Source organism: Neodiprion virginianus, chromosome 7 (assembly GCF_021901495.1).
Source record: "Neodiprion virginianus isolate iyNeoVirg1 chromosome 7, iyNeoVirg1.1, whole genome shotgun sequence".
Taxonomy (NCBI): Eukaryota; Metazoa; Arthropoda; class Insecta; order Hymenoptera; family Diprionidae; genus Neodiprion; species Neodiprion virginianus.
In genome coordinates this window covers 19,045,729-19,327,300 of record NC_060883.1, presented here as the reverse complement: position 1 = coordinate 19,327,300, position 281,572 = coordinate 19,045,729, and the positions used below count along the sequence as shown (strand labels likewise).

Genomic DNA, 281,572 nt, shown 5'->3' with positions numbered 1-281,572 from the left:
TCTCTTGAATTCTAGTTTTGTTTTATCAAAAATTGCTACCAATTTATTCTTTCCCTGTACTTATTTCTTGTTCACGATAAATTTAACCGCGTTTTAAATTACGTCAACGAAGAAGAAATCGAATGATTGAAGAGATTGATGAATTATTTAGACAACTGGAAGGCGAGTAACTGAATTTTTAAACTAGAAAAGTAAAGTTAAACACATAATATTCAGTGTTTTAAATGCTAGAGGTTGACATAAATTTCTTGGACTTGGAATTTATTTTTTCGCAGTAGAATTTTGCAGAAAATGAAGAGTTTTCGTCGATACTGAATTTTTACAGCGTCAAAAAATACGTATTATTCTTTCCGTCAATTTTTTCATCTTGATCCTAGTTCACAGAAACTGAAACGTTTGATATAACAGGGAAACGATTAATTTTACTAGTTGAAATATTGATTCAAAGATTTTCAGTCCTGTGAATTTGTAGCCTGGTAAAATTTCACTACTTTGATCTTTCTTTGTTTTGGATTTTCGATATTTTTTTGCGACTACATTTTAATTGATCGGAATTTCGCTCTATCGAAACTTTATTTTTCGCAATTTTTCTCCATCGAAACTTTACTTTTCGGAACTTTGCTCAATCGTAACTCAAATTTTCGGAATCTTTCATCTCGGAAGTTTGAGTCGTCGTATTTCCGACGATTCGAAACTTTGTTGTTTGACGAAAAATCTTTGATATCTTTATTTCAAGTTTCGCCAGCAAATAGTTCGGAATTCGGCGCTTTCGGAAGTTTTAAAATTCGGAACTTGCATGCGACTGATTATAAATAACTTTTTCGGAACGCAATTGAACGCTGCATCCCAAAAAACTCGCAACGTGCATCCAGTATCTTATTCGAAGAGTGAAATTTAAAGGACAGGTTTTACGACCCCAGGGTGAGTCTTGTCTCGAATGTCAAGCCCCTCGGCCTTTCCCCCCTGCCAACCGGAAGTCCCAGGAATCAGAGGGCGAAGTAAGACGAAGCAAGAGAAAGAGAAAGAGAAAAAACGAGAATAAAAATAAAAATAAGAAAAATAGAAAGAAGAAGCCGCGACACGACACGCGAGGGGCTAATTTCATTTTGCACTAAAATTCGTCGGTGCAACGCCGAGGGGAAGTCGCCTGTTCGTTATGGCCGCACTTCCGCTTCCGCTTTTTCCTCGGCGTTGCAACTGCTCGTCTCAAGCGTCTCAAACTCTATCAGAATCGGCGATCTTCTCGATCATTTTTCGCTCCTAGGAGGATACGCGATACTCGAGCAGCGTCCAAGGAACTAAAACTCAATCCGCCGGTCGAAAGATGAAATTGAAGAAGAAGAAAGTATCCGATGATTTGAAGAAAAAAATTAATTTTCTCCAGCATAATGAGAGAAATTTTTATTTCCGGTTACCGCTCGGTCTTTAACTATTTTATTGTTGAGTTGACAAAAGCTTGGATTCTTACGAATTCCTTTTTTATTTCCAAGTATAAATTCCATTTTTCCAACAAGTGTACGTAATATAAATATACACAAATTTCACAACTACGCTCGGATGGTTATTTTTTTTTTTTTTTTCTCTAAAATTGAGGATACGAGAGAAGTTAAAAAACCAGAAGTCAGTAAGTAAAAATCTGATAACCTTTGATATGAAAATTCATTGAGAAGATATCTTTGCACAGTTTTTCTTTCTTTTTCTCTAACCGCTGTTGCGTTTTTACATCGTTGAAAAATTTTCCATGCAGTTTCCGGAATGCGAATGGAAATGATTTTTTGATGGAGGGGTAGGGAAAAAAAAATCTGCACCAATCCGATAAAAAGAATATGTTACAGCGTTAATAAATTCTGGGAAAAATGCGAATTGAATGGTACCTTATACTCCTTGAGGGGGGGGGGGGGGGGGTTATGCGTCCGAATTGGGTGTAAAAGTTTATTAAAAGGGTGGGAAATGCGTGGTTTTTCCCTTGAATATGTATACATACGCACACCCCGTACTCATATGTGATATCCTTCGAGAATAGATCGTTTAAATTTTTATGGATACTTTTATTATTCCCCGCGATGCGGGTCCGCGAAGCTTTTGCGGAGCTTTTGCCCACACGTAACACGCAATGCGATTCACGTCACGGTTCGTTGACCGGCTACCCGCCGAAACGTTTTTCTCTAATCTTATTTGTCTCCGTCGAGTTGACGGGGGGTTGATAAAAGTGAAAAAAGAAGGGTAAGAAGAGAAGAGGAAGAGGGAGAGAGAGAGAGAGAGGAAAAAAAAAGGCAAAACGAAAAAATAAAGCGGGAAGTTGAGAAGAAACCGAGCTTCGAGCTTTTTCGCTGCATGGGTACATCGGATGGAATTCCCTAGCGATTTGCAGCCCTGAGCTTCGGGAGAGTTTGTCTGGAAACTCTCAAAACTCTCTTCAGAGATGAGATATCCTGTTGGATAGGTACCGGATAAAAATAAAACTAGGTCCGGAATCGATGCGGAAAAAAGCGAAGACCTTCCGATTTAAACTCTCTCTAATCTTCGAGTAATCTCGCGGTTTATTCGCCTTGAAACTTTTTTGCTCGACACGATAAAGATTGAAACAGAAATTTATTATAATAATTAACAGGTATTCGATCGTTATTCGTTTTTTTTTTTTTTTTTTTTTTTTTTTTTTGTCATCACTCTTGAAAACGTTAATGAATCGAAAGAAGAATATCATTGTATCTTAATTTTTTTTTTTCCTGTACTCTCAAAGGTCGCGGAAATTGCGAAAAGTTTAAGATTGTTGAAGATTAATTTACGAAATTTTATGTTTTTTCATTTTTCATGAATTATTGTACTGCCCTGAAAATTATTAAATCGAATCCAATGCTGTTTATTGGTTTGCAGAATAACTTTTTTCAAGTTTATTTTTTGACGCGAGTTAATTTTCGCGGTCGTTGATATCGAAAATTCAATCCATAACGCTAGTTGCAAATGATAATTTAACGCTTCTCTGCAAAAATGCGAAATTTCTTGATTACCTATTAAAATTTGGAGGAATAATTACCGTACGTGCTGAATAAAAAAAAAAAAAATTTCAACTCTCGGACGATAAATTGTACACGCGATAGCGAAATGTTGGATCGAAAAATTAAAGCCAGTTGTATTTCGGTTGGAAAAATTCTGTTGCCACAAAAAGAAAAATTGACTATCTGTTGAACTTGGAACAAACTTGACGCAGAAGAAACTTCGATGAAAATTCTCTCCGACAAAATATGTGATTCTGGGTCAAAAATTATGCGAAATTTTACAATTAATAATGAGATGAGAGGAATAGAAAAAATACGGATCGCAATGAAATAATATAAATTTGATAATAATAATAATAACAATAATAAAAATAATAATAATAATAATGATAAGCGGGACAAAGAAGTGAAAATTCAAAATTTCAAAACGGTGATGAAAATTTGAATTTAAATCTGCGTTATAATAATAATAATAACAATAATAATGATAATGGATTTAACATTCTGTAAACACAAACGCGAGAAAACTGAACTATGAATAATAACCACGCGGTTAATGATTTCCTCCAGATTTTGAGTATACATCCGTTTGCAGTGAAAGCGCGGTTGAAAAAAACCAGATCTTTGACACTGGGTCAGTTGTTGAAACGTCGTCGCGTTTATAAGCCGCGTGTAAGAAAAAAAAAATGAATAAATGAAAAAAAAAAAAAAAATTGTCGGATGTATTAATCACGGATTGTTTGTTAATCCGAATTTATTAGCGGTTATAAAATTGACTTTGAGCGGTTTACGAACCGTATTTATATTACCTCGAATATTCATTCAGCCGGATATTCGTTCGATTGTTTGGCGAAAGATTGAAAAAATTTTGGTAAAAATTTATATTGAAAGATCGTTAAGTATACGATTCTTTAAAATCAAATTCCATTCGCTTTACGCTTATACATATATTTCCCAATGCAGGTATAAGTTTATTACGGAACGTAAGGCGTTTAGATAAGCTGCCCGCGGTTTATCGGCCTATTGAGAATGAATTTACGAACGTCGTAAAAGACGGCTAAAACGACGATCAATAAGCTATCGCTGTGTAATCTACATTTTTGAGAAATACAGAGAGAGAGAGAGAGAGAGAGAGAGAGAGAGAGAGAGAGAGAGAGAGAGAGAGAGAGAGAGAAGTCCGAATGCTGGGCGGAAGAAAATCGCGATATTGTTGCAACGAAAACGATAAAATGAGAAAAAGATCGATGAATTCATTTCGAAAATTAAGGGATTAGAGATGAGCAAAATTTTATGTAACTTTAGGATTTTATAATTAGGTTAGTAATATTATCGGGTAATTATTCCTGCTTCGGTTGAATTATCACGGTTTTGATTTACAATTCTTCGTTCTCTCAGCGTCGAAGATAATTGAAAATCATAAATTATTCACAGGAGAGAGAAAGAGAGATTCTGAAATTTAAATATAAAACGTTTCGCTGGAAACGAAAATTCACTGGCATTTATCACTCTACGTAATACCCGTTGCTGATTTTTTAAACTCACTAAAATCGTTGAATTTAAAATTCAATCGGTGCAGAAAACACGTCCATTTTGAAATTTTTTTTTTCAACGATGGCATCAGAAAGACAAGCTCTAATTTTTACGAACCTTTAGTACAAAGAGTTATGAAGTTTGAGTATTTTTTTTTTATCGAAGAATATCAATTGACCGTGGATTCATTGTTGATAGAATAAAACTGTGTTTCTTAAACTGGCGGACGTTGAAATTCTAAATCTATTCGTCAAATTGCCTTTAAATTTGGTTAGATCCTTGATTGTAACATTTTCAACAAAGTAACGGGATATTTTTCCGAAATCTTGAGAACCGTGAAAATTGTAAGTAAGTGTGTGTGAAGGAAGAGTTCGATTTTCGACGAGAAGAAACGCCTTGGATTCTTTTGTTGGTAAAAAAATTAATGAATGTTTTTTTTTTTTTTTTTTTAAATCGTCCGATCATTCTATACAAAATTTTATGTAATCAAGGATCTGTCCACTCGGACGAACAGATTTTAAATATAGACGGACATTGTTTTAAAAAACGTAGTTTTTTGCGCTAACAATAAGTCTGTTGAGAATTGATATTTCTCGACAAAAAAAAAAAAAAAAAAAAAAACCCCCGACACTTCGTAAAAATCTTACATCAACTGTGTGTAAGAATTCGATCTTATCCTCGATTTTAATACGTGTGTAAAACAAAAACGTTAAAAATCGTGGTATTTTTTTTTTTTTTTGAAGTATAAATCCTTATCCCAGTATATCTCGGCCTGAACCCGATAGGGTGGACAGAATTTTTTCGAAAGATGAGGAAAGAATAAAAAAATAAAAAAATAAAAATGTGAATGATGAGCGTTTTTTTTTTTTTTTTTTTTTTTTCACCCTCCGAAGGGTTGCCTGTCACCCGTCGAACGGCGAAGCATCGCGCCTGTTTCTCTCCACCTCGGAAAAGTAAGGAAGGTGAAATTGAGAGAGAGAGAGAGAGAGAGAGAGAGAGAGAGAGAGAGAGAGAGAGAGAGAGAGAGGAGGAAAAACGGGGGTGAAAAACGTGTAGAACGAGACATAGAGTCGTATCCCATACGGGTGCAACAAGCTGCAGGGTTACCCGGGAGTGATTGAAACGGGAAACGGGAAAGAGACGCGGTCGTGTAAGATGAAGAAAAGTAGAAGAAGAGATAAGAAAAGAGAAGAAGAAGAAGAAGAAGAAAAAAAAAAAAAAGAAAGAGAGTGAAAAGAAAAACGAAACCGACGAGGGGGAAAATAAATTTAAAAAATACGTATACCTGCGGAGGGTGGGGGAAAAAGAAAAAAAAAAAAAAAAAAAAATTTCGAAAGCAGAAACGTCGAGTGCGTAAAAGCGGATCGCAAGCTCGACGTCATTTATGCGCACCGACGCGACGGCCTCTATTCAAACTAATTTTCTAAATGCAACGTTGCAGGCGGTCCTCCTCCCCCACCCCCTTCATCCCCCTTCGTCGCCCTCCGTCACCCTTCACCCCGTCCTCCAGAACCGAGCTTTCGCCACATCCTCGCGCCGTCATGCACTACGGGTACCGTTTTAGCGACGTGTTTTTCTCCCGCATGCCTCGACTGGATGAGCGAGAGAGACAGAAAGAGAGAGAGAGAGAGAGAGAGAGAGGGAGAGAGAGAGAGAGAGAGAGAGAGAGACCTTTCAGGTTGCTTCGCTCCATCCATAAACTCGGCGCAAACGCTACCAATTCACAGGGAATGTCGGACTCAATTTCACCCCCCCCCCCTCCCCCCCCCCCCCCCTTTTCGAATCTCCGCTATATATGTCCGGATCTACGCCTGACAGTTTAGCGCGTGAGAAAAACGAAAAAAAAAAAAAAAAAAACAAAAAGAAAAGAAAAGAAAACAAGAGCGATCTTATTTACTCGCGAAATTTGTTTTTACCACGAGATGTGAGTCGGGAAATGAAGAAAAAATTTTTGACGAATTAGAACGAGTGCATGAACTTTTTTTTTTTTTTTTTTTCAACTCCGAGTCTTATTCCGACGATTCGGTTAATATGACACGAATTTGTTCAACGGATTATCCAGAAGAGCAATAACAAAAGTGAACTGATTTTATTGTTGAAATGTTTTTATTAAATCACTTTTGTTGTATGGTTCTATCCGTTTGTTTGTCTGTTCGGTAAAAAAATTTTGATCCGATTTTACAATTAAACTAACTTCACGATGAGCCGGAGACTTATCGGAACTTTGAACATATGTATCTCAGAACTGGATGACGATGAAAAAATTTGTCCGCAAAAGTTTGTCTGGCACATACAAGACTAAAATGCAAAATATCGTTGTTTGAACGATTTTTTTTTTTTTTTTTTTTTTTTTATTCATAAGGTTTTCAAAACAGACCAAAAAAGTATAAAATAATTTCTTCTAGCCACATAAAGGTTTATAATTTACATACGGATTTGAGATGAAAATCGTTAGACGCGTGCAATAAATAATTGATGCATGAATATAGTTCGGCTAGTCTATTTTAAAAACGCTGTAAATAAAAACAAATAATATATATGTATGTATAGATATGTTTCAATAATTATTCAACACTGAGTCTTATTCCGATGAATTGTGAAATCGAGAAGAATTTTCAAAAGCTGTAACAAAAGTCAAAATTGATTTTCAACTCTGGATTTGAAAATTGACAATTTCTAGATCGGAATATATGAATTAGTCGGCTGAACGAAGAAGCTCAGTTTATTTTTTATTTTATATTTTATTTTTTATTTTTTATATTATTATTTATAGCTTATTTTATATTCCTAGGCCTGAATATCTCGATTAGGTTTGACAGATGTTCGGATACCGAAAATCTGGGAAAATTGTCGAACGTGGAAAATTTTTAAGTGATTAAAGCAGATGTACTCAAACATAAATAAAAAAAAAAAAAAAAAAAAAAAAAACCTTGAATCCATTGAAACGTTTTTGAACGAATCATACCTGAATAAGTAACAAGGAATCATTATAAACTTCGTTCACCAAATCATAAGAAGATTCGTCGGAAATTTTGTGATGTATGAAAGTATTGACGTTCAGGCTTCTAGCATTTTTTAACCGGAAGTTGAAAGATATTCGAAAGAATTGTGTCGTTGTAAAGTAATCGTTGATTTTTTTCCAGATTAATTCGTTCACGAATTCATTCGGCCGTTTCGTTTTTTTTTTTTTTTGGAATTCAAGATTTACGTAACTGGAAAGAATGAAAAGTTTCGATACTTGATGCATTTCACTGAAATTTATTCATTTCTCCATAACTCAGGATACAAGAGAGCTTTATTCAAAAGTTGCCAAAAACAAAAAAACATTGTGGCATAAAAATTTCACCACGTGACAATGATTGCAATGTATAAAAGTATGAAAGAATTTTGGATCTCGCACAGTTTGGTTTCATTTGTTTTCTCATTCCGTATTCCGACTTTTTTTTTTTCAAATACTGTTTTTTTTTTTTTTTTGTTCTTTCTCTTCTTTCTCTTCTTTCTTCGTTTCTCTTTGTACCGTATATTGCAGTGAATTTTCCGGTATCTAGTTTTTCCGTTTCCGGGTCGAGGTTTTTTTTTTTTTTTTTTTTTTCGTCGAGTGCCCGGATCCTTGATCCAGGGATTCGGATTTTATCACGCGGTTTTCGATGCGTCGAACGGTTTATAAATCCTAGACCGCGGCTGAAAAGCACTCGAGGTTCTATCGCATCTAGGTACGTACTTCCGAGATCGAGGAGATAGGAAAAATGCGAAGGAGAATGAGCTGAGGAAGCAGAAAAAAATTTAGGGACATACAGGCAAACCCGTTGTGACGTAGAAGATGCACTGATTCACCGTTTTTAACGCTGCATCTTTTTTTTTTTTCCCCGCGAATCGAGACGCGTTGATTGGTTCAATTTCCAAGCTGGTTAAAAAAAAAACAAATATATATATATATTTATATATATAAAAAATGGTGTACTTGAAAGAAATTTTATCATGGTTAATTAAGTGAAATTGTTTCTTCTGAAAGGTGATACTTTTCTCTATGATTAAGCTGTCTTCACTTTCTTAAAAGTTTGAACTTAACGGCTAAATAAATTCATCTGGAATTTCATTTTACTCCGTCGGTTGGATTCGAGGTGAAAATTTGTAACTCGAAAAGCATCCGAATATTTGTGAAGAAACTTCGTTACAGTGACTCGAATTTAAAATTAAAAAAAAAAAAAAAACGTTTCGTACTCGAGGAATTAAAAATCGAGTATCAAAAACAATTTGAAACAATGTTGGGGATCTTTGATTGTTTTATTGAAAGTAAATTATTTTTCATTTGAATGAATATAATACGTGTGTAATGAAATAAAGAACAACGATTGTTCTTCTGAGTCTTGAATAAATTATTAACCAGTTTGAAACGAAATCGAGACAGACGTATAAAAAAACAAAATTTGTTCTGCTGAAGTTAAATGTCGTCAAATTTTCTCCCAACGAGATTTATTCGTCAAGAATTTTTATTCCAACATTTGGACTGTATTTGATCGATGTGTAAATTAGCTTCATAAGATAGATAAGTTGATGAATCATTCTCAATCATTGAAACGAGTGATGATCTTCAAAACGGATTGTTTTTAAACGAATTTTGTAGTTTGAAAATACGCTGATATTAAATTTTTCAGACAAAGGTATCAAATAATGATTTTCCGACAAATCTCTGTGTTATACATGCAATTTTAGAACACTTTTTCGCTCTCGGTGAATTGATCAAAAGAGCTCACCAAGCTCTTATTTATTGGTGTATTTTTTTTTTTTTGATTCCCAAAAATCGTTTTTCTTTTTATTTTATTAAAGATTTGCAAAAAAGCATGTATATTAGGGTGGTCCTTATTTCGGGTGTTGACGAATTCCGATAAGTGCGCCCCCTAGACACGTTTGAAATAAATTAAAAAAAATGTGTGCGAAAACGGAGCGCTGTAGTCCAATTAGAAGACGTGCCTGTAAGCTCGTTTTGTTTTTCATTTGAATAACATGGGATTTTCAGACTACTTCAGTCATTATGTTTTTGAGTTGTCCCCATGAACGTAAAAAATTCTTTTTTCACATAAATCTGTTGTTCATGGATCTCGGAATATCGTAAAATCTTTCCCGATCCAGAAAAACAGACGGCGATCAAAACATTTTAATTTTAATTATTACTTTTTAAAAAAGTATAAAGTATAAACGATGTGTTTTTAAATACACTAATTGAAATACATATTTTTTCCCACATGTACAATTATTTTTTTTTACAAACTTATGACGTAAATAAGACTGCCTTTTAATTGGTGAAATACTGTTGAGCACCAAGCGGCTAAAAAGAGGTATTCTCACGTTGATCAATTTGCCGTCGTGTATAATATCAGGGGGATGGGGGGCGTAAAGGTTGTGATAACGACTTGTGGAAAAATATACGCGTAGTTGTACCCATGAACAACAGATTTATGTGAAAAAAGAATTTTTTAAAACATAATGATTGAAGTAGTCTAAAAATCCCATGTTATTCAAATGAAAAACAAAACGAGCTTAGAGGCACGTCTTCTAATTGGACTACAGCGCTCCGTTTTCGCACACATTTTTTTTTTTTTTACTTGTTTCGAACGTGTCTAGGGGGCGCACTTGTCGAAATTCATCAACACCCCAAATAAGGACCACCCTAATGTATATCATCGGCGAACCAAGCTCATCCTTAAAGTCGAGCGAGGCTTTTTCGCGCGACTCTCGTCGACCACGTGTAGGAGAGACAGAGGCTTGCGCATGCGCGTCGCGTTTATCTCGGTGAAAAGAGCGAGAAGCAAAACTGGATCCTCGACTTTCCGCGTGTCCCATTCGCGGCCCGGTTCGACTCCAGGTTGCCATCCAGTCGGCCGCTTCTCGCGATGCCAAACGCGCGTTCAGCCGCTGCCTTAAATGCGGATCGTCCTGAAAACCGACGAAATTACCGAGTGAATTATCGCCTGAGGCGTGGTGAATTTGAAGAAAAAAAAAAAAGAAATCTTTTCCATTCATTTCCCCATCATTTTTATCATTCGCCATTATCTGCATCCATCCGTATTCGCCATTTTTCAAAAGCTCAGTTTTCTACACTACTGAAAATCACTTTTTCACGACATTTCAATCGTCACCCTCGATGATCAACGATCTAAATTACAGTAAATCGTACAAGGCTTGTTTTCATTTTTTATTTATAACTTCAATAATGGTTGTTGTTTTTTTTTTTGTTTTTTTACCTTGTTTTCTCTCTCACCATTTACTCAATCTGTATTACAATGCGCGATTATTCGTACGATCAATGATTTATGTAGATCAATGATAGGAATTATTTGACGAATGCTGAATTATACGAACCACACTGAATTTAATATGTCTTCTTCGAATTTATCTGTTTCTCTTTTTTTTTTTTTTCCACTCTTCTCAACCATCTTTTGATCTGGTTTGCGCAATAATTTTATCACACTTTTGTGTTTGACATTTTCATCTCTTACGATTTATGTAACCGTAGATTGAAATACATAACGATTGACGAACAGATTTACTTTACGAATCGTTCGCACAACATATTTTTACCGTGTACCCGATATTTCTTATAATCAAAACACGATTTCATAAAAAAAATTTCCGTTGATTTGTTAGCCGAAAATTTTTCACTGAACAAACTTCAATTGTTAACGGTTTATGTTCGTGTGTGTAAATTTTTCATATTTAAAGGATAATTATTTTCACACGGTGAAATATCGTGACGTGACGAATATATTTTAGTTATTCGTGAATTTTAATAAATTCTTGCGAAAAATTGACGACAAGATTTTACTCGAGCAATAAAATAAAAACTTTATAATAAATACGATCAGTGGACAGTTAGATGATAAAATATGGCAAAAGTTTGGTTAATTATTTATTTACTCGTTGATTAATTCATTCGTTTTACGAAAAATTATGAAAGTCGGTTAAAAATATTGTTCGGCATAAAATGCAGGTCGTGATTTTTAATAACCATAGGTGAAAAAATCGGTGAAGAATGAGATAAAAAATTGTGAACATATAAATCATAGTGCAGAGAAATATTCCAAACATTTGATATAATTGATTGTTTATTTAACCGAATTTTATTTTTGGAATATATGTAAACGTGTACATTCGATTCCTTCGTCATCGTCGACTATAATCGAATATGAAATTCTTTTCGCAAAACTCAGAGCGATGCCTGGATTTTGTTCTATTCCGATTCAGACGTATCGTATCAATCAAGTCAGGAACAAAAATACATCTTCGATCCAATTTTTTTATATTTATATCGTAATCGGTTCGAAAAAAATCACTGACGAAAAATATTTTGGGTAGATTTTTTGTCATTTACCTATATATCTGAAATATCTCAAACAAAATTGACAGTGAATTCCTGCTACAGAGATATTTTATCTCTATTAGATATCGGATTAGTTGACAAATTTGTAGGTCGATGGTACACTGAGAAAAATTTTATTTGTTACAATAACTAAAAAAATTCAGTTTTTTTTTCTTTTTTTTTAATCCAAACATCCTTCTTTGAAACACATTATGAAATCGATGTTCACTTTTCTAACGTTTCTCTTTAAAGAATATTGACCAATTTTCTCGGGACTCTATTGTTTATTTAACCAATCTTTCAAACCTGGGTACATTGATCGAAGTCTGAAATTGTTTTTCGTCAGAGGTATAAGAATAAACCGACGAATAAATAATCAAGAATTTCGAAATCCGTGTACAATGAAAATCTAACTCGACTGACGAACCTACATTATCAAATGAATCTTTACTCAAACGACGTTCGAATTAAATATAAAATCTTTTTCATCCGTACACAAATTTCTATTGATCTTTATCAACGAATCAAGCTGGTGCAAGTGACGGCTTCGGGTGAAAAGATATAATATTTATACGTATATAAAAAGAGTTATAAAAAATCGTTTTGCTCGCGGGATGATCGTAGAATGTGTAAAGATTTTAAAAATAAAACTATCGTTCAGAGCATCTGTAGTAAAATTTATTTTAGTCTTTAAGCCAAACATCACGCCGTCGAATTGTCTCAAGATCTATAAATGAACCATTATTGATCCGAGTAATTGAGTAACGATTTTCAGTCGGTAAATTGTTGTATTCGCTGTAAAGAAGAGAGGCAAAAAAAAAAAAAAACCTAACTTCTTTAAAAACAATTTCCGTCTCAATTTAAATTTTCGGTTACGAAATCGCAATTTCTTTACTCTCGACGATATTTTAACCGTTAATTTGTTTATTTATTTATTTATTTATTTATTTATTTTTTTTTTTGCATATGCACACGTGATTCAGTGAAACGAAGAGAGACAGAATTCTCGGGACAATCTATCAGTGTGAATAGAATGGAAAAAAATTCGAGATAATGAAAAATCCGTCATTAATTACGAGCGAAGCGCGGAAAGCTAAATGAAAGAGCGAAGCGAAAAGAGGCCGTCAATGCCAACGATAAAATCTTCATTCATCGTCTCTATGGCGAATGGAAATTACCACGTCATCGTGCGTGGCCTCGTTATAACGTTAAAGTTGAAATCTCAAGCGACCCCGGAAAATTATCGAACACTCCGGAAATGCTCGCGCGTTATTCGCGATATTTTCTTCGCCTTCTTCATTTTTTTTTTTTGTCCTCGATTCATTTCTTTTTTTCGCCAAAGGTGCCAAAAGCCGAGGCAAATAATCGAGTTATCGCTCAATGACGTACGATGATCGAGAATTAGAGAATAGGAGATAAGAATATATCGAGAGATTAATGAAAAATTGGATGATTTTTGAACGAAGGAAAATCAATGAGATTAATTTTTATTACGGTTATTTCACTCTAGCTGGAAATTTTTCTACAGCAAAACGAACATCGTTGTGAAAAATGATATTCGAATTACATCGTTGAAAATTGCGAGAATATTTAAGGCGAGTTTTTTTTTTTTTTTTTTTTTTTCAACATGAGAAAACCGAAAGATGAATTCAATCTTTTAACAGTGTGAAATCATAGCGACAGTGATCACGATAAAAAAAAAACAATAACAAAAAATAAACATAGTGACACGTAAAAGATTTTCCGGTTATAGTATAAAACTTATTTTCGTTTCGTACAAAGAATCATATTTTTTTTTTTTTTTTCTTTTTGATTGAAAATCTTCGTGAACCGTTACAAAATTTCATCACACAGGCTTACTGAATTATTTATAATCGTCACGATTCAAGATAAACGGAGATCAATTATTCTTATTTGCGCATTTTTTAAAACTCGTTTTTTTCGAAAATTTTCATCTTTTCATTACACTTTTTCTTTTTGACAAATTTTTCCCAAAGTCTATACAAAATCGGATACTTGAGTATCTTCAGACTTAATGTTATTTATGCATCTGGATTCACTAAGTAATCTTGAAATCTCGATGATTCAATTTTATATGAAAACAATTCTGTCTCGTTCGTTAATTTATTTTAATAACAAGTTGTTAATGATTTTTACGTTGAATAGATTTGCTATCTGATTTGGTGAATCGGGTTTCTTAACCACGTGCAGTGAGTGATAAAAAGAAAAAAAAAGGAAACAATGTTATTATATACTTTCATCACTTTATTTTATCGGTATTTGTTTCTCGCTATTGCTCGCGATGAATTTTTTAGTGACAAAATGTTGAATAAACAGTGAAAATTGTTCCAGCGACGAAGTGAATAATAATTTTAAAGAAAATAAATAAAAGATGGAATCGAAATAGTGACTCGTAAAATTTTTGATTAAAAATGGCGAGCTGACGATCTATGGAAAAAAATTTAAAGCGAAAAAAACCGCGGGATCAAGAATGACGCCGCGAACATTGAGGAGGTTGGTTGATCAAAAATCGATGCCTGTTTGCAATTTTTTCAAGAAATGGTGGCCACTTATACTTAATATGGTCGATAAGATTCCTGAATTTTCATTACAAACAAAATATCAATTTTCCTTGACTAAGATTCGAGCCAATAATGACAATTGGAATATTGATTGAAAAATAAAGCTGCGAATTAAACACGCTTACGATAGCTTTTTTTTAAGATCACGAAACACGGCGGGTGAAAAAAAAACAAAAATTCTCCAAACCTTGATTTTTCAAAGCTTATCTTTTTATCGTTCGACATCATCGCGAAATTCACTGACTTCTTTGGGACTTCTCAGACAATTTTACTCCAAGTCTTTGACTTTTCAGTATTTTCTAACTAGTGGTCACAATGTAAGAGATAGTCGTTCGTTGAGTGTTTGTTGAATTATTGTATATTAAGTATTGAAGAAGAATCTGTGTTGAAAAATTTGAAAACTGGAAAAACTGGGATTTGAAACAAAGATTGGATGTATAGTTGAAAAATTACTCTGCAATGGTTCATTTTATTCAGGAGATAATTGTCGCAAACTCGTTGCAAAATAATTTTTTTTTTTTTTTTTATTTTTACAAGCAGTCTTTGATTGTTGTTGCGGTTTTTTCATCGTAATAATGAATATAAGCGCGGTGTTGCAATTTCAAATATCGCAACATGTCAAACTGATGAAAAAAGTTTTCACTCAATGAATTTGTATAGAATAATAACAATTTCAAATATAAGAGAGAGATAGAACAAATCTATTAGATTCTCTAAGCGATTTTGAATCTGAGTTTTCATAATTAATACCAGTATCTTTCAAATTTTCGATTTTAAAATATATCTTCTAAACTTACGAATACAACAAATCGCGCGGCTATCTCGTGATGGAATTATCAAAAAGCATAAAGTTTTTTTTTGGGTGCAGGGGAGTTGAAGTACTGAATTCGAAAAGTTCTGAATTCGTCAAATTCCGAATTTTTTGCTGGCGAAACTTGAAGTAAAGAAATCAAACTTTGACGAAACATGTAAGTTTCGAATCGTTCGAAAAGTTCCGAAAGTGGGAAAATACAAAAATCAAAAATGTGAAATATCGAAATTCCGAATGATCCAAGATTTTCCGTCCTGTGAATTTCTGGCTTGGTGAAATTTGACCACTTTGATCTTTTTTTGTTTTTTGGATTTTCAATATTTTTACGTTTGGAATCCTGGTCATGTTGATTTTCGGTTTTTCATATCTTTCACACCCACTCGTCGAGTAAACTACGCTGTGTGAGTATATTTTAATTTTCCGGAACACTTTTACACTTTTCGTTACCTTTCTTTACAGTAACTTGGATTTTCGGAATCTTGGATCTCGTAACTTTGAGCCATCGAAATTCCGACCATTCGAAACTTTGTCGTTTCTCCAAAGTTTGATTTCTTTACTTAAGCTTTCGCCCCAAAATAATTGGGAATTAGCCGCTTTCGGGACTTTTCAAATTCGGCACTCGAATCCCGCCCCTTTTTGGGAACCAACCTCCCTTGGCCAGTCGCAGGTGAAGCGTGTGATGTCAATATCGCGGGCTCGATCCTGGCCGTTGTTGGGTGAAGAAGGCGCGAGTTGCGTCACGGCTGGAAAAGCGACGCCGGGCGTCGTCGAGGGTGGAAAGGGGGGCGCGAAAAGGGGTAGCCTGCAGTCGGGGCGAAAGGATCGGGCCCCCGTCCTGGCCCAACGCGAGGGCCTCAGTCCCCAGGTTCAGGCGAGGCGCCTTCTCTGCAGGCATTACTATCCGGAGGGTGGTTGGGGCTGGGTCGTCGCGACTGCGGCGATGCTCGTTCATCTTCTCGGATCGGGCCTGCAACTTTCGGGCCCAGCGACGCTCGCCTCACCCGCTGCCCTTAAGTTCAATCAACCGGCCCTGAACACGGCAGGTAAATATGGAAATGTGGAACGTGGATCATCGAAGACGAGTCGAAGGGTCGCAGTGTCGAATTTTCAAATATACCAAATTGTCTTTCAGTCGTAGAATTTTTGAAATTTACAAAAATTGGAGAATAATTTGAAGGATGACGATATCGATTTTTTGAGGGTAATAATAAAAGCTTTCTTATTTGGAGAACTTGAAAAGTTTATAAAGATAAAAAATTAGTTTTAAGGGTCGCAGTGTCGAATTTTCAAATATATGAAATTGTCTTTCAGTCGTAGAATTTTTGAAATTTACAATAATTGGAGAATAATTTGAAGGATGACGATATCGATTTTTCGAGGATAGTAAAAAATCTCTTTTATTTGGAGAACTTGGAAAGTTTATAAAGATAAAAAATTAGTTTTGACGGTCGCAGTGTCGAATTTTCAAAGAAACGTAAGTGTCTATTCGCTCGGAGAATTTTTGAAATTTAATATATCTCTTATTTAGAGAATTTAGTAAGTTTAGAAATCTGAAGTACAGGATAAGACTGAAATTACTAATAACGTTATCGATTCACGTTTTGCAAAGATCGTTCATTCGCAATTTCAGGAACATTTGTAGAACAGCTTATATCATAATAAAGCACAACATTCTCATATCTTCAAAACTTGACTAATTCAAAATCACTGCAACATTGCAAGATAAGGTTTTTCTCCCTCAATCTTTCGTTTTACGTTAACGTCATTAACTTCAGTCTCATAATCACGAAAGTTGAAGTCCAGAAACCCAGAATAAAGAATCGACAAAATTCCATTCTTCAACTTTCGATTCGCTTCGAGTCTGCTCAGTTCGATCTCAAGGATTCTAATAAACTTTTCGAAAAAGCTTGAAAGAAAAAAATTCCACCACTTTTATATCCACGTTTCTACTTTTTTTTTTTTTTTTTGCGTGCGTGATTAAATTTTTCATTCAATCATTTCTCAAAATCGAATAAACTAATCAGTGGCACGACTTTTGTCTCGATTAATGCGGTTCTTGAATAATATCATTTTCGGTACGATTTGCAATTAATTCTGCCGAGTTAGACTTTCGAATTTATAAAAAAAATCCCGTGATCTTGAAAAATTGTCTTTCATTCGTATTTCGTGGTGTAGATAATAATTGTTCCGATTTTTGGCAGACATTTTACTTTTCGTTTCGTTGGAATAAAATACAGGGTTGATCTTTTTGTTCTTTTTCTGCTTCGTTTTACTACGTTACATTCCCCCCCCCCCCCCGCCCGCTCTTTTACCGAGCTCTTTTTTGCGGACAGCACTCGAAGGTCACGATAAGAAATGCGAACTTAAAGCTTGATCTGATAAAAGTGGGAGTAAAATTCATTATATTCTCAAAGGATATCTCCACAGCGGTAAGTCCTGGAAGTCTGAAACTCTTGGCAGAGATTCAGAACATCCGACGAGTCTTACGACGAATTTCACTCAGGCATCCGAATGCAGAAAATGAAAAAATCAGAGGTTCAAAAGCGATAAACGTAAAAATTTTAATACCAAATATGGAAAACAATGTAAACCTGCAATGAGAGAAATTTTTATTTCTGGTTACCGCTCGGTCTTTAAGTATTTTCATTTTTTACCACAATCGACAAAATCTAATTATAGGTAGAAAATGAATGTTAGTTTTCTACCCGTTACCGGAAAGTCTGGTATCCGTTACTATTATTTCTCATTACGGTCACTGTTGCTAGATTTTCTTGCAACTGTTGCGGAAATTCAACGCTCGTGCAACGATAAATTGACGTTAAAGCCTTGCTTAACTAAAAAAAGTAGAGTAAACCTCAGAAACTGATTTTGCGTGGCAATTACCAAAAAAGGATCGACAATATTGCAAAATGTTTACACGTACCTCGTTTTTCGTAATTCCAACAATATTCAAACAGTTTTTTTCAACGATACCTGTTTTACCGAATTTTTCTAGTTACTGTAACAAATGAAAATTTTCTCAGTCTACACGTATATCACTAAATTTATTAAAATCCATACAAATGTGAGAAATTTTTGAAAAAGAACGGAAGAAAAAAAAATCTGTCGTATTAATTTCAATTTTACAGTTTATTCGTTTTTTTTTTTTTATCTCTCTCTCTCTTTTTGCGTTTTTATTAATCTTGTTGCGGTTTGACAAACAGCGGGAAAATTACGTTATAAAAATGTAAATAACAACACGGCGTGAAAATGCATCGCGCACGCATTATATTATGATAATTTAATCCGCCAACTTTTCGCGTCTCTACTTAATATTGCAAAATTTCCACGGCTTGAGTCGAGAGACGAACGAACGAATTGCTCGGCAGCTCTTCTTTCACTTTATCTTCGGGGAATTCCCCGGCGGACGGTATTTCAATCAGCGATAACTTTTTCCTCTCTTACTGCAGCAACGTCGCGATTGCATATAACTGTGAACACCGTGAGATATTTAATCCAATTAATTTTGAACGATTATTGTACTTTTTACCGTACAATTGAAAAAAAAAATTATTATATCCCGCCTGCAAAATGCTGATAATTAATTAGTCCGAAGGCAATTTTGAGAACGACCAAATTTATTCTTCGTAACAACGGCGAGGCGTCGGGAATTTTTTAACAAAAAAAAAAAAAAATACCAGTCGATCCGAAGGTTTTCACTGTATTTTTTGCCCCACGTTGAGAATTTATGGAGTCCAAAGTCAGGTTGGAAAAGTGTTTGAAGAAAGCTTCTTAGAGTGTCACCGAAGCTTGTTTAGTCACGTTCAACTACGCATAAAGCTTGACTTGATGGAGGAGAGAATTTAATTACACTGAAATTCAACTTTGAACATCTCATTTTTTGAAATATTTCATAAAATTCTTATTATTCAACTATTTTTTCATTTAAAAATCCACATAGTTGGGTTCGATTCTAACGAACAATAGCCAATTCTATTCGTGAATAAATTCTTCACAAATAATCTAGCAGCAAGTTGCAAATTGCGATTGACGGTTAAGAATTTTCTCGTCGAATCACAAGTCCAAGAATTTTTTAGTCATTTAAACGAAGTGAAGAAAATAATCTGTCTGAGACAATTTGTCGGAAATTAATTTACAAATAAAATGTGTTTTTTTTCAATAAAATCAGACTCACCTTACCTCATTTTACGATACAAAGATATTGAAATGGTGTTAATTCTCTGATGTTGTTGACAAAAAGATGTTTAGAATCGAAATTCAGCCAGTCTCTAAAAGCTTTTATCCGAATCGCAAAGAGTTTTTTTTTTTTTGACTCAAATTCGACTCGATCAGCTTTGGATCCTTTTTCTTTTCTCTATTTTAGTTTATTTTTTTTCTGTTTTTTGAGCTCTTGATGCAACCAATTTTTCACCTGTTTTTCCTGTTTTTGGTAACGTGAGAAAATTTGTGGCAACAGTTGCAAGAAAATCTAGCAACGGCGATCGCAATGAGAGAGAACAGCAACGGATGCTAGAATTTCCGGTAACAGCTAGAAAACTAATTTTCATTTTCTACCCAGGACTAGTCCATTTTAAGGAGTGAGCGATAACCGGAAGTAAAAATTTCTCTCAATGTAATTTTCAGATTCGATCGAATGAGTGAGGGAAAAAAAAGCGAGTTCAGGAGCAAAGCGCAAGCTTATCGGACTTTTTTTGCATCCCGAAGCTGGGCACGCGATAGAATAAATATTTGGGTAGAAATATCCAGGATCGGTTTTTCGCGGGTACACTAGCGGCAGACAGATTCGCCTATAAATACAAATAACACGGTTTCTCCCGGTCGTAAGAAAGCTGAGCGGGAGACGATTTTTCAGAGGGGCAGAGCAATCGGGTTATTTCTATCGTAAGTCCTGAATTTATTGAGAAATTGCAGAAAGGCGCGCCGCTATCAGCCTCGGAGTGAAACTTTGGAAGCTTTGTGCAGCGCGTTACGTTCGCGAAATGAAATCTCAAGACATCGCGTTTCGACAACGAAAAGTTCACCGATTATGCTTATCGTTAGTTTTACAGCCGCGAATTACGATCCTATCCAAACGTGAACCGGAATTTTCTAATACCGTTGTCAAATGCAATTTCGAAGTGAATTTTTGATGCCTCTTTTTTTCCAAACCCCAAATTGCACCGAGCTTTCGACATCCGATACTCCGAATTCGGAACTTTTACAAAATACCGCAAGCTTGAATTCGGAAAATTCTTCGACAGTTTTCTTCGAAGTTATTCGCAATTAGCGGAACAGCGATTTCCTTCCGATGTTTTGTGTTTATAAATATTTCTGCTGAAAACTGGATCGATGTTGTTCAAAATATCGTTTTAAATGTATCTCGTACAATTAAATGCACAATCGATTCTTATTTTCTGTCAACTTTAAGCCAATTATACAACAAATTCAATTCAACCTCCTTTTCAGTGAAACTCCGACGAAATCTTGTCGCGTTTCTGAAAACGAATCTAAATTAAACCGTGGAAAAAAAAAAAACAAGTTTACGATAATTTCCAAAAAAAAAAAAAAAAAATCAAGCGCAAAATTGAAACTAAAAAATTTCAAAACGGCGCCATTTTCATAATTGGAAATTTTTTTTTACGAATATCATTGCAATGTTATTTTCTGAAAGAAAATTCCTTTCGAATCCTCTGAAATAACCGTATCGTACGAAAGGACGTCGACATGTTTCTTTGACACATAAGGTACAAGGTTTTGTACATGCATACATTACGTACCGTTTATTCAGCAAAGTACGATACCTATATCGGTTTGCATAACTATCAAACACGATGCGTTACGCGTTGCGTAACCATAAAAAATTCGATAAGAGGAGGGAAAGGCACGCCTTGGAAGCTAGAGCACGTGACGTAAATAATATATATGCCAACCTATATGTACGTACGGTCATTATACAAGGTGTAGGGTGGTGGTTGTATTCCGAGCGAGGTCTCGAACAAGAACAAAAAGAAAAAAAAAAACAACAAGTAAGAAACGGCGAAAAGAAGAGGCGCAAAAAGCAAAAAAAACAAATTTATCCCTTTCTGTGTTCAAAAACGAAATTGCATTAATCGCGAGACATCGAGACGTTGTAACCAGAGCCGACGCATCTTTGAACTGCTCGTTTCCTTTCGTGCTTTTGGTTGTTGTTTTTATTTGTTTTTTTTTTTTTTTTTAACTTCCTTTACTTTTTTGCTCTTCCTTTTGCCTTTCTTCTTTTTCACCTCCCTTTTCATTCATCCCAAACGAAACTATAACGGCGAAGAGATTTTGAACGTATTATTAATATTGCAAATAACGTGAACCACGTGGCGTGATCAAAGGGGTGAGCGAAATTATGTGTCTACTTCATACGGCTTCAAAGTGATTCAAACTCCTCTGCTTGTCGGATGATTAATATTGTACAACTGACCGAATTACGTTAATACCGGATATTTTCAACATTTCGGGGGGAAAATCGATGTAAGAACCATGATTTTTTTTTTTTTTTTTTTTTCTTTTTGGGATACGTATTTTTTACTTGTTTTTTTTTACAAAGTACGATTCGCTTAATTAAGGTCGATCTTTCGACGATTGCCACGATTGTTATTTTGGTTTTACTGCATTCACAGTTCAGTTATGTTTGTAAAATTATCGGTTGGGAAATAGAATTATTTATTCATTAATTTATTTATTTATTTCAAATACGGGCAAAGCCCAATTACACGGTCGACAAAAATCAACGATCACATTTTTTACACAGAGACTGAGCGGATAATTTTCAATGCAATTAATAATTCAATTAGAATGTAATAATAATTTTTAATTATCATAATTATGTGGCAAGTTTCGATAGATGCGTGAAAATTTGTCTGGAATCTGTTGAAAAAAAAAAAAAAAAATACGATTACAAATCGTAAAGAATCATTCGAAATAAGATACGAATATTGGAAATATTGTATTTTTTTTTTTTTTTTTTATTTTTTTTTCATCTCCCTACCGTTGAAAGCAATTCACTCGTGGGAAAGAAGTCTCTCCGTTGAGAAAAGATTTGCGGCATGAAGAAATGAAAATGCGTCGCGAATTCGTGGCAATATTTTTGGCAAAAGTTTTGACAATTTTGTGTCCTCTCGCGTATCCCGCGAGTTGTAAATGTGTGTAAGTTTTTTTTTTTTTTTTTTTTTTTTTTTATTTCTGAAATCGGTCGGAAAGTTTCTTTAAGATGCGAAAGCGAAATACTCCGGAGAAATCGTTTCTCACCGAACGTTTCTCAACGAGATTATTATCCGACGGTAAATTTTGAAAATAGTTTAGAAACTCGAGCCGGACTCTCGTTGGCGCGAAAATTATACACCTCCCCAAGTTTTCCACTTTTCTATCATGAACGGCGATGCACTTTGAAATTATTTTCACTCCTCGACGACTTTCCAACAATTATTATTATTATTATTATTTTATATATATGTGCAGACATCGAACACGTTTTTATGTGTTATCGGATCCAGGAAGAAGTTCGTTATACGATCACATCTTCGCTTCGTCGATGTGACCCGGATTTTTGTTTTCTTTCTTGTTTTTTTTTTTTTTTTTTTTTTCACACTCGAAAACTCTTCTGTAAATCAGTTCAAGTTTCGATCAAACTTTCCGAAGCATTTTAGAATCTTCCTTCTTTCTTTCGAAAGCCTTTTATCAACTTTGGTTTATTATTGTCGAGATGAAATTTCTACACCTTCATACAGTACCCGATGCAGAAATTATTACTACGGGCAGAGAAACTTTGTCGCAAATAATTTCCGAAGTTACTTGTATATTGCATGGTTTTTTTTTCGTTGGCTCAAACGCAGGAGAAATGTTTTTAATGACGAGTAACAAAAAAAAAAGAAAAGAAAAGGAACATTTGAAACATTTTTTTTTTAGAGGTAATTTGATTTAAAAAAAAATCTATATTCGTTACCATGAATATGTACATATATATATATATATATATATATATATATATATACATATATATATATATATATATATGTATATAAACCGGGAGAATCTCTTGAAACTTGTAAATAAACCGCGCATGCGGCAAATAATTAAATCTCATTGGTCGGTGAAATTTGGCGATGCAGGCCGGCCAACGTACGCAAAATGAGCGTAAAGCATTAAATCCTGATCGTTCATTGAAGAATCGACTTTCCGACCAAATAACAAATGCTTCCCAAACCATACCGAGTCACTGTCTCAATTATTTGAGATTCTAACCTCGAAAATTCGGGTTGGCCAGCCTGCGCGAACAGCCGTTAAAACTCGCGCATGCGCGGTTGACTTTCAAGTTTCAATATATTGTCCCGGTATGAGGTTTCATTTTTTAATTGAACGAATATTTGTCGAAAATGAAAAATCGATTTTCGAAATTCACATTCTGGACATATTGATTGTCGATCTTTTTTCGTTTCAACTTGTTTGTTTTGTGCTTTTTGTTTTTGTTTTCTCTTTCACCAACTCGTATCACCCGAATTGATTTTCGATGCACTTTCTTGGGGTAAGAGGAAAAATCCCCCCCCCCCTCTCAGGGGGATCATAACTCACATCGTTTATTGCGACGACATAATACGCGAAGCGGTCAACCAGCGGCGAGTGTATCGAGTGTTCGAGTACTCCGATGGCACACACGGCCAGCCATCTTCTTGTCGGTACTTTATACCTTCCTCTATACACACACAGACACACGCATGCACGCATGTGTAGCCAATCTGCTACCGAGGACGTGGCGAGGAGGCGTAAATCGAAAATCGATTCCACCGACTTTTAAGTGCCCTTTGCCCTTCGCCCGTAATGTATGTGTATACGTCAAAATCGCCGAATATTATTCCGATGCGAAAGTTTGTCGCGAATGAAGAAATCAGTGTTTTCGGATAATACAACTTTACGGGCGTCTTTGAATTTTATCGAAAACTTATCAGCTGTAAGGATAATTATTCTACGAATTAGGTGGGAAATGCAAAGAAACGAGTTGGTTCTTTTTTTTTTTTTTTCTTATTTGTACACTGAGAGAAATTTTTATTTCAAGTTACCGCTCAATCCTTTTACGCGTACCTCGTTTTTCGTAGTTCCAACGATATTCAAACAGTTTTTTTTTAACGATACATGTTTTACTGAATTTTTCTACCTACCGTAACGAATGAAATTTGTTTCAGTATGCTGTAAACTTTGAAAAGAATTTTTGAAATTTTTGTTGGCTAATATTGAAAATATCTTCACAAATAGTTTCACTGAAATTTTCACAGATATTTGTAACCAACTACAGAGATATTTTTCTCAACTCGTGAAAGAGAAATAAAATCCTTCAATTTATCTAAAAAACTAATCGCAAGTTTTAGGAATTTTCATTTTGTTCCTGGATTGAAATACCTGTGTAAGATGTTTGAATTTCTTTGCTAGTGGCTTTTAAAATAAATATTTCTCGTAATTTTGTGCTTGTTTTTCAATTCGTTTCCTTTTTTCGTAGGAAAAGAAAGAGCTAATTATTCTCGAACCCATAAACTCGTTGACAATTATTCTTCAATTTGTTTGTCAAAAAAATTCATCACGATTTCTGAAATTTTAGGCAAAATTTTGAAGTAAGATTTCGTTCTAATTTTTCATCTCAATGCCATCAAGAATATAACGAAAATCGGTTCTGACAATAAGTTTGATCAATCAAAAGTCTCGCATCACGTCTTTGGTATTTTCTTAATTTTTAATCCTGAAGTAACATTTTATCCCTGAATCTAAAAGATTAATCGGTTATCATTTTACAAAATCACATGAAATTTTGTAATAATCAAAAGTGATCGCAAGGTTTTTTCCAAAAACTCGGAGTCAGGCCTAATTAATCGTTGAAGAAAAAAATTTTTACGGATCATAAATTCACCGCAGATATTTCGCTCGTATTCGATTTCTTTCTCTTTTCTTTTGTCAGTTCATGAGAAATTTATAATTGTTGCAACTGATGATAATTTCACGAATAAAATCGCTTCGGTATTGACCAAAAAAAAAAAAAAAAAAGAAAAGAAGAAGAAAAAAGTCAAATTTAACGATGCCGCAGAATCGAAGTCGATATTCTTCCCCAGGTATTTTATTCCGCGACGCGGAGAATCGACTCACGTGACGTAATAAATTCCGCGTGTTGTTCTCGCGCCGCGCGGTTCGATCGGTAAAGTTTATCGCCTTGAAACGAGTCCCCGAGACTAGAGATGGACAAAATAGCAAAGCATCTTAGCTACTCTTCGCTGGTGGAAGCGGCGAGGCTGATTCCCTGAAACAATAATACGGTTAAGGAATCGCCGTCGTTGAAACAGGTTCGGCTTCGGCTCGGTTGCTCAGAAGTCGCTCTTACGCGTCGTTTGTGAGTTCCTTAAACTCGCACGTGTCGAATAAAATGCGGAAAACGGTATGCTGGAAGGGAAATTAACGCCGATTTTTTCACAAAGAAACAAAAGAACAAAAAAAAAAAAAAGTCTCGGATTCTTCGAGGAATTTTATGTTAGTTTGAGGAAATTGTCGCAATACTTTTAGCCGGTTTTTATTTTAATTTTTTAAGTAATATCAATTATTGCTCAAAAGTTTTGCAAATTTTTGTCTTCGTCACTTAATCGGGATCGTTTGACTCTCGGACATTTTTTTTTTTTTTGTTTTCTTCAATCCGCGCATCTAAATGCAAATCTGTTTATCAGAAAATTTATTCGGCTGAAAAATTTTCACGCCTGTGTCAAGTGGATTATACTTGATAGATTTTTGAAAGAATTTTTTTCCATCTGCGATTTGGAAAGCAGAGAATAATAAAAAAGTTGGATAATTTTTAAATAGAAATTTAGCGGCTACCTTTAATTCCGGATTATTTGCAAATTGGCGTGAATTTTTTATCCAATTTTTCCAATTTGTGCCGAACATCTTTGAGATTATAAATTTTTCTATCATCCCGTTGACATTGGTGAATAAAATCAGTCGTACAATATTTGTGAAAATTTCGTCTAACGATATTAAAACAGGGTTGTTTTTGCTTTTTAAACGGCGTTGAAATTGTCATGGAAATGTTACTCGAAATGCTGATTTCTACACCGCTGATTAAGTTCCTGAACAACGATTAACCGGTGCTGAGCACCGAAGGAAACGCGTGGGTGGAAAGCGCGGAATAAATTGCGAGAAAAAACACGGCCTTGACTGCAATCGATTCGATTCCTTTTTGCTTCCTTTAGTCTTCAAGTAATCGGAAACGATTCTGTGATCCGAAACGTCTGAGCTGATGAACGTGTCTTCTTAAGTGGCGGAAATCGTTTGAATAATTTATATATACCTGCCCAAGACGCGGGGAGGGAATAAAACGAAATCGAACAAAGATTGGCAAGAGACAAACCGATCAAACGTCTTGATTCCGCTCTACGGAACGATGCAATGTACTTATTTATCGCGAATCTGAATCCACGGTTTTTTTTTTTTTTTTTTTTTCCTTTCGGTAAAGTTCCGCAGAAAAGTCGAGATTTTTTTCAATAAATTTTCATCGTAGCGACTATTACTATCATTGAATAGTTATTTTTTGACAGATTTTACGACAAGTTTTCAGATCGATTTAAACATTTGTTTTTTGTTTTTTGTTTTTTTTTTCTTCTTCAATGATACAGATAATTCTTTTGTACAGTGTAAACGAAACCGAATCGTTCTTGATGATCTTTTTTGCCGATCCCCAAAATCGATTTTTCCTACATCGGGAAGAAAAGCTTTGATAAACTCTTACGGAGAATGTATATTAAAGGTTGGAAGGTTTTATTAATGACTAAAAAGTAAACATTAGGATGGTAATTATTACTGAAATAACGGAGGAAAGTTGAGGCTCGGTTTGAATAATAAACTTTTTGTCGAGCCATGCAATAATTCAGGAGTTAAACGAACATGGAATTAGAAAACAAGCTTCTAAATCTAATTCGATGTTCGGACAAAAATGTTGAGCTTGATTTGAAACACGAAATTAAAGGCAGCGAGTTTTCGTCCGTGCAATAAAAAATATCACACTTAATATTTAATTTCATCGCATTTAATTCAATGTAATATAATGTTTTGCCAATTTTTTGTCATGGCTTATTTTCGTCTTGGATTATTTTCGTTTGGATTATTCCTGACTTAAGTTATTTTTGTCTGAAATTATTTTCGTCTTGCATTCTTTTCGTTCGTGTTATTTCTGACTTGAGTTACTTTTTTTCTGATGTTATTTTCGCCTTGGATTATTTTCGTTTGAGTTATTTCTAACTACAGTTATTTTTGTCTCGGGTTAATTTCGTCTTGGATTATTTTTCTTTGGGTTATTTCTGACTTGACTTATTTTTGTCCGAGGCTATTTTTGTACTGGGTCAATTTTAGTCGCGGCTTATTTTTGACTTGGGTTATTGTTGGTTAGATTATATCCATTTTAGGTTATTTCTGACTTGGGTTATTCTCGACTTGGGTTATTGATGACAATCTAAATTCACCCTCATCATTAACGTCAGTCACCATGATCCCTCACATATTGGCTTACAATTTTCACCACCGTCTCGCAAAAAGGCTTGCAACTATTTGTTTATCCCCGGAAATTCCGTGAGCCGTCAACTCGGTGTTTTCGAAGCGTATAAACGCGTTTTTAAATCGTTCCAAAGGCATATCCGCTCTTTTTCGCTCCCCGTTTTGAATACCTAATTCAGTTTCCTTATCTTAGATTTCGAGGTCAGGGGTCAATATCGCGATGAACTACAAACCGATAGCACGTGTTTCTCCCCGAGTAATTAGCATTCGACGATCAATCAGTCCCGGCATTATTATAACCACTTGCCTTATTCCGCCTATAGCGTGAGGGTGAAAATTACACTCGCCTTCTTTGCAAGAAGACTTGTTACTCGGGCATGGAACGACGAGTACGCGGAACGAGAGCCGAAAATTTAGGGGTTGCATAATCTAAATTCCACCCTTAAGGGAACATCGAGCCAAGGCATACGCTCCCGGCTTATCAAACGCTTCCCTTAATTATATCCCAGGCGCCAAACATCCCTAGACAAACATCCAACCGACCCGAAATCGCCGCCCCGCTCTCTCTCTTTCTCTCTCTCTCTCTCTCTCTCTCTCTCTCTCTTTCTCTTGACACGACCGCGGTATTAATTTTCATGGTAAAAATTTTATACCATCGTCACGCATCAAGCAACCCTTTTCGCGCCCAGGTGAATGCGTAATTTTTATTTATAATAAACCACGTTTTACGCAACCCCGTAAGAGGAGCATTTTTTGTTCTTCAGGAAAATTCGCCGAGCATATCTTACGTATTTCTTTCCTTTTTTTTCTGTTTCTGTAAATAGCAAAGAATAATTTTGCGTTATAACGTAGTTTGTCAATCTTCATTCAATCTTCGAGTGGAACGTTGGAAGAATTTTGGAAAACTTGCCGAGGAATATTTTTAACAATAATTTTTTAACGCGTTTTACAATTTTATGCCAAGTGAATCAAATTTTAAAAAACAAATGCCGATCACTGAAACTGTATTTTCTGAAATAGAAGTCGATTGGGTGAAAGATGAAAAATTCTTATCAATGAAATATAAGTATTTAAATTAAAACTTTTTTATTTGACAAAAAAAAAAAAATTATTACAACAGCAATCCTTAGTGGATAATTTATTGACGATAAGATATGTTTTTCTGCTATGAAAATAATAATCTTACTTGACGATTGTATGTTGTTTTTTTTTTTTTTTTTTATCTTTTAGCACAATTGGTGAGCGATTTGAAATAAATCAATATTTTGGCAACATTCTTTTTTCAACTTTATTGATATTGATATTTATCAACATAATTCTTGGTGTAATTCGAGAGTAAAAAATGCCGTGTGAAAAACGTAATAATCAAAACAGCAATAAAGTGAGAATATTTTCAAATGATCTAATCAAGATGAAGAATTTAAATTTATCAATTTCTGAACAAATCGTTCTACTGTAATAATCAAAGTGATCCAAAGATCTAGAGAACAAGATTATAAAATTTTGGAGAAAAAACTGACTTATTGTGTTAAAATATTTTTATTTTTTTTTTGTTAAAAGTAAGTGACGTTGAAAGTAATTTTATTTATTCCAACAAAAAGAAAACTATTATACTAGAATTTTGACTAATTTCGAAAATATTTTATGGATACAAACGATTCGACTTATCCTAGAAAATAGTTAATACTTTTTTGAAATGCATAAATTGAAGTCGTTTTTTTAGTCATACATATATTCATTCTAATTGAAGATTGTAACCAATAAATTACTACAAATTAAGCAAGCATTAGTTTTTGAAGTTTATTGTAAGCAATACAGTAATTTAATTTAGATTTTAGGAAATTTTGTTCGACAACGAATGTAAGCACAAACTTTTCTCCGAGCTCATCGCGTTTCTTTTAAAGGGGATGTACGCAAAGCTCTTTAATCGTCTGTGTATTCAAGTTATCCCAAAGTTGAAATAAGAAAAGATCAGCACGATCCAAAATGTTTTCCTGCAAAATATTTGGATCGAATTTTACTCGATTCGTTTCACTCTCACCTCGTAAGCCTTCGTTCGATTAATTCCTTCGACTTTTTCTCTGACTAATAATTCTAATTTACTTTCGTATCGATTTAAGGCACTTGCGGTATTCATTCCGATTATCCGGCAACAGGTGGAAAGCTGCTTGCTAAACGTGTTTAAAATTTGAATATTGAATTACATTGAGAGAGATTTTTACTTCCGATTACCGATCAGTCCTTAATTATTTTCATTCTTTACCACAATCGAAAAATATAATTCCAGGTAGAAAATGAAAATTAGTTTTCCAGCTCTTACCGGAAATTCTAGTATCCGTTACTATTCTTTCTCATCACGATCACCGTTGCTAGATTTTCTTGCGACTGTTGCGAAAATTGAACGCTCGTGCAACGATAAATAGACGTTGAAGCCTTGTTTAATTAAAAAAAACTAGAGTAAACCTCAGAAACTGATTTTGCGTTTCAATAACCAAAAAAGGATCGACGATAGCGCAAAATAGTTAGGCGTTCCTCGTTTTCCGTAATCCCAACAATATTCAAACAGTTTTCTCAACGATATCTGTTTTACTGAATTTTTTTAGTTACCGCAACAAATAAAATGTTTCTCAGTGTACAAGGACGCGCGTAACTTATGAAAAAAAAAAAAAAAAATTGCGAAAATTTCCGAACATCGTTTCACATTGCGAGTATAAAATTTACAGCAAGAAATAAAAAAATTCTCTGCGAAAATGATCGTCAAAAGTTGTTGCATAATTTTTATCGAAATAAAAAATAAATCCTCACGGTGTCCTATAAAAAATATTCCAAATTCTCGCTCGTTTTCAGTTTCATTTTCTCTCTCTCTCTCTCTCTTTTTATTCATAATTCGGTCGAATGTTTGACGTAATATCCGCAGCTCGAAGTTAACTCGCAGGAATCGCAGCTGCATCGAGAGCATTCGAATCTTTTTTTTTTTTTTTTCTTTTTGTTTTTTTCTCATTCGTCGAAGCTCGAGAAGCGATGCCCTCGAGCTTTTAATGTCGCGCAGTAAAAATTCTACACGACGATCTAAATCTCTTTGAAGTAAATATACGTTCATCTCGTCGTCGCGTCGGCTTCTTGTGTCCTGTTGTACACATTTGCTCCGCGTTTTCACTCGCTAATTCATCGTTAGTCGGTTCGTATAATATAACTGTAAATTCGGGGTGTAAGTTACGAATTTTTAACGATTAACGCCACTCCTTTTTACGCGTTTACGGGAATCGGGTATATGTTGTAAAGAACGAGAGAGTGACTAGGAAAAATAAATAACGAGGAACCGGATTTTTCCACAATTTTTTTTTTTCTTTTTTTTTTTTGCTCATTTTCTGTGATGAAACAGTTCAGAACAAAAAACATTTTCTCATCTTTTTTATTTTCGCCTCGCTAGTATTTGAAATATGGGACTTATATTCCCAACCGAAAGTGAGTCTCGGTGAGAATATTGAACAATTCGGGGATGAGATGTAAAAATCTAAAGGAAATCAATCCTAACTAATTTCATAAGATAATTCGTTTTGAATAATCACAATGCCAAAGAGTTGTTAATAAATTCTTTGAAAAAAAAATTTGTGCAACAAATCTTCGGTGAAATTTTGTTTTACTTCGTGTAAAATGAATTTATTGAATTTTCACGATATCTGTGAATGTTTTTTTTTTCGAAAGTTTCGCTGATTTTCAATAATTTTGTCATTCAAAATTTTTTCAACGCTCTATTTCATGAGATTATTTGTTGTTCCATGCCTCTAAAACTTTTTCGGTGTAATGTTTGACCATTTTTCGAAATCCTATCGGAAAATTCAAGACTTTTGATCAATTTTTGCAAAATTTTAGAACAGTGCTGAAAATGGGTTTTTCAAGATAGCAGAAAATTCCAAAAAAAAAATTCTTAGGTATTCAAAAAAATCGATGAATTCGTTCTATATGAAGTAAAAAAAAAAATTCCCTACACAAATTTTTAAAGAACCAATCTATTGACAACTTATTAGCATTATTATTATTATCAAAAAAAAAACGAATTATCTTATAACCTTGGTTATGATTGATTTTCTCTCTATAAATTTATAATTTTATAATATAATATTTATAAATTATATGAAACTTGTCATTTTTCGGTGTTTTTTTTTTTTTTTTTTTTTTTTTTACCACTCTTTTATAATTTTATTTGGTCAAATTCGAAGTACAATTTCATAAAAAATTCACCCGATCATCTAAAAACATTTTTTCCCCGTTAGTAACAAGTTTTTTTTTTTCTTATTTGGAGGAAAAATTTTGCAGCCGAATACGTGTAAGAAAAAAAAAAAAAAAAATAAATGAAAAATGTAAAATAAATGAAATCCCCGATCGGATTGAAAGGTGCAACAAAATATGTGAAAAATGTACATACGTTGAGCAACGATTATAGAACGCATTGATTGATCTACGTTTAGTTTTTTCATCGTACGGTTGCGGTTAGTTTCAACTATGGTTTTACAATAACGTATCCGAGATTTATAAATGACCTGAAAACGCATGCGGGGATTAATGTGAGAAGCAAATCTATGCCTATGATAAATCAATCAGACTTTGACGTCCAATTAGATTCATCGGTGAATGCAGGCTTTATAAGCGCTGCGACATTTCGAACCATTATTACAATTCCCTCTATGGAATTGCTCGGCCAACTTACCTTTCTCTCTGTTCGGTACTCTTTCGGCAATTAATGTCATTCAACGCGTCATTCATTTTTCAACCTTTCATCTTGATCTTTTATCTTTCAATAGAAATCGGTTGTTTTTTTTTCCGCATTGCGACTCTTGGGTCAATCCTAATTATAATAGTATTATTCTTTTTTTACTATTATCTTTCTTGCAATCGATACCTCTTGAATGAAATGAATAAATGAATGAATAAATGATAAGAACGAAGGATATTAACAATTTACACTTTATATATATATATATATATATATATATATATATATATTAGAGTGGGCCAAAAAAACTAACCTGTCGAATCTATGGACTTAAAAGGGCCTATATACTGAAAAAAAAATTCTCCCGTTTGGAAAAATTTTTAGCTCAATTTTCAAACGTGTCGCAGGCTATCCGATATTTCCCGTTTGAATAACACGCATAAATAATTTTTTTTTTTTTTTTTCATTAAAAATGATGTGACTATCGAACCGTTCGAATTAAAAAAAAATTTCGAAGCATATTCTTGCAGGGCATTGAATTCTCTGAAAAAGGACCCTGGAGTTGACAAATTTTTCGAGTCTAGAAAATCAACTCGGAGGTCTTTTTTAAAGAATTTAATGCCCTGCAAGAATATACCTTGAAAATATTTTTATCTCAAACGGTTCGAAAGTTGCAGCATTTTTAATGAAACAAAATTTTTGCGTGTCATCTAAATGGAAAATTTGAAATGACCAGCGACAACTTTTAAAATTCAGCGAAAAATTTTTCCGAACGGGAGATGTAATATATATATATATATAATATAATATATATAATATATATATATACATATATGTGTGTGTTGATTTCATTTTCGATATTGTTCTCTCGTACGGAAAGAAAGAGCTTTCCTTCAGCTTTATATTAACTTATATCGCGTAATGCAGAGGTTGCAAAAACTTTTCTTATAAAATGGAAATCGAGCCGCGCATCGCTTGCACCTCGATGCGCATTCATATGTGTGTATATATACATATATATATATATTTATACACCAGAAGAGCCAAGAATCGAATGGCGATTCCGCTTCTCGATCCTGCAGGAACGGTAAAACTTGCTCGATAAAAAAAAAGAAAATCTTGAAACCGACAAATTGTCTTTCCTCTGCAAGCGTGTATATATAAACGTATAATACAGAAGTTTGTGTCTTTGTGTGTGCATATTTGCGCGCAATGCAACTGCAGAAGCTCGTAAATTCTTTATTCCCGTTGTGCAGATTCAAGAAGAAGAAGCGCGTCATAAACTTAGGACGAGAAACTGCATGAATAAAAATTGAATAGTTCCTTTCTGTGATTTCTTATTTGTTTTTTTTTTTTTTTTGTTTTTCTCGGTTTAAAAATTTTTTTCTTCATTCTTTTTTCACACTTATTCGTTGTCTCCTCGCTTCTTACCGCTGAGTATGATCACCAGTTTCTTGATCACGTTTTTCTTCATTTATGAATTATTCGAGTAAGCGCTGAACTTAATCAATAAGAAAAATTGAGAAAGGGTGCGAGTGCCATTTCTTTAACAATAGAAAGACAAAAAAAAAAAAATAATGGCACTTACAGACTTTTTAATTCCCTTCTTCAATTGCGGGGTGGAAATTTTTGGGTCTTATTGTAGAAAAAAAAAAAAAAACGGGGTGGGGGGAGGAAAAGAAGAAATAAGGGCTCGAAGTGGGCAAAGGCATCGAGGCTGAAACCTATCTTCGAGACGCGAGGAAGTGCGGATTGGAGTTTGGGATGGATGAGGCAATAACGTAGAGGAAACGGATCCAAATAAGAAGCGAGGCAACCTTTAATGTGTGTTTCCAGGGTGGTTTTTACACGGGTGAAACAACCGATTGCCTATTGTCTGTCCGAGAGCGTGTCTTTATATATTATTTTACGTATACTGAGAGAAATTTTTAGTTCAGGCTACCGCTCGGTCCTAAAACTATTTTTTTTATTTTATCACTATCGACAAAATATAGTTCTTCTTTAGAAAAAACAAAAAAAAAAACAGTCCTTTTCGATGATTTTTCGAAATGGTGGAAAATTGAAGCAAATACGATGAAACAAGGAAAATGGCGAGAAATTTGTTGCGGACATTTTCTGTTCGTAAGAGATAAATAATAATCGGATGAAATTTCAAGCGTAAAAAGTAAAGGAAAAATCTAACTTGTTAATTTCTGAAATAGAAAATATTGCAGCGGAATTATTAAAACGAAAATTGATCCATACAATGTTTACTGCATTTTCTAAACCTGTTAACGAATATATTCATTTTTCTATCTGTGCGAAATATGAAGAAAACGCGAACCGCGATCCATTAATCGATGACTTTATCGAAATTGGACCCTTTATCTCTACTTTCCTTTTTTATTTATTATTTTTTTTTAATAAAACTCGAACTTTCCTTTTCACAAAATCAAAGAGGTGAATTAAAAAATGCTGCAAGTGCCATTTTTTTTTCTTTTTTTAATTTCTCTTTTTAATCTCTGGATGAATCGTAATGAAATATGTGCGAGAGAAATTTGAGCTGGTTGGAAAATTAAGCGAGAGGTTCGGCAAGTTGTTTAACCGGAAGTTAATGCATTAGCTCGGGGATCACTCGGCGTGTCTGGAAATTCCAAGAATCGTAAAGACGATATCTTCTGAAATGAAAATAAAATGCAAACGTTTATGTTTGCACGCTTTATAGACTCAAACTTTTCACTCCGCGCAACGCGTTGCAACTGCAGTTTTATATCGTAAATATATTTTATAAATATGAGAAGAAACGTGATGGGAAACGAATCGTGAGATGATCTATTTCGGGAACGAGTTTGACTTTTTTTTTTTTTTTTTCTCCGGTTTTGTCGCAGATTTCGACGAAGAGAATAAAATCTGATCCGTGATCTATTTCGGGACAGGTTTAATATCGTAATTCTCTAGCGTCTGATTTGAAATGAGGTTCAAAACTGCGGGATAAAATTAACAAACGGAATAGAAATGTAAGAAAAAAAAAAGAAACAAAAAAAAAAACGCAAGTGTACGTTGAATTAAATCGACGAAAACGTAAATCTTCTTTTGCGTAATATATCAATGATAATTTTTGTACAACAGACTGAGTTTGAAAAGTTTTGAAAGTTTTTTTTTTTTTTTTTTTTTTTTATATAACCGCCGTACGAAAAGCTTTTAATTATTCCAACGGGAGGAAAACTTTTCAAGTGAAATCGCCTGAGTTATTGCAGAGAGAGAAAAAAAAAAAAATTTTCGGAGACAAAGAAACGATGAAATAATTTTGTAACAAACTAATTGCGAATCGAGGCGATAATTCAAGTTTCGAGATCATCTCAATACGAAGTTTACATCAATTTTTCAACAAATACGGAATTCCAAAACGCTACGAGAAGGGAACGAAACTTTATCCGGTTGATATCGATTTGCCGAAAAAGAGAAAAGGAAGGAAGGAAGGAAGGATAATTCTTTGGAATGAAAAAAAAAAAAATGGAATGTAGAATTTGAAAAATGAAAACATCTTCTCCGTCAGCTTTCTATTTTCCCGCAACGAGTTGTTTCGCACGGTTTGTAAGGGAGGAAGGAAGAAGGTTGGGGGTGAAAACCACCCACGTTTCAAATGACGAGTTTAATTAGCAAAGTTTAAACGTTATTTCAAAGCTCGTGTCGCGGTTTCAGGGGTGCGTTCAAAACTGCAGTAAAACTGTTGCCATTCAAACCTGACTGTCCGACAGCCCTTATACACCGCGTAACTTGCATTGCAGGGCGGCTTCGCCCCTCAAACTTGCACAATTATGTAAATTACTCTTCCTTTCTCCCTCCCCCCCCCCCCTCTCTCTCTCTCTCTCTTTCTCTAGCTTTCCCCGCGTGAACGCATATAATTGAGTCCCAGCCACCAGACGCGAAATTTTGAGCCTACGATTGAGGACTGCAGGTGCAACCCTTAATGAAAATTACGATACTTAAAAAACGACCGACTTGTGGTTTTTGATATTAAAACTGTTTTTTTCGCGTTTGTTTATATATACTTGTAAGGGTGGTCCAAAAATTTTCTTTTTTCTCACCCCTTAACCCCTTGTTACCCCTTGTGATATTTCTGTAACAAACTAAATAAGATCCTACAAAATCCATACGGAAGATATTAATGACAAGTCCTTAAATGCTATTTATTTTAAAATTTATGATTTTGGGCTACAAGGGGTTAAGTTTAGACTCGTAATACTGAAGAATGATTTTTATACGTGAAATCCGCTAGTAATTTTAATATTAACCCGTGATCCAAAGACCCTTTCAAGGTGTTAAAATCGATTGGAAGTGATTATCGAGGTGAAAAATTTGATAAAAATAAGTTTTACGTAGTTTTTTCGGCGAAAATCAATGCCTTAATTCGTATTTCGACAGGGTTACTTTTTTGACGTGAAATAGATACGCGAAAATCGAAACATAATCGGATTAAAAAACCACAACGCCGAATTGGCAATAATTACGTTCGGAGATGTTAAATTGATTTTGCAGCTCATTTTGGTACGAGTTTCACCTTTTTTCACATTAAAAATTTTCCTCAAAACTATTCCTTATTTCTGCTTCGTAAATTCAAATCAAACAATCTCTCATTTTGTCTAATTAAAAACGATTATTTTCTACGTATTTATTAGCGATTACCCTAATACTTGTTCATTTATTTTTTTTTTTTTGCATCCATCCCCTCGATGAAATATTACGTGTACAATTTCCGGTCATTGTAATTTAACAAAATTATGTTACAAGATACTTTTATCAAGGTTCCATAGATTTTTATTCTTAAATTCACTTATCCATTTACGTCTCTTTTTCACAAGATTCTCTGAGAATTATTGAAATGTAACACATGTCATTTTTGTTTATCTTTTGCGTCTAAATCAAATTCGTCGATAAACGGAATTCAAAATTTTCTCTACTCATCGATTATGTTATCTATTTGACAATTATTTACCCTACCGATTTATTCTTGTTCTCTTGTACGATGGTCAAATTTGTTCAACGACTTGAATACAATTTTTTAACGGCAGCTCCGATTCTTGAATTTCAAAAGCTTAACAGTACGAAGCTTAACATTTATTGGACTCTTCGTAAATATTTACTCATTACCATAATAATAATTACTTACAATCATCAATACTAATGTGACTCTCATTATTTTGTTTCAGGTAAGCTTTCATCTCCTTTCATCATCAGGATTCGAATTATCATTCATCCTTAAGATTTACACCCACGTAAGTAAGTTTACGCAATAACTTGACAGATGAGGAAATATTTTCGCTAAATTTCTACGACAAAATTCATCGCTACGTCTTTTTTTTTTCGATTGTCTATCCAATAATCGTGACGTCAAACCTGCTGTAAAAAAAAGTTCAGTTTCAGCTATAATAATTTATTATGAAGGAAAAATCGACGACGTTATAAAAATCGAATCAAAAACAAAAGTTGACGAAAGGAAGAACGAAAATTAAAAAACGAGATGAAAAAATTTCCCCCGCGTTACGTCAGTTGGCGAAGCTTTCGATACAGCGCGTTCGTATCGAGGGACGTGAAAGCAAAGTCCTTGGGAAAAAGTCGAGTGACAATAAGGGCCAATACCGGACGAAGGACGGGCTGGTATAAGCGATATCAGGAAACTTTGAAAAGTCGAACAAGCGAAAGAAACACCTGCTACTTGTATCTACAACCGGCGTACGGGCCAGTTGCAAAATTGCCATGTATTGAAAAAATTTTGGAAACCGATTCATGGTTGAAAAAATAGTCCTTACAGTGTATGGATTTTGTTAAAAACCGAACATCGGTAAACGGAAATAAAAATTTCTCTCGGTGTATGAAATAAATTTCCTCCATCACTTTATCATCCTTTTATCAAATCACGTTCAAGGCAAAATGACTGTGACTTCGGAACTGAAATTATTCGTGCAATGATCGCATGTCGTTATTTTATGTTGATAACGTTATTATTGTAATTTTCGTCTATCAATGAAACGGGTATACAATTTATAATCCATACGAAGGTAGACTTAACGCACGTCAATGTACGTCATGATCCTTAAAAGGACACCTTCCGTGTCGGACCGCTGTCATTGCAACGGCTGACTTTCGTCCAATTTTAGTGACGAGAAAATTACTCCTTTGCCGTGATCATTATACGATTTCCCCTGTAATAATCGTGATTAGACGATCTCTCGGCGAGTTGTGAGAGCAAAGAGTGAGAGGGAAAACCGTGATGAAAAAAAAAAAATAAAATCAATTATGAAAACAAAAATAACCGTAGAACGGTCCTGGTATTTTATTTTTACAATTTTTTATTTATTTGTTTTTTTTTTTTTTCTCAAAATCTCATTCGCTCTCCTTTTTTCTCTTCTTTTCTACACAAATTATACGTTTAATTTTAAGTGACACGGTAATGACACAATATTTGTTTAATTAAAAATCGATATTATCACGTGCAATTTGATTCGTACCCATTTACCTTTTGTTTTTTAAAAATTTTCCCTCCGTTTATTTCACTTTCCTATAGCATCTTATTTCTTATACCTTGCATATAACATTGAAAAGTTTTCTCAAATAGAAATCACGTTTTTGGATGATATTTAAACTCACGGGTAAAAAATCTTGGCAAAATTTTTGCTCACTTTTCTCGCAAAATTTCTGCGATACAAATCTTACTTCGATATTGTGAATCGCAAATAAAATATTGTCAGTTTGAAAAACGACAAAGAAAGATATTTGATAAATTCATAAATTTAGACGTATATCAAAGTCGCCTCACATTAAATGATCAATTATTAATTTGTTCAAAATTCTATTCATAACTATTTTCTCAATTCTTTCCCACTTTCGTTTTTTATTACATGTCATTTCCTTCCTTCTTTTTCCCTTCATTCCGATTAAAACAATCTCAAACGCCCGATCTATACTTTAGTTTACATTCGTTTATTCAATACGATTTCAATAAATTGTTTGGCCGATGAAACGCGCGTTTAAAAATTCCTACGACCAAAATTTTTAGGCCATCACCCAAAGATTGTTGTATATAATATAATATACGAGTGTATATAATTTACATTTGTATATAATATTATGTGTGTATATATATATATAGTGAAGTTGCGAAAGGAGGCTTAATTGTAAAACATGACAGAGGTATTTTACCCTCTTCACCGTTCTCTCTCTCTCTCTCTCTCTCTCTCTCTCTCTCTCTCTCTCTCTCTCTCTCTCTCTCTCTCTCTTTTTTTTCTGTCTTTTGCTTCCTCTTGTCGGTTCGTTTCCAACATCTTCTTCTTCTTCTTCTTCTTCTTCTTCTTCTTCTTTTGCTGTTTCTTCCTCTTCTCTTCTTCCCTGTTCGTTTTCTGTCGACAAGCAAGCGAAGGAAGCATACAGTCCATTAGGGTAGAACCGAAGGTTTGGTCGATCAATCAGGCGAGGCGATGCGATGGATCGAACCCTAATCAAATTAACTCGGCAGCGATCTGACACTTGGGATGAGAAAGAGAGAGAGAGAGAGAGAGAGAGAGAGAGAGAGAGAGTGTGAGAAGCAGAAGTGGAAAAAAGTACGAAAAAGAATAAAGATACCGATAGATGAAAAAAAAAGAAAAAAAAACGGAATGAAATAAAATTAATTGAAAATCAAACGGAGAAAGCAGAAAAAAAAACGAACGTAAAAAAGAAAATGCGATAAGATCGATAAAAACGTCAGCCAACAATTGAAATCATGCGTGGACGTGCAATTTACTTAAATTTGCAGAAAATTGTTCTGATTATTGTGATTTAGTATTTTTTCACAGATATGAAACAATCGCGTACACTAACAATAAGAGAAATTTTTATTTCCGGTTACCGCTCGGTCCTTGACTATTTTCATTTTTTACCACGATCGAAAAATACGGTTCTAGGTAGAAGATGAAAATTAGTTTTCTAGCTGTTACCGTAAAGTCTAGTATCCGTTACTATTCTTTCTCATTACGATCACCGTTGCTAGATTTTCTTGCAACTGTTGCGAAAATTTAACGCTCGTGCAACGATAAATTGACGTTAAAGCCTTGTTTAACTAAAAAAGTAGAGTAAACCTCAGAAACTGATTTTGCGTCGCAATAACCAAAAAAAGATCGTCGATAGCGCAAAATGTTTACGCGTGCCTCGTTTTTCGTAATTTCAACAATATTCGAACAGTTTTTTTTCTTAACGATACCTGTTTTACTGAATTTTTATAGTTACTGTAACAGATGAAATTTTTCACAGTATACGTGAAACGAAAATAATGTTCTTATTTTTATTTTATACTAAAACCACATGATAGGAGAATTATTTAGTTTATTTAACAAGCAATGTGACCAAAGTTTTTTTTTTTCTCTGTATTTCATTTCTCTCAATTTGACAAGATTTCGTTTGACCAAGAATAATGAAAACTTATTTTCCAAACTTTTTATAAATCACTGAGCAATCGAAAATCTCAATATTGCATGTACTGGAAATTGTATTTAAACATACGTCGGAATTTTTAGGGAAGAATTTTCAAAATTGACGACAACTTTGAGTGGATGTTGATTGGAAATTGAATATCTTGCGATAACTCATATATTCAAAGGTATGCAACGAAAAATCTATCGACGTATCGAAACGTTACGTACAACACATAAATAAGCTTGTGCAACGGATTTTCTTGCAGTCTCCGTTCACTCGCAATTATATATATATGCAAATTATTTTTATCGTACTGTTATACCTAGAATATTCGGCGAGTTTTTTGCGATACATGTAACGAGTCGGAAATATTTTTCCCACATTTTGTCGTCGTCATGATTCAAGATTATTTTCACATTCCACATTTTTTCTTTTTTTTTTTTTTTTTCAACTACAGAAACATTGTTTATACGGTCTGAGAATTCCCAAAAAATTCTCAAAACTTGTACTTTTTACTTATAAAATATTTCTGGACCGGTTTTATTACGAATTTGATGAAAAAATGAAGCAATGAGAATTTTTTTGGTAATTTTTAGACCGTTCAAACAATGTTTTAGTTGACCAAAGAATTTGAAACTATTTGGAATATAAAATACAGTTTCTGATAATCTGAAAAAATTAACCTTTTCAAAATCACTTAAAATATTTATAAATGATTGAGCAGTTGAATAAAAAATCTAACGTTTCAGAGTTGGGAAAATTGCAGAAAATTTTTTGAAACGGAACGCTCCATATATGTTGATTAATTCAAGATCCAGATTATTGAAAGTGTACGTATATTCACGATCAAAGTATCAGAAGTTTCCAAAAATTTTAGAATCATGCATCTGACGAATGCGAAAATTGTAATACCGAATTAGAATTGATTAATTGTCGAGAACCGAGTGAAAAAATTTCGAAGTATGTAAGTGGAAGGGAAGAGAGGAGGACGCCTTGAAGTATCTTGATGCATCAGTACGCTGGTATTTTAGGTATAAGAAACTGCATCTGCATATAAATCTAGAAATATACCGCGTGGCCGGTACCGAGAAACAATTATTCAAGCTAGACAGAAAGCGGCGTGGAAAGACGAGAGATCTTCTTCATCTATTCGGACGAGATGGGACGAAGAAAGGTAGTAAATTATATTTAACGGTCTCAACTAGTCGGATCTCCGAACAGCATTCTCCGAGTTATATTATTATACGTGTATACAAGGGTGGCCCTTGATGTTGGTAAAATTAAATTTTTTCTTTTTTTTTTTTTTTATCTCTCACCTCTTAAATCGACTCGGAATACTGAAAACTGATTCTTAAAAGCGAAATCCGCTAGTAATTTTAATATTGACCCGCGCCCCAAACGCTCTTTGAATAATTGATTCTTGAAACGAACGATTTCGTTGCTCGAAAAAGCTCGTAGTTTGATTTATGATATTTTGTAATAAATAAAAAAAAAAAAAGATGCACATTTTGATAAAGAATCTACGACAGGATTGACCATTTTTTTTTTTTTTTTTCTTACTCCATGAGAGTAAAGACGAAAAAAAAGAATGCGATACAACGAGTAAATTCAAAAATAAAAAATCGAAATAACTGAAAAACAGTGATTTAGAATTTAGAATTTTTTCTCGCGTTTAAAATAAAAAATTCGGTATATTTTTTTTTACATTAGGAAAGATATCAGTCAAGAATACTAACTATTGTTTTTCCTGCTCGCTTTGATTTTTGGTTGGAACATTTTTGGTTTTCGCTACAATAATTGTCCGATCGTTTTTCATAATTTACCAAATTATCGCAATCATCGTTAAAACATCGTTATTTGAAGAGTTCTGGGGAGTTCAGGGGAGGTTGAAAAAATCTAAACAAAAATCTGAAGTGCTTTTCAGAGTCGCAGCAATAACGTAAAAAAATCGTGAACCAAATCCAAAAGGGTGAGGGTCAAACCCTCGTAGAATTGGCGCGGAATGCCTCATACGCAGATGACGATGATAAATATATATGTGTGGTTGTCAATCGTCGTGATAAACGTAGAAAACCGACGGAGGTGAGAAGAGATTAAAAACACACCACTCACAAATTACCATGACGATGTATATTTAATTCATACATCAATATATATTTATATACATAATTTTGATTGAAGTGTTTTGAAAAAATTTTGAAGCCGTCTCAATCGGTCGAAAATTCTTTTGAACGGTATATTTTTCTCCGCGAAATTTATTCAGGTACCATTCGCAATGTCCCGTTTATAAGTACGATATGCGATTCGAATATTGTCCGCTATTTTTTTTTTTTTTTTTTTTTTCACCGACATCAAATTGCAAATCCCTTCGACTGTTTTTTTTTTTTTTTTTTGCAAAAAATTTTTTCACCTCTTTACCCCCCGTCCTGCTGCTTTTTATTTACATTAACTCTGAATTCGTGCGAATCTTTCGTTTATGCTTGGGAAAGAAATTGAAAATAAAGGCTAGTTATCAATCGACGTATCTACTTTGAAAGTGAGGAGATAAAAAAAAAAAAATTCAAAAAAATCTCCCTTGACCTTTTTTTTTTTTTTTTTTATTTATTTTTTTTTTCAAGTATATAATAAAATACTCGGGCGTCAGCTTGAATTCGGAGAAATGAAAATAAATGATGCGTATTGAAATTTGTCCCTGAGATAAATTAATCGTTGTAAAAGAGTTTTTCGAATGCGCTTGTCATATGTGCTTGAATTAATCGGTTTTATGGTTTGTACATTTGATATTTTACAAATTATATATATATATATATATGTATGTATATCAACATCAAGGATTCGCGCGTCTTTCGTTTCTTCATTACGCGCACGTCAGAAGAAAAACGCGGCGTGACGACGTATGACAAATTTCAACGACGTAGAAAAATTAAATACGACGAACCGCGTTGCTTACGCATCTATCGAAAACAGACGCTTGAGGGCGTGAAGAGGATTCTTTACGCGTGCGTGAAAAAAGAGATCGCGAAATTGGATTCATTCTCTTTTTCGGGTGGGGGGGGTGAGAAATCGGAAAAGGCGAAAATCAGAATGGCCAGAATTACGAATTTAATAAACTCGAATGAGAAATATGAGAGATTCTAAGTCCCGAATGGTGCGAAATAAAAAGCTGCAGCTTACCTAACAATAAAATGCATTTAGTTGAGGGCTCTATTATCCAAACCCGCTTACTTCGTGTTTCCTCTTTTAAAAGATAGAAAAAAAAAAAAACCAATGCCCAATTTTTTATTTCAAATCACAATTATTAGGAAAAGTGAAAAATTAATTAACTCACAGCTAATCGGTACTTCTTTTTCATTTATAAACGAATCGATTGAATATTCAGTGATGAGTGTAGCAAATTTGTACGGAATTAATCGCTAATACTGAATCGAATTGAAATTTGAACAAAAAAAAAAAATAATTAATAAACGTACACAATTGTGATTAAAATTTGTGCTCAATTAATTGCACCTATGTACAGAAATTTTGGCATTATTATTTCAAAACTAAACTTGCTGAATTCTTAGTTGAAAAATCATACCGTGGATGTGAGTATTCGAAAAAATTTTTTTTTACCTTTCATATAATTATCTATAACACACAGAAATTGAAATGAACAGACAGTTCCAAATCGATTGTGTATCCAAGATTCAAGCTTAAGTAAAAACCTCGAACCAATCGTCGCATAAAATAAAAATTGGTCAAAGAATTCGGTGTTTAAAATTTCGTTTTCGAATTATTTCGATTTAAATATCGTCGACGTTCCCAAATCTGTGGTATTGACAGGGAAATTTGGAAAAACCGGGAATATTTTAGGAAAATCGCGCACATGTCCTGGAATTTTTCTATTTTCTTACTCACTGATGTACGATTCTTTGAAATGTGGAAAATTACTATCCGTGAAACAATTCGGAGAGTCGGTGTGAAAAAGTTACGAATGACAAAAAATACGATTTTTCGAGGGAATCTTGATGATTGATAAATCGATGTTGAGAATTGTGTAAAATTAAAAAAAAAAAAAACAAAAAATACAAACAAGTACTAAAAACAGTCAAGTTTCTACCTTCAATATTCCGAAAAAATTGCTAATTCTGATTCTCCGTTAGATTCTTAAAATTGTAGAGTGTTTGTTGATATATTTAGTGATTCAGTTTAAGCAAAATTAAACTGACAAACAAAAAAAAACAAAAAAACAAAAAATCGACCCATCTTAACTCACGATACAGAAATTTTTAACTAATTTGCATGAAAAAAATTGAGTTCGTTGGTAAAGTTGGGTTGAAACGAATTCTGGAAAAACGCCTGTTTTCGTTTGAGAAACCGGAAAATGTCGGTAAAATTTGCGACGTGATTCACGCTGGAAAACCTGATCGATCGAAAAAAAAAAAACAAACAAACCAATGTCTGAAATTATTATCGTCGATTGAACAACATCCGAAATATCGTATGGAGAATCTTATCGAGACGTCTTTATGCATCTTTCAGTACTGAGAGGGAAAATCTCGAGAGAGAGAGAGAGAGAGAAGAAAAAGAAAATTACGATGAGTCGGAAAAATCTCTCTTCTCGCATTACATGCGTAGACACAAATAATATCGGGGGTTGAAGCAACCCTTCGTTTCTCTCTCTCTCTCTCCCTCTCGCTCTCTCTCTTCTCTTTTTCACTCTCCTCTCCGCCGCAATGTTTTCACACGAAATCGCGACCCCGCCGTCCATCAAAATTCGCGGGCATATTTTTGGCCCCGATAAATTCCAACCCCCCTGAACTCGATTTTACCGATCGGAACTCTGCACGCTGATGCGTTCCACGGTTTGTCATATTTTCGTTGGATTATTATTCTTGTCCTTGTTTCCCGATACTCTCTTTTCCTATTTTTCTCTCTCTTCCTTGTTTTTTTTATTCATTTTTTTTTTCTCCCTGCTCTCTCGTTTTATCTGTTTATCGACAGATCATTTCAACCGTTTCCTCGTAAATAACAAACAACAATATAATATATAACACGTTGTACGCGAAATTTATACGATGTCCCCACAAATGCCTGACAATAACGTATAAATTCACAGCCGAATTCGAACGTTCTTTTTTACACTTGTCAAATAACAAATTCTCGGCATGTAGAAATGGAATATTAATCGCAGATAAAGATAAAGAGTGGATAATTTGAAGAAGAAAAAATTTATTCTTCTTTCAGCTTCTTAAACTTTGTTCACTTCTCATAATTCAACCAAGAAATGAACTTTCAAGTTATGAAATTAGAAGAAATAAACGGTAGAAAATTTTGCAAAAAAAAAATTTATTTATCGTACAAAAAACAGCAAGTTTTTAAGCAATAAATTTTCAGCAACAAATTGCTAGGAATTAGATTATGGTAGATTCTCAACTGTCAGGATTTTACGAATATTTAATAAAATTTGGGTAAAAAATTATTTATGCAACAAAAATGTTTCAATGAATATCTGATGAATTTGCAAATTCTGACACACAGTCTGTATTTTTTCTTAGTGCATTGCCCGTTAAAAAAAAAAAAAGAAAATCGTACGCAGAAAGAAGTATTTATAATATAATTCAATTTCAGATAATATCAGAATGATTCATTGTTGATTTAAAATTAATTTTTTTAAATACAAGGGTCGAGTCATGAATAAAATAATTTCAAAATATCGTTAAACATTTTATACATATAACTTGTGAACACTTGGGATGAAAAATTTGAAGCCCTGTGACTTTTACAAATTTCATTTCATAATTTACAAAAAATATTGTAATATAAGAGGCGATGTAAAAGCTTTAGGAAAGTTTTGCGGGAAAAGGTTAAAGTTTTGAAGAAATTGCGCGAATTGCTGAACTTGTCGCTGTAATGATACAACGGCATGATTTGAATCTCCGGAACCTAGCTGCTTTTTAAATTTAAGAAAAGTTTTACGCGTATATTATTATAGCCAGATTTCGCACACATGTTTGCAATTTCGGGTGAAATTTTTCAAACGGTTTATAATCCCAGATTTCACCATTTCCTGGAGCGAAAACTTTACGGGAAGTACGGCGAACGCTATTTCCGCCACAATTCCACTTCCGTTTCCGTCTAAACGCGCGAGTTGCAAAATCCAGTGAAACGGCTTCGCGCCGACTCAAACTTGGGTGAAAAAAAAAAGAAGAATTCGCGCGGTTTTTTATTTACTCATCTTTTCAGACCATAATTCGTATTATAACCTGAGAATATTTTCTGCCATTCACTTTTCACAGAGTCTATAAAGGATGCGATTCGATTGTTCAGATCTACGTCACGTTTGGTTAATAACAAAGTGAAAAAATATCCACAAACTTTTCCACGATTATTCATTTTTATTTTACTTACTGTAAAATATCTGAAATTCTAAGGTGAAATATTTTATCATCAAATGTTGTAAACTTTTGCTAAATGTTCGGTCAGTTTTCTTTTTTTCCTAAAATTGACTGATGTTAAACAATTTTTTTCCCCTGATGCGCGGAATCAATTTATTTGCATACGTATAAGGAGAAAGCTGGAATAAAATTTTTAAAAATTACAGCACCAGAAATCCATAATAATAAATCAAATATCATCCGAGAATTGGTGAAACAGTTTTATGATTTGAACAGTGATATCTAATTAATTTCCGTGAAAATATCAACTTTTGACTGAAAATTAAAATCCGTGGTAGATATGTGATTTTTCCACTTTTCCGTGCTGCAGGAAAAAAAAAAGGAAGAAGTTGTAGTTACACTGAAATTATTCTTTTTATCGACCTGCGGGTAACTCGACGGGCAAAACATCGAGAGACGATAATGTCGAAATCGCTGCTACCGCAAACACAGTGCAAAAGATAAAACAGAAAACTGTTTTTCGTTTCCCGCAAGCGCTCCTTCGATACATTTTACTCGAATGATAAGAGGTTCAATGTTTTGGCCCTAGGAAAGCAAAAAACTTTCCATTTGTGGTCACAATGCGATTCTCAATTATTTTCTTCTTGCCATATCCGAAAAATGTGATCAGAAAAAAGTTGGTGTTATAGATTGTTAATAAAAAAAAAAAAAAATAATTAGCATGTGTTACTTTTCGCGTAAAATTTTCTTCCAATTTGATGCTGCTGCAACAACAAATTGACGCTAACGTCTCGTTTGGGTTAAAAAAAAATCGAATCTCATCGAATCGAACAGACTTAATGTTATAATGAATAAAAAGTGTAGAATTACGAAATATAATTACACTGAATATCAATTAATTGTGAACACATTTTGTTATAATTTCAACAATACTCGAACATCACAGTAGAGACTCAAACTTTTTCAATCAAATTTCTCTTTCGTGGTTTTCAAATTATTCACAAGATCATTATTCATAAATTGACAAAATACCAAATTTTCTCAAATATTTCCATCGAATCGATTTCTGGCTTACTTCTTTTTTTTTTTTTTTTTTCTCTTATACTTGATTTACTTTTCCTCAATTAATGCCTGACGACGTTTTATTACTTTTCCTCGCAAAGCATCAAAGATTCGTTGAGATTATTATCACGTCATTTAAATCGATCCAGTGCCTTAAAAAATGTTATCTACGAAACAGTTTCCTTTTTCATATCGAGATTGAATCTCGTTTTTCATTCATCGAATCCTCGTCATACTTTCTTCTCTCCCAGAAAAAAATAAAATAAATAAATAAACAATTCTCTAGTAGAAATTTTTCAGCAGAACGTCTCGGCCCGAAATTCGGATCGCTTTTGCACCGCGACGTGTCGAGCTTTAAGCTTTTAATACCACGGATCGCACTCTAGACAGTGGAGAGTCTCTCTCTCTCTCTCTCTCTCTCTCTCTCTCTCTCTCTCTCTGCTGTGGTAATTTAAAATGTTAAAGCAGCAGCTTTCAGAGATCCATGTTATGCCGGAGTACGGTGAATATATAGGCGAAATATTCGCCTCGGATCGTATCTATAAAGCTGCACTGTCAGAACATACAAACAAGTACATTAATTATGAGTGAAATTGTTGAAATTGGTGACGCTTATAAGTAAACAAATACGTTAAATAAAAATACTTCTCAGTTGTACAAAATCTGATGTTATAGATCCTTGGAGAATTGATTGAAGTACAAAATTGAGATTCATTAAAATCGGTCGAACGATGCGATTTTTTTACTGTAAAAATAATTCTATCTCTTCAATGTTATCAAATAATTCCGCTATTTTAGCTGAAATTTACGGTTTTTTAATATTTCTATCCGTTTTAAGAGGAGGCTGTTTCAACTGAATTCAACTCGATTAATTACAGTTGAATTTTCAAAGCTTCGTTGTATAATATTTCATTAATTTAAACATTTCATTACGCTCTGTAATTTTTTGCCTGAAACACAAAGAAATTTGAAAACAAACTTTCTTACGTTGTGGTTAAATATTTTCAATCTTTGAATGATATTTCTCAACCCGTTTGTTTCGGAATCGATCGAAATCGCTTTTTCGGTTATTGCAACGCAAAATCAGTTTGCGAGGTTGACTCTACCTTTTTTAGTTAAACAAGGCTTTAACGTCAATTTATCGTTGCACAAGCGTTAAATTTTCGCAACAGTTGCAAGAAAATATATCAACAGTGATCGTAACGATAAAGAATAGTAACGGATACTAGAATTTCCGGTAACAGGTAGAAAACTAATTTTCATATTCTACTTGGAACTATATTTTGTCGATTGTGGTAAAAAATGAAAATAGTTAAGGACTGAGCGGTAAACAGAAGTAAAAATTTGTCTCAGTGTAAAAATCTGAAGCATAAAAATTTCAAATCATCCAACATTTTCAGTACATCAAATTTCTGGCTTGAAAAAATTTCACGGCATCGATCTTTCTTTGTTTCGGAATATCGAAATTCTTACGTCCGGGATCCTGGTCATTCTAATTTTCGTTTTTTCCCGTTCTTTACACCAACTCGTCGAATAAACCACGCTGCGCGAGTATATTTTAATTTTACGAATTTCAGTCTATCGAAACTTTATTTTTCGGAACTTTGCTATTCGGAATTACGCGTTTTCGGAACTTCAATCCCGTCCCAACGCAAAACCAACTGTACAATTCCTTCTGCTGTCAAAAAAAAAAAAAACATATAAAAAATAAATAAACGCGGAATAATACGAAGAACCGCAATTGACGATAACGTTTTTTTTTTTTTTTTTACCCAACACCCACCGAAGGATTGAAGGAAGGAAGGAAGTAAAGAATCTGGGATATCTCTTGGCCAGACGGTCAAAGTGCTCTCTCGTATATTATCCAAGGGTGGTTTTTTTTTTTTTTTTTTTTTTTTTTTTTTCCTCTCCCCAAGACTGCAGAAGGAAAATAGTATCCACTGCAGGGTAAAGAATAGCTGCGGGTTGACTTTTTCGGGGTAATAAAAACACGGGACGTCATGTCATCCCTCGGGAGGTTCGCGCCATCACCTGCATACATCAGTAGTAGCTCCGTACGAAAGATGCTGGGAGCTTGCGATCCGTGTAAGGACAATTTGCAATAAGAATAGGGAATAGCCTCGGGACTCGGGAGAATTTTTCTAGGCTGCACGGTGAACGAACTGCATGTCCGTCTGCAATCGTGGAGAAAGCTCGGGAATACAAAGCTGGAAAGTACGACGAACGAGGGAAGTAAATTGATGAGGGCGAAGGGCGTGGCGAGGGGGGGGGGGGAAGGAACAAATGAATAAGGGAGAAAGATGACGGCAGAAAAAAAAAAAAAAAAAAGCAAAACAATAAAACAAAAAACAACAACAACGAAAAAAAAAAAAAAACTCCACCCTCGTGCAACTTCGCAGTTTTCTCACGATTCGATCTTGTTAAACCGTCAATTTAGCGCACTTGACTCGCGAGTTTCAGCAATTGCTGTGAATGTTATTTTTATTTGGAAGTTAAGGGTTGTTTTTTTTTTTTTTTTCTTGTTTTTTTTTCCTTCGATCATCCGAATTCAATTCGAAATCATTCTAGTTTTTCTTTCTTCGTGGAAAGTTTGCGCGTTCTATGTTTAAAAGAATTTTGCGAAGGGTAAGAAGCAGATTGCGAATTGAAAACATTTTCGATGCTTGCAATTTTTTTTTTGTGTCGCTAAGTCGCCAAGCAAGTTTTCAACATCGTCCAACTTTCTCGATGAAAATTATCAGTTATGTATACATAGTCGAGTCGAATCTCATGGTTTGAAAAAAAAAATTATATCCTCACGTTTGTTTGATTCTCTGGAAATTGTCATTTTTATTATTTTTTTTTTTTTTTTTTTTATTACTTTAAATAAATTATATACAGTTGAGTAGACTTTTGCAGAATCTATCATTTAGTATGGACGCAAACGTATAATTTGACTCAAATTTAGTGACGAAATTGTACTTATAACAATTTGCCGAAAGATAGTACAATAATTTTTGTTCAGATACAGTATCTTGTGTCTCTGAATTGATAATTTTATAATTTCTGTTCATAAGTAAAAGAGAAAAATATTGAAACTAGCCGTTGAAAGAAATTTTTATGATATTCAGTGCTTCCGGAGATACAATTTATTGTATACTCACGAATGATTTAGCCTAAAATAACGATTTTGATTTTGTTCATAGAACTTTAACCGTCGTCAGGATTATTTAGAATCAATTCGAAAAAATTGATTCAACACGTTTGGTGATATTCGATTAAATTTCTCACTCAACAATGTTTGAGAAAAAAAAACCACACGCCAGTATGTGTATGAATTCGGTGCTAATATTTGCAAATATTTGTATGTGCGAAGCGAAAGAGATGGGAAAAATAATGGCGGTGAATAAAATGAAGAACAAAAAAAAAAAAAAATTGAAATCCCTTAGGCGCGCTGCTTTCGGATGCGGTAAAACATTTTTGGGCTGTATAAAAAGGGGAATATTTACAAATGCAGGAAGATGAGGGTGGGAGGATGGGGGGGACAGCTGCGATATTAGCGGACGTGAGGAGTAAAAAAATTCCAAAACGTTGATAAATAGTCCGTTTTTTTCACCAGCCCTTATAAAACACCCTCCTATTACAATACAAATACCGCCTAATGTGATACGCATTAAATGCGCGTTATTTGACCGCATTATGCATTCCCTGCCCATTGTTTAAAACGTCGAGTGAGCTTCTTTTCCCCTCTCTTTAATTTTTTTTTTTTTTTTTTCTCTCCATCCCGTTTACTTATTTATCGTTTGCGCGCGCGTGTGTGTGTGTGTGTGTGTGTTTTTTTTTTCTTTTTCATCCATTTATTTTTTTATTTACTCCCTTCCTCTGACTTTTTTTTTTTCATCCCTGACGCCGCGTTTTAGGGGCGGCCCGAATTTATTCCTGATAATTCCCTCTATCATCACGTCAGCGAAGATTCGCGCAGCGAGGAATTACGCCGGCATCGACTGTCTGGGAATTTTATTGCACTGCAGAAATGGCCGACGGGATGAGGAAGAAAACCGGGAGGGCGGTGGGGGGGGGGGGGGGGAGGAGGAGGAGGAGGAAAGGGAAAGAGAAAGGGAATGGGAAAAGGAAAGGCGTGAGACGTATAAGTTGAGAGGAAATTGATACGGGGACGATAAATAATTTATTGCGTTGATTGGAATAAAAGAAAGAAAAGGAAAGGTGAACAAAAATTAACAAAAACTGAGGAAGGAAGTTAAACACAAAAAGAAAAAGGGGCGAAAGATGAGAATAAGAATCCGAAAAGGGTTGTGTTAATTACATCAGCATAAAGTCGAAGAAAACTATTTAACGAATCGTTTTTTCACTTTAGGCGTGTAAAGTTTTTTTTTTTCCTGCTACTTTCTGCTCACACCTGAATTTTCTTTTCGGCATTACGTTATGTGAAACTTCTGTTCGACCGAATTCGAATGACGAAACACCAATTAGAGATGACGAAAAGTGGCGCGATAAGATTGTTAATTACTGAATTACAAATTTTTATCAGTTTTCTGAAAAATCTTTCTTCAAGATTGAAAATGTAGTTGCAGTGATTTGAATATATGGGCAATGAGGATCGGAATTTACCAAATGCTTAAGTATTCAAAAATTTCCAACCGAAAATTCCGAATTTCGATAACAACGAATTTTTTATTACATTTTTGCGAAAAAATCTTTGCGTCATATTGTGTAATATTATTTATTTTGTCTACGATTTATTGGCATAATAGGGAAGTGATAATGGATTGGAAAAAGTTACGGAATACCATTTTCGAATATGTGAAGCATAAAGAAAAGAATAAAAATGTAACGAATATCACTAGCATTAAAATCAGCATCGTCACTATTATCTTCATTAATACTAATGAACTTTTCGTAGCAAATCTTAATCTTCGGTATAATTTTGATGTATCTATAACTATAATCGATATACATACGAACACGTGTCCTTACGTTCCTATACATATACATATATGGGGCATTCCACGACAATTCGACCTGGGTTTTACCCTTGACGTCTTAGATTTGGGGCGCAATTTTTTCTATGATTGTTCTCACTTTGAAAGGTACTCGGTTTTTTTTTTTTTTTTTGTTTTTTTTCCACTCTACTTGAATTATCTACAATTTTTAGAAACGATTTTATCGACCGAGCAAAATTAAAAATATGAAAAAATTCTGAAACATTTTCGTACATCGCACCGGATTTCAAAAAAAAAAGAAGATCTTTCTCAAGAGATATTTTCTCTTCTTTATTTTGCTAATAAAAAAAAAAAGTAATTGCAAATGGTAAAATGATCCCGAAAAAATGTGAAAAAATTTTCAAAAATCCCATGTGACGTATAAAAATGTTTCAGCAACCATCTTATAGTAAAATGACTTTCGCTTCTGATTTTTGTAAGGTTTTTTTTTCCGCAAAAGCTTGAAAATAGTAAGAAGGGAAAATTGGTCCGCTCCGGATCCAAGCTTAAAAATTTTAGTATCTGACATTTTTCACAATTTTTTCGATAAAATCGTTTCTAAAAATTGTAGAAAATTCAAATTGAGTCTTAAAAAAAAAGCAAAACAAAAAAAAACACAGAGTACCTTTCAAAGTGAGAACAATCGTGGAAAAAAATCGCGCGCCAAATCTGAGAGGCAAAACCCAGGTCGAATTGGCGTGGAATGCCCCATATATATATACATATTATTGCCTATTCTTCTCTCTCGGTTTTCCTCTCCTCGCTAGTCACTCGAACGGGCAATCCAATCTGTATAAATTCATCGAAGCGTTATTAATTCGTATTATGATCAAGATTTTCTCCTACAGTGATCAATGAAGAAAATTACGTGCCGGAAAAGTCAATGTCAGGGTCAAAGTTTCGAATAAGAATTCCGCTGTTATTGCAAAAGTGGGCGATATTTTTTCTTCGCTATACGGAAATCGTCGACTTGTCGGTTTAGAAATAATTATCGCCAAACGGAAAATTTTATCGGCTTCAATAACGAACATTATATATGTTTCTTACCCGTATATAATTATTGTTTTTTTTTTTTTTTTTTTACTTTCTTCTCAATACATGTCTACACATAATTACGATGAGGTTGTAAAATTTTCCAGGCAATATTAACTCTTATATTAATATTAATTTATAAACTACCAAGAGCCAATTTTTACTTGATAAAAAAAAATTGAATACCTACAAGATGTGAAAGAGCATCTGAAAAATCCTCACACAGAATTTTTCTGCCGTATAAACGACAAAATTTAAAGATGAATAAAAAAAAAAAAAAAAAAAAAAAAAATTTGATAAAAACAGAAAAGAAAGAAAGGAAAAAAATGGAACGTGAGATAAGCGAGCTAAAGAAGCGGATCGTTGTTTCCGGATAATCGAGGACATAAAGCAGGAGATCGCAGTTAAGTTTAGAATTACCGTGGCAACGAAACCGGCTGGTTTTTTTTTTTTTTTTATTTCTTCTAGTCGTCGGTAGTAGACGAAGAAGTGATGAAATAAAGCGATGTGCGCGAAATCTGGAAAAGTTGAAACGTGTTACGTGACTCGACTCAGGATCGTCGGGTTTCGAAGCAAATGCAGGAGCACGAAATTGCGCTGCACGTAGGATTTTACTTCGATAGGAACGGCACGGACTTACGAATATGTATGTATAATAGAGAGAGAGAGAGAGAGGGAGAGAGAGAGAGATCTCTTATCCCGATGCCTGGACTGGACTGACCCGGTAAGATTACGCCTTGGCGGCGAAGTAAAAGTAGCGAAGTTTTGCAAAACACTCGGGAATTCAGAAGGGAACGCACAAGCACGAGAAATAAAAATATAACGTAAAAACTGTGTAATATTTATACCAGAAAATATGACAAAATATTTACAAATATATTTACAAATGTACGGTAATTTCCACATAGATAAATAGAATTGTTTGAAAATAAACTTGAGAACTGAAATATTGAAATACAAATTGGAAAGACAGTAATATCAAAAAAAAAAAAATTAAAAATTTAAATTTATCTAGAGTGTAAAAACTGCGGCAATAATTTTGTAGCGATACTTTTTTTTTTTTTTCTCATTTTTCGCGGCAATGTTTTTTTCACGGATCATTTTTATTATACAATTTTATAATGCGAAAATATTCATGAAAAATGGGATTGCAAAAGCGATTTGAAATTCTTTTTGAAATCAAGCGACAAGTTGACGGAAAAAAAAAAATTTCTTGTCTCAAAGATTTTTTTTTCCTCGTTCTTTCGGTTTCCTTGAATCCTTCGGGAAAGCGTGCCTTGATTTTATTTCTCGTGTTTCAAATTTTCATTTCAAAAAGCCTGCCCAACAATTCATTCGTTTGTAAAAATCGCGCGTGATCTACTGGAAAAAATTCGATCAGTCATCGTCCCGACGAGTATCGATTGTATTACACTTACTCTCATCAATATGAAAACTAATATTACGACAGGTTGATATAATATGTAACGATAGAGAAAATATAGCGAGACTACCCGTCAAATATTCCCGCGAAAATTGTGTCAAATCGATATGATAAACATTTTATCTTCCATATGCGGTCAGCTGAAAAAAATTATTTTTGTCATTCTTATTTTTTACCCTTGAGTTTTGTTGCTTGTGTCCGGAGGAATTGTATTTTCAAATTTCAGGTTACTGTATTCTGCATTTTATTTGAAACGGTTCAAAGTTTTGGTAACGAATACATGAAAATTGTAAGATGTTCTTATTGTTAACAAAAAAAAAAAATCAAATTCTCATGAGACGTTGTTTTGGCAATTTTCTGGTGCAGCAGTGTGAAAGTTTCATTTCATCGTTATTCCAGAGAATATTTTCAATTCATTTTCACCAGGAGTTTTTTCAACAATAGTTACATAAATTCACACTTGTACTGTACCTTTCTCAAATTTTTTCCACGCAATACGAGTGAAATCGATTACTCAAAAGATAAACAGATCAATTGAAAACTAGACCAATCTTACAAACGCAGTTCATAATTTTGTTTAAACTATTGATCAAAATAGCGAAGATGTTTAAATTTGAAAAGATGGAGAAAACATGTTGGTTGTGAAGGGTCCGCAATATCGAATTTCCAAAAATGAGCAGAAGTGTGTTTTATAGAATTTGAAAATGAAGCAGGGTCGCAATTTTCATCGTTCCGAATTTTGGCTATCGACCATACTCTCATTAAATTTCGGTTTTTTACAACACTTTGACCTTTTCGCATTTTGACTTTCCTGTAATTCGAATTACCGCATTATAAAATTCCGTTAGTCGGGTCATCAACCTTTTTAAAGGTGACCATCCTTAATAATTCGTATAAAAATAATCCATACGAAAATAACCCATGACAATAATTTGATTAAAAAAAAATAAATAAATTTAAATTGAATTGAATTAAGTTGAATCAAATTAAATGTCACATATGTTATTTTTCGGTTATTTTCGTTTGCTTCACTTTTCGCTTGGGTTATTGTAGCATTCGGTTATTTTTATCGTGATTCATTTTTGTGTTTGGTTACTTTAGTTTCTGCTATTTCTTGGTCTCTGGTTATTTTTGTCATGGATCGTTTCTGTCATGGGTTATTTTTATCCTGGGTTATATTTCTCTTGGGTTATTTTCGCTTCGAGTTATTTTTGTCTTTGGTTATTTTTGTATTCGGTCATTTTTATCTCTGGTTATTTTTCTCTTAGGTTATTTTTGTATTCGATTATTCATGTATTCGGTAATTCTTGTCTTTGGTTATTTTTCTCTTAGGTAATTTTTGCTTCGAGTTATTTTTGTCTTTGGTTATTTTTGTATTTGATTATTCATGTATTCGGTCATTTTTGTCTTCGGTTATTTTTGCTTCGAATTATATTTGTCTCGGATCATCTATCCGTTCGGTTATTTTTGTCACGGGTCACTTTTATCTTATTGTTAGGTTATTTTCGTTCTAGATAATTCTCGTTTGAGTTAATTTTTTTTTTTTCTTTTTTCACATCTTATTCTCCTGGATTATTTACGTAAGTTCGGGTTATCCTAGTGCCGAGTAATTTTTGTCACAGGTTATTTTTGCACGTGTTGTTATTTCCGATTTATTTTCTCCTATAATCATATTTTAAAATTCTGTACCGCGAACCGCCGATTTACCGATCTTGCTAAACCCTTCCCACCCCTTCACACCCTGCGCCACAGAATTCGTCGAAACGAAAAAATTAGGAAAAAAATAAAAAAAATTTTTAAAAAAATCGTAGAAAATAAAAGTGAAAGCTCGACACGTGCGGAAGTTGCGCAATGCGGAATACCTTCGATCCTGTTGGGTGTCGGTAGAAGGAAGGTGAAGTTGGTGGATGACTGATGACGCATCCTTTGACAGGGGGCGATGACGAGGGGCGGCGGCGTCTGGTTTCGGATCGAATCTTGGGCGACCGTCGCGAGCCGATAAGAGATAACAACTTTAATAAGCCACACGATGTAGAGATCCGATCCGATGTGCAGCTAAGCTAAACCTTCGCTACCCGAGTTCTCCGCGTGAAAACGTTAGAGGAAAATACGAGAGAAGGAAACGGACACGAGGATTGTGGGGGAATGGGGACAAAAAACGGCGAAGCGGAAAGAAAAAGAGTGGGGGAGCGAAAAAAGTAGGACCTGGTGAAAAAATCTGCTGCAGTATCCGCGCCACACGGATTGCCTATACATCGACGGACCCCCCTTTATTTTCCTCTCATCCTACTCGAAAAAGTTTACGGGCCTACAGATTTCAACGAAGGAGAGAAAAGTCATGGATATATAAAGCTTTTTCATACGCACCTTCTCACGTCGATGTGCAGCTTATTCCTTCAGCTTATATTGCACACTGTTTTTTATTGCCATGCCGGAAGAAATTCGGACGTTTTTTTTTTTTTTTTTTTTTCTCCGATGAAAAAGAGCGAACTTGTTACCTCAAAAAATCGTTTCTAATTTTCGTGATAGAAAATTGATATTGAATTGAAAATCTTCTGACAAGGCCAGGTTTTATGACTATTTTGAGAAAAGAGAAAGAAAAAATCGATCCTCGTTTTTGGCTGACTTTCTTTTTTTTATTTTTCTTCTGTTTAATCATTAACGTTACGTATTATACGTTAAACTACGACCTATTTTTTTTTTTTCTCTCTCTCTTTATTTTATTTTACTTTGATTGATTGGTCAAAAATCGATAGCTTTCATCGGTAATCTTGTTACGAAATAGTCGGAAATTGAACATTTATGAAATTATCACATACGGAAACTGTGAAGATCTTTTCAAAAGTGTAGAACAGAAAATACTAGAATTATAAAGAAAAAAAAAAAATCAGATCTTTGGTGTTTTAGAAGACCATTTTTTAGAAAGTCACTGAAACCTTGTTTTTTTTTTTTTACACTTCGGTAACTGTAAAAGCTTTTGATACCTATTGGAGAAAAGTAAAAGAATTTGATGTATAAATTTTTTAGAAAATAATTCTCTAAATAAAATTAGCCATCGTTGAGTAAAACCGAATGAATGTACCAAATTTTCAACCATTTAAATAGAAGCTTTTCACAATGACTCGAATATTTTCTATTTCTGTACTGTCAAAGAAATCTTTCTAACTTTCGATTATTTAGTTCCAATGTACGAGTTTCTTTTTCTGTAAATTTAGAAAATTTTAGGCAACTTTTTATGTGTTTGAAAGAAATAATTTCATCAAGCCTTACACGAATTAATACAGCGATTAATTCAATTAATAATAACTCGATGTTCGAGTTTTCTTGTAAATTACACCCACGCAAATATTTGCATAAAATAACATGGTGTGAAATTAATTTGCCAATAAAATTTTACGTCTTTCATTAAGTTAAAAGTATGTCTATCACTTTCGTACTTCAAGAACACAGATTTTTTCACATTCTTAATTTCCATTTCAATTCATCTGTCTGATTATTTGTATCTTTTGATATCGTTGAAACTTTCATGCGTCAAAGGATAAACAAATAAACAACAATAAGCCAAAATAATCAGTTCCCTTTCACGGTATTATTTTTCCTCGTCCATTTTTAACCAACTGTCTTTCTTTTTTTTTTTATTGCACTACTTGTTAGTCTCACCCTCATCTTTTCTTCTACACGCGCATCTTCTAAACGGCAGAGATTGGGAATGGATGTAATAAAAATCGCGCCCAGATCCGAAAGTACGCAGCAGTACAGTAAACACTATAAAACCGACAAACCGCAAGCAATAAAACGAAAAAAAAAAACACACACACACACACACACGCACACATATATATATATATGTATATACATTTGACAGAAAAGTGTTTATTTAGATTTATCGTTTATTGTTCTTTTTCATTCTTGCCAAGGGAAGATTTTTCACAAGTAGCTTTATTTTACCTTCAAGATAATTGCACGTAGTATTGACATTTTCCAGCAGTTTTTTTTTTTTTTGTCGTTCGAATTTTTACTTCAATCGGAGTTTTCTCTCACAATATACATAAGTACACCATAAAACCATTGATACACCAACATAAATTTACACCACGATTGTGACTTCTCGTGTCCAATTTTTTTTTAACCTCGTATCCCAATTTCTCAAAGAAAGTTTATTAACACAACGACTATTTGTGTAACCATGATTATTTTTTCTTGCCTAACGATTCACTCACTATTCTTAAATTGAGTTTTCAACTAACGAAGTCTATTCGAAACGACACATTCTCAAGATTTTTCATGCTTCGCGTTCTAGCTTATAAATTTTGAAAATACAAATCAATCGCATTGTCGAAATCGTGAATTCAATCACATCTCGTGCCTCCGTTTCTTCACTTGTTTGCAAAACAAGTTTCGGAAGTTTGTTGAAAAAAAAAAAAACAAAAAAAAACACGAGAAAAAAAAGTCGACGAGAAATGAAGAGAGAAATGATAACGGGAGAAAAATGAGGATAAGAAAACAAAATGTTCGACAAAATGTACATTTTCTCATATATTTATGTATTACGTGTACGGTAAAGATCTTACACGCGTATATATATATATATATATTCTGCGATATTTCATTGAACAAATTGCGATCCGCACATATATATGTTTTGAAGATAGAATAAAAATAAAAAAAAAAACGCGTTGAAAAAAAAACCGTTCTCCAGTCTCTTCGAGAGAGTCTCACCCCGATTTATCATTTCTTTTTTTTTGACACAACTGAGTATCTTTTTTCTCGCCAACTTCTTCTTTTCAATCCTTGTTCACGTTTTTTTGTCTTCCGTTTGAAGGATAAGAGAAGAAAAAAAATAAAAGAAACAAGAATAGGAATAAATTTTGTTTCGCCACCGCGCAAAACGACGTAAAGAAAATTGAAATTTGCCACGGCTCAATTTAATGCAAGATTACATGGAATGAAAAAAAAGTGAATCGAATCAACGATCATCGCTTTGGAGTTTGATAGAGACTACATGGGAAAAGTAGGACGTTAGCATAGTTTTTAATTAATTCGTCGTTGAAAAAAATCGCGGCTATTCGAGAATCATCAACAGCTTCCTGTCGAACGAGGCGAATTCAAACACGCTCTGACCGCGCTTTATAACCGCCCGTAATAAGGCTGCAATTTAACTACAATTTCCACCCGCCTGTATCATAGAGTGCATTACCTTCGTCAGACGTGGCGATGAACTCGCGATGCCGGGATAAATCGGATCACATGTCAAATTGGAAAATAACGCTGGATAACAATGGGAAAAAAATAAATAAACAAATAAAATACGGCACTGGGACGAAGTTTTGAAAAAAAAAAAAAAAAATGAACGCAAAATTCTATGCAATTCAAATTTTTCTCTCGCGAGTTCTTTTCGTACTTGGTTTGATTTGCGGCGGGTCATTTTCAAACCGACCATCAAATATTCGTTTACAAAAAAAAAAAAAAAAAAAAAAACAAAGCTCACCCTCGAAATTTGAAACAGGCAATAAATTTCGTCGATCCAATTTTTTTTTTTTGTTTTTTTTTTCTATGTTTAGCGACGTTTCTTTTTTCTTTATTGAATAATGAATTATATTTTTATTTCAAGAATATAATACATGTATCAAATGTCAGAGAAAATGTATCTACGGTCGAGGAGAAAACAGAGCGATGAATAAATGTGGAATGGATAAAAATCCTCGTACGATTCAAATATAAAACACCTTATGTTAGAAGTTTTTGGAATATCGTTGTTCGCACGGGGATGTTCGATATGCACTCGGTATATATTTAAAATGGAGAAATATCCTCCAGTTGTGGAGACAAGACGAAGCACGGCGTGGAACGGAAGCTTTCAGGAATTTCCTGCGGTCCATTCATCGATTTGCAGTTCAAACTATCGTCTGTCCCATTATGTATTCGAAAGCGAGAGCCGGCTATATATTTTTTTCTTATTGAACTTTATTACATCCCCATCGCGTTATGCAAAAATGAGAGTTCGCTGCCCCGATGCTGCTAGACTGTTTGCGCGGATATTCGTATTTAAAAGTGAAACTGACGTTGGTTAGGTTCAATTTTGGCGCAACTTTTTAACCTAAGAAAAAAAAAAAGAAAAAAGTCGAGCTGTGGATAAATTTTGTAAAAAAAAAATATGACGGAACCATTTTCGTTTCTTTTTCTTATTTTTTCTTTCTTTCTTTCTTTCTTTTTTTTTTCTCACACGCACTCGAAATTGCAATTTCCTGCAACTATATCAAATACGTATGAAAATTGAGTTTCAAGGTAGGTATAAGATCTTTGCATCGTGGGAAAATTCGGTTTTTATTATCCACTTGGTGCGCGGATTATATCTCTGAAACATAGAATCGGAGACATTTATACGAGGATTATTACACGGGCATAATAAAATCCGCGGATCATAAAGCCGCGAGGAATCTTGATGATCGTCTCTTGAGTTCCGCGTGCAGATTTTCTTCATATAATAATAATACTTTTTGCATAAATGTGCAAAATCCTTAATGATATTTCGTATTCCTTGAATTTCAATTATTATACAACCGCGTTGCAATTCTCTCGTCAGATTTGTTCACGCCCGCTGAAACATCGGATAAACAAAAACGAATCTGTGAAACATTCTTACGTTGAACAAAACCGTAACAAATGAAAATAAAAAAAAAAAAAAAAATTTAACCCTCTACGTCGAATCTACGATAATCTGCTCTGCGACGAAAAAGTCTTATGAAAATAACGTGAGAAAATTTATAAACCGTTTACGAATTTACCGACGATAATGGAGAATACATATTTTTTTCTATGGAATTGTTATCGGGATCTGGTGGAAAATAATTTTTAATTTTCGTTCATCGTGCAACGAGGTTCTAGAACAATGTAACTGTACGAATCTATTTCAAATTCTGTAACCTACAAGAAATATGCGATATATGTTGTAACACGATTGTTCATTTCGTAGTTATACTTGGCAATATGACAATCTTGTATAAATTAAACTTTCAACGTTGATTAACATACGAACGCTTTTGCTTACGACTTTTACGCATCAGAGCTTCTTTTTTTTTTTAGAGCGTTCAATTCTCTACAAAGTTATGCACATCAAATTAATTACGGTATACTTGTCGACTACATGAGAAATAAATATTCAAAGAATGAAAAAAGTTTTTTGCACGGTAATTAATTTTTTTTTTTTTTTCTCTCTCATTTTGTCAACTTCAATGCGATTCATTCCTCTGGGAATGTGAAAATTCAAGAAGAAACCTAATCATGGATTAAACCGGAAGTACATAAGTGTGGAAAAATGACGCGTAATACATTTAATAAGGTAATCGACGATCGTTTCGAGCAATCCAATCTAAACCACGGAAACTCCAGGTTCGAAATACTTTTACGTGCGAGCTATTTTTAATATGTAAATTGCATAAAGTAGAGTGAAATAGAAAAGCTCGCACCGCGTGTCAGCAGCTGGCTTTTCTCCAAGTTAAAACTATACGGTACGATACAAGGTGGAATGTACAATGTAAAATGTAAAAGATACGTACAAGGTATAAGGTAAATTTCCAAGGAATATATACGAGGAACGATTTTCTCCGCGATGCAATTTAATAGACACAAGATTCGAAAATTGTGAAAGATAATTTTGTCTCCTTTGGCGACGAGACGAATCCGTATGAGGCGTTCCACGTCAATTCGACCACGGTCTAAGTCCTTGGATTTGATGCGTGATTTTTTATATATTCGTTCCAACTCTAAAAAAAAACATTCCAGATTTTTTTTCAACCCTCCAGACGCCACTGGAACTCTTTAATCGTAGATATTATTTAACGGTGATTGCAACATTTTGGAAAGTCGTGAAAAAAATTACATAAATTCTGTGACCAAAAAAGAACCAAAAAAAAAATGCCTCGACCAAAATCGATTTTCAACCTTTGATTTTTCTTCTAAATTGCGTTCGATATATTCTTCGTGACAAAAAAAAAAAACTGTCGCGAAATCACAATCGAAATGAAAAATCGAAATACACTGAAAAATGTGATTTTTTTCAAATGTTGAGAAAAATCTCAAGATGTTTGTTGTGTTTGGAATAAATAAAAAAAAAAATGAAATAAAATAAATAAATATTACACAAATGAATTGACAATTGGTTAAAAATATCGTTAAAAAAAAAAATTACTGTTTTTCCTGCCAGCTCTGATTTTCGCTAGAATATTTTTGGTTTTAGATTTATGCATTTTTTTTTTTTTTTCAAATTATTTTCACACAACGACGCAATCACTGTAAAAATTATCATCGTTTGAGCAGGTCTGATTGCACGGGGTGGAAGGGGGGGTTGTGAAAAATCTGTACAAGAAAACGCCTGGAACGATTTTTAGAGTTGTGTACAGCAATAAAAAATATTGGGTAACAAACAACGACTCGATTTCCTTTTTCGCAAAACCTACCGTAAACCTTTAAACAATCGACCGGTGAGAATCTGCAGATATTCGGTTTCGGATTCTTGTGCAAACCGATGATGAGAATATTGAAATAATGAAATAAATAAAAAAAAAAGATAATAATAATTCGTCTCGTCCGGTATCTGCATGTAATTGATTGTTATTATTCAGTTAGATTAATTATCATACGCGTGCCTTCGGGTATATTTAACGGAATAAGCGTGGAACTCGAGATGGTCCTCATGGCATAAAGTAGATCCGATCTTCCGCCCTTTTTGTCGTTATTATTCTTTCTCTTCTTTTTCTTCTCTCTGTTTTTCCTCCCTATTATTATTCTCCTCCTTATTCCTTTGCTCTGCGGACCGTTTCAACTTTAATCCACTCGTATCTCTCTCTCTCTCTCTCTCTCTCTCTGTCACAACTTTCGCCCTGAAATCCTCGTCTACGTTCTCTCGGGCACCACGTAATTATACGAAAGCTTCTTTCCTTAGATCGAGATTCTCAACGACTTTATTAAGTGGAAAATAAATACATAAATATTTCCCCTGATCCCGAAACTGAGTATTATCCGTACGAAGACAAATTCACCTAACGTTTTTTTTTTATTTTTTTTCTTTATTTTCTGGATCTCCTTATTTCCTCTCTTCATTTATCCGGGATTGCTTCTTTTATCTTTCACCAGTGAACTCGGATAAAAAGAAACATCGTCATTTTTTCACATTCAAACACTTCGCTTCGCTTGATTGGAAAAAATTCAAACGTACGAAAAAAATCCGCAAGAGAATTTTTAATTTTCTCATTCCTCGAGAATCGTTTCGTAATTTTCACAAAAATTCCTTTCCGTTGTTTGATTGAAGGTCTGTAACACACGTACAGACTTTAGGAAAAAAGAAAGAAAAAAAAGCTCCTCCTTTTTCGCGACGAACTTTGAAACTGTTCGATTTCGCGAGATTCAATATTTCAATAAAATTAGAATCAGGTAAAACGATCTGAATTTTTTCAACTAGCTTGCAGAGCTGATTTCAGTTACAACAACGCAATACAAACATTCGTAATATCATCCCCGGAATATATTTTTTGCGCGTAATGTTTTTTTTCTTTTTTTTTTTTTTTTTTATCCAACTTCACTCTTCTCCGTTTTCCCTTCGAATCGAGTTGAAAAAAGAAAAGAAACGGCAACTCTATGGAATGCCGCAATTTGTGCGACGTGGAAAAAAGGTGGAAGAAAAAAGAATCTGCGTAACTCATAAAGCGTGTAAAATTCTGACTTTTATTCGTCACTGCGCGAGTTGTATCGGCGTGTTTTCTGTTTTTTTTTTTTTTTTCTTTCTTTTAGCAGGTATTTCACTGCTGTAAAAATTATTGCTAAAATCTATTGCTGGAATAAATAACGCACGCAGTTATGCGTAATGTGATTGATATATATATATATAATATATATATATATACACACACATTTGTGCGCGGGTCTATAGACGTATGGCGAAATTACCCACGAAAAATTTTTTTGCCACCGCGTGACTTTTCGCTCCTGCTTTTAGCAATTGATTTATGCACGATGGGATGATTTATACGATCTTGCTCACGGTTTTTCGCTCTCTTCTTTCACGCCACCCGCACTTCTGTTGAATATCGCGGTTTCAGATCTATTTTCTGATCTCTCTCTCTCACTATAAAACTCTAAAAACCGCGAACACGCGCGTGTGAAAAACGACAATCGCAGAAAACGACGAGTTGCATCAGTCGTCGGTTTTATTTCTACGGTTAACCGATAATTATTTACAATTCTATTTCTACCAGATATGCTGCAGATGTTACGATGATTTAACAGAGTTTTAGCGATGACGATACAAACTTTCCATCTTTAACTGTAATCGCAAATATTTATTCGCGAAACGTCGCGCAATTTTTTGCACATGTGAGAATTATGGAAATTTCACTTTTCCTTTACGTTTTTCATACGATTATCCAAATTTTGTTTTTTTTTCTTTCTTTTGTCGTTGCATCAAACTTTTCGCACACGTCATGGGTATATTGTCTTGGAATGACTTTTGGAATCGTGAAAAAAGAATCCTGAAACAAAAGTAGAAAATTAACGAATATTGAATAAAAATAAAGACTCTGCGGTATAATTTGTGCAAATATTGATCAATTCTGGTATAATTTGCTGAAATATTGACCAGCTTATGTATCATTTACGCAAACATTGATCGTCTTGGGTATAATTTGAACAAATATAGATCAACTCGAGTATAATTTGTGCAAATATTGATCGACTTGGGTATAATTTTCTCAAATATTGATTGATTCAAGTACAAATTGCCCAAATATTGACGAACTTTTGTATCATTTACGCAAATATTAATCGGTTTGAGTATAATTTGTACAAATGTTTATCGACTTGGTGTAATTTGTGCAAATATCGATCAATTCTGGTACAACTTGTTCAAATATTGACGGACGCATGTACCATTCCAGCAAATATCGATCGATTTAGGTGTAATTTTCTTGAATATTGACCGTCTTGATAAAAACTCTATCTATTATTCTATCTATCTAAATATTTTATTCAAGCCGCACGGTATGTTTGTGGTAAATATTACGTTCATTAGTCTACTGAATCCAAAAATGACTTCCATTTCCCTCCGTCACGAAACTACGAACACGTGTTGAAGAACAAAAAAACCTGACGGGGTGGAATTTTTTTGAGTATTCTTCCCGGTTTCAGTAAGTAAAAATATTCAAAAAACAGTTTAAAAAAAAAGAATGAAAAAAAAACACACTTGCGCAGTTTTATGGTTGCAGATCTGTGATATCCAAAGACTCGAGTACGTTTAGCGCTAATACGTAAAATTGCACTGTCTGAAGTCGATTTTTTGCCATTAAATATCATCCACATATCCGTCTAGCTTTCCAAAGCCGTTTGATAATTATTTGATGATAATTATAATTATTCGGGACGTGATTTCGTGCGGAGGCTGCGTCGAATCGGTCCTGCAGCATCATTCTCGCTGTGGTTGCGGTGAGCTTTTGTAATTACAAAGGTGCCGTCGACGAGAGTCTCCTGATTTACAGGGCTTTAGGGGTCGCCTGGAGAGTCGGAAAATCGGGGGTGGCTGCCGCTGCATCCCTGCAGCACCGTCGAGAGCCAAATTCCGCAAGCTCGATTCCCCATCCCAAAGATCCCTGAAATTAAGGCCCCGCTTTCCGCAAGCCTATCGGCCTCGGGGCGAGGTTCGTAAAACTGATTTAGAAGCAGCTTTCGATTCCACGAATGAGGGGTGAGAGAGAGAGAGAGAGAGAGAGTCGCGAAACTCGATAAAAGGTAACAAAATAACCGTTGGTAATGATTTTCAATGTAACGAGACAATTTAGACGAGTCTTACGATAGTTGAAAAAAATATCTTGTACGAAGTTAAATTCAATTAACGATTTAAATAAATATCTGATCAACTATGTGCTACGGTATTTAAAATTTTTTTTTAAATAACAAACGGCTTGACAGCTGCTTAATAATTACGTCCTGAATGGAATCGAAAAATTTTTACAAAAAGCTCTTGGAAAATGTTGTTACTTTCTCAAAAAGGACGAAAAGAAGATACGAAGATTCGTTTCGTCGAGCGAAATTTTTTTTCTACGGTTCTTATCATTTTTTTTTTTTTTTTTTTTTTTTTTTTTATACTGTAAAACAATCATTTTCACGAATGAATGATGAAAAAGGAACGAAAATTGTCAATTCGTAGTAACCTTACACTCGAAGTGAAAAAAATTTTTTTGAACGGTCTTCTAACTCTACGAGTGAAAGTAATTCAGTACGCTTACGGTGTGAGAATGAAAGAAAAAAAAAGAAGAAGGAATCTTTGCGATATATTTCGCAGCAAATTCATCGATATTTCGAATTACGACACCGGCTAATCGAAACATCGCGTCCAATTTGTTCCGCGCGTAAAATCCGGAGCTCGAACAAATTGGTTCTAAAACTGAAAGCTTGAGAGTAGAAAAAAAAAAGAAACAAAAATAAAAATACGGGAGAAAGTGCAACAAAAATGGCCATTGATCCGGTTCAATTAGCCGGTTAGGGATGTGAACGGAACGTACAGTCGGGTAAAAAAAGTTTTGCAAAATTCAAGTCATGGGACAAAATGGTTAAAAAAATGTCACCGAAATCTGTATTTGCGAAAGTTTTCGTTACGAGAGAAGAAATCTTCAAAACAATTGTTGTTTCGTGTGTAAATTGGAAAGAAGAATGGAAAGAAAAAAAAAAAAAACTCATCAAGTCATCAACGAATTCTAAAGACAAAATTTCATCAACGGAAAATTTACCTGTTTGTCTAATTTTGATAAACAATTACATGTAGTTACTTTTATTCGCGTATAAATGAATTATTTAATCAATAATTATGCAACGCATTTCTTTCTGAATAAAAAGCTCATTTTTATCTATCGGATTTATTTTTTAACAACCGCAGAGATCCAGTGACAAAAAATTTGCTTCATTGATGATTTCAAGAGAGTCAGTTTACCAACAAAATGAATTTTATTTTTCGTTTGATTGAGATAAGAGTGAAGGAGATGAAAACTGGGAAATATGATTCGCTTTATTTTCGCTAATATTTTTGAAATGACAATTGTGTGTTTATTGTTGAAAAATTGATATTAATTTTATCTGGATCACGAAAATTAATTTTCGAATTAGACTTTGAACTTGACGTTTTGAGTTTCTAAATTCCACTATTTTCACTCTCTGTCTATCGGTTTATTTATTTCGACGGGATTTTCACCCGACTGTACCAACATCCCGTAGATCCTTAAAGGAGAAGAGGGTAAAAATAAAAGAATACAAGTGTCTGGCTATCTCGGAACGGACAGTCTGAATCTGTGGACGAGCGTACCTTATGATCATCGCACGAGAAGATTCGAGAAGTTTCTCTTTTTTCTAATCAACTTTTTATCCAACTTCCCAAATCTTTGGTTTTTTTTTTTTTTTTTGATTTTTTTGCATGAAACTATCGATGCACACCATGTATGAATTATTGTACGAAGCTTTGGGAGATCGGAAATAGAATCCTGAAACTAGATTAGAGAATTAGAAAATAAATTTTCGCAAAACAGAGTTCCTTTTTTTTCGTATGAAAATGTGTGAAAAATTATCTTTGCTTTTCCAGGTAAAATTATAAATCGCTAAATCAGCTTGCTCCGACTTGTGTTTGAGCAAATTCCGTTCATTGTGAAAAGAAAAAAATGTGCCAAATTATATTCGTGTCTTATTAACGAAAGTTTGTATTTTGCTCCAAATTGATTTCCGCGTCTTTGGATAATTGATATTGTGCGAATTTCACCAACTTTAAACGAAAGAATAATATTTTTCTTCCATTCCAATTGCGCAGATTTCAAAAATTAACCAAAATCTGACTTATTTCAAATACAATTTGCATCTTTTCCTCCAAATTAAATCCTGCATCCTTGGATAATTGAGATTTTGCGAATTTCACCAACTTTAAACAAAAGAATAATATTTTTCTTTCAATCCAATTGCGCAGATTACATAAATTAACGAAAATCTGACTTATTTCAAATACAATCTGTATCGTTTGCTCAAAATGGAATTCCGCATCTTTGGGTAATTGATATTGTGCGAATTTCACCAACTTTAAACAAAAAAAAAAAAAAAAAAAATAACAATATTTTTCTACCACTTCAATTGCGCCGACTATCAAATTTAACGACAATTAGACTTGTTTGAAATTCAATCGGCATCTTTTTCTCCAAATTGAATTCCGCCATCCTTGGATAATTGAGATTCTACGAATTTCATAAACCTTAAACAAACAATAAAATTCTTCTTCCACGTGAATTGCGCAGAATAAAAATTACCAAAAATTCGACTTGCTTGAAATCCAATTTGCATCTCTCAATATCCGGGGATGAGCTTCCCTGGTACCTGGTCCAAGAGCGAAGGGGGGGGGGGGGGGAGGAAAGGATTTGGCGAAGTGCAGGAAGGGGAATTGGCGGGGCGGTTGATCGCAGGTCGCGTCGCGACGCCGGGCGTCCGTCTCGTCTCCTCGAATTCTCCCGCGGCGCAGACGAAGCCTCTCTTCTCGGCGAAGGTATCACAGCGGCAGTCCGCCGACAGACCGCGTGCGGAAAGGTCGTTGGGCGTATTTTATCCGTACGACGAAAGGCCGGCGAGTGATTTCGAGATTTGCCGCGCGCGCGATAATCAAACATTCAAATCCTGCGCTCGCGTTCACCGCGTTAATCCGCAATTTCACTGTCATTTCCACAAAATCCACCGGGACTCTCTTATACGAGATAATGTAAAAACCGATCAATCCATCGATCGGTTGACAAAATTTTCATCATCGACTATCACGAGTGAAGATATAAATAAACTTAATAAATCTCAAATCGAATGCCTTAAACGTAAACGTAGAAAATTTCAAACTGATATTCAAAATCGTTGTACAGTTATTATTTTGCAATTATTATTTTCTTGTTTCTTTTAGAAAAACATCGTATACGCAATATATTTTTGCGTACATAATGCAGTTTAAGGGATCGCGGAACAGCGGGCGTAAAAATTTAAAACCCACTGTCGGCGAGGTGATGCAAAAGTGGAGGAAAATCACTTCTCAGGTCCGTTTTTGCAATTTTTGTTCGACTAATCGTTTTTTTTTTTTTGGTTTCTTCGTTTTTATCGATCATTTTATATTCGTTTTTTTTTTTTTTCGTCCCTAGATTCTATGAAAATATTCACACAGGGTTATGATGACGCTTGTGCGTTGAAAAAAAATATGATGAGATTTCCATCGTTGCAAAATTTGATTCAATTTGTATGACGATCAATTGTTTATTGACATGTGTATATCATTCGAAATAATATATGTGACAAGTCTGTAATTACACATGTGTAAGTCTGTAAAAACACAACGCCCGCAGGAAATAAACAACGAAGCAAAGAGTTTTTATCGTCGTCGTCGAAATTCATTTTTATTTTTTTGTTTTTTTTTTTTTTTTTTTTTGCAAATTCATTTCACGAGTTTTATGGTATGAAAAATGTGGTGAACAATTTCCAAACCTATGAACACAGATGATAGATTCGAAGTATAAAATATGCGTAAGAAATAAAGAAAATTACATTAAATCTTTTCATTTCGATTCCGAACAATTCGACTAATTTCACAGCAATTCAAACTTCGCTGACAATTCGCACGGCAACATTTTGGTCGCAAAATATTGCGAAAGTAAGTTATTTCGGTTGATTTTTTCATTGCAACAAAAATTCTCTCCGTTCTCGTTCAGAAATAAGTGTAAAACAGAAGATCGAAGAACAGAAGAAAAAAAAAATTAAACAAATATATTGATACGAGTAAATTAATTTTTCTTGTTCTCTTTTTTTTTTGTCTTGTTTAACTCTTCTTTCCGCAAGTAATTAATCGGTACACTTGTACGTATGGTGTAACAAAAAAAAAAAGACCAGAAAAACCAAAAAAACGGAAAACGACTCTGAATGAGAATTAAAAAAAATTCTATGAATAATGAAAACTATATTTAGCTAAATAATTTTTTTGTACCGATTCTCGTATATCAATCGGTCAAATTTCATTATCCGCTGCACGTGTTACGTGATGCAAAACGACGAGCTTCGCGCAGGTTATTATAATACCCACACTAATATACGTACATATGTTGTTCAGGTATAGACACATTATACATATATGAACATAAATATAAATGCAAAGTATAAATCTGTCGGAGGATCTCTAATTTCAACTCACCGTATGTTTTATCGCTCTTGTTTCCGGTTTTCGAACACACGTAAAAAATTGAACCCGTCAATGTATTATAATTTAGGATAGTCCTGCCTAACATTCGTCTAGATCATTTTTTTCCTACGTCACCGTCACACCTACGATCCGGAATTATAAAAATTTATCGCGGGAAGAAAACTTCCGCGATCAAGATCAGAAAAAGTATGTCTTTATCAAGTTTTCTTTTTCATCCGTAAAACAATACGTCAATTGTGTAAGTATTTGAAGAAAAAAAAACATATATACATGTATACATGTGTCTTTTTCGCCATCGCTTTGTTACCAAATTTTATCGCCGAAGTGAAGTTGGCAAAAAAAAATCGGAAGAATTTATTCGAATGAGGAACAAAAAAAAAAAAAAAAAAAATCGTCCTTAATCGGAAACGCATTAATTGTGTCGATTTTTGCCAGATTCCAAATGCAAAAAACTTTGCGGAAAATTGAAGCTTCGGTTCGTGATTCGATACGTCTTATCGCGATTGTGGAGAATACTTGACAGAGAGATGATATCAAGCGGGAATGATACGTGATAAAATTAATGTGTGCAGATGAAGAAAAAAAAATAAATAAATAAATAAAAAAAATACAAATATTTACACATTGAACATCGATCAATATCATCGATAAATGATGGGGGGGGGGGGGGGGGGGGGAGGAACGGACATCGAATTTTCAATCAATTTTCAATGTATCCTCTTTTTTCTCTCTCTCTCTCTCTCTCTCTCTCGATCTCTCATTCTTTCTCTCTTTCTTTTCTTTTTTTTTTTTCATCCTTCTTCTTTTTTCTCCACACACAACGCGTGTATTTACGATACGTACAAAAATATAGAACGGATTAAATTTGTAATTTCAAAGACATCGAATGTAACACAACAGTTGGACTATAGGTTATAATGATATACGCTTATAATGATTCCCGGGGGCAGTTTGAATGAAATTTGCAATAAATCGACAGACAAAGTGCAGAGATTGCGAATATATATATATATATATATATATATAGCGTATGTAACATAATAGTTTCGCGGTTATCCTTGCCCCCCCCCCCCCTTCCGACAATATCAGCTCTGCAAAAGCGCCGGCCGATCGAGTGAATCACCGAAGTAGCGATCGTATACGATATAGCGTTGATAGAAAACTTTCTCACTGAAGGTATAACCTACCTTACCTATATATGTATATATATATATATATATATATATACATACACATACACATACATACAAGCATACACCTTCTCACACTCTCGCAAAGCCACATTGCCAGCGACGGTACTTGCAGTAGCCTGCAAGACGTTGATTAACGCGGTTGAAAAGAAGAAGAAGAAACAAAAAAAGAGTGAAGAAAAAAAAAACCGGAAAGAAAAACGAAAAAACAAAAAACGAGAAAAAAAAAAACAAGAGGACGATCGATTTTTTCCCCCCTATCCTCCAATCCAATCTCTCTGGCTCTTGCTCTGCGCTCTGTACGCAAAAACGATTCTTTCCCTTTTCTTTTTTTTGTCGTCGTCGTCGTTGTTTTTTTTTTTTTTTTTATTTTTTATTTGACTAATTTTTTTTTCTTCCTCTTCTCTTCTTCTACCTGTGCAAATGCTCACGTACGCTATTCGGTACGGAGAGAACGCGGGACAAGGATGGAGGAGAGTTAGAACAAGAAACGGAAAAAACGTCTAGTGAAAAGATAAAAAAAAAAAACAAAAAAAAATAAAAAAAAAAAAAAAATTAGAAACAAGGAAAGGGAACCGAAACGAAGAAACGGTAATAAGTTAAAGCTATGTAACATACCTGTATCGTTTCTTTTTGCGCATACCTGAGGATGTTGAGAATGCGCTCGGAGATCGGTTTTTGGTCCACTCTCGCATGTGTAATAGATGTGAATATAAAAGAGTTGGAACTCTTGCTCTCACCCACGCACAGCCTGAGCGCTTGTCTCGTTTTGCTTCTTACAATTTATGTTTGTCATTCAATGAGATATATCTACGTGTAATGAGCGCTCTCCACGTGTTACAGAATGCGAAAGAGGAAGATGAAAAAAAAAAAAAAAATCGTTTGCGGCTCAAGCCGAGTGATCGATTCAACTCGACCCGTTCAGTATAGAATGAAAATGTTTATACGAAATGACTCAGTTTTTTGTGTACGGAATACAATTTTTCGACGATTTTAAAATTTTTCGGACATGTTTTAGAAATTTGAATTTTTGCCTTTCCACAAAGTCTGCGGTTTTTCTCGCAACGCGAGAATAAATTTAGAAAACAAATAGCGGCAATCGATTTGTAAGAATCGTATATAATTGACAATTATTTGATACGCAAATCAAAATTTTACACCATGGTGTACAAAAAAACGCGAATGGATTAAATAAACTAGTTTTTATGAACAAATGGTCAAATTTTTGCAGGAAACACATTTTGACAAGTGCGCGAATGAATTTGAACGTCTACTTATATTCGCCCTCAATTTTTTTCGTTATCCGTGTATTGCGTAAAAGATAATTTCACGCAAAATACTGGTCAAAATTAGCAATAAAAGAAAAAACAATTATACCGCGTCGCTGCAGGGTTTTCACCGTGAAATTTTTTATCGATCTGAGAATAAGTAACTTTTCGTACTGGTACTGCGAAGTGATAGAAACAACAGCGTATACTCGAAAAATAATTGTACCAGTACGGAAAATCATTGAGAAGAGAAAAGCGAACGAATTTGTAGAACTTGTACATATATCGACGATGGAAAACTCATAACTTGTGTGAATATTTAATCATATTTCCGATGTGAAACAATAACGAAAGAAAACAAAAATGCACGGATTCGTAACTAGCGACAAAAATTATGTCGAATGTATTTAAAAGAAACAAATAAAAAAAAAAAAAATATGTATCGATAATATAGGTGCTGAAGGAGAAGAGAACAACATCGTCGAATCGCAGTGAAACAGATAATGCCGGTGACGGCAACGAATACGAAATAACAGTGACCCTGTATTGATACAGTCATGAAGTCAAGTGACCGGGATGATCGGTGCGCGTGTAATTGGTAACCAGAAGAAGAAGAAGAAGAAGCAGAAGAAGAAAAAGCGAAAAAAGAAACCAGCGTGTAAGCGTTGAATAGAACCTGACCTGAAAAAACAAAAAAAAAAAACAAAAAAGAAACAAACCACGCGAAAGACACACCGAAAAACTACTAAAGCTCGTGAAAAATAAATAGAAAGAAAATGTAATCCAGTGAGTGAAGAGAACAAAACGAAAATAAACAAATTACGCGTGATCGAGGTGACGTGGGAGAAGATTTGTGTTAAAAAAAAAAATAAATAAATAAATAAAATAAATGAATAAACAAACATCGGTAAAGAGAAATATGTCGGAGCGTTACCGAAGCAAGTAAGAGACAAGTTTGAAATTTCGCGTGATCCTCGGGGGTCTGCGGGTCTGAACTGGGGAAGCGTATGATGGACGCTGTCCGAGCAGAACCCGGCAGGACACCCCGCGACAAGGATCGTACACAGAAACTTATTCGCGTGCCAAAAAGCCCGACGAAATACGTCTTCAAGCCCGAAGTGGTGCGCAAGGTTTCACCTACGCGTCAGGCCCAAACTAACCGCAACGCCCTCTGCCGTCAGGACGCGACGTTCTCGCCTAGGGCCCAAGTTCATCACCAGCACGAAAAGGGGGCGCGCAGTCCGTGCAGTCCCGAATCGGCTCTGCGAACGGCGACGTTCAGGTGCGAGGGATGCGGCGAGACACACGATCGCCTCCAGCATCATCATCGGCAGGCGAGATGCCGAAATCGGTGCGATTCCCCCCTCGATGAGGCCCACGATCTACTAGCTCTGCAGGATGCCGCCACAAGGCGATACCTTCAGGGCCCTGAGGCCTCCGGGGGGCCCCCCATCCTCTACAGGAGCAGATCGCTACCGCAATTATCCATCCATGACAGCGGACTCGGGAGCAACGAACATCCACCTGGAAGACCATCGTCGAGGCTCGTCGCCGATCTCAGGCAGCTACTCACCCTCAAACAGCACTATTATCCCGAGGGAGGATGGGGCTGGGTCATCCTTGTCGTTGGCGTTATGGTGCAGATATTGTCCCATGGTATCCATGGAGCGAGTGGTGTCATTCTACCCCAGGTCGCCAATCGGTTCGGACCTCGTGTTGGACTTCAGTCAGGTTTGTTTAAGCTTCTTGGCTACCGTGTTGTTACGGAATATTTTTCGGGGGTGAAATGGAATCGGAGTTGCGGCAAAGTTGGATCGATTCGCCAACGCTGCAGCGGTTGGTCGATAGTGGTCGAATTCGTCAAGTATCGTATGATGAGGTATACTTGGCAACACGTTGATTCAATTCATTCTTGATAAATTTTTAATCAGTTTTAGTCTCATCCTCCGTTCGTTTGAAATTCTAAACGCACTTGAAGTCAGTCAAAGTCTTTATTCAGATTCAATTAAAGTCTTACAGTTGCACTCTTATTCAGAATTCATTTCGGGTCTTGTTCGGAGTTGATTCACCTCGAGTCAGTTGACTTGGATTCGGTTGAACTCTTATTCGGAATTCAGGTCAAGTCGGTTGACGTCTTTTTCTAAATTCACTTGAAGTCGGTCGAATTCTTATCTTGAATTGACTTGATGCCGAGTGAACTCTTATCCCGATTTAACCTGAAGTCAGTTGAACTCTTGTCCGACCGACGGCCTGAGTCAGCCGAAGCTACTTCACGCAGTGAAATTAAAAAATGCCCGAGGTTCTATGCACAGACTTTCAGATTGATTCTGACGTATTAAAGGCCATTGTTGTAATCCGCTACCGATCGTTGACCATGGGAGGCAGACGCCATAGGTGGCCTTGAATGAGTCAGAACCAAGTCCAGGAAGTCTGTCAAATACGCGTTCAAGTTCAGGAATTTCGTTCTACTACCAAAGACCTTGTCTTTGTAATACGAGAATCTACCGAACATGATCACGTCATGCGATATCTGAGGTTCATAACCTTTCTTGACTTGACCTTACAGAGGATAACTGTGGATAACAATGCCAACGTCATCGTCGTAATAACTTCATTGTCGTATCCATATTGTCCTAAATTGATTTTGATTCATTTCATTTTCCGTTCCCGTTCAGTGTTAATAAATATGTATCGTTCCGAGGAAGACCTTCACTCGGGTCGAAATGTTAACAAATAAATGATATGACGTACTTCACTGACCTACAATTCCAATACTCATTACTCCACTGTATCAGCGAGGTCAATATCTCAATATTCTTCGTAACCTTTCCGTTCGTCGTTACTGTTTTGCGTTTGAACGAGATTAAAAACACTCTGAATATTTTCGGAGAACCATCGTGTAATATGGATTCCAGTACCAACCAACCGTTTGACAAGTCCTTTTACCAAGACGTTGTGAGCTATGGGTGCACGGCGTCGTAATGGTCGCGAATCAACAGGTGGTACGATGCACCGTTGCACCTTAATTCCAAATCTCCTTCTTCCTCTCTCTCTCTCTCTCTCTCTCTCTCTCTCTCTCTCTCTCTTGGTACCTTGGCTTTGTGAGAAACAGCAAGAGTCCCGCGGCTCATACATCCCGTGTAAGATGACCTGCCTACATGAGTTTTATGAGTTTCGATCATTGGATAATCGATCGATTGATGGATCGGCCGGCTGATTGATCGATCGATCGATCGGGGCCATGTTATAAATCGCGCGTGTCTAACCGCGAGCCTTATAATCGTTACGAACCAACTCGGTAGGTACACGAAATTATTAACGAAATGAATAATAAACGATTCCGAGTTGAAACCTCGACGGATGATGGACAAGACCTTGTTTCTTTATCTGCCTTCTCTTTCCGGAAAACATTCAAGTGGTGAAAAAGAATAAAACACGTCTTACCTTGAACATTCGAGGCCAACGACCATCTGCAATCCATTTCCGCTATTTCTTACTATCGTGCTCTCTTGTGATTTCGTGGTTCGAAAATTGGTTCAAATCAAAAGTTGGAGTGATATTCGAGGATGCGTAGAGGCCGAAGAAGAAGAAGATGAAAAACGATGAAGATCGTTCTCGCCGATAAGATTGACGAGATTTTTCGATTCTCAAACGGTTCGGGGACTTGTTGTTTGTCTTGTTTCACCGGAGTCGATCGAGTCGCGTGTATCACGCGCTTTTTATCAGTATCATCGAGGAACGGACCGTTTATAGGCACCGAGGTTGAAATGTTGGCCAATTTAGAACCGTGTTTACAAGGGCGGTCGACACGCCGTAACTTTCTCCGTTACGGGAAGGAGTCGCGGTGAGAAAAGGAGGGGACAAGGCGATCCTTTGATAGGCTCGCAAACTGACGCAGACACACTCGTGGTTCGAAGGAGGCCGGATGCATCGGAAAGTCGATAACCGGACGGACCTCCGGATACCGGGAAAAAAAGAAAAAAAACAGGCGGCTCCGTTTCCACCGACGTGCCAATTTCGTGCCCTCCCCCAAAGAAGAAGAAGAAGATCCCTTCCAGAAAAGGAGGAGAATCGGAACGACGTTTATGGGTTGCACGCGTCAATGGCTGCTGCATCCGATGATGAAGTTGTCGCAAGTATAATCGAAGAACCGGAGAAGAGAAAAAATACGTTACGGGAATAATATGGAGGGGGGAGGTCGAAAAAAAAATCATTTCTACACGTTATACGTGGAACTTTTTTTTTTATATGGTCACAAAGAAGCAGAAGAATAAGAAGAGGAAAATAAAGAAGGTGAAGAACGATCTTGAGGAGAAAGGTTCTTTCGGAAATATCACTCTTAATATAGAAATTCAAATAGGGTGTTCATTACTTTCCTGGTTGACTAACTTTTTCGGACTTTGAAACTTTTCCGAAATTACTCATGAAGATTTCTTGACATATTCAAAAGAAGCTTCGTGTTTTTTTTTTTTTTTTTTTTAATATTTTGTCAGACTTTATTAAACCATCTTGTCTAGGGTTTTATTTATTCATTTTTATTTATTCATTTTCTTTTTCTTCCAAGAACTCTTTTCCCACTGTTTCTCATGTTTTATGAAAATCGTTGAAGATACATTATTTACAGACCACGTGACTTTCGAGTCGATTTCAAAGAGCTTAAATAATTTCATTATAATTCGGTAATTCAGTTTCAAAGCATATTCGGCGATTCAGGGGGGAAGACTGGGAGAAATTTTTATTTCCGGTTACCGCTCGGTCCTTAATTATTTTCATTTTTTACTACAATCGACAAAATACAGTTCTAGGTAGAAAATGAAAATTAATTTTCTAGCCGTTACCGGAAAGTCTAGTATCCGTTACTATTCTCTCTCATTACGATCACTGTCGCTAGATTTTCTTGCAACTGTTGCGAAAATTTAACGCTCGTGCAACGATAAATTGACGTCAAAGCTTTGTTTAACTAAAAATGTAAAGTAAGCCTTACAAACTGATTTTGCATTGCAATAACCAAAAAAGAATCGACGATAGCGCAAAATGTTTATACGTACCTCGTTTTCCGTAATTCCAATAATATTGAAACAGTTTTTTTAACGATACCTGTTTTACCAAAATTTTCCTAGTTACTGTAACAAATGAAATTTTTCTCAATGAAGCGAATAGAAATCGTGCGAAATTGGGAACCGGAAAACTGGATATCGAATTGGAAATTTTTGTTCCGACCAAGAGAATCGTACGATGAGGCTTGTTATCGACTTTTTTCAGTGTTTTCTTTCTTGATTCGCAAATTCTTTGAACGCAACGCTGCCGGAAACTGTAAAATAAATAAGTCTGAATTCTGGTTGACGAAAGCTCGTCACGTGACGCTTGATTTCGGGAAAATTGACACTGTCTGAACACGTGTGTAAACGTTTTGCTTCTTCTTATTTCTTTTCAACTTTTTTTCAACTTTGTTACATGTGCGAAAATTTCCGACTGAACGAGAAATGTTTACCGCAGATTTCGAACGTCTCGGTCTTGCGGAAAACTTTCAGTTTCTTCGTATATATTATTATTCGCAGCTTCTTCTCTCTCGGCTTTGAAGACAAACTATATGTTTACTCCAAACTTCTATTTTCATACGTTTATCATACGTACAAAAAACAAAATGAAAAAAATAAATCCAAACTTAATGGTCGATTTTTCCATAAAATTTAGCAATTATTTTTATCTCTGGCGATTCTTCTTAAATTGGTTACCAGAACTTAATTCCATTGGTTTTTAAACCGAGATTAAAATAATTTTCATTTATTTACACGATTTTTAATTAAAAATATGGATGGTGAAAAAAAAAATTGTACCACTTCGCGTAGATCGATTAGAAATTAGAAAAAAAAACTTGTCGAGATTTCTTCTGAAGTAATAAGAAATCACATACTGAAATTGACGGTGAAATGTATTTAAAATCATTGTTACCGATCTTACGATTTCTATACACGTACATTATTGATTTGTTTGAAACATAGAGAGTAAAAACCCTTTTTCTTTTGTGGATAAAAATCTTAAGGTCAATTAAAGCTGCGCATAAATTCGTAGTAACGACCGATCGATGAACGTAGAAAATTCGCACCCACAGCTAAACTGAAAAAAATTTCATTTGTTACAGTAGCTGGAAAAATTCAGTAAAACAAGTATCGTTAAAGAAACTGTTCGAATATTGTTGGAATTAGGAAAAACGAGGTACGCGTAAACATTTTGCGCTATCGTCGATCCTTTTTTGGTGATTGCAACGCAAAATCAGTTTGTGAGGTTTACTCTACTTTTTTAGTTAAACAAGGCTTTGACGTCAATTTATCGTTGCACGAGCGTTAAATTTTCGCAACAGTTGCAAGAAAATCTAGCAACAGTGATCGTAATGAGAAAGAATATTAACGGATACTAATTTTCATTTTCTACCTAGAACTATATTTTGTCGATCGTGGTAAAAAATGAAAATAGTCAAGGACCGAGCGGTAACCGGAAATAAAAATTTCTCACAGTGTATAAAAAAGAAGAAGAAAAACAGAAGAAAATTCAAACGAATGAAATCGCTTTCGAGAATTTCGCACGAGGTACACAATAAAGCCGGTGTTTGATTTTGTCGGGCTTTGATTCATGCAGCGTGCTGAAATTAACTCGGCTGCGTATCAAACGCTAATAACAGGTGCGCGTGCGTTCAAAACTAGGACTTAATGGCGGATGTGTTTGTGTATGGAATCGATGTTTGTGCTTGCGTGTATAATTGACGGACGATGCAGACCTGCAATCTCGCACGCGATATTAAATCGCTGATCTGCCGAACGTTCGAACAACAGCTTAAATTTTCTTCCACGTAACGGGGCGGATGCCAGCTTTTTTTATTTTCATCAGACACGAATCGCGACTAATTCCAATGATTTTCTCACGTCACTAACCATTTTTTTTTTTTTTCTCTCACCGGCCATGCGACCGGACATTTCTTTGAAACTGCGACCTCAAATATATTCGTCGCGAGCTTTTCACAGTTACAAAATTGGTGCAAAAGAGTTTTCGAGAAAATTTTGCAAGGCTTTAAAAAAAAAAAAAATAATTAAAAACTTGACTTCGTTTGGGTTAATAATTCCTCGATCGAAGAATCTGTTCGATTTTTTTATTTTTATTTATTTTTTTTTTTTTTCGTACCCGAACTGTTAAAAAATAAAGCAACGACTTGTTCTTTCAAGCGATTTGCACGAGAAGTAATTTTAAAAATCTAAAAATAGAAGTATCGTTCAATTCTACGATCGAATCGAAAAAACTGTACGGCTATGTTCGTTTGTGAAAAACAAAAAAAAAAAAAAAAAAAAAACCGATCCAATTTTCCAAATCAAACAATTTTCCTCGCTGCTAATCATCGTTATCGTTATTGTTATTATTACTATTACAATGCGAGTTACGAGTGCCTAATTCTTCCTGGATATAATATCGTCGATAAATTACGCCAAAGGCTAACCGAGCTCCGATATGTGTTATTATAATAACACAAAAACACACATGCCGATCAAAAGATATCACGGAACCAGATTTTGTTTTAACGTATTCGTTAAGCCGATTAAGTTATACGCAGACAGACGGACAGACAGCCTATCTATATATATATATATATATATATAGTTGCTCGTCGAATTCTCGACGATTCTTTTCTTGTGCCAACAAATTACAAATCGGCGCTTTTGACGTTTGTCACTTTCCTGTATTTATTTCATTCTCTTTGATTTGCCATTTGCAATTACCGCTTTGCATTCTTTGCTTTTTCTATTAAATCAAACGCGAAGCTAATTGTAAGCTGAGTGAAAGAGAAGAAAAAAGGAAAGAAAAAAAAAAACAACCATAGAGAAAACAATAAAATTTCATTGTATCTTCTTTTTTTTTTTTTTCAACTACTAACCGTTATTTTTCTCCTTTGTTTTTTTCAAATTTTCATAATATATTGTTCAGTTTGTAACATTGAAAATATTAAACACCAAACGATATTTCAATTTCCTAAAACAATTGATATTTTTATTGTTAACAGTATTGTTATTATCCTCAAATAACGAGCATTGAATCGTAGGCGAAACATCACCAAGTCACGTCGTTATTGTTTATGAATGATATAAACGATTATAAACGGCGTTGTAAATATGAGGAGAAGAAAATTTAAACAGAGTTATTGCTCGCCTCTATTTTCGCAACAGGAAACCCGTTTGCAGTTAGTCCGTTACCACCGGCTTAATACCTTCAAATCCTTCCACGCTGTTCGTGTACCTACTAATATATATATATATATACATATATGTATATAATATATATTCATTCCTGTACAGTCCTACGAAATGTGCACAGATGCGTAATAACAAGAGAGACGGATGCTTTTGACCAGATGCTTTGGACCTTTATCAATTTAAACGCCGCACCGAAATATCCGTCGGTCTAAAACAGCAAGAATAATTTAGAAAATAAGTAGCTTGAAATTTGTTGCAAGACATTTTATCTATCGATTGTCTAAACGAGTTGAAATTATTTTTTTTTTTTTTTTTCATTCAAGCAGATAAGAACTGATATGGATGACAAACCTGAATACCGGTTTTTTTTTTTTTTTTTATTTTCGCAATGCTTTCCGTCACCCCAAATGAAGAGATTTCGAGAGAAAAATTTGCAAAACAAAAATAAAAATACTGCAACAATATACAAACTGCTGAAAAAAATCGATTTATTTCTGGTCATAGAAACGGAAGTACAAATTGAATGGGATATGGACATTTTTTACGTCCATCGTTTCGTTGTAAAATCCTGTAAGTTTTACATTTTTTCATCGAGCCTAGGAGAGACTAAGATTTTTTTGAAAATCTGTTGTTCGGATTCTAGAGGTTCGAAAACGTGAAGATTCGTGTGAAATTGGACGAAATGGGTTTTCGAACGAAGCCAATACTTTTTTTTTTTTACATCACGCAAGGTGGTAAAAATTAGAAAACGGCGTGGGTTGTAAAAGGAAAAGAATTTAAGGAATAAAAAACGGAAATTCGTAGCAATATCCTAACACACTTGGAAACTTGAAGATTGTTGGGATGAAGATTGAAAAAATTTTTCGTGTACAACTAACAAATAATTTTTACTTTCTGATGGATTGAATAAAAAACTCGAAGCTCTTTAAACGTTCGAAAAGAGTCGAAAAATCGATAGAATGAAAATTGAAAATACCGTAACAAAATTGAAAAATAACCTCCTTATAGTTGGCTGAAAAAAAAAATCATGAAAATCTTAGAAATTTGTATCGTCAAATTGATTCGAAAATCGTAATTTGGAAAAACTACGAGTAAAACGAGAAAGGCGTTACGACCTGTACATCAAATTAGAGTGTAAAAGAAAGAAAATATGAAAAAGAAAAATATCCCGCTCGATACTTTGGATCAAAAATTTTCTCCCGCTTATCGAGTGTGAAATATTCGCGAGGTGGAAATTTTCTAGTTTTCTAAACTGCGTTGCAGCGCGACAAACAAGCCATGGGTTTCTCCGGATGGGTTAAACGGGGCTCCGTAACCTTTCATGCAGAACTGACAGCGCGAAACGACGGAACGTATCTAGTTTTTGCATCGAACTGCACATCCGGACTAGGGCAATGAGGCGATGCGGCGTCGCGTTATTTCAGAGAAAACGATGCAAAATGTGCCGGATTCAGAATTCAGGTTAACACAATCCAGATCCCGGACCATATTCCTGTTCTACTTGATATCCTTTCTTTCTCGAAAGCTCCTTGTTCCTACTTCAGAATCCAGGGTGCACAGAATTGTGAAATTTTTACGAAAAACTGTAAAATAAATGAGGATTTCCTGTGTCAAAGTATTTCGAATGATCCGGGTTATTTTTTATAACCCCGTAACACCCCCTGAGTGAAAAGTTTCGGCGAGAAACATCGAATTTTGAATTTTTTTTTTTTTTTTTTTTTTTTGACTTTACACTCACCATATTCGATCCGCCATTTTGGATTTAGAAATGATCAAATTCTGACTTCGGATTCGTGATCAGCGACCCCAAAAACCCGCGAGAAACAATTTTAGGCGAGAATCATCGAATTTTCACAAATTTTTTGATTTTACAGCCGCCATATTGGATCCACTATTTTTTATTTAAAAAGTATCAAATTCTGACTTCGGATTCGTGATCAGCGACCCAAAAAACCCCCCCGAGTAACAAAATTGAGGCCAAAATATTGAGTGGAAAAATGTGTGACTTGATAGATTGAGCTGTTTTTTTTTTTTTTTTTTTTATGATTTTTTTTCAAATTTGAGTTAAACGAAAACATTCTTCTCGCATTCAAATCATCTTGGATTAAACGTTTAAAACAGGGAAATTTACGCGTATATCTTGACAAACGTGAAGTAGTATACGAAATTTTCCGTTGAAAATAATCTTTCATGGCTACTTTCGGGCGTGATAAAATTTATAAAAAAAATACATTGTAACATTCCGTCGGTCATAACGGGTAAGATTAGTTTTTTTTCAAGATGTCGAGATGTGAAATTTACGTAAGAAATTCCATTTTTAAATCATCATATCGCTAAATCCTGACGGGATGAAAATAATACGTCGTAAATTCATTCGTTCAACAGCTTCTGACGATAAAAAAAAAAAATCAACTTTTTTTTTTTTCTAAATTTGCCTATCCGTGAATATTATCAAGTTTTTCGTTGGCTGAACAACGAATTTCATTCGATTTCAAACGGTCAAATGAATTTACGGCGTAACATAATTATTTGGATAAACTTTTTTTTTTTTTTTTTATGAAGGAGATAAATTTTTCCTTCAATTGCAGATTCCCGTTGAGTCGATAAATATTTTTATTCCTCGTTTAGTCTGTTCGGTTTCATGTTTACGTTACGACGAATATCGGGACGCTGTTTTTTCGGTGTAACGTATAACGGCACCGGGGGTGAACCATTGATTCCGAAATCCTGGATGGGGGAGATTTTGGTGATGAATAAGATCGCGGGATGCGGAAGGGGAAAAAGCACCCGGTCCCGGTTCAAAGTCGTTGGTTGAAACCAATGAACCGAACGAACTGCATCAGTTTCCCGGTTAAGCGGGAATATGCTGAGGACGATCGTTTTTTACCATGAATCTTAACTCACGGGGTGTTATTAAAAAAATCCCCCTCCTCCTACCCCTGCGAAGACATCCACGTTATTCAGGGGCGAGGCGTATGGATCAATCTTAAGCATGAGACGCGTCCGAAATTGAAAAGAGAAAAACTGCAGATGACATTTTTCACAAGGTTGAAGTTTGTAACGTTATTGTAACGAAACGTTGAGGAAGATTCGTTATATTTTTTATTTTTTCGTCGACTTCGAAGGAAATAAGATTTCGAAATATGAATATATCTTGTTTTATTACGGCTTATTCAATTTCAAAACAGTTCCAAAATAGTGAAATAAATATTTTCCATCGGCACAAGTTGCGATAACGTTAGTAACTTCAACGGGATAATTTTTTTTCTCATTTCAAGGAAACCGGGAATCGAATCGTTACTCGAATTATTCACTTTTCATTACACAGCTTTTTTTTTTACAAACACTTTATTGGAACTGTTTAAAATTTGCACATACATAAAATCTGCTACCGGTCTTAATTTGAGATTGATATCTTTTATGTTCAGATTGTTTCCCCAAAAACTTACAATTTACGTGAAAAACATATTTACGCGGAGCGTGGTAACTTTATCGGTAACGAATAATTTCTCAAATTTTGAAGTTTTTTTTTCAATCAATTTGTTTCGAAGAAAAACAGACTACATTATTTCGCAACAATTACTCTCGAGTATTGAAAATCTTCTTCTATACCATCATAAATGGTAAAACACCGCAAAGTAAAATACCGTCAAAGTTGTCTAATAAATAAAAAGGGTTTGAAATATCGAATACAGATGAATTGGTTTTTCGTCAATTACTCCACAAAAAAATTCCACAATCCTATTTTCTCCACCATAGTTGAGAATTTGTAAAATTTCCTACGACAATGGAAAATTTTCAACGTGATTTATCACACGGTCAAAGATCCGGAACTCGGGCATGACTTTGCGAACGCTGTACCAATAGCTCGTTAAATTTGATCACCTCGCGTTACACGTACAAAAGAGTCGGCGCATTACGGTCTTATAAGCCAAGCATCGAATATACATTATATAGTCACGTTGGAAACGAAGGCGGCCGCCGATTGTCAGGCCACACTCAAAAACATATATATATATATATATATATATATATACATATATGTATATTTATTCGTAACGTAATGTATCGTAATGTAGGTATAATTATAACGCTCTCGCTAAAATCGCTCAGGGTATTGACGTCATCGACCACATCGCCAATTACAGAGCACAGCTATGAACCAAATAAAGTGTTTCTATCTCCTCCTTCCATCATCATCTAGATCATACATTTAACACTTAGAAATTGGCGATTCGACGACTGTTGAATGTTTCAAGCGGAATACGAAGCGGAGTGATTACAATTTTGTAAAGAAATGCGATTTTCTTTTTTTTTTTTTCATACAGAAAACGAGACGATGTTTGAAATTTGGTACCGAAAAACAGTAATTTGCCAATTCATAAAAATTCTTCGATTACGAGATCTTGTTTCGTACACTGAGAAAAATTTCATTCGTTACAGTAAATAGAAAAATTCAGTGAGACAGGTATCGTTAACAAAAAAACTGTTTTAATATTGTTGGAATTACGAAAAACGAGGTGCGCCTAACAATTTTGCGCTATCGTCGATCCTTTTTTTGGTAATTGCAACGCAAAATCAGTTTGCGAGGTTTACTCTAATCTTTTAGTTAAACAAGGCTTTAACGTCAATTTATCGTTGCACGAGCGTTAAATTTTCGCAACGGTTGCAAGAAAATCTAGCAACAGTGATCGTAATGAGAAATAATAGTAACGGATACTAGACTTTCCGGCAACGGCTAGAAAACTAATTTTCATCTTCTACCTAGAACTGTATTTTGTCGATCGTGGTAAAAAATGAAAATAGTCAAGGACCGAGCGGTAACCGGAAATAAAAATTTCTCTCAGTGTAGGTACATTGAAAATATTCGAAAAATTTTTACCAACGATGAGCTTGCAGAGCTTACAAATCAAAGTGAACAAACATCAAACAAATATCGTTTCGATTGAACTCAACTTTGTCGAGCCTCTGTTTCATTGTTTTTTCTTTTTTTTTTTTTTTTTCTCCTCTTGCCTCTCTTCACTTCCAAATATGTCCCATCGTTAATGACCGTAACGAAACGGGATTGTCTCGCATCGAATTATCATCAAACTAATACACAACCGACGAGTGAATCGAAGGTTGTATTTATTCGTTTGTTTAAATTTCTTTTTCCTCGCTTTTTTTCTTTTTCTTTCGTTTTTTAAAACTGCTAATTTATTTTCCGAGGATGAAACCGCTCTTCGTCTTCCTCGTCCGATATCGAGCACTCGCATTGTCGAACTCCCAGCCGGTTAAAACACGCGGACCAACGCCCAGCCCAGTTAAACCGTTACGCGGAACGCGATATTCAATCTCGAATTACTTATGCTCTCTAAATCTTGATCCCAGTCAATGTATCCCGTACACAGCGGCCGATGAAGCGCAAAAATCAACATCAAGGTATCGCCGATTTTCACCCTCGGTCTGTGATGTTTTTTGTTTTTTTTTTTTCTTTTTTGGAAATATTATTCACGTCATCAAAATTCAGTTCAAAACTTTGCGCCAGAAAGTGTGTTGAGGAAACAAAAAAAAAATACAATTCAAAAAATCAGAGGTTATATTTTAGTACTAAAAATGTCGCATATTTTTGGATAAGTTTGTAGAGTTTTCGGAAAACTTTTTCATCGCGGAAATTATGAAAAGAACGAATCATGTAGAATTGAATCGTTCATTTTTTTTTTTTTTTTTTGACTGTTTTTTGATTCTGTTTTTAGACTCCGTTCTGTTCGATATCGAGACTAGGACCGATTTTTATTTAACAAGCTCCGTAATTTTTGTGTCAATTATATTATTGTATACAAGTATTGACTTTTAATATATTATGATCAGAAATTATCAGAGTGCGGTAAGCCGGAAGAATCGTTTATACATGACCGAGTAATTTTTCGGACACGCGTTTGTTTCGCTTTTACCTAATTCTTCGTATTAACGTCCGTCAAGCGATCAGCTGACCGTAAAAACTGGCTTAATTAACCACTCGGTGTCTCGCAAGTAGTTTAGCACGTAGCCGTCAGACAGAAGAACGACTCAATAAAACGACGCTCGGAGACGTTTCGAATTTTAATCTCTTTTTTTAGACGAGACATTGAAAAACGCGGAGAGACCGACGATTGGATTTGGCGTTGTAAAAAAAAAAAAACAACGTCGATTTAGACGTAGAATAAATTTCCAGCGTGTTTTAAACGACGTGTTCAAAAAAAAAGTTGTTTACTAAATTTCGAGAAGAGAATTATTGTCTTTGGAACAATTGAAACTAAATTTTGACGGAAATTGAAAATCGAGTTGAATTTTTAGTTAAAAAAAAAGGAAAATTAACATTTTCAACAAATTCTACGACCGAGAGCCGTACTTTTTTTTTTTTTTTTCTTTTTTTCTTTTGCGTGAAACGAGAACTGAATCCGCGAATTTCGGAGCTTATTGAGGAGGCTTCGAGGAACGTGAAAAGTGTGTAAAACAAGTCTATAAGACGTAAGTATAATGTGCGGTAGAAAAATACGCGGAGAAAACGATGAAGGGAAAATTTCGTTTCCCCAAGTTTCTCGCGCGATTTGCATCGAGAATCGATTCGCCCTATATTTTCTTCGGGCATCTTTCCCTACCACGTCCCGAACACTCTTCAGAATAAACGATGATTACATCATCCAAAATTCCTTGTCCGACGAAAAACGCGAGAGTGAGAAATGATATGTTGCGAAGAAAAACACATAAATTTCGAGAATGAGAAATTGGTGTTTGTGTGTCAAAAGTTTTAAATACGAAACTAGCTGAATTATCCATTCCGTACATTTTCAAAAATACTAGAAAACGTCGCGTGAGTAATGAAACGTACTTTCAAATCAGAATTTCTCATCTTTTCGTATTTCGATTTTCCGCGAAAGAATATTTTTCGCGATTATAAGTGCAGAAAACTCCGAGGAAATTCTTCCGGAAATTATCCCACGGATAATTTTGATGATTAAAAAGTAGAGTTGAAATGGGGCGAAAAAAATGTTTTCAAAAAAAAAAAAAAAAAAATGGCACTTGTACCTCCTTTCAATTCTACTCTTCGATTGGAGTAAAAATTTCAAAGAAGATTCTAGAAATAACAGAGGCTTCAAGTACCATTTTTCTTTGATTTATTTTTTTCCAATGATTGCAAAAATGGCACTCGCAGCTTTTTTTTTTTTTTTTTTGAATTTTCTTTTTCACCTTTAACCGCCAGCCCGAAATTCTGATCACTGTAGAGATTTATTCCCCGATAAAAACTGGACTACCGACGCCCACGTGTCCGGAATAAAGAACCGGTCAATCACGTGCCTAAATGGCTGTAAATAATTAACAGAACATCGTTACAGAAGGTTGTACAGCTGTTGAATGTACGTTTCCTCGTATCGCAATGACGCAGCTTGAATCGCGTGGGCGGTTTGTTTTTTTTTCTTTATTTATTTTTTTATTTTATTTTCTTTTTTTTTCTTTTCTCTTTTTCTCTCTACACGCGGTGCAAATATCACAATATGCACAGAACGAGTTAGTAGCATGTTGAATTTCATTCTCGTAGATCCTTGTCTCTAGCTGTGCCTACAAGCAAGTTACACGCACGAAATTGTCGTGACTTTACAGTCCCTTGATCGATGAACAATCCCTGCATTTGTCAGACGAAGCTGCGCGGCGGAATCTTCTCGTATTTTTATTCGTGCAATGATTATCAGATTTATTTTGTACATTCGTATTTTGGGTGGGATTTCACGGGGAGATTTTTAAATTAGGGATAATTCACTTTGAAAGATTCTCGGTTTGATATTGCAAAATTATTGAAACCCGTGTCAGCGGTGGGATGAAAAGATAAAATCGAAATGCTGGATTGATACGAGAAACTGAGAATAAATAAATTTCTCTGCAGTTTACGATTAACGGATCGAAAAGTTTTTCTATCCATATTTATAACCGATTTTAAAACGAATATGAATGAAAATTTATCTAACGATAAACCGTAAGATTCAATCAATGCTAGATATTAATTTAAGCCTGAAAATAATTTCTCAATCATTTCCTCGATTTGAAAATTCACTCTCAAATAAACCTCGTCAAATCTTCTGCTTTCTTTCGCGCTATTTTCTATTTTGCCACATCGAAATGTGGAAAAAAAAAAAAAAGAAAAAATGTCATTCAAATATATGCGCGATATTCTTTGGTGTTAATTATACACCAGCTTATGATTTATGCGATTGTTTTTATCGAAACAATCCCGTTGAAAATTCTGCGGCTAATTTCGGGCTTGGGTGTTTTTTCATCAACAATTTTATCTCGGGTTTCGTTGATGGGAGAATTTAAATCTCGATTTTTACTCACTCGACTCGACGATGCGATGTGTCGCCTTTGTCGACACCCGGTCAAAGCAATACTTCACTAACGTATAATCGATACCAGTTTCCTTAAACACGTTCCTTAATTGCTTCGTATTACATTTATGTTTCAGGTGAGTCACGAGACGATATTTCGCACGGTGCAAATAACGATCTTACAGGAATCTAATCTCCGAGCTGTCTTCGCTCTCGCAGGTACATTGACCAATAGCTGACGCATTTTTACGATCTCTTTAATTTTTTTTTTTTTTTCTTCAAACCATTTCAAACGAGCTGAAAATCGATATCCGCTATTCAGTAATCAGTACAATTTTTCCCTTACTCGCCCTTTTTTCCCTCGGTCTTTGCTGTATATATTTTTACTCAAAAACTCTTCCGAGAACATGTTGAGCTGAGAAAAGGAAAGAAACACTTTTGAATAAATCGTACTTTTTTCTTTTCTTCTTTTTGTTATTCGGTGAAAAATTATTTGACAAATAATAATGAGAAAATCGAAATCTGAAAAGCGAAACTGATATACTGATGATAGAAAAAAAAAAAACCCACGCCGCAAATTCAAATGCAGATTGTATTTATTCACTGACAATTCTTTCCTTTGTTCAATGATAATATCGTAATTATTGTTCATTGTTTATTGATCAGGTTTGATTTCGTTGGTAAATCAATTATCCGTTCATCGACAAACGTGGTTTAAAAATTTTTTTTTGTATTCAACTGAGGATCTGGATTTTTGAAAAATAAAAAAAGCTAATCAATTCCAGCTGTTGATTTATACGGAATTAATTAACGAACAAAATAAGCCAGCTGTAATCGATCAAAATTGAAAGAAGGCGCTGGGTTTCAGGTGTATATGTATAAAAAAAAAAAAAAAAGAAAAATTTGCACGATAATGTTACGTGGGGGTGAGTGTGTACTGAGCGGTGGTAGTTGATGATTAATTCAATAATCTAGCTCCCACGTAACGACAATGAATAATAATTAAAACTAAGAGAAAGACCCACCTTTCGGTACGCCGGTAATTTGTAGGATCGTGTTGCTATAGACCTGTACAGGTCTGTGAGGTTTGTTTAAATAGTTGAGGCTATTTTATAATAAAGAAAATGGGAACAAGGTCGCTCAAAATAAACGTTTGTAAAGATTTAACTGGTAAAAGATGAAGTATATTCTGGTTCAATTTAGTTATCGAAATATCTGGTAACAATCGATGGTGATAAAAATATATATGAGCCAAAAATAACAATTTATGAAATATTCAAGTTTATACAAATCGTGTGTTGTTTGATTCTAATGGATATTATTATTTGGTACCAGGAACATCTATTCTGAACGATGGTTATAACTAGCTGGTCGTGAATATTGTATTGTATTGTATCTCTCTTTTTAGATTATCTTAAATCGTTTAATATAATATATATATATATTTAATATATATATTTAATCATTTAGTCTTATTTGTAAATTCTTGGAAACAATAAATGGAATTTAATTGGGGGTAGTGAAGCTAGCCACCAATTCTATGCTTGGTTTTTGTGAATTTACTGAAGAAATTTTGATTATCAAGGTGAACAAGAATTCGTCTAATTTAGAAGATTTACACTCGGATTGACTTAGCTTTTGGGTGAATCGGTCGGCGAGATTGAGAGCCGTCGGATCGTGTCGGTCTGCGTCAGTAGAATGTTGGACCAGGGGCCTCACCTCAAATTTGGAATAGTTGATGAATCGAATGATGTTGCACGTTGGTCACTTAGTCTTTGTGAATTTAGATTGATATTTTGTTACCGAGAGTTATAATCGAAAGTGTCCGTTTTTCTGATTTTAACGTATGATCAATTAATTGAAACGATTAATTTATTGAAAATGAAAGTGTAATTATTATTATTATTATTACTTAAGATTACCTGATTCGGTTTGAATCAGGGCCGAACTTGGTTTAATTGAGGAAAATGGAACTGCATAAAAATGTCTATTCGCGAAATAACGAGATTTAGTAAAGAACAGCAAAGATGGAAATGTAGAAGATAGTGAGTCTTTTGCAGCTAACAGGATAACTGAAGCTCGAATTTAACGAATTAGCGCGAGACTTTAGGCCGGTCACAATTAAGATTTTCCAAACGCTACTCTTGCTCGAGAGGGCTAATCCGGGTTTACGTCCACGCACTTCGCGACTTGACAGACGAAAGACGCGGCTTCTTGGGCCCGAGGGTCCAAGGAGCCGCAGTTGTAATTAGTTACAACGGTAATTAGCCAATGAGGTGCGAGGGCGACCTCCTGGTGCCCAAATCCACATGGTCAGCGTCACTTCACGCTGTCCAACGGTGTTCCGACGATTCTCAATCTCGTCGGTGACACATTAAAAATATGAACAAAAGATATTCGCATGCAATGTTCACACATTCATTCATACATTCCAATGAGTAATCTATTTTAATTTGATGGTTCTGAAGGTAGTGGTTTATCCTAGTTATTGATTATAATTTTAATTTAAAAAGAGGGATATTTCCAGGCTGAGCGCTACTGATACTAGCTCAGCAGTCTCTCATCTCAGTTCTTGGTACCAGATAAATAGAATAAAGTTGAACCTTATACTAGGGATCATCGTTGGTCTCTACGTGACTTTTGCCAGGAGGGGTGGAACTCGCCGTTATTAGAATATGAGATTTTGATGAAATGATATCTGTGCATTGAAGAAATTAAAGTAATGAAATGAAATGGAATTTAGAAAAAGGTACGCCAAGGCGGTACGTCGGGGCGTAACATCCCTCCCCACTTAGAAACCATCAACGTCCCCGTTGATGAATAATGAAAGGCTAGTAGGTATACAGGAATTGAGAGTAATTAAAAGATAATGTATGTGTACATGTGATAGTGTCACAATGATGATGAAGCATTAAGGTATTATATAGCTTATAAAAACAAATTTAAGGTCGGCGGGAGAATAACTCTCTGTGATCAGTAACCTGGTCAGCCGGCCTTTACATTAAGAACACTATATATATAAAGTTAACATAAGGAAGTGATAACAAGATTAGAGGTGGTATATTCTATAACATGGTGACCATCGTTGCTACCACAATCTAAGATGTAAGGTCGGCGGGAGAATAACTCTCTGTGATCAGTAAAACTGGTCAGCCGGCCTTACATTAAGGATAACTATAACGTAAGGGAATAATAATATGATTAAAGGTGGGATATTTTATGACATGGCGACAATTGTTGCCTTCGCAATCTAGGATGTAAGGTCGGCGGGAGAATAACTCTCTGTGATCAGTAAGACTGGTCAGCCGGCCTTACATTAAGGATAACTATAACGTAAGGGAATAAAGGTGGTATATCTTATAACATGGTGACAATTGTTGCTATCACAATCTAGGATGTAAGGTCGGCGGGAGAATAACTCTCTGTGATCAGTAAACTGGTCAACCGGCCTTTATAGCGAAAATGACTTATGCGAAACGTTGGTGGAACGGCTAGTGTGTTCTGCGTTGGTTGACATTTGGCTTTGGCGCTGCTGAACATCAGGTGTACCGTGTCCTCTGATTGGTGAACGAGATCTGGATGCTCGGCTAGCTGGAGAGCCTTATGCCTTGGTAGAGGCCGGATTCCGTGCATTTAGATCTTTGTGGTGGGCCCAGTATCATGTGACCCACTGAGAGTCGTAGTCGTATGTGTACCCTCGTAGCGGATACTCATTAATAGGTTGACGAACAGGAATCCTGGCAGTACTTTTAAGTGCTGCCTTGTTTTGGCATCTGGGTTCCTTTGGAGTAGTGCATTCTGGACCCAAACAGCCCGTCGACTGCATTCAGCCACTCGAACTCGCCTTTTCTCCTGTTAGGTTTTGTAAAAGTTTTCACCAAATTGCCATTTGCCTTAAATAATTGCCGAAGTTCCAATGGTCATTTTTTTTATTTTCCTATATACTGTAGCATTTTTAACGTTAATTTGGAATGAAAGGAATTTGAAAGAAGGGAAAGGTTTCAAGGTTAACACCACACTGAGTTGATCCATTCAGAAGCTTCTGAACGAACTCTAAGGGCAGATCAAGTTCATCGCTGAACTTCCCTCTTAGGTGTTAGACTTCAAACTTAGAGCTAGTTACAGTTGAATATCCCTCGTTGCGGTTGGTCACGCCCCATCCGTTGGCGTTAAGCTTAAAATTACTTAGAAATAAAGAATCGTTTCCGCAGTGCCCCTCGTACTGCACTTACTCCTGAGCAACTAATCTGCTTCCCTAAGTCTGATGTTATGTAACTTTTCATAGTATATCTCACGATTGTTGGTAAATGATGTGATCATGTAGTCCTCCAAGTTCATTTCTCTCAATATCCAAAATCCGATAATTAATAAGGTAAATTCCCCTAATGAATCCATGGTATTCTTCCTCCTTATTTCCTCGAAAATGAATGTTCATTATTCCCAATCTAATATTTGAAGTCACATTAATCAGTCTACAATGCGTTCCATCAGTAAGCCAATTCGAGTTTGTCTACATGTTTAATGAATCTTTCACCGTTGTTACCTTCTAATACTACGTTATTGTTTTCCAAGACTTTAACAATTTTGTATGGACCCTGGTATCGTTTGCTAAATTTTCCTTTCCTAGCTTCTATCTGTACGCGTACCATGTCTCCCGCTTTGCCTTTGAACGGATGTACTGTCCGATCGTAATACATCTTCGACCTTTCCTTTGCCTGCACTAAGTTCGTCGCAGCCAAGGCCTGCATTTCGTTTAATCTGATCACTAGGTCTTCAAGATACGAGTTGTACGTTAAACGGTTTTCATCAGTATCAAACGAAGTTGGACAGCGCGCTATTCTTCCGAAAACTAGCTCATACGGTGTGAAGTTTGTGGCTTCATGAACTGCCGTATTGTATGAAAACATGGCAAATTGAACTAGTTCATCCCAATCGTCAAACTCATTAATATAGTGTTTAATGTACTCTGTTAAAACAATATGGCTACGTTCTAATGCGCCGTTTGATTGTGGTCGATAGCTGGAAGTAGTAATATGTTTGATTTTGAAAAGTCTAGCTAATTCTTGTAATAATTTATTTACGAAGCTTGTTCCTCGATCTGTCAGAATAATTTTAGGTGATCCAAATTGCAAAATTAGATGTTTTACCATTGCATGAGCCACTGTCTCAGCTCTTATATCGGGAATAGGCACGGCGATACAAAATTTTGTCAAATTATCCTGCATAGTTAAGATATGCTTGTTGCCACTAGGGGTCTGCGGAAGTGGACCTACCGTATCTAGTGAAATTTTCTGAAACGGCTCAGATGGAGTGTCCGTTACTAGCATTGGCTCTCTAGTCTTAACGCGAACTAGCTTTTGTTCTTGACAGCTTTCGCATCTTCGAATGAAATTACTAATATCCTCTCTCATTCGTGGCCAATAAAATCTTTCGCGGATTCTTCGATAAGTTTTGGTCACGCCTTTGTGTCCTCCCATTAGTCCACTATGCATTTCCGAAATTATGCCTGGTCTTATTTCCGATGGTGGTATCTCGGTTATACCTGAACAGATGGTAATGTCTATGTCTTCGTCCTCAAAAATATATATTAATAAATTCGCGATGTCTATTGATAGTTCGTCAGTCATATCCCCTAATTTTGAAATTCTAAATGTTTTTATTTTCAGATCTAGTAAAGTTGTTTTCAAATTTCCCAAAGCTACCTTGACGTTGTGTAATTCAATTTTGTCAAAATGTTTTCTTTTAACCACGAGGCTAAATATGCTATATTTTCCCGTTTTTGTTATAATGACTTGGCCTAATTTTGGTTTTGCATCGCGATGATCGTCTGCATTTATTAATTCCAAATCGTTTAACAGTCTGCTGACTGGTGTAGAAAATTCTGAATCTGTTGATATGAAATGTACATAATTGTCTTTTCGGTACGTCAAATTTTCACGACTGAATGAAATTCTATTCCCTGAATGGTAACTTGTTTTTGGAAATTTTAATGGCGATATTGTTTCTAAATCTGGGGGTATGCTTTCCGTAATTTCAATTTGTGTTGGTAAATCTCGGAATTCTAGTTGCGGCTGTAAACGCCTTGGCGTTTTGCTGACCTTGCTTTTCACTGAAACGTCCCCCCTCTCATTCACCTCAGGTATCATATTCAAAGGATACGGGGTTGAGAGTGCTATCGGTCTGGGTGCGACTATAGGTGTTGGTAATGCCGATTTCTGCAAAGGTCGACTAACTACTGTCTCATTCAAATTATTTTGATTGGTATTAGTCTGTCCAGCCTCGCTATTATTTCCTTGATTTCTCTTAACCTTTTCTAAAAATCTCTCAATTTTCTTATTCAGTTCGTCGTCATCCGTCTCGTCTTTTTCGTCGAGTACCTCACGTATGGTTGTGTCTAATTCCTCACCCTCTGATATATGGCCTGGTAATTCTATTTCATCTGCATCCGAGTTACGGGAGTTGTCTAGAAGACTCCTCTCGTGCAAGGTCTTGTCAAAGAGTTCAAATGAATCTTGCAATTCCTTCGGATTCAGATTACTTCTTTCGCGCAAAGATTTATTAAAGAGGTCAAATGATTTCCTTAGTTCTTTAGGATCTATAGATAATTTAGCTTTACGACTCGCTTCTGTTTGCAAAAATACATCATCATCCGAATCGCTATCTCTATCACGCGGTGATTTTAACTTTACCGTTATATTTTCAGGCTCAGAATCAGATTCAACGTTGTCGTCGTCAGTCTCAATGTCTGTTTGTTCAGGTTGTTGTGTTCCCTGGGATGTAGTAGGTTGTTCAAGACCTAGATTCGGTAATACACTTCTTTGCCTCCGGTAGGCCGGCGGTTCGGAAGACTCATCGTCGGATGAGTCTTCAGAAACAGCTTGCCTACTTCCTGCTGTTGTCCTAGCTCTCGATCGAGTTCTTGTTGAGATCGCGTTCTCATCCGGCTCTATGGTAGTCTTTGTTTTTGGACAGAATGTTTCGTCAGCTGACTTTTTCTTTGGGACTGAATCTGATTTAGCTAATGGTCGCTTTATTTTTGGAGCAGGTAGTTTTGAAATTTTCGAATCGATGGGTAATATCTTCCATTGGTTCGGTTTACTCCTAACCTTCAAGTTTGACCTAGGGTTCATAACAGCAAATATCGTTTGGAGTTTTTGATTTTCTATTAATTTTAAATTTGTACAAGCAAAAATTTTGATTCCCGTTCCTCCAAAAATAAATCGTAACATGGTTCTTACCTTGTTCCATGCTAGTTTATCTAGACCGCATCCCATTCTAGGTATTCTAACTGTTTTAACAGAGTCATCCTCTAAAATTTTCCGAAAATTGATCAGACTGAGGTACATGTCTTCATATTCTGGTTTGTCCCAAAAGTTTAATTTTGTCATAATGTAATAAATTTTCTGATCTGGCAGTTCTAATTTAGCTACTGAATGCATATCGGCTTGACTGCGAAGGTGTTCCGGTACCCCATATTTTTTCCTAAAATCGCTTGCTATACCGGAACTCATTTCAAGATCTACAGAAACGGTATGCGCATAATTGTCAAGTTTATCGAAAACGCTTTCATGTACTTCAATAATATTTGGATTTTCAATATCAGCTGTTCTAATTATTTTCAAATAGTCTGAATACTTTGGAAATGAATCTACAGATTTAATTATTAGGTTGTCACTATCGTTTCCGCTATCAGATGACTCCGACGATTGGGTAATATCGTCGGTAACAGGGACTGGATTGCGCGACAATGCATCTGCGTTACTGTTAAGTCGTCCAGCCTTGTGTTTGAATTCATACTCGTAATCTCGTAACTTGAGCCTCCATCGTATTAGTCGCTGCCCGGGATCTTTAATCGAGTCGATCCAGCGTAATGGCTCATGATCACTAACCAGTGTGAATTTTCGGCCATAAAGGTAAGGTCGAAAATGTAGTACGGCATATAGGGCTGCTAAACACTCCTTTTCAGTTGTAAAATAATTTTGTTCCGCTTTGCTCAGGGCACGAGACAGGTAGGCGACGGGCATGTCATAACCGTCCACTTCCTGGCTCAAAACGGCTCCGATTGCATAGTCGGATGCGTCGGTAGTTAACGTGAATTGCTTTTTGAAATTTGGGTACTGCAAGATAGGATATTGGCATAGATATTTCCTTAAAATTTTGAAACTTTTCTTTTGATCTTTTCCCCAAATAAATGGTGATTCTTTCTTCAATAGGTCTGTAAGAGGCCTAGCCTTTCCAGCAAAATCTTTAATAAAACGCCTGTAGTAACCGGCTAGTCCCAGAAATTGTCTAATGTTCTTAGGATTTTTAGGTTGTGGAAAATGTCGAACCGCGGTAATTTTCTTCGGGTCCGGTCTAACTCCTGATCTGCCAATAATATGACCTAAATAAGCCACTTCTGTTTTTAGAAATTCACATTTATCTGGTTGTAACGTTAATCTAGCGTCTTTTAATTTGTTAAATAACCGGCGAATTTTCTTGCCGTGTTCTTCTAAATTCTTTGCATAAACTACGATGTCGTCTAAATAAACGAAAACTTCGACACCTTGTAGTCCGCGTAATGTTTGATCCATTAATCTTTGAAATGTAGCGGGCGCGTTTTTAAGCCCTTCAGGCATTCTGAGGTATTCATAATGACCGTTTGGTGTTGTGAATGCGGTTTTTGCTCTATCTCGGGGGTCCATTTCAATTTGTTGGAAACCGCTTGCAAGATCGAAAGTTGAAAAATATCGCGCTTCACCGAGATGATCAAGAATGTCTGTAATGTTAGGTAATGGATACGCGTCCCCAATTGTCTTTTCATTCAATTTCCGAAAATCAATTACCATGCGCCATCGTTTTCTACCCGCAGAATCTGGTTTTTTGGGTACAATCCACACGGGTGAATTATACGGCGAATTTGAAGGAACTATTATTCCATTGTCAATCTTAATTTTGATTTGGTTTTCAATCTCAGTTTTGTGGATTGGAGGGAACCGGTATTGTCGCGTATTAATCGGTATATCATCTTCGGTTGGTATACGATGCTGAATTCCGGGTGTAGATTTTAATTTATCTCCAGGTAAATGAAATAATTCTGGATATTCCTCAATAATATCTAATACGTGGTCGCGTTCCTCTAAATTCAAATGATCTAAATGCAATTTTGATTGAATTTCTGTAAACCGATCAGTCACTACAGGTTCTAAATTTAAGTCTTCTGAACTTGAATCGTGATATTCATGCTCCTCCGGAAAGTTGTGATATTCAAAAGGTATCACTTCCTGTGGTGGAATCTCTATCTCAATATCTCTATCTAAGGTATTAATTGCAAGAACATGGCATACGCCATCTTGTACCGAGACTGCAGCCTCACCAATGTATACGCCGTCTATGGTTTTTACGCGTGGCAAATATGCTTCTTTTGTGCCACAACTGATTACGTCGATGCCAATGGCTTGCTTTGTGCGCGCACGAATTTTAAACAAACGTTTTCGCGGTTTTGTTTCGGTATCGGAATGTTCTTCGTATCCGATAAATCGTAGCGGTCTAATCGGGTCAGTTTTCGTTACCAAGGTGTTATGTGTGAAGGAGATCTCAGCCTTACGCTCGCGCAAATAATCTTTACCTAATATACCGTCGCAATTTAGCAAAAAGGTTGATCGTACGACGTGAAATTTACTTGGTTCGTTTTGTAAAGTTAAATTCGTTATTCCCAAAGTTTTCACTTTTTCAGTTGTTATTCCCGTCATCATAGAAATTTCGTCTACACTGATCAAAACGTCGGGATGTAAAACATTTGCTTTAATGAGACTGATATCTGCGCCGGTGTCTATTAGAAAAATAGCTGAATGTTCTTTTAATTCAGGAGCTGTCATCCTGATCAGTGGCGATTCTCGATCTGGTCCGCGCATATCGATGCACCGGCCGGCGGTTCCGCGAAACGGACCGTCGGTTGACGCTCGGGCGTCGCGTACCTCGCCGTTGCGTCCGGACGACGAGTCGCGTTCAAGTTTAAAGATTCAGCTGTTTCGGACGTTCTACGCGGAGATGGTGACCGTGTTCTGACGTTCGAATTATCAAACCTCGCTTGATTAAAACCGGACTGCTGATTCGGGTCGTATGAACGGGTGTTCGAATTTGGCGAATTCGGCCTGCTCGTATTTAAATTTGCTCCCGGCGATCCCGATCTCTGTGGAATCGATGCTGGATTTATTGTGGGCGGATATCCATAAGGTGGTAGATACGGATATGTCATCGGCGGATAATAATACGGGTGTTGTGGAAAATAAGGCGGATATTGATAACCACGCGGTTGCTGGTACTGGAGCTGTGAGTGAGCGGGCATGCCGTATGGGTAATAACCCCTCGGTTCGGGTGATCGTCGATCGGCGACGTTTGCCGTCGGGTGTCTGTACATGGCCGCGTTCGGCGACGGGCTTCTCGCGCGCGTCTCCGCTCCGTCTAAGATGCCGTAACTCGAATACGATCGCGGCGCGTTATTTTGATTATAGATCATTGGAGAGTTCGGTCGCGGAATTTGTACTCTCTGCGTTTCTCCGGAAGATATTATTCCCTGGCGCATACGATTTTCTGTTTGTCGCGCTAACTTAAACGCTTCTTCCAATGTCTTTACACGTCCTTCAACATATCTTTCGATAGCTTCAGGTAGTCCTCGAATATAAGCATCTAACGCGTTCACTTGTAGCACTTTCATTACCGCGTCGACTTCGGTTTTTCCGTACTCGTCTTCTAAAGCTACGCGAGCTGCACTGACCAAAATTTTTAATCGATCGTAGAAATCGCTCACGCTTTCATCACGTTTCATCCGTATATTCGCGATCTCTTGTTGATAATACGGATAAGTCTTTTCAGCTGCAAATCTACTTTTTAGATGTTTTATCAATTCGTTAACCGTATTGAAAGTCTCGCCATATGTACTATCGCGAGCTGCTCCTTGCAATTTTCCTAGAACGCACTTCACATATGCGCCTTCCGAATTTGGCGGAACATACACTGAACCATTTTGCACGTCTTGTAAGAAATCTTTTAAACGAATATTTTTCCCGTCAAAATATGGAATATTTAATGTACTATGCTGCAGCGCGAAGCATTCCGCCATCGACGTCATCATCGCATTACTTGCGTCTAGAGCGGATACATTAGTTCGGTCCGCGCTCTGGTTTCTCGTTTCGTTAGGCATTTCAATATCGAAAAAGATCGTTTATGCACACAAAATAATTCAGGCCAATTTCAGGCAAGTATTGGGAACACAGCTAATACACAAATGACCAGTGGAAAATTCGGCAATATACGATATCAGGATATTATAATATATACATACAAATATACAAGTAATAATTCGCAGAGTTTCATGCACAATTGGTCGTTAATTATAATTATTATCTAGAAAGAAAGATACTTTGTTTTTTTTTTTTTTTATGCGTTTGACCAGTTTTTCAATTTTAACACAAAAATTTAAAATTTTTTTTTTTATTTTTTTTTTTTTATTTAAACAAATCTCACTTTTAGCAACAATATCCCACCGCTGCCACCAATTCTTGTGTTACGTGGGGGTGAGTGTGTACTGAGCGGTGGTAGTTGATGATTAATTCAATAATCTAGCTCCCACGTAACGACAATGAATAATAATTAAAACTAAGAGAAAGACCCACCTTTCGGTACGCCGGTAATTTGTAGGATCGTGTTGCTATAGACCTGTACAGGTCTGTGAGGTTTGTTTAAATAGTTGAGGCTATTTTATAATAAAGAAAATGGGAACAAGGTCGCTCAAAATAAACGTTTGTAAAGATTTAACTGGTAAAAGATGAAGTATATTCTGGTTCAATTTAGTTATCGAAATATCTGGTAACAATCGATGGTGATAAAAATATATATGAGCCAAAAATAACAATTTATGAAATATTCAAGTTTATACAAATCGTGTGTTGTTTGATTCTAATGGATATTATTATTTGGTACCAGGAACATCTATTCTGAACGATGGTTATAACTAGCTGGTCGTGAATATTGTATTGTATTGTATCTCTCTTTTTAGATTATCTTAAATCGTTTAATATAATATATATATATATTTAATATATATATTTAATCATTTAGTCTTATTTGTAAATTCTTGGAAACAATAAATGGAATTTAATTGGGGGTAGTGAAGCTAGCCACCAATTCTATGCTTGGTTTTTGTGAATTTACTGAAGAAATTTTGATTATCAAGGTGAACAAGAATTCGTCTAATTTAGAAGATTTACACTCGGATTGACTTAGCTTTTGGGTGAATCGGTCGGCGAGATTGAGAGCCGTCGGATCGTGTCGGTCTGCGTCAGTAGAATGTTGGACCAGGGGCCTCACCTCAAATTTGGAATAGTTGATGAATCGAATGATGTTGCACGTTGGTCACTTAGTCTTTGTGAATTTAGATTGATATTTTGTTACCGAGAGTTATAATCGAAAGTGTCCGTTTTTCTGATTTTAACGTATGATCAATTAATTGAAACGATTAATTTATTTAAAATGAAAGTGTAATTATTATTATTATTATTACTTAAGATTACCTGATTCGGTTTGAATCAGGGCCGAACTTGGTTTAATTGAGGAAAATGGAACTGCATAAAAATGTCTATTCGCGAAATAACGAGATTTAGTAAAGAACAGCAAAGATGGAAATGTAGAAGATAGTGAGTCTTTTGCAGCTAACAGGATAACTGAAGCTCGAATTTAACGAATTAGCGCGAGACTTTAGGCCGGTCACAATTAAGATTTTCCAAACGCTACTCTTGCTCGAGAGGGCTAATCCGGGTTTACGTCCACGCACTTCGCGACTTGACAGACGAAAGACGCGGCTTCTTGGGCCCGAGGGTCCAAGGAGCCGCAGTTGTAATTAGTTACAACGGTAATTAGCCAATGAGGTGCGAGGGCGACCTCCTGGTGCCCAAATCCACATGGTCAGCGTCACTTCACGCTGTCCAACGGTGTTCCGACGATTCTCAATCTCGTCGGTGACACATTAAAAATATGAACAAAAGATATTCGCATGCAATGTTCACACATTCATTCATACATTCCAATGAGTAATCTATTTTAATTTGATGGTTCTGAAGGTAGTGGTTTATCCTAGTTATTGATTATAATTTTAATTTAAAAAGAGGGATATTTCCAGGCTGAGCGCTACTGATACTAGCTCAGCAGTCTCTCATCTCAGTTCTTGGTACCAGATAAATAGAATAAAGTTGAACCTTATACTAGGGATCATCGTTGGTCTCTACGTGACTTTTGCCAGGAGGGGTGGAACTCGCCGTTATTAGAATATGAGATTTTGATGAAATGATATCTGTGCATTGAAGAAATTAAAGTAATGAAATGAAATGGAATTTAGAAAAAGGTACGCCAAGGCGGTACGTCGGGGCGTAACAATAATATATCTGGCAGAAAATTATATTTGTAACCGTACGGTTTCGATTGAGAAAAATATACATGCACAGTTTTTTTACTTTTTGTTTGCAACTGATTAATTTGCTTCTTCCTCACGTTATATAATTTAAATAAGACTCTTTTAATTGGATTCGATTTGATCGGCTTTAGTGACAGCTATTGATATGTATTTAATTTCTTTTTATTTATTCGCATGTTTCTTGATTTGTTTTTCTGTTATTAGCTGAAAATAATTTATTCAAATCACGTTCGCGAAGAATGAGAAACCACCGCTCCGTGCATTAATATATATGTATATATGTAAACAGCGATGACAGACGCGAAGATAACGAAACGCGATAATTTCCAACCCGTCGAAATATAATTATAATACACAAATCAGATGTACCCGTCATTTTGCAAATCCGAACCGCTCGGCGATGTGACATTTGCTAAAAGCGTGCGAGACGTTGTAAGGATGGACAAAAAAAAATTAGACTCGTTAAATTTTAAACGAGATTTTAGCACGAAATTTGTTTTACATCCGATTAAAATTTTAAATAACAAATCGAACGTAGACTAAAAAAAAAAAAAAAAAACGGAAAGAAAAGAATAACGGGCAAAAGAAAATTACGCATTTTCTTCTTTTATATTTTAGTAAAGTTTTGATATTGTCTCTCTTATTCGATTCTTATTCAATTCTGAATTTTTTACTTCCTCTTCTTCTTCTTCTTATTCTTATTCCTCGCCGTTTTTCGCGAATAAGCGAGCGGATCTGAAGACAGTTTGCTGCAGAAGGTTTGGAAGAAAGAGAAAGAGATGAAGAAGGGGAAAGGGAAGGGGGAAGGCTGAATCATAAATAATAACGAAAGTGAAAGCCTGCATCGTTTTCTGCCTGCTGCAATCGCTTTGCCGTTTTGTGCCTCCCGGCACACCGGATATGTTTTATTTTTTTTTTTTCGTTTATCTCGCGGTCTGCAAAAACGGGAAAAATGACATACGGTAAAAAAATTTGCATAAATTTACATCTCGATTTTCGCGACAATAATCGACTATATGTTCGAAGGAAAAATCAACATATTCAACCCTTAATTTTGCTTGAATATTTTTTTCAAATTTGTAATACAAAATATTGCATTTGCTTTTTTTTTTTTTATCAGTTTTTTTTTTTTCATTTTTATAGTTTTTGATATTCTTTTTTTTTTTTTTTAACCGTGTAGATTATGTGATAATTGAAGAAAATTTTTGACGGAGAGTAGAGGAAACAATTTTTTTAAGTGTGAAAAAAAAAATTCGTATAAAGAAAAAATATATTGATCTAAGGTAGAGATTGATTTTTATTGGTGATACCAGCGTCAAATTTAAAGAACGAAATGTTTCCTGAAAATTGAAAATCGACGTACAGGGTTTCTCGTTGTAGAAAAATATTGTTAAAAATATATCGAAAATTAAGCATAAAATTGAAAAATGTTTTGAACAAAAGTTGTTGTATATAGAAGGGGGCATCAGGTCAATATCCCAGTTTTTGGGTCCGGGGTCTTTGGTGGGCCCGTTGAAGCCCAACTTTTGTTTTTCAAATAGAACATTCTGTTTTTTATTGCATTTTCCTATTTTTCACTTCACAGTGAGTAAGTTTTACTTAAGGTCATTTTTTTGTTTTCGTTTTCGATCAGGCCCAAAACGTTGATCGAAGTTCTCCGGTTAAAAGAGTAGTAATGGGACAATCTTTGCGCAAAATTTAAAAATGAGAACGAGTTCTACGATGAACATTGAAAAGTGTTTAGGCACTTTTTGCATTGTTTTTCACCATTGCTAAGCGTTTAAAAATTCTTTTGAATTGAGGTGCTTAAAAAACAATGCAAATAATCTCCCAAACACTTCTTAACGTCGAACAATTCTGTTCATCGTAGAAATCGTTCTCATTTTTTAATTCTTCGCAATGATTCGCGCATCGCCAAATTTCTTCACGAGAAAACTTCGAATTAGATTTTGGGCCTGTTCGAAAACGAAAACGAAAAAATTGCCTTCGATCAATACTTAATCACTTTTCAATGAAAAATAAGAAGATCCAATAATAAATATGAGATTTTATTTGAAAAACAAAAATTGGGTATCAATGGACCCAGAAGAGGCCCTGGACCCAAAAATTGGGACGTTCATCAAGAAAATTTCTCTAAAATGTTTTTTAATTTAATGTTTACTTTCAGATAAATTTGAAGATGATTTTTTACAAATGTAACACCCTGCAACAACTCAATTCGAATTTTGTTCCTGAACTTTCTTATTTTCCCGTTTATGTTTTTTGTTTTTTTAGCATGCGTTTCTTTTGTTTTTTTCGGTTTTTTCCCAGTGAATTATGCGATAATCCGGAACAGACGTAGAGACATATAATCGCGATTATGTGGATCCGGAAACATGATCCAGCGTATTTTTCGACCGCAGCCGGTGATCCGGGTGTGTTTGTTAAATTCGCTGAGGCACCGAACACAACCCGCGGTATCAGAAATCTCTCCCGGAACTCTGAGTAAATAATTAGCCAGAAGACGATGAGTGATCGGGCGGCTCACGTTCGCTTGATTTAGTGCCCATCGTATCTCTGCCTATTACACCTAATATCAGTGAAAAGAAGAAAAGAAAGAATAACGCTCGAAAGCGCGAACGCGTAGAAGCTAAATTAACAACGCAAATAAGAAAAATTTGAGATAAGAAAAAAGACGCTGAACGTAACGATTCGGTAATAAAGGAGATAAAATTACTTCGAAGTCGAGTGATTCGTTAGAGAGAGAGAGAGAGAGAGAGGCGATGTAACGTTATGACATTCATCGGCGCGAATGAAACAAATGATCGTATTTATCACACCTAATTTCCTTTTTCTCTTTTTTTTCCTCTATTTTCTCATCCAACTAATTTTAATTTCAATTCTTTCAATTTATTGATTGCAATTATTATTATTATTTTTGTTTATTTTTTTTTTTTTTTTTTTTCTACGCTCGGTTAATTTCACAGACGATTTATTTTCAGCTACGACGACGATTATTGTTTATACGAAGCGTGATGAAAAATTGGTTAAAAAAACGAATTCTTGCCGTCACACTTTTATTACAATCCTATGTTAGAATCGAGATTCGTAACAAAAATTGTCGAGCGTTTTAATTTTAATCGTAGGAAAATTGTAAGTGAATTAAAAATTGATTGAAATACAAATTTTCGGATGAAGCACAATTTTTAAAAAAACGTTATTCTTCCATTCTCGTATCGTTGTAATGAAATTATTTATACGGTATTCCAACAATGAACACCGAGAATCGACGAAAATCGCGAAATTCTTGAAAATAGGTAAAAAAAAAAAAAAAAAAAAAATCGACACCGTTTCTCAGTAATTATTAACAACATAATAATAACCTATAGAAATTATTGTTTTTCGAAATCCTTATTGAATCCCTTCTCATTTTCGTGAGAAGATTTCTTTCGGAATATTTTCCCGAAGTTATTAAAGATTCGGTGAAATTGTTCGAAGAGTGAGGGAAAAAATTTTTTACGTCGTGCAACAGATTTTTTTATCTTCTGTGACGTAATAACTTTAAGAATGTAGGTATAAAAAATAGGGCAGAGCTGCAGCGGGATTTCTCAACTGTATCTAATGGCTAACGATTTTTATTTCGCCGAACATCGACTCGTTCATGCATCTGGCTTCTGAGATGTTTAGTCAGCGTTTCGTTTCGTTTTACTTTGATTAAAGATTTTCATTTATTATTTCAATTTCGTGCGGTTGCCGATATTTTTATTTGTTTACTTTTTTTTTTTTTTTTTCTTCTTTTCCCATTTTACTCCAATTTTTGTTTATGTTCTCCGTGCATGTGCAAGTTTTGTTTCCCTCGTTTAACTTCTCTCGCCACGGGGATATTTGCGTAAACATTGCCGAACGGTCGATTTATTTTTACGGTTAAAAACGATCGTTTTATCACCGGCACAGGACGCGGCTTCTAGTTAAACATCAATTTCGTTTTTAAGGAGGCTGGTTGGCCGAAAGTAAACACTTTTGTTTTTATTATTAATTTTTTTGAATTTTTTTAGAGATTAAAATCTTTGCTAAATTATTATATTCGTGAGCTACGAAGATATGGAAAATACTAGAAATTGATGTAGACAACATTTTTTTTTTTTCTCTTTTTGAACTAGTATATTTGTTCGATTTCAGAAGAAACAACAAAGTTTAGATTGGCCGGAAACCCGACGGCTCAATGTTCCGGAATTCAAGATTCTGAAAATTCAAGTTACAATTGATCAAAGTTTGAATTGTCGGAACTTTGAGCGCCGGGTTTCGGAGGATTCGAAACTTTGGATGTTTCGTCAAAGTTTGGTTTCTTTGCTTTAATTTTCTTCAAAAAAAAGAATTTAGAATTTAGCACTTTCGGAACTTTTCAAATTCGGAATTTTAACCTCACCCCTCTGAATCGATTCGAAACGAATCATTTACATTGAAAATCCCTTTTCTATATTCTCAGTATTTTAAATCTCTGAATTTTCAAAGATATCTCTCCACCTCGCGAGTATATGTATAAATAATTTGATAAATACCGAATGTTCAACTACACGATAAAAAAAAGTAATAAAAAAAAAACACAAAAAAAGATGCAAGAGAGCGTAATGCGCGATGCTATTTTAAAAATTCTCTTAATATGAGAGGTGTTTTAGCCACCGGAGCGCATAAACACCATTTCTAACGAGCCTCTGGCGGACTGGTCTAAAAATATTCAAACACGATTATATAGTCGTCTGCAATAATTTGATTTCACTTCGCGATATTATATATATATATATATATTTCGCGGCAAGTGCACGTCGCGAGATATTTCGCAATTTACTCGCAACTTGAGCGCAATTTGACCGTAAAATATGGAAACGTATGAGAGTTGCATTTCCACAAAATTTAAATATATCAATATTTAAATATATAAATTTTCCTAACAGTTGCAAGAAAATCTAGCAACAGTGATCGCAATGAGAAAGAATATTAACGGATGTTGGACTTTCCGGTAATGGCTAGAAAACTAATTTTCATTTTCTACCTAGAACTATATTTTGTCGATTGTGGTAAAAAAAAATGAAAATAGTTGAGGGCTGAGCGGTAACCGGAAATAAAAATTTCTCAGTGTGCGCGTGGAAAATTCAGCAATATTTTACCCCCAATTTTCAATGCACAGAAATTTCCAGGTATTTGCAGAAATATTCAAATCCAAATAATAAAAATGAAACCAAAAAAAAAAATCTCTTCGAATTTTCGCTAAACTCTTAGCATAATAGAAATTCTGATTATGGACCATTCACGAATCTTGAAAATACTCAATTTTCATCCATCTTTTAAAATATTTGTAAGTCTTTGATAAATTTTCATTGTTTTTGTTCCTTTTCTCTTCCGTTTTTTGATATCTATAAATATAATTGACCATTTCATGCCAAAATACGTTATACATTACAACTTTGAAGGAAATTAGAAGAACTTGACTTTCGTAATAAGAATTGAAATATGTATAAAAGCTTACTGTAATTAACCAAGAATAAAGTTTTCACGTTTACAAATAAAGTATAACTCAAATTTGACTCGATGAAATTATACAGCATTATACGCATATAATTTTATAAAAGTTTAAATAAATGTGAATAATTCGATCCAACTTTATAAAATTTTATAGAGTCGTACAAGACTTGGAAAAAATTTGAGTTTCATACAATTTTACGTGATTTCATGAATTCTCATCAAATATTATAAAATCATACAGAAATATAGAATAATATAGAAAACTATGTAAAATTATATGCGTATAAATTTACATAATTCTGTCAGGCCGTATTCGAGATATCGTAATAATTTCATATGGATTTATCTGATCATATCAAAACATTTCTTCCCGAGTATTTTTGAATCGTAATTCTTCTTTTTAACCACAAATTCGTCGATCATCATTGATCAATTTTATGCCAAAATCGTGAAGTTTATACACGGAAGCTGAATGTTTCATGTTATTAAGAATATTGAAATTAAAATCGATTTTCCATCCGAATTGTTATAATTCGACACAAAATGTGCTTCTAGATCGCTCGAAAAAAAAAAAAAAAAAAAAAAAAAAAAAATTTCAAAATCACAAACGAACGCATCGGACTCTTCAAATGATTCAACAGTCGAATTCAAACCTGTGAAAAACGATTCTTTTTTTTTTTGATCATAATCTTAAATTCCGCAATACCGATCAAGCGACGGCGGGATGAAAAAATCACGAATGATAAAATTGTGTAAAAATAGCGTCAATTCAGGGCGTTGCAGAGTGTGTTGGATTTTGGTCGGTCAAACTCTGAAGTGCAATTCGCGAGATTATTTCTCTCTCGCTCTCTCGCTCTCTTCTTTCCCCGATCTCTCTTCCATCCCCGAAACGGCGATACGTTTCTCAAGGAAATCGGTGACGGTCGGCGTCCTCGTCTCCAATTTTCACGTATCGGTACACAACGAAATGCTTTTAAGCGGAGACGTGCGGCCGGGCTTGTAAAACAAGTAAAGCAACCGCGAAGCGGAGGCGGATAAAAAAGGAGCGGCAAAAACCGTAAGGATAACAAGATGAACGAGAGTAAGGAGAGGAAAGAAAAAAAAAAAAAACCAACAAAGTAACGTAAAATTTGAAAAAAAAAAAAAAAAACGAAACAACTCCGAACCTTTATCGTCGTGCTGCACTCGCTGGTACAACGAAAAAAAAAAAAAGAAAAAAGATAAGAGAAACATGTCAACTTCGCCCAAAATAAGAAAGCTTGACGCCGGCCAATAAAGCCTAGCGACATACGCCGTTGCGTAAAAAAAAAAAACAAAAAAGGAAAAAAAAAGAAAAAACCTTCTTATAATTTTCTCTTTCTCTTTCTCTCTCTCTCTCTCTCTCTCTCTCTCCGTCTTTCTGTCTCTGTGTTTTCCTTGGCAAATCGCACGACATTCCACCGGCATTCCTAAAGCCGCGATGCTGCTTCCAAAACTTGCATTAGAAGATGAAAAGCAAATATTGTAAGAATGCAAACTGAAAGAAATAACTGTAATGTAAAAATTCGGTACTCTTTACTCGATTAATTATTATTACCGACAATAAATACCCGAAACAAATATTCTTCATGCATTTTGTACGTAAGATTGACAATTTGAATTTCTTATCGCACGGCCGCGCGCTTTTCAGCATCTATTTTCATTTCAAATGACACAAGTTTGAATTGAGAATAGAAAAGATTTCTCTGCGGTATTCTGAAATTATTAATAACCGTGAATTTTTATTTATTTATTTTTTTTTTTTTTCTGTAGTATTCTCGAATTTTTCTTCCAGTTCTGTTTCTTCTTTTTTTTTTTTTTATTTTGTTCTTTTCATTGAACACACCTGCCGATGATAAAAGTTTATTAAAAAAAAAAAAAAAACCGCACGTGTCGAGTTTGCTGCACGTAGCGAGTTAATAGATTTTTACGTGAAACGAATGAAAATTTGATCGATTACCGTAAAGTCTGTGGAATAATCGATGCCTTCTCGACTTTTCTCCACTTCTCTGGAAAAAGAAAATGATGCAAAAATTTCTTACACAAAAATGTAGCATTTTAGTCAGTGAGTAAATTATATTACATATTGTAAATTTTTTAATACCGTTGACGTAATATTTTCACCAAAACTGCTGGCGAGATCTTCTCTGTGTGACTCGTACAGGATATCCGATTACATTTGAAGAAGCTTTGAGGAAAAAGTAAAAAACGGAAAAGAATAAAGAAAGCACAGAGAAAGAGAGAGAGAGAGAGAGAGAGAGAGAAGGACTGTTATTTTACACTTTAAGTAACAGTCCGAGAAGCTGGATGGTTTCGAGTGGGATTATTTTTCATTAAAAATCACCTCGCGAGTGAATTAACCCCCCGGAACGATTGTTTTTATAAATATTTCGAAAGCAGCATCTCGCCGTAGAAACATATCGCGGGATTGGTAAATCCGAAGCCTCTCTTTCGAAAGAAGTCGAGAGGATCTTGAAAATGGACGATGATACGGTACCACGGTTTGGCGGCTGGTACATACATGAAAGAAGGAAATGATCCCATATACACGCATGCATATGGGGCATTCCACGACAATTCGATCTGGGTTTTACCCTTGATCTTACTTTGAAAGGTACTCTGTTTTTTTTTTTTTTATTTCGATTCAATTTAAATTTTCTACAATTTTTAGAAACGATTTTATCGACCGACCGAAATTAAATTTTTTTTATATATTCTGAAAAACCCTAAGACAGATATAAAAATTTTTAAGTTTGGACACGGAGTGAGCCAATTTTCCCTTCTTACTGTTTGCAAACTTTTACCGACAAAAACACGTGAAAAAAATTTGAAGCTAGAGTTATTTTACCGTGAATGTTTGCTGGAATATTTTCACACATCACGTCGGAATTTTGACAAAAAATTTAGATCTTCCGCAAGGGATGTTTCGTCTTCTTTGTTTTGCTGAGAAAAAAAAAAAAAAAAAAATTGCAAATGGTAAAATGGATACGAAAAATCTGAAAAAAATTTCAAGAAAATTTCCATGTGACGTATAAAAATTTTTCAGCAACCATCCGTGGTAAAATGATTTTCGCTTCTAATTTTTTCAACGTTCTTTTGTTCGGAAAAAGCTTGAAAACAGCAAGAAGGAAAAATCGGACCACTCCGGGTTTAAGCTTAAAAATTTTGATACCTGACGCAGGATTTTTCAGAATATTTTCAAAAAATTTAATTTCGGTCGGTCGATAAAATCGTTTCTAAAAATTGAAGAAAATCCGAATTGAGTGGATAAGAAAAAAAAAATGAATAAATAAAAAAAAAACAGAGCACCTTTCAAAGTGAGAACAATCGTACAAAAAAATCGCCCGCCAAATCCGACAGGTCAAGGGTATAAAATAAAACTGTATATACAAGTGTGTAAAATAAAATGTCTGTAAAAGTGTATAATTAAAATATTAAAAAGCAAAAAAGTCAAAAAAAAAAAAAAAACCCAGGTCAAATTGGCGTGGAATGCCCCATACGTACGTTATACACATGTACGAAGACAAGTGTAGCACTTCATGGGGAACACACAGTTTGTCGGACGTTAAAATATTTGCCCGGCGAATGTTTGCTGACACCATTTGTTGGCATATAGGTTTACCTACGTTTCAAGTGGTTTTCGATATCTCTCTCTCTCTCTCTCTCTCTCTCTCTCTCTCTCTCTCTTTCCCTCTCTTTCTCTCTTTCCCTCTCATTCTCTCTTTCTCGATTTCTCTCTCCCGATAAGCTCACTGCCGTTATTTTATCCTCCCGAGGCGCGCCGGGTCTTTTGATCGAGATAAAAGGGACGGCTTCCAGTTCCGATTTCCGCCTCCGACATTGGCTCTCAAATCTCTTTTATTCCCGATCTGCTGTATTGCTTTTCTTCTTTTTTCCCCCATTTCGTGTTTTTTTTTTTCTTTTTTCTCTCCATCCTGTCTCACTTTGAAAATGGAAAATCACGCTAAGAGTTGATACAGTCGAAATTTGAATAAAAAAATGGATATTCCTTCTGTTATATTTTTGTAACAATTAAGCGATATACATGGTTTTCATGATCGGACATTAAACGTTAACTATGAATTTGTCAAAAGCTCTAGAATTTGAAGTGTCCTTGATTTTTGATCGACAATAACAATTTATCAACGAATTGTAACAGAATTTTTAATTCTGAATCTCTTGCTTCTGTAAAATGAAAAAAAAAAATATACAAAATATGGTTTTCGATAATCAGACGTTAAACACGAAGTATAAATTTGCGAAAAGCTATATAACTTGAAGTGTGCTTGATTTTTGATTGCTAACAATTTATTAACGGATTACAATAGATTTATCAATTTTGAACCTTTTATTTCGTATTCTCTTTTGGTACTTCATTTTTTGTCCAACTATGCTCCCGATTCTAACTCAAGTTTTAGTATCCAAGGCAGGGACGAACGGCACTTAAAAGAGTTGTAATCCCGATAGAGAAATAAACAGCCCCGAGTATATATACATATATATATATATATATATATATATATATATATATATATATATACTTATACGTAAAGTGTAACGCCGTGGCGGTAAATCTCTTGGCTCTGCGTGCGGTAATTAAGTTTAACGATTCGCGAAAGATGTATCCATGCGCCTCTGTATATCCGCGTCGAATTTGTTTATTAAACTTAACGGACCTCACGCATTTCGATTTACCGCTTTCGTTGGGAACGAAAAAAAGAAAAGAAAACGAAATAAGAAAAAATCAAATGGCGATGAAAATTTAGAAAAAAACAATTATCAACGAGGCTGCACTTCGCGTTGCTCGTTTGTCTCTTCTTCTACTTCTTCTTCTTCTCCTTCTTATTCTTCTAATATTAGACGGTGTTATATTCGCTGTTTCCTCCATGCAGCGACAACAGTTCCTTCCATTTTACAGATATATTTAACGCCTCGACGAAGGGCGCGATCTACGGATCCAGAAAGTCGATAAAGAATCCGCTACTCGGCGAAAACCAAGTGACTTTATACCCTAAGCTGAGAGAAATTTTTATTTCCGGTTACCGCTCATTCCTTGACTATTTTCATCTTTTACCACAATCGACAAAATATAGTTCCAGGTAGATGATGAAAATTAGTTTTCCAACCGTTACCGGAAAGTCTATTGATCCGTTACTATTCTTTCTCATTGCGATCACCGTTGCCATATTTTTTTCTAACTGTTGCGAAAATTTAACGGTCGTGCAAAAATAAATTGACGTTAAGGCCTTATTTAACTAAAAAAAAGTAGGGTAAACCTCAGAAACTGATTTTGCGTTGCAATTGCCAAAAAAGGATTGACATTGGCGCAAAATGTTTCTGCGTACCTCGTTTTTCGTAATTGCAACAATATTCAAACAGTTTTTATTCAACGATACCTGTTTTACTCAATTTTTCTTGGTACTGTAACGAATCTCGCGAAGGTCGTAAAATTAACGGGGATCGAGAGAAAAAAATTCATTTTCATTCATCCACCGAACGGAATTCACTCCGGTTAAATCATTCTCATCTGCAACTTAAGTTATACATAATTAACATATATATATATATATATATATATATATATATATATGTATCTACTCATCTACGTATCTACTAGTATACTACTCAAGATCTGACAAATGGTGGAGAAATTCCTTTACGGATGATTAACCGACCTTTGGCGACAATTCAGATTCAATTTCACAAAATCTCCTCGACTCCCCTGTAAAGTTATGGGGTGAAATATGTTCCACAAAATTGCAAGTCACCGTGCCGAGAATTATACGGTATGTTTTGAAATTCTCATTCTGTCGCGCTCGCAGCCGAGAAGGAAATTAATCATTCGTTTGATTCACAAACGTGTTGGAATTTTATTTTTATTTTTTTTTTTCTCTCACTCTATCTCTCTTCTCAACCACTTTCCTTTTCGTAAACGCAATTTTTGCAATCAGTTTTTCTTTCCTCTCTTGGTAGATATATTTTATGGAATATCATACGCGGTTTATACTCAAAGAAGAATTTCTGTAATAATTGAATTTTGAAAAAACAAAACCATAATTTCAATCGATGAATGGATTTAGATTGTTTTTTTTTTATTTTTTCCCTACTTTCCGATGATCGATACTTTTGAAAATAACAGAAAAAATTTGACCGAAAAAGCTATCCAAAATATTAACTTTCATACTAAAAGTATGTACAAATTTTCTTAGTGTAACTCGACGGTGGGTACTGAAAAAAAACTTGTATTTAAAATATAAAATGCAGTTCTTTTTGTTTGTTCGGTGTTTTTTTTTTTTTTTTTTTTTTATTTTACATATCTTTACCGAAACTGAGAAATTTATCGTTATTTTGTGAACGATCTCTTGAAATATCGACGCAAGGAATAGCGGAAAAGGAAAATATCGAAGCTGAAAGAAACGAGATAAGTCAGAGATGATATTCGCGTGATATTTGAATTTGAAAAGGTTTAATTTTGAAAAGCGAGTGTTGAACCCGGTCTTTAATATTCGAAAGTTTGAAAGAGGGTAGATCAGCTCGAGGTTTTAAACAGGCGGTCTGATAAAGGAAAGGGGTCGTTCTTTTAATCGAGTCTCTTTACACGAGCCATCAGCTACAACCCAGATTACCTCGTAAAGATTATAATACAACATTATGAGAAAACCGCTGGTTTCTCCTTTTAGAGAAGGTTGCACTGAGAGAAATTTTCAGTACCGGTTACCGCTCAGTCCTTGACTATTTTCATTTTTTACCACAACCGAAAAATATATTTCCAGGTAGAAAATGAAAATTAGTTTTCTAGCTGTTACCGGAAACTCTAGTATCCGTTGCTATTCTCTCTCATTACGATCACTGTTGCTAGATTTTCTCGCAACTGTTGCGAAAATTTAACACTCGTGCAACGTTAAATTGACGTTAAAGCCTTGTTTAACTAAAAAAGTAGAGTAAACCTCAGAAACTGATTTCGCGTTGCAATCACCAAAAAAGGATCGACGATAGCGCAAAATGTTTAGGCGTACCTCGTTTTTCGTAATTCCAACAATATTCAAACAGTTTTTTAACTACATCAAAACTATGTATAACTGAAAAGAATCAAACGTGATTTTTAGTTTCTACAAACGCGAATATCAAGTTTTTTGAATTCTGGACAGTCGATCATTTTTCAAATTCTCGTTCAACGGAGGCTGTAGTTGGACATTTATCAATACTTCTTTTTTTTTCTTCACAACTTTTACTGTCAAATTAACGAATCTTGCTAAGAATTTAGACGATAATTCAAAGCTTTCGACGAAGCAATGTTTCAAAAAAAACACGGAATTTATTCGAAACGTTCGCTTTTAAGCGTTGAAAATTTCGAAGAAGATAAATTTCACACTGAAAAAAAATTTGACTTCGTTTTTTTTTTGTTTTTTTTTTCTACAGCTTGAAAAAAGACATTTTTAAAAATTTTTTTATTTAATTTTTCTCAATATTTTTTCAGTCCTTGGCACTAGGGCTATTCGTGAATCCCATTTAGCGACCTGGTTTTCGCAAAGCGATTATAATCGTATTCGTAGTTTACGAGTAGAGCTCTCAGCAATAGGCCGATGAACATAACCGAAACGCCAATAATTCAAAAGCAGAATCTTGTACCGGAAAGCCTTGCGGGAGGATTGATGCTGAAACGCGAAGGCGTCGAGATTAGCCGGGAAATATTAGTATATGAGGCATTCTACGCCCAATCTACCCTCGTGTAACCGTCATTTTGAAAAGTATAGTGTAGAGTGTATAAAAAACAAAAAAAAAAAAAAAAAACAAAACAGAAAAACATATTTCACAGGGTATTAGAATTTTTGGACCACGGGTTTGATTTTTTACTGCTCTCAAAAACACGGAAATCCAATTTTTGAATGAATAGTCCTGATCGATTGGTTTCAAATTTTTTTCGTAAATTTTGTGTTAAAAAACGAAAATTTTAAGACCAGGATAGAAATGGACAAGCTTTTAAAATGTGAATTTTTAGTTCAGCAGTAAATATCAAAAAATCTAAAACTCGGTGTAAAATGTTTTTTTTACTTTCTAAAAATAAAAAAAAAAAAAACGCCGACGATGAGGATCGGAGTGTTTGGGTTGGAATGCCTCATATATATATGCGCAGTTGTGGAATGTGGGAATTCGGAGGAAAATTATTGCGGTTAACGATAAATTATACGCTCGAATGAAATGAAATTCACACCCGAGTTGTGTGTATATCTCGACGAAATGTTTATTGGAACTGGGTGATGTATTATTTTATACCGTACGAAAATAGATTAGGATGATAGATTACCTAGACGAAATAGACAAATTTTTTTTTTCTTCCCCCATCTTGGCGAACAAACGGAAATTAAAATTCCGGATAGCGGGTAAAAACAAATGTGGAAACATTAAAAAACCGAAATGTTACTGTATCGAAATATCAAATATTTCAAAAGGCCCTCAACATTATTTTAAAACGTGGATAAACAAAATATAGATAAATCAATATGCAGGAAGATCAAAGCATAATGTATTATCTAAATGTAGAAAATGGAAATACAGAATCTTCAAAGTTGAAGTCAAATAAATCCTGTCATTTCATGCGGTTTGATTTTTTGTTTTTCATGCCTTTTTTAATTATCATGTTTCTAGTTTTGTATTTTGAATTATTCAATTTTCTTTAGAAACTTGTAATATGTTCGAAAATACGATTTTAATTCACTGATATTCTCTTGGACAAGTTCCGAAAATCATGGATTTACATTTCAAAATACGAGTATTTAAGAAATAACTTACCGATGGTATATAAATTACTTCTGCAACGATAAATTTTCAACGCTTAGTCCATTTCCAATGATTTAACGTTACTTCATCATAAAATCATGAATTACACTTTCGATTTATTTTTCACGATTTTCAATATTTTTTTCCTCATAGCCAATTGACTATTTTAATAATTTGTAATAATTTTCATCGATTGCGACAAATTTCATCGATACCACAGATTTCCAATTTACTTCACTAATTTTTATACATCACTTTCAACGATTTTTATAACTATTTTCATCAATTCTCAATTCATTTTCCGTAACTTTCCAACGACATTTATGATATATTCATATTGCTCGTGAAAAATAAATTATAATAAAATATACTTGTGTAATGCAAATGAGTGTCAACTCATTTCTCTTCAAAATCGGTAAAACGAATAGTGAAAAAACGCACCCAGTGAAACAAAAACCGGTTTTAAAGAATTGAAAATGATCAGAACAGCTGAATGAAGAACCTCTGACGAAAATCGGCTGCCTTTGTACATTTGATCGGCGATCCATTAGCTTCCAAAAATCGACGAGCCCGATCAGAGTGCGGGGAGTAGAGCCTAAAGTGCGTGGATTGATTCCGTGACTTCCTACACAAAATCGGTAAAATAAACAGTGAAAAAAACGCGCCCAGTGGAATAAAAAGACCGGTTTCAACAGATGAAAAATGAAAAGAGAAGCTGAACGAAGAACCTCTGTCGAAAATCGGCTGCCTCTGTATATCTGATCGGCGATCCATTAGCCTCCAAAAATCGAAGGGCCCGATCGGGATGCGCGGACTGATGTGTCGGATCTCTCTGAAAGGGCCCGAAGCACCGCAGCGACGCGAGTGAGACGTTAAAAAGTTCCGGCCGATTTCAGCCCGCCGCCTCGATGTAACCTGCAACGCCGCTAACGTCAGATGCCGGGCCTTATAAGGCGCCTCGATACTTGCTAGACAGCCTCCTAAACAACCGTGAGGAGCATATGGCCTGCGGATCGATTGGATTTAGCGAAAAATCGGTAACAGATCGATGCCGATTTTCCGATTTTCCGCGATTTTTATCCCCTCTCTTTTACGGAATATGGAAATTATCACCAACTTCGATAATGGCGAGAAATTTCAACCGATTTTATAGTCACTTGCGACGATTTTTCAACATCGTTTTATTTGCTTTCGCATACGTCCAACGATTTATTTTCATTTTAGACGATTCCACTTCCATTGCAACTGATTATTTTCAATCAATCTCCAACGATTTTTGGTATTTTTTCTTTGACGATTTTTGATCCTTTTCAGCAATTTGCTATTTATTTTAACCGTGTATTCTATTTATAGGTATTTTTGAAAATTTTGGGGAATGCTAGAAATATCAACCGATTTTCAGGTCGCATCGTTCTCACGTTCCCTAGTCATTCAGGGTCGCCGATTTTCAAATATTACCAGTAACGGCAATTCTCGTACTTTGCAACAGCTCAAATTTTATCAATTTACAAATTGATTCATTTTTATTTTTTTTTTGTAATCGAATCGTCATTTCGAATCAACTCCCCTCATCTTTCAAGGGTTTATTATACATTATGGTTATTTTTGATAATCCCAGTTGATCATTTCTCTTCGGCACAGCTTCCAACGGTATTATCAAAATTTAATAATTATTTTCAGTCAATTTCACGCGATTTCAAACTTAATTTCCGACTCACCGAACTGTAAACAAGGGGGAAAAGAACAAATGTCAAATAAACGCATGATTCGCCAAAGTGGAACGCATCGTCTCGTTGACACAAGTGAAATATCGATCTCTGCACGATGCTGGGAGGGTGAATTATTCCGGCACACCTGTTGTCCCGCATGCTCAAGACGAACCGTCTCGCAACAGGTAGACAAGCATAGGTACAACCACCCAAAGCTGTTACGTGACGTGCATCCGTGAATTTTTGATAAAATAAAGAGACCCGAGAGACGTTCGGTATAAACTGAAAAATTTCACGAAAATCCCAATCGTTGATTCAATCTTACTTACAACCTGTCAATCCGTGTAGTATACATGTAAAACGATACAGACGGATGATCAAAATTTTATACAAGCATTTATTTTCGTGTTTGATGAAAAGAAAATACCGGAAACTCGAGTTCTGAATTTTTTATCCCAATCGATCTGAATGACGGTTAGATTTCATCACTATTTCGTTGAGGTAAAATTACTATTTCAAACTATTCGCACTATTTCAAACCGTTTCAACTATTTTCAATGATTTTAAACTATCTCAAACCATTTTGAACTAATTCAAACCATTTTAAAGTATTTTAGATCACTTAAACTATTTCAAATTATTCTAAACCATCTCAAAGTATTTCAAACTACTTCAAACTATTTGAAATTAATTCAAAGTATTTCAAACCATTACGAACGATTTCAAACAAGTAAATACTAATTTAAACGATTACAAACTATTCTATATCATTTAAACCATATCGTGCTATTTGAAACTATTGTAAACCATTTGGAACTTTTTCGAACTATTTCGAACAACTTCAAGCCATTTTAAATTATCTCAAATAAATTGAAACTGTTGCAAACTATTCGAATTTTGATAATAATTCTTCATTACTGGTCTAAACTTTTCAAAAACTATTTACAAACCAGAATTTAAACATTAGCAGTTCTCATTATAGTTTGTAATAGGTTCGGAAGCAAAATTGTTTTACTGATAATACCAACGTTTGATCAATTCTTTTTTATACTATCTGTAAAACTAACAAATACGATTATTTAACCCGAATGCAACGTTATCCGATTGTCAAAAATATATTCACACTTGCATGAATTGTGTTTTGTAATTTTATTGTAACGGACTAAAAATCGTTCGCGTTTCAATATTCTACCATTCGTAATCTAGTATTTTCACTCTACTGACAAGTTTGAATAAAATATTCGAAAACGACTTGAAGCATAATCAACGATCTATTCGAATTAAAATTCCAGTTTCCACAAAAACAATAGTCAGTGAATTATTGAAAAACAATTTACACGCAATTTACATTCCACGGAGAGATAATTCGAGGGCGATTTTTCGACTCTAACGAATGAATTAAACTATTGAATTCGTAAAAAGTGTTGAAACAACTCTTCGCTGGCTGAAGTTTGTTAATTTTTGCACGTCAAGAATAGCCGTAAGTAAACGGTGAAGTCAAGGGGACATATAATTGACCTGTTAATCTTCCCGAGATAAGTCTTAAATCAGGGACTGTCTTTCGAGGGCCGAGAGAGATTTAAGCTGAGGGTAAGAGGAGACGAATATCTCTCTCTCTGTGTGTGTGTGTGTGTGTGCCAATATTATGCCACGGCGATAAATAACACTTATAAATTGAGCTAACGAGGCTGTCAATTAATACAAGACCGCGACGACGACGAGGAGGAGGAGGAGGAGGAGGAGGACGAGGAGGTCGTACGAGAAATACGAAGGCGGTGAAAAAGGAATTGATAGGGACTCGTCGACGGGCGAATTTCAGCAAAGAGAACCGCTGCTGCAGCTTTTTTTTTTTATTCCCGCGCTGTGTTTCACCGAAATTCTTTTATTTCCCGGGGTTATTTATCGGCGACGAAGACACCGCCGTCTGACACGGTCGGCGAGATGAAAGAAAACGAATTTCAAATTTCTCATACGGATCTCGATCTTTCTCCCCAACGAAAGTCAAATATTATCATGTCACCTGCAGCTGTCCCTTAATTCTTGTATCGCAAGAACTGAAGATAAAATCAAACGAACACTGTTGCGCAGGGTGTAATATTTATAAAGTTAAAAGAGAAATCGAAGACTCTGTTCTGATCCAATTTACTTCACAGATTGAAAAAAAGACGAGTAGTATGGAAACGTGGAACAGTATTTCAAACCGTTTCAAACTACTTTAAACCAATTCAAAGCATTTCCAAGTATTTCAGACCATTTCGAACGATTTCAAACAATTTTGAACCAAAGTAATTCAAAGCATTTCAAAGTTTTTCAAACTGTTCTAAACCGTTTCAAACTACTTTAAACCAATTCAAAGCATTTCCAAGTATTTCAGACCATTTCGAACGATTTCAAACAATTTTGAACCAAAGTAATTCAAAGCATTTCAAAGTTTTTCAAACTGTTCTAAACCGTTTCAAACTACCTCAAACTATTTCAAAGCATTTCGAGCGATTTAAAACAATTTTTAACTACTTCACAGTAATTCAAAGCACTTTAAAGTATTTCAAACTGTTTTAAACCATTTCAAACTACATCAAACTACTTCAAAGCATTTCGAAGTATTTCAGACCATTTCCAACGATTTAAAACAAGTAAAAACCATTTGAAACCGTTTCAAACTACTTTAAACTTATTTAAACCATTTCAAACTATTCTAAATCGTTTAAACTATTTCGAGCTGTTACAATTAGACAGATTTTTTTTTTTTTTTTCTGATACCCGTTTCAAACTCCTTTGCCATCTATCGTCTAATTCGATTTTCGAATGATTTTTCTTGTACACGCGTCGTTAAAATATGCAACGTTACCAACTTCAACCTAATTTAATTTTCACAATTCAACAGCCGACAACATGTACAAAGTATTTGATCTCTTTTTTCGCTACGTCGATATTTCACAGCCGCTAGATCGTTATCTCTCCGAGTTAAGTGAATAAAAGGGCCGTGCAGTATATTATCGCAAGAATTTGAATGTTGCCCGTTTAACTAGTCTTGAATTAAACAGAGAACACAGATTAAGAGATAAAGAGAGTAATAAATGAAAAGAACAAGGCAAAATATTTGAATTGATGAAGAACGAATTCGGACCTCTCAAACGGTAATTAATTATTATCACAAATACAGGCTTCGTATATTACGTGGGTATATACATACCTATTTATTTACATTATCTATATCATGTACATATATATATATATATGTATACATACTTACGTTCACGAGAATACGAGAGGAAAAATTGGGCAATCCGTGCAGACGAAATTATACGTGCATGAATGAATCGATTATACGGCGACAACGGTAAAAATAATGAACTTCGTATGCTGATATTGTTGTTGTTATTATTTTTATTAATATTTGTATTATCCTCGTTGTTATTATTAACGTTGTAATATTATGACGTGCGCTTATAATACATGTACATACATTATTATTATAATAATACACCGAGCGTCGAGGAGTTGCGTAAATTTTTATTCGTGGGTGCAGATAAGGAATAAAAGGAGTGCATATTATATTTAAGCCTCGTTAATCATTCAGTGATTCCAACGATCCGCGTGGGCATTTATTATATTATAAACCAGTTGATAATCATTAGCGTCACCTCTAGGTACCTAATTGTTCATCGGGACTGAGAGACGATTGAAAGGTAAATAGAATGCACTGAATTTATTTGTCTGTTTGTTTGTTTATTGGAAAATGGTGAAAAGTATATGATCCGACGGGGTTAACATAAAAAGGCATTCGTATTAAGGAGTTGACTCGATGAAAGCTAACTCGTTGCTAAAATTTACCTAACTGTAAACAAAAAAATAAAGAAAGAAAAAGAAAAAGAAATTATTCTCAGTTGAATTGTTTTACCCGTTATTTTTTCACGCATAACGAACATCGTAGAAAAAACAAAAATATGCCGTTACAAGTGATTGATAAATCTTCCATCGGCAATTTTATTTTATTTTTCGCGTCTAACTAAACTAACTTCATTCGTTACAATATTTTATAATCCCTTCTGTTAGTTCTTTTTTTTTTTTAATAGTATGCGACTTTATTCTTTTGAATATCTTAAATTTCTCTTGCTTTTTGATTTCGTTTTTTTTTTTTCTTTCATTTCGCTCTTGAACGAAAAAAGGATGCAGAAATTCGGATACAATAAATAGGATCGTGACGTGTTTATCTTGTATAATTATATTTTTGCAACAAAATGAAACAGCGATGGGATAATCGAGCGAAGAAATTCAGTTACGCGATACAATGAAGAGAAAGGAAGAAAGGAAAGAAAGAAACGAAAGGCCGTATTGAGTAATTAAATAAGACTCTGTAATACACACTGGACGTTAGAAAAGTAACGGCGTTTACATTCCGAATAGCAAAGCTATAGAATAATAATTGAAAAATAAATCCCGCGTATACTTCTGTAATTATATACCAATTACGAATAATAACCGATGAGTAATCAAATTTTTATGTAACTATACGATCATGATGTATAATATTTAGTTGAGGATAATTTTATCGACTTCGTGAATTTCGCTGTTGGAAATATTCGCTATAACGATTGTTTGGAATAATAATGAAATTGAATGTAAAATTAAATTGAATTTCAAACTAACAAAAATCGATCAATCCAAATTCCAAATTCATATTTTCGATCAATACTTTTTTTATTCCTCACTTATCTAAGCCTGAACTTAGTATGATTGGTCGTTCCTTTTTTACCTTTTTTTTTTTTTTTTTTGTTTCCTTCTCAAAATCCGTGACGAATAAATCGAGCGAGCGTGTAAAAAATTTCGAAATTTCTAAACGAATCCGGGCGAAAAGAAAAAAAAAAAAAAATTGGACTAAAAACTAATACCAATAATAATCGAGAGTTGAATATTCGCTATAAAATTTTCAATAATCCCTTCGATTTGCGTTCTAATTTTCAAAAAAAAAAACAGAAAAAAACTCGATGCATTAATTTCTCCAAATTTCAAAATAAATCGAAAAAACGTTGAACAAAAAATTTATATCAATAATAATGGAGAGTCTTGTCATTATTACAATATTTTGAATAATCCTTTCGATTTGCAATCTTATTTTGACAAAAAAAAAAAAAGAAAAAAACTCGACTTATTATAAAATGAAAACGGCTTCCATATTACAGTTGTCCATATAAGTATCCTCCTAGTTCAGGATCCGTTCTATTCGTCGTTTGTAACGCGTTGAATGCTTCATATATAAGCCTGTAAGAAGTGTTGCAACGGCGGCGAATGACTCGCCGTATTTAGAACCTGAATACCGAAGCTGGGATAATATTTTTGCTGTCATCTCGAGTAAGTTTCCCATTGTATCTATCCGAGTAGTCGAAAAAGAGAGATTCTTGCCTTGCAGCTGCTGCCTCTCGCTCTTCTCTTCTTCGGATGAGAGATCGGCCGAGACGAATTTAACGAACGTAAAATACAAACTCGACAACTTCATCGGATTGCTCTTTTAAATTCATCGTTCAGTCATTTTTATTTACGATTCTGATTTCTCATTTACCATTCCTGATGAGGAAAGAAAAAAAAAAAAAAAACGATTTACACTTAATTTTCACACATTTTGATATAATTGCAAGATAGGAAGTTGAAAAAGAAAGAAAGAAGAAGAAGAATAAACACTTTGAGGGAAATAAATGCGAGGAATTGTACAAATTTTCACAATCGTTAATATTGAATTAAGAAGAAAGAAAAAAAAACAAAGTTGAAGAAACTTATACGGTTAAAAAATTTGCCCGAGTCGAATTATTGGTTGGAATAAATTCAGGATAATATTTAGACGTTTTGAAGAATGAATATTGAAAAGAGAAACAAGTCGGCGGAAATCAATGATCGTGAGTTGAAGAGGTACAAAAATTAGGAAATAAATAAATTTTTATAGAGATGCGTTGAGTATTCGATTCAAGACTCGAATGGATTGCGTAATATCGTCTGAATTGACAGATTACGTGTGTAAGTTGCACAGCAAACGCGTGTCTGCACTTAGGAAATTCTTACATCTGATTTAATGGTAATTTCTACACGAGTAAAATCACCGTCGGGCGAAAAGTTGACGGAACGATGCTTGAACGCCCGGAGGATTGTAACATTATACGTACAACCGAGACGTAATATAATCTAAACCTAGACAAGAATGATAACTTCCATCATCCGTCATGATCGTCTCCTTAATATGCGTTTTGCCTCCAGGTTACGCAGATTAAGGGATAACAACACTGAAAATAAATCACGTGAGGAATTTTCAAAATATTAATTTTTGTATAATTTGCTAGTATTTGAATGAAAATGTTCGATTTTCTCCCATAGAAATTGCGCTTATTTGTTAATAAATAATGTTTGGAATTCACTTGTCGAAAATCTTAAGTGAGTCTTTTTTTTTTAACCAAATTCAAATTTGCATCAGTTTCACTACGTCCCGAATATGTCTCAATAATTGAATACTTTTTGATACTAATTTTTTGTATTATACTTGAATATATAATGTCTAATAAGTTCTTTAAATATTATTATTCATTCTTATCTTATTACCTTGCCTTCCATTCGAAAAAAACGGTGCATTTTATTACATTTTTACCACGACGTTGCCTCTCTTAATTCACGATTCGCTTGAATTCGTCGACTTCCTGGTTGTCCGGATATTGCGCTCAGCTAAATTTGATTAAATATATTCATTTTTCAAAGAATTAAAATTAGCTTCGCAGCTGTGAGTAGAAAATCTATTGTCTCTTGATATTCTTTTTAATTATCATGATCACTCGTGTAATATTTTCTCGTGCTTGTTGAAACGATACGTTAATTTTTCAAAGCCTCGTTTAACTGAATAAATGTGATTAACTAATCATACGGATTTAATTTTATTCCTTTGACTAAAAAATGTAGGATTGATAATTACAATAACACTGAAACCAGTCACTTTTATTACAATTTCTTATTCTTCTGACTATATTCAAATCATTGTTGTAACCTTATTTATTTTCCAAAGAAACAAAAAAAAAAAAAACCCAAATTTGTTTATCATCGAGGAAATGTTGAAGAAAATTCTTGAAGTTTGTGCAATATTTGTCATTTATCGCATCTCGAGTATTTATTATATTTGTGAGAATCCCTGTGAATCGTGTCCACAATATTTGCGCTATTGTTGTTTCGATTTTCGCGATTCGTTTTTCGCCTAACACGGATTTCATCGACACGTTATAGAAAAATTACTTACGATTGCAAGGATATTCTTTCTTTCCAGTAATTTACGATATTATTATAATTCTGCGACGATTGGCTCGTCAGAAAATAAAAAAAAAAAAACTCAACCGATATGCAAATATGAAGATTATTATTGTAATACGAAATATGAATTATTATGAGTTATCAAAGTTTGTTACTTTTTTTTTTTTTTGTGGCAAGAATAATAATAATAATAATAATAATAATAATAATAATAATAATAATCAGGTGACAATAATAATTGAAAGCGCCGAGAAAACGCAAGAAAATCTTTGATTTCTCGACAAAAGTGGAAAAAAAAAAAAAAAAAAGAAAAACAGATGATCCGAGTTTTCCGGCGTCGATAAGAAACGTAATTGAATCTATCGAGCCTGTTGGAATAAATCGTTGAGCTTGAATTCCGCATTTCAAGATCAGAGTGTCCCGAGAAGACCGAGAATTAACGATTGGAAAAAGAGAATGACAAAAAAAAAAAAAAAACAACAAAAAGAAAGAAAGAAAGAAAAATAAGCACTGCCTCCTTTTTTTTTTTTTTTTTTTTTGCACTCGCGATATGCAGACCGGGTCGCAAATAAATCAGTCTGCACATTAGACCCACATAAATTTGCTTAATTTGGTACATATGTATATATACATATATGTTATATAAGAGCTGCAAGGAAGGCAGACAACAAGGCAGTGGTGCAGGATAATCCGGATCGCATCGTATAATTGTAATGTTATAATACCGTCGATTGCATCGCGGACCCCTTTAAAATCCGGTTTGAAAAAAAAAGGAGGGGGGGGGGGGAGGAGGAGGAGGAGCAGAAGAACGAAACGAAGAGACGGAGAAACGATGCGAAGAAGTAAATTTACAACATTGAGAAAGAAAGCAAAAAGGTAGAGGGAAAAAAATAAAGGCAGCTCTGACGAATGCGTCTGACCCGTCGATGATTTAATAAGGCCAGCCGCTTGTCGCGTCCTCTCGTTAAACTAATTCTTCCTCCTCCTCCCCCCCCCCCCCCCCGCCCTTTCCTCCCCCCCCCCCCCTCGACGATGATCGATCGCCGTCCGTTGTTATCGTTATTGGCTCGTTGTATCGATTTCACCCTGACGGCGTACAAGTTTTTTGAGGTTTTTTTTTTTTTTTTTTCTTCCTTGTTCTTTATGATCGTCGATCAGGATCGTCGAATGGAACAACAAAAAGATAAACAGAAGAGAAACGTGTGAAAAGTTACAGTTCTTGCGCGTTGTTCGAGGAGAATGCAGAGAATGAAAACGAAGATGGCGGAAAATATATTTTTTTTCTTTTTTCGTTCACACCAAAATCAATGTCACAGTAAAAATTTAACAAAAAAACATCGAAGTATCGTTGGCGCAAAAAAAAAAAAAAAAAAAAAAAAAAAAAAAAAACAAAAACAAAAAATTGCACTACGGTGTATTAAATTGGTTGAAAATTTTATCATCCCTCATAATTTTCCAGCCTCGAAGGGAAAGGATTGGTAAAAAATTCACCGTCCCCTAAATACCGGGGGAAAAAAAAAGAAAAAAAAACTGTAAGAAGGGAAAATCGGTCCACTCCGGGTCCAAGATTGAAAATTTTTATATCTGACGCAGGATTTTTTAGAATATTTTCAAATTTTTAAATTTGGTCGGTCGATAAAATCGGCTCTAAAAATTGTAAAAAAAAAAAAAACCGAGTACCTTTCGAAGTGAGAACAATCTTAGCAAAAATCGCGCGCCAGATCTGAGAGGTCAAGGGTAAAACCCAGGTAGAATTGGCGTGGAATGCCCCATATATATTATTTAAAAAGAGGAGCCGCGATGTTGACCTGAAATTCCTCGCCATCGAAAATCTATTTTGTTTACCAAAAGAATTTTGCTTCTATTTCTCTGTTTTTAAAAAGCGTAAAATAGAATTGAAAAACGCGGTCGATAATAATATATAATATACACGTATATATGCTATCCAGACGAAAATAAAGCGCATTGTCTCGTATATCTCAATTAATTATACCCTCGGAGGAATTAGGGAGTGGATTTATTAACAAAGGCAGACACGCGAATTTCACTTTCTATAAATTCCTGATCATAAATCCACTCACATGTAAGAGATTAGGAGGACAAAGAAATCCTCGAGGAATCGTCGTTAATTGTTATAACGAGACCGACGAGAATTTCTTCGTGAGGTATTTTAATCAATCTTCTCTGACAAATTCGAAATATACGAGGATAAATTTATAACGATGATAATATTGGTATAAGTATAATTTGCTTGAAAATCGAGGTTAAAAATTTTGTAATAAAACTTCAACCTGGTGTTTTTTTCAAACGACCGTTTAATAGACGGAGGGGAAAAAAAAATAATGATAACTCATTAATATGGATTAAAAAAATGTATGCCGAGATTGGTTTTGCATGGTTAATCAGAGGAAACGTTCTCCAAATATTAATTTTTTTAATTTTATATTTATACGCTTCTCGTTGCTTCCGAATTTTCGTAAAAGAAGAAAGGAAAAACACGATGCGACTTTGTCTTTTTTTTTTTTTTTTTTACCAGCAATAATACAAATAGAGTTGTATAGCAACAATCAATTCGAAATTTAAAATTCTCGTATGGAATAATTCGAGTTCAATCTTCTTTGGGTAATTTATTATTGAGATGGTAGATTTTTTTTAACATATAAACTCAGTTTAAACTTTTCTCTGCACGTCAATTTTCATGAATTATAATTCTCAGAACGGCGCATTTTATCGGGAAATATTTCTCAAAAATGAAAGTCTCCAAGATTTTCATACACCGTTTATATTTTTTACATTAGCCCTTCGTTTCTTTTTTTTTTTTTTTCAGAAATTTTCATTCCCCCATCAACGAAAACTTCGATTCTGTACATAAAACCGACTCTAATTTATTTGATAAAATGAATGAAAAAAAAAAAATGTATCGATTCTCTGTCTCATTAATTTTCATACCGTGATCTCATAATAAAAGAAAAGAAACATCTTAAAATTAGCGAACGAAAAAAAGGGCGCAATTGATGGGATTAATATTTCTCCAATATTTTTATCCACCTTTTATATATTTTTCCCCAGTTTCGCTCGAGCACATATCTCAAAGAGAGTTGAAAATTGATAGTGAACACGCGGGTAACGACATTCGGTACAATCAGTGTCTGACGGGATTTACCAGAGCGAGAGAAACGCGGTTGTAACAGCCATTAAACCTCTCGCACTTCATAAACTTCACCCTGGCGAGTTAAAGTTTTCGTCTGTATGGGTGACGTCTTATACATCACACATGCATACATATATATATATATATACATATACATGTGTGCACCTACCTTGTAGGAATGCAGTAGGATTTGAAATTGCGGTGACATTCTCGAATTCTGATCGTCGTTAGAATCCCATTATTTTACATGTATAATAATGCGAGATATTCGGGGAAAACTTGCGAAAAGTTTTCAACCCTTCATCCCTTTCCAAACAGTGCAAATCATTTTTTTTTTTTTTTTTTTTTTTTTTCTGACCAATTTTAGTAAAATCGCAGCGATATAAAACAATTTCTTGCCATAACTGACCGTTTAATTTTAACAAACACAAGTTTGTATTGAATCTTACAAATTTATTTTTTTTTTTTTTTCACACACTTTCCTTCTTTCTCCTCGAAATGAAAAAATGTTTTCTCTCCTTTCTCTTACCGCTTTTCCCACCCCTCTTCTTTCAGCGGTTTCTCTGTTTTTCTCGCCAAGAGAAAAAGACTTTTCGCCAACGAGTTACACAGGCATATACTATGCATACGTGTGTATATGTGTATGTATTATAAGTGACAAACGGTTATGCCTACCCTATGCAGATGCCGCGGGATGAATACGTCAATTTCGAAATTTATTGACTCGCGTGAAATGATTTATGAAACGAGAAACGTCGCGACTTTCCGGCTTACGTACGAGATTTAAAAACGAACCGTATATTCTCATCCCTAGTTTGCGTTTATAGATACACGTACACGTATACAAACACACACCGAACCAGACTTATCTTATCTTATTATTATTACTTTTTTTTTTTTTTTTTTTTATTTGCTTATCCCATTTTATTTCATTCCACTTTACTGTACACACGTATCGTGTTTATTATATACGTATAGGGAATTCCATGCAAACCCAATCAACGAAAATTTTTTCTGCAATTGTTCCAACTCTGAAACAGTGCCCTGAATTTTTTTCAGATTTTTTCATTCAATTGCTCAGTTATTTATAAATTTTTAAGTGATTTTGAAAAGGACCGTTTATGAAATTCTCAAAAACTGCCATTTCTTTCTCAAACATTTCAAGACCGGGTCTAAAAATGGTCTTTGCGAAGTATAGAATTTTTTTTGAAAAATTTTTCGAAAATTTTCAGACCGTTCGAACAATGTTTTAGTTGACGAAAAAGTTGAAAGCTGAGAAAAAAATGGTTATAAAAATGGGTTCAACGTTTGGAAATGAAAGTGGAAAAAAGTTTCTGAGAATTTAAAGAAACGTCCTTCTCAAAATCACTTTGAACGTTTATAAATAATTGAATGGTTGGATAAAAAAATCTGAAAAAATTCAGGGCACTGTTTCAGAGTTGGAACAATTGCAGAAAAAATTTTCGACAAAATCGTAAATAGCGAGGATCAAACCTTGGTCGAATTCACATTGACTTCCCTACGTGGATAGACGTATTATTCTTTTTTTCATGTTTTATACATATTCACCCTCATATGTATTAAATAAATCTTGACGTATCCCGCATCGTTTGAATTTCGTTCAGAACCCCTCATCGAATCACTTAAGTCTTTCGCTTCCGTCAATTTTCTTCGTCCCTGTGCACGCAGGGTTGAGCAGAAATAAGCCTCATACATTTTTTATGTCTTTTGTCGTATCCGATTTGATACACCCTCATCGAAGTTTCGACAAATCATTTTCAACGGGTTTGTTTTTTTTTCTATCTCTCTCTCTCTCTCTCTCTCTCTCTTTTCTGCCCCACAAAAAATGTCTGAAAAATTCCGGATCCTCGATTATTCATTATTACGTACGAATAAATAAATTATCACATATACCTCGAGAATTTTTCAAATATTCTCCGAATTACGGAATCATTCCGACAATGTATAAATAATTTTATTATTACCTGTAATACTTTAATTATCTTTTTATCCCATGCATTATGTTCTCTGTCAGTGATTTTTTTTTTTTTCCTGTGAGTTTTTTGGTTTCACGCGGTCCTTGAAATATTCCGAAGTCTAAAAAAGATAGAAGGCTGAATCATTTATTCAATACAGAAATATTACGTGTAAAAAAATGGTCGAAATTCATACTTTTCCACGAAAAAAAGCGTTTTCTGCTAAGCCACTATGAAAATCGAAATGCTAATTTTTACACAAGCTTAATACACACCAAACAGTTTCACAACATATCGTCAAAATTTTTCTTCTTGTTTTTGTTTCTCCGCCATTTTGAAATTTTGAATTTTGAGTTCAGATTCGTGATCAATGATCCCAAAAACCACCCAACTTAAAGTTTTATCGAAATCTAATAACTTTTTCAACTTTCACCCGCCATATTGGATCCGCCATTTCGACATGTTGATTTTCGAGTTGCGATTCGTAATCAATGATTCAAAAAACCATGTAATTCAAAGTTTTGTCGAAATCAAATAACTCTTTGAACTTTCATCCGCCGTATTGGATCTGCCATTTTCAAATTTTTAATTTCGAGTTCAGATTCGTAATCACCGATCCAAAAAGGCACACGGATGCAAAATTATGAAAGCCAACGACACCGCATGCACATTAAATACCTGTAGTAATATAAAGCAATTTTTAAAAGTTACCGCATGACATGCGAGCACGTTTTATCCGACCACCGCAGAATCTTGATCTCGACGAAGAAACTTTTTTCCAGTATGTCTGTCTGTCTGTCCACCCACGTTGCCGGCAGAGAGAAAGACGTGAAATTTATAAGAAAAGTATTATACGGCCTCGTTCGTTTATACGATAACAAGTTTGGATTGAAATTAATTATGAATCATGAATTCCGAGGGAAAGAGGAATTGTGATCCACTCGGTCTTGTCTTTATACGCGATGTAAAAACACGCTCAGGCGACCCAAAAATCTCTCTTCAAGCGGATTTGCAACTCCTGGAGGAAATAATTTGTGCAAATTGGATATTTAAATTTTCAACAACCTCGAACATCTTCCACGTCAAACGAAACCCGATTCACTGCCAGTCTCGAAGTCTTTTTTCAAATTTTCACCAATATTACAGGCCGAGTTTTGTTATTATTCTCTTTGAATTTTTTCATCTATTTATCCATTTATTTAATCTTCCCTCGGGCAATTTTTTTTATTGTCATTTACATCAATTTGTCCAACAGAAATGAAATTTTTTTTTATCCAGTAACATTCAGAAAGAGTTTAGTCAGTTCAAAGCACTTAATTGATCGCGTTAATTATTGAATTTTGAAAAAAAAAAAAAGGTGATCGATATTTTGTGTAGAAATTTTTCACTAAAATTCTACGAGTCTTGAAGTGAATTTCTAAAAAGAGAAGGAAGGTATCGCCTCAAAGCAAAACCTTGATAAATTGCCAATGGTATGAGAATTAAGTGACTCCAATTTTTTTTTTTTATTCTGTTTTTCCAGTCAATAAAAATGCTCAAGTAAATTCACGTTTTTTTTTTTTTTTTGTGCAAAAATTCAACCGATGCAACTAAGGCTGCATAAATCTAAAAAAAAAAGGATAGAGAATCCTGACGGAAATTTTTGAAGGGTTGTAAAAAGGGGGTTAAATTTTTTTTTTTTTTTTACGTAGCTACGATAATCCTGCGACTGTAGTAATTCGACTGCGTAGAACATCCCCGTATTACATACGTCCCAGGATTTTTTCTCAACCCCCCAAATTCGTGTTTACGTTCTTCTCCATCGTTTTTCATCCCCCTACCCTCTTACGTAACCCCCGTAATTCGGCCAAAGCGACGAGCGCTTAAGAAGGAGCTTCGATGCAGCGACGGGTAAAAAAGGAGACAAGAAATGGGGTGGGGGGGGGGGAGGGAACCCGGCTTATTGTAAATCCCTTCGAAACGGCAAAAAAGTGACAGATTTGTCACTGGTGTGTCACCCCCAGTACCCGCGATACGGGGGACGATGATTGGTGGCTCACTGCACGAGCTACGAGTGGTCATCCCAGGGGTGAATCAATTACCCGAGGAAGAAAAAAAAATATCAACCCCCTGATGAAAAACGGGTTTCCTTCCGGCCCTCTTGTTCGGCGTCGTCTTGTTATTCCCCTGATTTTCACTCCCCATTCCCCACCCTATAAATTTTTGAATCCCGTAATAAATTTCAACCCTCCGTCGGCAACGTAGATCCTTAAGGGCGTAGTGCCATTCTATCTTTTCAAAAAATAACTATACCTTTGTTTTTTTTTTTTTCACCAAGCCAAGTTGCAAGTAAGGAAAAAAAACCCTTTGAAGCTATTCTATAGGTCCAAGAGAGCGCTGATAAATTTATTCAGATTTTTCAAATAACAATTACATTGGAAAAATGTTTATAGACCCACCTTGCCGACAGCGTAAATAAAATTTCACCTTATCAGTGAAGTTCTTTTTGACGTTTGCGTGTATTTTTTTTTATTTTTTTTTTTCCCCCTCTCCTCTTCATCCAAACGATTTTTATGACACATTGTCATTGCAGCGTTTCGACTTGATTGATTTCAAGAAGGATGCAAATTGGCCAAAACTCAATTGCACTTTTCATTGATTGTATCACAAAATTGTTTCAGTCATGCGTGATCGAAGAGGTGAATTAAAAAACAAAAATAAAAAAATAAAACTGTTTCTTCTTCGCTGCATAATTATTTTGCAAATATAATCGCGCCTGCGGCATTTCTTAATTCTACTCTTCAAATCCACGAAATTATTAGATTCGTAGGAAACGGAGATCTCTTTTAAAATACCAGATGAAAAAAAAAATATTTAAATTATAAAGAAGAGCTCAGATATCGATGCTTCGTTTCAAATCGCTTGAAAATTTTTTTTAATTTAATAGTAGATTCGTTCGATTTTACTTCGCCATTGCTGATTTTACACTGACGACTATTTTTCACAAATTCACCGCATACTTTTTCCTTCACAATATTGGTATCGTTAGATATTTAATTTCGAAACATTGCAGCGTTACTGCTCATAGTCGCTAAAAGAAAAGAAGATATTTTTATTTCGTTTGGTTTTTAGAAAATAATCGTTCGAATGAAATCAACCATCGTAGAGTGAAATCGAACGAATCTGTCTGTTTTTTTTTTTGTTTTCTTAACAATTTTGGAATGTATCGAAGTGAAGCATTCTCTCTCTCTCTCTCTCCCTCTCTTTTTCTCTCCCCCTTCTATCTTCTACTTTTATTTTTTTTCGCACGCCTTTAGGCTTTTGCTTTTTTGCACACCCTGCAGCGGCTGATCCCCTTGACCCCTTCGCGAACGGCCGAGCTTTCTATCTTTCTATTACCTAACGTATGTTATTCAACCTGCACAACGCACTGCAAGCTAAGCGGTAAATCAGCTGTCAAATGGCTCGCGATTGACCCATTCGCGAAAGCGTTAATCTTTCGGAAAACACTGAACGTGCTAATTTACGGCTATTCAACCAACAATCGGGAGGTAGGATAATAATTAACCAGTTGTTGACACGTAACATCTAACGAAATATTTTTTTTTTTCCCTCTTTAATTTTTCACCTCTCTCTCTCTCTCTCTTGTAAATACCGCGAATATTTTATTGCAATAATACGAATTTCACTAGTGCAAAATAAAAATCAAATGACCGGGATCTTCCGGATAACGGTTTTCTTTTTTGTATTTTTCATTTTTTATTCTTCCCCAACGACCTAAACAAACTTTTTAAGGGATGCGACAGCGGAAAACCGTAAATTATTTTTTTCTTTAATACCCTAATAATATTATATGTGTATATATATTAGGGTGATCCTTACTTAGGGTGTTGATGATTTTTTTTCAGACCACCCCCCCAAATCAACTATAAATAATTCAAAAACAATTTCCTCATTCTTTCAGATTTTTATACCAATTCTAACCCGTGCCTGTAAATGGATGGATATCACCGTTTAAAATACACCTGTTTCGGATAAATTCTCAGCATATATTTTATTATAAGAGTGACGATGTTCGAATCAATCTGTAATTGCGAAGATTTACCGACTATTAATACTACTATTTGAGAAAAAATTCACATCATCATACCGACCAATCTCGACGAATTGCGCACCCTGGAAATTTGACTTTTTCTTTTTAATTATAAGAAATGCAATTGTCTATACTACCCGGTGTGATGATGTGAATTTTTTCTCAGATACTAGCACTAATGCTCACTAGAACCTCACATTCATGGACCTTTTCGAACATTATTAATCTTACAGTAAAATATATACTAAGAACGTATCCCAAACACGTGTATTTTAAATTGGGAAATCCATCCTCTTACAGGCACGTGTTACAGTCGATATAAAAATCTGATAGAAATTTTGAATTGTTTTTCAATTATTTATAGTTGATTTGGTGGGGTGACTCGGAATAAATTCGTCATCATTCTAAATGAGGACCACTCTAATATATACAAATACATATATAAGTACGTTTCGAAGACGTGCGCCGAACGCGAATCGAGCGCTGTGTAACTTCCGCATGGACGGGAATGAGGGGCGAGTAGTGGAGGGGGGGGGGGGGGGGGGGAGGTAAAGTTCCTCCTAAGCAAACAGGCGCGCAACGGTCATTAGCGCTATCACTCACGCATGAGGTGAACCAATGGGTACAACCACAGGTTTATCAACGTTATGCGTGCGAGCCGATAACACTGATGGATTAGACGGACTTGATCAGCCGTTTTAAAGTGTCACCCTCCCCCCCCCCCCACAACCCCCACAACCCCCTTTGTCGCCCTTGCGAGGGAGACCGGAATTTTGCCTTCCTCGCCCCCTTACGCCCCTCCATCACCCCCTCGCAACGGCTAAATATTAAGCCGCGTTAGATTTAAGCTCTCGCGCAAACATCCCTTAAAGCTCGATCCTCGACGCGGGGAGCTTAATTTCCCAAGCTCAGGCCCGCAGGAGATTATATGAACGCGGTTACGCGGTGATTGCAGAAATTAATTATTTATACACCCTCTAAATTCGCTTTTATCGAACCCCTCGCTGTTATCAAACGATTTGTACTTAACCCCGAAAAGTTTAAGTCCAACGGATTGAACGCCCCCGTGTGTTATTAATTTGACCCAGCTCGGAGTCAGTTGGCAACCCTGATTAGTCACCGATTATACTTATCGTTTCGTTATTTACTTTTCTTTTTTTGCTTTCTCTTTTCTCTTCGTTTCGTGACAAAAATTTTCAGCTCATTTTTGTGAATAATTCGTTGGATTATGTCTAATTTACATTTTAGTTTCGTGGTTGAGGCAATTTTTTGTAAAACTCTTTTGTGAGTTTAACAATTTTCAGACCATCCTTAAAAGAGTTGATTAGGCGATTTTTTAAATTCGGTTGATCATTTTTTTTTATTTTGCATTTACTGCACTTTCAATTATTTCGACGCATTAATTAAACCTTTTGTTAAGTCTGTGGCACCGGAATGACTTTTTTTTTGTACACCAACGATCAGAGATTATATACCCAGTTATAGAAACATGTATTAATCAATCTTTTCTCTCATCGTTCGATTCTCGGAATCTTGTAACACTAATATGAAATATTGTTCAATGAGAAGAAAGAAAAAAAAATATGAACCAAAATAGTTCAAGTAATGTAATATTTTTTTTTTTTTTTATTCTTCATCTCATGACCGGAAACCTAAACTCCTTCAATAAATCATAATCACTTTTTTTTTCTTCTTCTCAATAATAAAAAACATATAAGAAACGTTTCTCCGATTAATCCATTCTCTTCATTTTACCACATCAAGGAAATATTATTCAGGAGAATAATATTATTTTCGATTTATCATCAAGCGCTGAGTTATCGACGTCTGCAGGTTTCTCGATTTCGTGGAGAAGCCGGCGAGTCGTTTTGGCAGCACGCGTTGAGGATTTCTTTCTCTCGCATCTCGGGCAGCATCCCTACCAATGATCTGGACCATTCTCAGAACCGCGATCTCTTCCTTTCCTACTCCGTCAGATCACACAGCTCGAGATTCACTGGCGTCGGCAAGTTACCGACGCTGGGTAAGGAAGGTTTCGCTCTTGATAAAAGTCGTGAGTAAATACCCACACGGTGTTTTCAAGGAAAATCAACGTCCAAATCAATTCGTGGTGCAAAAAGGAAACAAGAATTTTCTTGAAAAAATTCAGACGGTTCTTTAAACTCTCTCAGACTCGAGGTGAAGCATCTGTTCAATCAATATTTTTCTAAACTCGCAAATTTTCGTATACGTAACGTAATAATAATAATAATAGTTATAATAATAATAATAATAATAATAATAGTAATGAACATACGACAGATTCATTTATTTTCAAGAAATTTATCACTTCAAGTATAAATTTTGTCGCAAATCTCGAGAGTTTCCAACATATTGCATTCTTTTCAAGCTTGTGAGAATCAAATTTTCACGATATCGAATCAAAAACGTTGTCGGTAGACGTTTGCAATCTGAAAATTAAGAGGATGTCAATAAACTCGAATTGTTTTCGGATCTAGTTTATTTATTTATTTTTTTTTTTTCCATCTACTTGTCAATCCCGTAGAATCCGGATTGCGTTCGAAATAGTTCGACGATTTATGGAGGCTTTACGATGATGTCTTTGACTTTGATTTCTGACGATTCTTCCAAGAGACCATTTCAAGTTTCCGCGTATACGAGAAGTTTCTACATTTGACAAAATAAAGAAAAAAAACGCCCATTTTACACGAATGTCTACAATTTTTTTTCTACCCGCTTTCAAGTATTTCTTCATTTTCTTTCTTTTTTTTTTTTTTTATGTTTTCTGTGGGACGTATCGAAGACGCTTTTATCACTCCTTCGGGAAAGACCGTCAGGGCTCGAAACGAGATTTTATAATTCTCTGAAGTATCCGAGCCGCGGAGATCAAAGAACATCGAAAACTGAAAACACAGGCCGAAGGAACTTTGAACCGATATCCAAAATTCCAAAATTTCATTACTTTTACTGAGAGTTCGAGAAACCGCAATTTTCACACACACCAAAATTCTCCAAAATTGAATTTTCTCAAAGCTCTGAAAAAAAAATCAAGGAGTCATATTACCTGTATTGTTAAAAATTTTCAAACCTTTATTTCTGTATATTCGAATTTTCCAAGAACCATGAAAATCGTACGAAATCTTAAATCTTGTTCGTTTCTCAAGGTTTCAGAAATCTTCACTCTCTTTCAATCTAAACATTTTATTCATTTAAAGTTTAATTCTTCAATTCTTTAATTTCAATATTGTGTAACTTTGTATTATCATTTTCCGCGTTGCTGAATCAGTCAAACCTAGAAACGAGGCGATTAACTCCACGGAAACGATTTTTTTATTTTCATTCGTTTTTTTTTTTCTTTTTTTCTTTTTTTTTTATCGTCTTCCGAGTTTCGAATCGCCGCGAGGTTTCCGGAAACTGGTACAAATCGTTGGACGACGTTTGTGATAAGGGTTGATCGCGCCGTAAAAGGCGAGTCGAGATATCGTAAAACATCGAATTTCTGCCAAGGATAACTTGGGTATTTTTTTCGTCGCGGCTTTCGCGCAATTGAAACTGATCCCTTTTCTTTCTATTCGTTCCTTCTTTTCCGTTTTATCGCATGAAAGAATGAATGAATCAGCAGAATCAAAACAAACCTTTGTCATTATTTGCAAAATTAAATAATAGAAGTTTTTACTTTTACAACCGAATTTTTATCCTGATAAGAATGTCGAATAATAATTTCGATAGATCAGAAACTGATCATGAGATTCCAAATTGTTACATTAATTCGCATGAAATGGAATCGTATTTAGATTTTCTTCTTCGTTTTTGTCACAAAAATGTCCATTTTTGTCGTTCTAATTACAAAAACCTTTTAATCTTCGAATTTCTACTCATTCCGACAAATTCCGACAGCATATTTTCCACGTTTTTCTTCGATTTCGTTCCACCGATGATTTTTTATAACTTTTCAAAATTTTTCTGTACATCTAATCGAAACTCTCACCTATTTTTTTAAAAAACCTTAAACTGACTTATTCATATTCATTTGCTCTTTCGTATTTTCAATCGATTTAAATAATTTTCGTTATAAATTACGCAGACATAGAAATCTTTGATTCAATTTTAATCTTTTTTTTTCAAGTGTTTATGAACATTTTTGTAAATTTTTAGATTATAAACCTTCCGCCTCAATCTACGTTCATTGTGTCAATTTCTTTCCCAATCTCATATCCACCTTCATTACATCTGTTCTTTTTCCCAATTTAAAAATAATTCATCATCACCGAATCTCACATATTTTTCTGTGCAAATTCTGCGAGTGAAATAGAGAAAAATCTGCAACTTCGTATAAAATTTCGTGGAATACATCATCGTTATTTTCATTAAAAACTGCAAGCAGAAGGGGTGGAAAAAGTTGTACAACAAAACATGAGAAGAACTCGGGCGCAAAGTATGAAAAAAAAATGAGGCAGGGTTTAATTCATCTTCGTTTCATCGGAGGATGAAGGCTCCTGTCGGCCAACTTCAGCGTCTGCCTCCCTCTGACATTCTACTCTCTCTTATTGCCCTTTCTTTCAATTTTTTTTTTTTTTTTTTTTTTTTTTTTTCATCCATTTTTCTCCATTTTTTCTCCTCCTTTTATTTCCTGCTTATTTTCTTGGCTCCGGAAACTTCGTATAAAGGAATCGCGTGAGGTTTATGAAAAAACGAATAAACGATGCTGTTTTTACATGTAATATACTTCAACCAGTCATCCAGTTGCAGCTTAAACACATATGTATGGGGCGTTCCACGCCAACTCGGCAAACGGTTTTTATCACGGCATTATTTAATTTCACCAAGGATTTTTCCCAAGTTAGTACGACCCCTGAAAAGCTTCGATAAAAATTCGGTCTTTTTTTTTTTTTCATCACTCGTTTTTACCCTGCGATCGTTCAAACTCACCTTAAAAACAATTTATTTTCATGAAACAAGAAAAAAACAAAAGCTGGTTTCCGAAATGAAACGTTTTAAATATATGATGAATATCATTGCGAGATTTTGAATAAATAAAAAATCTCGAGTGTATTTTAGAACCAGAGAAGCAATAAAAAAAATCAGTCAATCATGTCGATGATGCTTTATGAATTATCATAGATTTTTTATAGGTATGGAAACAGAAAAAACCGATTAAAGAAATATAAAAAAAATGAAAAAAAAATCGAATCATTCGTGAAAATTTTTCATTCCGGAAACCAAATGTTATCTTTTTCTTGTTTCGTAAAAATCAATTTGGATGTTTTTGAGTTGGTTTTAAAAAATCACAGGATAAAGACGAGTGATTAAAAAAAAAATGTGAAATTTTTTTCTTCTTTTTTGGTAGCTTTTCACAGGTCGCACTAACGTGGAAAAAATCCTTGGCGAAGGTTAAAAAAAAATCACGGTCAACCGTTTACTGATTTGACGCGGAATGCCGCATATATATTGATACACAGTTTAAATCGTACATAACAAACGGAGAAAGTTGGTTTTCCTCTCTTCGATACGTTTGGTTTTTTCTTTTTTTTTTTTTTTATTCTCTTTCTCTCTCTCTTTCCATACCAAAAACGAAGACAGAAAAAAACAGGAAAAAAACCGAACGCAGCGTGTAATTTTATACAAGCTCTATATTTACGTCAACGTTGACTGCCAATTAAAATTTGCGAATCCAGCCTCGTAGGATAGTAAAAAAAAAAAGAAAAAGAAAATAGAAGTGTAAATATAAATGAAATCGTCGCTGGTTTTATTAATATATTGTGTATATATATAAAATGCATGTTTTTTTTTTTTTTCTTATACCGTTGCAATTTCACAAATCACGAATGTAACACGGGTGCATAAATATTGTGCCAATTTGTGCATCTGGCCGTTGATTTTATTCCCTGTAGCATGTATTAAAAAGCCACAGGAGGGAGGATCGAGACTATTTTCGAATTACACACGCAGCTACCAATTCTCTGCATACAAGTTCGAGATGTATTTTTATAACGGTTCGAAACGTACCATATGCCGATGTGAAACAGATATGGCCAGTTGGTAATTTTCATCCCACGCATCCTTGCTACCGATTATAATATCAAATGTACCTGATAAAATTAGAGAAACAAATTATTTTTACAGCTCCAATTTTTTTCTTTTTTTTTTTTTTTCTCTCTGCGAAAGAATTTTTCTAGACAAGCAAACGCTTTTTGTATTCTTTGAATTTCTAACATGTCAGTTTTGAAATTGTGTTCCTCGAATAATATGAATATCAAATATTGACACACGTTTTGGAAACAATTTTTTTAGTATACTGATTATGATTTCAGAATTTTATTAATGTATGCAGAGTTATTCGTTAATTTTTTTTTTATCCCTAGTTCGATGAAATTTTGCCAATGTTGACAATATCGCATACGAAATGAATTTAAATAATATCTCGTAACCGATTGATTTTAGAAAATAAACGCACTTCGATATTCTTTTTTTTTTTTTTTTGGAACCTTTTCACACAATCCTTCTCATTCGATACATCGAAGAGAAATTATTAATCATTCCTACGGGAGATGAATTTTCCTTATATTTTGCTAAAGTTGTTACAATTACAAGTTGAAAACTTTGGCACCTGCTAAGACTTGGATGATCAAATTATACGCTAATGAAAAAAAAAAAAAAAAAAAAACTTTCCCGTGGTTAATATCTTTTTAATTCGGATTTATTGTACAACTTAATTCGTATACATGATGTAATTATAAAACCGGCAATTACCTGCCCGCAACGATTAACGCTGTAAAATTGAATTCGGTATATCAGGTATTTATACATTATACATGTATATTTTTTATATATAGATATATATACATACGTATACTTACCGCAAGAGTAAAAGTATTTTTTACACGCATTGTGGTTGAGTGCTGTTTTTGCTCTTCGCGAAAAATCGTCGTTGTTTTTTTCTTTTATCTTCAAAGCTTATAATAATGAAAGTCAATCGATCGCGATCCAGAAAATTACTTTGTCCAGTCCAGGAATTATATAAATCGTGAGTTTAAAAGCGATCTGATTTTCGCATGAAAAGAATTTCGGAACGAAATGCCGAGAGTAGTGAATTTTGCGTATCTGTAAATCATCCTATCAATCGAAGCTTGAAGCTTTTAGCTGGAATTAATTCGTCTCTCTGCGTTACACGGGAATTAAATCCGGTAGAGAGAATGAGTGTAAAAAAAAAAAAGTGGAAGGAAAAAGCGAATGAAAAAATCGTAGAATTTAGAATTAATGGTTAGGTTTGATTCTAACCGGCACACTTTTGTCGGAATTATATTTTTTTGGTGGATACAAAAACCGTCGATTTACAGTTGAAAATAGATTATCAAAATTGCTCGAAAGAAAAAGAAATGTCCGTTAAATCTTTGTAATTACGGCAATTTGATACGGTCAAAAAGCAACAGCTCGTCGCCTCGAGAAAGACGTTGATCGATTGAATTGATCGACTCTTACCTACGGTGGGTAAAAACGCATTTGCGATTGTAACAGAGCCGTGTAAAATGAGAATATTCGTCTTAAATCAGGCGTTTTATGTATCCTGCTTTCCTCTTTTTCGTCTTCTTTCTTTCTTCTTCTTCTTCTTCTTCTTCTTCTTCTTACTTCCCTGCGGCTGCTGCAAGCGTTGCTTAATACTCTTGCCTCACTTCCGCGGGATACTTATTATTGCTCGGTGGGTACCTTCATAAATCTCAAGTGTTAATGAAAGAGTTTGGAATTCAATATGACGAAATACGTTGTACAGTTGAGGTAAAAAGTATAATAATACAATATGTCTGAATACTGATTGAGACAAGAGCAAATAAATTGTCTGCAGATTTTTTGAGAACTACGATTTTGGCAAAAAATCCGATAGACGTTAATTTTGAAATTGATAGATGATAATTTTCGATCCTGAATCAGCTGATCCTGATCGTTTATAACAATTCTTCAGATATCACATCAGTATCAGATTTAGTTACGATTTTTATGCTTGCTCAAGCCTAACAATAAATTATACAAAATTCCTGATTTTCGTATCAAATCCTGTTTCTGTACACTTGAACTCTTCATAAAACAAACACAAAATCCAACTACATTTGAAATTTTATCTTTGCCGATATTTCAAAGCTGTAAAACGCCTCTTGTTTGTCTATACAACCCATTTTTATGGTATTAAAAGAAAAATCTATGATCTGAGAAAACCTGTTTAAACTCGTACGAGAAGGTGGTTAGAATCTTGTCTAAACGATTTATTAATAAATTTTTCTTCTTTTATCACAAAATTGCGATCTCTTTATACACTGAGAAAAATTTCATTTGTTTTAGTAACCGTAAAAAATTGAGTAAAACAGATATCGTTAAAAAAAAACTGTTTAGGACCGAGCGGTAACCGGAAATAAAAATTTCCCTCATCGTCAGTGTACAGACGTAAGTGTACTAATATATGATAACAAAAATAAATTACAGATGTCAAAAAGGGTAATAATAATAAATATAAATACACGAGTAAGAGCTTCCGTGTCGGGATCAAAAGTGGATGAAGAAAACTTGCGGGGTGAAAAATAGTCGGGGTGGGGGGGGGGGGGGGGAGGGTTTTGGGGATGCCGAATAGCTACGATGATAGTACACCTACTCAGCATTGAAAGAGAAAGTTATGCGGCTGTCCGCCCAGAGCGAGTTTCAAGCTGAAAGCTTAACCGTCCTGCGGAGAGCAGAGGATCGTATTTATGTTCGTTAACAGCTGTCCCATCTCTCTCATTTTTCTCCTCAATCTCTCTCCCTCTCTCCCTCTCTCCCTCTCTCACTCTCTTCGGTTAATATGGTGTATTATAGAGTGCCCAGAGACAGCCAACCGATTCTACCGTTAAACTATCGAATCGGAGGAGACAGACGTTGGATTTGTTGCAGAGATACGTGAGATTCCGGGGAAACGGGGAAATTTAGGAAACTGAGGATACGAGTTTGAAAATATTGGGGTAAAAAGTTTAGGAGTAGGAAAAATAAGAAGGGGTGAAGCGAATTCCGTACCGAGGAAAAATCTGTCGCTATAACAAGATTTGCCAATTTTTGACAATATTTTCGACAATCTCGGAATTCCTAGTTGCGATTTGTAATTGATTGCGATTTTTTAATTTGATTACGGATTTTGTAATCACGTTGACAAAACAAGTCACAAATCCCGTTTGAAACGGGTTCCGATCGGCGGTAAATGCAGTTGAAATAAATAGTGTACCAATTTTCGATAATATTTCGGACATCCTGGTTACAATTTGTAATTCATTGAATTTTGTGTTTTATTAAAATTTTGTAACTATAGCGACACATAAATTACAAATCACGGTTGTGTTTTGTATTTAGAGCAAATAGAAAACAAATCACATTTTTTATAGCTGTTTGCAATTGATTTTCATTCGATCGCAATTTTCAAATTCGAGCGTCTTTGATTCGATTTACATTTTGCAATATCACGAATGGAATTAATTACTACGTAGGTGTGCAATTAATATTTTATTTCACCTGGACTTCAAAATGCAAATGTAATTTGTATTCGAACTTCTTGCAATCGCATAAATACAATCACGATTCGTGATTTCATTACTTTCAATTACAAATTGCAAATGTAATTCCTACTCTTCTCTCATTATAATTATAAATTGCACGCGTAATATTTATTTTATTTTCGTTGCAATTGGTAATTTTATTATCGATTTGTAATTTACAAATTCTGGATAAATCAAAAAATTCCGGAAATTTTCAAACACGACGAATTTTCTCGATTTTTCTACCTACGACCTTTCAGCTTTATTTATCCTCGGAACAACATCAATTATTTTTTCCCGTGTTTTCGAAATCGTTTTAAACGAAAATTGTTTGAGAATTCAAGGAAGACGTCATATTATATTTTATTTCAATTACAATACGGAAGTATAATTAATATTTTGTTTCACCTCGATTTCAAAATACAAATGTAATTCGTAATTTATTTCATCCTAATTACAAGGTACATACGTATTTTTTAAGTTCATTGTCGTTTCAATTGGGAATTTTATTTGCAATTTGTAAGTTACAAATCCTGGACAATTTACAAAATAGCAAAAATTTTCCTCGATTTTTTCACCCACCGCAATTCACTTTTATCCATTCTCTAAACAGACCGCGTCAATTCTTTTCCCCGATTTTTTTTTTTTTTTTTTTTCCAACACGTTTTATACACAAATTGTCAAGAATTTCAGGCAGACGAGATCGTAAAAGTGTATTTTTACACCAAAAGTGTAACAGAACCGACGATCGAATTTCCACAACATCCGGAAGCCGGCAGAGATTTTCGGGTCAAAAAGCGACGATCAGCTTTTAGCGTCGCCGGTTTGAGCTGGTGCAGTTAAAAAACCTGACAGGAAGACACTCAAGCCTCAGAGATCGTCGTGTCACAATGTTTTTACTTCACCGGTTAACGCCTTCGACCTGATACAACGACGATCGGGCGTTTTATTCCATCAAAGCGTTTCGTTTTCTCTCTTTTCTCCCTCCTTCTTTCATCCAGCAGACTTTCTTCATCCCATTTCTCTCGATACAAATTCCACGTGATGTCGCAGATTTGAGATACCAGCCTTAGAAACGATTCCTTAAAAATTTTACAAAAGTGAAATTAGATTTATCGCTGAAACGGTGTTTTATTTACGTGAGAAAAAACGAAAAATTGAAATAATAAAATACGAAAACGATTGGAACGATTTATTGTACGGATCAATAATTCATTATTTTAATTACCTTTTCGCTTTCCATACGGAGTTTTTTTTTTTTTTTTTTTTTACTTCATTGGAAACGAAGGGGGATGATTTGCTCCGATAGCGAACAAATACATCATCGTATTGGTTGATTAATCGTTATTATATATATATTTTTTTTTTATCTTACCTCGTGCAGAAACGAAACTCATGAATTTTGAACCGGACGATTATGAGGGTTGGGAAAAAACGCGGAGTTTTCTTACTACGCGTGAAGCTTCTGCGAAGGGATAAAAAAAAAAACAATTCTTTTTTTTTTTTTTTTTACTTTCTTTCGAATATTAAATCTTCCACAGCTTACTTGTAATAAGAAAGTTACTCGTTGAAGATCTTGTCGGATGGATTTCGATGCGGTTCAACGGAGCGGAACGACTGCCGCTGCTGCATTGATAACTTTTTTTTTTTTTTGCTACTAAAACCTGACGACATAGGCAAATCTACTCCGTGCGATACAAAAATACCGAATTTTAACGCGGAATTTTGTACACCCGAATTTCTTTGAAGCGATTTTGTTGCGTTTAGAGTTCGGAAATCTGAGAAGCTCAACAATTTGGAACTTTGAGAATTCGGTATTATAAATATGTCGATTAAAAAAATAGGGAATAAAATTATCACAAAGTCATGTTTTTTCACTCACCTTTCGCTGAAATAAAGGGATGGATTGAAATTCCCAATTTGACAAGTTCCGAAAGCGCCGAATTCCGGATTTTTCGGTGGCCAAAGTTGAAGTAAAAAAAGTTCCGAAAATGAGAAAATTACAAAATCTGAAACACCAAAATTTCAAATGATCCAAGATATTCATTTCCGTGAAATTTTACCACTTCGATCTTTCGTTGTTTTCTATTTTCGATCATTTTACATTTGGATACCTGAACATTCCGATTTCCGATTTTTCTCATTTTTTACACCAACTCGTCGATTAAACTGCGCTGTGCGATTATATTCTAATTTTCGGAATTTTCTGCTGTCGAAACTTTATTTTTTGTAATTTTCCATCTATCGGAACTTTAGTTTTCGGAACTTTGCTCTGTCGTGACTTGAATTTTTGGAATCTCGCTTTACGAAACTTTGAGCCTTTTTTCTTCAAATTTTGACTACTCCAAGTTTCGCCACCAAATAATTCGGAATTACGTCCTTTCGGAAGTTTTCAAATTCGGAACTTCAACCCCCACCTCTAAAATAATTCAAACCGTCTCGCGACAAATTCTCTCTGCATTATATTCAACTTGAAACTTTTTATTCCTACCGCTAATCAGGAATTACCCCAAACGTTCCAAAACGCCGAATTATTCTCCGAGACACATCTTTAATCGTTCGTCAAATTAAATACCCACGCGAACCAAAACTTTGAAACCCTTCTCAGCATAGCTAAGAGAAAAGTGTCGAGTGGAGATTCGGTAAAAACAGGAATAAACAAATCCACAAATAGCCTCGCCGCCTCGCGTTCCATTCTTCGCTCGAATAATTCCGCTTATCTCAGTTAACGAAACATTCATACGTATGCGTAAAGCGTCGATAAAATCAGTTTTATGGATCGGCGACGAGTCGGCGAATCGGATTGAGCATACATACGTACGTTTGGGAAAAAAGGGGAAAAAAGGAGAGTCGATCTCGGAGGGAGAAGAAGAGAGGTGCAGATATAGTAGGAAGCCAAGTTACCGACAACTAGAAATTCTCTACACGGTATTATAATACAAAATATGTACATTATTATTTCATACACGTGTATTTTCGCTGGTATCTATGCATCGGGGAAAATTTTTCTCTCTCTCTCTTTTTCTCTTTTTTTCTCTCTCTCTCTCTATGTGTGTGTGTGCGCGCGTATATTCGCGAAGCGAAGAAAGGGCGAGTTATAAACGCGGAAGCGCGACCTCGGAGACATTTATGAGGGAACTTTTGTCGGAGTTCAACCGAGTTTGCATAATCGCACGCAGGACCTTCGGCCATTTATATAATACACACTACCAGCCCCCCTAACCTTGCCTAGGCCACCCTTACATCCTAGAATGCCGGGGGGAAGGATATTCGAAAAAAGGAAAGGAGACGGCTCGACGGGCTCTCTTTTACTCCTGCTTGTAATAACAGCTTTTTTTTAATACATTTCCCCCCCCCCCCCCCTTTTTTTTTTTTCAACTTGTCGTTCACTTTCACGTATCGCGTTATTACGTAGTAGCTCAGTTTCTACGCCCTTTAGAAGCCAATCTTCAACCCCATGAATTGTTTTTTGATACAGTGAGAGAAATTTTTAGTTCCTGTTACCGTTCGGTCCTTGACTGTTTTTCATTTTTTTTTTTTTTTACCACAAAGAAATATAGTTCTGGGTAGAAAATGAAAATTAGTTTACCAGCTGTTACCGGAAAGTCTAGTATCCGTTACTATTCTTTCTCGTTACGATCGCTGTTGCTATATTTTCTTGTGACTGTTGCGATAATTTAACGCTCGTGCAACGATAAATTGACGTTAAAGCCTCGTTTAGCTAAAAAAGTAGAGTAAACATTACACACTGATTTTGCGTTGCAATTAGCAAAAAAGGATCGACGATAGCGCAAAACGTTTACGCGTTCCTCGTTTTTCGTAATTCCAACGATATTCAAACAATTTTTTGCCAACGATACCTGTCTTACTGAATTTTTCTAGTTACCATAACAAATGAAATTTTTCTCAGCGAATAATCGAGACGTTGTATATTTCTAAGAATCCTAGTAAAACAAAAGCTTAATTTACAAAAATCTAAGCATCAATTGAGATTTACGTCAAGTGTTATCAGTTGGGTTAATTATCACCCTTATAAACTGATGATTATCTCTCTCTCTCTCTCTCTCTCTCTTCAATTAAACAATTTAAAATTGGCCAAAAATCGATCATTCTTATTTATTTCATTATTACCCGGTTATCGAATATCGATTATTTATATTAGTGAGCTACGAAAAGCTCTTCAAATTACCACAAGGATTACAGGCAAAAAAAAAAAAGAAATAAAAAATCCTTACGCTGATTTTTAGCGATTTATCTAACCACAAGAATAAATTCAAGTACACTTTTGCGTGTTTCAAATTTTTCCACTCCCTTTTCTGGTAAAAAGTAAAATCGTTCGATGCTTTTAATGAGAAATTTTGTGTTTATTGTCACTCGTAAATATTCACTTTCGTGGCAAAAAAATATGTATTGACGATATTTCGAAAGACGTTATTCTGTATAGATTGTGTAGTAGCCGGTACTTATTAAGGCCGTTCGCTTTTACGACTCGATACCGCAGCTGCTATTATTATACGTATCTCTATACATATATATATATACACATATATATATATATATATAATATATATTTATATATGCTCTATCCGGAATTGATTTCTACTTTTTTTTTTCTTATTTTTGGTTACCAATACAAATGAAATAAAATTTTTACACACGTAATCTCGTCCAATGTCTCGATTCGTTCGATAATAATCGATTAACAATGATAATTTCAAATTCCAAAAAAAAAAAAAAACGTTTTATATTTTTTATCCCTCGTACTAAAGTTTCGATCAGAAAAATTAAAGTAGATTCCATGATAGCCGATAATCTCAACAAAGAGATGTAAACATCAAGAACTTGAAGGTCCGAGTGTTACTTTTATTTTTTATTTTGTTTTTTTCCGTTTTTTTCCAAGTTCAAAAAATTCTTTTCATAAAAGACATCGCTCCTTCAATTAAACCTCTGCGGCAGTGCGAACGTAAATTGAAAAATTCTCTATTTAATTGTATAAACAATTTCGCAGTTCAAAAGAATCGAGAATCAAAGAACACGGTGTTCAAATTTCTCGCATCTACGAACCCTCTCAATTTCAAGAAGAATTATAAATAAATAAACAACACGGAGCGACCGTCAAAATTTCATCGAGCACGTCGATACGTACATAGTATGTATATATATATATATATATATATATAACTATTTTTATTCTACGTACGCTGTGATCCGAACAATAATTTGCGCATTGATATCGACTATTTAATACGTAATAGTCGAGATTATTGAAATTTTTTTCTTCTTAATTCTTTTTCCACCGTCATCATCATCATCATCATTATTATTATTATTATCATTATCATTGTTATTATTATTATCGATACAAATGCTAGTCGATTTTATAATCGTTTCGCGAAGCGCCGGGGCGTTAATTAATTAACAACAAGATTATTATACACGCGCTGTTGTGTTTTGAACCAGTTTTAAATCAGCGATCAAAAAAAAAAAAAAACCGCCAATCAATTTGCTCCGTCTTGGTTTTTTTTTTTTTTTTTTCTACACCTTTTTTTTCATTCCGTTATTCAACTCGGTAGCTCTGATCCCGATTCTGCTGCTTTTGGGACAGCCAAACGCTGTAATTTACAACTCCGTAATAGTTCCTCTCATCTCGCTCTAATTAGCCGGTGACTAAGACACTCTCCAAATATGTTGACTCGACTAATTGCTTGGTAAAGGCCGAAATAATCGAACTACGAGAAGCCAATAACTGCCGAATAATCCGGGCGCAAATAATATCCGTATGAAATTAATCTCAATACCTTTTATTTTTCTAATCAAAATTTAAACAATTTTCAGAATTTTTTCTTACACTTGAAATTTCGTCAATGTTTCCTTTGTTTTTTTTTTTTTTATTTATCTTTAACCTTCTTTTTCGCTCAAGTTAAGAAGCATAAACTCAGCTTGGCAAATAATAACCTGTCAAAAAATTATTCATTAAATTGTGATGTGACAAATTTTACGATTCGTATCGAGGAATTTACCATGAATTTTTCAAATCTTATCAAAATAAATTGCGTTTCTTTTCTTACAAGATATTTCATGATTATTAATTCGAATCAGGTAAATCAATATTTATCAAAGCGAGTGAGTTTTTATTCGAAGCAAATATTGCATGCATGTAAATTACCCGAATCGAGAAGACGTTGAATTCTGATATTCGAAGCCTTGCTTCTAATATACATATACAGGGAATTCCGTGCCATTTCTGATTTTGTTTAAATAATTTTCTGCAATTGTCCCAACTCTGAAACAGTACCCTGAATTTTTGGCTGACTTTTTAATCAACTGCTCAATTATTTATAAATATTTTAAACGATTTTGAAAAGGACTTTTTTTTCAATACTTTCAAAAAATTATCAGGAACTGAATTTTCAATTCCAATCATTTCAAGACCGGACAAGATGGGCCTTTTAATTTTTTTTGTTCGACTTAAACATTGTTCAAAGAATCTGAAAATTCCCCAACAATTCTAAAAGGTTGTATTTTTGATTTAGAACATTTTTAGCACCGTTTGTGAAGCGGTTTTCGTCTATTTTTTCTTACATTCTCACTTTCTTTCATCAACTTGATAATGAAACCAGTTTAAAAATGTTTCAGGATAAAAATAAAAATTTCGAGAATATTCGGTGGATTTTTGCACACCGTTTGAACAATTTTTTATTTGACCAAAAACATTAAGTATGTTAAAAAGGAAAAAAAATTGAAAAATAGATAAAAAAAAAAAAAAAAACAGCACATCATGGAGTCGGTCTGGAAACGTATCGAAAGAAAATACAGTTTTTGAAAATTTGCACAAAGATACGTTTGAAAATCACTCAATCAACATTTATACAAATAATCAACCAGTTGAATAAAAAATTTGAAACAATTCACGTCGGTGTTTCGGCGTAGCAGAGAAAATTTTGTACAAAATCGAAAATAGCGAGAGCCAGACGTCCGTTCGGATCGCATGGAATTCTCCATATTATATATATATATATATATATATATATATATATATATATATATATATATATATATACAATACGAGACGGAATCCCAACCTGACCTAGGATCCCAGAACCACGTGGCGGAGAAGGAATTCTATTGGTCCGCAGTTTTCAGCCCCCCTCCGAAAGCTCAGCGGCACGTTCGACGCTTCAATGCCGTGTTTCAGTCGACACTCGGCGTCGTCCATCGCGTATCCGGGCTCCAAAGTTTCCGTCCAAAATTCGCACTGAGAATTTTTGATTTTATTTAATTTTCTAGCCCGGTGACCGCCGCGATTAATTCAGTGAGGAAAAAAAGTAAATAAATAAATGTGCCCGCGAAATCGATCAATCGATTGGCTCAAATTTGGTGATTTGGTGAAATTCAATGCTGAGAATAATTTGGCATAAATTTAGTGGGTCGGTTTTTGCAAGTGCGATAAAAAAGTAACATCGACGGAAAACGGTGCGGAGATTTTTGTTTTTATTTATTTTTTTTTTGTTCATTTTTATTTTTTTTTTTTTTCTTCTTCATCGAGCATCGCGTGTAATTAATAATAGCTAGCTGTTCTGAACAAGTGATAGAATTTTGAAAATTTCGTGACTCGCGATCGTGTCTTTAAGTTATTCTACTTTAACAATATCGCAATAATTCAACCTGTGGGTATAAGTTACGGGTTCTTGTGTTTTTCTTTTTTATAAGATCCGTTGATTGAGCGATTGGAATACAAAAATTTTTCATGACATATCACGATTCAAACAATTTTCATATCGATTGAAAACATTCTCATTCTGAAAAATACAATCGAAGTAAGACGGTAGAATATAACGGAAAATTCTGTCTTATAATAACGAGGTGATTAGTTTGTACGTCGTTTTGTCATTTCGAAAATTTCACTGTTAAAACTTTTTATTCAAATTTACTCGTGAGAATTATATCGTTAAATTCTTGTTTTTTTTTTTTTTTTTTTTTCCAAGAAAGTAATACATTCTCAAAAAGAACAGTGATTGTGTTACCAGTAATGTAATATCACTGTTTTCGAGTCACCTAAAATTTTTCGTAACGCAAGTTTTTCCTTGATAAATAATTACACAAAATCAGTTGCGGTAAAAGAAAATCCCGAAAAGATAATTTCAAGTTCGAAAAAGTTTCCCAACAACAATTCCCGCCGTAAAGATTATTCGACAAAGAAAACTGTTTTTCATATTCGTCAACTTGACTTCGTTTCAATTTATTGAGGAAACAAAATTCACTCCCGACAGAATAAATAATAATAGGTACATAAATTAATGTCGTCTGCTTCAATTGACGAGAATGATTACTGGTGTTTGGTCAAAAAAAAAAAAAAAAAAATCTATTCCTTCGAATTTAATTCAAGACCTTCTTGTTCGAACGAAGGTTTTTTTTTTTCACTCAGCCGCTCGGCCTCTTTACCTGTTTTTTTTTTTTTTTTTTTGAAAAACGTCGACGAATAAGTATAAGGGAGATAAAGTGTGAAATAAACCGAATCCTCGGGGCGGTTTCCCGCTATTTCCTTCCCCATTCACTCCGACAGACTGCGAATTCCGACGTTTTTACTTCCGGTGAATTCTCCCCCTTTTTTCATCCCCTCAATTTAACCGAGGGCTTTAAAATGCCGGACAACCCCCCGATTAGCATTTATCGACCATTTGTCCGAAACGTTTAGGCAATTGCATTCGTCAAATTTATCCACCTCTCGTTTATATTTTCAACACGCCTTGAAAAAATTAAACGCGAAAACGTTTCGCGCTAATTGGGAACCGTCAGAGTTGATTCCGAGCGATGTTTGAAAATTTATCGCCAGATGGCGCCAGCGCTCAACGACTCTCGCGGTAGAAACATTATCGGACATTAAATCGATCCCGAGTTCTTGGCGCTGAGCAATTTTTTTCCATTTTCAAATTCTTTTCTCCGCTGCCGTTACGTTTCAGTTTCTGAAATCACCTAAAAACGCCGCAGGTACGAATTTTTTAAAAACTTTTAACACCGTCTTGGACGCTCAAATCACGACTGTTTTTTTTTTTTTTTTTTTCTTTTTCTACCGACTTCTGTTGATTCATCTCCTTTAATCGCGTCCTCGTATATATTTCACCGAATTTCTGCAGATGATCGTGGAGTTTTGTGTATTCTATTTTACAACTCAACGTTTACGCGCTGTACGTTGAATTCGTCAAGCCAATTTAGAATCGCCACTCTCTGTACGTTTAATGCGTGCACTTGAGACATAACGTTGATTCAAAGTATGACGTAAGTGACTATACGTGTAATTTTGTTTTTTTTTTCTTCTTTTTTTTTCCTCTTCTTCTTCTTCTTCTTCTCCTTTTTTTCCCCCTTTTTTCTAATAGCTGTGGGAATGGAGTGCTAAATCGTCGGATGCCTCTGCACGCACGGTTGATAGTTTCTGTCCATCTGTAATAAAGTTTCGAATACCGCGAGAGCAGAGGAAAAAGATACTTACTTCGTAGCTGAGGACTGAGATATTGTTAGCGTGATGTAACGTTGGTTTTGTTTTTTCTCGCTTACCTCTTTATTTATTTATTTATTTATTTATTCTTATTTTTGTGCAATTTTTTTTCCGCTCTCGCCAACACCACGTTTGTACAATTAAGACGTTTATAGTAATACGGGAGGAACTGAAGAGCGGCTGAATTGGAAGAACAGAGAAAAAAAAAAAAAAAAACGGAGGACGTGATTTAAGAAAAAATTATACATACAAGCAACACTCGAATCTCCCGTTTAATTCTTCTCTTTGGAGTTTAACTTCGTGACTTTGAACGAATTCCGATTGTCACCCCGGACGTTTTTTTTTTTTTTTTTTTTTCTCTTTAAAGCTGAATACCCCTTTCAGTTAGCACCCACTTACTTCATGCTGTTTGGACAAATTCTTTTTCCGCTTCTCCTTTTTGTCTCACGATGTTTCTATTTCGAGGTACTTTTTTTTTATCTCTCTTTTATTTAATTTTGTCATACGTTGAAACTTTTCGCGAAAAACGTTCCTTCAAACAACTTGCCCTGTGTCTCGTTTGCACAAAATTATTTTGCGATGTTTTAAAATAATATTTTCGCTTACATTTATCGAATTTTTATGACGATTAAGTTGAAAAGTTGCAAAAAAAAAAAAAATTTAAAATTAATGATTTCTCCGTATTTACAAAAATCTAGATACCGATCGATGAATTTAATTTTGAAAAAAAAATTGAGAATCCAGAACACGGTTATGATTCTTGTATTATTTTCTTTCCGTGTGACTTTTATCTCCTGAACAACAGTTTTAATGCAGTATTTTAAAAACGATTCTTGTGCAAATCGATAGGATAAAAATGTCACAAGTGTTTTTTAAATCCTGATTATACAGAGCAAATGAATTTTCGGATTTATGATACAGGCATCAAAGAAATTTTGTCATCATCTCTTGCAGAATTCAATTTTCATCTCATCTAAACACTTCTCTTTTCAACTAATCACGAAGCTTACACCGAACTTTACATTCACTTTTGAAATTGTTCGACCATCTTCTCGGTTACTTTCAGGCATCATTTATTGTTCATAATTGTTAATATCTGCTCCGGTTCCATCAATCTTCTCTCAGGTTTTTCCCCTCTTTTTCTCTTCTTTATCATTAAATCGAATACCCTCTAACCGCGAGCAATTCTTGTCCACCAAAAAATAATCACAGAGATCCGTCTCTGTTGAACATTATCGATCGTCAATTCATCTTTATTCCTCTTCCTGATTTTGTAATTTTTTTGTTTTTTTTTCTTCTTCCTTCTTCCTTCTGTTCCAAGATCCTTCCCACCGTTCTATATCTCTCTGTTTATCCGTTCTCGCAGAACAATTCGGTCCTTGTTCGTAAAACTATCGGGACGAACACCGCGGATAAAAGAACAAAACATATCGACACAGACGTTTCTGTTTAGGAAACGATTCGAACGAAGCGATCGAGAGTATAATTAGGCATATAGGAACGGTTATCTATCAGCTGTACCCGACAAAACGTTTCTTTTTTCCTTCTTGTACGGTACCTTCTCTTTTTCACCGCCTATCCATCCGACTATCTCTGCCGCATGGTAAATCGTCGAGGCTCCTGCCTAATGAACAGGTAGACAGGAGAATCGGGGTGCGGAAGAATTAACTCTCGGATTACAATAATTAACTACAAAGGCACCAGCTGCGAAAAAACGACGATAACCAGACTCGACGGACTCGTTAAGGTGGCTTTTATTTTTTATTCCTCATTCGTGCGTCGATTAAAAAACCATTTTCCCCACCCTCGAAAGATGGAAAATATGAAAAAACGAACTTGAGAAAATTGAAAGAATCAAAAATTACTTCATAATTTTACCTCGAAATATTCACCACCCAACGACGATGAGAATTTATTTTCAATCGATTTTAGGAAACTCGTAAGCAACGTGTAAAAAAATCTATTTTTCATTTTCTTTTTTCAATCGATTGTAGTTCAAAAAAAAAAAAAAAACAGCGCAGGCATTAAATTCACAGGTGAAAGCAAATTGCGGGAACCTTACGAGGGATCGTTAAAAATGACAATTGATCGGGAGGAAAGAGGAAAAAAGCAGAAACATTGCGCGATAAGATAATATCGTTGAAATTAGAGTGAGACGAGAGAGAAGAAAAAAAAAAATCTTTCTTTTTTTTTTTTTACATTTTTCTTTTTGTTTTTTATTCTTCATAATGCAGGCGATCGGAGGTCGCGATTTCAAACCAAGTGACGAAACTTGAGAGACTGAAGCAACGATAATAAAATTGAAAAAAAAAAAAAAAATAATAATAAAACAAAATAAATGTATGCAGAGAAAAGTGAGGAAAAAAAAAAAAGAAAAAATTTACACAGAAACAAAGAGGGAAGGATATTACGTAGGATAATGATTCCGAAGTAATTTTTAACGCGGATATTATTATGCTCTCCGAAAGGAGGATAACACTGGCTAATCCCTGCGAAGACAGCGGTCTCGCTACTTCCGGTGAATTGGGCGAACCTTCCTGTTCCGGCGAATTTGATGGCGAAGTTTGCATCGCTCGCGACGATGATCGCAAACGCGATTACGAAAATCACGATCCGAGGTATTTTCTTCGAGGGATTATTATCTCGTTCTTTTTTTTTTTTTTTTTTTTTTTGTTTTTTTCAAACATTTTTTCCGTTTGTTTTTCCCTCGCCATTTTTGATTTCGTTAATCGTTTCTTATACGATTCTTGTCACTCTGAACGGCACTGATTTATTTTCGATTTTCCTCACAAACGGTTATATTTTTTTTTTTATATATATATTTTTAAAGATCGAAACGGAATAAGAATTTTTTTAATTTTGGCAAAATTTCTAAAAGATTCTTCGATCAAAGACGATTATTTGACGTTGAATCCGAAAATGGAAACTACTTTCGTTTTTTTTGTTTTCTTTATTATATATATTTAAATAATTTGAATAAAATTAAAATTCCTGTACATACTTAATTTGGTATTTTTATTGTCAATTAGTCATTTTCATTCACCAAAAGGATGATTATACATGTACAAAAATGAATGATTCCCAATTTATGCAAATTTAAGAATTTCATTATTTTGTTGTTTAAACAGCTAAATAAATGTTAAAAATAAAATAGTTTCCACACCTGGATTTGGCCTGGAATGATAGTCTCTGATCGAAGAATTATTGAGAATATTTACGGCAATTTTCGTTTATCTTCAAAAATTTACAAAAATAAAAAAAAAAAAAAAAAAAAAAACAAAAGTTAGGACGATCGTATGAAAAAAAAAATGACGAACGAAATGAAAATTGGCGAGTTGGCATGGAATACCTCATATATATGTACATTGTATAGGTATTTTATTTGTGTACCCGATATTTTACCAACTTTGGAAATAAATTCACAAAACTGACGCATGTAATGCTTATTTGTGATAAACGTATGGTAAAGAAAGAAAGAAGAAAAAAAAAAAAAAGAAAGTGGAATGAAGAAGTCGCGATGTAATCACGCGATGTCGGAAAAAAAGAAAAGTTTCAGCCTCGTGTGTGAGTTTTTTTTTTTTATTTTTTATTTTTTTGTCATACCTATTAACCCGAAAAGAAATATATTATTGTTTACTCGGATTTTCGCGATTCGAAATAGGCAAAGTTCAATTCCACGAACAAAAAAAAAAAAAAAAAAAGAAAGTAAAACTCGAATTGCGATTCGTTACATCTCGGACCGAAGAAAAAGTTTCTCTGTCATCAACTTTTTATACCGGCATCACGATCGCGACTCAATAATATATTTTGCTCTTCGGGTTTAGAATTTTTGATTTTTTTTTTTTTTTTTTTTTACGCCTCCGACGAATTTCGTTTCCGGTCGTATTGTTTGTTCCCTTTGCGAAAAGTGGGAACGATTGTTCGCGATTTCTGCGAAAAAAAAAAAATAAAATAAATAAATATATAAAATACCAAAGAAAGAAGGGTTGAAAAATGAAAAAAAAAAAAAAAATAGAAACCGTGTTAAAATTAATGCAAAATGGTTTTATCTCGCGAACCGCTGGCGAGATCGATCTTTCACAGAGACAATCTTTCCGATCTGTAGGTATATCGCGCAGTGCACCATCAAGCAGCATTACTATCCGGAAAGTGGTTGGGGATGGGTCGTGGTTTTTACAGGAGTCCTGGTGCACGTACTCGGCGCAGGGATACACGGGGCTGCTGGAATATGGTTGACGGAGGGGATGAGAAAGTATCGACAACCCTTGGTCAGCGTAGGTACGTTTATCCCCCCCTCAGGCCTCTTGCAATATCATGCGATATACATCCAGCAGTAATTTTTCCACCTCGTCGTGCGAATCTTGCGACTCGAAACTTGTGCGAAGTGAATTTTTCCACCCCCGCATATTTAAGGGTGGAAAAGTAAATCTGTTTCAAATTTTTATCGTAAGAATTTGGAAGGGATTTTTTCTTTTCTTAAACAGAGGTACGACTGTTTCTTATTGAAAGGTTTTTAAAATAATTTGAAAAACTTTTTTGTTTATTAAATCGAAATTCCGCAGCTTTCAAATGCATCTTGTTTCATTACGTCCCGTCAATTAGTCTAGTTACAATAAAACCACAAATAAAATGATCATTTCCTTGGTCTCTTACTCGAAAAAACCACTTTGAGAAAAATATTGAGTACGATGAATGAAAAAATTTGAAAAAAAAGAATTTCACCTAAACAAGAAAAGTTTCAATCTACCTAGAGTTAAGAAAAAAAAAAAAAGTGATGAAAAACTTGAATTCACGCAAAGAATATTTATACTCTTATATGTATAATTTGGTTCTCCTGTCAGGTATGTTACAACAATAATTCCTCGTCAATTCTAATCGTTCGGTTTTTTTTTTTGTTTTTTTTTTTTCCAAGGAATTCAAAGACAGGCCCACCTACGGCGGTATGAATCATCGCGAAATTCGCGAATAACACACTGGCGATAAATAAAAATAAAAAATTGAACCGAGTTATGAGGAAAAAAAACGAAAGGTATAATTAAACGCATTTATATTATATGTATGTATAAAAAAGATTCAAGGTACGTTATACTATATGAAGAAGTATACGATGTATCAAATTGCGAGAAATTTTGCAAGCAGGGCGCGTAAGCCCGGCTTTTTATTTTATAAGTGTAATAATCTGGGACGAAATTATATCGCGAAGGGTGAATTTGAATAAAAAAGGGAAAACCGGACGGGCAGAGAAAGGCGCCGGTTCTATTTTCCTTTTGTTCCCAATTTCAAGTAAGGGATGTTTCTGGAATCCTGCGGTGTACTTTGGTACTGGAATGATGAAATAAAAAATGAAAAAAAAAAACAAAAAAAAAAGAAACAATCAAGGACGCGTTATACATTTTCATATCCTGCAGAACGGCTGCGGGGCGTATTGTTTTACTAATACCCAACCCTCGTCTTTTCTTTTGCTTTGAATTTGAGAATTAACCCGGTGATTTAAAGAATGAAAGGAAAAATTCACTGGATTTTAGTAAAAGGTCGTCATTTTTTCTTACAATTTTTGTTATATTGTTCCATGTCAATGTGAAATTGTTCCATTTTTTAACGTTCGATATGAAAGTGATTTCGATTTTTTTTAAATTTATCGCATCACATCGTTTCTTGTAAAATATATGATAATTTTTTTTTGGCGAAAATAATCTTCCGAGTATTTGAAAAAGTGGTCGGAAAATTATTCGATTTTTATTGTCAAATGAATGAAGCGATTAATAAGAGAGAGATTCGAAAAAAAAAGAGATCCCTAAATATTTTTCTCCTCGACGTCTGTATACTTATGATTTAATTAGTTTAACAATTATCAGCTCCTTAGAATTTCTGCGTCGTAAATAAACTGTCTGATTTCGTAACTTGTACACGTTCAACATATTTGTTACTTCTGTAGACTTGCGTGAGTGAGCATTATTACACACTCAGCCACGCCAATTACGCGAATAAACGCCAATAATGCAAAATGACTCGGAGAATCGCGAATCGAAGGAACAATTTAATGTTCAATACCTTAATTATGTCGTAATAACCGGTAGTTAAATTTTTTCATTCTTTTTTTTTTCTGACTTCAACGATTTAGTCAAATCAAACTTGTAACATTTTTTCAATGTTCATGTACTACGGTCAATTCATGTATAACAACATTGAACCTATTTTCACATTAACGATTAATGTTCTTACAAATTGCCTCGTTTTATTGACAAATTCAACTTTTTCTACTTTCCGTAAGAATTTTCGTCGATCATGTAATTACGAAAAGAATTTACAATTCAACGAAAAAAATTGGTTCAACAATTTAGAAGCAGCAATGTTACTTGGAATAAATTGCACGATTGCGAAACTCGACTGTAAACGTGGTTCGATGAAAATTTTATTTACAAAAAAAAAAAATCAACAAAAAACTGTTGATAAACGGTTGATATTATTTCTGAAATAGTGCGGCGAGTCTCGCGGCTCGTTAGGCGGTGAAATTGGTAAGAGCAGGTATTTAGGACACATAAACGTTGCAATTTGTGTTTGTGTGCGAGCTAAATCGTCCACCTGCCAACCCTCGACTTTGTTTAAAAACCTGCATCCCCTTAAAAACGAGGGTTGAAAATTTTTCACAGAGTTAAAGGGGAGGCTTCACCGTTCTGAAATTAGAAAACGAAGAACTTTTTGCCAAGTTTTGCAAACATCCCGACATTCGATTTGCGATTATTTTGGTTTAGTAGGCGTCGTTTTTTTAGCCTCCTTTATTCCTACGAAATGTTTGATCGCTAATTTAGTTTTATTTTCCATAAATTTTTTTTTATTAGAATCAATTTCCTCGTAAATGAAATTACTCTAAAATTTTTTTTTTTTTATTTGTTTCTTTTTCTCCGTGAGAATCAAGATCATTGTAAATAAAATTATTCCACTAAATTTTCATCCGTCAGCTGAAACGCTGTCATTGTGTGATTAATTTAGTTGACAGTTTCTTTTTTTTTTTTTTTTTAATGTTTTTTTTTTCAGCTCAAGTTTACTTGCTTATAAATTACTAATAACGAATCTTTTCTTTATTTTCGAAACCGGAAGTGATGATTGGACGTCAATAAATTCTGAAGCCCGGTGACGAACTTTTCGTATGATCCAGAGACTTTGTGTAATATGTAACGAAATAATAGGGGGAATCACAGATAAGCCATTGCGAGTTAGCTGGTATAACTTTAAAGTTTCGGAATTGAAAATGCGGAATAAACATCGTTCGGCTTGAGGAATGGGGCGATAAAAATCTCGACAAGGGATATGAAGAAGGGTAGGTGGAGGAAAAAAAAAAAAAAAGAAAAGAAAATAACGGAGAAAACAAACAGTAAAGAAATTTAGAGACCGAGGAAGAAAAAGATGAAGGATTATAAAAGATGGTCTATGAAACGAGACGCGGTAATCCGAATCTGATTTTCTTCCTTTTCTCTCTCTCTCTCTCTCTCTCTCTCTTTGAAGAAAGGGAAATAAAATTCCCGGAAATATTAAACGGTTTGTTAAACGGAAGGGGCGGGTTTGAAATTCAACAACGTTCGTTCAACTCTCGCCTCGAGCAGCGTTGGGTAATTTTAGGGGGCAACTTCGAAGGGGCACGCGGTGAAAATTAAACCCCTATTTCGGACCATATTTATGCGGAGCGTCAACAGCATCTAGGTAATTTTGAGGGTAATTCTGAAGGAAATTAACGCGAGGGGTGACGGGCTGAATTTTAAACAAAAGGAGAAACCCGTTCAAGCGGTAACGAAGAATTATTATTGCTGCAGCTAGCCGAAACAACGAAATTCTTCGTGAATAATTGGTCTAATTAACTTATTCATTCGTTTGGTGTTTCCAAACGAGTTGGTATAAAAATTAACATTTCATTCATTTCAATCTACCACGGAAATACTTTTTCCAACAATTTTTTCTTCAAAATTGTTTCTCAAAATTTCAAAGCCTGACGAGAACATATATTTCGGAAAAATATTCTCAGAATTTCGAATACTTCTCCACTTTGTAGAGGTTTGAAAAAAATTTCTCGTCGTCGAATTTATTTTTGTTTTTTCTTTTCTTTTTTTTTTTTTTTCTTTTACCGTATGAAGAAAAAAAATATAATAACAAACGAGTCAATTTGTATTCAATTACGAATACGAGGTAAAAAGGGATCGATAAAAATATAATAAAATTGAATTGGAATTGTAAAATTTTGATGGATCGTAACATCGTGTTTGAATAAGAAGAAGAAGAAGAAGAAGGTAAATAAAAATGATGAAGTATAATAAATCGGTACACCGATGATAAAAAAAAAAAAATAAGGAAACTCTCCGCGGCGTATGAAGAAGAGAGCAAAAGAAAATTAGATAATTCGCATCGGTGCAGCACGTTGCGGATATTCCGTAACAGCGACCTAGATACCGAGATTTTATTTTTTCGGTGGTACGAAGAGGGCGGGAAGGCCTTTCGGCTTGTGGCTGAATAAAATGGCATTTCGGGCGCGAAGATTCGTTGATAAAACCGTCACCCTGGTCGTCGACCCTCGAGGTTCGTCGTCGCATAGGGGCGAGCAATCGAGGATGTCTCGTCCCGATCCCGTCCTTGCTCCACGTGCCCCAGACCCTCGTCTCCGAAAGTTTACCAGGGAGCCGAGGGAAGAGAGGCGGATATAGATAGATGGTTGTAGTTAGTTTTTATTATGCTGAGGGATCGGGTTCCTCCTCCTCCTGCTCCTTCTTCCTTCCTCCTTCCGCCAACAAACTCGATTCTCTATGTACGAACAGCCCTCTAGTTGCCGAAATAATATGCGAAGCCCCAAGATGCGAAAGTCGGGATAAAAGAATTGGGACGGATGACGGAAACCGATACCTTTTTACCAACTCCTGATCTCACTGCTGAACTTTATGTTATACATTTTTTTTTTCCTCAGATTTAACCAATAGGTTAATCACTGTTGTAATCTGCTCTACATACGTCGTGTAATCGCTTCCACTTGTAGCCGCTTGTAATCCTTGCATTCCTTTTTTGTCCGTCATGTTAACTTTACAATCCTTGAAAACCATGTGATATTATTTTAATCACTTGTAATCGCTTGTAATATTTGTAATCATTGTAATCTCTTTCCAATCCGTGCAATCTTCTTGTAATCTTTGCGGTCTTTCAGTAGTCTTTGTCATTTTTACTGCCTTTTGATTCTAATTCTTGTAATCTCTTTGTAACGCTTGTAAAATCCTTGAAATCATTGTAATCTCTTTGTAATCCCTGCAATGTTTTTGTGATCCCTGTATTCTTTTGCAGCCTGTGCAATCTTTGCTGCCTGTGGAATCTTTGTAATTGTTGCAGTCGCTTTGTAATTCTTAAAATTTTTTTGAAATCCATGTAATGTTTTAATGACCTTTGTAATCCTTACCGTTCCTGGAATATTTACAACTTTTGTAACCTATCCTTATAATCTCTGCAATCTTTTGGTAATCCTTGTAATATTTGTAATCACGTGTAATACATGTAATAGTAATCGGCGTACGCCACTTTTACACAGTGATTAACCCCGTGGATTTAACCTGGCTATATGCATTTTAATTTTTGAACCTGTTTGTAAATTATCTTGCAGAGATAAAATACTGATGAAAATAAATCGATGCGAATTTATTGATTCGTCACAGTGAAAATATGTCAAGAGAAGGAATTCAATGAATTGTAATGACATTTTTTTACTGATTTAAAAGCCGTGTTGAGCAAATTTTGATGCCACGTTAATTAAAAATTTCATTACTTTTTATGGTAATATCACTCCGTTCGAAAGAAAAGATTGAAAGTGTCGATAACTGATGAAATTCGCCACGTTTCTTCTATGCAAATCAATTCCTCAGTTCAATTCCATGCAACTAAGTAACAAAAAGGGCCGTGCCAATAAATATTTGTCTATGATCGTTATTTCTGTTCGGTCTGTAGGAATTTCCACTTCCGTTTCACCGATAGGTAAATCACTAGATAGAGGCATAGAATTCGTGGTACAGACACTCGTCGAAAACAGATTAGCTTTTTGGAGCCGAGACGGAATATTGTAACAATACCCAAAACCGAGTAAACGCGGTGCAAAAAGAGGATTTCCACCCCAAGACGAGGTCTGAAAGCACGCGCCATTAATTAACTCGTCACTTCCACAACAATTAGTGAGGTACACACGATTCCTCAAGTTTTACCGAGCGAAAAAACATTCGGGAGAATTTTCTGCTCAGATCAGAGCTACGAAAAAGAGCTTAAGAAAAGCCCAAGTCTCTATTCAAATTTAATCTCACTATTCGTACCTTTTTCACCATTAATTGTCTTTTGTTGGTGTTCGAATATAACGAATGCAATTATTTAGTCTAGACGCAAAATTTTATCATGCTATTGAATTGCCGCAGATCGCCCTTGATTTTTTCTTTCCAAAATTGTAATCAGCGATCAAAATCAGATGTAAGTGAGTAAGTGGAGTTAAATTTTAGGCCGTTAGAAAATATCGCGATAAAAATGCGAAACACGTTTACGTGTTACTTTTTTTTTTTTTTTTGTCATCAAAAACTCTGACACGGTTTTTTGGAAAACTGAAGAGGAGAATAAAAAAATGCTGCAATTACGATTTTTTTTTTTTCTCCTCATCAAACAAATGGCACTTGTAACCTTTTTTTTATTTCACTCTTCGATTCTGTACTTTTGGAATGAATGAAAATATTTTTATTTTCACTTAAATTTTTTCTGCAATTACGAAGAAAAGGAAGAGATAGAGAAATAAAGGTTTCACTCCATAAAGTTTCAATAAATTTTCTCTCTTTCTTTTTTCTATTGCGGGCCTTGTCAAGGGAATGAAAAACAGCTGAGACCTTTTTTATAAAATTTCGTTTTTTTAAAAATAATTTGTATATCTCCGAGTTTTAAAAAATTCATCTTAGATCGCAACAAAAACTTGCCTCACAATTCGGGAAATTTTGCGTTTTCATTCAAATTCAAAGTTTGGAACAAACAGTCGCGAAAAAAATTGTTTGAAAAAAAAAAATTTACGGTATTTCTGAGGAAAAAAAAAATGCGATTGAAGTTGCGGGTGAAATGAATTCGATTTTATTAGTTTGCTGGACTGAAACCGCGTGCGATAAAATATGGTGAGTGCGGTTTAAAATTAGTCACTTTTCGATATTCAAATCCAATCCAAACATTGAGACGGTTCCGATAAACGCTACGTCAATCATCGCCGTAACGGCGTTTCCTGTTGCGATCAAAGTTTGAAAAACCAGCCGTCGACTCAGCTCCACCTCTCGAATCCTGAATAATCGTGATTGACTCGTTTCACTCTCGCCCGATGAAACGGAGACGCGGCAAAAAACTTGGCAAAAAGTGAAGCGATCATTCGCTTACGCGATGAAAAGCTCTCAACTGCGAGTCTCGAATTCCACCGTAATAATCGAAGGACGATACGAAACGCAAGCCTCTCGTCGATGTATAAAACCTGGCTTATGGCCAAAATTATACGCGTTAAAATGCTTGCGGTGTTTTTGCAAACTTTTTTTTTCATTCGTCAATTCGACGAAAGAAATCGGAATTTTTCTGAAATGAAACACTTATCAATCCTCGCCAACAATTTCACCGATTCTATGCCAATTAGAAAAACAACAAACATTCATCTGACCGGGTGAAATTCCATGAGATTAGAAAATTTTAGATATTAGACTAGTTTCGATCTACAAAAGAAAAAAAAATCACGGCACTCGATGAATTTCTTTTTTTACGAAACATATCTCAGTTTGTATGCAACTCAAATTTTTCGATGTTACATAGATTTATTTATCTGAAATTTGCTCGGTTTTGCAACAAATTTTTGGGAATCTTCGTACAAATTCTACCGATGTCTGTTAATTACTAATAGGTTCATTATTGGAATGTTTCGTATCTAAAATTCTCGCCTTAGGGAAAACCAGTCTTCTAACTTTTCGAAAGAATTTTTGACCGAGGCATCGATGCGTGAATAAAACTGATCCCAATCGTTTTATCCCGGCTCTTTTCAAGAGCGGGACCCCTTGCATATTACATACCGTGTGTATAGATGTAACCTGTAACGAGCGGATTTAATATATCTCTTCCTGGCGATAAACCACGAATTATAAACTCGTTATCGCCCAGCAGGCACGTTACGTGTACCTTGTAACATGTGTGTGTGTGTGTGTGAACGAGTCACGTATATATCTACACGTAAACATGCATCGAGGCAGCGAAGAAGAGATGCAAGAAACTTTGTCTCAAGGCAGACCAAATAAAAGCAAGACCAGAATTCGATTTAACGCTGTGTATACAATTTTTATTTAGGTATAAGAAAATTTTCTTCGTTTCCAGTGTTATTTTTTCAAATTCAATCGGAGGGGAAAAATTAAAAATAGTTAATTGTAAAATGTATATGTTGAATCCAAAATTGGAGAAAAGAAAACGAACGAATTTATTCCATCGTTTCAAATTGATGTTGATTTTAATTTTCTAAAAATGTAACTAAACGAATATCAATTTTCATTTAGATGTAATGAATTTTTTTCCTCGTTTTCGGTGTTATTTTTTTTTTTTCGAATTCAATCGGAATTTCGAATCCGTCACTCGGAGAGAAGAAAACGAGTGAATTTATTCCATCATCTCGATGTCGTGTAGATTTTAATTTTCTAAAAATATAGCGAAACGAAGCAGAGGAAAAAGAAACGACTGATATTTAAAAAAAAAAACAAGCTTGAAAAGTAACCGAACCTGTTGAACGGAAAATGATTCAAAGCGACAATTTCTCGCTAAATGAACTCGTAGAAAAAAAAAAAAAAAAAAGAATAAAATTAAGTAAAAGACGAAATTGGCAAAAACCATCCTCACACGCATATTTCCGATAAAATACGGCTTAGATTATGACGTTGGAAGGGGGGAAAAAAAAAAAAGAAAAAAAAATGATTAAATAGCCAAGGGATCAGGCGGCGTTCGGGTCGTCCGTAATTTTCGAAAATGTCGCAGGCAACCGCGTCTGTCCGTCGAACTGTATTATCATTGCTAATACGTTTAAGAGGTGGGCAGATATAAATCACCCGAAGTTATATATACCCCGCGTTTGGCAGGGGCGAAAATATTGCCGAAGGAAGAATAAGATATGAAATAAGAATGAAAAAAAAAAAGAAGAAATTACGATATCGAGAAAACTCCAAGGGATGAAAAAAGATATAATCCGCTGAGCTTTGTGTTCGCGGTTAATATAAATATTTTGAATTCGTTACATTAGGCCCATTGTGAGTTCAGAAAACGTTTACCGATATTTCTTATGAATCTGTACACTCCTCCTGTATACGTCTTAAATTTCTGTCGTGAAGAAATTTCAGTTTTTAAAAAGGGATTAACGAGTTGAATTCGATTTACAGAAACGATTTTTGCAATCGAAATGATCAGTGATCGCTTTCGACGAAAGTACTCTTACAAGTATAAGATTGAAAATAAGTACTTTTTTATAAGAATGTATAACTGAAGCATTGAGATACTTTTTTGAAACATTTTATAACTTGATTTGACAAATTTGAATTTTTTTTTTTTTTTATCGATTTTACACGTTGAAAAAATTTATAAAAGAAAAAATTACACATCTACGTCAGGGTTTTCAGATATTCGGTGTCGAAAGAGTGAAAAGCGAGAGTTTTTGCTATCTTATTTTTTTAGGATTAGGAGTAAGACGTCTGATGAAGGTAATTTACTTTGGTTTAAAACAAAGCACGAATCTTCGCCTTTTACGAGAAACATCAGCTGTCTAGAGAGTGTAACGGCAGTTGAAAAGCTGAAAATAGCTCGACTCTTCAACTTTTTGTAAGAAAACATTCGTTTGTTGTGTAAAAAAAAAAAAAAAAATTTGTCCCATCTAGTCGAAAACTTCAGTATTGAAACTGAATTGTAAGTTTAAAATTTCCGAAACAATAACATTTTTGGAATATCATTTTCTTTATTCGATCAATTAAAAACTATTCATCCGTATATGTATATTTATGTTTTAGAGATGAATAGTAAAATTGAATTATAAATAAAATTGATTAAATGTGACAAAGATCATTGAATTTTGAATGTTTTACTACGAATATACTAAAATTCTGACAAGATTCACCGTTTTCACCGACGGCATTGAATTCGTGGTATCGAAATGACCCCAAAAAGAGAAAAAAGAAAAAAAAAAATAAAGAAAAAAAGAAAATGAAAAACGACGTTCGTTCGGATCGGAAAAACGAGAATTTACAATCGTGTTGGCAAAAATTGAGTCGATTCGTTTATTTGCGGACGCTGGTTTGAAGGAAGCGATAAGGCGTGGGTCGTGATTCTCGGTCTGCGGACTGCGGATTGGAAGTGTCGAGAGTAAAGCTCGCAGGACGAGCTTTCGGCCAGTTCGAGTGTTCAAACTCGTCGGGGTTGTTGACTCCGCGTGAGTCGTTCATCGTAACGCGTTCACTTTCTCTCGGCCCCGAGGGGTGCGCAAGGGGCGGTTTTACTATCGACAAATCCTCCAGACTCCGGGGTCGTGAGGAGGAGAGCTAAAAAGGAAGGGGAAGGAAAAAGAGAGAGAGAGAAAAAAAAAAAAAAAAAGACGAGGAGCGAGAAGACACAATGAAAATATTTTAGCACCCAACGTCGTCGATCCGTCGGGGCTGCTTCTTTGCTCCTCGAGCGAATGAATGTCTCACCCTCACTCGACTGACTGACGATGAGCTACGTCGCAGCTGCACTCCTTCAGGGTTGCCACTTTACTCTCGAAATTTGAATAAATCGAAATTCTCTGATTCGAATTTAGAAGGTATCTGGAAACTTGGAAAACCTGGAATAGTCGAAGATTTTTTAATTTTTATTTCGTTGTTTTCTGTCTGGAAGAATCATGAAATAGACGGGGAACGTTGTCGGGGTTTTTTTTTTTAATATTGTGGAACAGATGGCAAATTTTATCGAATTTCTTAAAAAAATCACAATGAAGACAGAGAAATTTGTCGAATACTTGGAAATCTGAAGAATTCTTTCCGAGTTTTTTTTTGTAAATACGAAGAATTTTGTAGAATTTTTAGAAAAATCATTAAGAAGACGGAGAATTTTGTCAAATTTTTGGAAATCTGAAGGAAGGTTAGGTGAATTTCTTTTTTTAAATCATGGAAAATACAGAGGATTTTGCGGAGTTTCCAAAAAAAAAAAAAAATTACACAAAACACAACGAATTTTGTAAAATTGCTGGGATAATTGTAGCAATGACAGCGAATATTGTCGAATTTTCGAAAAAATCATGAATATATCAACAAATTTTTTCAGAGTACTTGGGAATGTGACGGTAAAAATAGAGAGAATTGTTTCGAATTTTCAGAAAAATTATGGAAAGTAAAGAAAATTTTGTAACATTTTCCGGGAGAATTGAAGTTTGAAATTAAAAGTGTCTCGTTTCGTTCCAAACATCAAAATTTTATAGAGAAGCACTCAGCATTCCTTGAATACGAATGAATTAGTTGATCCAAAGTCATGAAATAAAACGAAATATACGTAAAAGTAACAGTATATAAAAAAAAAAGTATGTTCCTAGTTTTAGCCGAAAAAAGTGTGTGAAAAAGAAAATTTTTCGATCTATAAAATCGGAATGAATCGGGGAATTTCACACCTCAAAATTAGTGGAAAACTCGTGATAGAGGTTGAAAACTAGAATATCAAGGGTAAGATTCTGATTTTCACATTGAGGTGAAAATCTTACTTGTAGAGTTATGAAAATGCATAAAATCCAAGTACAGAAAATCGAAAATATAGAACAGTGAAGATACGAAAAGACAAGTATAAAAATGTCAAAACATAGAACGACAAAATCTAGAATCTTGAGACGATTCTAAATTACTAAGAATTTTGACGATTCTACAGTTTGCAATTCTGTATTTCGATCATAAAAATTTTTTCGCATCTCCATCCTTCAATCTTCCAAATTTCTAAATTCTACAAAATCAATTTATCGCTTTTCTAAAAATTCGATATTCTTCCCCTTCGAGTTTTTCATCCTTCTACATTTTCACCCCGACCCCAACCTCCGCAAATCTTGTCTCGACTGCATCCAGATTACGTCTTGTGTTCTTCTGCATACCGCGTTCTACACGCAATATCGTAAAAACGAAACCTTCGCGTATCATCGCGATCCTTCTTCTTCTTCTTCATTCTCTTTCGTTCTTTCTCTTATTGTGATTATTATTATTATTATTATTGTTATTATTATTCTTTCCGAGTCGTAAACTTGTGCAGGTACTACACCCTCGGCTATCTCGTTTCGCAAACAGACAATTGACTCGTTAAAGATATCTAATTAATTCCTCAATCCCAATTTTTCCACAGTATCACAATTCTGTATAAACAGATTGTAACACCTTATTTCCCCAAAGTGTTATTAAATTTCGTAAAAAAAAAAAAGAAAAACTGAATAGACCTGTTTGACACAATATTTTAATGATATTATCAGCATTATTTTCAATAGTCAATAAAACTGTTTCGAAAAATTTTATTTAACAATTACAGGAAACCAGTGTATAATTCGTTTCGCATTTTTTTTTTTTTTTTCTGTTTTTTTTCTCATCTACGAAAGTTTTTGACAAACTTTTCAACGAACAGTTTTCTTGTGTGAAAAAAAAAAAAAAAAAACAAAACAAATGCCGTCCAACGACAACATAATAATTTCAATTATTTTAATCGACCGTTTCACCATTCACCGATATTTATTCTATCTTTCGTTTCTTCTTTACTTTCGTAATCCAATTTGATGTTGAAAATTTGAGTGCCTCGACTTTCGACGCGCATGGATTGAATTCATGAATAAAAAGGGACCGCCCGGGCACACAGAGACGAATCTCCGCCACGGCATTCCTCCCTCCGGCCATTTACGTCGTGTGATGAACCGTTTCCTGATTCCTCTCGATCAATCGCTCCGGGACGGCACCGGAAACCGTCCGCACTTTCCGCTGTCTTTGAGTAGCTGACCGAGTCGGTTAGGATCAACGAGAATTCTCGATCAGCCCCGTTTCATTTTACGAACTTTTACCCCCCTCAGATATTCAACCTTCTAGCTTTCATCGGTATGAGGAGAAAACGGAGGACTGGGAAGCGCGGAGTGAAAATATTTTAAAAGCAAGATTTCACGAAAACGAGAAACAAAAAAAAAAAAAAACAGCTTCTTAAAAACGATTGTGCACCAGAGTTCAATCATTTTCAATGTTCGAACTAACGAAGCGTTTTTCAAATTGTTAATATTTTAGCTTGTGTCAATTAACAGAAGACAATTCCTTCATAGAATGAAATAAGGAAAAAAACAAATAAAAAAAAAAGTCAAGTCATCTGATTTTCATAAAAGAGGAGAAAAACGATTCACCGAATTTCTACAGAATGTCGTGTTTATTAATTGGGACAGTTGAATCGAGCGTGGATTCGAAAGGCAAAAAAACAGGGGAAAAAATAGGGTGGGGTTGAAATTTCGAATTTGGAAAGTTCCGAAACCACCAAATTCCGATTTTTTTTTGGTAACGAAACTTGAAGTCGAGAAATCAAACTTTGACGAAACGTCAAAGTTTTGATTGGACCGAAATTCTACGCTCAAAGTTCCGAAAGGACAAAATGCCGAAGGGGCGTAACTCCGACGAGTAAAAATTCCGAAAGTGCAAGGATGAGAAAATTTGAAAATCTGAAACGTCGAAATTCCGAATGATCCAAGATTTTCAGTTCTGTGAATTTCTGGCTCGGTGAAATTTCACTATTTTGATCTTTCTTTATTTTGGATTTTCGATATTTTCACTTTCAGAATCCTGATCATTCCGATTTTCGATTTTTCTCATTTTTTACACCAACTCGTTGATTAAACTTCGCTGTGTGAGTATATCTTAATTTGCCAAATTTTACTCCATCGTAACTTTGTTCAATCGTAATTTGAATTTTCGAAATCTTGCATTTCGGACCTTTGAACGACCTTTGGCTTTCCGACCATTCGAAACTTTGTTGTTTCTCCGAAGTTTGACTTCTTTACTTAAAGTTTCACCACGAAATAATTCGGAATCAAGCTCTTTCCGAACTTCAACTTCGACTCCCCTCGAAAAAATGGTCAAAATATAACGTGAAAAATAAAACTAAGTGTGGAGGGAAAATCGTCTGCACATTGTGTGGAACGGTGTTGAAACACGCTACCTGTACTAGAGAGCTGGGGTTAATAGCGAATAGCAGTAAGACAGCTGTCGCGAAATGAACGGGAAGGAATTGGGCCATCTTTGGTGGGAGGGGAAGGAAAATAGAATACAAAGAGGGCGGCTGCAGCAGTCGCGAGGACTCGGATCCTCCGGCCACTTTAATTTTCTCCCCGTTTAACCGGCGCTGCACCACCCATCGGGGGTTGGAAAGGAAGGTCGAAGAATGCAGGAAGAACAAAAAGACTGCGAAGCGAAGTACGCTTAGAGCGAAATGTGGGTCGTAAAAGTTTTAAAGAAACGAAAAAGCGAAGCCCTCTTTACACGCCAATAAAACACAGCGAATTATCATAATTCCATGCCAATTTGCACTCTCGGAACAAGCTTGAGCGGCGTTCAAGTTGCCGGATTTTAACGCTGAAAGCAGTTTCAGAAACAAATTCTCGACGCTTTGCGGTCGTCAAATTTCTTTTCGTATTATTTAAGGTTTCGTCGATTTTTCATAAGACGTAAAATCGCGTTAGAAAATGGCAAAAAGTTGACTGACGATAAGTTTAAAGATTGAAAGGTTCGCCGCTGTTTAACAAGTTGTTTGTACAAAATTTTGAAAGATCCGATTGAATTCATTAAATTCGTGTAAAATAGATCTCATCCATTTTTATTTACGTAGCAAATTTCTGAAATCAAATTCCGGTTTTGTTCTCGACTCTTTTACACCAAGATTCTGGGAATTAAACATCAGAACACTTGACGTACGAAAAATTAATTGAATTAGTTCAATTGTTTCAGAAAATTATTCAAAATAATATTTTAGGATAAAATAACACACGTTTTTCATAAAATTAACGAACAAAATTACTCAACTGCATGCTTCGTAAAAATTCGTGATTTACCATCTTAAAATCACTTAAAGTCAATAATTTCAATGATAAAAAAAAGAAAAGGAAAAAGGAGAACGAAAAAATCTTGTAAATAATTCTCAAGTATATTCTATTTTCATAGCCAAGCGATCTGGAAAAGTAAGTTCTCTTTTATTGTAAGCCTATATCTCGAAAACGAAAAATATTCATAACAAATGAACTACGAAAAAAACAAGATATGCTTCTGTGTATGTATTTTGAAAAAGAATAGGATTAATGGAAGATCACTGGTTAAGGAAACTTCCTTCTGAAGATATTTGAATAACATCTTAAAGGCATATGTTTCTTTGTATGTATATATATATACATATGTATAAAATGCTGGAGGTGCTTATAATAAAGTGTTTTAGTAATGGGATTATGTATGCAGTGCAGGCATGCCTTGCGAGATATTTCTTTAAGTGAGTAATAAACCAATCACGAAGTTTGATCCGCGGTGGATAAATTGGATCGATATATTATACGATCAGCGTCGAGCATACGGAAGCCGTTCGATATTGAGAAAATGCCGAGCCGGTCTTTAAACAATTTATTCAATCGTTATCTTTCGTTTCAGCGCTCGATTCTCGTCGAAAATCGTTTCCCGGTACACTTTACATGTATTACGTCGGTAATGCAGGACCCTGTTTTGCATAGGGCGCGATTATCTTATCGGATCCGCCACTTTGGGCGTCCATTTATCGCCGAATTACCGGTGCAACGGACCATCGGTTACGAAATGTGCGAAACTGGTTAAAATCTCCCGATGCGTTCGCGATAAGATATATACATCACACTTTTGTCGGTAATGATGATCGCTACGCTCGCGCCTTCGGGCTCCTGCCATTTTTTTTATTCAACATTTACTTTCGGCGCACTGCGAAAACCAACTAAATCGCTGCAATTTTCAAGTTGAATGAAAAATTACCGATTTCCAAATCGGTTGGAATCTCTTTTTACGTGGTACTTTTATATCAGGACAATTCTTGGACGCGAAAATGAATTTATAGAAAGAAACAAACGATCTTCACGTTATTTCGATTCGATTGCAATTTGCAAGTTGAACGAAAAATTACCGATTTCCAAATCTGCTGGACTCTCCTTTTGCGTAGTATTTTATTACAAGACAACTCTCGGACGCAAAAATCATTTCATAGAAATAAGCAAACGACATTCACGTTATTTCGAATTGATTGCAATTTGCAAGTTGTACGAGAAATTACCGATTTCCAAATCTGTTGGAGTCTCCATTTACGTGGTATTTTTTTTTTCAGAACAATTCTTTTACGCAATAGTCTTTACATGGACAGAAAGAAAGAATCTTCACTATTAATCATAGGATCGGTTGAGAATCGGTTTCGACGGTGTACATAGAACAAAAATAAAAAGGATCAAAAACCGCAAATGTCGAACGAAATGAGTTGGAATAAATCAAGGCCGAATTCCGAGCAACGTACGATATAAAAATCGACGTCAATCGATTGGCGGAGATGATCGAAAGAGAGAGAGAGAGAGAGAGAGAAATCGGCAAAAAATAAATCGTTTTCCATCTGTCGGCGATCCTTGCGCCGCCGATCGTAACAGAGAGAAACAATCGGCAAAGGAATCGATAAATGAGAAGAGAGGAATGAAAAAGAAAAGGACAGACAGATATACGTAGGTAACTATAAGATAAAAACCGAACGATCGTGAATCGAAAGACGTGCAAAAAAATGTCAAAAAAATATGCTGCACCCATTTCAGTGAATGACCGAGTAATTAGAGCGCGTAGATCGATCGCAACTGTCTGGAACTTGGAGAGAGAGACGAAAAGAAAAATATATATATATATAATGTAATGGCAGAAAAAATACGAAGAAAAAACAAGTATATTATACGGATAGATACATATATATATATATATATATATACACACGTATGTCTACAATTCTGCGGGCAAGGAATCGAGATCCCACAGAGATAAAAATACTCTCATGGGCGTTTCTCAGCAGAGCGCCAATAGACGCGGTGAAAGTAACGCTCCCAAATTTATTGCAAATCCAATCAGCACCTGAGACTGAATCATATGATTAATTTTACCCGCCTGTCCTAATGTAGCGAACGATGACGTGAACTTTATCGATTGAACGATATTCGCAATTATTTTTTCATCAATCCTCCCCCTCTCCCCCCCCCCCCCCCCAAGATTCGCAAATTTCGCACGAATAAAACAAAAGAATATTCATATTTATCAAATACGGCGATCAAGTAAAGCGGAAGAAGTGTTTTGTTAATTGAAATAAATCTGGTTTTACTTCGTAACAAATGAATTATTGTTCTTGGTATTCTTTTTTTTTTTTATTTTATATTTTGTATTATAAATTCATGAAATCCTATCTCTCTTTAATATATAATTATTCGTTTGACTCGATGACAAATTTTTCGGTAAATTTTACAGTAAAATATAAATATGATAAACATAAAGCAATGTAGAATGACATTGGCCATTTTTGAGTCAACTTTCTGGGATCGGAATAGAAAGAATATTTTTCTAAAAAAAAAAAAATACAAAATGCTTCGATAGATAGAAGTTTAAAATCGACCGGATAAACTTGTCGACTTTTATTCGATTTTGCAGATTTTTGGACACACATAGTAAGGAAAAACGTTTGAGTTGAAAAAAGAAACGATACCGCAAGACGTGAGACACTGAAATTATCTGGATACACAAAACGCTTTTCCGTCAATTTTTCATAGTTAAGTTAAACCGCGACGCCGGGAGCCGATTGGCAAAGCGAATATCGATAATCGATTTCTTTGGCAATTTCCGGACGAGGAGCTGGTTTCTGTTAAGGCATTGATGCGCGATCGGTTCGCGGTACATTTGACAAGTTTCCTGCAGTCCGTGTATACGTAGATACACAGATAAAGATATGCAAAGAAGATATTCAAATGACTCGTCGGAGTAACTGGCGAAAAAGAAGCGGCGGAACTTCGCGCGGTTCCTCCAGACGTCGTAAAACAGAAACACCAGGGGAGAATATGAAACCGGTATAAAACTGTACAATAAGAAATAAAATGAAATAAAAACAAGCGGATGGAGAGAAAAAAAAGTCAACCCCCAACTTTTACCCCCTGCAGCTTGCAAGGAAATCCAGTCCCGACGACGCGAGACTGAAACTAATTTTCGCATCCCTCAATTCCAGATCGCGACGTAACGAGCGAATGAAAAGCTGCGGGGTTGAATTTTCTCGATTCTCGAACCCCTAAAATGTCTCAAATTTGATTAATGCCGCCTCGATATTAAACTGATTTGACAAACTGAATCAGACTGTGATTTTTCAATGTGAAGATCAATTTTATTTTCTCCTTTGTTTCCTTTTTCTTCAACCCCTATTTTAAAATTTTTTTAAATTCGAAAAACTTTTTTTTTTCATCGACACTTCCGCTTTCAACAACAATTATTCTTTCAAGTACTGAAAACGGGAACTAAAAATCTCTGGTAACGTGCGAAAAATCATACACCGAACCCCTAAAAAGTAAACCTCAAATTTGATTTGATTCGATATGATTTGATTAACCCACAAACCAGTCAGATTGTGATTCTTTAAAAAGAAAAGTAATTCATTTTCTTCCATACTTCTCCAAAAGAAACGAGCAATCATTGTATTTCCAAAAACGGGTACAAAAAAATCTGTGGCAATATTTCTCTCGTTGTGAAAAAAAATTTATCAGCAGATGTGGGGAAATTTAAAAACTGATCATTCAGCGTGACAAAATGTGAAAAAAGAAAACAATCAGAAAATCGTTTCTGTTCTTATTATTCGTTTCAAAATGAGAAAAAATTGAATCAACTCCTTTTTTTTCTATAATACACGTTAACCTTTTCAGTCACACATTTTTCAACTCAATATTTTGGCCTCAATTTTGTTACGCGACGGTTTTGGGATCGCTGATTGTAAATCTGAAGTCAGAATTTCATAAATATTAAATTCAAGATGGCGGATGTGAAATCGAAAAAACTACCAAACTTCTATGATTCTGACCGAAACTTGTTACTCGGGGGTTTTTGGGGTCACTGATCGTGAATCTGAACTCAGAATTTCATAATTCTTAAATCCAAGATGGCGAATTCAATATGGCATATGTAAAATCGAAAAAACTACCAAACTTCGATGATTCTAACCGACTCTCGTTACTCGGGACGTTTTCTGGGGTTACAGGAAGTAAGAAGGAACATTCGAAGTTATACACAAGCTGTGATAAGGCTAGAAAATGAAAATTTTTGAGGTGAGGCGCCGAGCATCCAGCTATGACTGGAAGGGTTAAATCCTTTATATAAATCAGTTCACCTGTCGCAATATATCGAATACAATCTCAAAAAAAAATAAAAATACAACGTCTTGAGCGTTTACGGATATCGTAGATGCACGTTATAATAATGTAGGACGTGTAAGTATACGTATTCACACATGTATTTCCGTAGTGACAGCGAGTACGCGGAGGATTTGAGTTATTCGTTAGCTCGACACCGGCTCTCGGGGCTGCATTTACGTCGAGTTTGCCCGCGGTTCTCGGGTTAGCGGGGATTTATCTGACAGATCGGGGCAGCAGCGGAGTTTCGTTCGTTGCCTGGTAGAAATTATTACCGGTGCCCATGCCGCCGGGGGCGTGCGATGGGCGTATAGAAACCGAGTATAATATGGGAGACCAATGACCATCGGACGAGTAATTTAATACGGCTCGAAAAGACGTCCGCAATTAAATCCACATTCCATTCCATTCGTTAAAACGATCGGTGATCAAATTTTCGAGACATTTGAAATTTTTCGTTTGTTTCTTTTTTTTCTCTCCTTGAATTACTTCAATCTTTCAAACGTGGTTTCAACTGCATAACGTCTCGTTGAACACATGTTCTTTATCTATGTAGATCGGTGAATCGATTTTTCTGTCTTCCGAGGACGTGTATTTTACAATTGAAACTCATTTTTCAATCGGTTGTTGAAGAAAAATAAGATTTTTCTTGTATTGATTAGGATTATTTCTTTCGCCCAATTTACTTGTAAAGAAGAGGGTACGGTATTCAAAAATAAACAAAAATACACGAGCAACTTGGAATTATGCAAAAATTAAAAACGGGATGAAAACGTGGTCCAGAATATGTGTGAGTGTAGTTAATCCAGACGAATTTCATCAAACGGAACCACGTTTTTAATTACAATATCGTGTGTATCGTTTCAACATCCTTCTGAATTACCGACAAAACAAGAAATCTTGAATTTTACAAGAACTTTCGCAAACTGGTAGATACAGGATCTATAATCAGTTTCGAGAATTCTTCCCGAAAATTGGAAAAACACTTCATCCTGTGTCCTAAAACGTCAGGTCCAAAAAAAAAAAAAAAATGCTATAATAAAATTACTTAATATTTCTAAAATGAAAATATCGACAAGTTTGAAAAAAGATGTATTTTGAGGGATGTCAAAACGACGTGCTTCGCGTGAAAATATATTCAAGCTTGTGGATAAGTCGTGGCTTTCAAATATACGCAATCGGCTTAATGCTCGTGCGATGAATTAAATTCGCGGATAAAAGTGGCGAAAATGAAGAGGAAGGTTATAGAAATAAAAAAATTGCGAGAACGACGAACTCGACTTGGCACGAAAAGAGGAGGCCACCGTACCAGCCTGATTTATCGAACCTAATTCCATCAGCAAGCGTTGGTTACGCATTAATTCGGGCTATAAAACAAACCCATTATAAATTACATGCCTGTATGACATTCGTCGCTATGATATTTCCGATTGAATGTAAATCTTCGGCCCACGATTCGTCCGCCCCGCTACATACAAAATTCCAAAACTTTCCAGTCACGCTTGCCAAATTTTACCATCAATATGTCGCAAGCGCAGATTTACAGGCACGTTGTCACCGACTACGTGGAAATTTTTTTTTTTTTTGCAAATTTTCTCACAATAATATAGTTTCGATGAGAACCCGGATCGTTTGGTCAACTGATCAAAAACGGGTGTTGGGAATAGTTGGCCAATTTTAAAAGTGAAAAACATTCGTGATCAACGTATGACAATTACTCAAGGATGGTGAAAAAAAAAGTTTAGCAGAGATTTTTTTTTAAATACCGTGCAGGCTCGCGTAATTTTATAACTTTGTGCTTGCATTGTCTTTAAATTATATCGTTCGCGAAAAAAACTGGACAAGGTGAAGTGAAAATAAAACTTTGAGAAAAACTTTTGCGATGCTTTTTTTTCCCGGGGAAAATGCGTTTAATTTTACGCCGGTCTGTGTCTATTTTTTTTTTTTTTTTTTATGAAGCGCTTCTGTGTTACATGTGTAGAAAGTAAGGGTAATTTCCGGTCCAATTCATCATTCGATTGTCCCGTGATATAGAAAATCGGGGATGGACTTACTCAGCTTTTTACGCTCCTCCCCCCCTTACCGAGAACTGTCGTAAACGGTCCTGTCACCGAAAAATTGGATCCAGAAACTGAAAGAATCGAGAGGAAAATAGAGAAACGAAAGGCGAATTTCGGCAGTCGCTAGTCGGTCTGATCGATGCACGTTTTTCTTCTCGTACGATATTGAGGGTCAATTAGTGAGCTGAATAATATAGAGCTAAGAGAAGCTCGTGGTTGGTAGTTTTTGCAAAATCTAAGGAAAAAAGAAACAGGAAGATACTTTTTGCCAGATAAGTTTGAACAACTTTTTACCGAGTTCGATTCGATTTGACGTTTGGTTAAGAAAGGTGCGGATTTTTGGAAAAAAAAAAAATTTTTAAAACCTGTTTCGAAACGCAGTAAAGTGCACAGACTCTTTTACGGTATACGTACATACTCGAGAGTTTTTCGTTTCGCGGAGAAAAGTGGAGTTCGAGAAGAGAGAAGTGCAAACGTTATTCGCGAACAAACAGCAATTAGTCACGAGTGAGTGAGAGTGAGATAGAGAGAGAGAGAGAGAGAGAGAGAGAGGAGAAAAGAAGCACTCCGGAGCTTGTCGAGTTCTCATTTTACTTCAAGATCGTCGGCATTAATGTACGGAATAAAAAACTGACCACTATTCGCGAATCTCTGATCCACATATACGAAATTGTACGGTCCAAGCTGAAAATTTTCCCAACAAATATGTCGGTCGAAAATTGCTTCTGACGTCAATCGACTCGAGTTTAATTGAAACAGATGAATTTCAAATGAAATAACTTTGACGGTGCCACAACTTTTGTGAAAATATTATTTTTGGAAAGAAAAAATGCGGTCGTTTTTTTCAGTTGTGATTAATTAGTAAAACTAGTTTATTTATTAAGTGAAATTCATGCTGATCATATTGGGGTAATTTTTTTTCTCAGCAGTTTGATCAATCGCACGAAAGTTGCATAAAAAATTACAACGGGTTTTAATCAACGAATTTGTCCTCAAAGTTATCAAACTTGTGATTGTAATAAACTTTCATTTCGGACTGTTTGTAAATGATTCATTTGAAAACGAAGTTACTTATTCTCGATCAGAATAGAGCAAACAAGACGGAATAATGATCTGATCTTTCTAAAATCATCGTTACAACCGAATTTCCTTCGTTTTAGTTTTCGACATTTTGACCTCATCACGTGGCTTTAATCTCAAAATATGGATTTTTCATTTCACTCATCGAAAACATGCAATTTTTCACAATTATTATGGTAACAATGACATTTTCAATGTCTTATTGTCTTGACCTTGAATACAAGTTGAAGACATTTTTCTCATACTTTTTTTTTTTTTTGTCAAACATCGATCATACCCACATTAATTTTGATTGAGTAAATTTTCTACAGCTTCTTAAATTTCCAAAAATGCCTCCTGGAACTAAATTACGGAATAAGGTCTAAAAAAACGTGTTCCGATTATCCTTTTTCAGGATGGCTTGGAGCTATGTCAACAGGAGTGGCACTGCTGGTATCGCCGGTGACGATAGCATTCTGCCGGCGAAAAAGCACCAGGGTAACAGCAGTTCTCGGCGGTTTGGTGACAGCCTTGGGATGCCTCTTCACCTCGTTTGCCTCGCAGTTTCATCAGCTCTTCTTCAGCTACGGCACGGTGGTCGGTGAGTAAGATTTTCTATGACGTTGGAAGCAAATGAAAAAAAGAAAAAAACACACACGTTAAAACATTTTCTTGTAAAATTTATAACAGCTTTTCTCTAACGGGTGAAGATCGTTCGGTCATAGAATTCCAGAGAGAGAAAGAGAGAGAGAGAGAGAGAGTGAGAGAGAGTGAGAGAGATTTGCGCGAACGGCGTAAACGCCACGCTTTACCCGGGTCTAAATCATTCCCCATTTCGGCCACCCATCCACCCTAATCTTCCATTTGTCTTCGGAGCCTAGGCACTTTGGCCAATTAGCTGGTAGATTCCTCGACACGAAACCACGCGTCCTATCGGAGTATCGGACCTGCAGAACCCCAGGGATGGTCGTCAACCATGCCTCGGTTGATCTCCAGCTGCCTCCTCGTCGTGCACTCGACTGATAAATCAATCAAGATCCGTGAATTTTTTCATCGCGTTCACTCCCGCCTTATCCCGTCTTCCATTCTTCTCATTTTTCTGTTTCTTTTATACTTTCTTATTCAGAGGATCAGATAAATTATGAACGTTCCGAGGAATGACTAGCGGTTCGCTCTCTTTTCACCTACCTCTATAATAGGAATGAATATCACTTTTCTTGTACCGTTACTTCCATACGGTTCTAGGGCAATAAATGAAAGTGCGGATTCTCCTAACTCATATCAGAAATCACAGGTTCGTCGAGAGCGTCGTAAAATTTTTTACGGGTGCGGGTAAAAAGTCAAAGAAACCAAAAATCAAAATTGTCAAAATTCCCAACATAAATATATCGAAAACTGACAATCACGGTAGAAGGAAGTGGTGAATCTTCATTAAGCCAGAAATAATGGAAATAAAATATAAAAGTATCGAAATTTGAAGTTGTAGAATTTCGAATACACAACTGGTGAAAATTCCGAAAGGCCGTTGGCAGAATGAGGCGAATGCGATTGCTCGCAAACACAAATAAACTTCGGATGGATCGTAAAGTAGAATTTTCATCTATTCGAATTCGTAGATGCGAAGGATCAAGAATCAGAACGGTTAGAACTCCGAGTAGTGATCTCGTAGAAGGCTCGAAATATAGAATTGCGTTATATCGGAATCGTCGGAACGAAGAGTCGCAATATATGAGAAGAGTCAGGCACATCATCGGCCACACTCTAAAGGCCCAACCCAACAGCTTTAACGACTCAAAGTTGTCCGTTTGCGTCGCGTTCTCTCTTCTTTGTTAAGTATCGAGTAAAGAATTTATTTGATTCTGTATATAAAACATTTTACAAGTCAAAATAGATCAGTTAGATAGACTCGAAATGTGAAATTCTGGTGGAAAGCCATCGATACGGTTACTTTCGGAATACCGATATTTTTGAATTGTACGATTCTGAATAATGACCCTTCTACATTCTGCATTTTACTTCTTATTTTTATAATATTTGGACACTTGAGAACATGAAACTTTCTACAGATTCATTCTCTGGAACATTGACTCTGTACGTTATTAAACTCAGCATCTCTGAATTCTTGGATTAACGTTTTCCGAAGTAAGTGGATTCGGATAATGGAGCCCTCTACTAAATGCATTTTAGGTAAGCTGCAGCTTTTTATCGGGCACCATTCGGGACTTAAATTTTCTGACAGTATCTGTTCTCTCATATTTGTTATTCGAGTTTATTGAATTCGAAATTCTGGCCATTCTAATTTTCGATTTTTCTGATTTCTTACCCACACCCATTTTGTACCATCCTTAAACAGAGATGAAAATTACCCGCGAACATAGGGCCGACACTGCAGCTCAAGCAATCATACGTTAAACCGCTACTACACTTTTTCTTTCGACTAAACAAGTCCAGTACCAAGTGAACTGTGTAAAAAATCTTTGATCAGACTTTTGGAAACCAAAGTTACGAGTGGCGATTTGGTGCTAATCCAACACGTTGTCTGATATGGATTTCGGAATCGAGCATCAAAATTCTTCTACAACAGTCCATATACCAGTCAATTTCAACACACTTTACAGTGTACCAAAAACTACATACCTGTACCCACGCGACTCGTGTTGTCCAGCTCAAAGCAGCTGGTAATGATTGGAAGAGCCGTTTTCGCAATGACGAATCCCAGAGCGACCGCAAAGTGCGCCAAACCACCAATGGTGCAGAATATTAGCTGACGAGGCCGCGTTGTCTATTCCCGTGGTTTAATCAAGTTCACAGTAGTCCGAGAGACGCGAAGCCGGCAATAATTCACCAACTGTGCTCCGCGTTCGGCACACCAATAACTAGGCAATTCGTGTCTGAGCCCCAATCTCGACGATTATCGAGCAAATGGTTATCGTCCCGAGCACGGCCAACACGGAATCAACACCATCGTGATGTCATTGGAGTCTAGGAGGAAGGAAGGGATACGCCTATAATGCAATGGTAATAGCGATAAGTAAAACGCTCGTTGTTCCGCCGGTTGGTGGTCCTCTTCGTTTCACTGGAGTGATGGTCCCAACCGAAGGATATCGGGGCGGTATTATTACGAGGCGATTCTGACGCAGGATGAGAATCGAATGATCTTTGAACCGCGTTCCTTCTCATGGAAATTGCTCGCCCATCAATCCTTTCCCTGCCAAGCCAGTCATCTACCTCCGATCCTCTCTGACTCGAGGAAAACCGACCAATCTCATGTCCGGATATATCGAGTATGGAAATGGATACACTGGGCTGGAAAACACTGCTAAACTCTGCGCAGCGTGTAATTTTTAATGATCGAGATCCGGGTCCGTTGTTTAGTCGAATGGATTCAGACTACTGGGTAATATCTAATGATTCCCATTTCTTAAGTTCGGATGTCAATTACAGTCCTTCATGCAACCTTGCTCAAGTATTTTACCATTCAATTAAAACAATTACATGGAACTTTTACCCTTCGGTTATTGAACTATCGGAAGACTTGACCATTTGCATTCGTTGACATTTGGAAGGTAGAAAGTTCATTTGAAATTGTAACCATTAGGAAACTGGATCATTTAAAGTTCTGAGCATTCAGGGTTTGGATTGTTTGGAATGGTGAACATTTCAAAACCGGGTCATTTGAAGTTCTGACCATTCAGGGTTCGGATCATTTCGATTTGTAATCGTTAGGAAGCTTCATTATTTTATGTTTTGACCATTCGAAACGTCGAGCTGCACCTAATTTAACATTTGATCGTTATATTCTTTGACCGTCTGTTCACGATACTCAATCCGCCATTACGAATACCGTGATTCCGAGATCTGCTTGATGCTTAGCGATCTCCAACACGTATTTCACTAGTTGTTCTTTACTTTGCACGACTGCTTGTGGTTGGACTGGGTAGAATGAAGAGGATATACGAGGCGGAGGTGTGGCTAAAGGTGTGTTTTGTTCCAGGCATAGGTGTGGGAATGACGAGAGACTGCAGCACGCTGATGGTGGCGCAGTATTTTAAGAGAAGAAGAGAATTCGTCGAGATATTCATTGTGTCTGGAAGCGGTCTCGGTATAGCTGTCATGTCAGCCTTCATTAAAGGAGCTATCAGGTACGATCGTGGCCCGAGGTGTGCCTGCCTTTTACGGCCTGAGCGAAAAAGGAACTAGAGAAAGAAAACCCTATGCGACAAAAAGCCGTAGACTCTTGTGTTTCGGCGTGTATAAAAATATTTTCACGATCTGCGATCTCGATCGTGCGTTTTCCCCCTTTGAAAATATCGCAAGCCAAGTGCATTTTTTCTCCGGGCTAAATCCAACTCCCCCCCTTGTGTGTATACTTAATATAAGATGCTATCCAGAATCTAGAAGTAATGGCGATTATAAAAAGCCCATTTTCCCAGAAAACGGTCGAAAAATCACAAAAACAACCCTCGCACTCGAGGGTTACGACTATAACCTACGTAACCGGATATATACGATAAGAAATCAAGTTAATTTCTGTCATTAACGTCAAAAGGAGCTTTGAATTGCTAGCTTCCAGCTGAGTAACGACTCGGCCCGTCGAGACTTATTGACCTCTGTACGTCCGTTACAAGAGATTTTTCATGGTGGCAATGTGTAAAAAGAGGCCCGAGCTTTCTCGTGACTTTTTCGCGAAATGGAACACTTTTCGGGATATCTATTTCACCCTTTCATATTTTCGCAAGGTTTAAAAAAAAAATGGACAAACGATCGCTCTTATCACTCACAGAATGATCACTTACTAGCCAAACTGCCTGAACCGTTTCAATTTCGGTTTAACCTGAGGAAGAATCCAGAACTTTGGTTCAACTCTTCTTGACATCCATCGTTCGTTTCTACCTTGGCACAAATTCGTCGATTCTCCTTACAGCAAAATCGGTTGGCGACTGGGGCTTCAGGCTGTGACAGGCGTCGTCTTCCTGACCTTTATATTGGGTACCTTTTACCGGAGTGCGTCCCTTTACCACCCCCAAAGGCGGGCGATCCTCCACCTGAAGAACCAGAAACGCAAAATCAAGGACAAGAACAAGGTCGATGACCGGCCGCCCTTTTTCGACTTCAGCACCCTCAAGAGCAAGACTGTCAGAATACTTCTGGTGTCCACCGGGATTTCAGCCTTCGGCATCAACACACCGATATTTTACCTGGTAGGAATCGGTTTTATTTCACTACTGACCGTGAGCAGTAATTTAGATACATCCAGTCAATTGCAATAAATTATATGGTTCAAAAAGCACGGACTGAAAGTCTTTTGGAAGCGCGTTATAATACGTGTACTGCGTAATGGTGAGTATAGATCATTTCAACGGATCCAACGAGGAATGTATCCCAGGTTGATCTCTCCGATTTCATTTCTTTTGTAATATGTTATGGTAGATTAAAAACTAAGCGTCAGATATTTTTTCTTATCCGCCATTAAACACTTTAAAGTAGATCCTTAACCCTTTCACACACGTCGTTCAGTTTTTTATTTGTCACGGAAGTTCAATTATACGTTCCCTAAATATTTTTCAACGCTGACTGCGAATCTGATGTCAAAAATACAATGAAACTAAAAATAACCCTTAAAAAGGGGTTAATTATGAACATTGTATCAGACAGTATTCTTGAATGAGATTTTTGTGAATATTGATTTTTAGACAGTACGATTTTACGCCGAGAACAGACACAACCCAAAATACCATCCACATACATCCCTAAGGAGGGTGAAAATCACCCCTACATATTGAATTTTGTAAATCTAACGGCGACTCTGACATCTCTGTTTCTTAACCAATGAATTCAAAGCGTTTCCAGTATACGTCTACCACCAAATCTCTTCGCTAACGAATTTCATTCAAGAGAACACCTTTCTTTTGCACATGTTTATTTATAACAATTATGAACAATTATGGATTCACCAAAAAAATCCTAATCGTTCTAAAGTTCAAGTATCTTTTTAGTATGAAAATGTAAAGAGCAAAAAAAAATTAGGATTTTGGATATGGCACATAAAAAAAATGACAAACACAAAGTTGACACTGCAATGGCTTCCGTGACCGAAAGGGTAAAACAAATCCGTGGGGTCAACTCTACGCCGAATGCTGATCTCTGACTCTCTTTTTCGGTTCGGCAGGCCCACCAGGCGGAGGAAGAAGGCCTTGGGGACACGGTGGTGCTGCTTCAGGCTTACCTGGGCCTGGCATGGACGCTGGGATGCGTGGCCTTTGGCCTTCTAGTCGTTCATCACAGCGTCGAGTGCAGAATCGCCAGACAGTACCTGACCCAGGCGGCGGTTTTTATGTGCGGCCTGTGCATCCTCGCCTTGACGGCCGTTCACGGAAACTATCACGGCTACGTTATGTTCACGTGGATATACGGTGAGTCCATTCTCTGCTGCTAATGAAATGAGCCGGCGACCTAACGAGCCACGTCACTCAAAATCGAGTCCCCGTTCAACCACCCGAATCTTGCTACAAATTTTTTTTTTCCTTTTTTCTACTTCCAGGCATCTTCTGCGGCGGCTATCACTACAGTCTCAAAATGTATACTTACGAAAGGGTCAGGGCGAGGAACTTTGCCAGGACTTGGGGCTTCGTGCAGTGCTCACAAGCCATTCCCATCGCCATCGGCGTTCCCATATCCGGTAAGTCTCGAGTTTCATGGTCTTAAAGAGACTGATGAGGCGGTGAATGTTTATCGAATTAATATATTCACGACAAATACATTGATTTATAACTCGCCAACATCATTAATAAGCCAAGCACGTACCTTGGAAACTAATTATTATAATGATTTGGGTAACGATTTTTTTTTTTTTTTTTTTGCTCAAGTACCATCCATTCTTGTGGTGCCGGAAATTTTTTTTATTCATACTTGCTTTTCAAACATTGGAAGCTGGATTTTATGTAATCCATTAAACGGGAAGCAAAAGCTGAGTGACAGTCACCTTCTCATTTGTCTTGATTAGTTCCGCAGCCTTTCGTTGTACACGATTTCAATATCATTCTTTGGGAGTGTCTCTGCTCACTCACTTCTTCGTTACCATGCAAAAAGGCGTTAAAGAATCGATTCATGGTGTCCAGTGCTCCTGGAAATGTCCTTCAATTTTGCTTGTCCTTGAAAAATCGCTGAAACTACCCTTGAATTTTTCTTGTCTCCCGGATATATTCCATTCCTAATGTCCTCGAATGACCTGGAAATGTCGTTAAATACGTTAAGAATTTTTTACTGGACACTATGATCATGTTGACGATCTACCGGGTATGTCTGGGTGTTGGATTTAATCGTATCATTGAAACGTCCTCGAACTTTTGAAGAGACTGTAAAGGAGGAAACGAGAAGAACGAAGCAGATATCGACTGCTTCCAGCGGACATCCATGATCGATGTAAATTTGCATCGTGGATGTTGGCCGAGAATGAATAACACAGCCGTCGAAACGGTTGAAAGCGATCAATCGGCTAATGGTGATACATTGACGTCTCGGTGCCGTTTTGACGTTACGTATGTGATAAAAATTCTGATTAATGATTCCTCCAGGGTACATAAACGTCGGCTGCGGGGGAAAGGCCGGGTACTATTTCAGCTCGACCTGCGTCCTCGTCGGCAGCTTTACACTCTTCTTCATCGATCTTCACAGGCGGAGCTTGTCCAGGCATAAGCACACCAGGGCGAACGGCACCCGGCACCTCTGCGTCGCAGACAATTGTCCCCAGAGGAAGAGGCTCTCGTTTAGTCAGGAACCTGAGAACGAAGGCGTCGCTGCTGGCGCTGCCGCCGCCGCTCTCATGCTCGGTGCTGAACTCGCTCCTGTACCAGGTTCGTTTCACTTTCGATATAAGGGGATGAATACGAGTAGAGGGATCGAGAAGTGCGCCCATTTTGGGAATTTATATCGCCTGTCAAATGGCATAAAGTCTTAATCACCGAGAATGCGAGTTTAGGATTACAAAAGGGGCGTATAAGTTTTTTAATATTTTTCTCACCGTTCGCTCGCAAAATTATTAAAACGTATAACTCAATTGAAATCAGGTGTTTAAAAACATAAAGGCAAAAGGTTGTACGTTGGACAACTACAACCTTTGTCCATTAATAAGTAGATCCGAAAAATGATCAAAACAAAAGTTCGTAGCCACCAATTATTTTTTCATCATTCGTTTTTTTTTTCTTTTTTTTCTGTTATTTAACACATAGATAAATGGAAATCTACGAAAATTCAGAAATCTTGAAAAAACAAAATTGTCGAAAGTAAAAACCAAAGGACGTTACGCTTTTAAAAATATTTCTTGTAAATGCTTTCCAGACTACTAAAACGCATAAAAAATTGTAACTAACAAAGTTATACAGTAAGGATGTCAATTTTCTGAATATCGATTATCCATATCGTCATTTATCGGAATGACAGAAAAAAGCAATAATAATTTTTGGTGGTTACGCCCTTATGCAATTATTGTAGTAGATCATTTTTTCAATTTTCATCGGGATCAAAAGATCGTATCTACCAGAATATACGATCTTTTCGTATCGTTTTCTTTAACGCTACCTGTTTTGCTGAATTTTTCTAGTTACTATAACAAATGAAATTATTCTCAGTGTACAGATCGATTGCCGAATTTTAAGGATGCGATTATTACCATCTTGGATAAATGTTTGAACAAATCTTGATTTATTACAATATGATGTATTGTGTCAATAATTGATTGATGAAAGAAAAAAAATCAAACTATTTGATGTTAAAAAAAAAAATGTCCACCAAAATCATTGAATTCAAAATACAGAACAACTTTCGGCTCATATTCGTTGCTCGACGTTGCAGGAGAAGTGCCGAACACCATGGCGGGAGAAAAGCCGGAACTGACGTGCATATCGGAGGAGGGAATAGCGGACATGGATCTGCCTGACAATTTGCTGGACGACCTCGACTACATCGGTGATTGTATAACGTCGTGTAACAAGGTGGAGAATTACCTGATGCTGTCAGAATTCGAGAACAACCTGATTGCGGAAATGCCGATAATCCTGGACCGGAAGGGGCGAAGATGGTCGCTGGCAAGATCGAAGGGTCCGGCGCCCGGAAGTCAGGGTGGAGCCAGCCAAGGAGCGCCGGAAGAGGAGGAAGTCAAACCGAAATGGCGACTGATGACGGCTCCGCCGAACAATCGCGTGATAACTGTGATCGACGAGGCGAGCACGTAATGCCCGTCGATTGTCTAATTAAAAAAACATAACATTGAACACGTTTTTATAATTTACGTTTTTACAACTATAACCCCGCACTATGTATATATATATATATATATATATATATATATATATACGTAATATGTGACCCTTAATATTGGTAAGAAAAAGAAAATTTTTTTCTCTCACCCTTTAAATCGACTCGAAATAGTAAAAAATGATTTTTAAACGTGAAATCCGCTAGTAATTTTAATATTAACCCGTGCCCCAAAGACCCTTTCAAGGTGTTGAAATAAAAAATAAAAAATTTCTCCCAATATTAAGGGCCACCCTAATACATATACATATTCGTATAATACGAGTAGTTTATTTATTATTTTACGTTAGAAATATAATTGATTTCATTCTTTAAAACAAAAACCTGTAACAGGCGTAATAACGATCATCTTTGATCATTCAATTGTCATCGATTTTATTAAATTAATATAAATTTAAGTAGGTAGTCGATCTTTTGAAGGAAGAAGAAAAAAAAATTTCGCTTTCTTTTCTGTTCCACCGACACAGTTTACGTTATAGACATGGTTAAACGATACACGTCCATTAATTATGTACACCGATCCCTGGTGATCGAAAAATAGAGGAACAAGAAAAGAAGATAGAAAAAAAAATCTATTCAATAAAATACAAATGAAAAGATAAGAGAATAAATAGAACGGTATATAAATTCGCGTGAATAAAATGAAATAATAATAATAATAACGAAGAAGTATATATGGAAATTTGGGCGATTTAGTAGCAAAAATTATATAGAATGAGAATGACGTCGTAGTTGAGTAAGGATTTATTAGCTACAATATATATATATATATATGTATATTATGTATGTATATATATATACGCACCGTGAGGATGACGAATTATACAAATTGTCGACAAATTTCAACGATGTATCGACAAAGGTATATAAAAGATCTCCATCACGTTTCAAGAGACTGGGATAGTAAGAAAAAAAAATTAAAAATTAACAAAATTGAACGAAAAAAAACAAAAAAAAAAACAAAAAAAAACGAAATTACATGTGATCTGCTTAGGATTCTTATAACGAAGAGAAACAAAAAAAAAAAAATAAAAAGTAAATAAAGATAGATATGAAAAAAAAAAAAATAAAAAATAAAAACAAATTTAAGAGTCACGATCGTGAGAATGCATTTTTTTAGTCGTTTAATAATAATATTTGAATTTCGGACTAGTCTGACTAGATTGATAAGGTATGATTAATATAAATATATAAATGAATTGTTACAACAATATTATATACATATTATATATTATACAAAAATATATACATAAACGTACGTATAGAATAATTTTTTCCTATAGTAATTATTACGCATAAAAATTTATGAAAGAAAAATTAACATGCCCGCTCGAAGTTTGGAAACATTGTTTTCATTATATTATTTTTATTTTATTTTCTTTTAATTTTTTTCCTTCTTTCATCTCATCTCTTCTGATTTTAATTTCGCAAGTTTTTAATATACACGCGTTTCGAAATATTGTCACTTCTGCAACTGTGTATATATATATATATATATAAATACTGTTTATACATCCTTATGATTACACAGATAAGAAGCGTTGTATGCGCGAGTGGATTTTCAATCTCACGAGTGTCTGTCCACCATTCGATAATTATGTGTGTATTATAACTATTATTATTAGTATTAGCGTGTAAAATACGGGAGAAAATTGAAGGAAAAAAAAGAAAAAAAAAAGAAAAAAGTAAAAAAGCACGAGAAAAGAGCAAGAAAAACTACGAAAAATGAATAAATATGAATGAATTACGGTATCGTTGTTGTTAAATTATACAATTTGTACGTAGTTGAAATTCAAGAATCATCGGGTTGCCTTCGAAAAATAACCGCGTAATATCTTCATGGACTTATATTGTATGGGTATCTATAATATATATATATATATATATATATATATATATATATATATATATATATATAAAGATGTAGAGACGCAGATAAGACGACACGCGTCAGTCGAGGTCAAAGGACAAACGCGTTATTGCGATTGTGTTGATTTTAGACAAGGTGAAACGAAAAGACTTGCGAATATAAAAAACGAGACAAAAGAAAGTAGAAAAAATAATACAAACGATTTCTGGTCATATATGGTATCGAGTTGATGTATTATACATAAATATTTAGTATCATCGACATTGTGAATTTTTGTCATTTTTTAAAGAATTTTTTTTTTTTTTCTATTTTATGGATCGGATTATCATGGTTTCGTGTTTGTGTGTGTGTGTGTGTGTGTACGTGTGTACGTCTGATAAACTTACGTGACATTTTAAATTCGTTAAGTTTATTCGTATATGCAATTGACGCCAGATTTTTTCTTTTTCTTTTTTTCATTATTCATTTCATGTTATCGATGTTTAATTTATTCCTTATGGGGGGGGGGGTGGCAAAATATACGCCAGACAAATAAAACAGATCACGATTTTACAACCCGTTTGATTTTAATCCACGTTTTACGACTGTTGAATTACAAATTGAATATACAGTCTCTGGAAACATTGGATATATTTTGAATGGTGGAATAGAAGGGGAAGGGGAGGGGGATGGGGGAAGTGAACGACTCTCGCAATCATTACGCAATACGATCGGATCACAAAATATATTTTTCCTCGTGGAGTGATTGAAGATCAGAGAAAAACCCGAACGAATTGTTGGTAGGTGACTAACAATGATTCGATTAAAATGTTTATTCCCCTCTTGGTGTTAAACCATTATTCGTTTTTACACTCATCCTTATTTAAACCTTGAATGATCGATTGTTCTAAAAAGTTTATATATTTTTTCCTCTTCTCATTCACACCTTTTTTTTTTTTTTTTTTAATTTGTAAGCGTTTAGTGTCTTACGATGTTTCCGTTCGTAGCATGTTTAGGTAAATAAGTCAGATCTCGCCTGCCTGTAAGTAAAAAACGTTGAACGCCTTTTGCGAACGATGATATACGAATAAGCACGATAGTGTAAGAAATTACAATTGACGCAATTATTAAGATGATCGGATTTAATAGATATTTATATAACAAACCAACGATGGTAATAATAATAAAAATAATATTGTATTGTAACAGTTTTATTAATAAAATATAGACGTTGTAATAGTTTGTCGCAGCAAGAACCAAGGGAACCAAATAGTGACCGATTTGAATTTATAATGCATAATGGCGAGAAGGAAAATTTGAAAATTATCCAAATTGATAACTGATTTGATAGGATTCGTGGAAAGCAGAGAGAATAACGAAAAATAAGAGAAAAAGATAAATAAAACTTTGTGTTAAAATTTTACGAACTGTGGCATCGTTGAGACAATATCGAATTTCGGTTTTCGTATGAAAACTTAACACAAATTGATATTAATTATACAGAAATAATTAAATTTTCTTTCTGCTCTCTCGCGTCTGCTGTAAAGTTTTATTAGTGGAATGAAAACGATTAGTATGTATACATATATATATATATATATGGATATATATATATACGCATATTTATAATAACACGTTTGTAATAATAATATATACCTTTAGTGTATATGATAGCTATTTATTTATCGGAATATCTTGGACGTGTGTATATGTACATAATGATATGTATATTATACAAGCATACGTACATATATATACGAAGATTAAATTGTATCCATGTAATAAAGTGGAATTGAATTGACGAGCCATTGTAGAATTTAGCTGCGGGCTAATAATAAGCTGCAGTGAAATTTAGACATCGTAAAAATGCTGAAGCCGAAGTGAAATTCATCATCAGTGGCAATAATAATCCGCAAATAATAAGGAAAAACTGCTACTGAAATTTAAATTAAAAATAAATCGCATCGCGTTGCATTTAATCGGCTACATGAGATACGATAAATAAACAATATAGAAATTGTACGGTATATTGTTTATATTTTATACTTTATAGAGAGGGTGAAGAAGCAATGAATTGCTGCTAGAGTGAAATAAACTGAAATTAATTCGAGAAAGTTTTACATGCGCTCTTAATGTTTTAAAATGTATGATAGATTATTATTTTTATGTATAGATCTATGATAATTGATGAAACGATAATTACGAACGTTCAGTACAACGGAAGTGAATGCCAATTGAATTAGTCGGTACAAGAATATAATAAATTAGTGTCTGTAAAGTATGAAAATTTAATTCGAACAGGAAAGTAAATATGAAACGTCCCGGAGAGCAAAACGATGTAATTTCTGTGTGAAATTATTCACGATCGAAGAAGAAATAGCATTGAAACAGAGATGATATGACAGGGAATTGTGAATAAAAAAATATTCAAAGATGTTTTATCGTGTTACAAAAGAAAAAAACTGCCGTTGTTTCGCTGCTATGAACATAAGTACGCAGAGTGAATTCCTAACGACTGCATGGTCCGTCGTCTGCTAAATGCGCACGCGCTACACGTGTATGTGAAATTAATAGTGTGGATAATTCACTTGATTATTCTGCGTAATTGGTTGTCATTTTTTATTTCATATTTACAATTTCTAGCTTATATCTACTGAATTGAATAACAACATGTATTGATAATATCTATAAATGGTTATTGTTAATACGTATTTTGTTCAGAAAATATTTATCCTGTGGAGCCGGTTTCTCGATCGGTTCTCACGTAAATGATGGGTCTTTTCGATACATTTTGAGGGAGCTTTCCAGTGTGAAATTTTCAAAAAATCGATTTTTTTTTTTTTTTTGCTTTATCGAATAGTATACACTCTTCCGAATATTCCCTGAAATTTTCATGCCGAAATTCAAATTATTTCGGTTACTGTACAGCATTTCTTGGAAGAAGGCAACGGAGCGCTACAGCTGCCCGTGCGACTGTTATTTCTATTGTCTCGTTCCTACCTGCACGTACATGAACTTGGCTCGCCAATTGTCGAAAATGTGAATTCGGACTATTGCGTAATTTGCCGTTAATTAGCCGTAAATTAGTCGCGCGACTTATTTTTTTATCGCACTCAATTTTCAAAAAAAAAGCGGATGACGTGCTAAATTCTTGAAAATCAATCAATCACTGTGTGTGGCAACTAGCCGCAAAGCACGTATTCTGCGGCAAGCAGATAGTAGAAATCGCTACGCAGTGTGCTGTGTGCACCTTCAATGAAGGTTACGACCCAATTTTTAAAATTTTGGAGACGATGGGATGCACGATAGGGCCGAGCGCCGCAGATTTCGCCGCTAAGAACAAGAATGCGCGCATCACCCAAGCAAACCGCCGGGCGTCCCTAGATAGCAAAGAGGCGAGGACGGCTCGTCGGACTGAACAATCCATTGAGAAGGATCTTTTCGAAGGAGCAGAAGGGATATTGTATAACCCCTTTGCATTTTTTGCGAAAATTTTCGCGATTTTGAAGAGTGCTGGAATGAATCAGTTGTGGCACGATTCCGACGTAATTTTGAGAGAGAAATCGATTATGTGCAGTCCCAATACGCTGCTATCAATGAATCAAAAGTTACAGCCAAGAAACGAGAACGCGTGTTTTCGACAGTTTTCAGCAGGTGCATTTTCCTTCGTAATTTCTCTCCTGTTGATCCCACGCTCTTTTTGCTGCGTTTTCTGAGTTCCTGGGGGTCCAATTAGTCAGGTAAGAGTCATACGAAACGAATCTGAGACCCAAAATTTCTGGTCGAAAAATGAAGAAAAAGTAAGGCTAACCCCTTTGCATTTTTTGCGAAAATTTTCGCGATTTTCAAAAGTGCTGGAATAAATTAATTGTGGCACTATTCCGACGTAATTTTTCGAGAGAAATCGATAGGGCGCAGTCCCAATACGCTGCGATCAATGAATCAAAAGTTACAGCCAAAAAACGAGAACCGTCGTTTTCGACATTTTTCAGCAGCTGCATTTTCCATCGTAATTTCCCTCCTGTTGATCCCTCGCTCTTTTCGCTGCGTTTTCTGAGTTCCTGGAGGTCCGATTAGTCAGGAAAGAGTCATACAAAACGAATCTGAGTCCCAAAATTTTTGGTCGAAAAATGAAGAAAAAGTAAGGCTAACCCCTTTGCATTTTTTGCGAAAATTTTTGCGATTTTCACAAGTGCTGGAATAAATTAATTGTGGCACTATTCCGACGTAATTTTCCGAGAGAAATCGATTGTGCGCAGTCCCAAAACGCTGCGATCAATGAATCAGAAGTTACAGCCAAAAAACGAGAACCCGTGTTTTCGACATTTTTCAGCAGGTGCATTTTCCTTCGTAATTTCTCTCCTGTTGATCCCACGCTCTTTTTGCTGCGTTTTCTGAGTTCCTGGGGGTAGAATTAGTCAGGTAAGAGTCATACGAAACGAATCTGAGACCCAAAATTTCTGGTCGAAAAATGAAGAAAAAGTAAGGCTAACCCCTTTGCATTTTTTGCGAAAATTTTCGCGATTTTCACAAGTGCTGGAATGAATTAATTGTGGCACTATTCCGACGTAATTTTGCGAGAGAAATCGATTGGGCGCAGTCCCAATACGCTGCGATCAATGAATCAAAAGTTACAGCCAAAAAACGAGAACCCGTGTTTTCGACATTTTTCAGCAGGTGCATTTTCCTTCGTAATTTCTCTCCTGTTGATCCCACGCTCTTTTCGCTGCGTTTTCTGAGTTCCTGGAGGTCTAATTAGTCAGGAAAGAGTCATACGAAACGAATCTGAGACCCAAAATTTTTGGTCGAAAAATGAAGAAAAAGTAAGGCTAACCCCTTTGCATTTTTTGCGAAAATTTTCGCGATTTTCAAAAGTGCCGGAATAAATTGATTGTGGCACTATTCCGACGTAATTTTGCGAGAGATATCGATTGGGCGCAGTCCCAATACGCTGCGATCAATGAATCAAAAGTTACAGCCAAAAAACGAGAACCGTCGTTTTCGACATTTTTCAGCAGCTGCATTTTTCATCGTAATTTCCCTCCTGTCGATCCCACGCTCTTTTCGCTGCGTTTTCTGAGTTCCTGGAGGTCCAATTAGTCAGGAAAGAGTCATACGAAACGAATCTGAGACCCAAAATTTTTGGTCGAAAAATGAAGAAAAAGTAAGGCTAACCCCTTTGCATTTTTTGCGAAAATTTTCGCGATTTTCAAAAGTGCCGGAATAAATTAATTGTGGCACTATTCCGACGTAATTTTGCGAGAGATGTCGATTGGGCGCAGTCCCAATACGCTGCGATCAATGGATCAAAAGTTACAGCCAAAAAACGAGAACCGTCGTTTTCGACATTTTTCAGCAGCTGCATTTTTCATCGTAATTTCCCGCCTGTTGATCCCACGCTCTTTTCGCTGCGTTTTCTGAGTTCCTGGAGGTCCAATTAGTCAGGAAAGAGTCATACGAAACGAATCTGAGACCCAAAATTTTTGGTCGAAAAATGAAGAAAAAGTAAGGCTAACCCCTTTGCATTTTTTGCGAAAATTTTCGCGATTTTCAAAAGTGCTGGAATAAATTAATTGTGGCACTATTCCGACGTAATTTTTCGAGAGAAATCGATAGGGCGCAGTCCCAATACGCTGCGATCAATGAATCAAAAGTTACAGCCAAAAAACGAGAACCGTCGTTTTCGACATTTTTCAGCAGCTGCATTTTCCATCGTAATTTCCCTCCTGTTGATCCCTCGCTCTTTTCGCTGCGTTTTCTGAGTTCCTGGAGGTCCGATTAGTCAGGAAAGAGTCATACAAAACGAATCTGAGTCCCAAAATTTTTGGTCGAAAAATGAAGAAAAAGTAAGGCTAACCCCTTTGCATTTTTTGCGAAAATTTTTGCGATTTTCACAAGTGCTGGAATAAATTAATTGTGGCACTATTCCGACGTAATTTTCCGAGAGAAATCGATTGTGCGCAGTCCCAAAACGCTGCGATCAATGAATCAGAAGTTACAGCTGTGACGGGTTTTGAGTCCGCACGAATAATATGGGTGGGGAAGACAATTAGAGACGGGGCGGATATAATCGGTAAAACTTGATGTGTATATTTGTGACGGGGGGGGTGTACAGGTGTTGCGATCGGGGGAATGAGTCGACTTAAACTAGGAAAGGTACAAAAGGGTTGTAGACGTTAGCTGTGGCTGATCACGCCTCAGCCCTTAGCGTTCCTTAATACTAACTTACAGATACGCGCGCGGGGGAGGAGGAGTGTGAGGTGCCGGGGAATGTGAGGTAGGGAGGGTTGATATTGCCAGGGGACGTGGAATGTCGTGTGACGGGGAGTGTGAGGTCGAAAGGGTTGGTGTTGCGAGGGGAGGAGCAGATCGGCTGTAGGATGCAGGCTAACCTGGTGTCGTCAACGTGTGTGTGTGTGTATCGAGGTGTGGTGGAGTGTAGTTGGGCCTCTCCGGTTCCCTCTCCTGGAGTCGTCGGCGTGCGTGTAGCGGGGTTGTGTCGGTGTGTGTGTATTTGTGCTTCACTCTCTTTCTTTCTCTCTCTCTCTCTCTCTCTCTCTTTCGCTCGTATCCTTGGCGTCGACGGTGTTGCTGCGTTTACGGCCGTGATCGTACTGCTTCTCGCGCTCGGCTCTGCCGAGCGTCGGGGGGCTTCGGTGATGTTCGGGTCTTTCCCGACGGGACAGGGCTCACCCGTTCGGCTCTTCCCCGCGGGTTTGGGGTTTGTTGTGACTTGCACTCTAGGTGCAACGTCACAACTCCCCCCTCCCCACGCGGGGCGAGGCCTATAGGGTGAGCCGGTTTCGGTGACGGATTTTGTGGTCCTTTCGTCTGTGTATTCTCCTTTTGTTATTTTTGTTGTCTTTGTGTTGTCTGCTCCGATCTGTCGGGGTTAAGGGATGGAGGTTGGGTTGTATTTGCGGGGTGTGTGTTTGGTGTGGGTTGTGGGTCGTCTTATATCTACTTATTCTACTTAGTCTCTTTTTTTCTTATATAAACTTATTCTATTCTTATATTATTTTGTACTTGAATTTTTGGTTTTGGTACGGTGGCTCTCGTCGGTGTGGGTCTTGGTGAGTTTTTGCGTTGTTCTTTGTACCTCGTGGCTCGTGGTTTCTTCTCCCTTCTCTTCTCTCTTTTTGGGTTGTGTTCTGTTTCTTTGGCCTCCGTCTGTCGTTGTTCGTCCGTCGGTTTGGTGTTGTTAGTGTATTTGGTGTTTTCTGTTTTGTCCCTTTTTTTTTTTTTTTTTTTTTTTTTTTTTTTTTTTTTTTTTTTTTTGTATCGTATTGCGTCCCGTGTTGTGTGTGCGTCGTTGTTCGTCCGTCCGTTTGGTGTTGTCAGTTTGTCTAGTGTTTCCTGTTTTGTTCTTTTTTCTGTTTCCGTATTGATTTTCGTTTTTTGTATCGTTTTGAGTCCCGTGTGGTGTGTGTGGCTGGTTGGGGTGTTTGTGTATGTTCGACTGTGTCCGTGAGTGAGGTGGTGTCGGTGTTACTGTCTGTGTCGTTGTCCGTCGTTTGTGTTTGTAGTGTGCCTGTGTGTGTGGTTTCGATGTGTATGACTGTCTCTGCGGTGGAGGTGGTGGAATCTGTGTCGCTGTCGGTGTCTGGTGTGTTGTGGGGTTGTGTTTTGTGTGGTGCTGTTTGATGTGTGGTGTGTGGTTGGTGTGTTGAGGTGCTGGCTTCTGTTTCGTCAGTGTCTGTGCGTTCGTGTGCGCGTCTAGTCAAGTATCTTTCTTTATGTGCTCGTAATTCGTCGTGTAGGGTGCTTGCTGGTACTAAACTTGCGATTATGGCTATTATCTCGGGGGGTGGTCCTGTGTATTGTTTGCATGTTTGTTTTGTCTGTGTCGATTCTGTGTGTCTGTCCATGTTAGCGAATGTCTGTAAGATCCTGTCCTCTGTCTTCTGTGGTGGTCTCGCGAATCTGGTGTGTGTCCATTGGGGGGTCGGTGTGGGGGGTGGTGTGTACCGTGGTGTTGGTGTGGGTGTGGGGCGTGTGGTTGTATGGGGTGTTTGTTTCTTGGTGGGTGGGTGTGTAGTCGTGTGTGTGGCCGTGGTTCGTGTGGTGTGGATAACTGTTGGTGGGTGTGTGATAGTTTGTGGTGGGTGTGGTGTGTCTGTGTTAGTTTGTGTGCATGTTTGTATGTGTTCTGTGTATTTGGTGCCCCGGACCAGCCCGTTGCACTTCGGGCATTGCCTTGGTCCGGAGGGTGTAATTGTGTGTGTGGTCATCGTTGTGTGTGTTTGTGAGTGTCTCTGTGCGGTTGTGGGTGCAATGGTTGTTGTGTGTGTTACTGTCGTGGCGGTCTTTGTTACCTGTGTGTGTGTAGTGGGTGTTGGTAGTAGAGTTCGTCGGGTCTCTGTCTGGTGTGTGCCGTCGCGTCCGTATCTGTGTGAGTGTGGGGCCTGTCCTGGTGTTTGTAGTAGTGGTGTTCTCTCTGTGTTTGTTGTTATTGTCGTCGGTCTCGTCAGTCGTAGTGTCATTAGGGCCGGTATTCTTGGTTGTTTATTTTCCATGTTGTGTTTCTGTGGAGTGAATACACATGTTAGTTTATTTTCGGGGTGTGTTATTTGATTATGTATATAATTTTAGGTCTTCTATATGACATTTTCCTATATTTCTACCGCTCTCTGTTGTTAATTCGTATATTGTGGGTGAGATTTTTCTAGTGATTATGTATGGGCCTATGAATTTTTTATTTAACTTAGCTGTCGTTCGTTCTGGTCCGGATGAGAGTGTGTGATTCTTTTTTAGTACCCTGTCTCCTTCCTTGAATTGAATGTCTCGTCTTCGTAGGTTGTAGTAGTGTGCTTGTTTTTCGTTTGCTTCTATCAAGTGCCTCTGTACTTCGTCTCTAAGTATTTGTAGTCGTCTTAAGTGGTCTGTCCATCTGTCTGTGTCTTGTAATTCTACTTCGTCGTGGTTCTCTAACTGATTTCTTAGACATTGTGTGGGATTTAATTCCCTTCCTAGGTTTAAAAAGGCTGGTGTGTGTTTAGTTGATGTGTGTGTACATGTATTGATTGCAAATTGTAAGTCTTGTAAGTGTATGTCCCATTCTGTGTGGTCGTTGTTTACGTAGGCTTGGATCATTGTTTTAGCGGTTCTGTTGACTCGCTCTACGGGGTTGGCTTGTGCGTGGTATGGGGGGATTGTTGCGTGTCTTATGTTGAATTTTTGTGTCAGTTCACGTATGAGTTTGTTTATGTATGGTGTGCCGTTGTCTGTCAGTAGTATGCGTGGTGTACCCCATCGTGATATTACGTGTGAGTGGAATGTCTGTTCTACTGTTTTGGCGTTTGCTTTGCGTGTGGGTATGATTTCCACCCATTTAGTGTATAGGTCTTCGAACACTATGATGTATTGGTTTCCCTTTTTTGATCGTGGGAGTGGGCCCATGATGTCGGAAGCTACTACTGTCCATGGTTCTTCAATAATTCTCATGCCCATTAGTCCTGCTGGTCGCGCTTGTATTGTTTTTGTTCTTTGGCATGTGTCACATTTTTTTATGTAGTTTACTGTGTCTCTGTACATCCCTGGCCAATAATATGTTTTTGCTACTCGTTGGTATGTTTTTTCGATCCCTAAGTGTCCTGCTTGTGTTACGTCGTGGTTTTCGTGTAGTATGTGTGTTATTTTGTCTTTGGGTATGACTAGTTTCCATGGGTTTGTGTCTGGTAGGAGGTTTGAGTGTAGGGGGTTCGGGCGGTGGAAGTATAGTTGATTGTTTCTGATTCGCCACGACTCGTTTTTCTCTGGGCGTGTTTGTACTTGTGTTTTTTTGTATGTGTACCACTTGTCTGTCGTGTCTACTATTGTGTCTATGTGTTCTTCGTCTTCGTGTCGTCTTGAAAGTGCGTCTGGCACGTCGTGCATTGTACCTTTTCTGTGTGTAATGTCAAAGTCGTATTCTAATAGTTCTAGTGCCCATCGTGCAAGTCGGCCTGTGGGGTTTTTTAATTGTCTAAGCCACTTCAGTGCGTGGTGATCTGTAATGACTTTAAAATGGTAACCTTCGACGTAGGGTCTGAATTTTTTGATGGACCAGAGTACCGCCAAACACTCTCTCTCAGTTGTTGAGTATTTGCGTTCTGCCTCGCTTAGCGCACGGCTAGCGTAGGCTATGACATGCTCTTCGTCATCGAGAGATTGTGTTAGTACGGCACCTATCCCTGTTCCGCTAGCGTCTGTTTGTAGTGTGAATGTTTGTGTGTAGTCTGGGCATGCGAGTGTGGGTGGTGATGTGAGTGCGTGTTTGATTGTGTTCATTGCGTTTTCTTGTTCTTCCCCCCAGTGCCATTTCTGGTCTTTTTTCAGTAGTCGTGTTAGTGGTTCTGTAATGTGTGCGAAGTTGGGTATGAAGCGTCTGTACCATGATGCCATGCCAATTAGTCTCCGTAATTGTTTTATTGTTTTTGGGCTTGGGTAGTTTTCTATGGGTTGTGTTTTGTCGGGGTCTATGTGTAGTCCGTGTCTGTCTACTATGTATCCGAGATATTTTACTTGTGCGCATCCGAACTCGCACTTCTCTGGGTTTATTGTCAGTCCTGCGTCTGTAATTCTTTTTAGTATTTGCTCTAGTCTTTGTAAGTGTTCGTCGAATGTTTGTGTTACTATTATGATGTCGTCTAGGTATGCGAATGCATATGGTTCGCATTCTGGGCCTATGAGTCTGTCTAGTAGTCTTTGGAATGTCGCTGGTGCGCCTGTCAGTCCGTATGGCATTCTTTTAAATTGAAATAAGCCCATTCCCGGGACTGTAAAGGCTGTTATGTGTTTGCTGTCTTTGTCGAGTGGTATTTGGAAGTATGCTTGGCTTAAGTCGATTTTTGATATGTACTGTGCTGTCCGTAGTTTGTCTAATATTGCTGTCATGTATGGTAGTGGGTATGCGTCTTTTTTTGATACTGAGTTAACCTTCCTAAAGTCTAGACAGAAGCGATATGTGTTATTTGGTTTTCTTATCATGACAATTGGGCTCGACCATTCGCTTTCTGATGGTTCTATCACGTCTTCTCTCAGCATTTTGTGTATTTCTGTGTGGATGGCTTCTCTAATTTTTGGTGATACCATATAGTATCTTTGTTTTATGGGTGCGTGTCCTTGTATGTCTATTTTGTGTTTAATTAGGTGTGTTAGCCCGAGTTGGCCTGGTAGTGTTGAGATTTTCTGCTGTATTGTCGTCTGTAGTTGTGTGTGTTGTGATTGTGTGAGTTCTTGTATTCCTGCGCATATCTGTGGTTCGGTTTCTTTGTCGGTTTGTGTGTCGTCTGTTGTTTGTGCGTTTGTGGGTATGATTTTTTGATTTGTGATTTGTGTGTTCTGTGGGTTGTCTTTTTGGGGGGTGTTTTCCGGTGGTGTCTTTGTGTTGGGTAGTGTTGGTGTTAGTGGTTTTTGTTTTATGGTTGTTTTTTTTTTTGTGTTTTCATGTCTTTCTGTTGTTTTCGGCTTTGTTTGTTGTTTCGTTGCTTCTAATTTTTCTGCTGCTTTTGCTTGTTTTGTGTGTGTTTGTGTTGATTGGTGTCGTGATTCTCGTGTTTGATGTATTTGTGTGTATTCTTTGAGTGGTGTTGGTAGTTCTTGTGGTCTAGTTTGCATGTGGTAGTGTGTCTGTGGGTCGTCTATCAGTGACCATGTGTTTTTTCCATAATTTATTAATATTCCAAATCTTATTAAGTCGCTGTTACCAATGATACATTGCGAGCCTAAGTTTGATATTAATCCGAACTTAATTTCTTTTGTTATGTTGCCGAGGCGTATTGGGAGTGTTACTGCTCCTTCTATCGTCACCTGTGTTCCGTTTCCCATTGTAGCTGTTCTGTCGGGTGTGTTGTTTATTTGTGTGTCTGTGTTGTGTAGTATTTGTATTACTTCTGCGCCTAGGTATGAGTGTGTTGCGCCTGTGTCTATTAGTGCGTTAAATTCGTGACCGTGTATTTCGATTCTGATGTGGAATCTACTTTCCGTTATGTTGTTGTCTGTCGTAGGTGCTACTGTTTCGGGTGTGTTTGTGTTGTTTGTGGGGTTGCCCTCCACCCTTGCTGGGTCAACCCTTACTCGTTTCCCTGGTTCTGTGTTTGTGTGCATTGCCATCTGAAGTGTCCGGGTTGGTTGCAGTTAAAGCATCTGCGTGGTGTTGTGCCTGTGTTTGGGTTCGTTTGTGTTTGTTGCTGAGTGTAGTGTGGTGAGTTATACGTGATTGCGGGGTATCGAGTCTGTTGCGTGTTTTGGTTTGTTTGGTTTCGTCGTATGTTGTATGTGAGTGCCGGTGGTATATTTGGTGTTGGGAGTATTGCTGGGCGGGGTTGTGTTTGTGTGTACTTGTATGGGATGTATTGTGTGTGGTGTGTTTGGTGTGTGTAGGTTTCTCGCGGTTGTGTGTAGTTGTTTAATATTGTTTGTCTAGTGTTTTCCCATTCGATATTTGCTTCCCATTCTTTTGCGGCCATTTCCAGTTGGTCGAAGTTCGCGAAATCGTATGGTTTTATGTATGCCTTGTATTCTATTTTCATGTTTCTGTATGCCAGGTCTAATTGTGTTCGTGGGTGGTATGGTGGTTTTAGTTGTGATAGTAGTGTTCTAAATTGTATTAGGAATTGTGTGATTTTTTGTGTTGGTCCTTGTACGTAGTTTCTGATTTTTTGTTCTAGTCTGTCCCTATGTTGTATGTCTTGAAATGCGTGTGTAATATCTCTCTCGAATTCTTCCAGTGTTCGCCATTTGCCTCTATTTAATCTGTACCAGTTTTTTGCGTCACCTTCGAGTATTGGGCTGAGGTTGTTGATTAATTGTGTATCGTGTATTTCATAACCCGTTTGGTAGTCGCGGAGATTTTGTAAAAATTCGTCTATGTCTTCGTTTGTGTCTCCTGAGTATTTTATGTTCCATGTTTGTATTGTTTTCATTGCCATTGCTGGCTGATTCCAGTATGTACTGTTTGGGTTTGATGTGTGGTTTGTGTTTGTGGGATGTATTGACTGTGTGCTGTATATGTGTGGATCTTCGTATACGTTTCTGTCGCTTGGTGATGCTCCGAGGTCTATTAGGTTTTGTATAAGTCGTGTGTTACGTGTGTTGGTGGCTAAAAATGTGTCTGTTCCTGTGAAGTGTCGGTTCGTTTGATTGGTTGTTACCGTGTTAGTTTGCGTGTGTGTAGGTGTGGGGATTGTATTGTATGTTTGTGTGTGATTTGTTGGTTCTGGGCTTTCTTGGTGTTGAATTTGTGTACTGTGTAAATTGTGTGTATTCTCTATGATAGCTGCATCGATTCTATTTATTGTGTTTGGTGAATTTATCGTGCCTCGTCTATTTATTTCCTGCGGTTGGGTCGGCGTTTGTTGATCTCGTGTCGCGCGCGGCCCGCTCTGTGTCGAGTTGTTTTGGTTGCGTTCGGGTGTGTGTATGTCCATGTGTTCGCGCGCTAGGCCTTGCGGTTCCCTGTGTCCTTGGTCTGCCATTGTGTGTATCGTGTTTGGTAGTGTGTGTGTTCAACTGTCGTTATTTGAATTTTCGTGACTGTGTAGTTTTGTTTCGTGAGTCTATGTGTATTTTGTTAGCGTTTATTCCTGTGTTTTGTCTCTTAATTGTTTGGATTTGGGGTAAAAATGTGGGTAATTTACGTTGGGCGCCAATTTGTGACGGGTTTTGAGTCCGCACGAATAATATGGGTGGGGAAGACAATTAGAGACGGGGCGGATATAATCGGTAAAACTTGATGTGTATATTTGTGACGGGGGGGGTGTACAGGTGTTGCGATCGGGGGAATGAGTCGACTTAAACTAGGAAAGGTACAAAAGGGTTGTAGACGTTAGCTGTGGCTGATCACGCCTCAGCCCTTAGCGTTCCTTAATACTAACTTACAGATACGCGCGCGGGGGAGGAGGAGTGTGAGGTGCCGGGGAATGTGAGGTAGGGAGGGTTGATATTGCCAGGGGACGGGGAATGTCGTGTGACGGGGAGTGTGAGGTCGAAAGGGTTGGTGTTGCGAGGGGAGGAGCAGATCGGCTGTAGGATGCAGGCTAACCTGGTGTCGTCAACGTGTGTGTGTGTGTATCGAGGTGTGGTGGAGTGTAGTTGGGCCTCTCCGGTTCCCTCTCCTGGAGTCGTCGGCGTGCGTGTAGCGGGGTTGTGTCGGTGTGTGTGTATTTGTGCTTCACTCTCTTTCTTTCTCTCTCTCTCTCTCTCTCTCTCTTTCGCTCGTATCCTTGGCGTCGACGGTGTTGCTGCGTTTACGGCCGTGATCGTACTGCTTCTCGCGCTCGGCTCTGCCGAGCGTCGGGGGGCTTCGGTGATGTTCGGGTCTTTCCCGACGGGACAGGGCTCACCCGTTCGGCTCTTCCCCGCGGGTTTGGGGTTTGTTGTGACTTGCACTCTAGGTGCAACGTCACACAGCCAAAAAACGAGAACCCGTGTTTTCGACATTTTTCAGCAGGTGCATTTTCCTTCGTAATTTCTCTCCTGTTGATCCCACGCTCTTTTTGCTGCGTTTTCTGAGTTCCTGGGGGTAGAATTAGTCAGGTAAGAGTCATACGAAACGAATCTGAGACCCAAAATTTCTGGTCGAAAAATGAAGAAAAAGTAAGGCTAACCCCTTTGCATTTTTTGCGAAAATTTTCGCGATTTTCACAAGTGCTGGAATGAATTAATTGTGGCACTATTCCGACGTAATTTTGCGAGAGAAATCGATTGGGCGCAGTCCCAATACGCTGCGATCAATGAATCAAAAGTTACAGCCAAAAAACGAGAACCCGTGTTTTCGACATTTTTCAGCAGGTGCATTTTCCTTCGTAATTTCTCTCCTGTTGATCCCACGCTCTTTTCGCTGCGTTTTCTGAGTTCCTGGAGGTCTAATTAGTCAGGAAAGAGTCATACGAAACGAATCTGAGACCCAAAATTTTTGGTCGAAAAATGAAGAAAAAGTAAGGCTAACCCCTTTGCATTTTTTGCGAAAATTTTCGCGATTTTCAAAAGTGCCGGAATAAATTGATTGTGGCACTATTCCGACGTAATTTTGCGAGAGATATCGATTGGGCGCAGTCCCAATACGCTGCGATCAATGGATCAAAAGTTACAGCCAAAAAACGAGAACCGTCGTTTTCGACATTTTTCAGCAGCTGCATTTTTCATCGTAATTTCCCGCCTGTTGATCCCACGCTCTTTTCGCTGCGTTTTCTGAGTTCCTGGAGGTCCAATTAGTCAGGAAAGAGTCATACGAAACGAATCTGAGACCCAAAATTTTTGGTCGAAAAATGAAGAAAAAGTAAGGCTAACCCCTTTGCATTTTTTGCGAAAATTTTCGCGATTTTCAAAAGTGCTGGAATAAATTAATTGTGGCACTATTCCGACGTAATTTTTCGAGAGAAATCGATTGGGCGCAGTCCCAAAACGCTGCGATCAATGAATCAAAAGTTACAGCCAAAAAACGAGAACCCGTGTTTTCGACATTTTTCAGCAGGTGCATTTTCCTTCGTAATTTCTCTCCTGTTGATCCCACGCTCTTTTTGCTGCGTTTTCTGAGTTTCTGGGGGTCCAATTAGTCAGGTGAGAGTCATACGAAACGAATCTGAGACCCAAAATTTCTGGTCGAAAAATGAAGAAAAAGTAAGGCTAACCCCTTTGCATTTTTTGCGAAAATTTTCGCGATTTTCAAAAGTGCCGGAATAAATTAATTGTGGCACTATTCCGACGTACTTTTGCGAGAGAAATCGATTGGGCGCAGTCCCAATACGCTGCGATCAATGAATCAAAAGTTACAGCCAAAAAACGAGAACCGTCGTTTTCGACATTTTTCAGCAGCTGCATTTTCCATCGTAATTTCCCGCCTGTTGATCCCACGCTCTTTTCGCTGCGTTTTCTGAGTTCCTGGAGGTCCAATTAGTCAGGAAAGAGTCATACGAAACGAATCTGAGACCCAAAATTTTTGGTCGAAAAATGAAGAAAAAGTAAGGCTAACCCCTTTGCATTTTTTGCGAAAATTTTCGCGATTTTCAAAAGTGCTGGAATAAATTAATTGTGGCACTATTCCGACGTAATTTTGCGGGAGAAATCGATTGGGCGCAGTCCCAATACGCTGCGATCAATGAATCAAAAGTTACAGCCAAAAAACGAGAACCGTCGTTTTCGACATTTTTCAGCAGCTGCATTTTCCATCGTAATTTCCCGCCTGTTGATCCCACGCTCTTTTCGCTGCGTTTTCTGAGTTCCTGGAGGTCCAATTAGTCAGGAAAGAGTCATACGAAACGAATCTGAGACCCGAAATTTTTGGTCGAAAAATGAAGAAAAAGTAAGGCTAACCCCTTTGCATTTTTTGCGAAAATTTTCGCGATTTTCAAAAGTGCTGGAATAAATTAATTGTGGCACTATTCCGACGTAATTTTTCGAGAGAATTCGATTGGGCGCAGTCCCAAAACGCTGCGATCAATGAATCAAAAGTTACAGCCAAAAAACGAGAACCCGTGTTTTCGACATTTTTCAGCAGGTGCATTTTCCTTCGTAATTTCTCTCCTGTTGATCCCACGCTCTTTTTGCTGCGTTTTCTGAGTTTCTGGGGGTCCAATTAGTCAGGTAAGAGTCATACGAAACGAATCTGAGACCCAAAATTTCTGGTCGAAAAATGAAGAAAAAGTAAGGCTAACCCCTTTGCATTTTTTGCGAAAATTTTCGCGATTTTCAAAAGTGCCGGAATAAATTAATTGTGGCACTATTTCGACGTACTTTTGCGAGAGAAATCGATTGGGCGCAGTCCCAATACGCTGCGATCAATGAATCAAAAGTTACAGCCAAAAAACGAGAACCGTCGTTTTCGACATTTTTCAGCAGCTGCATTTTCCATCGTAATTTCCCGCCTGTTGATCCCACGCTCTTTTCGCTGCGTTTTCTGAGTTCCTGGAGGTCCAATTAGTCAGGAAAGAGTCATACGAAACGAATCTGAGACCCAAAATTTTTGGTCGAAAAATGAAGAAAAAGTAAGGCTTTGCATTTTTTGCGAAAATTTTCGCGATTTTCAAAAGTGCTGGAATAAATTAATTGTGGCACTATTCCGACGTAATTTTGCGAGAGAAATCGATTGGGCGCAGTCCCATTACGCTGCGATCAATGAATCAAAAGTTACAGCCAAAAAACAAGAACCGTCGTTTTCGACATTTTTCAGCAGCTGCATTTTCCATCGTAATTTCCCGCCTGTTGATCCCACGCTCTTTTCGCTGCGTTTTCTGAGTTTCTGGAGGTCCAATGAGTCAGGAAAGAGTCATACGAAACGAATCTGAGACCCAAAATTCTTGGTCGAAAAATGAAGAAAAAGTAAGGCTAACCCCTTTGCATTTTTTGCGAAAATTTTCGCGATTTTCAAAAGTGCTGGAATAAATTAATTGTGGCACTATTCCGACGTAATTTTGCGGGAGAAATCGATTGGGCGCAGTCCCAATACGCTGCGATCAATGAATCAAAAGTTACAGCCAAAAAACGAGAACCGTCGTTTTCGACATTTTTCAGCAGCTGCATTTTCCATCGTAATTTCCCGCCTGTTGATCCCACGCTCTTTTCGCTGCGTTTTCTGAGTTCCTGGAGGTCCAATTAGTCAGGAAAGAGTCATACGAAACGAATCTGAGACCCAAAATTTTTGGTCGAAAAATGAAGAAAAAGTAAGGCTAACCCCTTTGCATTTGTTGCGAAAATTTTCGCGATTTTCAAAAGTGCCGGAATAAATTAATTGTGGCACTATTCCGACGTAATTTTGCAAGAGATATCGATTGGGCGCAGTCCCAATACGCTGCGATCAATGAATCAAAAGTTACAGCCAAAAAACGAGAACCGTCGTTTTCGACATTTTTCAGCAGCTGCATTTTTCATCGTAATTTCCCGCCTGTTGATCCCACGCTCTTTTCGCTGCGTTTTCTGAGTTCCTGGAGGTCCAATTAGTCAGGAAAGAGTCATACGAAACGAATCTGAGACCCAAAATTTTTGGTCGAAAAATGAAGAAAAAGTAAGGCTAACCCCTTTGCATTTTTTGCGAAAATTTTCGCGATTTTCAAGAGTGCCGGAATAAATTAATTGTGGCACTATTCCGACGTAATTTTGCGAGAGATATCGATTGGGCGCAGTCCCAATACGCTGCGATCAATGAATCAAAAGTTACAGCCAAAAAACGAGAACCGTCGTTTTCGACATTTTTCAGCAGCTGCATTTTCCATCGTAATTTCCCGCCTGTTGATCCCACGCTCTTTTCGCTGCGTTTTCTGAGTTCCTGGAGGTCCAATTAGTCAGGGAAGAGTCATACGAAACGAATCTGAGACCCAAAATTTTTGGTCGAAAAATGAAGAAAAAGTAAGGCTAACCCCTTTGCATTTTTTGCGAAAATTTTCGCGATTTTCAAAAGTGCTGGAATAAATTAATTCTGGCACTATTCCGACGTAATTTTGCGAGAGAAATCGATTGGGCGCAGTCCCAATACGCTGCGATCAATGAATCCAATGTTACAGCCGGAAAACGAGAACCGTCGTTTTCGACATTTTTCAACAGCTGCATTTTTCATCGTCATTTCCCTCCTGTTGATCCCACGCTCTTTTCGCTGCGTTTTCTGAGTTCCTGGAGGTCCAATTAGTCAGGAAAGAGTCATACGAAACGAATCTGAGACCCAAAATTTTTGGTCGAAAAATGAAGAAAAAGTAAGGCTAACCCCTTTGCATTTTTTGCGAAAATTTTCGCGATTTTCAAAAGTGCTGGAATAAATTAATTGTGGCACTATTCCGACGTACTTTTGCGAGAGAAATCGATTGGGCGCAGTCCCAATACGCTGCGATCAATGAATCAAAAGTTACAGCCAAAAAACGAGAACCGTCGTTTTCGACATTTTTCAGCAGCTGCATTTTCCATCGTAATTTCCCGCCTGTTGATCCCACGCTCTTTTCGCTGCGTTTTCTGAGTTCCTGGAGGTCCAATTAGTCAGGAAAGAGTCATACGAAACGAATCTGAGACCCAAAATTTTTGGTCGAAAAATGAAGAAAAAGTAAGGCTGACCCCTTTGCATTATTTGCGAAAATTTCCGCGATTTTCAAAAGTGCCGGAATAAATTAATTGTGGCACTATTCCGACGTAATTTTGCGAGAGAAATCGATTGGGCACAGTCCCAATACGCTGCGATCAATGAATCAAAAGTTACAGCCAAAAAACGAGAACCGTCGTTTTCGACATTTTTCAGCAGCTGCATTTTTCATCGTAATTTCCCGCCTGTTGATCCCACGCTCTTTTTGCTGCGTTTTCTGAGTTTCTGGAGGTCCAATTAGTCAGGAAAGAGTCATACGAAACGAATCTGAGACCCAAAATTTTTGGTCGAAAAATGAAGAAAAAGTAAGGCTAACCCCTTTGCATTTTTTGCGAAAATTTTCGCGATTTTCAAAAGTGCTGGAATAAATTAATTGTGGCACTATTCCGACGTAATTTTTCGAGAGAATTCGATTGGGCGCAGTCCCAAAACGCTGCGATCAATGAATCAAAAGTTACAGCCAAAAAACGAGAACCCGTGTTTTCGACATTTTTCAGCAGGTGCATTTTCCTTCGTAATTTCTCTCCTGTTGATCCCACGCTCTTTTTGCTGCGTTTTCTGAGTTCCTGGGGGTCCAATTAGTCAGGTAAGAGTCATACGAAACGAATCTGAGACCCAAAATTTCTGGTCGAAAAATGAAGAAAAAGTGAGGCTAACCCCTTTGCATTATTTGCGAAAATTTCCGCGATTTTCAAAAGTGCCGGAATAAATTAATTGTGGGACTATTCCGACGTAATTTTGCGAGAGAAATCGATTGGGCACAGTCCCAATACGCTGCGATCAATGAATCAAAAGTTACAGCCAAAAAACGAGAACCGTCGTCTTCGACATTTTTCAGCAGCTGCATTTTTCATCGTAATTTCCCGCCTGTTGATCCCACGCTCTTTTCGCTGCGTTTTCTGAGTTCCTGGAGGTCCAATTAGTCAGGAAAGAGTCATACGAAACGAATCTGAGACCCAAAATTTTTGGTCGAAAAATGAAGAAAAAGTAAGGCTAACCCCTTTGCATTTTTTGCGAAAATTTTCGCGATTTTCAAGAGTGCCGGAATAAATTAATTGTGGCACTATTCCGACGTAATTTTGCGAGAGATATCGATTGGGCGCAGTCCCAATACGCTGCGATCAATGAATCAAAAGTTACAGCCAAAAAACGAGAACCGTCGTTTTCGACATTTTTCAGCAGCTGCATTTTCCATCGTAATTTCCCGCCTGTTGATCCCACGCTCTTTTCGCTGCGTTTTCTGAGTTCCTGGAGGTCCAATTAGTCAGGGAAGAGTCATACGAAACGAATCTGAGACCCAAAATTTTTGGTCGAAAAATGAAGAAAAAGTAAGGCTAACCCCTTTGCATTTTTTGCGAAAATTTTCGCGATTTTCAAAAGTGCTGGAATAAATTAATTGTGGCACTATTCCGACGTAATTTTGCGAGAGAAATCGATTGGGCGCAGTCCCAATACGCTGCGATCAATGAATCAAATGTTACAGCCGGAAAACGAGAACCGTCGTTTTCGACATTTTTCAACAGCTGCATTTTTCATCGTCATTTCCCTCCTGTTGATCCCACGCTCTTTTCGCTGCGTTTTCTGAGTTCCTGGAGGTCCAATTAGTCAGGAAAGAGTCATACGAAACGAATCTGAGACCCAAAATTTTTGGTCGAAAAATGAAGAAAAAGTAAGGCTAACCCCTTTGCATTTTTTGCGAAAATTTTCGCGATTTTCAAAAGTGCTGGAATAAATTAATTGTGGCACTATTCCGACGTACTTTTGCGAGAGAAATCGATTGGGCGCAGTCCCAATACGCTGCGATCAATGAATCAAAAGTTACAGCCAAAGAACGAGAACCGTCGTTTTCGACATTTTTCAGCAGCTGCATTTTCCATCGTAATTTCCCGCCTGTTGATCCCACGCTCTTTTCGCTGCGTTTTCTGAGTTCCTGGAGGTCCAATTAGTCAGGAAAGAGTCATACGAAACGAATCTGAGACCCAAAATTTTTGGTCGAAAAATGAAGAAAAAGTAAGGCTAACCCCTTTGCATTATTTGCGAAAATTTCCGCGATTTTCAAAAGTGCCGGAATAAATTAATTGTGGCACTATTCCGACGTAATTTTGCGAGAGAAATCGATTGGGCACAGTCCCAATACGCTGCGATCAATGAATCAAAAGTTACAGCCAAAAAACGAGAACCGTCGTTTTCGACATTTTTCAGCAGGTGCATTTTCCTTCGTAATTTCTCTTCTGTTGATCCCACGCTCTTTTCGCTGCGTTTTCTGAGTTCCTAGGGGTCCAATTAGTCAGGTCAGAGTCATACGAAACGAATCTCAGACCCGGAATTTTTGGTCGAAAAATGAAGAATAAGTAAGGCTAACCCCTTTACATTTTTTGCCAAAATTTTCGCGATTTTCAAAAGTGCTGGAATAAATTAATTCCGGCACTATTCCGACGTAATTTTTCGAAAGAAATCGATTGGGCGCAGTCCCAATACGCTGCGATCAATGAATCAAAAGTTACTGCCAAAAAACGAGAACCCTCGTTTTCGACATTTTTCAGCAGGTGCATTTTCCTTCGTAATTTCTCTCCTGTTGATCCCACGCTCTTTTCTCTGCGTTTTTTGAGTTCCTGGAGGTTCAATTAGTCAGAAAAGAGTCATACGAAACGAATCTGAGACCCAAAATGTTTCGTCGCAAAATGAAGAAAAAGTAAGGCTAACCCCTGTGCATTATTTGCGAAAATTTTCGCTGTTTTCAAAAGTGCTGGAATAAATTAATTGTGGCACTATTCCGACGTAATTTTTCGAGAGAAATCGATTGGGCGCAGTCCCAATACGCTGCGATCAATGAATCAAAAGTCACAGCCAAAAAACGAAAACCCGTGTTTTCGACATTTTTCAGCAGGTGCATTCTCCTTCGTAATTTCTCCCCTGTTGATCCCACGCTCTTTTTGCTGCGTTTTCTGAGTTCCTGGGGGTCCAATTAGTCAGGTCAGAGTCATACGAAACGAATCTGAGACCCAAAATCTCTGGTCGAAAAATGAAGAAAAAGTAAGGCTAACCCCTTTGCATTTTTTGCGAAAATTTTCGCGATTTTCAAAAGTGCCGGAATAAATTAATTGTGGCACTATTCCGACGTACTTTTGCGAGAGAAATCGATTGGGCACAGTCCCAATACGCTGCGATCAATGAATCAAAAGTCACAGCCAAAAAACGAGAACCGTCGTTTTCGACATTTTTCAGCAGCTGCATTTTCCATCGTAATTTCCCGCCTGTTGATCCCACGCTCTTTTCGCTGCGTTTTCTGAGTTCCTGGAGGTCCAATTAGTCAGGAAAGAGTCATACGAAACGGATCCGAGACCCAAAATTTTTGGTCGAAAAATGAGGAAAAAGTAAGGCTAACCCCTTTACATTATTTGCGAAAATTTTCGCGATTTTCAAAAGTGCCGGAATAAATGATTTGTGGCACTATTCCGACGTAATTCTGCGAGAGAAATCGATTGGGCACAGTCCCAATACGCTGCGATCAATGAATCAAAAGTTACTGCCAAAAAACGAGAACCCTCGTTTTCGACATTTTTCAGCAGGTGCATTTTCCTTCGTAATTTCTCTCCTGTTGATCCCACGCTCTTTTCTCTGCGTTTTTTGAGTTCCTGGAGGTCCAATTAGTCAGGAAAGAGTCATACGAAACGAATCTGAGACCCAAAATTTTTGGTCGAAAAATTAAGAAAAAGTAAGGCTAACCCCTTTGCATCTTTTGCGAAAATTTTCGCGATTTTCAAAAGTGCCGGAATAAATTAATTGTGGCACTATTCCGACGTAATTTTGCGAGAGATATCGATTGGGCGCAGTCCCAATACGCTGCGATCAATGAATCAAAAGTTACAGCCAAAAAACGAGAACCGTCGTTTTCGACATTTTTCAGCAGCTGCATTTTCCATCGTCATTTCCCGCCTGTTGATCCCACGCTCTTTTCGCTGCGTTTTCTGAGTTACTGGAGGTCCAATTAGTCAGGAAAGAGTCATACGAAACGAATCTGAGACCCAAAATTTTTGGTCGAAAAATGAAGAAAAAGTAAGGCTAACCCCTTTGCATTTTTTGCGAAAATTTTCGCGATTTTCACAAGTGCTGGAATAAATTAATTGTGGCACTATTCCGACGTAATTTTGCGAGAGAAATCGATTGGGCGCAGTCCCAATACGCTGCGATCAATGAATCAAAAGTTACTGCCAAAAAACGAGAACCCTCGTTTTCGACATTTTTCAGCAGGTGCATTTTCCTTCGTAATTTCTCTCCTGTTGATCCCACGCTCTTTTCTCTGCGTTTTTTGAGTTCCTGGAGGTCCAATTAGTCAGGAAAGAGTCATACGAAACGAATCTGAGACCCAAAATTTTTGGTCGAAAAATTAAGAAAAAGTAAGGCTAACCCCTTTGCATCTTTTGCGAAAATTTTCGCGATTTTCAAAAGTGCCGGAATAAATTAATTGTGGCACTATTCCGACGTAATTTTGCGAGAGATATCGATTGGGCGCAGTCCCAATACGCTGCGATCAATGAATCAAAAGTTACAGCCAAAAAACGAGAACCGTCGTTTTCGACATTTTTCAGCAGCTGCATTTTCCATCGTCATTTCCCGCCTGTTGATCCCACGCTCTTTTCGCTGCGTTTTCTGAGTTACTGGAGGTCCAATTAGTCAGGAAAGAGTCATACGAAACGAATCTGAGACCCAAAATTTTTGGTCGAAAAATGAAGAAAAAGTAAGGCTAACCCCTTTGCATTTTTTGCCAAAATTTTCGCGATTTTCAAAAGTGCTGGAATAAAATAATTCTGGCACTATTCCGACGTAATTTTGCGAGAGAAATCGATTGGGCGCAGTCCCAATACGCTGCGATCAATGAATCAAAAGTTACAGCCAAAAAACGAGAACCGTCGTTTTCGACATTTTTCAGCAGCTGCATTTTCCATCGTAATTTCTTTCCTGTTGATCCCACGCTCTTTTCGCTGCGTTTTCTGAGTTCCTGGAGGTCCAATTAGTCAGGAAAGAGTCATACGAAACGAATCTGAGACCCAAAATGTTTGGTCGAAAAATGAAGAAAAAGTAAGGCTAACCCCTGTGCATTATTTGCGAAAATTTTCGCTATTTTCAAAAGTGCTGGAATAAATTGATTGTGGCACTATTCCGACGTAATTTTTCGAGAGAAATCGATTGGGCGCAGTCCCAATACGCTGCGATCAATGAATCAAAAGTTATAGCCAAAAAACGAGAACCCGTGTTTTCGACATTTTTCAGCAGGTGCATTTTCCTTCGTAATTTCTCCCCTGTTGATCCCACGCTCTTTTTGCTGCGTTTTCTGAGTTCCTGGGGGTCCAATTAGTCAGGTCAGAGTCATACGAAACGAATCTGAGACCCAAAATTTCTGGTCGAAAAATGGAGAAAAAGTAAGGCTAACCCCTTTGCATTTTTTGCGAAAAGTTTCGCGATTTTCAAAAGTGCTGGAATAAATTAATTGTGGCACTATTCCGACGTAATTTTGCGAGAGAAATCGATTGGGCGCAGTCCCAATACGCCGCGATCAATGAGTCAAAAGTTACAGCCGGAAAACGAGAACCGTCGTTTTCGACATTTTTCAGCAGCTGCATTTTTCATCGTAATTTCCCGCCTGTTGATCCCACGCTCTTTTCGCTGCGTTTTCTGAGTTCCTGGAGGTCCAATTAGTCAGGAAAGAGTCATACGAACCGAATCTGAGACCCAAAATTTTTGGTCGAAAAATGAAGAAAAAGTAAGGCTAACCCCTTTGCATTTGTTGCGAAAATTTTCGCGATTTTCAAAAGTGCCGGAATAAATTAATTGTGGCACTATTCCGACGTACTTTTGCGAGAGAAATCGATTGGGCACAGTCCCAATACGCTGCGATCAATGAATCAAAAGTTACAGCCAAAAAACGAGAACCGTCGTTTTCGACATTTTTCAGCAGCTGCATTTTCCATCGTAATTTCCCGCCTGTTGATCCCACGCTCTTTTCGCTGCGTTTTCTGAGTTCCTGGAGGTCCAATTAGTCAGGAAAGAGTCATACGAAACGAATCTGAGACCCAAAATTTTTGGTCGAAAAATGAAGAAAAAGTAAGGCTAACCCCTTTGCATTTTTTGCGAAAATTTTCGCGATTTTCAAAAGTGCTGGAATAAATTAATTGTGGCACTATTCCGACGTAATTCTTCGAGAGAAATCGATTGGGCGCAGTCCCAATACGCTGCGATCAATGAATCAAAAGTTACAGCCAAAAAACGAGAACCCGTGTTTTCGACATTTTTCAGCAGGTGCATTTTCCTTCGTAATTTCTCTTCTGTTGATCCCACGCTCTTTTCGCTGCGTTTTCTGAGTTCCTGGGGGTCCAATTAGTCAGGTCGGAGTCATACGAAACGAATCTCAGACCCAAAATTTTTAGGCGAAAAATGAAGAAAAAGTAATGCTAACCCCTTTGCATTTTTTGCCAAAATTTTCGCGATTTTCAAAAGTGCTGGAATAAATTAATTGTGGCACTATTCCGACGTAATTTTGCGAGAGAAATCGATTGGGCGCAGTCCCAATACGCTGCGATCAATGAATCAAAAGTTACAGCCAAAAAACGAGAACCGTCGTTTTCGACATTTTTCAGCAGCTGCATTTTCCATCGTAATTTCTTTCCTGTTGATCCCACGCTCTTTTCGCTGCGTTTTCTGAGTTCCTGGAGGTCCAATTAGTCAGGAAAGAGTCATACGAAACGAATCTGAGACCCAAAATGTTTGGTCGAAAAATGAAGAAAAAGTAAGGCTAACCCCTGTGCATTATTTGCGAAAATTTTCGCTATTTTCAAAAGTGCTGGAATAAATTGATTGTGGCACTATTCCGACGTAATTTTTCGAGAGAAATCGATTGGGCGCAGTCCCAATACGCTGCGATCAATGAATCAAAAGTTATAGCCAAAAAACGAGAACCCGTGTTTTCGACATTTTTCAGCAGGTGCATTTTCCTTCGTAATTTCTCCCCTGTTGATCCCACGCTCTTTTTGCTGCGTTTTCTGAGTTCCTGGGGGTCCAATTAGTCAGGTCAGAGTCATACGAAACGAATCTGAGACCCAAAATTTCTGGTCGAAAAATGGAGAAAAAGTAAGGCTAACCCCTTTGCATTTTTTGCGAAAAGTTTCGCGATTTTCAAAAGTGCTGGAATAAATTAATTGTGGCACTATTCCGACGTAATTTTGCGAGAGAAATCGATTGGGCGCAGTCCCAATACGCCGCGATCAATGAGTCAAAAGTTACAGCCGGAAAACGAGAACCGTCGTTTTCGACATTTTTCAGCAGCTGCATTTTTCATCGTAATTTCCCGCCTGTTGATCCCACGCTCTTTTCGCTGCGTTTTCTGAGTTCCTGGAGGTCCAATTAGTCAGGAAAGAGTCATACGAACCGAATCTGAGACCCAAAATTTTTGGTCGAAAAATGAAGAAAAAGTAAGGCTAACCCCTTTGCATTTGTTGCGAAAATTTTCGCGATTTTCAAAAGTGCCGGAATAAATTAATTGTGGCACTATTCCGACGTACTTTTGCGAGAGAAATCGATTGGGCACAGTCCCAATACGCTGCGATCAATGAATCAAAAGTTACAGCCAAAAAACGAGAACCGTCGTTTTCGACATTTTTCAGCAGCTGCATTTTCCATCGTAATTTCCCGCCTGTTGATCCCACGCTCTTTTCGCTGCGTTTTCTGAGTTCCTGGAGGTCCAATTAGTCAGGAAAGAGTCATACGAAACGAATCTGAGACCCAAAATTTTTGGTCGAAAAATGAAGAAAAAGTAAGGCTAACCCCTTTGCATTTTTTGCGAAAATTTTCGCGATTTTCAAAAGTGCTGGAATAAATTAATTGTGGCACTATTCCGACGTAATTCTTCGAGAGAAATCGATTGGGCGCAGTCCCAATACGCTGCGATCAATGAATCAAAAGTTACAGCCAAAAAACGAGAACCCGTGTTTTCGACATTTTTCAGCAGGTGCATTTTCCTTCGTAATTTCTCTTCTGTTGATCCCACGCTCTTTTCGCTGCGTTTTCTGAGTTCCTGGGGGTCCAATTAGTCAGGTCGGAGTCATACGAAACGAATCTCAGACCCAAAATTTTTAGGCGAAAAATGAAGAAAAAGTAATGCTAACCCCTTTGCATTTTTTGCCAAAATTTTCGCGATTTTCAAAAGTGCTGGAATAAATTAATTGTGGCACTATTCCGACGTAATTTTGCGAGAGAAATCGATTGGGCGCAGTCCCAATACGCTGCGATCAATGAATCAAAAGTTACAGCCAAAAAACGAGAACCGTCGTTTTCGACATTTTTCAGCAGCTGCATTTTCCATCGTAATTTCTTTCCTGTTGATCCCACGCTCTTTTCGCTGCGTTTTCTGAGTTCCTGGAGGTCCAATTAGTCAGGAAAGAGTCATACGAAACGAATCTGAGACCCAAAATGTTTGGTCGAAAAATGAAGAAAAAGTAAGGCTAACCCCTGTGCATTATTTGCGAAAATTTTCGCTATTTTCAAAAGTGCTGGAATAAATTGATTGTGGCACTATTCCGACGTAATTTTTCGAGAGAAATCGATTGGGCGCAGTCCCAATACGCTGCGATCAATGAATCAAAAGTTATAGCCAAAAAACGAGAACCCGTGTTTTCGACATTTTTCAGCAGGTGCATTTTCCTTCGTAATTTCTCCCCTGTTGATCCCACGCTCTTTTTGCTGCGTTTTCTGAGTTCCTGGGGGTCCAATTAGTCAGGTCAGAGTCATACGAAACGAATCTGAGACCCAAAATTTCTGGTCGAAAAATGGAGAAAAAGTAAGGCTAACCCCTTTGCATTTTTTGCGAAAAGTTTCGCGATTTTCAAAAGTGCTGGAATAAATTAATTGTGGCACTATTCCGACGTAATTTTGCGAGAGAAATCGATTGGGCGCAGTCCCAATACGCCGCGATCAATGAGTCAAAAGTTACAGCCGGAAAACGAGAACCGTCGTTTTCGACATTTTTCAGCAGCTGCATTTTTCATCGTAATTTCCCGCCTGTTGATCCCACGCTCTTTTCGCTGCGTTTTCTGAGTTCCTGGAGGTCCAATTAGTCAGGAAAGAGTCATACGAACCGAATCTGAGACCCAAAATTTTTGGTCGAAAAATGAAGAAAAAGTAAGGCTAACCCCTTTGCATTTGTTGCGAAAATTTTCGCGATTTTCAAAAGTGCCGGAATAAATTAATTGTGGCACTATTCCGACGTACTTTTGCGAGAGAAATCGATTGGGCACAGTCCCAATACGCTGCGATCAATGAATCAAAAGTTACAGCCAAAAAACGAGAACCGTCGTTTTCGACATTTTTCAGCAGCTGCATTTTCCATCGTAATTTCCCGCCTGTTGATCCCACGCTCTTTTCGCTGCGTTTTCTGAGTTCCTGGAGGTCCAATTAGTCAGGAAAGAGTCATACGAAACGAATCTGAGACCCAAAATTTTTGGTCGAAAAATGAAGAAAAAGTAAGGCTAACCCCTTTGCATTTTTTGCGAAAATTTTCGCGATTTTCAAAAGTGCTGGAATAAATTAATTGTGGCACTATTCCGACGTAATTCTTCGAGAGAAATCGATTGGGCGCAGTCCCAATACGCTGCGATCAATGAATCAAAAGTTACAGCCAAAAAACGAGAACCCGTGTTTTCGACATTTTTCAGCAGGTGCATTTTCCTTCGTAATTTCTCTTCTGTTGATCCCACGCTCTTTTCGCTGCGTTTTCTGAGTTCCTGGGGGTCCAATTAGTCAGGTCGGAGTCATACGAAACGAATCTCAGACCCAAAATTTTTAGGCGAAAAATGAAGAAAAAGTAATGCTAACCCCTTTGCATTTTTTGCCAAAATTTTCGCGATTTTCAAAAGTGCTGGAATAAATTAATTGTGGCACTATTCCGACGTAATTTTGCGAGAGAAATCGATTGGGCGCAGTCCCAATACGCTGCGATCAATGAATCAAAAGTTACAGCCAAAAAACGAGAACCGTCGTTTTCGACATTTTTCAGCAGCTGCATTTTCCATCGTAATTTCTTTCCTGTTGATCCCACGCTCTTTTCGCTGCGTTTTCTGAGTTCCTGGAGGTCCAATTAGTCAGGAAAGAGTCATACGAAACGAATCTGAGACCCAAAATTTTTGGTCGAAAAATGAAGAAAAAGTAAGGCTAACCCCTTTGCATTTTTTGCGAAAATTTTCGCGATTTTCACAAGTGCTAGAATAAATTAATTGTGGCACTATTCCGACGTAATTTTGCGAGAGAAATCGATTGGGCGCAGTCCCAATACGCTGCGATCAATAAATCAAATGTTACTGCCAAAAAACGAGAACCCTCGTTTTCGACATTTTTCAGCAGGTGCATTTTCCTTCGTAATTTCTCTCCTGTTGATCCCACGCTCTTTTCTCTGCGTTTTTTGAGTTCCTGGAGGTCCAATTAGTCAGGAAAGAGTCATACGAAACGAATCTGAGACCCAAAATGTTTGGTCGAAAAATGAAGAAAAAGTAAGGCTAACCCCTGTGCATTATTTGCGAAAATTTTCGCGATTTTCAAAAGTGCTGGAATAAATTAATTGTGGCACTATTCCGACGTAATTTTGCGAGAGAAATCGATTGGGCACAGTCTCAATACGCTGCGATCAATGAATCAAAAGTTACAGCCAAAAAACGAGAACCGTCGTTTTCGACATTTTTCAGCAGCTGCATTTTTCATCGTAATTTCCCGCCTGTTGATCCCACGCTCTTTTCGCTGCGTTTTCTGAGTTCCTGGAGGTCCAATTAGTCAGGAAAGAGTCATACGAAACGAATCTGAGACCCAAAATTTTTGGTCGAAAAATGAAGAAAAAGTAAGGCTAACCCCTTTGCATCTTTTGCGAAAATTATCGCGATTTTCAAAAGTGCCGGAATAAATTAATTGTGGCACTATTCCGACGTAATTTTGCGAGAGATATCGATTGGGCGCAGTCCCAATACGCTGCGATCAATGAATCAAAAGTTACAGCCAAAAAACGAGAACCGTCGTTTTCGACATTTTTCAGCAGCTGCATTTTCCATCGTCATTTCCCGCCTGTTGATCCCACGCTCTTTTCGCTGCGTTTTCTGAGTTCCTGGAGGTCCAATTAGTCAGGAAAGAGTCATACGAAACGAATCTGAGACCCAAAATGTTTGGTCGAAAAATGAAGAAAAAGTAAGGCTAACCCCTGTGCATTATTTGCGAAAATTTTCGCTATTTTCAAAAGTGCTGGAATAAATTGATTGTGGCACTATTCCGACGTAGTTTTTCGAGAGAAATCGATTGGGCGCAGTCCCAATACGCTGCGATCAATGAATCAAAAGTTATAGCCAAAAAACGAGAACCCGTGTTTTCGACATTCTTCAGCAGGTGCATTTTCCTTCGTAATTTCTCCCCTGTTGATCCCACGCTCTTTTTGCTGCGTTTTCTGAGTTCCTGGGGGTCCAATTAGTCAGGTCAGAGTCATACGAAACGAATCTGAGACCCAAAATTTCTGGTCGAAAAATGAAGAAAAAGTAAGGCTAACCCCTTTGCATTTTTTGTGAAAATTTTCGCGATTTTCAAAAGTGCTGGAATAAATTAATTGTGGCACTATTCCGACGTAATTTTTCGAGAGAAATCGATTGGGCGCAGTCCCAATACGCTGCGATCAATGAATCAAAAGTTACAGCCAAAAAACGAGAACCCGAGTTTTCGACATTTTTCAGCAGGTGCATTTTCCTCCGTAATTTCTCTCCTGTTGATCCCACGCTCTTTTCTCTGCGTTTTCTGAGTTCCTGGGGGTCCAATTAGTCAGGTCAGAGTCATACGAAACGAATCTGAGACCCAAAATTTTTGGTCGAAAAATGAAGAAAAAGTAAGGCTAACCCCTTTGCATTTTTTGCCAAAATTTTCGCGATTTTCGAAAGTGCTGGAATAAATTAATCCTGGCACTTATCCGACGTAATTTTTCGAAAGAAATCGATTGGGCGCAGTCCCAATACGCTGCGATCAATGAATCAAAAGTTACTGCCAAAAAACGAGAACCCTCGTTTTCGACATTTTTCAGCAGGTGCATTTTCCTTCGTAATTTCTCTCCCGTTGATCCCACGCTTTTTTCTCTGCGTTTTTTGAGTTCCTGGAGGTCCAATTAGTCAGGAAAGAGTCATACGAAACGAATCTGAGACCCAAAATGTTTGGTCGAAAAATGAAGAAAAAGTAAGGCTAACCCCTTTGCATTTTTTGTGAAAATTTTCGCGATTTTCAAAAGTGCTGGAATAAATTAATTGTGGCACTATTCCGAAGTAATTTTTCGAGAGAAATCGATTGGGCGCAGTCCCAATACGCTGCGATCAATGAATCAAAAGTTACAGCCAAAAAACGAGAACCGTCGTTTTCGACATTTTTCAGCAGCTGCATTTTTCATCGTAATTTCTTTCCTGTTGATCCCACGCTCTTTTCGCTGCGTTTTCTGAGTTCCTGGAGGTCCAATTAGTCAGGAAAGAGTCATACGAAACGAATCTGAGACCCAAAATTTTTGGTCGAAAAATGAAGAAAAAGTAAGGCTAACCCCTTTGCATTTTTTGCGAAAATTTTCGCGATTTTCACAAGTGCTGGAATAAATTAATTGTGGCACTATTCCGACGTAATTTTGCGAGAGAAATCGATTGGGCGCAGTCCCAATACGCTGCGATCAATGAATCAAAAGTTGCAGTTAAAAAACGAGAACCGTCGTTTTCGACATTTTTCAGCAGCTGCATTTTCCATCGTAATTTCTCTCCTGTTAATCCCACGCTCTTTTCGCTGCGTTTTCTGAGTTTCTGGAGGTCCAATTAGTCAGGAAAGAGTCATACGGAACGAATCTGAGACCCAAAATTTTTGGTCGAAAAATGAAGAAAAAGTTAGGCTAACCCCTTTGCATTTTTTGCGAAAATTTTCGCGATTTTCACAAGTGCTGGAATAAATTGATTGTGGCACTATTCCGACGTAATTTTGCGAGAGAAATCGATTGGGCGCAGTCCCAATACGCTGCGATCAATGAATCAAAAGTTACAGCCAAAAAACGAGAACCGTCGTTTTTGACATTTTTCAGCAGCTGCATTTTCCATCGTAATTTCTCTCCTGTTGATCCCACGCTCTTATCGCTGCGTTTTCTGAGTTCCTGGAGGTCCAATTAGTCAGGAAAGAGTCATACGAAACGAATCTGAGACCCAAAATTTTTGGTCGAAAAATGAAGAAAAAGTAAGGCTAACCCCTTTGCATTTTTTGCGAAAATTTTCGCGATTTTCAAAAGTGCCGGAATAAATTAATTGTGGCACTATTCCGACGTAATTTTGCGAGAGAAATCGATTGGGCGCAGTCCCAATACGCTGCGATCAATGAATCAAAAGTTACAGACAAAAAACGAGAACCGTCGTTTTCGACATTTTTCAGCAGCTGCATTTTCCATCGTAATTTCCCGCCTGTTGATCCCACGCTCTTTTCGCTGCGTTTTCTGAGTTCCTGGAGGTCCAATTAGTCAGGAAAGAGTCATACGAAACGAATCTGAGACCCAAAATTTTTGGTCGAAAAATGAAGAAAAAGTAAGGCTAACCCCTTTGCATTATTTGCGAAAATTTCCGCGATTTTCAAAAGAGCTGGAATAATTAAATTGTGGCACTATTCCGACGTAATTTTGCGAGAGAAATCGATTGGGCACAGTCCCAATACGCTGCGATCAATGAATCAAAAGTTACAGCCAAAAAACGAGAACCGTCGTTTTCGACATTTTTCAGCAGCTGCATTTTCCATCGTAATTTCCCGCCTGTTGATCCCACGCTCTTTTCGCTGCGTTTTCTGAGTTTCTGGAGGTCCAATTAGTCAGTAAAGAGTCATACGAAACGAATCTGAGACCCAAAATTTTTGGTCGAAAATTGAAGAAAAAGTAAGGCTAACCCCTTTGCATTATTTGCGAAAATTTCCGCGATTTTCAAAAGTGCCGGAATAAATTAATTGTGGCACTATTCCGACGTAATTTTGCGAGAGAAATCGATTGGGCGCAGTCCCAATACGCTGCGATCAATGAATCAGAAGTTACAGCCAAAAAACGAGAACCGTCGTTTTCGACATTTTTCAGCAGCTGCATTTTCCATCGTAATTTCCCGCCTGTTGATCCCACGCTCTTTTCGCTGCGTTTTCTGAGTTCCTGGAGGTCCAATTAGTCAGGAAAGAGTCATACGAAACGAATCTGAGACCCAAAATTTTTGGTCGAAAAATGAAGAAAAAGTAAGGCTAACCCCTTTGCATTTTTTGCGAAAATTTTCGCGATTTTCAAAAGTGCTGGAATAAATTAATTGTGGCACTATTCCGACGTAATTTTGCGAGAGAAATCGATCGGGCGCAGTCCCAATACGCTGCGATCAATGAATCAAAAGTTACAGCCAAAAAACGAGAACCCGTGTTTTCGACATTTTTCAGCAGGTGCATTTTCCTCCGTAATTTATCTCCTGTTGATCCCACGCTCTTTTCTCTGCGTTTTCTGAGTTCCTGGGGGTCCAATTAGTCAGGTCAGAGTCATACGAAACGAATCTGAGACCCAAAATTTTTGGTCGAAAAATGAAGAAAAAGTAAGGCTAACCCCTTTGCATTTTTTGCCAAAATTTTCGCGATTTTCAAAAGTGCTGGAATAAATTAATCCTGGCACTATTCCGACGTAATTTTTCGAAAGAAATCGATTGGGCGCAGTCCCAATACGCTGCGATCAATGAATCAAAAGTTACTGCCAAAAAACGAGAACCCTCGTTTTCGACATTTTTCAGCAGGTGCATTTTCCTTCGTAATTTCTCTCCCGTTGATCCCACGCTTTTTTCTCTGCGTTTTTTGGGTTCCTGGAGGTCCAATTAGTCAGGAAAGAGTCATACGAAACGAATCTGAGACCCAAAATGTTTGGTCGAAAAATGAAGAAAAAGTAAGGCTAACCCCTTTGCATTTTTTGTGAAAATTTTCGCGATTTTCAAAAGTGCTGGAATAAATTAATTGTGGCACTATTCCGACGTAATTTTGCGAGAGAAATCGATTGGGCACAGTCCCAATACGCTGCGATCAATGAATCAAAAGTTACAGCCAAAAAACGAGAACCGTCGTTTTCGACATTTTTCAGCAGCTGCATTTTCCATCGTAATTTCCCGCCCGTTGATCCCACGCTCTTTTCGCTGCGTTTTCTGAGTTTCTGGAGGTCCAATTAGTCAGGAAAGAGTCATACGAAACGAATCTGAGACCCAAAATGTTTGGTCGAAAAATGAAGAAAAAGTAAGGCTAACCCCTTTGCATTTTTTGTGAAAATTTTCGCGATTTTCAAAAGTGCTGGAATAAATTAATTGTGGCACTATTCCGACGTAATTTTTCGAGAGAAATCGATTGGGCGCAGTCCCAATACGCTGCGATCAATGAATCAAAAGTTACAGCCAAAAAACGAGAACCGTCGTTTTCGACATTTTTCAGCAGCTGCATTTTTCATCGTAATTTCTTTCCTGTTGATCCCACGCTCTTTTCGCTGCGTTTTCTGAGTTCCTGGAGGTCCAATTAGTCAGGAAAGAGTCATACGAAACGAATCTGAGACCCAAAATTTTTGGTCGAAAAATGAAGAAAAAGTGAGGCTAACCCCTTTGCATTTTTTGCGAAAATTTTCGCGATTTTCACAAGTGCTGGAATAAATTAATTGTGGCACTATTCCGACGTAATTTTGCGAGAGAAATCGATTGGGCGCAGTCCCAATACGCTGCGATCAATGAATCAAAAGTTACAGCCAAAAAACGAGAACCGTCGTTTTCGACATTTTTCAGCAGCTGCATTTTCCATCGTAATTTCTTTCCTGTTGATCCCACGCTCTTTTCGCTGCGTTTTCTGAGTTCCTGGAGGTCCAATTAGTCAGGAAAGAGTCATACGAAACGAATCTGAGACCCAAAATTTTTGGTCGAAAAATGAAGAAAAAGTAAGGCTAACCCCTCTGCATTATTTGCGAAAATTTCCGCGATTTTCAAAAGAGCTGGAATAATTAAATTGTGGCACTATTCCGACGTAATTTTGCGAGAGAAATCGATTGGGCACAGTCCCAATACGCTGCGATCAATGAATCAAAAGTTACAGCCAAAAAACGAGAACCGTCGTTTTCGACATTTTTCAGCAGCTGCATTTTCCATCGTAATTTCCCGCCTGTTGATCCCACGCTCTTTTCGCTGCGTTTTCTGAGTTTCTGGAGGTCCAATTAGTCAGGAAAGAGTCATACGAAACGAATCTGAGACCCAAAATTTTTGGTCGAAAAATGAAGAAAAAGTAAGGCTAACCCCTTTGCATTTTTTGCGAAAATTTTCGCGATTTTCAAAAGTGCCGGAATAAATTAATTGTGGCACTATTCCGACGTAATTTTGCGAGAGATATCGATTGGGCGCAGTCCCAATACGCTGCGATCAATGAATCAAAAGTTACAGCCAAAAAACGAGAACCGTCGTTTTCGACATTTTTCAGCAGCTGCATTTTCCATCGTAATTTCCCGCCTGTTGATCCCACGCTCTTTTCGCTGCGTTTTCTGAGTTCCTGGAGGTCCAATTAGTCAGGAAAGAGTCATACGAAACGAATCTGAGACCCAAAATTTTTGGTCGAAAAATGAAGAAAAAGTAAGGCTAACCCCTTTGCATTTTTTGCGAAAATTTTCGCGATTTTCAAAAGTGCTGGAATAAATTAATTGTGGCACTATTCCGACGTAATTTTGCGAGAGAAATCGATCGGGCGCAGTCCCAATACGCTGCGATCAATGAATCAAAAGTTACAGCCAAAAAACGAGAACCCGTGTTTTCGACATTTTTCAGCAGGTGCATTTTCCTCCGTAATTTCTCTCCTGTTGATCCCACGCTCTTTTCTCTGCGTTTTCTGAGTTCCTGGGGGTCCAATTAGTCAGGTCAGAGTCATACGAAACGAATCTGAGACCCAAAATTTTTGGTCGAAAAATGAAGAAAAAGTAAGGCTAACCCCTTTGCATTTTTTGCCAAAATTTTCGCGATTTTCAAAAGTGCTGGAATAAATTAATCCTGGCACTATTCCGACGTAATTTTTCGAAAGAAATCGATTGGGCGCAGTCCCAATACGCTGCGATCAATGAATCAAAAGTTACTGCCAAAAAACGAGAACCCTCGTTTTCGACATTTTTCAGCAGGTGCATTTTCCTTCGTAATTTCTCTCCCGTTGATCCCACGCTTTTTTCTCTGCGTTTTTTGGGTTCCTGGAGGTCCAATTAGTCAGGAAAGAGTCATACGAAACGAATCTGAGACCCAAAATGTTTGGTCGAGAAATGAAGAAAAAGTAAGGCTAACCCCTTTGCATTTTTTGTGAAAATTTTCGCGATTTTCAAAAGTGCTGGAATAAATTAATTGTGGCACTATTCCGACGTAATTTTTCGAGAGAAATCGATTGGGCGCAGTCCCAATACGCTGCGATCAATGAATCAAAAGTTGCAGTTAAAAAACGAGAACCGTCGTTTTCGACATTTTTCAGCAGCTGCATTTTCCATCGTAATTTCTCTCCTGTTAATCCCACGCTCTTTTCGCTGCGTTTTCTGAGTTTCTGGAGGTCCAATTAGTCAGGAAAGAGTCATACGGAACGAATCTGAGACCCAAAATTTTTGGTCGAAAAATGAAGAAAAAGTAAGGCTAACCCCTTTGCATTTTTTGCGAAAATTTTCGCGATTTTCACAAGTGCTGGAATAAATTGATTGTGGCACTATTCCGACGTAATTTTGCGAGAGAAATCGATTGGGCGCAGTCCCAATACGCTGCGATCAATGAATCAAAAGTTACAGCCAAAAAACGAGAACCGTCGTTTTTGACATTTTTCAGCAGCTGCATTTTCCATCGTAATTTCTCTTCTGTTGATCCCACGCTCTTTTCGCTGCGTTTTCTGAGTTCCTGGAGGTCCAATTAGTCAGGAAAGAGTCATACGAAACGAATCTGAGACCCAAAATTTTTGGTCGAAAAATGAAGAAAAAGTAAGGCTAACCCCTTTGCATTTTTTGCGAAAATTTTCGCGATTTTCAAAAGTGCCGGAATAAATTAATTGTGGCACTATTCCGACGTAATTTTGCGAGAGAAATCGATTGGGCGCAGTCCCAATACGCTGCGATCAATAAATCAAAAGTTACAGCCAAAAAACGAGAACCGTCGTTTTCGACATTTTTCAGCAGCTGCATTTTCCATCGTAATTTCCCGCCTGTTGATCCCACGCTCTTTTCGCTGCGTTTTCTGAGTTCCTGGAGGTCCAATTAGTCAGGAAAGAGTCATACGAAACGAATCTGAGACCCAAAATTTTTGGTCGAAAAATGAAGAAAAAGTAAGGCTAACCCCTCTGCATTATTTGCGAAAATTTCCGCGATTTTCAAAAGAGCTGGAATAATTAAATTGTGGCACTATTCCGACGTAATTTTGCGAGAGAAATCGATTGGGCACAGTCCCAATACGCTGCGATCAATGAATCAAAAGTTACAGCCAAAAAACGAGAACCGTCGTTTTCGACATTTTTCAGCAGCTGCATTTTCCATCGTAATTTCCCGCCTGTTGATCCCACGCTCTTTTCGCTGCGTTTTCTGAGTTTCTGGAGGTCCAATTAGTCAGGAAAGAGTCATACGAAACGAATCTGAGACCCAAAATTTTTGGTCGAAAAATGAAGAAAAAGTAAGGCTAACCCCTTTGCATTTTTTGCGAAAATTTTCGCGATTTTCAAAAGTGCCGGAATAAATCAATTGTGGCACTATTCCGACGTAATTTTGCGAGAGATATCGATTGGGCGCAGTCCCAATACGCTGCGATCAATGAATCAAAAGTTACAGCCAAAAACCGAGAACCGTCGTTTTCGACATTTTTCAGCAGCTGAATTTTCCATCGTAATTTCCCGCCTGTTGATCCCACGCTCTTTTCGCTGCGTTTTCTGAGTTCCTGGAGGTCCAATTAGTCAGTAAAGAGTCATACGAAACGAATCTGAGACCCAAAATTTTTGGTCGAAAATTGAAGAAAAAGTAAGGCTAACCCCTTTGCATTATTTGCGAAAATTTCCGCGATTTTCAAAAGTGCCGGAATAAATTAATTGTGGCACTATTCCGACGTAATTTTGCGAGAGAAATCGATTGGGCGCAGTCCCAATACGCTGCGATCAATGAATCAAAAGTTACAGCCGGAAAACGAGAACCGTCGTTTTCGACATTTTTCAGCAGCTGCATTTTTCATCGTAATTTCCCTCCTGTTGATCCCACGCTCTTTTCGCCGCGTTTTCTGAGTTCCTGGAGGTCCAATTAGTCAGGAAAGAGTCATACGAAACGAATCTGAGACCCAAAATTTTTGGTCGAAAAATGAAGAAAAAGTAAGGCTAACCCCTTTGCATTTTTTGCGAAAATTTTCGCGATTTTCAAAAGTGCTGGAATAAATCAATTGTGGCACTATTCCGACGTAATTTTGCGAGAGAAATCGATTGGGCGCAGTCCCAATACGCTGCGATCAATGAATCAAAAGTTACTGCCAAAAAACGAGAACCCTCGTTTTCGACATTTTTCAGCAGGTGCATTTTCCTTCGTAATTTCTCTCCTGTTGATCCCACACTCTTTTCTCTGCGTTTTTTGAGTTCCTGGAGGTCCAATTAGTCAGGAAAGAGTCATACGAAACGAATCTGAGACCCAAAATGTTTGGTCGAAAAATGAAGAAAAAGTAAGGCTAACCCCTGTGCATTATTTGCGAAAATTTTCGCTATTTTCAAAAGTGCTGGAATAAAATAATTCTGGCACTATTCCGACGTAATTTTTCGAAAGAAATCGATTGGGCGCAGTCCCAATACGCTGCGATCAATGAATCAAAAGTTACTGCCAAAAAACGAGAACCCTCGTTTTCGACATTTTTCAGCAGGTGCATTTTCCTTCGTAATTTCTCTCCTGTTGATCCCACGCTCTTTTCTCTGCGTTTTTTGAGTTCCTGGAGGTCCAATTAGTCAGGAAAGAGTCATACGAAACGAATCTGAGACCCAAAATGTTTGGTCGAAAAATGAAGAAAAAGTAAGGCTAACCTCTGTGCATTATTTGCGAAAATTTTCGCGATTTTCAAAAGTGCTGGAATAAATTAATTGTGGCACTATTCCGACGTAATTTTTCGAGAGAAATCGATTGGGCGCAGTCCCAATACGCTGCGATCAATGAATCAAAAGTTACAGCCAAAAAACGAGAACCCGTGTTTTCGACATTTTTCAGCAGGTGCATTTTCCTTCGTAATTTCTCTCCTGTTGATCCCACGCTCTTTTTGCTGCGTTTTCTGAGTTCCTGGGGGTCCAATTAGTCAGGTCAGAGTCATACGAAACGAATCTGAGACCCAAAATTTCTGGTCGAAAAATGAAGAAAAAGTAAGGCTAACCCCTTTGCATTTTTTGTGAAAATTTTCGCGATTTTCAAAAGTGCTGGAATAAATTAATTGTGGCACTATTCCGACGTAATTTTTCGAGAGAAATCGATTGGGCTCAGTCCCAATACGCTGCGATCAATGAATCAAAAGTTACAGCCAAAAAACGAGAACCGTCGTTTTCGACATTTTTCAGCAGCTGAATTTTCCATCGTAATTTCCCGCCTGTTGATCCCACGCTCTTTTCGCTGCGTTTTCTGAGTTCCTGGAGGTCCAATTAGTCAGTAAAGAGTCATACGAAACGAATCTGAGACCCAAAATTTTTGGTCGAAAATTGAAGAAAAAGTAAGGCTAACCCCTTTGCATTATTTGCGAAAATTTCCGCGATTTTCAAAAGTGCCGGAATAAATTAATTGTGGCACTATTCCGACGTAATTTTGCCAGAGAAATCGATTGGGCGCAGTCCCAATACGCTGCGATCAATGAATCAAAAGTTACAGCCGGAAAACGAGAACCGTCGTTTTCGACATTTTTCAGCAGCTGCATTTTTCATCGTAATTTCCCTCCTGTTGATCCCACGCTCTTTTCGCTGCGTTTTCTGAGTTCCTGGAGGTCCAATTAGTCAGGAAAGAGTCATACGAAACGAATCTGAGACCCAAAATTTTTGGTCGAAAAATGAAGAAAAAGTAAGGCTAACCCCTTCGCATTTTTTGCGAAAATTTTCGCGATTTTCAAAAGTGCTGGAATAAATTAATTGTGGCACTATTCCGACGTAATTTTTCGAGAGAAATCGATTGGGCGCAGTCCCAATACGCTGCGATCAATGAATCAAAAGTTACAGCCAAAAAACGAGAACCCGTGTTTTCGACATTTTTCAGCAGGTGCATTTTCCTTCGTAATTTCTCTTCTGTTGATCCCACGCTCTTTTCGCTGCGTTTTCTGAGTTCCTGGGGGTCCAATTAGTCAGGTCAGAGTCATACGAAACGAATCTCAGACCCAAAATTTTTGGTCGAAAAATGAAGAAAAAGTAAGGCTAACCCCTTTGCATTTTTTGCCAAAATTTTCGCGATTTTCAAAAGTGCTGGAATAAATTAATTCTGGCACTATTCCGACGTAATTTTTCGAAAGAAATCGATTGGGCGCAGTCCCAATACGCTGCGATCAATGAATCAAAAGTTACAGCCAAAAAACGAGAACCGTCGTTTTTGACATTTTTCAGCAGCTGCATTTTCCATCGTAATTTCTCTCCTGTTGATCCCACGCTCTTTTCGCTGCGTTTTCTGAGTTCCTGGAGGTCCAATTAGTCAGGAAAGAGTCATACGAAACGAATCTGAGACCCAAAATTTTTGGTCGAAAAATGAAGAAAAAGTAAGGCTAACCCCTTTGCATTTTTTGCGAAAATTTTCGCGATTTTCAAAAGTGCTGGAATAAATTAATTGTGGCACTATTCCGACGTAATTTTGCGAGAGAAATCGATCGGGCGCAGTCCCAATACGCTGCGATCAATGAATCAAAAGTTACAGCCGGAAAACGAGAACCGTCGTTTTCGACATTTTTCAGCAGCTGCATTTTTCATCGTAATTTCCCTCCTGTTGATCCCACGCTCTTTTCGCTGCGTTTTCTGAGTTCCTGGAGGTCCAATTAGTCAGGAAAGAGTCATACGAAACGAATCTGAGACCCAAAATTTTTGGTCGAAAAATGAAGAAAAAGTAAGGCTAACCCCTTTGCATTTTTTGCGAAAATTTTCGCGATATTCAAAAGTGCTGGAATAAATTAATTGTGGCACTATTCCGACGTAATTTTTCGAGAGAAATCGATTGGGCGCAGTCCCAATACGCTGCGATCAATGAATCAAAAGTTACAGCCAAAAAACGAGAACCCGTGTTTTCGACATTTTTCAGCAGGTGCATTTTCCTTCGTAATTTCTCTTCTGTTGATCCCACGCTCTTTTCGCTGCGTTTTCTGAGTTCCTGGGGGTCCAATTAGTCAGGTCAGAGTCATACGAAACGAATCTCAGACCCAAAATTTTTGGTCGAAAAATGAAGAAAAAGTAAGGCTAACCCCTTTGCATTTTTTGCCAAAATTTTCGCGATTTTCAAAAGTGCTGGAATAAATTAATTCTGGCACTATTCCGACGTAATTTTTCGAAAGAAATCGATTGGGCGCAGTCCCAATACGCTGCGATCAATGAATCAAAAGTTACTGCCAAAAAACGAGAACCCTCGTTTTCGACATTTTTCAGCAGGTGCATTTTCCTTCGTAATTTCTCTCCTGTTGATCCCACACTCTTTTCTCTGCGTTTTTTGAGTTCCTGGAGGTCCAATTAGTCAGGAAAGAGTCATACGAAACGAATCTGAGACCCAAAATGTTTGGTCGAAAAATGAAGAAAAAGTAAGGCTAACCCCTGTGCATTATTTGCGAAAATTTTCGCTATTTTCAAAAGTGCTGGAATAAATTAATTCTGGCACTATTCCGACGTAATTTTTCGAAAGAAATCGATTGGGCGCAGTCCCAATACGCTGCGATCAATGAATCAAAAGTTACTGCCAAAAAACGAGAACCCTCGTTTTCGACATTTTTCAGCAGGTGCATTTTCCTTCGTAATTTCTCTCCTGTTGATCCCACGCTCTTTTCTCTGCGTTTTTTGAGTTCCTGGAGGTCCAATTAGTCAGGAAAGAGTCATACGAAACGAATCTGAGACCCAAAATGTTTGGTCGAAAAATGAAGAAAAAGTAAGGCTAACCTCTGTGCATTATTTGCGAAAATTTTCGCGATTTTCAAAAGTGCTGGAATAAATTAATTGTGGCACTATTCCGACGTAATTTTTCGAGAGAAATCGATTGGGCGCAGTCCCAATACGCTGCGATCAATGAATCAAAAGTTACAGCCAAAAAACGAGAACCCGTGTTTTCGACATTTTTCAGCAGGTGCATTTTCCTTCGTAATTTCTCTCCTGTTGATCCCACGCTCTTTTTGCTGCGTTTTCTGAGTTCCTGGGGGTCCAATCAGTCAGGTCAGAGTCATACGAAACGAATCTGAGACCCAAAATTTCTGGTCGAAAAATGAAGAAAAAGTAAGGCTAACCCCTTTGCATTTTTTGTGAAAATTTTCGCGATTTTCAAAAGTGCTGGAATAAATTAATTGTGGCACTATTCCGACGTAATTTTTCGAGAGAAATCGATTGGGCTCAGTCCCAATACGCTGCGATCAATGAATCAAAAGTTACAGCCAAAAAACGAGAACCCGTGTTTTCGACATTTTTCAGCAGGTGCATTTTCCTTCGTAATTTCTCTCCTGTTGATCCCACGCTCTTTTCTCTGCGTTTTCTGAGTTCCTGGGGGTCCAATTAGTCAGGTCAGAGTCATACGAAACGAATCTGAGACCCAAAATTTTTGGTCGAAAAATGAAGAAAAAGTAAGGCTAACCCCTTTGCATTTTTTGCCAAAATTTTCGCGATTTTGAAAGGTACTGGAATAAATTTTTTGAGGCACTATTATGATGCCATTTCTCGGTGTTGAAAAATAATTGAATCAAGTGATTTAAATGTTATATTGATGTCAATTTCCGAGAGAAAACGACTGCAGGTGGTCCTCATCCGTCGTGAATCGCGAATTAGAAGTTGCCAGCAAGAAGTTTAAAGGATATCCGCTGCATTTTCACAGAAAGTAAAGCCCATTACTCAATGAAAGAAGAGGAATCCAAAGAAGAAATAAAAATTCTCATCCAGTCTGTCGCTTTTCCGTGAATATTCAATCACCCGTTACGAGAAAAGACCCTCAAAAATCGGATCAGAGTCGAAAAAGTTTCCAATTCGAAATATCGCAAACAAATAGATGGTTTACCCCTCTGGATTTAGAAACAATTCCAGAAGAATACAACATTCTCCTCGGAGAGATCATGTTCACTCGATCATTATGATTCTTCCATCTTGCGCAAGTACAGATATTAAGTTAATTTCGTCGTCAACAAACCGTATAATTTGAGAAATTAATGAGGTAGGAATAATATATTTCATTCATTTGTTATCAACTCCACATTTATTAAATAGCACATGCGCATCTTGTAATTCGTGAAATACTCAATTTGCATAACAATATTTACATTTGGTGTTGGCATTGGCGCATCATACGACAATGTACTAAATTTAATATCGATTATAACTATGGAATAAATCAGTACACAGGTAACTTTCCAGAAAGACACTACAAGGTAAATATTTGTAAATCGTTCTATTCACGCAAACTTAAACTAATATAACTAATTATTAATAATAAATCTCTATTTTTGTAAGATTCAATTACCAATCGTCGTAATAAGGTCGAACGAACTACACAGAACCATGCTGTGGAAATTGGTAACGGAAAATCACGATCTGAATCAGAATAAGACGATGGCACGCCGCTACAGTAATTTTAAAAAGTGGTAAAAATGATTTGAGTGGAATAATTTAGCTATCTTTGGAATCATTATCTAGGTAAGTATAAATTAATTGCTTATAATCTTAATTTGCCTCAAACTTAAAAGCAGTTCCTATAACGTACTGCGCTGCTACACAGCGCCATTATACAATATTTGGAATAATATGCATATCTGAAACGATCCTACTACCCTCGGAGAATTGTCAAACGAGGAAACTATCATAGATATCAAACTATCCAGTAAACGAAAATTATTTACTAAATTCATTCTTCCAAGATTCTGAAGGAAACTAAATTGGAAAGAGTTCATTCATCAAGAGGCACTCAAATTTTGTTTAGAAAATACGCCTACACCGCTATTTCACGCCATTCAAAATGGAATGAAAGAAAATTCATCCACCGAGCACGAAGCTCCGATTTAATAAAAATTCTTTTTACCATGGCAGTGATTTGGGTTATAATTATAAACATGTGGTACATGTGAAAGCTGTTTATCCTGGAATACTCGATCAAATAGTTGATTTATCTTATAATATACATCATACTATGTATTTACATATAATAAATATATCTATATTCAAAGTAGCACGAGTCTATGAAATCAGACTCCTCGTTTCCTTTTTAACATTATAATTTTATACAACCGGTCAGTCTACATGCGAGTCCTATAGACGCGCAGCTTTAATTACTCCTAATCTTCTCTACGTAGTTTGAGGGGAATAATCCTTGTTTACCATTCAGTCTACCCAACCACCATCCGCCTTGATCTGAAGTGAAAAAGTGAAAAAATTTATTATCATTCCGAAATTATGGAAGGAAAAGAAAAAGACACAACCGCCAACGTCACTTTTTTAACTCAGCAATTATTACTCTTTTACTTAGCTCAGTAGATCGAGTCATAATAGTCGGGGCAATGGACTTCGTAGCAACAAAATCAATAGCAAAACTTTTGTTTATAACAGTATGTCAAAATCAGTTTTACCCATCAAGTTTTTCGTTGATTTTTCTACTTCTCGACTGTTTTTAGTATTAAAAAATTAAGTGACACTGAGTTAAATTGGACTGCAAGTAATCGAAAGAGGCAAAACAACCAATGATCGCTACTCACGTTCTTTTATCACCTCAATGATGGCTCCCTCTTGAAATCCAAGTTCATCCAAATCCTGCGGACTGTAATCGTAGAGAGCTTTGACTTTGGGTAAACTAGGAGTAGGTGGTTTAGGCGCAGGCATGTTTGGGGTGGCTGGAAGTGCTCTCTGCGCCATCCTCGGGTTTGGTCTTGCACCGACAGCTTCACTGATGGGTGCTCTTTGAGGGGATGCAGAACTGCCTGCTTCCCTTTGACTGTTCCCATTGCTCACATTCGGCAATCGGAAAGCACTGTGCACCGTTGGCTGATTCGGTGGCGCTGGACTTGTCGGAGGCGGCGGTGCTCGAATCAACCCTGTACATAAAACTCACATTTCAGATCTCTCAACGAGAAATTAATCTATAATTAATCTTATCGACAAACTATCGAAACAAAGAAATCATGAATCGAAAGTTTCAAAAGTGGAGCTGAACATCCTCAAATTAAAGTTTCAATGTATATATCATATTATCAAAAATAAATCTATAACGATTCCCAGAAAATCGATTTGCGCGATGCGCCAACGAAACGAATATATTACTACCAAATTGAACGCAAAGTATGCATCAGTGTACCATAGTTTCGTATCGTACAAAAATTTTGATCTTTCGGTACCTTTCGGAGCACCACCTGTGTTCAAAAACATCCCCATCATCGGTATGCCAGTAGTAACAAGTTTCTTGGGATTTTCCGTCCTCGTTTTGGGATGAGCCGCTCTGCTCGGCTGCAAATTGGGTCGATTCGGAGGCAGACAAGGTCTGCTCTGCTGAGGTACCGGGGCAATTCGACTCGGAGCATTAGAGGGTCGTGTCGGAGTTACGGATGAGATTTGCCTCACAGATGAATTCGAGATAGGAAGTTCCGCCCTGGGTCTATTTGCCGTCGGTCTGGCATGATTTGTTGGCCGAGTAGTTGGCATGGCAGACGTTGTATTTGAATTTGGTTCTGCAAGTATTTCGAAATTGGTCAAGCTGTTTCAGTACTCGGACAATTGATAGTTTTTTTTCACGCTCATAAAATCTCAAAGTACTCACTGGTTGTGCTAGGCAATCCAGGCCCGACACCAACGTTCAAGACTTTACCACTGGGCTTCAATATTTCCTTATCGCCGGTGTAACTCTCAGTGAACTTTATTTGCCTGGTGCCGCCACCGCCCCATCCTTCTTTTTTCACTTTAAACTCTAAACTGAAATAGATAGCACAGAGAAATTGATCAGTGATGATTTCTAGGCCGAGAAATTTTTACTGCTGTATTTCTTTTACTACTTATTCAACTGTTCTTTTCCGTTTTTCGGTATAGAAAAAAAATTACAATAAATAAATCCTTACTTGTTGTTAAACCTGATGTTTAAATTATGTCCAGTCTCGGCGACGTAATTTTTACTCAACACCGACAGGAATTCAGTCTTGAATACCAGCTCAAGTAGACTGGCGTAGTCATCTCTGGTGTGTATAATTAAAAATCCATCCTGAAAGAAGTATTATTATCAGATAAGCGACTCACGGTATGAAGATTAAATTGAAGAAGAGTGATAAGTCGCATTAAGCAGTGATCAATTTGACAAATTACTATGTGAGAACCTAGTTCAGATCTTATCGCCTCGACTTAGTAATATACACGAACTTGATCACAATTTTTCCCAAAATGTTCTTCAACAATGATCGGATACTGGGTGCAATTATTGTCCACCAAATGAATTGATAAGCGAATATAATCTTAGTAAAAACAATATTAATAGAAACATTCAGAGGTATTAGCAAGGTTTTTTAGAATACATTTCAATTCATAATAGAAATTGCTTGCAATGAAAGAAATGATTGTCGTCTATTTCAAGGCTCAGAATAGTAAAAAGAAAAATCTGAAATAATATATAAGTGCGCAAACCTGGAGAGTACTGAGGCTGACGTGGGTGATTTGGTCGAGTGGTAGTTTACGCTTGATAACTTCGACCCATCGACCTTTATCGAGTCCTTTCTTGATCTGCTCTCTACCAATGAGGAAAAGACACTTTCCCGTAAGTATCAAATCCCTTCTACACGGCTGAAATCGTGAATAAATAAACATGAACGTTTGAACCCAAGACAAAGGTTGTTGAGGAAGAATTAAGTGATCAAAGTCAAGGTTTCGCTTGGTTTCCAGTTTAACCGAACCAATGATCATACCTTGAACCGCCTGTCGTACTTTTTGACGATCTCAGCAAAGCCGACCTTCTCTCGTCTGCCGATCAACGACATGGTTTGTGGTTTGCTATCCAGGCCAATGTAGTCGCCGACAAAGTTTCTGTTCAAACTAGCTCGTCGCCTCTGCTTATGACCAAACAGAAGAGAGGCAGCTTCCTGCTTCTGCTTGTTCTGTCGCTTCCTAGCAAAGTACTTTTTGAACGCCTTTTGTATCACTCTTGCGTACGCGTTGTACTTCCGATCTCTTGTCTCCTCCAGCATGAACAACTATGGATTAAATCTCGTCGTTTAATACTGGTTAAAATTACGCTTTTTTGACTATGCAGAAAAGAAACCCTCCGCGCAATCAATCAACTCAGCAGTGTTGTCAAAGATACTTAATATAATTATTATTATCTAAATGAAAATCAGTTTATTCAAGTATAAATTCATCTAAAGATAAAAGATGAACCAAACTCGCAATTTCTCTATAATAACATGAAAGATTAGGTGAATTTATCTAATCTGATTATCATCCAAGATTAAATGGTCAACATAACGTACAACACTGGTCAAACATGATCACCGAAGTCTATGAACTGATATTTCAAAGTCACAAAGCGCTTGAAAAATGGTCATCGTAGTGCACACTCACACTCTCAGGCGCCTTAATGAAGAGTTTAGTTTTTCCGAGCTGGTACTGGCCCCTGTCCATCCTGACGCTTGCCAGGATATGTTCGACGCCCTGTTTCTGGTCGCCATGCCAACTTGGCCAGGTTTCTTTTGTGAGTATGGCATACCTGTGAAGAAATTTGACAAACGGTCTTCGGTAGGCGAATCCAGCTCTGCGAACTCGGATATTCTCCTTCAGACCAAGATACTCGACCTGGAATTGAGTGGAGAATTTATTCAAAAAAAAAACTGTTCAGTTTTGACGATCGAACTTGTTTTAACATGTTGTATCGGAGGATTTAAAAAATTTACTTGAACTACTTTCTATATAAAGAACAAAAAATACTCTTGTCTTTTCTGCGAAAAGGCTTGAGTAGCAATACAAGGGGGGTTCTACACGCAGATTTCTGTTACCGACACTTATCGACATCTTCCCCAGACTCAAACCCTTTTCCGCGATTTTTACCGTCGACCGATACAACTGTCGCTAAGGTTGCCCGTTTTTGACCTCAAGTCGGTACGGCAGACTGTGACGTCATCGCGGAAACGGGTTTGAGTCTGGGGAGGATGTCGGTAAGTGTCAGTAACAGGAATCTGCGTGTAGAACCCCCCTTGTATTTCTACTGGCTTGATATCATAATTTGTAAGATTCTATTCTGAAATCAAAAACACGAGCTAAAATCACTTTGTAAATATTTTTAATTGATCGCTCAATTACAGTCGACGAAATTCTGGTTCCGGGTGATAATTACCTGGTGTCTCACTCGCAGCTGGTCCCAATCTCTGGGCCTTTTCGTCTCGTTCGGCTTTATGCATCGGATGTAATGGGGCATGCATTTCATTAACTGACTGACCAGTCTACTGGCCTGATTTCGAATCTTACTTCCGGCTGTCGTAGGTCGCGCTTTCAACGTCTTCGTCTTGTCCGCTGCCGTTTTCACATCCGGTGGAAAAAGCTCTCTCACCAGAGGACTGTTGGGATTTATGAAAAACACGGTCAGGCATTAATTGACAAAAACATAAAAAAAGCGAAAGGAAAAAGAAACGACTTTTACGTGCGCATATATCGGACAAATTAAAACCAACAGTCAAGTAGAATTTTTTTCCTATTTCGTTTGAGCAAAAATTGAATTGTAATATATTTACATTGAACACAAAATCTGCAGTGAGATTCAATTGCTTGTTATGTAACTTACCCAAAATTACGTACGTTCTGTTTTTCTATCTCGCACTTTCGTTTTATATTTACTATTTGCGGGACAAAAAAAAAAATTGTGACCCGATTGTTTCCTTTTTCCGTTTCTTTATATGAAAATACCAAATCATACTGTATATCATAGAAATGTATAATGATAATACTCACTTTGTACTGGTTCTCATAAGTTCAATTAGATCAGGAAACAGAACGTCCCGATTCTTGTCGCAAAATCCGTCTACCGAATAGCTCACGATTCCAGCGTAATGCAGAACCGCAAAACCATCGCCGGTGTTTTGAAAATGAGCGTGACCGTGAGCTGATCCTGATAATTTCTGAAACAATAGAGGGTAAAAACTCGATAAAAACTTGTTTCTAGAAAGAGTTGTAATAAAATAAGTGGTGTAAAAAAAAAAAAAAAGAAACTTGGCGAATCTTTCTATTCGAACCAAATATACCTGTACTCAATGAATTTAAATAACAAGTTAATCTATGGAATTGAATACAAAAAGGAAATAATTAACGAGTCGCAATTGTTATATAGGTTTTAGGTACCTTTTGCAAATCTGCATCAGCTCCGGCACTACCGCCGTGCAAAGTAGCACAGACATCATCGAGGACCAGGAAAAGTCCCGGTGGCCTTTTGCCTTCGAGAAGTTCGACGACAACCGCGTTGTTGAAATAGTCGATCGCCGTCCATCGTATATTTTCAGCGATGTATTCTTCCTGTAAGAAGATTGAAAAATTGGTCAAATACGCTTCTACTTATAACAGTAGAATAATTACTGCTAAGAAATAGCGATGTTTTTTCTGTTTGAAAAAACAAACAACGATTACGCAACGAGATTATCACGCGTGTTAATCCGAACAGCGTTTACTCGACCGCTTTGCGAGAATTAGCCGTAAACTGTTTACACAAATAATTCTCTCTTTAAGCTTTCAGTGCCACTGTCACGCAAATTGCAATGATCCGTGGTGTAGGGGGCGATGCAGGGGTGCGGATATACGAACCACCATTGGTGAAAATGATTTCTTCTACGATTTTCTACGAATTTTTAGGGAAATCGGGATATTTCGTAAACATGCATTGTTTCGGATAAAAGCTTGTAGATTTTCATGAAAATTTGTATTTTTTTCAGTAAAAAATCTAAAAGCTGCCATATTTTTTTTAAAGAAAATTAACAATTCTTTACGAAGAACTATGCATAGTTAGAGTTATGTACGAAATAATACGAAATGTCCCAATTTCCCTAAAAATTCTTAGTACTAGAAATTTCAACCAAGGACATACCGGGCATAACCGTAGAAACAAACCACCTCAGCGCCTAGAGATAGGCAACCGGGCGTTACGATTTCGTTCGTGAGTTGGCAACACTGGAAAGCCGCGTAGCGCGGCAAGATGACCTAACCTCAGACTTTTAAAATAAAATACGTAATCCGATTATTAGGAAGTATTGAATATACATATATAGTAAAAAGTGTAATCTGCGAAATCAAATAAGTTTCGTAAAGGTGAGTTGACGATGAAACTTATTAATTTATTGATTTGTTTAGCGTGATGATTAGACAAATAGGGATTTTCATCGAACCAGATTGCAAAACTTTGCAGAAAACATTCAACATCTAATCATCGCTCTAAGTAAATCAATAAATTAATAAATTTCAGCGCGACTCAGCTGTTCGAAATTTACTTAATTTCACAATTTACATTTTTCACAATATTCAACCTTTCCTAATAATCGGATTACATATTTTATTTAAAATATGTGAGGTTAGGTCGTCTTGCCGCGCTACGCGGCTTTTCCAGGTGTGCCAAACTCATGAACGAAATCGTAACGTCCGGTTGCCTATTTGCAGGCGCAGACGTGACGTGACTTGTTTCCACATTTAAGTCCGGTGTACGTTCTATGGCTAAAAATAATATGGGTCGTCTACTTATGAACGGCTGTTTCTTGGCGTGCGTCGACCTCATCCCACGACCTAGACCCACTTGAGAAAGCGGGTTTTAACATCCAGATCGCGGTTCACACGTTGTCTATTTTTCTTTTCTTTTCCTCCGTTGATTTCAATTTTTTGCCTTAGTTTCTAGAGCCGAGTCTTGCTGGTTAGGTACGCGATAATTTGCAAGTCCAGTCGGAATGTGTAGAACTTAAATTTGAAATTGCTATTTTTAAATACCTGCCTACCTATTATCCGCCATCTTGAATCTACGGTTTAAATCGGAAAATATCGATCGTAGAGAAAAAAATTATTACCATCAAAATTGTAGAGATTTAAATTTCCTAAAAATTTAGTTACGACCATTTTTGATCGAAATTTGAAAATGGGTGATTTATTTCACAAAGAAAAATTCTACCATAAATTCAAAATGGCGGCCAAAGCTATTGCAGAATCTAGCCGAAATTCTGGATTTAGGCTATCAATGATTAGAGAAAAAGAAAAACTTAGGCTATTTAATGATTGCTACTGAAGTTATATATATATATTTATAATTTTTTTTTTTTCTAAATAGCAGCTGGGCGAACCACCAGCACTGCGAAATTTATTATTCTTCGCACATTCGAAGGACAAACGTTGGAATTGTACAGCGAAAAGACAATGATAATTGCCGTTTTTCGTGCGTGCAAATTATCGTCGTCTTTCAAATGCAAATAATTATCATCGAGGTTTCCTCGTCGGGGAAGTAGCATAGACGAAGGTGACGAATTTTAGCACAAGTTTTGCTTGAAGAGGCAAAGAGAGGAAATAAATAAGAAATTCAACAGCAGCGTGGAATGTCATCGCACGAATAAGTGGAGTACAAACACCGTGGGAGTGTGTAAACACAGGGTAAATGGCTTCTACAGGCTAAATATACCTCCGGAACACAATGCTATCTTCTTATCTTCACCGCATAATATGTATCCGTCTTAGAGAACAGAGGAGAAATTTTTTTCACGGTATAATGTCGTAATTAACGAACGTGACTGTTTGCTACGAAATATTTTTTTATTTCAAATCTCCCACAACATGCAAAAATGATTCTCCTTTTCCCACCTCTTTCGTATTTCCCTCTATTCTTCATTTTTCAATATAAACTAATAGCCGCGTAAATTGACGGAAATCTTGGGAAAGAAAAAAAATATCAGAATTATAATTGCACGGTGAAGACTTTTTTTTTCTCAATACTGCACCGTAGAATTAAATTGTTTTTCTTTTTTACACAGTCTTTCGAAAGGAAATAATTGCGAGACCGTTCGTTTTGTTGTTTTTCTTTTGCTCTCTTTTCGCAAGTGTCTCGAAAATTGTTTCCTAATGTCGTGAGAATTTCAATCACGCGCGGTAGATAAATTTTTAATGCGCGACAAAAACGGTGGGAATATTTGTGGTGAAAAATTGTTACGTCGTCGTTTGTAAGAGAAATATCTTTATGGTATAAACAGCGTGTACGTGTATATAATGGATAATTATAAGGACTGACGATGGAAGAAGTTTCGCTCTGAATGTCGACACGCCGTGTATAAAAAAACAACGCCGACAATAATATAGGTATAATATAATATACCTATATTCCACACTTTATAATAGAACGAGGGAAAAAGGATGCAAGGAAGAAGGAAGACGGCATTCTGCGAAGTTCCTTTTCCTTCTCCACGGTTCCCGCTCTCTAATTTCATGAAATTGCAAGTCGCGGTTTCCAATTTCGTCCTCGCAATTCCTTCCGATACGGTACAATCGTAATTTCTAAATACGTCGTTCAACTCGAATTTTTTCTTACTTTTCCCACGCGAAAAATCTTTGCGCGATTGATAAATTAATATCGTCACGAGTCTCATTTTTCATTATAGATGATGTATTACACACAAGAATAAAAATAATTTGTTCTGTGTATCGAATACATGTAATGAATTTGAAAAAAATCTCTACATCAAAGTCGAATATTTTTTCTTTTTTATTTTTCGCTACTCGATGGATAGACAAAAAAAAAAAACTGTCATATACATTATAATCGCAAAATTTACATAATTTCATGGTTTGTTTTTTCTTTTCACTTTTCTTCTCTTCGGTAATTCATTTAGCAAAAAGAGAAAATTTGATTAGGAAAATATATCCAAAAAGTTGGAGGAAAATTTTACAATTTGTTAAACAATTTTCCCTGCTTTTCTTTTCTTTTTTTTTTTTTTTGTTCTCGTCTTATTAAAATGAAATACAGGAAATAGTTAATTTCACGTGGTGTTTTTTAACGGTCAAGAAAATTAACCCGGCCCACCTTGTACACGCGTAACTGTAATCGTAACGTTTTTTTCCCTGCAGTTAAATCCGAGACAATCGTGATTCACTCGCAACGCAGTGACTTCAGGTCGTGGTTATGGTCAGGTATAAGAGTACAAAGGTATGCAACCTATTCGTCAAATGTCCCTGCTTACGGTTTCGTCGTGCTCTACTTGATTGCTCGATTTTTCGTGAATTATTTCACTCCACAAACGCTGCGCAATGCACAAGATTCTCTTGAGAGAAATTTATGCGACACAAAATAGAAACGAACGTCATTTTACCGCGTGTCGTTTTATTTTCAACAATATTACCATTGCATAAAAAATGAACGTAAGATAGAATAAATAATAATGATAGCAAAAAAAAAAAAAGAGCAAATAACGCGATTCGAACTTGCGCCACTTTTTTTTCTATTTCCTTCTTTCTACAGAAATTGGACAATTTCTCAAATCTATTAACCGCAAACTTACAATAATAATAATATTTTAATGATCCAGAAATATTGTAATATTTTTTTTTTTATCAGTCGTGAATAATCAATACAATATTCTTCGCTAATGGATTTAACACTGTGACAAATGAGACTGCGAGCAAATTAATTAACTGGCATTGAATGGTTTTAATTATACACGTCGACTAATTACGCGGGACGATGATAAGAAATAATTATATCCTGGGAGTGTCGGTTGCACTATTAACAATAAGCCGGGTTTATTACAATGAAGCGATCCGCCGTTTCATTGTTCACAACCGCAAATTCGCGATCCACATAAAAGTTAAGTGAATAATAAAATTTGAAATTGTATTATTCATATATATATATTCTAGGTTAAAGTTTTACACGGTTAAACTTGTATGCACAATAATAATAACAACAACAATAGTAAACGTATAGACAATATAATCGACAAAATCGATTTGAGATCTTTACGGCTGTACGCTCTGATAACATACGATAATCTGACACGATCGATTTATAATTTACTTATTCATTTATTTAACAGTATTTATAATCCCAGTTTCGCAGACTTGATTACAAAGAACAAATTTACACAAATTGACGAGACAAAAATTGTGATTAATGTGTTAAAAAAAAAGAAAAAAGATGGGAAAAATGAAAGTTGTTTGATTTTTTTCACTACAAATATAAGTCTATTTCGGAATTTAAAAGAGATTAATGACCAAAGAAATCATTTCCTTATAATCTATCTTGATATCACGTGTTTTGTATAGTGTAATAACGAGACGAGAGATAATTAATTAGAAGTTTCTCGTTGCACGATAAACAATTAAAAAAAAAAAATGGAAAAAAAGAGTGAGTATAAAAACGAATAGCGATTTCGATCGAGTTCCAACAAGTAGAGAGTAGAAAAGCGGGATTCGCGCACGTTTCGTTTCGATCAATGGTATTAGGGAAAAAAAGCTGATCAGCTGTTGTTTCTCGATGGAGAAGTAAAATCCGCGGAGCTGAATCTCAAGAGAACCGAAGAAGCAATTAGAAAAAAAAAAAAAAAGTATATTCTGCGCGAGACCGTGAAAAATCTCTGTGTATTCCAACCGATTAACGCGGTTTGAAATGAAGCGATGCGTTTAGAGGGTATTTCTTATCAGTGGTTGAAAACAAATGGATTTAACGGAAGAGGTGAGTAAAAAAAACCACTGGCGTCTGATTGAGCGATAAAATTTCTCAGGTAATTTAAACCGCGATGAAAGAAAAATATTTAGAGAAATTGGGAAAAGGAAATAAATAAAAAATAAAAAATAGCGAGTCTAATCGCCGTCACGTGAGACCAAAATGACAAATGACGTTTCATTATTGTCAGGTGGATATATTTTTACTAAGGCAAGCATGTTTTAGTCGTTGTCTGCATTGCATAGAAAGTTTATAGAGCAGCCCGCTGACTTTCTTCCAATGTTATTATACACTGTAGCAATACTTTATAATGATTTAATTGCGACACTCCTCCGCGATACAAATCAAGTTTCCTTTTTCGCGCACGCGTGAAAAGGAACGTGAACCGAATTCATAAATGGTAAGACCTTATAAGCGTTACGATAATCATCGTATTGTAAAAAACAGAAAAAAAAAGAAGAAGAAGTAATAAGAATAAAAGAAGCAAAGATTGTAGAGTTTTAAAATAGTTCAAATATCGTTTACAACGAGTAAAAGAATCCTTTTTGTTGATTATGAAAAACCCTGAGTCATTTTATTACTGAATATGATTATTCAATTCGTAGTAAATCATGACATATTTATACATTTGCATACCTGTAATGAGAATCGAGTGTAAATAGAATATATTTTAATCCTGTAGAACGAAAGCTGGACAAATTGGTCAAATCGCTTAGATTGCGAGAGCGCGAGACTTGCGCGTCCATCTGGCGGTGGCGTCGCGAACTATTCGATCTAAAAGCGCCTCAATAATCGCAATAAAAGCATCGACACAAACTTTTAAGCCGAAGTTCAATTTATCTTAGAACATTGATTAAATATCAATCGAAAAAAAACGTTACAGTTAGATTATTTATAGCATTAAACACGTTTGGAAAAGAAAAATGTCCCAGCAGATCTACAAAAATTTTTCGTTTTATTAAAAGTGCTTTAAACTTAACTTTAACAATTTAAATGTTAAAGTAACAATAATTAATTTCTGTCATATTTCCTGTAACAGAAATGTAAGAAAAAACTCAAACGTAAATTAGACGTTCTTGGTATTTTGTTCGGTAAAATTTTTCTAACAATGAAATTTTGAGTTTTTCTACCGTCCAAAGAAAAAAAAAGTCTTCCGTTCCATTTTAACAAACATTGATTAATTTTTTTTTTTTATCAGACCTCCATCCACAATATTGCTGCAAAATATTTCTCCAGACTCTGTTATAATAACCGACCGCACAGGATTAAATATCGTGGTGGCAAATCGGTGGGGGAATCGAGACGGCAGAGTTCGTGCTGTTTGGATATAAAGATCGAGGAGAAGGGGGAATTATAACCGAGACAAGAACTGCAAAGAACTAAACGTACCTGCCTCGTATATTTCAGTTTACCTGAAGGTTTTACCGAGACACGCGCCTACGTCGCGACACACTCCTCGAATATCCGAAATTAATTGCATTTTATCGCTAGATTTTTATCACCATTTAACGACGAATAAATTGGTCGATTAATCGAGTCGATATCAATATATAATTTGGAAAAATTAAAAATACCAAGTTACGTATTAATTTCGTATAATTGTAAAAAAAATTTTTTAAAAATCAAATTTCACTGCGGTTCGTCTCTGAGATAATTAATTTTCAATTGATATTTCCACAAAACGATTTTCAATTTTAATCCCTGTGAGTGTGCGTGTGTACGCGGGTTTGACTTTTTATTCGTAAGGATCCATTCTCTCTCGTTTTTTGAAAACGATAAAATATTTCATGAGAATTGAATTAAAAAAATAAATAACAAATAAACAAATAAAAACAAAGTTGTAAGACAAGAAAAACCGATGGGACCGCATGTTATACTCGTAACTGGATAAATTCATTCATGCAGAGTGAGTTACGTTTATACGTTTATACATTTGTACGAATTATAAAACTGCGTGCAATATCCTGCGTTGTAAAAAGTAAGAAGCAAAAAAAAAAAAAGAAAAAGAAATATAACGAACAACGATTTATGACGGTAATAAAAAATATTCTACATACTTGCGTTCGGTGTTAACATTATTTATATGCATTATCGTATAAATTTCAATCGTCATCTAAAGTTGTCACTTTGCCAAGAAGTGATATTCATCAATTTTCTTTGTTGTTTCTTTTTTTTCTTTTTTTTTTGCTTTTTATACAGATCGAACTCGTTATTTCATCATCATTTAATCACTTGGAACATTTGTCACATTATATCGGTACGAAAAGAGGAGGAAAAAAAGATAGAAAAAAAGAAAAAGAAACAAACTATTACGGAATTATTTGTTACTCGAAAATGACGAAGTGAAAAATTTAACACAAGAAGCCTTGACAACTTAAACGAAACAAATCGGATTTGTTCAATTGTATAAATCTAACACCGCAGTTCCTCGATTACGATGACAAAAGTTGTCAGATTCCGCATTGACTTTGTATACACGAGAAAAAAAAACTAAGACAAATATCCAAAAAGTAAAGACACTCGCAAGTATTGCACGGTGTTTATCCGCATCGAAAAAAATTTTGAGCGAAAAGGAAAAATGGCGTAATTTTAATTTTAATTTTGTTTGAATGTATGCGTATATTTTTTTTTTTCGATTCTTTGTACAAAAACGAAACGAGTGGATTGACTAAAAAAAAAAGAAAGAAATGTTTCGTACAGGATCGACAAGAAAATATTCTAATTAATTAGATTCGATTGTGAAAAGCGTGGTTTTCAATTTCGTCTTTGTCATTGCACATGGATAATTTTGAAAAACCTGAATGTGCGCGCAATGTCTTGCAACTTTTAATCTAAAATAGCTGTTATTGCGAAACGCCTGTAAAGAGGAAGAAAGAAAATGGAACGAACAAATGCAAAAAACAAATAAATAGGGACAGCGAATAATTACGGTGGAAAAATAAATGGCAAAGAAACGTAGAGAAGTAAAAACGAGAAAATAAGACAAACAAACTGTACCGTAACACGTAAATATAGTACAGGTACGTAAATATACGCAGACACAAAAAAAAGTTTGCACCATGAGACCGAAGTTAGTTCCAAACGTTAACGTAACGAAACATCGGGGGAAAAAATGATTATTTCTCAATGAAGTTCGAACGACTTTCAAGTAGTTGGCTTCTGCAAAATAAGGGTATTTTTGTGTAACGATTTTTCCCAAACATGCACCTACAATATTTAATTTTTTACAGTAACTAGAAAAATTTAGTAAAACAGGTATCGTTAAAAAAAACTGTTTCAATATTGTTGGAATTACGAAAAACGAGGTTCGCGTAACAATTTTGCGCTATCGTCGATCCTTTTTCGGTAATTGCAACGCAAAATCAGTTTCTGAGGTTTACTCTACTTTTTTAGTTAAACAAGGCCTTAACGTCAATTTATCGTTGCACAAGCATCAAATTTTCGCAACAGTTGCAAGAAAATCTAGTAACAGTGATCGTAATGAGAAACAATAGTAACGGATACTAGACTTTTCGGTAACGGCTAGAAAACTAATTTTCATTTTCTACGTAGGACTATATTTTTCGATAGTGGTAAAAAATGAAAATAGTCAAGGACTGAGCGGTAACCGGAACCTAAAAATTTCTCTCGCATCCTCGTTTTGTTCCCTCAAAGGAGGTTTTATGGTTCATTATACACCATTATCGGTACACACATATATGCGTTTTACGAATGCATGTCTGTATGAATGAATCTGTACACTATCAATAAATCACGGCTTCGGGTACACGCGTACAATGTGCGTAAATGTTGCGAAATTCCGTCACGCGTCAACCAAGGTATACATACATATATATATACACGTACATATCATTGTGAACGCATATTTTACCGCATTTTTTTATGTATTTATTTTATTTTCTTTTATTTTTTTCTAGATATTATACCGAAAGATAACGGTATGAAAGAAGAAAGAAAAGTAGAGTAAAAAAGGTGTCGAACAAAAATCGATGAATTATTTATCGGGTGTCAATGGTTCGAAACACAGGATTCGTTTTTTCTTTCTTCTTCTTCTTCGCTCAATCTTCAAGCCGCAAAGTTCCGTTCGGTAAACGGAAAAATCGATCGAAAAGACACGGAAAAGTAAAAAAAAATAAATAAATAAAAAATGAACGGTCAACACGCGTCACAAAAGTCACTGTCTTTTTCGAATTCATAAATCTCTGCACGCAAATGAGTTTCAACTTCGGAGCACGATAATTTTTGCAGAGATTTTTTTTTTTTTTTGCTTTCTTTCCCACATTACACGTAAAAAAATTTTTCTCCCAAGTTCAAACGAAATTGAGATATCAATGCAAATCGCTTTTTTTTATCACGAATTTATTACGAATTATAAACATTCCGCGAGTGTAAAATGAGTAATCAATAATTTGCTTGAAAAAAAAAAAAAAAAAAAAAAACAAACACTTCCAGTTATAAATATTAATTTTATTTATCCTTATACAGGATCGCAACTGATCGCCACTGAAAGACAAACGAAATGAGGTGAAAACTTGGCAACAGATTTATCCAGCTACTTCGTTTTGGAAAGAAAAAATTTTTCCCACCATCTTGAAAACGGGTAAGTAAATTATAAAAAAAAAAACACAAAAAAAAATTTCCCCAAGCTCGATCTTTCTAAATACACTTTTCTGAATACGAAATGGAGTAAAAAAAAAAAAAAAAAGTAAAACAAACAGGGATTGTTTTAAAATTTTCAAAAAAAAAAATTCAATTTCCTCACCCGCGATTAAAGTCCTCCTAATTTGTATCCAACAATCCGGCAACGTGAGTTAGACAAATAAATAAAATAACCACATTAAAAATAGCTAAATTGTTCTGTAACCAAGCTATGTGTATATATAATACACGTATGTATCAAAAACGTGTCGTAAAAATTAAACAATGAAGGGGAAAAAAAAAAAAAGATCAACGAATGAAATAATTGTTCCAAATTTGACACACGCGTCGCCTGAAAAATTCGCTCCGCGCCCTGGATGAAATTACCTTAATGTACGAAGACTCGCGAAGCCCGGTTTGATGTCTCGAAAATACAGTTAAACGGTGTTCGTTGTTGCCCGTTACGCGCGGTAGCACTTTTTGTCATTTCGTCGGCTTTCTCTCCGAATTCACCCATATTATCTGTACAGGTATGCGCACACACACATATCCTTAGCATAGATAAATAACACACGGTATAAAAAAAAAACAAAACAGCAGTTCTGCATTTCCTTCAACAATTTTTTCCAGATTTTTTTATCGACAAATATTACTTTATTTCATCTTTTCAATTATTTTTCTTAATATTTCCTATGTACAATTCACGTGTAAAGGAATCGCGCATAGGAAAAAATTATGAGTAACAATTGGAGAGATCAAATGAAAAAGAATTGTAAATAGTGAAAAATTGTGAAAAATAATTAAAAAGATTTGCAAATTTTATACTTTGCTCTTTAAAATACTTTTATACGAATTCAAGTTAAAATGTATGTGCATTTCCTTTAGAGAATTTTTTTTTCCACATTTTTATCGACAAACATTATTTTATTTTATATATTTATATATATATATATAGGTATACATCAATTTCAATTCATATAAAAATAGTTGAAAAGATAAAATGAAATAATCTTTGTCGATAAAAATCTGGAAAAAATTCTCAAAGGAAATGTACATATAGGTACATATTTGAACTTCAATTCGTATGAAAGAATTGTAAATAGCAAAATAAAAAAAATACATGTATATCTAAACGATTAAAATCATTATTCGATGTATGTTCAATTTTTGTAATTACAGAAAAATTGAAAAAAAAAAAAAAAAAAAATTACAGGCGTAGGTAATTGAAGATCGAATCGAAAGGATTAAAGTTTCTCATTGATCCTGAATCCACGTGTCTTAACGATTTATTGTGTGTGGATTATACGATCGATTAATGGAGTATGCATATACGTGCTCATTTGTAACACTTTCGCCACGCGGCATTCTTAGTGCATATATGTAATACGATTATTCATCGTCGCTGCGTATACGTTAAAAAATAAGAATACAAATTGAACATTAGAAATCTTTTCAACTGGACCTGAAAAGAAAATAAATTAAAAAAACAAACATAATATGATTTTCGGGATGAGGGGAGAGTTATAAAAATTAATCTGACAATTTTGTAACTTTCTTAAAAATCATTTTCCGCAACAAGTATAAAAGATTCCTTTCAATCAAAATTCAATTCAATCGACTATCAAGTTTCACTTTTCAAAGGCTCATTTTATCTCGTTTTGTTCAATTATTTCTATTTCCACAGCTGCGTCGGTTCTTTTATTATTTATTCTAAATTCTCTAGCGAACATTAATCTCAGCGAGGTAGGAAAACCGCGAGTGTAAATAATAAACTGATCGATCTATGAATACAGCGTAAAAATCGCAATTAATCGGTGAAAAAATTCCGTATAATCTGGAGCAAAGCAATCCGCTGAAGAACTTTAAATAAACTGTGTGAGAAATTCGTTTGGACAGACGTTAAATGTCGGATGTAAAACGAGCAAATCAACGGATTAAAATGTCTAACAAATTCCACGGTGAGAAAAAGTATGTGTGTAAAAAAAAAATCAAGACCGTCGTGAACGAAGGTGCGGCACCTTATTAAAAGGAGGAAAAAATCAAATCAGATCTAGTAAAACAAAAAAAAAATAAAATAAAATCGGTATAAGGTAGACGGTGAGAAGTGAACGTAGAAACGAGCGGCTCGCTTCACTTTGGACTCGCAATCAGTCTAGTTCGGAATTGATCTCTGATATATACATATATATATATATAATGTATCATTTCCGCACCGCCGTTGAAATCGAGTGGGCTTTGACCACTCTCACTTTCTGCCGTATAAATATCGGTGTATATCAATTTTCTACGGAGGTTTTTTCCCACCATGGGAAAATAATTTTCACGTCCTCCAAATATTGGGAATTTTTACAGTTGGGTTCGTCGGTTGAGGAGGAGAATTAAAAAAGACTGTAAGTGCCTGTAACCAAAAATAAAAGATGAAATAAAAACGGAGAAAAACTGTTATTTTTTAATTTTTGTTTGTTCGTTTGTTTCGAAAAACCGTCTTTTTTAATTCTTCGCTTTAACTGTGTTATTGATGTTATACGGGGGCGGAGTTGAAATTCCGAATTTGAAAAGTTCCGAAAGGGAGAAGTTCCGAATTTTTTTTTTCGTGGCAAAACTTACCAGTAAAGAGATCAAACTTTGACGAAACGTCAAAGTCAAAGTCGAATGTTCCGAAAGTGCAAGAATTTGAAAATCTGGAGCATCGAAATTTCGAATGATCAAAAATATTCAGTTCGGTGAATTTCTGGCTTAGTGAAATTTCACCAGTTGATGTTTCTTTGTTTTGGAATTTTCATGTATTTACGTTGGGAAACCTGGTCATTTCGATTTTCGGTTTTTCTGCTTTTTTTACATCCACTCGTTGGTTAAATCACGCCGCGTGAGTATATTTAAATTTTTTCGGAATTTTACTCTATCAAAATTTTATTTTTCGGAATTTCGCTGCATCGGGATTTTATTTTTCGGAACTTTGCTCAATCCTGAATTGAATTTTCAAAATCTTTCGTTTCGGAACTTTGAGCCGTCGGGTTTCCGACCGTTCGAAATTTTGTGGTTTCTTCAAAGTTTGATTTCTTTACTTCAAGTTTCGCCACCAAATAATTCGAAATTAGGCGCTTTCGGAACATTTCAAATTCGGAACTTGAACTTCTCCCGTTTAAACGGTACGACGACTTGACGAAATATTAGACATAGCAAATTTCTAAGGAATTCGAATATACAAGGGTATAAATTGGTGAACGCTGAATAAAAAAAGGATGAAGCAAAATTATAAAATACAGAAAGATATATCGCGGAAGAGTGACTTATAAAGGAAGAGAAAACTGACGGAGAAATGAAATCGAGAAACACAAATTACATATATTGCATGCGGTTTTATTAATTCCGGATCTATAATCGAGTATATATTTAAGCTGCAGTTGATGGAAAATTTCAATTTAATCCGGAAAGTACAAGTTAATAATGATGATAATTATGATGATTATGAGGGAAAAAAAATTTATTCTCAAGCGTTGGGAATGGAAAACGATGAGCCAGGCTTCGATCGAAGAATTATTCAAAACCGCGAATAATAGACTGTCGCTTAATAGCCGTTGGTTGTAATATGACAAAAATAGAATTCAATTTCGTTATCAACTTTCACAAGGAAATCCTAATTATAGTATCATTAATATATCTATAAATAGAATAATCGGGTATAAATTACATACACGTTGATTCGATAACGATCAATCCGCGAAATTTTACCACGATACACACTGAAAGAAATTTCTAGCGCAAAATGGTTACGCGTACCTCGTTTTTCGTAAATCCAACAATATTGAAACAGTTTTTTTAACGATACTTGTTTTACTCAACTTTTTTAGTTACTGTAACAAATGAAATTTTTTTCAGTGCAGCGAAAACAACAAAAACAACTACAACAATAATAATAATAATACAAAATAAAAATTGCATATTCAGGATTAGCCTGATGATCGTCCAATTTAGTTCTACAAAATGTTCATCTGGTTGTGTTTTTCTTTGCGCACGTTTTTTTTTTTTTTTCTTTGTACATTATCATCGATCCGTGATCTATATTCGAATATTGTAGATATTTTGATATTTTGATGTTGTGCATATTTCATGTTTACCCATAATTTCATCCTTTCCGTCACTTTTACTTAAGTTTATAACATGCCCGACTTTCACGAACTTTTTATACACGGTGCGCTAATAAAGTGTGAATACGTGCCCGGATTTGCAACGTGTAGACTTGCACTTTTCAATAGAACCTGTTTCAGGACGTGTAAAAGCTACCCGCCAATTTCCTAGCCTGAGGCCTGGACGGCTTATACCGAGTTCCGAATGCGTTGCCTTGTGTGTGCATAAAAAATATATTACCTATGTACGTACGTACGTACGTTAAACATTATACATTGAGATCACAGAGTATCGATAGAAATTGCCACGCCCGTTTCTCTCGAGATACCGCTGCCGCAATTTGTTTATTATAATCAGGTATAAATACCGAGGATAATTTCACGATATTGCTATATTTTTTGTTTAATTATCATTAATCCACTGCGGACCTCGATTACTTGATCTTCGCATAATTTAAATTCGTAAATGTTCAAGGAAAATTTTTCCTTCCGAATTAATTTCCTAAAAATTCTCTAATTCTTTATACATTTCGAGTACGTAAAATGCAGGTCTGAAAAATAATTAATAGAGTATCAGGAATGAAAATTGTTGAATGTGTCCAATATTACGGTTGGAGGATTTTCTTTCTTTTCTTTTTTCTATAGAAAGTAAATGTTATTTGATTCGGGGAAAAAAAAAAAAAAAACGATCGGACAAATAATTTCACGCATCGTTATATTAAACAAAAAACAAAAGAAAAACATTTCTCCAGATATATTTGACAAATTCAACAAATTTTTCTCTGTCTATCTAGTTTGAATTTCGTTTTTAAATCAAAAAGGACATTTTTCGTTTCATTTTTTATTCAAGATATTTAAAGATCGCATCCAGATTTAACTTTAAACTGTATTCAGATTTAGTAAATTTCAATAATTACTAGACTTATTTACAGTTTTAGACTACCGAATAACGACGTCGCAATGTAACTAAAAATCCTGTATCTTGATTTGCATTTTCCTGTAGTTGACAAAAAGATTTTTCATTTTTTTTTTTTTTAATTGCAGAGAGATTAACTCATTATTTATCGATTTCGATGATATCAAGGAGCATAAATTTATTTTTTTATTCTACAAGGACATTGAAATTTATACATGTACGATACATACATACATATATATATATATATATATATATATATATATATATATATATATATATATATATATATATATATATGTATAACAAATAGAAAATGGATGTAGAAAAAAATGCGTAAGGCAGGCGGCTGTGATAACATCGATAAATTTCGTCCAAGTTAAATTTAAAATTAGATCATCGGCGGGAAAGGAGGGCGCGTTGCTCGAGGCTCCCTTTCGATTCCGTTCCTTTCATTTCCTTTGCGTCCCCTTCGTTGAACAGTTTCGTTTATAATGTTCGAGTTAGCCGCCTCTCCCCGAGGCTATTCCTACATCCTGTGTCTTGCGTTATAAGCGTTGCGCAATATGCAGGAGAAAAGAGAGAGAAAGACAGAGAAAGAGAGAGAGACGGAGAGAGAGAGAGAGAGAGAGAGAGAAGAAAAAAGGTAACGTTCCGTTTCTGCGCGAACACTGTAACTAAAGTTTGTACGTACGTAGGATTACATGCATGTAACATATACATGTATACGTATCATCGTGCGGTAACTTTCACTGCATTTAATAACACGCTGCATTAAACTTGGGTTTCTTCGCGTCTCTGTGTATGTGTAACATTTATATATCTGTACTCAGGATGCAGGATATAATCGTGCAATTTTCTATCTTAACGTATGTACACGAGTGAATTCCTAACGACTGCACGTTCGGACGTCGACTAAAATTTAATGCGCACGCGCTACATTCCGAGAACGGCCGTTTGCCAGGGTGACCAACCGTCATAAACGTAACAAGGAGGCAAACTCGGTCTTTTCGGGTAGAGTCTATGTTTGCAATTTAAAGACATATATTGCAAATACGCGAGACGGAAAGACCGTTACCTCTTTCTTAAACACGATTCTTTGCGTAACAAGAGTATGTTTCGCGTTTTTTCACTAACAATAAGCACGAAATTGAGGTTAGGGTCCCGTAATGACAGATTTGTTTTCGACAGCGCATGCGCGCATTGCAGAAACGACCACTTTTAAAGGAGTTAGAGGTCGTCTGTTCTGTACTTTTAAGGGAGTTAAAAGTGATGTTCTTTGTACTCTGCGCGTGCGCATTCGCCGACTCGCTCTACCGTCACATAACGGTTGCTTTGTGTACGGAAAACACGCATGAAAACACGCGTAAAACATGCTAGCGTTGTATAAAAATTTCAACAGCCTTCGGTGGCAGTTATGCTCAATACCGACAATTTATAAAAATTTTGAGGTTACAACGTTACATACATCGCGGGGAACTTTCGTAAAAGTCAAAATGAAGAAGGGTAAAGCTAAGATTTAGAATCGTAATAATTCCTAACGATTCTATGCTTCTAGTTTTAGTTAGAATTTAAAAAACTACGTAAATTTCTCTGGGTGTTTTAAAATAATAGTACACGAAATGGATCCAGTATAAACCATATTGAAAAATTCTCTCGGTTTCAGAAATGGCGCTGAGAAGAGCATCGTTCCTGATAATATTATCGGCGGTGAAGTTGTCTCGATGCGCATTGGTGCTTCCGCGTCCTCCACACTCGCCGAATTCTATCGAGCGGAGTATCGCGGGTCGAATATTGGATGGAAAATCGTTGTACAACGATAAGTCTTCGTTCGGGAGTACAACGAGCGTAGAGAAGCCAAACACGGACAACTTTCGGCTCTTGGAGATCGAGCTGCGTTCCGGAAGTTCATTGGAAGGCGTCGAGAAGTCACCGAGTAGCGTTAAGCTGGACGTTTTTGACCAGAAGATCTCGTCGATGCCGGGCGAAATCGGCCCCAATGAAGAAAAACTCTACTATCTCAAGCAGGCGGGCCGAAAACGGACCAGCTGGGAGCCCAGATCCTACCTGAAAGCTCTCCTCGAGGGTGAGAAACGCTACGCCATCACCAAGAGCCTCTTTCACCCCCGAAAGAAGTACGGGAGGATCGTCGACGCCGTGGGAAACGGCCAACTCGAGGCCTCCACCACGGAGAATTCACTCCCCACGTCCAGTGAACTTCCAAAACAGATTCCAGCACCACCTAGCAGGGTGCCAAGTCATACGGTTTTCGCCCATACAACTCCGGTAGTCAAATTCATGTACGGGAGGTCGGATATACTTCCTGGTTATAAATTTTGAGTAAGGCCTAGGGAAATTTTCAAATTTATAACTAGATAACCGGTAATAGGATTCGATTGGGGGTTGGTTCGTTGTTAGTCAAAAGTATGAAGGTCGAGGTTCATTTGCATGATATTTTTACCAGCAACGATCAACGGGAAGCGTTGCTTCTGATAAAAAAAAAAAAAAATCTAGTAACGGAAGCTCGATTTACATACTTTTGAATAAAACAAACCCCAATCGAATTGGATAATTGCTTCTCGAAATATAAATTCCTAATTTTTAGGTGCTTTTAGGCCGATTCGTTTTGATATCGGAATACATGAAATTCGAAATGGCGGATCAAGCCTCGATGAATCGTTTCATTTTTGTAGAAATTTATTTAAAATGGTTCTTAGAACTTGTTTTTCGCAATATTCATGCGACATTCGCGACCACCGACTTAAGAAGCTTCTGGAACAGATTTTATCTCCAAAATTATTCAAGGATTTGTTATCGCGTTAGATGATAGACAACACGACGTGGAATTTTCCACAAAGTGTGAAACACAAATATTGTCGAGAAGATGGGAAATAAATGGACGTAAACAAGTTGAAACTTGGTAACCTGAATACGTGAGAAGATAACGCCGGTCAATTTTAACGGCTACTGATCGAACTATGTACAAATTTACCGATTAAGCCGATTGTTTGCACTTAACGAGGAGAAAAATATTCATTTATTCAAAACAAAAAATGAACAAATGAATATTACGATTCTGTGAGAATAGGAATTCAGTGAAAAAAATTGAGTATACATATAATTGATCGTTTCTTGGAGTAGGGTTTGTGTGAAAAATATGTCAACTCGTTCCTTAATTCCTTCAACTCTTTGCCCAAGTTAATTCGGACCTTTGCCAATATTCCTTACATTACAGAAACCTACGTGAGGATGGTTACCGACCTTAAAAAACATTTGTTGAAGTTAGCTGTGATTACGATTACGTAGATTAAAAGTTCTTTTTTTTTTCCTTCTTTGCCTTATCATTACGGTGAAAAAAAGTAGAGAGGAAAGAAAAATTACCCAGACTTTATCGCCCTCCGATCAATTTCTTATCACGGTAACATAAATAATACCTGGTTAAAATAAGATTATGCACCTGCGATTTCATCGGGTAATAATACAGAATTACGTATAATAATACGCAGCGATTATATTACTATTGTGATTCGTAACTTTTCTGCGTTTCTCCATGTCCACGTGTGTAATCGTACCTTTTATTTATGTAAACATGAACATTACATGCCTGACTGTTATGCATATATACATATATATATATATACCTAATACCTGTTACGTACGTATGAGAAAATATTCGGTATAACTGTAATATATTAATTATTGTTCAATAAAACACGGATAAGATGGTTATTTTCACGAAAATGAAGATCGAAATGCAAGTCAAGGTATTAAAAAAAGTGAAAAAAGTTAGAAATATACTGAAACACCCGACTCACCTGCTCGGCCTTCAAGGTCAACTCGATGAATATTTGCTGAAGCTTTTCGTTGACAAAATTTATGCAGAACTGCTCGAAACCGTTCCTCTCAAATATCTCGAACCCGTAAATATCGAGAATGCCGATGTTCTGCCCATTCGTCGATGTCTCCATGGCCAAATTGACGCGCTGCAAATGAACGAACATTTTTACTGAAATGATTACAATTCCAAGTATGATTTTTGTACACTTTCTATTCATTTAATCTCTATTTTCAACGAATACGCTCATTTTTTAACGTCATTTTCATTTTTTTTTTTTTTTTTGTCTACAATTCGATTTTATTCTACTGTTTATAGTTACATTCTGAGTTTCACGAATCGCTATTGTAACTTGTTATTTTATACACATAATTTAATTTAACTCCTATTCTACACTTCCTTGTTCAATTCTATTTTACTAAAGAGGCTTTCGTCTATAATTATTATTCAGGCATGTTTTCAAATGAACAGACTGATCGAAGCAAGAATCCTGTTGAATTCCTGTTGATTCTTACCTTCACTAGATAATCAAACAATCTTGTGTAGATATCCTTAGCCAACGCATCTCTGGCGTAGAGAGCTTGTTCAACGTTCAAAGTAACGTCGACGGTTTCCGACTGGCTTCCCCACTTTGAATCAAATATTCTTGAAGTTAATTTGTGGGACAACTGCTCAGCCGATACTTGCAGCAAATGTTGAGGATATTCGAGACCTGGACGATCAAGAAAACAACAAAAATAACGAACAATTTCACGGAAAAGCAGTAAATAATTATCTTATTATTAGTCATTAGTTATCTATTTTCAGCAGAGATTTGTTTCAAAATATCGGTTGAATTTTTTTCCGGATAAAATATTGTAAACAAAGAGTGTAAAAACTTTTATACAAATTCAATACGGGAATGAAATTTATACAAAAGGGTAGATGAAAAATTTGCCGACTTACATTGAGGATCGGCGATTCGTGAGTAATTTCCATCTTCAACAAATCTTATGTTTCCAATGTGCAGAACTCCGGCAACCAGTTGAAATATCTGGGAAACTTCTGTATTCCGAATTCCCATAACGCTCAAGGCTGTAGTTCAGAATCAGCGAAGATCAGGAAGGTAGGTAAGATGAAAAAGTAAAAGCGTTAAATTAATGAATTTACCATTGATTTTTGCGTTAAAGCCATTGGGTAGAAATATTTCCGGTAAATACAATTTTGAAGGAAGAATGCATCATCGTAAAATCTACGTGAGAAAATAAAAGTTTCTTGATTTTCTTATTACTCTTTTCATTCTTTTACATATTGTACGTACCAAATTCTCAAATAAATTTGTTGCAATGATTAAAAATTTTCGATCAAATTTGTCGCAGTAATCAGTAATCGCACTGACCATAAAATGATTGAATCGTGAAACGACGACCACGCTGCATATACCGGGACAATCTTTTGAAACTTGAAAATCAAATGCGCATGCGCCAAATAATTAAATCTCATTGGTCGGTGAAATCTTCCCGCAGCGACATTCTCGTCTGCGATGCAGGCCGGCCAACCTACGCAAAATGTGTACGTTTGAATTTTCAAAGAGCATAAGCATTAAATTCCGACCGTTCTTTGAAGAATCGACTTTCAGACCCAGAAACAAATGCCTCCAAACCTTTCCGAGTCACTGCCTCAATTATTTGAGATTCTAACCTCGAAAATTCGTATCAACCGCATCTCCGCCAGAAGCAAAGTTGACAGCTGAAAACTCGGGATGGCCAGCCTGCACGAACAGCGGATAAAACTCGCGCATGCGCGGTTGATTTTCAAGTTTCAAAAGACTGTCCCGGTATTCGGAGGATCGCGATAATCGCGTGCCGAGAATTGGCACACAACCCACCTTTTAAGGTCTCCTGAAAATCGTGGGCGTCGTTTGTCCCGTCGACTTTATGGTTGCCACCGTGACTCAGATATTCGTAATAATCGAGATCCGTGAGTCCAAAGGATGCTGTAAAGAAGAGAAGTAGAATTTGTCAAACATCATGAAACACTTTGTGCGAATGAATATCGTAAATTGATGATTCTTTTAAAGCTCTGTAACCGTAAAAAACGTAGCGTTTTTACACCAAAAAAAAATTTTACTCACCTTTCATTTCTTCGTTGGCTCCAGTAGCGAGCTGATAAAAAACGTGAAAATTTCTTTCACCAGGATTATGCGACGTTACTCTTGATTTTTCCAATAAGAAATTCGATATTTTTCCACCCTCAGGCTGGCCGCCAGATCCGAACATCATTTCCACGTACTTTCCCTGTAATTTCAAATCGAACTAATTGAATAATCGGAAGGAAGATGTGATAATAAATTAAAATATCGGGGAAAATATTGAAAGAAAAACATAGTTTTTGAATATCGAATTTTCGAAAACTGCGTAAACTCATGAATATTAATAAAGCTTGGATCTTTTCTTCCCACTTCAATGTACAATTTTACATATTTCGTTTTTTTCTTTCTTCGGAAAAAAAAACCACTATACAAGATGAAAATAAACAACCAACTTATACAATAAAAATCTAACAATTTTCGTTTCTGCAATTGGACCATTGAAAAATTTCCGTTTGTGTGATTAGATAAATTCCCCTGAACTTTAATTAACAATGGAGGTTCTCAATTGTTGACACCGATTGAAACTAATTAGCACGACATTATTGCATTAATTCTAAGTCACGTGCAAGCATATCCTTCAAAGTTAGTTTGCAAGTTTATAAATAAGGTTGGTCGAAAGAGACAATTTAAATACGAAACAATATTCCATTTATTCAATGAAACGTGGAATTTGTGGAGAAATAAAAACCACACAAATTCAAACGATTATATAATTAATTCCATTTAATGAATAACGCATCATATCTCTTGCAATAAATGCGTGTAAAAACAACTTACAAATCTACTGCTGTTATTGTTCCTGACTGTTTTTGCATTTCCGAAAGCTTCGAGCAAGGGATTCGACTCCAGGATAACATCCTTCACCTTTTGAACCCTCTCACCTCCTCCGCTGACCCTCGATATATACGACATTATGTATTTAGCTGCGACGGTTTTTCCAGCGCCAGATTCTCCGCTAAAAGATATAATGAAAAAATGTCGACTTATGTATCAGAAAAAAAAAACAAAGAAGAAAAACTAACAAAAAATAATATGTATTTATTTCATTTTTCGAGGTAAAGACAGACTTTTGGATTGATTTTTGCATTTATTATTCATTTTTATTTTCTCATCTCATATCTTATATACAATGATCATACCTTATGATGACGCACTGACTCTCATTGTCGATAAGCATATTTCTGTACATTTCATCGGCAAGCCCGTAAACGTGGGGTGGATTTTCGTAGGGAGCCTTGAAACGAGAAAAAAAAAAAAAACATGACATCGATGACACGATAACTGTGCATGTAAATGTACATGAACTTTTTATTATTAAAATTTAAGAAGAAGAAATAACTTCAACATGAATATTCAACAGCTGTGTGTCACTGCGTCTATTCCAAATCACATAGAATTCTCATCATCGTTAAACAAACTTCTTACCTTCAATTAGATTAACACGTGAGAATCACTAGAAATCATTTCGAACTGATTCGTTGAGATGAAGTGCAAATTTTCCAATTCAATACTACAGAGACACGACAATGATTTTTCCCAGATACATTTCACGGTCAAACAAAGCAAGATTGTTTTTTAAAAACCATTTAAATTAAAAGGATAATATTGTTCAAAATTTCGATCAAAACTGATACCGATTTACACAATTCAAATTTGCGAATGTTTCAGTTATTTCGTCCCAGTAATATATTTTTCATTCATTTCATAATTTCGTGTTGTTTTTTTAAATTATCATTATCATTATTATTGTTATTATTTACGAACTTACGGCTCCCTGATAAATCTCGATTTCCTTTTCGCCGAAATAAGGCATCTGCTTGAAGGGATTTATGGAGACGATAACCGGGCCGATGCATGTCTACGATCGGTTCTATAGTCAAGGAATTTTTCTGGCATACATGTGCAGTGTAAAAAAAAAAAAAAAAAAACATATAATCGGTGTACACATATATTTTTAGATGTGGATATATCAGAGACTGTTTCGAATTAGGACCATACGTATTTTTAGCTGGATACTCTCTTTGGCTGGAACAAGTTCTGAACGTTAGTTTTTTCGAGTCATTTAAATTGGAAAAAAAAAAATCACACGGTTTTTAGGACAATTCAAAGCTCGGTTGAAATATTTTTTCTTTGTGGTTCGAAAATACTAATCATCTTCAGCGTGTTGATGAAACTTCATATTTATAATTTTCAACTCGTGCAACGATCTGCTAAATAATGATATGAAAAGTTTCAGATAATTTGATGTCATATTCTCGGCCAAAGAATAATCGAAAATCTATTTACTTGTGTTAAATGTGTTACTTAATTATACACGGCATGCCCCTTGTATATAAAATCGTTCCAAAACAGGGGAACGCAGATTGCCGTAACGATAAGTAACTACATCCGTTATACCTGAGACAATCTATTTTTACCGGCCACGGAAGAAAGGCTTGGCCAACGGCCCACCCCTGAAACACTAATCTCAACACGATTAGATTGCTTTCGACTTATAGTTGTACTACATAAATATATACGTACAGGGTGTCCGAAAAAAAAAAAAAGGTATCGATTTGAAACGTGAATAAAATCCCAACGTGTTGACCGTTTTTCTAAAACTTTTTTTTTTCTCTCGAAATTAGAAGAACGAATCTTTCGTTTCGCGTTTGAAAACGTGGAAAATCTTTATTCGTCGTTGATATACTGAACCGTTCTTGAGAAACAGGTTTTGAAAAAGTTGCTGTGGGAGTGAACAAAAATTAATACAAAAAGAATGTTCGCCTCAATTTTGATCTTAAATTAAGATTGAAGGAAGAAATCCATTTTCGTTCAATCGAATACACAAAAAGAAAAAATCAAGTTTTCGGAAGTAGATCAACGCGGTCAAATTTCCTGCACGTTTCAAATCGATCCCGTTTCTTTTTTTTTTTGGTTCACCCCGTATATATACATATATGTATACCTAAGGACGGAAGGAGTAGGAGTGGAACAAAGGAAAAATAATCAACCAACAGGCAGCGAGGTGAGAAAGGGAACTTTGTTCGATTTTTTTTTTTTTTTTTACTATTCTGACGCCACATAATCAGGCGTGAAAACATCTGACGAAGAGAAGACCAACCGACTTTGTCGCATGAACGAAGGAAATATTGATGATAAAATTTTTCTCTTCTCATTTTGTAATTTTTATCTTTTCGTTTTCCAATCTTATAAAAATGCGGTACGCTAAATTTACTTGTGCAGTAATTTTTCACCTTTTTCAATCAATCGCTTCAAAAACATAATGATTGATTTTTCTTTCTAAATTGTGTTTGTGGTGAAACAATCAGGAGCTTGAAGTTCGCAACCTTTAACGTTACGAAACATTGATACGAAAAAAAAGTACCGTTTTGGCTGCGATCATAAAATTAAGATCCTTTGTTTTGACTGGTGCAACACGATTTTTATATGTTTTACTGTATTTTTAACAGTCTCCAAAGTCTCGAAATAGAAAGTGTGTTTAAAACCGTTCGCTACACGTTACAATTACAAAATTCAATCATACACGTAAACGTTTCTGCATTGTATTCAAAATAACGTACCATATAATTGATCGACCTTGCTGAAAATGTTTTGCTAAGTAACGAACCAGTGTTGAATTCTTTAAAAATCATTCTTTGGCAATTCCGGTTACATACATAATCGTACCGGAAATTATTTCAAGTGACAATTCAATTCTTGATTAGAATGGAAATCCCTGCCGAAATCGAATCAGGTTTCCTCCGCGCAAACTCATCGATTGAATGGTTAATATTTCCGAAACGTACAGTATAAAAGGAGAATAAACAAAAGAAAAAATTCTTTATTTTATTTTGTGAAAATAAAAGTGGGCGAGAAGAAAATAACTAAATGATACTGTACGAGTGACATGTTCGCGCAGATTGGTCGTGTCCTCGACGTTTCTGTTACGTAGTGTTACACAATTAACTGCACTTGAAACAAGCCAGCTAAATTATTTAGTCAGAATTAGTCATCACGTTCAGTAGCACGCGTTTTTATTTTACTAAACGCGATAATATAACGTAAAATAAAATAAATTCTGGTTAACTGGTCTAACTGTTTGGCGAGGGAACGTCTTTGGTCTTTCCAAGTCTAAACCTAAGCGAAATCTGCACGAAACTATTAAGAAGACGGCTAAATTTGTTAAACGCACCGAGTCGTTGTCCTACTTCGTGATAAGCGATGCGACTGAAACCGGATATAAATTAAGAACGACGTCGGAAACAGGTTCGTCCTTGTTTAATTATCCCTTTCATTTCACGACTTGAACAAAATTCTGAGACAAAATTTAACGATTCAGAAATAGACTCCAATCTTAGTTTTGGCAAAAAAACGATGGAGGATGTGGGAGAAATTCTTGAAGCAAAAAAAGTAAAACAATACGCAATACGTTTTTTCAATCATTCTTCATTTTACTTGCACAAAAAACCCCGATTCAAACACGCCGTCTTTAAAATTGTACGTTAAAGTCGGTGACGGGGTCAACTGGACCCCGTGCCAGCCGGCTGAGGTTGAAGTAAAGATATCAAACTTTGACGAAATATCAAAGTTTCGAATCCGTTCCGAAACCCGACGCTCAAAGTTACGAAATTGCAAAAATGCGAAAATTTGAAAATTTGAAACATCGAAATCCCGAATGATCCAAGATTTTCAGTTTTCTGAATTTCTGGCTCGGTGAAATTTCGCCATTTTGATTTTTCGTTGCTTTGGATATTTTTTCTCTGATTTTTTACACCTAGAATCAGGCGCTATCAAAACTTTTCAAATTCGGAACTTCAACCCCACCCCAATAGGGATTAAAATTTATTTCAAGCGGTACTTGAAAGGAAAAGTTTATACTGAAGAAACGAGATTTTTAGGTTGAAAATGTTCAAAGTGACGGAAAAATTATTGTCATTGAGATGAAATAGGCGTAAAATGTTTATGAAATTTATCCGTTTATCAAGAACACCAAACGCACAATTTACGTAAAAGCGCGTACCGCTTAATTTAACATTCTTGCCAAATTTAGGAATGACAGGCACCAAGCACACGTCGTAGGCGTGTATAGAGTATACTTTATTAAATATTACGCAGGGTATAATTTCGACATTGAATATTACACACAAACACGGAAGTAAAGCGTAATTTATTTAACATTAATGTAACATAATTATTCTCTGATTCATTAAGCTACGTGAATCGAGAAGAAGAAGAATAGAAACTAAAGCCAAAATAAAGTCAATCATATGTTTTGCTTCTACGTGACATTTTTTTCTTCCGCATTCTCTGTAATCTCGTCACTGATCGAACGAATAAAACAAAGGCTGCATAGAGAAGAAAAGAAAACCCACGAAGCATAACTCATCAAAGTGAACTTTGTTAACAATGCGAGACAAGTTGTTTCCGGATCGGATTGAATCACCTCGTTTCTCTCCAGTTTCTAATTTCTATGCATACGTACAATTCTACATGCAATTCTGTTAAACACGCGACAAGTAGTCCGTGTCAAACATGTCACATTGTCCAGTATTCAGATCATCGCACTCCGTAGGTTTAGAAATTGCTACTTTAATTCTTTGTCGTGAAAAGAGGTGAGAGGTGACAAACAAAAATGTTGTATACTCGATTCTCGAAGCCCCATTACACATTAAATTACCACGCCAATGTAGAGGTAAGGAGGCCTCTACCTCCGTGTATAAAAAGTGTTCGTAAAGTACACTTGGGGACAATGAATCTGAGACGGTTTGTTTTTTACACTCGACAGTTAAGTTGGCAACACAGAGAAACCTACAGCGCCACAGTCGGCCGAATACGAAACAAACTCAATATCAATGAACGTAACACAACCCATGACCGTCCAATCTAACCTTAGCATACATGTCAATCCAGCAAGTCATTATTCCAAGGTTAAATCCGACGGTCATGGGTTATGTTATGTTCATGGAGTTTGAGTTTGTTTCGCACTCGGCCGACTGTGGCGCTGTAGGTTTCTCGGTACTGCCAACATAACTGTCTGGTGTAGAAAACTAGCCGTCCCAGATTCAATGTCCCCAAGTGTACCTAGAGAGAAATAAAGATGGCTTTACTGCAGTTTCTCTTATTGCTTATAAGCGCCGACTGGCGACTTGTTGAACCACCACTTCATGCTTTTTGGCGGACAATTTTTCAGTTGGAAACCCATATGAGATACTCGTTACCTATACCCTCCATATTTGTATTTCACATATTATCTTTTCCATGCAGGTTACCGATAATACCGAATCGGATCACCGTCTCAGTAACCAACTCGACAATAAAAAAAAAAATGTTGCGAGATCTTGCAATCTTCGCAGTATTGGCGATATCGCCAACAATCTCGTGGATCGCAAATGAAGAGTTTCTACTGGAGCAAAAAACAGTTTACGAATTGCTACGGTACATCGATCAGCCGGAGGTTAGCGGCGATGGTTCATACTACGAATTGGGAATGTCTTATGAAATTGAGAAGAACATTGAGAACTACAACGACGAGGTAGGTGTAGAGAAGAAGATGGTAACCAAACTAAAGTGTGCCACCGTAATGCGAAAAAGGCGAAATTGATCCTCCACCTAATTTCAGCACGGATTTCTGTGTATGTACTTTCTGCTTTCATGAATCGTTGGGTAAAGGAATGCGTAAGAAGCTTCCTAGCTCGTTATAAGAAAGGGATGCAGCCGCGGGGCAAAGTCTTCTCACCTTTTTACAGCGAGCTACTCGGGGAAGCAATCGACCTCTTCAGGGTTTTCTTGAATGCGAAGGACTTCGAAACGCTCAACAAGACCGCGGCTTGGGCCCGAATCCACATGAACGAGGGGATGTTCGCCTACTCTTTTAGCATCGCGGTTATTCATCATAAAGCAACAAGGTTCATCCGCGTTCCGGCCTTACATGAGATCCAACCACATCTATTTTTCAGCGAAACGGTCATCAAGAGGGCGCAGGAGGTCATGTGGCGTAACGGTTAGCCAATTTAAGTTCTTTATTAAACTGACGTTATCGGAACTTAATTCCAAGGGCTGTAATAGTTTCATTTCTCACCGAATTGCAAGGTACATACTTCCATTGATGAAGATTATAAGTTTGACTTTCCCTGATTTCCAAGTGATCCCTAAACTCTGGACTTCTCACTGATTTCCAAGCGTTCCCAAGATTTTCGATAGTTGTTCAACTTCTCACTGATTTCCAAGTAATTTGCAACACTAACAGGTGGCTCGAATTCCACCGTTGTCAAGGATTTCCTCGAACGTCCGATTGATTTCAAATCACTAATTTATACGGCGACCTGATTGCAAGCAAGTTCATGAGGTCCACATTGCATGCAGTTTCAAGTGAATTCGAATGATTACGTTTCAATCACCACGAATCGTTTTTCGGTTTCTTTCAGACATCAGCAGCAGTCATATATCCCCCAAAGGTTACTCAGTGATTCCGGCGACTTACGGAATCCGGCGCAACGCCAAGAACTACAACTTCGACGAAGAAGAGCAGCGACTCAATTACTTCAGGAATGACGTGTCGCTGGCCGAAGCGATGCACTACGCTCACCTGCTGCGACCATTCTGGTTGGGCAGTCTAGAGATCAGCGACGATGTTTTAGCTGCCTGGCCGCCTCGCGGCGAGACTTTTCTGTGGTGGCAAATGCACACTTTGGCACTTTACAACATGGAACGCCTTTCCAACAACCTCGAGGCTATAAAAGAATTCGATTGGAACTATCCGCTTCCCTATGGACATTATCCCAACGCCAGCTATCCCAATGGATGTCAGTTTCCCAGTCGCAAAAACAGATCGCGGATTCCAAACCACCTTTTCCCACTGCTACAGGTGAGCGTGAAACAGCTACAGTTTAAAAAAATTTCCGATAGAACGAAATGATGGAATTATGTTTGAACATACGTGGTTGAAAGAAGCTTCATTCTTTTCCTCACTTGTTATACTTGCAGCAAATTAGATGGACTAGACTATCCGTGACAATTCGTAACCAAGAAAATGAACGAGGTTGAAGTTAGTAACGTTAATGTGACCAGAGCGACAAAACAAAAATTATTGTATTACAAATATAGAATGACTTCGAAGGTGTCGAGTTACCGAAATATGAGTTACTTTTACTTACTTTGCACAGTTTACCGCATTCCAGAGAGAATCTTAAAGCTACGTTGTTACATCGACGTTACGAACTTGAACATCGTACGTGAACTGAGGTTCAGATTTACCGTAACTCGTTCACTGGTTCATGAATTGTAAGTAATTTATGACATTTGATTAACAGAATGAACGAACATCAGACGATCATTGTTCACTCACTCACTTCCTCAGTTCCAAGTTGTTAGAAAATCACATCCCGATGTAAATTATTGGAATGTCCAAGCACCGCATGGCGACAAATAAATATACTGCCGAAACAAAAATTTCTCTTTTCATTATTTGGATAGAAAGTTCGCGACCTCGAGTCACGATTATCTTCAGCACTGGACACAGAGAGAGTAATTGATACCGACGGTGAATCGAGGGAGACGTATAAACAAGCGTATGTCGAACTTCTGGGTAATATTCTTGAGGGAAACGCAGACTCGATTAACCTGCCGTTCTACGGCACCTACTACGTATTGGCAAAACACATTCTGGGCTGTGCTCCTCGCCCCAAAACTAAGCACACACCATGTCCGAGCACTTTGGACCACTTTGCTCTCGGACACAGGGATCCGATGTACTGGTCACTCACCCAAAGAATAGTCAACATCTATCACGAGTTAGTTCTTCCTCCACTTACAGTGCAAGTTAAGAAATTCTCACTCCAAACCATATCAGAGGTCTGCATTTACTCCTCACTTCGTTATCACAGATCAAATTCGACGATAGATCCATAAAGCGTTAGAAACAGAAACAAGTTGTCGTTATCACGCAATCTGAAATAAATGGTAAAGTAAATTCGCTACGTAACGTTAAATTTTCCTTTTTCCAGTTTTTCCTCGCATTTGTGTACCTACGTTTACGAAGAGCTGGTACATGAAGACGTGGTGATACAGTCAGTTGAGGTGGACCCTATTTTCACGTACTTTGAGGACGTGGATTACCTAATCTCGACGGGTCTCAAAGTGCCGAATGGGCGAGATGAGCCGGTGGTCAAGGTTCGCCAATGTCGATTGAACCACTTGCCGTACCGCTACAATATCACGGTGAAAAGTGCGAGAGTGACATCGGTTTGGGTCCGGGTGTTCCTGGGGCCGAAGTACGACTTCAACCAAATGGAGCTGAGCATATCGGAGAACTACAAGAACTTCCTGCTCCTGAACGTGTTCACAGTAAACCGTCAGTAAAACCCGCATAAGTCAAAATTGTTGATAGTTAATTGTACGGTTCTTGCCTCCCATGGACTTCACTGACGACCTTCCAGACCATTGTTTCTTCGCTACTCTCCTGATTTGACTGCACGCTTTTTTTTCTCTTCTTCTGATTTCAGTTGAAAATGGAACGTTCACTATTCAGAGGAATAGCACGCAGGATTACACAGCGGTACCGGAGGATATGAGCGGCGATTCGTTCTACGAGAAAGTTACTCGTTCCCTGAAGGATATCAACGACACCTTTGAAATGCCGTGGTATCTTTACGCCCTGAAGCTTCGCAACTCCATTCCTAAGGGCAGGATCGATGGGCTACCACTTCGGCTATTCGTCTACATAGGTTCACCGATTGACGAATTTATCCACACTCATTTACCTTTAAGAAAATCGATCACATTTCCCCTGGACAGACCTCTGACGGTTGATCCTGCCCGTTTGCCGAACGCCTACTTCAAGGATGTAAAAATCTACCATAAGGAACGTTCGAAAATCAAGCATAAGACTCGCGAAACAAATTGAATATCACGTCAAACGGCAAAGTAATCGACGAATGTGTTTTTGTTATCGTTGCAATATATTCATCACGCTTTGTATTATTCTTTACGTTATTCGTCATCTTATACGTTCAACTGCAGCTGTTGTTACAAATGAGAAACGACGCTTGGTTGCTTATGAACTTGAAACACCCTGAAATTATTACAGAAAAAGAAATTGTTCAAATAATTTGAAATATAAGAAACTGAATGTAACAATTTGAAGATATTATTCATAAGTCTACGGCACTGAATTTATAGTTGGTTCAGACTTTGCGTTATTTTTCAAGGATACAAATATATAGTCGTCCATGTATCGTTTTTTCAGATTTTCAACGATCGAATCCTCGTTGACTTTTGGTAGTAATACCATGTCGTCCACACCCGACACCTTGACATTTTGACTCTGCCAGTGATAGACCTGAAACGAGAAAAAAATAAGGAAAATTTAATTGTTCGTTTACTAAACGTTCAGTTACTAAAAGGAAATCTTGAAATTTACGGATTCCGATTGAGCTGTGTCGAAATAAAAAAAAAAAAAACTCCGATACAAAACATATTTTGCACAATGAGTAGATTTAAAATCAATCGTAGTGATATTGGGATGTTAGAAATCACGCAACAGCAACTACAAATTCGACTAACCGCTGAAATTTCAATTTTCATTATTTATTTAATTCTCTGTTTCTCAACAGAATATTTCAATATGTACATAAATTAAAACCGAAGGATATATAACGCTGGAACAAGTGCAGATTCATGCTCAATGAAGAAAGCCAATGAATATCATCGTGTCTCGAATAATTGATTATCATCAACCGGTAATTATTGAACGATAAACTTTAACTAAGTACATCGTAATGACGCAGCTTTCGTTATTTTATATTTTTTTGCGATCCTGAACGATTTCTATTGATCATTAATCAAATCCATTCAACAGTTTTTTCTGTTCACTTATAATGAAAGTAGAACAGAGAAAGTACAGCATTGAACATATTTAAAAGATTTCAAAATATTTCATTATATTTTTCGCTCTTCAATCTCACATATCCGTAACACATGTCGAAATTTCATACAGAATTAAACGCGTGAAAATTTGTGCGGTAATAGATATAATGCGAGAATTGGGAAAGGTATTATTACCACCTATTTCGTGTTCATTTTTTGTATATTTAGAGAACTTTTCCAGATATTTTTCTTGCGGTTTTTTACTATTTCTGATAGTATACTAATAGGTTTTCAATACTCGGGATTAATTGTTTCGATATGATGTAAATTGTTATCGTTAGAAACAAATTGATTGAAAAAAATCGTAAAAATTTAAGGAATAATTCATTTCCGAGAATGTCACCCCTCTACACGTATATATACATGTTTTACATAAATTGAAAATTTTTGTGAATACTGGTTAAGAATCTGAAATCAGATTTCAAAAAAATTCAAAATGGCGGATCTAATACGGCAGGAGAAAATTTCAAATTCGTTCGAATCCAGAAAAAAAAAACTTTGTCCAGGGATTTTTGGGATCACTGATCACGAATCTGAAATCAGATTCTGAAAATTCAGTATTACAAATCCAATCGGCGACAACGAAAACCCCTGCATAGATATTTTTAACCGTGTACGATGAATTTTTAAATCTTTGTCCACCATCTTGAATTTTCAAAATCTGATTTCAGATTCGTAACCGGGGACCCTAAAAACCATAGAATACTATCTTGTTATAAAAATTGACCCAGCACAATAACGTGTGACTTGAAGAGTTATTATTATTATTGTTATTGTTATAATGCGTTACGACCCGGTACTTCATATGCGATATATTAAAAGCAAGAAAGGACCGGGGTGATTGCGCTGCTGCGATTGCGAGCACTCGAGGACATCAGACTCCAAGGTTCTAAGATGATTACACATTTCCGGTTGGTACTGTTCGCTAAAAGTCTCTCTCTGTTCATAAACCGAACTTCCGCCGGCGGTGCTGCAGTGAAACCACTCGACACGACGATTTTTGTGCCTTGATAAAAATTGTATGTAACAACTCACGTTCCGAGACGCGTGGTAAAATAAATATTCAAATCGATGATGTACAGCGTGTACGTGTAATTAAATGACGAATGTAATTGAATTTTCAGAATAGCAAAGCCAACGAAAAAAATTATTCGCACTGAATTCTTACAATTTCCTTGAAATATATACTACATACAACATTTATGCAAAAGTTTTTCTGCACTCCGTATATTTTGTACTAATTATTACGGTGAGAGAAGTAAGAAGGAAAAAAAAAAAAAACAAAGAATGCAAGGAATACGTTTAAGTTGGTAACGTTATCGTAACTAAACATTGGGAAAAAAATTACTATTTTTTTCTTTTTACAATGATTTTGATGAAATTAAGATTGCAAAATATGAGTACGCGTTGTTTTACAGCGGTTTACTTATTTTCAAACATTTCCAAAATTGCGAAATGACAGTTTCTCCTCAACATGAATCGTTTCGATAACGTTACAAACTTCGACGTGACGAAATATTTGCATTTTTTCCCTCTCGGACTGACGTTGAAATTTTCGAGTTACAGCCGCGAGTCCAATGACGGCTCTGATTTGACAAAAAAAAAAAAAAAATTAAAAAATTCTCAACAATAAAGAGAATTAAAACAGATTCGCGAAATCTGAATTATCCAATATGCTAGCTGTGTCTAAAAAATGTAAATTAATGATCCGAGCAAAACGGATGGCTGTACGATAAGTGATAAAAGATTAATTACATGGATACCAACAAATACTTTAATGTTATGCACGCGATGTTGCAGGTATGCTGTATGCATAATTCTCCAATTGTACACCGGCGGTGTTGTTATGATTATAAATGAGGCTACCGAAGAAAGTAAAACATAACGGTACCGCCCCCGCATAAACACCGCAGACGTACTAATTTTAATCAGGTTGTTACAACAGTCCAAGAACGGTATTACAGCGGCGATATCTTACTTCAAAGTTCATCGGCAAAGAGATTTTTCGCCTTGTCTTTAAAAGTTGGGTAAGTTTTTTCCTTTGAAAACTGTTGCAATTTCGAGACTTAAGAATTGAATTATTATTACTTGCTTCCTCGTTAAAGCTATCCTTATTTCGATTGTTGTGATTGTTTTTTTTTTTTTTTAATTTTATATTCTCAAAATACAACACGTTTGCAGCTGCACTTGCAGAATACTTGTTTAAACAAAATTAAAATAGCTTTGAAAGCCGTCGTTTGTATTTTTAATAGACACAAAATTGGAAACCAGAAGATTTTATGAATAGAAAATAAGATGCAAAGTAAAAGAACAAAAAAAAAACGAAAACATAGCTCAACTTTTCGATGTAAGAAACAGAAGATAAAAAATACTATGCATCGACTTTGGGACGACGAAAAGTGACAAAAAATTTCAATCTTACAAGAAGTGAAATACGTTTTTTTCTCATATGTATAATTTTTTTCTTTTCATCCATCGATTCACGAATCACACATGTTTGTAATGAATTGTTACATGCACGTTTTTTTTCATACAAAATGTCAATCACATTGATAATAAAATAAAAATATAAAGTAAGTATATCTATTAAATTTAAAAAATTGACAATACAAGAGTTTTCTTCAACATAGTTTGATGATACTCTTAAATAGCTCTAATTAACCGATTTATTTTCAATCTCATTTTCGACAATTTATACAGCCTTCGATGATTATTATCATAAGACTTTAACGTAGATCGTGGTAGTAGAAAATAGAAAGTGTAAAACGAGTAGAATTTACGAAAACAACCACATCAACTGTTTCAAATCCGTGACGTGCATGTTTCTTCAAAAAAGAGGGACTTGTAAAATTATTTTCTCTGCGTTGAACATACGAACTTATATACCTATGTATATTATTGTATATGTATGCAAGGAATCCAAGTAACGGAGTAACGGATGAGTCAATGGGGAATCGGAGAGAAGATTCTTCGTATAGGTTCGTATATGTTAATGATGCTGACTCGACGTATAACATGGAGAATAGATTACGAGAAACTACTCAGAGTATGAGCGAAGACGAAATGACAACACGCCTAATCGTCATCTGCTATGCTCATCCGCGTGTGTAATAACACGACTTGAAAGATACGACGAATTCATTTCATTCATCAAAACCGTAAGTATCGCAGTTTCCAAACAATACGATTTTCTTTCATTAATATCAAGTGAAAAAAAAAATGAATAAACAACGCGGTTTAGATTCCACATCATTACTGTGTAATGCATTCTTTTCTTTTTTTTTGTTCCTCATTTCTTTCGTACTGGACTTGAAAGACCAGAAACTGTGTAAAAAAGAAAAGAAGAATTTTCAAATTTAACGCGCGTGAATTGCGCCTGCTCACAGATGATTCTGCACACAAATATGTAAGCGATACTTGATAAGAACGTACGTCAGGCGGTGAATAGAATATTTGAATTTAATGTGAAAAAGCAATGGTAACAAGTTCGTCTCATGCGTCAATATCCTTCGGAGAAACGTCTCGCGCGTAAACCGGACAGATTTTTATCCGCATGAGGTACGTGGTTATTTTCTCCAACACAATAAGAAGGACCTTCCGGCGTCACAAAGAGGCGGCGTGCATCATAGCTAGGTTTCAAAACCCTGTCTCATAAATTTCCGAGCGTAATCGTAAAGCCTGTTTTAAAAACGAATGTTGCTAATTTATTCTGCAGAAAAAATTCAGCAAACGTATATAAGGTATTCACGAACAAGATAGTGACTTTTCTTTAGTTGTACATGCAGTACATAACTGATACGTGACATAAAACTGAAACTTGGAGAGTCGGTGACTAATCCGTAGAATAGCAACAATCAGCGACGTCAAAAGCCGTTGTATACGCGTATAAAACATCCTTAAGAAGATATCGGGAGATAATAGAGTCGTAGTGACTCAGAACCGACTTCGCCTCGCGCGAAATTAACAATCGTGAAATACGCCTACAACTGATATCAGACGGTCTTTCACCGATTAACGAAGATAACATAATAATTCCCGTAACGACGGCGCCCCGATAACCGAAAACAGTTTAGAGCTCGATGGCTCGAAACTGTGTATTTCAAAACATCATCGAGTTGTAAAAGTAGCTCTCCGCAATTATTGCGGCAGGTCATCAAAGAGAAATTTAAAGTGAGAATAGCAATAAACGAGAGGTAAAATCTCTCTCTCTCTCACTCTCTCACTCTCTTTGCAATGTTTTGTTTTCTACGTTACGACAATCGCGATAGTTTTCCTATCTACGCATCGCATCGACCATACCGAATAACAGTCGTGGAGAAAGTAGATTAACTGAAGAGAAACACAAACTAGGGTACGCTGAAAACAAAAAACAATCGTCACGCTACTCACCATTTTGACGCGAATGTGTCCTGCACTTTAGTGTTTTCCTCCGTTCATAACAAACTGCACACTCACAGTTCGACCATATAAACAACAGACAATCGTGCCGCAGGATTAAGAGACAGTCGAGATGTCCGGCAGCGGTGAATTTTTGACGAAGAGTTTGAAAAATTGAACGCAACGACAATGCACCAGTCAGCGAACTCGATATTATTATACCCTAATTGTAGCTGATCGTCATCCAGTTGTCAGACGCCAGCAGTTTATCCATCTCGTCGTCGTGGTCGTTGTGTAAAGTGTGGCTAATCCGAACTAGTCTCGCACACAATTTACAGTAACTAACAAAGCGCGAATCACCAACACTCAACTGTCACTCACACAGCCACTGTTTCCAGCTGACACCTCGCCAAGTTACCGACCGAGTCTCGGCACAAGCGTTTCGCGTGTAATTCGATTTCGGTGATTTCGGTCCACGGTTTTGTTGCCGATGTTCGATGAGTAAACCAGGGTTTCACCGTTTTCGTACACCGTTTCTTATGCAGTTGCACCTGCTCACACGCACGAGAAACACTGACGCATGGAAAACTGTGTCGTCTGGTACGTGACTCGTAATCTGTGGTTACCGCACCGCACCTGATTCGACGGCCGTTTATTCTCGACTGCCGACTAGAAGCGATAGAATCATTCACAGCAACGCATGGCGCCCCTTGCGGCAAAAGCGAGAAGCTCGGCAGTGACACTCAACCTCATACGATGAATATTCTAAGACGGTGCGGTGTCTGGAACACGGTGTCACGTGATCAATTTAAGAGTTTTTTACGGAAATCCCGGTTATTCTTTCGTGAAACATCGATTCGATGTGGAATTTTTTGTCTCAGAACCGTATTAATATTGTATAAAGTGCGCTCTGGTCGGCTAGTACCGATAAATTATCATATTACTTAATGATCGAATAATCCGAACAATATAACCGCCTGTCTCGTGGCGAAATAAACGAATGAAAAATCCGGATATTTAAGATATATATTCGGTCCGAGCTGACTAGAGCGCACTTACTGACGGTAGCACGATCGCTTTACGACAAATTTCAAATCGATTCATAACTTTACGAAAGAATGAGCTGGAGTGTCGCAAAAACTCTTAAATCAGGTACGCGGCACTCCGTTCAAAACACCTGTGGCATATTACTCCTGAAATTGATTATCTTCAACGTGCCGAAGACTTATGTCGCTAAAATTTTTACTCCAGTACGATGAACAAAATCTAATTTCTAATACGAACTAACTCTAATGAAATACATCGAAAGATGTAACAAGTGAAATTCCGATTCTTACCGAAAAACTGATTTATTTACTTTTGACCATTCACTCCTCGATTACTGTAGCCAAAATCAGTAAAAACCTTCGACTACATGTTTTTTTTCTCTATATTTCAGAAGTCCTATCAATATTCAAAATTGAAATGCTATATGCTTCGAGAATTTTAAAAATCTAAAAATTTCCACCGCATTCGCACAATGATCGTTTGTGAATAGTTTGCACCTGTTCTTTTTTACTTTCGATAACTAAATAAAGCCAGGTGTACTTAATGCTTGTATATGATGTATATCTACTAAGAATTATTTTTATTAAATCGCTCATCAAGACACCTACACACATCATATTATTTGAGCAACCATTATTGTTAGTGCAGATCGATGTTCTTATTTTTGTCTATCTAATCTTGCTTTAATCGAGCAGCGAGTCGAGGTTATAGATATAGTAATGATTATTATTATCGCACAATCATATATCGTAAATATATAAATTAAGTCATGCGGATATTGTAGAAAGTATAATTAACTGCTCTAAAATCAAAATTGTGCGGACGTGCTCATTTATTTCCTTTAGTTTCCTTTTTTTTTTTTTGCACATAATAAGTAACT

The 281,572-nt window shown here is 36.2% G+C and overlaps 4 protein-coding genes across 6 annotated transcripts; 3 read left to right on the top strand and 1 right to left on the bottom strand.

The window, feature by feature from the left end:
* The first annotated feature begins 70,375 nt into the window (after positions 1-70,375).
* On the top strand, positions 70,376-192,499 carry LOC124308748 (monocarboxylate transporter 10-like). Of its 3 annotated transcripts, none has more exons than XM_046771760.1 (10): positions 153,764-154,029; positions 158,284-158,667; positions 160,155-160,327; positions 183,054-183,239; positions 186,633-186,780; positions 187,563-187,839; positions 188,808-189,051; positions 189,180-189,317; positions 190,213-190,491; positions 191,489-192,499. In XM_046771760.1, exons 2-10 carry the CDS (start codon positions 158,504-158,506, stop codon positions 191,866-191,868), a joined length of 1,989 nt encoding a protein of 662 aa, XP_046627716.1. In that variant the 5' UTR covers positions 153,764-154,029; positions 158,284-158,503; the 3' UTR covers positions 191,869-192,499. The 3 variants fall into 3 exon arrangements, with proteins under 3 accessions (XP_046627715.1, XP_046627716.1, XP_046627717.1); XM_046771761.1 differs by lacking the exon at positions 153,764-154,029 and adding an exon at positions 154,197-154,223; XM_046771759.1 differs by lacking the exons at positions 153,764-154,029; positions 158,284-158,667; positions 160,155-160,327 and adding exons at positions 70,376-70,898; positions 74,962-76,238.
* A 44,746-nt stretch (positions 192,500-237,245) lies between these two features.
* LOC124308600 (unconventional myosin-Ie-like) lies at positions 237,246-280,301 on the bottom strand. Its single transcript, XM_046771436.1, has 21 exons — positions 279,658-280,301; positions 274,556-274,681; positions 266,135-266,224; positions 265,506-265,600; positions 265,144-265,321; positions 264,349-264,511; positions 264,103-264,210; positions 263,181-263,309; positions 262,751-262,947; positions 262,216-262,383; positions 243,388-243,558; positions 243,001-243,167; positions 242,390-242,609; positions 241,621-241,851; positions 240,969-241,253; positions 240,691-240,846; positions 240,135-240,274; positions 239,840-239,991; positions 239,421-239,750; positions 238,785-239,120; positions 237,246-238,443 (listed from the first exon to the last, which is right to left on the bottom strand). Exons 1-21 carry the CDS (start codon positions 279,658-279,660, stop codon positions 238,358-238,360), a joined length of 3,531 nt encoding a protein of 1,176 aa, XP_046627392.1. The 5' UTR covers positions 279,661-280,301; the 3' UTR covers positions 237,246-238,357.
* On the top strand, positions 250,109-262,129 carry LOC124308602 (uncharacterized). Its single transcript, XM_046771438.1, has 3 exons — positions 250,109-250,625; positions 253,205-253,319; positions 260,067-262,129. Exon 3 carries the CDS (start codon positions 260,069-260,071, stop codon positions 260,738-260,740), a length of 672 nt encoding a protein of 223 aa, XP_046627394.1. The 5' UTR covers positions 250,109-250,625; positions 253,205-253,319; positions 260,067-260,068; the 3' UTR covers positions 260,741-262,129.
* Positions 270,643-274,500, top strand: LOC124308601 (arylphorin subunit beta-like). Its single transcript, XM_046771437.1, has 6 exons — positions 270,643-270,877; positions 271,015-271,345; positions 271,770-272,209; positions 272,818-273,134; positions 273,348-273,694; positions 273,846-274,500. Exons 1-6 carry the CDS (start codon positions 270,671-270,673, stop codon positions 274,244-274,246), a joined length of 2,043 nt encoding a protein of 680 aa, XP_046627393.1. The 5' UTR covers positions 270,643-270,670; the 3' UTR covers positions 274,247-274,500.
* Positions 280,302-281,572: the final 1,271 nt, after the last annotated feature.

Coding starts and splice junctions, on each gene's coding strand:
- LOC124308748 (XM_046771759.1), top strand. CDS start 75,515: ATGATGGACGCTGTCCGAGCAGAACCCGGCAGGACACCCCGCGACAAG. Junction 183,240..186,632: donor CAGCTACGGCACGGTGGTCG/GTGAGTAAGATT, acceptor GTTTTGTTCCAG/GCATAGGTGTGGGAATGACG. Junction 187,840..188,807: donor ACACACCGATATTTTACCTG/GTAGGAATCGGT, acceptor TCGGTTCGGCAG/GCCCACCAGGCGGAGGAAGA.
- LOC124308602 (XM_046771438.1), top strand. CDS start 260,069: ATGGCGCTGAGAAGAGCATCGTTCCTGATAATATTATCGGCGGTGAAG.
- LOC124308601 (XM_046771437.1), top strand. CDS start 270,671: ATGTTGCGAGATCTTGCAATCTTCGCAGTATTGGCGATATCGCCAACA. Junction 273,135..273,347: donor ATAGTCAACATCTATCACGA/GTTAGTTCTTCC, acceptor TCCTTTTTCCAG/TTTTTCCTCGCATTTGTGTA. Junction 273,695..273,845: donor GAACGTGTTCACAGTAAACC/GTCAGTAAAACC, acceptor TTCTGATTTCAG/TTGAAAATGGAACGTTCACT.
- LOC124308600 (XM_046771436.1), bottom strand. Junction 265,322..265,505: donor AGTCAGTGCGTCATCATAAG/GTATGATCATTG, acceptor TATATCTTTTAG/CGGAGAATCTGGCGCTGGAA. Junction 263,310..264,102: donor TTTTCAGGAGACCTTAAAAG/GTGGGTTGTGTG, acceptor TCTGAACTACAG/CCTTGAGCGTTATGGGAATT.